The 288,358-nt window shown below is 39.0% G+C and overlaps 1 pseudogene; it reads left to right on the forward strand.

Annotated features, from left to right (window-relative positions):
• The first annotated feature begins 44,207 nt into the window (after window positions 1-44,207).
• LOC127625754 (rho guanine nucleotide exchange factor 10-like protein) lies at window positions 44,208-194,605 on the forward strand (annotated as a pseudogene).
• The last annotated feature ends 93,753 nt before the right edge of the window (window positions 194,606-288,358 follow it).

A 288,358-nucleotide genomic window follows, 5' to 3' on the forward strand; every position in this document is an offset into this window, starting at 1 on the left:
TATCTAATGTCAATTGTTTAATGTCTCTAGGTCAAACAGTCATTAAGTTTAATAGATTTATAGGGATAATTGAATCTGTATAAAAAGTACTGAATATTTACTCCCAAAAACAAGTCTTGTGCTATATGAAGAATAATATTACAGTTGGTTTCATGTCTCACAAGTTAATATCTCGTGGCCACAGCATATTATCACGTTCCCATGAGTTAATATGTCGTGCCCACGACAAAACCAAGTGAACCCAACATGTCTCCTCCCGGTCACCGTAGTATTTTCATTCTAATGCATGTTGCAAATTTTTCTGAAGTTTGTGACTGGTGGAATGTTCTGCCTGAAGTATTGCTCTACAAATGTTGATACTTTTCTATCAGGCATTAGAAAAAACTTGATAAAGGCTAAGCATAATTATAAAATTCTTTCCTGGTAATTTATTATACAAATTAACACACTCTCTACATCAGGGGTCGGTATTATAAAAAAATCTCACAATATTATTAAAAAATATTATTATTAAAAATGTCATTTTATTACATTAATACTTTTAAAGCTACTCAAGTTATTTAGACAAAAGTAGTGAATGGTTTTCTCACTTCCTTGTTGTTGTTGTTGTTTGATTAACAGCCTTCTTATGACATAGCCTACTAGGTCACTTCCAGTCCAACATTTTTATACAAGTACGCTTTTTACCCAACAGCTTACATTGACTTTAGACCAAACCGTCTGCCTTTACATTAATGCCTCACCAAGAAAGGCATTGGCGGAATTCTAAAGTTTATTTGACTGTTTAGGCGTTTTCCCGCATTAGTGCTCTTGGAAAACACATGTAAAGTACACAAACATTATCAAACACTCAAACAGCATGCAGCTACAGACGTCAGGAAATAAAAAGTCCAATCTTTTATATTTTATTTAGGTCAACCAACCAGCGGTTGTCTTGCTATTGCGATCGATGTAATGAACACCCCTGTCAAGATGTGGAGCATAGGCTAAGTATAGAAAATTAATCAAAAGTTTATCATCGATATCAAGGACAACTCTCTCTTTATTTTCAGATAAACATCAAGAGTGATTTATCGCCCAGCCCTATTGATAACATTGCCTTAATCTCACACACAACCCAATCATCTCAGTTATAGATAGCTAAATTACAGACTACATTATAGACAAAGAGAATCCATTAAGCAGAAATATGAAATTTACCTTGCTATGTTTCTTCAAATTAATGCTGATATCTGGCTTGAGCAAGTTAAACTCACATGACACAATCAAGCAATTGATCTTTTTCACTGCAAAAATCCCTTTCATGTACAGCCGTGATGTTCAGGTGTTGAACTATGTTTGAGGCATCCTACACATCCATTACAGCTGGCGCCTGATCTACAGCTGCCATTCAAGTTTTTTTTTTTTTTACGTGATTTGATTTGCAATTATTTGAAATAAAGTCATTGGTTAAAGTAAATTGGTTAAGAACTCCAAAACAATGTCTAAAACGTCCTACATTTATTTAAACTTTGGTAAAGAGAGCCCTCGCGCTCCCTCGCACACACACAACCTTTTTTCTCCTATGCTGAAAAGCAGTGCATCCTGCATTGCTATAGTTCTAACATAACGTTTTAGAATGGGCAACGAACTAAATATACACTTGATCAATTCATCAGTTTCTATATTATCTGAAATATTTGTGGGAAACTCCCTTCTGCCCCCCCCACCTGTAGACACACATTAAACAATGCACACACTTAAGGCCCAAACATGTCAGCATACTCTGCCTCTCAGTGGGGATGAAAATAAGTTAAGGTTTGCAACAGGAATAAGTCGAAACGCAGCTTGGCGTTTTTGAAGCGATGTTACTTCTCACAAGAGCTGCAATCTTAAAAAAAAAAAAAGGTAATCCCAGAAGCTAGATCTAGTTTTCTCTTTCGATCTCTCTAACACACACACACACACACACACACACACACTTCTTTTAGAAAGTTACAGCTCTTTTGGTCTATACCATGCTAAATTTCTTCTTCCTGCATGCATCCTCAAAATGTTCCGATGAAGTATTCCAAGTTGTAAAATGTTTGGATAATGCATTCAGAAGGAACCGGCTTTTGAGTAAATCCTGCCAAGTCTGTGGTTTCTAGGACTTCACTTTTGTAGCAGAAAAATAAAATCTGTATAGGTTCCAGAACCTAAACCATTGCAATGGAAGAGATCATGGCTTAGATCCCATAGCTAGTGGGGTACTTGATACAGCGGTCCTTCTAATAGTAAAATATTTATGCATCATGTTTACATGCTTTCAGTACTTTTGAAAAAAAATAAAGAGTCAAGGCATTTTTATAATTGCTAGATCCAGTTGCTTTGTACCCCCATTTCAGTCAGCGCCTTCCATAGGTCACAGAATATAAAGTCAAAATACCATTTTCCAATTAAGTTTATTCAAATCCAAAAACAGCAAGACATGTATACACCTATGACTTCACTTGTTGCGATTGCCCGACTTTGCTCCAGGACAGACGCCGTTTACTTGGCGCAGACAGAACATTTTGTGAGAGGCCAGTTGGGAAGCGCATTTGGACTGGATCCTGAAAGCCAGGTTGTGGTGACTGGAACGCAGACTCAAAGCTTGAAGAGAAAGGAAGATCATTTGGCTGAGATACAGTAGCACAACGGGACTGTCCTGGTTTAACGGAAGGCAGGTACCCTTGTAGCTGGCCGGGCTTTGCAACAGACCCGAAGCTGGCTTTTGACACGGAAGAATATTTGGATTGTCCTCGCGTAGCAAGGGGCACATAGCTTGAATGAATCAGCTGGGCAAGAGGTGGTTGGCTAGGAAGCATTTGGGGCTGGTAGCTAGACTGCTTAAGGCTACCCAAGAGCTGTGCTGGTATAGACATGGACTGAAATGTTGTTTGCAGATGTTTAGAAGAGGGCTGGTGGCTAGGTAGCAAAACAGAACTATATCTGGGCTCTGCAGGCTTTACTGGAGCCTGGTAACTGGCTGGTACTACAGGCTCGTTGTGCTGTGCTAGGGAGCTGGGTCTGGATGGAGACCAATACCTGGATAGCCCGGGCTGTGCCACAAGCTGGACACTGGGCTGTGATATGGATTCGAAGCACGAAAACAGCTTGCCACCAATCTGGTGAAGTTGTCCTTTTTGGAACTGGACAGACTCGAAAGACTGGCCACCGGGCTGAGCAACAGATGGGTAGCTGGGTTGTTGGCCACTGGGCTCTGCTGGTTGCTGGCCACTAGGCTGGGCAACAGACTGGTAGCTGGGTTGTTGGCCACTGGACTGTATCACAGATTGATAGCCAAAGCTTGGAATCTGAGCTGGTCTGGTACCGGAATAAAGCTTGGAACTAACTGGAAAAAAATGGACTCGTTGATCTTTACTGGGCTGTGCTGGTCGTTTTATATTTTGCTCAGCAACAGACTGGTAGCTGGGTTGTTGGCCACTCGGCTGCAATACAAACTGGTTGCTGGGTTGTTGGCCACTGGGCTCTGCTGGTTGCTGGCCACTGGGCTGGGCAACAGACTGGTAGCTGGGATGTGATTGTTGGTGGCTGGACTGGATCACAGATTGATAGCCAAAGCTTGGAGCTGACCTGGTACCTGAATAAAGCTTGGAACCAACTGGAAAAAGTTGAATTCTTTGACCTCTACTGGGCTGTGCTGGTTGCTGGTCACTGGGTTGGGCAACAGTCTGGTAGCTGGGTTGGGGGCCACTGGGCTCTGCTGGTTTCTGGCCACTGGGCTGACCAACAGACTGGTAGCTGGGTTGTTGGTCACTTGGCTGAGCAACAGACTGGTAGCTGGGTTGTTGGCCACTGGGCTGGGCAACAGACTGGTAGCTGGGTTGTTGTACACTGGACTGTATCACAGATTGATAGCCAAAGCTTGGAATCTGAGCTGGTCTGGTACCGGAATAAAGCTTGGAACTAACTGGAAAAAAATGGAATCGTTGATCTTTACTGGGCTGTGCTGGTCGTTTTATATTTTGCTCAGCAACAGACTGGTAGCTGGGTTGTTGGCCACTGGGCTCTGCTGGTTGTTGGCCACTAGGCTGGGCAACAGACTGGTAGCTGGGTTGTTGGCCACTGGGCTGAGCAACAGACTGGTAGCTGGGTTGTTGGCCACTGGGCTCTGCTGGTTGCTGGCCACTATGCTGGGCAACAGACAGGTAGCTGGGTTGTGGGCCACTGGGCTCTGCTGGTGGCTGGCCACTGGGCTGACCAACAGACTGGTAGCTGGGATGTGATTGTTGGTGGCTGGACTGGATCACAGATTGATAGCCAAAGCTTGGAGCTGACCTGGTACCTGAATAAAGCTTGGAACCAACTGGAAATAGTTGAATTCTTTGACCACTAGGCTGGTTAACAGACTGATAGCTGGGTTGGGGGCCACTGGGCTCTGCTGATGGCTGGTCACTGGGCTGGGCAACAGACTGGTAGCTGGGTTGTTGGCCACTGGACTGGATCAAAGATTGATAGCCAAAGCTTGGAATTTGAGCTGGCCTGGTACCGGAATAAAGCTTGGAACCAACTGAAAAAAGTTTGACTCTTTGATCTTTACTGGGCTGTGCTGGTCGTTTGATACTGGGCTCAGCAACAGACTGGTAGCTGGGTTGGGGTCCACTGGGCTGGGTAACAGACTGGTAGCTGGGTTGGGGGCCACTGGGCTCTGCTGGTCGTTTGATACTGGGCTCAGCAACAGACTGGTAGCTGGCTCGTGCTGGTTGCTGGCTGCTGGGCTTTACAAGAATTTGGTTTGAGAGTTGCGCTGGCTTCAAAATTGACTCATTGCTCTGCTTATAGCCACTCAATGAACCAAAACTTCCTGAACCAATTGGAGGGGACAGGTCACCTCCAGTGCCATATCCACTTTTAACAGCACTATAAGTTGTAGTGCTAGAACTTTGGGGCCTGAAAGCTTGAGGGACAGCCCCTTTGCCATCCCAGCTGTAGAAACTTTGTAGTTTGGAATCATCCTGCATAGGGACACCAGCCTCCATTTCAGGTTGATGGTTTCCAGGATAGGGTCCATTGCCTACAGAAGCATAGCCATCAGCTAGTACACAAGACAAGAGCAGCATTCAAAATTGCCAAAAACACAATAAAGCTGGATAAGCATTTACCACTTCCAATTCCAGCATAGAGGCAAAGCTGGAAAAGTGCCAAAGAAAAGCTGCAAATCAAAGCAAACACTTATCATTAGCACATGGTAGAAAAACATTTAGACAACCCATATCCAAAACAATGATTTCAACATCATACCTCTTCATAGTTGTGTATTAATGATACATAGTTTCACCATTTACACAAAATTAAACCTTCAGCCAACAAATCATAAAAATAACTTTTTCCCAACCATGTGTTAATGCTACTGAACTGGTCTTTTTTATAATGCCTGCAATTGCATCTTACCAATCGTATACTAGATCTCAGCATCAGACCAATCATTTTTCACAAGAACCTGTAATAGACAATTATTTGTTTCAGCTGTTGCAATTCTTTTAGCACACCACTTTTTTGGTTTTTGAGGTTTGCTTTGTGCTATTGTTGTTTATATATATTTATATAAACTTGGTTTGATATGATATATTTATGAAAATATAACTAATAAAACGTTTTATTGCTATATAACATTCCTAAGATCATAAAGTTGGTGCTATTTTCTCTCTGGTTCCCAATGTCTTCAAATGGACCTCTGCCCCTCAACCATCCACCTGGGGTACAGTGACACACTTAGAGATGTGCCCAACATGGACCTTAAATCAAGCAATCCCAGCAATGTCATATGCATTGAGGACTAGCCCACACCCATTCTGCCCTCTCTTTGTAAGATACCTATGGACAAATCCATGGAGACCAACTCCAAAATATGAATATTAAACCACAGATCATGTCAGTTGCACTTTGGTCCTTTAGAATCTGTTTTTGACATGCCTGTAATGCCGAGTTTACACGATTTTAAGCCAGATTTTCACTCGCCGACAGTTTTGTGGAGATCGCCGACAAAGGCCTGAAATTGTAGGCAAATCGGGGCTCTCTCCCGTGAGCGACGATCGCAATGTATGAACTATGAAAGATGCGATTTGAGAGAAGCGCCGACTCTTGGCCGATATCAGCGAGATATCTAGAATGTTAAATATCTGGACCTGTCTGGGATTCCAAATTGTGCAATGTGATATACATTTTGACTGAATACAACTGCAGCGTTGACCTACAGCCAATGAGAGAGCAAAAATGGGGCACGGAAGTTTCAGTGGGAGGAGACCTAATGTACCTGCAACAGAACATCAACTAGCATTGCTGCGGTATCAAGAAAGTCTCATTGGACTGAAGAAATTGAGGAAAAATGAGTGGAACATTGGCACGAGCACTAGTGCCTATTTGATGTGAACTGATCTGATCTGAACTGTACCACAACCGGGTGGAGAAAGAGAAGAGTTGGTTAGAAATTGCCAATTCTCTTGGACAGTCAGGTAAACAAATAGGTAGATTTTACAGTTGGATTGAGGTGATTAAAAACATACACATCATATTCTGAAATGCATAACATATGATAATGCATTTGTTTTCATATCTCGTATCACTTCTCACATGTATTCTGTTGTGAAACTTAATTTGGAGTCCAGGCAGAGTCGTAGAGGATTTGTCAATAGTGAAATGTCTTGTAATGTGTTCACCCCTGTTGCAGATTCGTCGTGTAATTTGAAAACGCCACAACTTCAGTAACAAGATACACAGTTGTGTAATATGAACGGTACCATGATCCGACGTCTTTGAAAGTTGTGTAGTGTGTAGGAGCCATAAGTTAAATCAAGTAATGTTACAAAATTTTTCTGTTGTTCTTTTTAACCTCTATAATGTGAAAATCTTGATCAATTAAGGAGAGACTGGAAATTTGTGAAGAGGGCACTATTAGTTTAACAGCTCTCTGGGCTTTAGTTTTGTTTTAATATAATGGCTTTTGTTTTGCCATGGAAGACATTTTCATCTCCTCTATTGATGAGCCATCTGGGGGTGCTAATAGTTCCTTGCCACTTTAAGGTCTAGACCTCCTTCCTCTGGATACATGTGCAGCCACCAGGGATAGAAAGAATACTGGAAAAAAAAATACTCAATTTAAAAGTACTGGTACTTCTTAAAAATGTAGTTTGTGTGGAGTAAAATTACCTATCCTAAAAACTACTCAAGAGTAAAAGAGTAGCTCATTTAAAAGTACCCATGAGTAGTGAGTATTGAGTACTGTGTTGTTAAATCTATGCCCCTTTATAAAAAAAACATTATGCTGCAATTGAAAAATTTAGCACACAAAAAGTAATTTACATTCCCTTTTATGGCTGTTTGCCAGAAAGAATAAAAGATATAGGTATTTTATAGGTGTTTGTCATTGACAAATTTTAAAATACATCACTATTCTATGATACTGTAAACACTAAATTAATCTGATTAAAAACATATATGTAAAAGGGTGACATGATTACAGAAATGAAAAGATGAAAAAAATATTTTCAATATCAAAATGTATGAAAGAATTACATTAAAATCATTTTATGTGCAGGGTCTACATTTTTTGTTCTCACCCACACCCATCATATAATTTCTGAAGTCAAGGATTTAACCACTGGAGTCATTTGGATTACTTTTGTGCTGCATTTATGTGGTTTTTGGACCATCAACATTTGCATTGCACACTTGCATTGTATGGACCTACAGAGCGGAAATATTCTTCTAAACATCTTAATTTGTATTCTGCTGAAAACGAAAGTCATACACATCTGGGGTGGCATGAGGGTGAGAAAATGATGAGAGAATTTACATTTTTGAGTGAACTATTTCTTTAAGAGCACATGGGGTCCACATTGTACTCCTTTTGAGATATAATGTTCAACACTTGTATCTTTTTAGCCCAGTGGTGCAGTGAGATCCAGCAGATGGAAATTACTTCAATAAATCAGATAATTTGTAGGAATAACAAATTATATTTGTACAGAAATTAGTTAAAATAAAAAAAATATGAATTAATGAGAATAAATGTAATAATGAAGAAAAAAATGTAGGTTTGGTTCTTTAATGTTATGTATATATATCTTAAGGATTTATCCAAGGACTAAGTCCTGGAATTAATCTAACAATACTATGTCTTGCCTTTGTTTCATGAACTAAGTAATTAACTGAAAGAAGTTAAAGTACGGATAGTACGATGAGGCCTCAAAGTTGGAAGTCAGATGCGGAGAGCCAGAGAGCTGAGCTCTTAGTATGAGGACCAAAAGTTAAGTTAAGGTCTTTATACCCTTTTGAGACTGTGCCAAGAAAGACTTCCTTTTTTGGTACAGCGTGTTCTACACGGTTTGAAGTTAACTCAAGGTTTTCAGGACATATTGTTATTACCACTGAAGTGCGAAGGCTGCGGTATGTCTTATCCTGTATGTGCAAGACTCCCATCTACACATTGCTTGAAACAATAACATATATAAAAATGGCACCAAGCTCTCTGAATTCAGCTCTGATACCGCATCAGGTCAATAGGGCAACAAGTTCATATACGAAGAGTCTAAAATGTATATACTTTGTCCCAAACAGCGCTCCAGTTTCTCACAGGAATTTTGGGCACAGAAAACACAAACCATTTAACAAACCATTTACAAGGATAGAGAACGAGCATGAAGTAATCTTCTAAGACATACACATTGACTCATAAGGCTTGTGCCTGGTAACATGTGTTAAGGTAACAAGGTTGATACTTTTCTATCAGGCATTAGAAAAAACTTGATAAAGGCTAAGCATAATTATAAAATATTTTATCATCTCTATTTCCTGGTAATATATTTTACAAATTAAAACACTTTCTACATCAGGGGTCGGTATTCAAAAAAAAAAAAAACTCACAATATTATTAAAAAAATTATTATTATTAAAACTGTTTTATTCTACTACATTAATACTTTTAAAGCTACTCAAGATATTCAGACAAAAGTATTGAGAGGTTTTCTCGTTTCCTTGTTGTTGTTGTTTGATTAATAGCCTGTTTATGACATAGCCTACTAGACAGTGCTCAATTCGGTTACATGCACACTTCAAGTCCAACATTTTGATACAAATACACTTTTTGCCCCACTGTTTACATTCACTTTAGTCCAAACCGACGGCATTTACATTAAGGCCTCACCAAGAAAGGCATTGGCAGAATTCTAAAGTGCATTTGACCGTTTAGGCGTGTACTCTCATTAGTGCTCTTGGAACACACATGTAAAGTACACAAACATTAGCTGCCTGTCAATCAAACAGCACGCAGCTACAGAGGTCAGGAAATAAAAAGTCATTCTTTTATATTTTATCTAGATCAACCAACCAGTGGTTGTCATGCTATCATGATCGATGTAATGAACACCCATTGTCACCCACCAACATTGTCTTAATCTCTCACATCAACCCAATAATCTCAGTTATAGATAGCTAAATTACAGGCTACAGAATCTAGTAAGCAGAAATATGAAATTTACCCTGCTATGTTTCTTCAAATTAGAGGCAGGAATAATGCTGATATCTGGCTTGAGCAAGTTAAACTCACATGACACAATCAAGCAATTGATCTTTTTCACTGCAAAAATCCCTTTCATGTACAGCCGTGATGTTCAGGTGTTGAACTGTGTTTGAGGCATCCTACACATATATAACATTTTGAGCCTTATCTACAGCTGCCATTCAAGTTTTTTACTTTAATGGCATGAGACTCTTCCTAGCCAATCATATGGATAGATTGGACAATTAAGTAGCGCATTAAAAGTACAGTTACATCACTTAAAATGTACTCAAGTAAAAGTATAACACTTATAAATTACTTAAAGTACAATTCCTGGGGAAAACTACTGAATTACAGTAACGTGAGTATTTGTAATTCATTACTTTACACCCCTGGCAGCCACTGCAAGAAAAACAATTGATAGGATGATTTAGACAGTTTTTATGGAATAAATAGTACATTGTTTAACAAATAATCAATTTAGGTGCCTCAATACAAGCTTCACAGTTTTGTTTAAATCCTCCAATACGATTGCCCCATAAGCTTCAATATAAGTGCATTCATGTATTTAAGTCAAAATTATATTCCGACATATCCCAAATATCCATCCAGCAAAAGGACAAAGAAATGGTTTAATTTCTGGACAAAGTGAATTTGTGCAATGTTCATGCCACCATTAACGTACTCAAAGCTTGTATGCAGATATTTTTGATTTGAAAACTTAATTTCCAATGCTGTTGTAATACTTATTTGTAATGATATTATTCTATTGTCAGACATATTTTGACTGACATTTTGTGAATTGCTGAAAACTTTCTAGGCCAAGCTAATGGATATTGACATTATTGTTCTGCTGCCATCAGTGGTGTGGATATTTACATTTACATGTATTCATTTGACTTACAAAAGTGGAAAACATAAGCGAATCATCTTAAGGAGACAGTGGTACGAAAAGTGCCATACTACAAAGTTTTACTAGCATCAGAATAGTATTCAAAACATATTAAAGTGCAACAAGAATTTATTTAAAAAATCTTTAGTGACTGGTTAAGTGCTCATGGAAACAATTTGTTTCTAGCGGTTTTCTAGCTCACAGAGAGTAAGCTTCACGGAGTTGGGAAGGTCATTCCACCAACGTAGTATGATGAAACTGAAAGTCCAGGAAAGTCTTTGGTGCCTCTGTGTTAGTACAACAATGCGACGTTCCTTAGTAGTAAATAACTGGCAAAAGTTGGACTCTTTGACCTCTACTGGGCTTTGATAGTTGTTGCAACTCTGCTGGTTGCTGGCCACTGGGCTGAACAACAGGCTAGTAGGTGGGCTGCTGATCTCTGCTTGTTGCTGGCCACTGGGCTGGGAAACAAGCTGGTGAGCTGCTGGCCACTGGGCAACAGACTGGTAGGTGGGTTGTTGGCCGCTGGACTGGATCACAGATTGATAGCCAAAGCTTTGAATTTGGACTGGCCTTGTACCTGAAAAATGCTTGGAACCACCTGGTTGGAGTTGGACTCTTTGACCTCTACTGGGCTGTGCTAGTTGCTGGATACTGGGCTGGGCAACCGACTGGTAGTGGAGTGGTGCAGGTTTTTGGTTACTGGGCTCAGCAACTGACTGGTAGCTGGCTTGTGCTGGTTGCTGGCATAGGGGCGGAGCAACGTACTGGTACTGGATTTGTGCTTGTTGCTGGCTACCGTGTTGGGCAACAGACTGGAAGATAGATTTTGATGGTTGTTGGCCAAGGGTCACAGATTGATAGCGGGGCGGTGCTGGCTGAAGTACAGAGGTCACAAAGCTTGGGGTCTGGACTGGCCTTGTACCTGAAAAAAAGCTTGGAAAGGACTGGCAAATGTTGACCTCTATTCAGCTGGACAAGAGGCCGGCCACTGGCCTGGGCCACAGACTGGTAGCTGGCCGGTGCTTGTTTCTGGCTGCTAGGCTGTAAGCTTGCCAGTGCAGATTGCTGAATATTAGACTGGAATTCAGACAGGTTACTGGACTGAAACACTGACGCGTTGCTGGCCTGCACAAGAATTTGGTTTGGGAGTTGCGCTAGCTTCAAAATTGACTCATTGCTCTGCTTATAGCCACTCAATGAACCAAAACTTCCTGAACCAATTGGAGGGGACAGGTCACCTACAGTGCCATATCCACATTTAACAGCACTATAAATTTTAGTGCTAGAACATCAGAGCCTGAAAGGTTGAGGGGCAGCTCCTTTGCCATCCCAGCTGTAGAAACTTTGTAGTTTGGAATCATCCTGCATAGGGAGACCAACCACCATTTCAGGTTTATAGTATCCAGGATAGGGTCCATTGCCTACAGAAGCATAACTATCAGCTAGTACACAAGACAAGTGCAGAATTCAAAATGGCCAAAAACACAAAGCTAAATAATCACTTACAATTTCCAACTCCAGCACAGACGCAAAGCTGGAAAAGTGCCAAAGAAAAGCTGCAAATCAAAGCAAACGCTTATCATTAGCACATAGTAGAAAAACAACTAGACAATCCAAATCAAAAACGATTACTTCAGCATCATACCTCAGAACAATCATAGTTGTAGCATGTATACAAAGGCACCACTTCAGCTAACAAGCTGAAAAACCAACCATGTGTTAGTGCTACTGAACTGGTCTTTTTATAATGCCTGTAATTGCATCTCACCAATCGTATACTACATCACAGCTTCTGACCAATCAGTGGTCACAAGAACCTGTAATAGACAATTATTTGTTTCAGCTGTCACAATTGAAATAGCACACCAATTGTTTGGTTGGTGTAGTTTGCTTTGTGCTATTGTTTTTTATATTATTAATAAAAATCAAATGCATGCATTGAGTAATGTTATGAAGATGTTGTTATCTTTTTCTTGCAAATTAGGATGACATTTTTGTGTATTTTATGCACCTTCTGATTGACCTAGTTCTAACTGTGACAAATGGTTTTATAGCTTCTTTGGTTGTTTTGTGCCTCACTTGTTTTCAGCATCTCTAGTCATAGACACTGTGTTTTTATGGTGCTGTTAAAGACAAGTTGTTTCACAGTTTGAAAAATCCATCTCATGGCATGTAAGACTGTGCTCAGTCTTAAATTGTATTGACTTGCATTGTGTAATGCATTGAAGACTTGCGATTTTCACAAGTGCTTTCCAGTTTTGTGTGCAAAATGTACAGTATCAGATTGTAAGTGAATCGACTCTGGGTGGTCTGTGGTTGAGACAAAGACTTAGGTTGTGACCAGTGAGTAACTAAGTCAAATCTTGGTATAATGTGATATAAATATGAAAATATATCTAATAAAAGTGTTATTGCTATATAACATTCCTGATATCATAAAGATGGTGCCATTTTCTCTCCAGTTTCCAATGTCTTCAAATGGACCTCTGCCCCAACCAGCAACCTGGAGAAGAAGTCCAGTGACACACTTAGAGATGTGCCCAACACTGACCTGAAATCAGGCAATCCCAGTGATGTCATATGCATCAAGGACTAGCCTGCACTCATTCTGCCCTCTCTCTGTAAGATACCTATGGACAGACCCAGAATGTGAATATTAAACCACAGATCATGTCAGTTGCACTTTGGTCCTTTAGAATCTGTTGTTGTACATGCCTATAAGTTAAATCAAGTAAGGTTACAAAATTATGATGCAAATATCTGGATCAATCAATAGTAAAATATTTAACATTCAGTTATGCATAATGTTTACATGCTTTCAGAAACTTTGTACTAAAAAAAATATTATAGTTCACACTTCAAAAAACGAATTTCCCTGCAGATAAACAAAGAACAGCCAACCACAGGCTTCTGGTGGGCGTGTAGCTCTGCAGAAATTATTTTAGGTATGCTGGAGCAGACCCAGTGACTGTTTTGTATGCCAGCATCAGAGCCTTGGATTTGATACATGCATCAACCGGCAGCCAGTGAAGAGAGATGAGAAGGTGTAACATGCGCTCTCTTTGGTTCATTAAAGACCAGTTACCACCCGAGTTGGTAATGCTGCTGCGCGTTGTGACCGTTATACCTTGGGTGTGCATTATTTTCAATAAATCAACGGTCCGTCATCAATTATTTCTTAATTCACACGCACTCAAACACATGAGGAAAAACCTCAAATGATATCAATGAAATACAAAGACAGCCTAAAGGGACCTTTACGAGTCAGCAACATAAAATGTGTTTGTGAAATAAAGTTTTGTTTTTATTGTGTGTGATGAGTTTTCACCATTTCAGTTGTACCTTTTATAACAGTATTAATATTGACCTTAAAGAAATTGTTTTCCCAAAAATGAAAATTCTCTCATTTACTTACCATCATACCATCCCAGAGTTGTATGACTTTCTTCTGCAGAGAACAAATACAACTTTTAAGAATATTACAGCTCTGTAGGTCCATACAATGCAATGGGTGCCAAATTTTGATGCTCCAAAAAAAAAAAAAAAAAAAAAACACTTAAATGCAGCATAAAAGTAATCCATAAGAAATTAAATCCATATCTTCAGAAGTTAAATGAAATGAGGTGTAGGTGAGAAACAACAATTTGAAAATGTTTGCTAAAATGTCTTCTCCCTGTCTAGTAGGGCATACATGCATACTCCTGTTCTGATACCAAAAAGAATTCAAAGTTTCAACATGTTTGGAATTTGCATTCAGAAGATAGACCATGGAGTAAATCCTACAAGTTTCTACGACTTAGTCTTTAGGGCATTCAAATAAAATCAGTACATATACAATAGGGTTTCACAATCGTCAGTGCTTGGACCCAAAAATACAACATAGTGTGCAATTCACACTAATGTAAAAAGGGATAGTTTTACATAAAAGCCATTTTGAAGATGTGGTATAAACAGACTCAAGTCAGACATCTCACTCTCTCATATGTCAGACAGACACATAATGCTGCCATCACACAGTCTTGAGCAGTTTGGTTTGTTGAACTACCCAAAGTCAAAACCAAGCGTGGAAAAACTGGAGTACTTTTGCAACTTACTGTTAACAGAGGAACGTACAAAAGGCCAGAGCTGCATCTAGAGAGACTCTAAATGCATTAGCAAATTGGACTAATGTACAATGATTCCTGCTTACAATTTAACTAACACTTTAAAATTCAATGTTCAAAAGACAACTAAGGGGACCAACACATAGCCAGGGAGTTTACAACAAGCACATACACTCACCTAATTGATTATTAGGAACACCATACTAATACTGTGTTTGACCCTCTTTCGCCTTCAGAACTGCCTTAATTCTACGTGGCATTGATTCAACAAGGTGCTGAAAGCATTCTTTAGAAATGTTGGCCCATATTGATAGGATAGCATCTTGCAGTTGATGGAGATTTGTGGGATGCACATCCAGGGCACGAAGCTCCCGTTCCACCACATCCCAAAGATGCTCTATTGGGTTGAGATCTGGTGACCGTGAGGGCCATTTTAGTACAGTGAACTCATTGTCATGTTCAAGAAACCAATTTGAAATGATTCGAGCTTTGTGACATGGTGCATTATCCTGCTGGAAGCAGCCATCAGAGGATGTGTACATGGTGGCCATAAAGGGATAGACATGGTCAGAAACAATGCTCAGGTAGGCCGTGGCATTTAAACGATGCCCAATTGGCACTAAGGGGCCTAAAGTGTGCCAAGAAAACGTCCCCCACACCATTACACCACCACCACCAGCCTGCACAGTGGTAACAAGGCATGACGGATCCATGTTCTCATTCTGTTTACGCCAAATTCTGACTCTACCATCTGAATGTCTCAACAGAAATCGAGACTCATCAGACCAGGCAACATTTTTCCAGTCTTCAACTGTCCAATTTTGGTGAGCTCTTGCAAATTGTAGCCTCTTTTTCCTATTTGTAGTGGAGATGAGTGGTACCCGGTGGGGTCTTCTGCTGTTGTAGCCCATCCGCCTCAAGGTTGTGCGTGTTGTGGCTTCACAAATGCTTTGCTGCATACCTCTGTTGTAACGAGTGGTTATTTCAGGCAAAGTTGCTCTTCTTCAGCTTGAATCAGTCGGCCCATTCTCCTCTGACCTCTAGCATCAACAAGGCATTTTTGCCCACAGGACTGCCGCATACTGGATGTTTTTCCCTTTTCACACCATTCTTTGTAAACCCTAGAAATGGTTTTGCGTGAAAATCCCAGTAACTGAGCAGATTGTGAAACACCCAGACCGGCCCGTCTGGCACCAACAACCATGCCACGCTCAAAATTGCTTAAATCACCTTTCCTTCCCATTCTGACATTCAGATTGTAGTTCAAGAGATTGTCTTGACCAGGACCACACCCCTAAATGCATTGAAGCAACTGCCATGTGATTGGTTGATTAGATAATTGCATTAATGAGAAATTGAACAGGTGTTCCTAATAATCCTTTAGGTGAGTGTACTTGCTTAACACCTACAGTTACAATGGGCTGGAAGAGATCATGGCTTAGATCCTATAGCTAGTGGGGTACTTGTGGCACCATCGATACAGCAGGCCTTCTAATAGTAAAATATATATCATGCAGTTATGCATAAGGTTTACATGCTTTCAGAAAGCTTGTACAAAAAAAAAAAAAAAAAAAATTGTAGTTCACACTTCAAAAAACTAATTTCCCTGTAGATAAACAAAGAACAGAGTCAAGGCATTTTGATAATTGCTAGATCCAGTTGCTTTGTACCCTCATTTCAGTCAGCTCCTTCGATAGGCCACACAATATAAACAGACAAAATACCATTTTCCAATTAAGTTTATTCAGATCCAAAAACAGGAGTTTAAAACAACAAGACATGTATACACCTATGACTTCACTTGTTGCAATTGCCCAACTTTGCTCCAGGACAGATGCCGTTTACTTGGCGCAGACAGAACATTTTGTGAGAGGCCGGTTTGGAAGTGCATTTGGACTGGATCCTGAAAGCCAGGTTGCGGTGACTGGAATGCAGACGCAAAGCTTGAAGAGAGAGAAAGATCATTTGGCTGAGATACAGTATCATAACGGGACTGTCCTGGTTTAATGGAAGGCAGGTACCTTTGTTGCTGGCTGGGCTGGGCGACAGACTCGTAGCTGGCGTATGCTGCCTGTGACACAGGAGAATATCTGGATGGTCCTTGCGTAGCAAAAGACACATGGCTTGGTTGAACCAGCTGGGCAAGAAGTTGTTGGCTAGGAAGCATTTGGGGCTGGTAGCTAGACTGCTCAAGGCTACCCAAGAGCTGTGCTGGTTTAGACATGGACTGGAACGTTGTTTGCAGAAGTCTAGAAGAGGGCTGGTGGCTGGGTAGTAAAACCGAACTATATCTGGGCTCTGCAGGCTTTACTGGGGCCTGGTAACTGGGTGGTACTACAGGCTTGTTGTGCTGTGCTAGGGAGCTGGGTCTGGATGGAGACCAATACCTGGATAGCCCGGGCTGTGCCACAAGCTGGACACTGGGCTGTGATATGGATTCGAAGCACGAAAACAGCTTGCCACCAATCTGGTGAAGTTGTCCTTTTTGTGACTGCACAGGCTTGAAAGACTGGCCACTGGGCAGAGCAACAGATGGGTAGCTGGGTTGTTGGCCACTGGGCCGAGCAACAGATGGGTAGCTGGGTTGTTGGCCACTGGGCTGGATCACAGATTGATAGCCAAAGCTTTGAATTTGGGCTGGCCTTGTACCTGAAAAAAGCTTGGAACCAACTGGCAAAAGTTGGACTCTTTGACCTGTACTGGGCTGTGCTAGTTGCTGGATACTGGGCTGGACAACAGGCTGGTAGCTGGGTTGTTGGCTGCTGGGCTCTGCTGGTTGCTGGCCGCTGGGCTGAGCAACAGGCTGGTAGCTGGGTTGTTGGCCGCTGACCTCTGCTGGTTGCTGGCCACTGGGCTGGGCAACAGACTGGTAGCTGGTTTGTTGGCCGCTGGGCTCTGCTGGTTGTTGGCGGCTGGGCTGGGCAAGAGTCTGGAAGCTGGGTTGTTGGCCACTGGGCTGGGAAACAGGCTGGTAGCTGGGTTGTTCGCCGCTAGGCTCTGCTGGTTGCTGGCCACTTGGCTGGGCAACAGGCTGGTAGGTGGGCTGCTGGCCATTGATCTCTGCTGGTTGCTGGCCACTGGGCTGGGCCACAGGCTGGTAGGTGGGCTGCTGGCCACTGGGCTGGGCCACAGGCTGGTAGGTGGGTTGTTGGTCACTAGGCTGGTATGTGGGTTGTTGGCCACTGGGCTGGGCAAAAGACTGATAGCTGGGTTGTTGGCCATTGATCTCTGCTTGTTGCTGGCCACTGGGCTGGGCCACAGGCTGGTAGGTGGGCTGCTGGCCACTGGGCTGGGCCACAGGCTGGTAGGTGGGTTGTTGGTCACTAGGCTGGTATGTGGGTTGTTGGCCACTGGGCTGGGCAAAAGACTGATAGCTGGGTTGTTGGCCACTGGGCTGGACCACAGATTGATAGCCAAAGCTCTGAATTTGGACTGGCCTTGTACCTGAAAAAAGCTTGGAAATAACTGGCAAAAGTTGGACTCTTTGACCTCTACTGGGCTTTGATAGTTGTTGCAACTCTGCTGGTTGTTGGCCACTGGGCTGGGCAAAAGACTGATAGCTGGGTTGTTGGCCACTGGGCTCTGCTGTTTGCTGGCCACTGGGCTGGGCAACAGGCTGGTCGGTGGGCTGCTGGCCACTGGGCTGGGCAACAGGCTGGTCGGTGGGCTGCTGGCCACTGGGCTGGGCAACAGGCTGGTCGGTGGGCTGCTGGCCACTGGGCTCTGCTGGTTGTTGGCCGCTGGACTGGGCAACATACTGGTAGCTGGGTTGTTGACCGCTGGACTGGATCACAGATTGATAGCCAAAGCTTTGAATTTGGACTGGCCTTGTACCTGAAAAAAGCTTGGAACCAACTGGTTGGAGTTGGACTCTTTGACCTTGACTGGGCTGTGCTAGTTGCTGGATACTGGGCTGGGCATCCGACTGGTAGCGGAGTGGTGCAGGTTTTTGGTTACTGGGCTCAGCAACTGACTGGTAGCTGGCTTGTGCTGGTTGCTGGCATAGGGGCGGAGCAACGTACTGGATTTGTACTTGTTGCTGGCTACCGTGTTGGGCAACAGACTGGAAGATAGATTTTGATGGTTGTTGTTGGCCAAGGGTCACAGATTGATAGTGGAGCGGTGCTGGCTGAAGTACAGAGGTCACAAAGCTTGGGGTCTGGACTGGCCTTGTACCTGAAAAAAGCTTGGAAAGGACTGGCAAATGTTGACCTCTATTCAGCTGGACAAGAGTCTGGCCACTGGCCTGGGCCACAGACTGGTAGCTGGCCGGTGCTTGTTTCTGGCTGCTAGGCTGTAAGCTTGCCAGTGCAGATTGCTGAATATTAGACTGTAATTCAGACAGGTTACTGGACTGCAACACTGATGCATTGCTGGCCTGCACAAGAATTTGGTTTGGGAGTTGCACTGGCTTCAGAATTGATTCGTCGCTCCGCTTATAGCCACTCAATGGACCAAAACTTCCTGAACCAATTGGAGGGGACAGGTCACCTACAGTGCCATATCCACCTTTAACTGAACTATAAATTTTAGTGCTAGAACGTCGGAGCCTGAAAGGTTGAGGGGCAGCTCGTTTGCCATCCCAGCTGTAGAAACTTTGTAGTTTGGAATCATCCTGCATAGGGAGACCAACCACCATTTCAGGTTTATAGTATCCAGGATAGGGTCCATTGCCTACAGAAGCATAACTATCAGCTAGTACACAAGACAAGTGCAGAATTCAAAATGGCCAAAAACACAAAGCTAAATAATCACTTACAATTTCCAACTCCAGCATAGACGCAAAGCTGGAAAAGTGCCAAAGAAAAGCTGCAAATCAAAGCAAACGCTTATCATTAGCACATAGTAGAAAAACAACTAGACAATCCAAATCAAAAACGATTACTTCAGCATCATACCTCAGAACAATCATAGTTGTAGCATGTATACAAAGGCACCACTTCAGCTAACAAGCTGGAAAAAAAAAAATAAAATAAAAAAAACTTTTCGCCCAACCATGTGTTAGTGCTGCTGAACTGGTCTTTTTATAATGCCTGCAATTGCATCTTACCAATCGTATACTAGATCACAGCTTCTGACCAATCAGTGGTCACAAGAACCTGTAATAAACAATTATTTGTTTCAGCTGTCACAATTGAAATAGCACACCAATTGTTTGGTTGGTGTAGTTTGCTTTGTGCTTTTGTTTTTTATATTATTAATAAAAATCAAATGCATGCATTGAGTAATGTTATGAAGATGTTGTTTTCTTTTTCTTGCAAATTAGGATGACATTTTTGTGTATTTTATGCACCTTCTGATTGGCCTAGTTCTAACTGTGACAAATGGTTTTGTAGCTTCTTTGGTTGTTTTGTGCCTCACTTGTTTTCAGCATCTCTAGTCATAGACTCTGTGTTTTTATGGTGCTGTTAAAGACAAGTTGTTTCAGAGTTTGAACAATCCATCTCATGATCTCTGCATGATTCTATTGTGCTCATTGAATATTGCATTGATTGCATTGTGTAATGCATTGAAGACTTGCGATTTTCACAAGTGCTTTCCAGTTTTGTGTGCAAAATGTACAGTATCAGATTGTAAGTGAATTGACTCTGGGTGGTCTGTGGTTGAGACAAAGACTTAGGTTGTGACCAGTGAGTAACTAAGTCAAATCTTGGTTTAATGTGATATAAATATGAAAATATATCTAATAAAAATGTGGTATTGCTGTATAACATTCCTGAGATCATAAAGATGGTGCTATTTTCTCTCCAGTTTCCAATGTCTTCAAATGGACCTCTCCCTACAACCAGCCATCTGGAGAAGAAGTCCAGTGACACACTTAGAGATGTGCCCAACACTGACCTGAAATCAGGCAATCCCAGTGATGTCATATGCATCAAGGACTAGCCCGCACCCATTCTGCCCTCTCTCTGTAAGATACCTATGGACATATCCATGGAGACCAACTCCAAAATGTGAATATTAAACCACAGATCATGTCAGTTACACTTTGATCCTTTAGAATCTGTTGTTGTACATACATCTGTTGTTGTACATGCAAATATCTGGATCAATTAAGGAGAGACTGTGGACACTTGAGAAGAGGGCACTACTATTTTAAATGTCCTTTGAGCTTGTCTTTGGGTTAAATTAAGTTAAATGTTCACACACCCATGCACATTCAAACACATGAGAAAAACCTCAAATGATTTCAATTAAATACAAAGACAGCCTCAAGAGTAAAGGGACCTTAAAGATAGAGTCAGCAGCATAAAATGTGTTATGAAATTAAGTTTTATTTTTTATCCTGTGTGATGAGTTTACGCCATTTCAGTTGTACTTTTTATCACAGTAGTAATATCGACATTAAGCACCATTTATATTTAATCAAACTGAAGCGAAAATGTATGCATGACATATTTAATAAAAGCTTCAATCTAATATAACAAGTCTTTTCATTCAAGTACACATAAGGCCTTAAAAGGCACCAGATGATCCTAGTCTAATGAATGCACAGAAAGATGTCTCCAGATCACTTTGGAGGTCCTTGTCCTGGTTTCTAAACAGCTACATATTAGAAAAACAGTTTTTTTTAAAAGGCAAACGTTCAATATCTGTATTCATTTCATGTTTTAATATTGTGTCTCAAGTGTCAGATGGACTCTTGCACCAACGCACACAATTTATACTTTCACATTATTACAAAAAATTATAATTTCTAGTGGCCATTTGGTTTGTTTGTAGAAATATTTGTGAAAATCGGCAAGTCTATAATACAAGCTTCTGTCTAAACAGTCAAAATTATACTGCAATGCAAAATCCTGCATGCTAGAAAACTGACCAAATAATTTAAAGTGACATTAAAGCTGGTGGATAAACGAGAATGTGTTCAAGGAGGCAGCTGAATTCAAAGCAGAAAGTGCATGGGAGGTTGTTGGGATTAAAGTCCCTCTTGGTAGATCCTGAAGCTTTTCTGTGGAAGGACTATTGAGGACAAATGTTGAGTTGTAAATCACAGATAAAAGTAAAAAGGATAAATGTTCAATAATACAAATTAGTTTACACAAAGGAAAAATACAAATAATAAAATTGAGACATTTGAAAAATGTGTGTAAACACAGACTCTATTCAAATCACTTACTGTCAAACTGTGGCAGCCACTTACCATGCTGCAATCACACAGCAGTCATTGCGTTCACATAATTGCAGGTTTTCTTTGTTAAGTCATCCAATATGTGCAACCAAAAGAGAATAGGCTCTGTGTGGGGTTACTGGGAATAGAGGAGCTTAGGAGCTGAAAGTCCAGATCTGCATATGGAGAAAATGAAGTTACATTAGAAACACATAGTATCTCATTTTTGCTAATTTAATTTTTGACTCTGGAAAAAATAAATATAGACATTGCTAGATTCCTTGTTGGCCAGGAGTGTAGCAATGTTGTTGTTCACATTTTCAGCATTTACCATGATCTAATCTTAACCTATTAACTGACATTTTCAAAGATTAAGATTAATAAAAAGTTGACAATAGGACAACTAAGAGGACTAAATCAATAGTCAGACAGTTTACTACAAGCATAAACCTGCTTAACACTTATAGGGATAGCTTACCCTAAAATAAAAAGTTTTATCATTTACTCATCCTCATGTCATCCCACCAATAATTCTTAGCTCTGTATGTCCATTTAATGCAAGTACAAATGTGCCGATCAATATTGAAGTCCCTTTTTTTACATTAAAATCACAATTTCTTAAAATCTTAATTTGTGTTCAGTAGAAGAAAGTCATCTGAGATGGCACGAAGACAAGTAAATAAGATTTTAATTTTTGGGTGAACAATCCCTTTAAACCATTGCAATGGGCTGGGAGAGAACACAAAGTAGCTTAGATCCCCATAGGTAGCGGAGTATATTTACATGTCACCAGTGATACAGTAAGGCCTCTAAAAGCAAAGCTTTTTAACACCTGCAGTAGATATTCACATATAATGTTCATATGCCTTCAAATTATTCATTGTGTGCACAAAACAGTTGCCTTGATGTTTAGCCCACACTTTAAATTTCCATGCAGATACACCAAACAAGAACAGGCAAGTTTAACATTCATTTGAGAAAACAATTGCTGGATCTAGGTGCATTGTACCTAATTTCAAACAGCACATAATTTCTTTAATCAGTCACAGACATTTTTAGATACACACACACACATATATATATATATATATATATATATATACATACACACCACAGTTAGTTCCGGTCCTCGAATCTGATTGGACGAGAGACGTTCCATGAGCACTTATGGTGTGACAGCATCAGCACTCGGACACTTCACTGTGTGTGTATCACTCCGTCAGTGCTTAATTTGTAAATCGCGAGGTCCCGGAACATAGCGGGGTGACCAATCCGGCAAGTGATTAGGGGAGGGAGAAGTAACGGAACATTTGAGCAATCACATTAGTGGACCAACTCAAGTGATTAACAGCTTGCATCAGTTGCTTTTATTACAGCGTGCACATGATAAACCAAAAAATAATAAACAATGTAATCAACACAAGCAATGCCACAGTAAATTAAGAAAATGTGGCTCTTACATTTCCTTTTAGTTGTTTAAAATAGACCATAAATCAGACATTGCTTTTCCCTCTGTCTCTCCATTTCGTGCTTTGCTTCTGGTGTCCGTTTGAAATACATGACCACATATAGAATGGGGTTAAACTGAGATAGTGGGGGTCCAACAAGGCAGAGAAATAGAAGCGATGAAATTGTGGATGTGTGGAGAGATGCTCAGTTGGCATTGCAAATTAAGTGAATTTGAGAAAAACCCCTCTCACACTCTGCACTTGAAATCGGAACTGTATTGACCGCAATCAAAAGTTCTTTTAATCCCACTGGGATGAGCTCACCGCCATTCTCTCGATATTCCCTCAAAGCCCGAATGGCAGATCGAGAGCTGTCAATGCCAAACTGTTGACAAAGTGACTCTGCTTCTTTATCACCATAAATTGTTTCGGCATCCTGAGGCCAGTATTCAGAAAAAAAGTACTTTTAGCTCTTCGACGAGTTTGCTGTAACCCGTTCGGTCCCCTTCTCCCCCTCCGTACGATAGCATGCGATTCTCCAGGCTTCTCACCAGACTCCCCCCAAAAAACTTGTGATCCATACCTTTGTATTCTCTTCATCCTGGATGCAGAGGAACACCTTGGAAGATTCTGTCCTTTATAGCATTTTGACTGATTTGGCTATGATGACCTGGTCTCTCAGACATTGCCTCAAACACTCTTGCCTAGCGACAAATAGCTCTATGTGCCGCAATAATGTTACAGTCTTGTTTTTGGAGCTCCAAGGACAGCTCAGACAATTCTTGAAGTGCATCATACATGAGGCCAAGATTTTGGACAAAACACTATGAGGACAAGCGCTTAGCTAGGCCACTGTACCTCGCATGAGTAACGCCGTCACAGGAATAATCTTCTGCTGCCTGACTGAAATGATTGTAGAGGGGAGGGTAATTTTTCTATACAGCTTTGACAGATCTGAAACTCGATGCAACCCATCTGTTGTCCAAGACAAGGCCAATTTTGCACAACAGAATGTCTAATTCGGTTCTAATTACAGCTGAAATTCGTCAGCACATCGTTTAAGCTCAATTCTGTTCTTGTTTGATGTGCTGTACAGTGTGTAGAGTTTATCCATGAAAATCCTGAAATTATTTATTGCCCCCAATTCTTTAATCGTATTGCCGACTGCAAGCTCCAGTCGATGCGCTGAGCAGTGCCACACTTTCATATTTGGAAAAAGTGATTTAAGTCTTGCTGCCACTCCAGACTTGCGGCTGAGCATAACTGATGCGCCATCGCATGAAAGCCCTATTACTGTTTTAGACAGAAAATCCTGGGTAAAATTAACAACATCTAAGGCATGTAATAGTTGAGCGACAATTCCATGGGCACTTAGGTCTTCTAGTTCAACAAGTTCAACAAAAATGTTTTCAGGCGACTCCATGCCGGACAGCTGAAATCTGACGTAAATGATTAAAGCACTCTTCCTGCTTAAGCTAGTTGCTTCATCAAGCATGAGACCAATCTTAGGAGAACAGTCAACAATCTTTTCAAATAATTAATTTTTAATTTCAAGTGAAATATGGCTTTGTATGTTTGCACATGGCACATTAGAGTGCAGAATTCTTCCCATGTTGAGACCATTTAACTCCTGGCAATCAATTTCACTCTCGAAGCCATACGCTGGTCTGTGGCACTTTGCTTCCTTGTGGGTTGTTCAAAAAATTCTTGCAGTAGTGTTCACTTCATCGGATAGGTTATTTAGTATTGTTTTTCGTAACGAGTCTTCTTTTGCCTTTTCAAGAATGCTAAGTGCTGCAGTGTGTGCCTTGTCTGAGAATGTTCAAAAACTTTTTTCCTGAGTTCCCTCTGTTGTTTTTTTAAGCTCTGTGGCAGAAGATGTTACAGAGCATGTCACCCACTCTTTGGCCAGTTTCATCCCCGCCGATTTTTCGGGACCCAGGCTTCCAAACTTTTTGCAAACATGCGCAGTCCAGATGCAACCCCTCCATGACAAGCCAGGGATATGATGTATTTTTTGTTTTAAACTCTGCTTCGGTCCATATTGCCCCCATTTTTTGACCTTCTCCAGTGTTTGTCTGCTCACCTCCACATGCTTCTTCCCCTAACCCGCCAGAGCTCTCTGCAGTTGTCGACTTGCTCTGTTCCTTGCAGGTTGTTTCACGGCATCCTTTAAGATTGTAGCCACCATGAGCAAAATACTTGTATAGGCTCTTAGCTGCTACACATTTGAATGCTGTAATTTTCCAATTTTCAGAAATAACTTAAATCCAAATAAGTATCCAAAGATTCTTGCCTGTTTCACATATTAAACACTGAAAACATAGTGAAATTATAGACATAGGGAATACATACTGAAATAAGTAGTCTCCAATAGGGCTCACAGTCTCATTTATTATTACCTCTAATTCACAAATGTTTGCAGAATTCTTTAGAAAATATAGGAAACATTCAGAAAGGGTATTCATGTTATGTTTGCAGGGGTCAGATGGACTTTAGAAAAGGCATCTTGCACCACTGCTCTTTAACAATGGTGAACAATGATAGAGAATGAATGCATGCCCTCAAATTGAAATGTCCAGAGTATTGCCAGATCCCCATTACTACAACTAATAAAGACTGTTTCTTATGGTAACTGAAGGAATGGTCAGTTGTGGCGTGCAATAAGGTTACTGCCTAAAAATCTGGATTATATAGGGGTAGGCGATGTTTGCAGCCTGCAAACTTTGACAAAAATCATTTCAAGTGATTCTTCTCCAATGACATTGTGTTCTGCAGAGTTTTCACAATTTTGAATGAACGATATTTCACTCATTTAACTAATACTATTTATTCCACTTCTGGCCAGCTTTGACATGGTTTAATCCCTCTCTCTTATTCTTTCTCTCTCCCTCACTCTCCAGCCTTGTCCTTATAAGTGTTTTCCTTTAGCCCTCTAAACCCTGCCTCTTGGTCATCTAACCTAACTTAATTGGCCGACAAGTCTGCCAGCAGCTCATTCATTGGTGGAGCTTAAGAGCATTATGCTTGTTCTGTCGGGCTGTAACTCTCCAACAGCACGGAAGGGAAGGAGAGAGAGCGAGGGAGAGAGAAAGGGAGTGACAGAGACCAAGGGAAGAAGGGAGCACATTCAGCCTATGAGAACAAGGGAGTAAAGAGGAATTTGCTGGTTGAAGGAAAGTAAACAGCACAGGGTATTTGCTGCCTTCTCAGAGGCCTCTGCTCAGCAGCTGGAGGAGCTGGTGCATAAACAGTGTTGAGGATGTGTTCAAGGAGGCTGCTGATTTCATAGCAGGAAGTGAATGGGAGGTTGTTGTCCCTCTTGGGAGGTGCTGAAGCTTTCCTGTGGAAGTACTAGTAAGTACAAAAAGGTGAGTTGTAGCTGTTTATTGGCCTATTAATCTCACTTTTTGAGATGCACACAAACTAACACTCTGTGTTTGCTTGCCATTTATTCAACAAAGGCAGGGGCACTATGAAAAGGGGTCTTTTCTCTGGAGTGGGGGGTAGGAGGAGAGAGAAGAGAAGAGGAGGCTGCTCTGTGTGGGCTTGTAGACTCTCCCTAATTTCTGCAGATTATTGCCAACAGAGGGGTGTTACAAATGTCCCTAAACCCCAAAGAGAAACCTTTAGAGACAATTAACCCAGTGCTGACCAGCAGAACTTTTGGCACAGAACTGTAAGCGTCCACCTCGGATTGAATTCTCAAACTCCATGAAGTACAGTAACACCACATCTGAGAAAGTAGAGTCAGCTCTTTATGGACTAATTCCAGCCTAAGATCCGTGTGGGACTGAGGGGGTCTTCCAACCCTGGCACTTCCTAATCTGCATCTTTGACAACACTCTACTCTTTCCTTTTCTCTTTATGAAAATTCATCATCAGTAGCTGGCTTTCAATCCATGCATTTTTATGCAGATTTTGGGATATCTCTTCTGCTACCAGACATAAGGCTTGAACTCAAGTTTGTCAGATAATTTTTTCTATATGGTCTAGTTATTTAATACATTTTTAAAAAAGATCCACAATGGATTTAACTTCCAGATTAAGTTCCCACATAGTCTCAAAAGTTATGATAGTTCATTCCATTAAACATCCATGCATGTCCATGAGAGAACTGCAGTTCTAATTCACCCTGTTAGTGGTCTCTCAAGCCTTTATATCCAATCGTACACAGCTGGATTGTGGGCCCTCTGGGATGAGAGAGGATAGAGTTTGTATAGGTGGGTGTATGATCATGGGGCCTTCTGGCAGATACGACACTGGATATTGCATTAGGAGTACCTCTAGAACAAGTTTAGAACAAGGTTCTTGCCCAACACCCTGAGACATGTGTGTTAGGAAATAAACAGAGGCAGGACCCAAATGCAGAGAGAAAAATGGAATTTATTTAACCAAAGAAAGAACCAAACAGACACTGGAATCAGGACCGACCGGAACCGAACCGGACTGGACCGGACCGGACCAAACTTGAACTAGGAAAAATCAGACTGACATACACACAAAACCAAAAAAAACTCGCACTGGACAGCACACACGAGGAGACTAAAATAGAGAAAGAAATCAACCATGTTAACAAGCAGGACAGGTGTGACTAATTAACTAATAATCAGCAAACAAGGAGGTGGGGTATATCCGAAGACAGAGAGACACAATGCAACAGAAATGAAACAAAGCTACATGCTCGTGAGCGCCGGCAGGGAAGGGGGAATGACCTTCATGGCTGTGAGCACTGGCAGTGGCAGGGGAACAGCCTACGTGGCCATGAGAACTGACTGGGAAGAGGAATGGCCTCCATGGCTATGGGCACTGGCAGTGGCAGGGGGATGGCCTCCATGGCCATGATTGCTGGCAGTGGCAGGGGGATGGCCTCCATGGCCGTGAGCAGTGGCAGGGGAACAGCCTCCGTGGCCATGAGAACTGACAGGGAAGGGGAGTGGCCTCCATGGCTGTGGACACTGGCAGCAACTGAGGAGTAGGTGCCCTCCTCATCTTCCGGGTAGTGAGAAGCAAACAGACACTGGAATCAGGATAAACCGAATAGGACCAAACTGGAACTAGGAAAAACTAGACTGACATACACATGAAATAAAATTAACTTGCACTGAACCGCACACACGAGGACACTAAAATAGGGAAATAAATCAAACAGATTAACAAGCAGAGAAGGTGTGACTAATTAACTAATAATAAGCAAACAAGGAAGTGGGGTATGACGCAAGACAGATAGACACGAGGCAAAACAGAAACAAAAGAAAGCCACGTGCTGTCACAAAAACGCAGACACCTGAATGTCACGGGCGCATATTACCATGACAATAGGCAACATGCGCACATACAACCCGACAGATAAGACGAGAGAATGCATGGCAAATCTAACAAAGCAATGCCATGCATTCTCACACAAGACAGCTCACAACCTGGGCATGCAGCACATAGCGAACACAACGCATTTCTGTGGTCGTGAGAGATAAACAGTTTACTGACGCAAGTGCATCCCACCAAGGTGGTATAAGTGCAGTACACTCGTGCCAGTGCAAGGCAAGACATGAAACATGAGTGTCCAGATCCCAAAACCGAAACCGAACCACACAGGGAAGTCAGGATCCAGACACTATGCCCCAGACATGAGACAGGAGACTGACCAAAAAGCACACAGCAAGGAAACCACAACCAAAACCGTGCACTCACACAAAGACAGAAGACAAGACAGACACAGAACAATGATGTCACGACCCTGTCACTTAAAAAGCCAGACTGACAGAGTGACAGGATCGTGACAGGGTGACGAACTCCCACTCAGAAAGGCCTCAGAGTGTGAAAGGTGTTGTTAAGTCTTTTATGGATAGCCTTCTTGCCTTTTGAAGAACACATTATACAGCAGCCTGAGAAAAATGAAACATTATATGCCAGTTATATTGAAGTTTGCTAGATATTGTTTAGCTTTCTAGTTAAGTCAGACTATTTTTTCACGGCTCTAAAAGTGACTATAGATCACTTCCAATATAATGAATGACACTTCGCAGGTCATTTACATGTAGTAATTTAGCTGAAACATTTTATCCAAAGCCACTTAAAAATTAAGAATGTATCAAGCAATTTGTCATGCAAAAGTCAACAATATCTGCAGCATCCCACTGCCAAGTTCCCAGAGTGGCTAGAGTAGTATAGAAGCTAGCGCAGAAGAAAGAAAAAGACTAGGACAGGGGCTTTTTAATAATTATATATATATATATATATATATATATATATATATATATATATATATATATATATATATATAAACTTTACCTTGTCTGCAAGTCACACTCTTGCAGCGTTAACAGATTCATTGATTATACTGTAATAGGGGCGATCCAATATTCCCGACCTTGTTGCTTAGGAAAAAATTCTGAGCATCTAAACTATTAAACACTTTCATCAATTATCTCATGTAGATGCACTAAGTATGAACTATATGTCTGGATAAGTCACTTTAGGTAAATGTTTGATGTCTTTAAGAAAATTCAGAGCTTAATTTGAAGGATCTGCTAATGAAACCTCATTGTTAATTTTCAGTTTTATATCTTATTTTAAACTTTTAGTGTGTGTGTGTGTGTGTGTGTGTGTGTGTGTGTGTGTAAGTGCATTACACACATCTATGCATTCATATGTAATGTATTTTTGCATATCTGTGCTCTGCAGAAGCATCCAGTGCTGAGGTGGCACATCTTTGAGTATGTGCGTCTGTGACAATATAGGAAACACAGAGGCGTATGCACAATTGTCCCCCTGTTTAACCACAAGGTTAAGGTGCTGTTTCCATGGAGCTTGCATTATATGACAATGCTCTGATATCTCTTTCTTTGTTGAAGTCTGTAATTTCAACCCATACTGTACCTTTTGTCTGTATCCAAAACTTCCATAACAGCTTGTCCAATGGAATCACAGTAAGTGAACTCTTGGATTTACCTGGATTTCTGTATGAAATAGTCATAAAATTGTATCTGATATTGAACTTAGCCACAATACACAAAGTCTGCTTAAAACAAAAAAAAAAACAATGGGAATACATATTCATAGTATACACTGGCGGCCAAAAGTTTGGAATAATGTGCAGATTTTGCACTTAATGACTTATGGTCAATAGGGCGGCACGGTGGTGCAGCGGTTAGCACTGTCGCCTCACAGTAAGAAGGTTGTGGGTTCAAACCCTGGTTGCCCCCGGCCTTTCTGTGTGGAGTTTGCATGTTCTCCCCGTGTCTGCGTGGGTTCTCTCCGGGTACTCCGGCTTCCTCCCACCATCCAAAAGACATGCAGGCTAGGTTAATCCAAAAAAATTGCCCTAGATGTGGATGTGAGTGTATGTCTGTCTATGTGTGGCCCTGCGATGGACTGGCGACCTGTCCAGGGTGTCCCCCGCCTTTCGCCCAATGTTAGCTGGGATAGGCTCCAGCCCCCCGCGACCCTGTACACAGGATAAGTGGTTGACGATGGATGGATGGATGGATGGATGGATGGACTTATGGTCATTCAACTGATCGCAATGTAGAGTCAGGACATTAATAACGTGAAAAATGACTATAAAAATGAAATAAATTTTAATATGAACTTCTTCAACTACTTCAAAGAGTTCTCATCAAAAAATCCTCCACGTGCAGCAATAACAGCTTTGCAGATCTTTGTCATTCTTGCTGTCAGTTTGTCCAGATACTCAGGTGACATTTCACCCCACACTTCCTGTAGCACTTGCCATAGATGTTGCTGTCTTGTTGGGCACTTCTCATGCACCTTAAAGTCTAGCTGATCCCACAAAAGCTCAATGGGGTTAAGATCCATAACACTCTTTTCCAAATATCTGTTGTCCAATGTCTGTGTTTCTTTACACACACTTTTCTTTTTGTTTTTCTGTTTCAAAAGTGGCTTTTTCTTTGCAATTCTTCCCATAAGGCCTCTTGAATCTTCTCTTTACTGTTGAACATGAAACTGGTGTTGAGCGGGTAGAATTCAATGAAGCTGTCAGCAGAGGACATTTGAGGCGTCTATTTCTCAAACTAGAGACTCTGATGTACTTATCCTCTTGTTTAGTGGTACATCTTCCACATCTCTTTCTGTCCTTGTTAGAGCAGTTGTCCTTTGTCTTTGAAGAATGTAGTGTACACCTTTGTATGAAATCTTCAGTTTTTTCAGTACCAAATGATCAATTTAGCATGATTACTCAAGGAGAAGGTGTTGGAATGATGGCTGCTGGAAATGGGGCCTGTCTAGATTTGATCAAAAATTACTTTTTTCAAATTGTTTTTTTACATCAGTAATGTCCTGACCATACTTGGCAGCCTAAGTACATGTCATTGTCTAAAAACCTGTGGGTAAGGATAACGACATCACTCGTTTATGAATCACACCCACCATATCTCAGAGCTGTCTAAAGATATCTCTGGCAATTTCATGAGACAGTCACTTGGGACACAGATAAGAAGCGGAATAAGAAGTTTCCTTCTTGTGTCACCCTTTTTGGAAGATCTAAGGGAAGAAATTACCCTGCTAAAAAGACCAGCTTAACTACCGTGCAATTCCAGTGCTGGTTTAGGGTGTTTTGTGTGGCTCTAGCTGGTAGACCAGCATAACATGCAAAGTAAATGCTGCAGAGTGTAAATGCAGTGAGTTAAAATACTTTCTCCTATCCCAGATTACTATGTAGAGACAACAATAAGTTAGCAATTTGTAGGTACATTTTCTCAAAAACTGTAAACACTGTGTCTCTGTGGCCCTATACAAATTCCTATTGTGAATTACGTGAATTATGGACAAGGCCAATAGGGCCAGGGGCCCTTGACTACCAGGGGTAGACAGTTTTTGGCTGTCATAATATCACAAAGTTGTTAATAATATCAATATAACCCACTTCTTAAACTTTGACATGAATGTATTGACACTATGGAGCAACATGGTTTTTACAAATTTAATACAGCATACATTATCCAGTAAGAACATAAATCAGGCTGCCATTATAAATTGTGGAACACTTCTATTTTCAGAAAAAAGGGTTGATAGCAAACATTGCCCTTTAAACAGAGTTCGACACCCATGTTCTGTGTGTACCAGAGTGGTGGTGGCGTAGTGGTCTAAGGCACATAACTGGTAATCAGAAGGTTGCTGGTTCGATCCCCACAGCCACCACCATTGTGTCCTTGAGCAAGGCACTTAAATCCAAGTTGCTCCGGGGGGATTGTCCCTGTAATAAGGGCACTGTAAGTCGCTTTGGATAAAAGCGTCTGACAAATGCATAAATGTAAATGTACTGCATTAGTCAAGGCCAGTCTGCATCAATACTAATCAATGTCACCCATCATGCAGTATGATGCCATGAGCAAATTTCTTTATGGCCTGCTTTGTAAAATTGCTAGTGTAAACATGTTTGGTGTGTGTGCTAATTTAGAAGTCATTCAGACAATGTTTTTATATTCCTCTGCAGTATGTGTGTTGATAGGACGTGTTATACAATGTTATCAGAAATGGATGAAATATTGGACCAGCATTTCCTTTTAATCCACTAGTGCTTGGTCCAACAACTTCACACACAACATACCACTGACCTTTTGACCTGTGATCTAACAAATAACCAGGCATTCCTCAGTGACGAATACAGAAACAATGCTTGTCCCAAGGTCTGATCACAACAGTGCCATTGTGTGTGGTGTAAAATGAAGTGGGCCGACTGGATAAACTGTGTTTGTGACACAAAGCCTAGGAGACAGTAGTCTTCTTAGAATGGGTACACATGAATTGGGTTTCAGACAGACATAATATAGTGGCATGTTCTGGCTGGTTGTAGTGGTTCTATGCCTTCCATTAGCATCATCGTAACTAATTCTGCTCTTATTAGACAAAGACAAAATTATCATCTTGACTCATCTCATCATGATCATCTCAACCACCCACAAATTCCAGAACAGGGTGAGATATCAGTATTGTTTTCAAGTTCAAGACCAATTATCAATCCAACATTGCAGCCTGCTTGCTTTGGGAAAGACTTGGGGTAAATAGAGTTTTCAATGAATCCAACATTAATGTGTGTGCACTGATCTCGCTCTTTGGTTTTGGGTCAATATGGTGAAAGTAATTATGGAGACTTTCATTATTGTGGTCTTTTTATTAAGCAAGTCAAATTCTTAAAGACCTTTAAATCTTCCATTGCAAACATGGATTTTGTATCATGAGACAAATTAAAAAAACATCAATAGGTAATACATATTCTTGCTTGTAAAATCTGTCAGGTTGCAACAGGGACTACAGGTGGAAATTAGCAATTGTTGCTACAACCTGGCCCAAGACATATTCTCTTGTTTAACAAGTTTAATGTTTATTTGTGCATTGTCCCTGTTTCAAATAAAATAATTTCCATTCCATTTCCATTCCATTCCATAATTTGTGTTCGGCAAATACAATTACTTATTACTTGGAATCTACTCTCTTATCATCCCTGATGTAGTTTTGCTAAGAACCAGTCATTCTTGCACTGTGTCACCCACAATCAGCCTGTTGTGTACCGTGATGTAATTTACCAAGGGGGAGTAACAAACTCATCACTGCATGAAATGTGGCAGCATAACAAACATTTGTGAGCTCATCAAAATGCAAAGCACATGTTGGGTGAAGGAGTATTCTGTTTAAATGGTGTAATTCAAGCTCAGTTAATGAAATGGTTTACTCTGACAGCAAAAAGGAACAAGGAATATGTTGCTATAGGAGGGGGGAGTTATGGTTATAAAACTGCCAAATTATTGCTAAATTCCAATGCAGGGTTGACTAATTGCTTTTTTGTATAATGAAAGGACAAAAAAATAAGAAAGGGAGGATAATATTTGTATTGTGGAAACATTGAAGCCTATTGTGTCAGTGTGTCATTTCTACTCAGTTTAAAAAAAATATATCTTTTTTATTGTTTTTTTTATATTTTGAAGCAGAAAAGATTATTAATCTGTTCACTTACAAGATCCTCAACCATGCACAATCTCAAAATTATTCAATTTTGTGTACCTTCATGGCACAGGCATAATCAAAACCCAGCACTTATACATCGGTAGTGTTATTAGTAGATTACTTAAAGCATTGGGGTTATGTTAGTGGACAGATATGTGGTTTTGTATTTATTAAAGCAACAACTATACTGGGTCATCACTTATGTTGTGGCATTCCTCATGTAAATGTCATTCTTGTCAGCAATAAAATGCTGCTACCTTCAAATGTATTTACATTTGCATAGCATGACACACCGAGTAAAATTTGACTCCTGTTTTACAGAGCCTATGTCCACAGCTTCATCTCATCAGCAGCAGGAGGGAAATGTGGAGGAAGAGGAAAAAAAGCAGGTGGAGAAATTCGAAGATATTAAAGTGGAAGTTGGCAAACAAAAGGCCAGAACTGCATCCGGAGAAAATGAGAATACAGCAGACTCAGTCAAACACATTGAGTTTCAGACACATTCATCCAAATTGGATGTGACTCTGGAAAAAGATGCAGATTCATCCCAAGGCATTATTACTGGTTACCTTGCTGGCAAGGACTGTACCAGTAGTCATATCACAAGTAAGTTGTTTAGTCATTCCCATGCATTTTACTAACATTTTACTGCTTAAAATACAACCACTATTTACATTGCCAAAGAGTTCACCACTTTGACATAACTCCCATTACTTCTGTTGTTGTAGCTTTAGGACAAATACTTTAGGCTGGAGTACAAACAACAGTGGGCTGGAAGAGAAATCTTAGTAGTTTAGACCAAGAGCTAGTGGGAACATACAGTAGAACTGACAAAATTAACTCCAGATGAATATGAATCTAAAGTTGACTTCCCTTAAAATGTTGTACACTTAAGTTGTGTGCAGATTTGCTCTTAAAGTTTGCACTGCATCCTACATTGCTTAACACTTTTCACTTTCTTTGCAGATGAGCCATCAACCAACAATGAAAGGCAAGTTATAACAATTTGTATATACTACCTACAAAAATGGAGTGCCATATTATTGTATGACCCAATTCAAAAGCATTTTAAAACTAAAAGTCAGTCAAAACAAACGCAAATGCTTATGACATTTATTAATTATTTAAAAAACAAGTTAAAGCAAACATTAACCAAAACAAGGAAACAACTATGACTTCATTTGTTGCACAAGCTTGAACCCCCTCTGGGATAAATGCTGGTTGTGTTGAGCAGGCCTAGGAACATTTTGTGTGGGTACAGTCAGCTAACGCAATGGTGTTGGATCCTCAAAGCCAGGTGGCACAAATTGTGAGGTAGACTCATATCTAGAAGCAGGAGGTAGATCACTGGGCTGCTTCTAAGGTTGGGAACAGAGCTTGAATAGAACATTGGAACTAGACTGGCCTGGCATGGTAGTGGACTGGTATATAGGTTGTGAAATACAGGTGAAACTCGAAAAATTAGAATATCGCGCAAAAGTTCATTAATTTCAGTAATTCCACTTAAAAGGTGAAACTAATATATTATATAGACTCATTACAAGCAAAGTAAGATATTTCAAGCCTTTATTTGATATAATTTTGATGATTATGGCTTACAGCTTATGAAAACCCCAAATTCAGAATCTCAGAAAATTAGAATATTGTGAAAAGGTTCAGTATTGTAGGCTCAAAGTGTCACACTCTAATCAGCTAAACACCTGCAAAGGGTTCCTGAGCCTTTAAATGGTCTCTCAGTCTGGTTCAGTTGAATTCACAATCATGGGGGAGACTGCTGACCTGACAGTTGGGAAAAGTGTGGAAGAAAAAGGTGCACAAGCTGCAGGGATGACCGTAGCCTGGAGAGGATTGTCAGGAAAAGGCCATTCAAATGTGTGGGGGAGCTTCACAAGGAGTGGACTGAGGCTGGAGTTACTGCATCAAGAGCCACCACACACAGACGGGTCCTGGACATGGGCTTCAAATGTCAAACGTCTTACCTGGGCTAAAGAAAATAAGAACTGGTCTGTTGCTCAGTGGTCCAAAGTCCTCTTTTCTGATGAGAGCAAATTTTGCATCTCATTTGGATACCAAGGTCCCAGAGTCTGGAGGAAGAATGGAGAGGCACACAATCCAAGATGCTTGAAGTCCAGTGTGAAGTTTCCACAGTCTGTGTTGGTTTGGGGAGCCATGTCATTGGCTGGTGTTGGTCCACTGTGCTTTATTAAGTCCAGAGTCAACGCAGCCGTCTACTGGGACATTTTAGAGCACTTCATGCTTCCTTCAGCAGACAAGCTTTATGGAGATGCTGACTTCATTTTCCAGCAGGACTTGGCACCTGCCCACACTGCCAAAAGTACCAAAACCTGGTTCAATGACCATGGTATTACTGTGCTTGATTGGCCAGCAAACTCGCCTGACCTGAACCCCATAGAGAATCTATGGGTCATTGCCAAGAGAAAGATGAGAGACATGAGACCAAACAATGCAGAAGAGCTGAAGGCCGCTATTGAAGCATCTTGGTCTTCCATAACACCTCAGCAGTGCCACAGGCTGATAGCATCCATGCCCCGCCGCATTGAGGCAGTAATTAATGCAAAAGGGGCCCAAACCAAGTACTGAGTACATATGCATGATTATACTTTTCAGAGGGCCGACATTTCTGTATTTAAAATCCTTTTTTTTATTGATTTCATGTAATATTCTAATTTTCTGAGATTCTGAATTTGGGGTTTTCATAAGCTGTAAGCCATAATCATCAAAATTATATCAAATAAAGGCTTGAAATATCTTACTTTGCTTGTAATGAGTCTATATAATATATTAGTTTCACCTTTTAAGTTGAATTACTGAAATTAATGAACTTTTGCATGATATTCTAATTTTTCGAGTTTCACCTGTATACTCATTACTTGATTGCGCTTGGGCCCCAGGCTGCACTGGCTTGGCTGGAGTATATTAGCTAGGCTGTGCTTGAAGCTGGCAGCTTGGATGCATTTAAGGCTGGTAACTGGACTGCCATGGCAATTTCTGAAATATCTAAAATATCTTTTTTCTACTAAAAATATATGGAAAGACACATCTTATGGGGGTTTTTAAATAACAGGTACTTTAAGTGTCTTTCATAGACACTCAAAGCCTTAGTGTCTTTGAGTTCATCATATTTCTTTTCATTTAAAAGGAACAGAATTTAAAATTGCATGCATTTTTTTTAACAACAAAGAACATGAACATTTCACGCAATATCTTCCTTTGATCTCGAAGGTGTCTGATCCACTATGAGATGTGAGAACCATCTGAACTGACAGCACTTATTTCACTCCTCCCCTGACTGCAGCCGCCTACTCTCATCTACTTTCAAGGCGAGGCATTTGGCATCTCAAACGAGCCTATTATCCTGCAAGAGACCAGCCTATGGGGCCACAGCAGGATAACTTCAATTGTTGATAGAGGTATAGCTAGCAACTTGAACGAGAGAAGGGAGTCATTAAAGTGTTAACAAATACATTACATAATCTGGCTAAATAAATACATACCACTTCCAATATTATCATGAACAAACACACACAAAAGATAAAATTGCCAAAGAAAAGCTGCAAAACACACACTAGACTTTAGTACATGGTAGAAAAATATCGGCAAGCAAAAACAACAAACCAAACACAACTTAATGAGCATACCTTAAAATTCTCATTATGTTATTATCCATATTAATCCATATCCCTTAATCATACTTTTAAAAATCAATAAGAAAAGGTATTTCCCACAATATGTGCTAGTGGTGTTGAACTGCTGGTCTTTTTGTAGTGCCTGCGATTGCCCTCACCATCAATAGTTTACTAGAATCCATTCTCAGAACGATCAGTTGTCACGGAAACCTGCAATAGACCATTATTAGTTCCAAGTGTCACCATTCTCTGAGCAGACCAACTGACATTTGGTTGGTTTTGTTTATTTTTAATAATACAAAGCTTTCATAGAGAAACTTAATGCAGACATTATATATTTTTTTCTTCCAAATGTGCAAGCGTTAATTAATCGACAGATCTGTGCAAAGTGTGAATATTGTGGATATTGGAAACAATACATTCAAAACATCTGCATGCTATGTGTGGATCACATAATCTCCACAAAGTCTGCATTTTTCAAATGCAAAAATATAGCTTTTGTCCTTTCTTCATTTAAATGGTTTAAAAACTAGGGTTAGGGCATGCACTTTCAAGTCCCACTGGTGAACTACTAGTCATGCAAGTGGACATGTTTAGTTTGGATTTGCTATGAGGAAACATGTGCCAATAGACAAATCTGGCAGGATCATTCCTGTGAGCGTTCCTGTGGTGAGAGTTGTGTCTTTTTCTACCTTTGTATTTTGCTGAATGAACATTTCCACATCTGAGATGTCAATAATGCTTCTGGTTGGAGCTATCAATAGCATTTTCCACTGATGAGGTGCATGTCAGCACTCTATACACTAATGTGATGCACGTGTCTGGCTCAAGATCTGACTCCGATTGAACTGAGGGACAAAAAGATACATCTGTAGTACTACTAATTAAGCATGCTGATTTTTTCATTGGATGATCATTTTTAGATGTATGCTGATTCTGACTTTTACTGAAGTCACAGGCTGAGATCTTATGTAAGCAGGGAGAAATGAGTGGAGTTATGTAAGAAATATGTACCACCTCTATTAAAAACCTTCCTTATGTAGAGCCTCTACAGTACAATCTTTTCACGTTTCCCAATTAGTACAGAGACCACCCCCCCAGGTCAGTGAAATCACATTACATTAGCAAAGCCTCAATTAATATTGTGCTTGCTTTGCAGTAGAGAGGGGAAAAAACTGCACAGAGGGAAGATGGACGGATCCTGTGTAAGGACTGTGGCAACAACTGTCTTAGTCCCCTTAAACAGAGGAGAATGTGTTAAGTGGAAAAGAAAAACTATATCTGCAATGAGAAGAAATGCACAGCTATCTGCTCTTTCCCCTAGCACCCAAAAACTCATGAGATTATCTTTTATTATCAGAGAACAGCCAGCCTTTATGATTTCACTCCACAGCTTTCTTCAGTACATGAAATAACTGCAGTTAAAAGGCTGTCTGCTGTGCTTTCTATGAAGTTTCAGAGCTTGTTAGTTTCCCTAGGCCTGTTTACTTCACTACATGTGAAGTGCATTCTGCTCTTGTAATGTTAAGTAGAAACTGGGGTGAACTGATATAAGGACGTAAAGGGTTTCTATAGTTCAACTGGTAGAGAGAGCACATGGCTAGCAAAGCCAAGATCATCGGTTTGATTCGCAGGGAACACACAAACAGATCAAATGTGTAAATTGAATACACTGTAAGTTGCTTTGGATAGAGCATCTTTCAAATGCATACATGTACATGTATGATGAGTGTCATTGGAGGAAATAGATGATGGCTGTGGAGATTGAATGCTGAAATACATGACAGCACTGCTGATATGTTGATGATGTTTTTATTTCGTTTTTTTGTTTTTCATTTTTTATTGCAAATCAGAGAAGTATTTATCTTGCACGAAACAATTAAATATTGTAAATATTATTGTATGTTATTAAATAATATATTGCTATAAAAAAACAACGTAAATTCTGACGTGTTTACGCAGAGACTCAAACAAATTGGTGAATAATTTTTTTACCCAGTTCATTTACATTTACATTTATGCATTTGACAGATGCTTTTATCCAAAGCGACTTACAGTGCACTTATTACAGGGACAATCCCCCCGGAGCAACCTGGAGTTAAGTGTCTTGCTCAAGGGCACAATGGTGGTGGCTGTGGGGATCAAACCAGCGACCTTCTGATTACTAGTTATGTGCTTTAGTCCACTGCGCCACCACCAGTTAAATGAACTGTCCGAATGAACCGATTCACTAAATCTATGCCGATTTCTCAAGGTTTTGTCCATATGAAAGAGAAAGGGGACATTTCAGAAGAGTTAATTTGATTTTGTTAATTTATTACATCAGCTCTATCGGCTTTTAATCTGTGCGTGCTAACAACGTTACAAAAACAGCTAGGTAGCATCATGTCACGCTACACAATTACATGACTGAAAAATAAAATAGCTTGTTACTATTGAAAAACAATGCTGTTTTTAAAACTGCTGAGTAGGGACGGATTATGACTTGCAAAGCCCCTGGGGCCAAATATCTCCAAGGGCCCCCCTCCACCCAAAGGTTGTTGGGGGGGGGGGGGTGAATGAGGGTTCGATGTTAATGCCCAAAAGGGTTTTCAGGGGGGTCACCAAACTAGATCGAGCAGCCTTAAAGCCCAGGGCACCCCCGGGCAGTCAAGGGCCCCCTGGTAGTCGAGGGCCCCTGGTCACTGGCCCCATTGGCCAGGTCTGTAATACGTCCCTGCCGCTGAGCTACAGTCATGCTGGTTAATTCAACAATAGAGCCGTTCACCCGTGAGCGTCAATTTTAGGCGAATTCTCTTCTGGAATTTTGGACTACATGCTGAATAGCTCTATTCAGTCAGAAGTGGTGCTAGTTGTAGATAGTTACTGGTCAACACTAACATACATTACATTCATCTTTTTTATTTTTTCTCTAACTTATGGGCAATATGGGTTCTCTTTAGTAGGACACAGCTGTAGATCACATGAACTTGCTGTAGTAAAATGCAGTTAGAATAGAAAGCAGAATGGTGGATGGACTAGCTTGCAGTTAAATAACAGTATAAACATAGTGTGGAAAGTAGCATTTCATCCACTTATTCACAGGTAAATTAACTCCATGATGTGTTTAGACTGCACATCTCTAGAAATACTTACATTTGAAATACTCGACCCCCTTTCCATCTCATTTTCATTCGTATAAGATTAAATCCTCCGCACAAAACACTGTACCACTCATATGTGGTGCTGATGTCATCTGAACTCTCCTCCCGCCCACCTCCAAGTCTCAGGACCGAGCTAATCAAAGCATGGCAATACCCTTGAGAGGTCCGCAATAATATGGCTCTATTTTTGGGAAATGTTCTAGAGATCAAGCTTCCACAGGGTTGGTTGTATCAGAGAACTTAAACGAAGAGGAAGACCAGACAGGGAATTACACTGAGGTGAAGACAGAGGAGCAAACATGCACTTTTCAACCTAGTGTAGGAACTGAGGAAACCAGACAAAGCCCAACACAACATGCTGAAGGTAAGAGGCAAAACTTAATGTGTGTGTGTGTGTGTGTGTGTGTGTGTGTGTGTGTGTATATATATATATATATATATATATATATATATATATATATATATATATATATATATATATATATATATATTAGTATGATTATTAATATTAAAAATAAGTATTTCAAATACACTGAACGATCCGATTGCCACAGCTACAATTTTTGGTTAATTTAAATGTTTGAGATGACGAGTTTGGTTTGATAAACAAAAGTGTATTGTTTGATGATTCAGACATCCGATTTGTACCAATTTTACATTATTTTGATGGATTCAACAAAAAGCAACAAAGTGCTTGGCTGTTTATCTCACTAATCCTTTTATTATTATTTGATTTTTATGTTCTGAACTTGGCAAGGACATGCATTGAATACATTTGAACACATTGAGATTCACCTTGCGCATTTATGCGAGAGTTTTGTCCTTTGGTTTAAACAACACCAGAAATAAACTGTAGACTTTTTTTTTTACAAGTGCTTAAAGAAGATTTTATGAATTGTCCTTATTTGGAAACTTGACCTCAATCTCAATTAATTAATTTGTTTTGCTACTTGCTAGCAGACAGTTCTATCATTTCTTTCATTTCAATTTTTGATTAACTTTGAAGCAGCACCAAGAATAGCTACTGTTTAGACAACATCTTGTCTTGTCATGACTTTTGCAGCAGTACAATTTATGACATAGTCGAGTCATTTGTGGCATTACTGTCTGATATTCTTTGCACTTAGAATCAATAAGCCAGACAAGTGGTCCAATGAAATTGCCAATTATTTTAAGGGTTTGAAAATGTTGGCACTTCTCCTAGATTTACTAATCTTTTCAAATAAAACTTCATTACCATGGCAATATAACACTGTAAACCCTAAAGAACCCTTAAAAACAATGATTTAAATAACTTTACAGCTCAAATAATACACAAGTTTTAACACACAAATTAATGTAAGTGTTTTTATAAAACTATAAGCTTCACATTTCTGCCTTTTTAACCCTCCAAAACTTTACACTTCCATTTTTGTAAGAAAAGGAGGGGCAAGTCAAAATACATGTCACATGAACAACAAGTGTAATGGCCGATTTCGGTAAACATTTAAGTAACCTATACGAAACGGTTCTAACTTCAGACATGTGACATATTCCCTGTTATCGTTTGTTTGTGTACTTTTATTTTGAAATTCCTGTTAAGTTCCTGTTACCTAGTCTTGTGATATCCTGTTTTCCCTTCTTGTTCATTGTCTGGTTTTCATTGGTTCATTGTTTTATTACTTTGATTCAGTTCTAGTTTGTCATTGGTTTTAGTTATTTGTCTTGTTATCTTGTTTTAGAGTTCTGTTTGCTCATTGGCCTTTGTTACCCATGTCTTGAGTATTTAAACCCTCATGTTTGCTTTGTCTGTTGTCAAGTTTAGTCTAGCTACTGTACATGTAACCTTGTTGTGGTTTTGTTTTGCTCTAGTCTTAGTCAAGTCTAGATGTCATGTTTAGTTAGGTCCTTGGTTTCTTGTTTTTGTTTCATTCTCTTTTATAGTTTGGGATACTGGTTTCCATGTTTGAGAATAAACTGCACATGGGTTCATCTAAGCTTCATCTTTGTCTCTGCCTGTTTTGTCAACACCATTACAAGACATGACTAAATGAGTAAACTAGTCACTTAATTCATTAACTGCTCCGACTGATTCAGTCAGTTTATTTGGTGAAGCAAGGGCATAGGTTTAGTTTGAAAATTGGGAGGGACGTTTGGGGAAAGGATAATATTCCAAATGTTGGTTTTAAGAAAATGCGAGAAAATCAGTCTGGTAATATAGGCAAAATAATATTATAACCTCATATAACAAGTCTCAGTTCTTACAGCTAAAGGTCGACTACAGAGGATCGTGCGGGAGAGAGAGATTTTTTACGGACATGTCCGTCGTGTAAAGGGATCAATGGAAAGGAGGCGAGAACTGGCTTGATTAGCCTAATACTGGACCGGGTGTGTAGGATCACGACCTGGCCCCGCCCTCCGCCCTGCCACATGGGTCAAAATGAAATGTATCTTTTTCAAGGATATTTACCTCGAGGAAATAATATCCAAGGGACCTGTGGGCCTGGTTAGCTCAGCGAGTATTGACTACCACCCCTGGAGTCGTGAGTTTGAATTTAGGGCATGCTGAGTGGCTCCAGCCAGGTCTCCTAAGCAACCAAATTGGCCTGGTTGCTAGGGAAGGTAGAGTCACATGGGGTAACCTCCTCGTGGTCGCGATTATTGGTTCTCGATCTTAATAGGGTGCGTGGTAAGTTGTGCATGGATCGCGGAGAGTAGCATGAGCCTCCACATGCTGTGAGTCACCGCTGGTATCATGTACAACGAGTCACTTTATAAGATGCGTGGATTGACTGTCTCAGAGGTGAGTAACCACACCACCATAAGGACCTAGTAAGTAGTGGGTATTGGGCATTCCAAAATGGGGAGAAAAGGAGCACAAAAAAAAATATCCAAGGGACATTATTCTTGGCGAGAGCTTATTTAGCTTGACTAGGTAATCTGTTTCACAATACACATAGTGCAACCTTAACATCTGAAACAATGCTTTGTGTAGTCTTGAACAGAACTCACTCTGGGCATTTTATACTTTAAAAGAAAATCAATGTAGCCTGCTAGGTTCAATTGGACCGGCATGTTTTGATTGATGTTGACTGCAAACAGAGTTTAGGAAAATGGGGTAAAGAATTGATCAAAATAATTTAGTCAAACAGAGCAAAGCTCACAATAAGTATCCATATGAGCATATGCTTGTGTGTTAGAGTAGATAAGCACTCTGGTTTGAGAGAAGCGCTTCATAAAATCCTCAGATCATCAAATCGTTGAACATTTTCAAGAAAAGCACTTCAATTTTGCCTCTGAGGTTTTCTCTATTTCCTGTTTGTGGAATTGCAAAGGTGTCTTTTGCTGTTTTTATACTTTAGAAAACACACGCAGCCCTTAGGCCTACATTTCCTCACTTTGTGAATCTTTTCCCAGGAAAGAGCTCTGCTGAGTCGGAACACCAGACGGCTAGTGAGGAGGTGATCTATGACGATGTTCCATATGAAGATATGTCTCCAGTAGAAGGTCGACCGTAGAATTCATTTTTGTGTCTGCTTCAATTTTAGCACAATTCTAAAACACTTTGTCACAACTTTCATTGCATTTTATCCAAAATCCATTTAAATTAAGTTTACTTAATACTTTTGAGATGGGACTAACTAGTGTTAATGAAACTGGGCAAGGGATTTCCATTTCCCAGCATGCATTGCAAGGGACACAATAGGGAGAGTAAATGTTAAAATTAACTGAGGAAGCGGGAGACAGCGAATCCAACTCAAAGGTAAATTTATTAATAACAGAAAACGTGGTCGCTTGACTGCGTAACGCTAGAGCTTCACAGATGCACTCAAACACTCTGGCAGCGGCCAACACCCCCACTGCAAGGTCTGGCCCCTTTTCATTTCCCCTGTCTCTCACTGTGAACATAAAAACAGCAATTACCAGCAATTCATCTCAGGTGAAAACCCTTTCACTTCCTCTCTCCGCAGACGAACGCTCAACCATGCCTTCGCCTCCACACATTGATATGTCTAATTTGGTTGGGTTTGCCCAATTCAGCTAAGTTCTTTCTACACAAACTATTTGTGTTAAGAAAACTCATTTGAAACACATAAACCACTGTCTGCGATTTGAATCACCTTTAGCCTAAGAGCAATTTTTTTTTGAGTGTGTGTGTGATTTCATGTGAATCTCCCAGACTGTGTTAGATTGTTGCCAAACTATATGAAAACACAAATGATGGGGATTATGCAGTGACTGAAAATGTTCAAACAAATCAAAACTACACTACCGTAAGGTTTGGAAACACAATGACATTTTTGTTTGTGTAAGAAAATACGTTTATCCACATGGATGCTTTAAATGGATAAACAATATGATATATATATATATATATATATATATATATATATATAAAAAAAATATAAGTGTGTTCTAGATCCTCAAGTGTTGTTTTATCCCATGATTTCTGCTGCCCTTCCCAAAGATGTGATTGGCTTATTGGGCACTTCTCATTGATTTTCCAACCAAGTTTTTCTAACAACATCTCAACACCTCAAACTTCGATTCATCCATCCATAATGCTTATTTATAATAATTTATAACTCAATCTTTTAAATTCAAATGCAAGAGTGCTCCACTGCAGTAACTGAAAAAGGACACTTCATTGCATCTGAGGTGAAGAGAAGCATTCATTTCCTTTAAGAACAAACATATATTTGTTTTTCCAAGCTTTTTAACGCTAGAGTATCATATATTAAAGCTTCTTTGTCTAAATTACGGCTTTGCAGTATTCCAAACTACAGTACAAATGCTATGCAAACAAAACAACTAGCTAAATAAAGCTCTTTTATTATGAACATGCTTTCAGTTATTCATCTTTCAGTTATTTTAACTGTCCATCAAAACAAAGTCATGTGGTGTAGCCATTTTGCTATCATGTGACAAAAAAAAACTAAAACAGAATGGACCCATTTAGACCCTGAAAGGAATCAAAGTTCAATACATGTTAAGCTTAAGTGACAGCATTTGTGGCATAATGTTGAATTACCACATATCATTTCAAATCGCATCTAATTTTCTTAACCAAAAAATTTATAAAATAAAGTAAAAATCAAGGTTACAGTGAGGCACTTCAATAGAAGTCAATGGGGCCAATTTTTGGATAGTTTAAATGCAGAAATGTGAAGCTTCTAATTTTATAAAAGCACTTGCATTAATTCTTCTGTGAAAATGTATGTATTATTTGAGCTTTAAAGTTGTTTGCCATTTTTATAGTCGTTTTAGTGTTTTACGGTTTGTTGACATTACATCGTCATGGCAAGGGAGTTTTACAATTGCTATAACTTTACACAGAAATGGTTAGTAAGTGATTTTATCACACTAAAACAATGTTAACATGCATACTGGCTATACTTTTGAATAAGTGAGTATTTTAAGGTTATGTATTTGCCCAATTCACTTCCACTGTAAGTGCCTCACTGTAACCCAGAATGTTGTTTTTTAAAGAAAAGGAGGGACGAGTAAAAATGAATGTTTATGGTAATCAATATTATGCCACAAATGCTGCCACTTGAACGTGGACTATTCATTTGAAAAATCTATTTAAAAATAAACAATTTTATATTTCATTAAATATTAACATTTTTACATTTTTATGAAAAGGCAAATTTTTTTTTCTTTGGGTCATTTAGTGTAACCCTGAGACAACTTCTTGATATTCTTGCCTCCAAAAAAATCACAAGTTTATATACATATATATATATCTATATATGTGTGTGTGTGTGTGTGTGTGTGTCAAAAACAGTTTTCACCTCATAATGATCAATCGCAAAAGGTCTTTAAAAAGATTTAAGCCCTCCATGGTTCCAGGCTGATGGGTTGGTCCATGATTAGATGATTTATTTTGATCTGTGAAAGTTATGATTTTTACCACCAGAGGGCAGTGTTTACTAGCATTTGCAGAACCACTACTAAAACTGAGCTTTACTGATACACTTTTCCATTGCTCTAAATTGCTGCAAATTTGAATTCAGTGTGCACGGTGTTATCTGCACTTACACGTTCATGAGGTCACACTGGTATGGAAAACACTTTGCCCAGGCGGCCATCCCTCAGAAACCAATTTCCCATGGCCAGACTCACCTTTACCTCTTCTGAGTTATGCTCTGTAAGCTTCCTGCAGCCAGACGTCTCTCGATAAGCAAGAATTAGATTGCGTCTAATAGTGATTTTTGCTTAGTTTAACCAGTTATTCCTCTGGCTATTTTTGTGCATCTATTATAAGAAATTAATGTTTTTCTTTCCAAAGCATGCCAAATACCCTGTGGTAGGCTTGTTGTAAAAACAAAAGAAACAAAAAAAAAAACCCATCAAAACATGAAACAGTAATTGACTTCACACCAGATATATATACACACACACATACACACACACTGATGAGCCAAAACATTATGACCTTATTGCCTAATATGCAGTTGGTCCTCCTCGAGCCACCAAAACAGTGGCGACCCTCCGAAGCACAAACTCCACAAGACCCCTGAAGGTGTCCTGTGGTATCTGGCACCAAGACATTAGAAGCAATCCCCTATAAGCTGCGAGGTGGAGCCGTCATGGCTCGGACATGTTGGTCCAGGACATCCCACAGGCCAGGCTCTTTGAATCTGTTTTTATTTCTGTTTCTCTCTCTGTTTTGAACAAACCATATACCACTCAGATCACTTCCATACTGCTTCAGCTACCTTAATCTTTAATGTGTGAGGGTGAGTTATGGGGTCACTTGTATATTTAAAGTAAACAGCTCTCATCTGGTTCAAGCAAGGCATTTTCACATGCTCTCTACTACTGACCTGCTTTTGCAGAGATGGGCCATCCCCCTGCTTTAAAAAAAATATATAAACATATCACTGCCTTGATGTTCTCTCACATGATTTGGATCTTGTGGCTATTGAAACAAACCCTGTTGATCACACACCCAGCTTCAGCCCTCTATGCTGTTCTAGTGTCTCACAAATGGCAGGCAGATCCGGGCATGGCTGTTTATGCTTGAGGGCTGGAGATGGCTGACCTTTGTCCATATGGGTGTACCATGGCACTGGCTTTGCAGGGGCTCCAGATGGATTGCCCATGATCTTCTTGTTCCCTCTGGTTCATGCACAGGTCCATCAGCTGATGCGGGCAGCACATGTGGAACAAAAGTTGGCCTGGAGAAAACCAAAATCGCCGTCATGAGAACAGTCTCGTTTCTACATAAAAAGGACCACTCAGGTAATATAATAAAATATTTCATTTGACAATTTATCTTCTTTCAAGCACCCTTCCTCACCCCTTTTTCCTTTGACAGAAAAAGACCAATCTAGGAGGCAATTATATATTTCGAATGCTTTTTCTCAGAGGAACAGGGCGGTTCATTGAATTATGCCAGACCTCTTAAGAGATGGCAGACGATCTGCCATGGAGACAAGATGAAAAAACAGCTGATGGAGTCAGATGGCTCTCGGAGCTTTAGTAAATCTGCTTTTAAGAAGAGATTGGACTGCTTTGATATAAAAGGTGGCGAGACGATCTGATGATTGGCTGGGATTGGTCCCCATATTTTCCTTGTGCATGATAGGGCAAGATTACCATTTGGAAACAGAGACTGGCATGCTGCCTGTTAAAAACCACTCTCTAAATGTCCAAAAATTCCCAATTTCAACTGTTGATGACTTTGTTTGGGCAGCATTTAATGCTAGACATTTTGATTTGAAGGTTATCTTCTTATTTTGATACGACTGTGTGGCTTTGGGCCTCTGAAAATGCGCAAAATAGTATATCGGGAGGTTTTCATTTGTAGCTGTGTGGAGTGAAACATTGTTTGGATGTGTCTTGGCACAGCCTGTTCCGAACAGCAAAAGAGTTCTTTGCACTGTTTCTGTTTGAGCAACTCCTCAGAGTTGTAACAAGATAATAAGTACAGTTTATACACAGTATATGCTTCTTGCTTTTCAGGGATAAATAAGAAATCTGAACTTGTGTTTTTGTGTATCCTGACAGAAGACATCGAGGATGATACAGTGTTTATGGATGTGATGGTATCAGAGGCAAACCACCCAACTGGGACCGATGCCAGATGGACTTAGCAGCCAACAGATGTGTGTATATGTAGTTAATGGGAACGAATGTCTTTAAACTGATTGTGCACATAGCCCATGCCAAATTATACACATTTATGGGGGAAACAACATTTGAGTAATAGAGTTCCATCATAGATTATAAAGAATTATGGAGCATCCATGAATATTATCTCAATCAAAAACTATTGTAAACAGCATTTTTGTTTTTGTGTTTAATAATTATTATGCATGCAGCTTTTATGTATAGGGCCCCCAAATGTGATACTCAATAATTATTTGAGAAATCAATAAATCAGGTGAGAATACGATAAATAAATCCAGCATTCAATTTTCAACATGTGGATATTAAAAGAAAGAATCTGCAATTTGATAATCAAATATGAATCAATTAATAAAACCTGAGATAAACACATAGAAAACAAATAATTGAATTAAGTAATTGATAACATAAAAACAATGATAAAATTAATTAAAATTAAAAAATTGTCTTTCTTTTATTGATTATTATTTATAGGACAGTTATTTATAACCTCATTTTCATTGAGATACTACATGGTACAACAAAAAGGACCATTTCAAATGGACTAGTAAAGCCAAAACAGTCATTAAAAATGCCATCCCAGATGTTTATGACTTTATTTGTTCTGCTGAACACAAATTAAGATTTTTAGAAGAATATCTCCACTCTGTATGTCCATACAATGCAATATAACAGGTTCTAAAACTTTGAAGCTCCAAAAAGCACATAAGGGCAGCATAATAGAAAATAATATGACTTCAGTGGTTTAATCCATGTCTTCAGAAGTGATATGATAGGTGTGTGGCTGAGAAAAGGTACATTTTTAAGTCATTTTATTACTGTAAACCTCCACTTTCAAACAGCACTCTTCTCTCCTAAGAGGAGTTCCTCTTTTGTTTTTGGCAATTCACATTCTTCATGCACATCACCACCTACTTGGCAGGAGGAGAATTTATACTAAAATAACTTAAATATTGAACTGTTTCTCACTCACACCTATCATACTGCTTCTGAAGGTGTAGATTTAGCCACTGAAGACATATGGATTACTTTTATGCTGTTTTTTTGGGCTTAAAAGTTTTGGACACTGTTATCTTGCATTGAATGGACCTACATAGCTGAGATATTCTTCTAAAATTCTTTGTTTGTGTTCAGCAGAAAATACTAAATCATACACATCTGGGATGGCATGAGGGTGAGTAAAGGCCTGTTCACACCAAACCTGTTTTTTTCAGTACAAATGTTTGTTCTGAGTGAGCTTTTGTACGGCAAAAATGTATTTTGATGCCGCTATTCATACCGAGCCCAACAAATCGCCTCGACAACCCGAAGGTTGTTTTTTATTATGGAGAGTGTCCCGATTTGTAAATATTTTTTTTTTCCTTCGGACTGCGATGAAAACTGACTGACCAATGAGATAAGAGATTTTTGTCAGTCGCTGCAACTGCTCAATCCAATGTGTTGGTGGCGCTAATCAGCTGTTTTGGCAGCACGAGGGTGACCTACACAATATTAGGCAGGTGGTTTTAATGTTGTGGCTGATCGGTGTATTTATGCAACAGTGCTTTTTATTCATCTCACTCACATTACAGAAATATTATATACTCCTCAAAATGCATCAACACCATGGACAGAACATAATGAAACTGTTATGCTGAATTAAGTAAATAAATGCTTTAACATCATTCAATACATTCATCTCTGACAGCTGAAGATATGGGGAGGAGACTGGTATACATGTTCAGAACTGCAACAGCACCACCTACTGTACAGGGGAGAAATAGTTTTTCATTTAATGTTTTTATGGACTCTTTGTGAATAGACCTTCTGTCAGAGGTTCGTCTCGCAACAGCGTCACAGATTTGTTGTGAACAGGCCTTTAATGATGAGAACATTTTCGTTTTTAAAAATTCCTTTAAAATGGTGGCCAGTAACAGCATCTAAAATCTAAACTTTAGCCTAAAATCTTGATGTTATGCATCAACTACCCATATCATTGTAACAACTAGAAAAACTCACTTGTGTCCCACTAACTAGGTCTCTGTGGATAAGGTCTTTAATCTCTTCCACAGATTGTGCGACGCCATATTCTGGGTGCAATTGTGCAGTGAGATGAGTTACCTGGACTCTTTGAAACGGATTCTACAGGTAAGACAGAGGATCTCTGGGCCAAGAATAACTGTGCTAATAACTTTTAGTTTTCAAAACACTCTCCGTCCACACTAGCGTTAAAGTTGCTCGTCCACACTGAATGTATGAAAACGCTTGGGAAAATCCCCATTGCATGTACGGTCTTAAACGCCAATTCTGAGTAAACTTCCCTTCGCTTTTGAAGGAATGCAATGTGAAGGTTGTACAAAGTAACATTTATTTTTTAACAACGCTATCAAAGCGGGTATCAAGTACAACAACGCCGCTATAACACCTGCCGCTATCTTGATTGTTTTGGTTGGATAGATCACATGACTAAAAATGCATCATCGTTTTCCAAAGCGTCTGTTTTCACAGTCCACACTACAACACGAAAACGTCGTTTTTAAATTTATCCACTTTGGAGTGAATTTTCAAAAAGCTCTGATTTTACAAACAAAAACGCCATCTCAGTGTGGACGGAAGGCCAAAAACGGAGCAAAAAGATGCGTTTTCAAACGAAAACGTATTAGTACGTTCTAGGCCTAGAACTCAGTCCTTCGATACTTCAAAAGCATTTCGTGCTCTCTCAGATAGATTCAAATGAGTAGTTAGAAGTCAAATTGAATTGCCACCTTTAAATGGTCTGCACTTATATAGCGCCTTTTTAACCTTAACGGTATTCAAAGCGCTTTACACTGTGACTCATTCACCCATTTACACACACATTCATACACCAAAAACGCCTAGGTGCTAGCCTGCCATTGGGAGCAACTTGGGGTTCAGTGTTTTGCCCAAGGACACTTCGGCACGTTGAGTCGTGTGGGCCAGGATTCGAATCACCAACCTTGCGATTAGTGGCCAACCCGCTCTTACCAACTGAGCCACAGCCAGACTTGAAATGGTTAAATAGATGTCATGATTGAAAGGTAAGAGCATGCGAAAGGCTTACAGAAAATGTCGACATACCTCAAATCTGAAAGCCCAGCTTTTTCAGAGCTACAAAACAAAAACATCACTTTAAATTGTCTTTAATACTGAATTTGCATTCACATCCCTTTAAACAGAAGCATGCAGGTTTGTTGGGTTTCATAGTCTGGAGTTTTGTTAATCATAATTCTGATCTCAGCAAGTGTTGAAGAGAAAAGCATTTATTATCACACTCCTTTGAAGGGAGAGGCACAGTCTGAAATTGAATCACAGATCATTGACAGCTTTACGCTCTATGAAATCTAGTCATTCAGAATCAATTTCGCTCATCTAGCACTGTTGTGAAATCAAAGCTCTGTAAATCGGCAAGTGTGTGCAGATTTTTCTTTAGCGGAAATCGGAATACGTTGACTGAATTTTAAAACACTGCCCCTAGAGGATAAAGCGGTAAGTGTTTTAGAGCATACAAACTAATTTTAGACCAATTTCAAAATTACCGTTTCTCTCAAAGGTTTTAGAGAAGGTAGTTTTTAGTCAATTACAATCTTTTTTAGAGAAGAATTCTATGTTTGAAACCTTTCAATCTGGATTTAGGGAAAAACACAGCACAGAATCTGCTCTTTTAAAGGTTCATAATGATATTCTATTAAGTGCTGATTCAGGATCCTCAACAATTTTGGTGTTATTGGATCTTAGTGCAGCATTTGATACAGTGGATCATAACATCTTGGTCTAGGGGTCGTTTTACCTGTGGTGTACCGCAGGGGTCCATTCTTGCTCCTCTTTTGTTTTTGTTATATATGCTCCCATTGGGTTCTATTTTCAATAAACATGGTGTTTCTTTTCACTGTTATGCCGACGACACGCAGATTTATTTGCCATTCAACAAGAATGCTTTAAATCTGCTTTTGGACTGTCTAAATGACGTGAAAAGCTGGATGGCTTTAAATTATCTGAAACTAAACGATAATAAGAAGTTTCTCTAAGTTACAATCTTGGTCCCTTGGCTATGTACAATAAGCCACTTGTGAAGAACTTAGGCATACTATTTGATAAAGACCTCAAATTCGATAAGCAAATAAATAATGTAGTTAAATCTTGCTTTTTTAATCTTAGACTTCTATCCAAGGTAAAGAGCTTTCTCTCTTTTAATGACCTTGAGAAAGTGATTCATGCTTTTATTTTTTCACGACTCGATTATTTTAACACTCTCTACACAGGAGTTAGCCAGACAGTGTTGGCGCGTTTGCAGACAGTCCAAAATGCGGCCGCTAGGCTACTGACAGGTACAAAAAAGCGTGAGCACATTACTCCAATTTTGTACTCTCTTCAATGGTTGCCGATCTGTTTCCGTATAGAATATAAACTTTTAATGTTTGTTTTTAAATCCTTAAATGGTCTGGCACCCATATACTTTGATTCTTTAGTGAAACGTTATACAGCAAATAGATCCCTACGGTCCTCTGAGCAGTCTCTCTTAACGATCCCTAGATCCAGACTTAAACATAGGGGATCGTGCTTTCTCGATCGCTGCCCGAAACTTTGGAATCTGTTACCCGTTCACATTAGATTGGCTCAGACTATTTCCAGTTTTAAATCATTATTAAAAACCCACCTTTTAACTCAGGCTTTTAATTCCTCTGAGCGTTGAGGCTAAATCCTCTATTGTTGTTCTATGTTGTTTCTTTTTTTTTTTTTTTTGTGATGTCTATGTATTTACTCTCTATTTGTTATCGCTGGAAAGCACATTGGTGCAGCTGTAGTTGCAATAAATTGTGCTATATAAATACAATAAAGAAAAGAAAGAAACAAGTGTGATATCATTTATATCCAGGAAAGGTCGCCAGAAGCCAAGATAATTGTTTACATCTGTACAGGGTGTAAAACTGTGAAGAGAAATACTTATTTTACTTAATCTACCAACCAAAACCCAAACCTAATCGTTAGTAGACACAAAATGCAATGTTATGGATAAAAATTTAACCTCCTTATAATGCTCGTGATTGTTTATACAAACATGATTGCCTCCTCGATTTGAATGAGGATTGAACTCTAGTCTCCCATGCAACTGAGGGAAATTAGCTGTTGTGGAGCCGTTGCAAATGTGTCTGATGGGAGATTGGGTATGTCAGTGAATCGGCATACTGTTGCAGATCCAAGGGTACCAGAACTTTCGGAAACAGCATGCTGACTTCTCGTGTGATCATGTTGGTTTAGTAGTGTTTTTGTGGCCAGGCGTACCTTTAGAAAAAGAAATAGTCCCATTATCTCATTCTTTGTCTTATTTTCTCTTTGTCGATAATTCATTAGCAGTGGATGCTATAGGGTAGGGATGAAAGCAGGCATGAAAAATCTATTGTGTCCACAGTCTAACTAGCTTTTAAAGATTAGCTCTTGTAGTTTCTTTATGGCTGATAACCAACTTGTTTAGCAATTTAAGAAATTCAAGGCTAAACAAACATTTAGCTAAGAATAACTTAAATTTGAGACTTGTTATATGCCAGACAGGCTGGTTTCAGAGGGAGTATTTAACATTAACAAGTGAATAAATTACATTTAATACGTTTTTTTCTGGGACTAATAAATTTCGCTTTTAGAGAGAGACATTTCATGAGAATTCATATCGCTGTGGGAGTTTGACAAATGCATAAATCAGAATCTTTATATCAGAATATTTGTAAACCTGTATTATACTTTTTAATTCAGAGGAATTTGTCTTTCATCCTATAGCTTGAAGAAGAGGGCGGTAAATACATTTAAAACAAAGTTCACTGGATAAGACAAGAAACCTTGAAAGAGCCCTATAAAGGGAGGTGCATGTGGATAAGTATGCATACATCTCCATGTGTCAAAGACATGCATTATTTCAAAGATGTATTCATACATGCAAAATTGGACATATCAAATCTTGTATTTAAATGAATGAAATGGTAATGCACTGAGACACCATTTTTTTCACCTCCCTGTTAAAATTAATTCAACATATTTGTAATCTCACTCCCTTGTCCAGGTGAAGCAAGAAAGAGCTGTAAATGAATTTATTCTCCATGCGTCTGTTTTACTTTTAAGGTGGAAGCATGTATAAGAAATTTAATCTCCATTTTGCATGACTCTTTAGGAATACCTGTGACCTTTGATGGAGGCGGAGCCTCGGATCCTCAGCATCAGGAAAATACGACCTATTTTCTTCCATCTGCGGGAAATCATGCAGTGCCACTCCATGTTTCAGATTGCGCTGGCATCTCGGGTGGCCGAATGGGACGCAAGTGAAAAGATTGGGGACCTCTTTGTAGCTTCAGTGAGTAAGAAAATACTCTAAAGTACTAGAGAAACTTGAGTCATAAAGCATAGTTTTGAAATCATTATTTAAACCTTAAATCCAGGGGAATTTCACCAAACACTCTTACTGTACATATTCAGGTCTTCAGAGACCTGGAACGTATATCTATCACAAATGGATCTACAAAATGCAGAGATAGTGTAACATTTTCAAGAGAGTTTGAAAATAATAAAATAATATATATTTGAATGTATATTTAAATGTTTTGAAAACAACTTTGAATTTCAATAGTACACTCAAATGACAAAAGTCAAATCATACTGTTCATGTGTTACACTTGCTATAGTTTACTTCCACGTTGTTTCTTCATCAAATTGCAATGTCAAATGTAAATCAAGTCAATCAATGAAACAACAGCACCAGTTTGAGTAAGAAATAGCATGTATATTATGTTTGTGTGCACGCATATGGAGTACTGATGATTTAACGTTGTTGTTGTTATAGTATTAATGTGTATGAATATAGAAATAATTTATCTTTTATTAAACAAAGACATAGATATCCTGTAATAGTAAACATATATAGATATTAAATAATCATAAAAATTATATAAGTGCAAAAAAAAAAAAAAAAACACTATTACATTCAGTACCTAGGGTCTCAAATGAACCTATATACATTTGGTACTTAAAACATTATAATTGTATTTATTATTATTATTATTATTTTAGGAAGATATGCATGAGGAATAATTGACCCAAAATTTTTAATTCTGTTGTAACATTTTAAAATAAAGTTATATGCCTTATGCATTAGATATCATGAACTAGCAATGAACAATATAATTTTTACTGCATTTATTAATATTAGGTATTAAAATTGCAATTGTTTATTTTTAGTTCATGTTAGTTCATAGTGCAGTTACTAATGTTAACTAATACAATTTTAAAACATTTATTTGTATATGTAAAACTAACATTAAACAAGATTAATAATAGCTATAAAATTATTGTTCATTGGTTAGTCAACTAATGTAACAAACTGAACCCTGTTTGAAAGTGTTACCAATTCTTTTATCATTTAGTCACCCTCATTTTGCTCAACCTGTATGTCTTTCTAAAAGGAGAAATTTTAATGAATACTTTTCAAATTAAAACAAAAAAGGACCCAAAAATATTACTACTTGGGATAGGGCTCCTACATCATATTCCAAGTCTTCTGAAGTCAGTATATTTTGAGAAACAACCTGAAATTTAAGCAACTTTTGTTGCACGTTGATAAGGGCCTTGAGATCTTGTTCACAGCGGTTCCACAGTTGCCTTTTACTTTCATGCATCTTCATTGCTTAATTTTTCCATATAATGAAAGTAAATGGTGACTGAGGCTGAACTTCTGCCTAACACCTCCTTTTGTGTTCCACAGAACAAAGAAAGTCATATGCATTCATTCATTTCATTTTTGTTCCACAAAACATCTTTGTTTCTGGTTTGAGAACAATAACAATACAGGCTCTCTTTTTTTATCTTACTGTATACTAAATAGTCATATTTTACATTTTCATTACTGTGAGCAGATTAAAGAAAATATGATTTTATGCTATTTAGCCTTTTCTGTGTGGTGGTGGTGTAGTGGTCTAAGCACATAACTGGTAATCTGGTAATCAGAAGGATGCTGGTTCGAGTCCCACAGCCACCACCATTGTGTCCTTGAGCAAGTCACTTAACTCCAGGTTGCTCCGGGGGGATTGTCCCTGTAATAAGGGCTCTGTAAGTCGCTTTGGATAAAAGCATCTGCCAAATGCATAAACATAAATATAAGTGTACATAGTGATGCTCCATCATGTTGTTCTGGGCTCTTAGTTTCACTTGGTTTATTTAAAAATCATTTAGTGCATCAGGTCTGAATTTGAGCCTCCATGTAGGGAAAGTAATGATCCCTAATCTAAACTTTGAAACAAACCACACTAGAAAATAACCATGCAGATCTAACTGGAGCATTGTGTGTTATTATGGTGCTCCGAGGCTAATGTTAATAGAGCTGGCAAGCTGTTTTGTGTACTAACAGTGTTCCGATCTGGTTTACTTAAAGACCATAGCCAAATAATATAAGTGCGGATGGCTGTCTCTGACCATAGCGAGGGCAGGGAAAATGTGTTTGCATCACTGAGCCAAAGGGCCACTAATGGACTCACGAATAAGCTTTTTGAAGTGACTCTCCTCTCAGATAGCATCCATAGGCCATTCTCATTATGTGTCTGTTAAATGCAGTACCACAGAGAGAACACTTATGACTTGCAAGTACTGTGCATTGGAAAGCTCCACCACTGCAAACCAGGCACCTGAATGGACTCTTGAAAATGATAAACAAATACTTGTCTATACTCCACATCTGGATATATGCCCTGGTACAACTAGGAATCTAGGAACCAAGAAAGAGTTTTTTTTTGTAGGTGTACCTCTGTTTGGGTAAGAGATAAGGCAAACCTGAGAATACCTGAGAAAACTTGCCACGGTGTATGTTTTTTATTCACTATAAAGAACCAGTTCAAAAGAGTCATTCATAAGAGTGTTAAGAATAGATCAACTGCTCAGATAGAAACCACACTTCCACAATACACACTCCATCCACTGGGGGAGTACCTCTGTATCACTGGCAATTCCCAGAACTGGAAGGGGAAGTGCACATTTGAGAGAGGACTCTGACCAGGATCTGGTGGAATGCCTATTTGTTGGTGAGGCCAACAGGTGGGGAATCGGACAACACTGGACACAATGTTTTGATCTGTAGATTCAAAAGAACTAGCTCATAAGAGTCATTCATTCAGGAATCAAACTTAACTAACATGCTATATGTTTTGAGCTTTTGATTAAAAGAACTGACTCATTACAGTTTTGTTTTTTTTTCGGGAATCGGGCGACATGACATTGTATTTTTTGAGCTGTAGATATAAAAGGACCAGCTCATTAGAGTCATTTGTTTGGGAATAGGACTATTTCAAACTGTAGATTCAAAAGAGCCGGCTAATTACATTAATTTGTTCAGGTATCAAACTACACAGGATGAGCTGTATGTTTTGAGCTGTAGATTCAAAACAACCAGCTTATAAGAGTCATTCATTCAGGAATAGGACAACACTGACATGCTGTATGCTTTGCGCTGTAGATTAAAAAGAACCAGCGAAATAGTCATTCATTTGGGAATCAGACTATACTTTATTTTTCATGCTGTAGATTAAAAAGAACCAGGGAAATAGTCATTCATTCGAGAATCAGGCTACATGGGATGCACTTTGTTTTGAGTTGTCTATTCAAAAGAACCAGCTAATTAGAGTCGTTCATTTGGGAATTGGACTATACTGATGAGCTGTGTGTTGCGTGCTGTTGATTTAAAAGAACCAGCTCATTAGAGTAATTTGTTCGGGATTTTCACTACATTGGAGACTTTAGCTACGCTTCCTTCCAAGTTGTGAATTTAATAAAAAAATATATATATTATTGCAAAAACAATGTGTGAATAAAGCCGCGTTTCCATCCTATATGTCACTGTGACTCTTTCATTAATAAAATTCAAGTTCAAGTTTGTATTTGACTTATTTGCTCTACAAACTTTATGGAGACTTTTGATTTTCTATACACCTGTAATTCAGAATTACCAGAGCAAAACTTTAGATTGGTTTGTCCAGTTATGAACAAGTTATTCTATCACATGACTTTTTTGTTGCACATCTGTATGTTTATTGATAATACAATTGTTTGCCTGTCTGTATCATTTCCAGGCGTACTTGTCGGCCTCAAAAAGCAAGTTTGACAGAGGTTAATGTCTATTTGTGGCTCGTTAATGTCCTCCCCAATTCCTTCGAGCTCTGCTGCTGTCAGCAGCTCTGTTCAGCTTCAATCAAAGCACTGAATGAATGGCTCCCATTTTGCCTAAACAAAAATACACAGCAGTAATGGAGTGTTGAGGATGTTTTGGTCCCCGGAATGGGAAACAGTGGCGCTTTGCTGCATAAACACACAGCTAAAATTACTGTTTACTTTTATCCCTTTGCCCTGTAATCATCTATATTTTGCCCTGACCGCCAAGACGGCAACAAATCTGCCTGTATAGAAAATATCTTTCAGGATAAAATCCACTGGAGAATGCCATTTAATCAAAGTCGTCTCAACACAGGCAAGTTTCAAGTACTTTGAGAGGATGATTGCATATTGATTTAAATGTGCACTCAGTGATTTTCTTTTTTTATGCCAATTGCTACAATTTTAAACAAAGATGTGAAAAGTGTTTTTTGACAAATATTTTTTAAATTATGTACAGTCACATGATATTAAGATTCTAGTCATATTAGTCTTAGAGAAAAAAAGTGCCGACAGACGATGATCACGGGGATCAACGATGGTCAGAGTGATCACCAACAGCTGATGCTTTTGACGATGTCAAGATGATATTTAGCTCGTTTTCCCATTAATGTATTAAATTATTATTAAGCTATTATTATTATCAAATTAATATTACAAACAATTTGCCCATAGACACACAGACATGCACTTGAAGAAACATGCTTTATTGTATTATTCAGAACAGATGACAGAAAAGACGTCTATGAGCATATATGACATGCTGTTTATATGGAGAAGTGCAGTCTAGTGGAACACGTGTAAGTAAAGGGTTCTCACTCTATCTTTTTTTATGACTTCTGATTTATTTTCTTGCAAGAACAGAATCATTTATGAGTGCAAATGACCTCAGGCATCTCTGCTCAAGAGGTGCTTTGATTTTGAGCTTTATTTCCACAGAGCAGTTCAATCTAAACATAACTCTGCAGCCTATACATCTGTGATTAAAACATAAAATAATACAAAACACGTTCACCTTGAACCATGATTTATATTTGTGTTTATTGTCATTATAATTATTATTTTTACATTTATAATGGTTTTTATGTCTTTAAGTAATTTTCTGCTTGCATGTTTAGACGGATACTTGCCTGATGGTAATTGGAAAGGTGGTTACTATATATATATATATGTGTGTGTGTGTGTGTGTGTGTATATGTGTGTTGAAAATTTTATTTTCAATGCAAAATCACTAAAGCAAGAATATTCACCGATCTCTCAGACCAGGGTTGCTGATATACTTGGATAAAATTTAAAGGAGGGAACAAAACAAATTTATTCACAAACATGATGTATTTTCCTGGAAAACGAAATACCCAACCGGTAGAGAATGCACAGATGAAATGGGTTATTTACCAGAGAGAACCCTTCACAACTGTTGAAAAGTTGCAACACACATTTTAATTGCACTTAATTTTTTCCCATTTCATTTGAATTTTTTGTTAAAATAAATAAAAAATACAGCTCAAAGTTTTAAATCAAGTCGTCTTGCTTTATTGTTTAAGCTTAACCCTAAACCTGTTTAACGCAAATTACCCCATAGTACCACCTAACGTCCAACCAGCGGTAATACCGGTGTAAGTTGGTTTGAACATGAACATGCATAATTAATTACCGCATGAATCAGCCGTGTAAACGATCATGTCTGTCCGTCTCTGACTGCGTGACTTCACCACTTCCTGTGAAGTTTTTATTTTCTGCGACCAACCGACAAATCAAAACTTGGTCGATTAAGAATCTTCTAATTCACTAACGTTTGGTCGACTATTAGGGGGCAGCTCTACCCACAGCCATACCCAGTTTGAAAAGAATTAACCAGCTCCACAACAGTATAAAACTAAATTTCTTGGTTTACACACAACGCACATCCAACACATTTCATCAGAATATATTAAACTGTTCACTTTAAGCCCAACAGTGCCATAAACTATCAAACATTTATGGCATTTGAAATATTCATGAATTAATCTGTTTACTCACAGATTTATGATTTGTCCAATATTGTTTTTAACTGCCCCAAACTTCAATAACAGTTCCTTTGCAAAGCTTGAGACATATTATGACTTGTTCACAAGCAATCCATGCTGATGAGAGCTGAAAAAACATGCAATCCATGCTGATATGAGCCAACAAACGGCAGACTCCTAGTCCAAAGCACGATGAAGATGCTTCATCGACACATACAGTATCATCATGCACTGAAGTTGGGAATGCATCAAAACCGTCCAAGACGTCCATCTAGTGCATGTTTACATACACCAACAATTAAAAATAGAGCAGATGGGCGAAATAACAGTTTTCAGAGTTGTAACGACACTGCGTCTTTTAAAAGTGGTGCGAGGTACATGATAATGGTCAAAGACGTCTGTCTAGTGAATCTTTATATACAAAAATAATTCAGAATAGTCCAGATGGGTCCTCTTTGGTGTTTAGGAATAGTTAGACCACACTAGGCTTGCTTGTCCTGCTCTCTCTCCAAGTTTGAACAGCGAGCCAATGGGTGTTGCCAAGGGTACGATGACATAAATTAGTTGTTTTTTCACTGTAGAGGCAGTCATGAATTAATGGGATATCTAGTGATGTAGGTAAGTTGCAGAAGTAGAGAACGGGCTGTTTTTGTAGCTTGGTTTCAATAAATGCATTTATTGCAATGGGGATACTTTTTTGAGTTCTAAAATGTACAGTGTGTTTTTATAGTAGAATGACCTCTTATATGTCAAAATATCAAAGAAAATTTGAGGCCTCATGACATGACCCCTTAAACATTTCACGCTCCGTTTTGACGGTTGAAGAAGTGCATCATCCGGGTACTCGTAGTACACTTCTTTTTGTTGCATTTTCAGTGTTAACTCGCACTACTTGCATTACGAAATGACGTTGATTAGTGCAAAAGTGTGCGGTTTGGGAAGCGACTATATGATGTTGTGTGCAGATTCACGAGTGCTGGCATGTTGAGATCATGTGATTAGCAGAACATTACTGTAACTCAATGATCCACTATAAATGGATGCTTTCACTGACATTTTAAAAATTTTTACAATGTAGAGTGATGTAGCCTGCAGTCTCTGACCTAGAGTCAGCTTTCTTCAATCTCACTTATAGATGAGGTTTTTATTTGGGTAGGATAAACTGAACCTAGACCAGCAGTTTCAAGCAGCTTGGACTATTTGGAAGAAATTGCGTTACTGATAAAACAAACTGTCCATTGTGAGTACCATAAACATAACGAACATAACCATATGAAATATATTTTCTCCAATTAATCCTCTCTCCTCGTAGTTCTCCAAGTCCATGGTGCTGGATGTATATAGTGATATACATCAATAACTTCACCAATGCCATGGCCCTGATTAAGAAAGCCTGCATATCTAAACCAGCATTTCTAGAGTTCCTCGAGGTAAGGGCTGATATTTGTTTCCAATGGCTTTACAAAGACGTTTGACAGGTTTTACCTTAAAGAACCTCTGTCTGTCTCTGGCGGTGTTGTTTTATGGAATAATAACACAATAAATCTCTTTTGGACATTAAATTTAGTAGCGCAAATTGGTTAGATCATTTCAGGCAAGCCATTCACATTTGAACACTGAATGTACACTACATTTCTGGTTTTAAGTGTTGCTTTTATTTTGTTTCAAATGTAAATGTGAAGCTGAGATTATCTGTGATTTTAAGGTACATGAAAAACATTTAAAAATGCATTGACAATAATATTTGCTTTAGATGAAATCTGTTCAGTTTCTACAGGTACTGTATACAAAGAATGGCATCTTTTACTCCTATGAAAGCTTTTAAACTGCACAAATCCTTGCTTTGAAACCGGCTGGAGGGCTCTCAAGCACACCTACTCTCTGACAGTGTGCTGTCTAATGACTGCCAAAGTCTGCTGGCAGGAACTGAAGAATCAATAGTATAATGCTAACCTCCACCCACCTCTCTGACTCCCTTGAGTGCCAAGTTTCTTCTGCTCTCTATGCGGAAATGACTGTGTTTACCCTTTTCTTTCTCTCAGCCTTTCTCTCCGTTCTTGCTTTCCATCAATATTTGGGTGCTTCTCTTTAGGTTTGCAGATAAAGCAGGTGTCCAGCATTGACCGCATAACACTTTACGGTCTAATGGTGAAGCCTATTCAGCATTTTCCTCAGTTCATCCTTCTCCTGCAGGTCAGTATTTCCCCATAAACTCTGTTCTCACAGTGTAGTCATTTAGAGTGCTTGAGGGGCCACGCTCCTTCAAGTGCCTGGAAATTGCTTGCCAAGCAAGTCTATTAGAAACTGAACGACTTAAGGCCATGCCAGGTTGTCTGGCAACCTGTTGGCTCACCGTCCCCTGTTCTACCGGCTTATAGCCATGATACGACATTGGATGAGCACATCACTGGATGAGCACATCACTGAATCCTTATAATATTTATCAACATACTCTGTTGACATACACAGAATGCTGAAGTAATCTAACTAAAACGACTCAAATCTGCTTCTGCGCTGACACAGAGAGAGACTGCATTAATTTCAGAGTTGATACGTACTATTGATGAGGCAGCTGTCTTCGGATACTTCTGGAAAACGATATTCTACAACACAGAATGTCAGTGAAGCCAGCATGCCCTCATCCACTTTCATTCATTTCTGGCTTTTTCTATTCAGGTTCCAGGGTCTTTGTAGATCAGTGGCTATGGACCGATCAGACGTCTGCATTTTTTCAATTTTCTTGGTGCAAAGGACAAAATGGCTCGGAATATACTTTAACATCTCTATTTGTTTATGCTTGAGGACTTGCTATTGGCAGTAGTCATTGCATAATTAATGCGGTATATCTGTACAGGTTTTAGGGACTGTTTAGGGGTGTTATTAATTAACATTGAAAAGTTATTGGGGCTTATAGTTATGTTTTAAGTTCCGTTTATGTTCTTTTTTTTATTGGGTTTATTTTCAGTTACCATGAGTGAGATTAGTGTTCTTTTGAGTTAGCTTTGATACGGTTTAATTTAAAATCCTTAGCACAAAGTAAATGATTCTGTTATTGATTTTATTTTCAAAGCATTGTACTACTATACACTGCAATACCTGCTGGTGAAATCACATAATTTGACCAGTGTGAGGTACACAAAGAAGCAGTTGATCAAAAAAAATTGTTTAAGTTTTAAAGCTTTATGAAGTGTTTCTTAAGTGCCCAGCACTTGATATTGTTCTATGAGGCCTGACCATTTGATTGCTTGGAGACATCAGTTTGATCATTATTTTCTATCAAGAATAGGAAAGCAGTGACTCCTTTTCAGCCAGTTCCCATGCTATACTACTATTAATGTGTGAGCCAGAAGCCAATGGAAACAAATACGTTTTAAAACACGATATGACAATAGAAATAGAAGTGGAGGATCTAATCTCAAGAGGTAGTCCATTCCACAACCTCGGACCAGCAACTCAAAAACCAGATCCCCTTTTAGCTTAAAGTGTGATCATTGAACAGTCAGTAGTAATTGATTGGCGGATCTTAATGATCTACACGAATAACGCAAATGTAGAAGCTCAGTGAGGTAACCAGGGGCCGTACCATGAACCAATTTAAAACAAAGAACAGGAACTTGTATTGAATTCTATACTATACCGGTAACCGATGTAGTGAAGCCAATACTGGTGAAATGTGGTCCCTCCTCTTAGTATTTGTGAGCAGCCTATCAGCTGCATTTTGGACTAGCTGCAACTTTGACATAGATGAATGACTAGTCCCCAAGTAAAGGGCATTGCAGTAGTTAAGGCAGGAAGAAATAAAACCATGTAGAACTTTTTCCAGATCACTGAATGATAAAATTCATTTCATTTTGGCAATGACTCTTAGTTGACAAAAACAACCTTTCGCATCCGCCTTAATCTGTTTGTCAAATTTTAGTGCTGAATAAAAAAAAAAAAAACAGATTTTCCACTTGGCTTTGCAGATTAGCAGTCCATGGCCCTAAGCCATTGGTGATATCTTCACCACCTACATCAGATAATGATCTCCATTTTCTTATAATTTAACTGGAGAAGATTTTGACCCAGCCAACCTTTAACCTCTTCTAAACACAACAACAACAAATTAAAACAACTATTCACTCCAGGCTGCAGGGAGAGATAGATTTGAGTGTCATCTGCGTAGAAGTGGTAAGATATACAATATTTCTTAAAAAAATCATGCCAAGATGTAGCATATACAAAGAAAACAAAATCGGACCTAAGATAGATCCCTGAGGAACACCATAGCTAATGAGTGCTGAGGAAGAAGAAAAATCTCCAAACCTTACGAAAAGGATCTACCTTCAAGGTAAGATGTAAACCATCTTAAAACTGTAACTTGTAACCCCACAGCATACCTTAGATGACTAATAAGAATTTGATCAAATGCCGCACTGAGGTCCAACAAAATTAAAGCAGCATGATAACCTGAGAAACAAATTTGTAACAAATCATTTGCTACCCTTAACAGAGCTGACTCAGTACAGTGACCAGCCCTAAATCCAGATTGAAATTTATCCAAGACATTATTCTGAGTTAAAAAAAAAGACTTCAGCTGAGATATAACTACATTCTCCAAAATCTTAAGAAGACTTCACAGCTTAGAGATTCTTCAGATCCAAAGGATCTAAACTTGGCTTCTTCAAAAGAGGCTGAACATTTGCGTGCTTAAAGCAAAGTGGAACCACACCATCAACAAGACTACTATTGATGATATACATGATGCTAGGGAGAATTATATCTACCATATCCTTGAAGGCGTGCAGGAACAACATCACAGGGGCAAGTAGAAGGCTTCAAATGAGAAATAATGTCTTTTACTTCTGATCGAGACACAAGGTAATACTGATCCAAAATCTCATATCAGTCACTATCACTGGATCAGGGTTGTAAATTGGAGGAGGAAATCCCTTGATTTTATCAACAAAAAATGTATCCAAATAGCCACAGAGGGGTTTAAATCAACTCTCTCTGGGTTCAGTAACCTATTAATGGTGTTGAAAAACACTCTGGGAGAGCTAGAGTTTAAAGAAATTATATTAGAAATAAAATTTGCTATTGCATCCTTCACAACCTTTTGATATTTCAACAAACTCTCACTTATAATTTGATGTGAAACATGCAATTTATCTTTATTCCACATCCATTCAGCCTTTCCACACTCCTGTCTGACAGCACGAGTAGCGTTATCTAACCACGGTTGACCTCTAACTTTGTTCCTGACGTTTTTATACGGAGCAATAACGTCCAAAATATTTGAACACACTGAGTTAAACAAAGTAACCAGCTCATCAGGACCTGCCCAAAAAGAGGTAGACTCAATAAATGATGTAAAGGAGGATGCTAAAAAAGCATCTGTAAAAGCCGTAGATGTAGATGAAGTGATCAATCTAGACCAATAAGCAGAAGGCCGAGAGCTAGATAATTCAAAGTGGTGATGAAAATCACAGATATATGATCAGAAAAACAAATTTCAGGACCTAAAGCTAAAACCAGATCCAACGTGTGACCATGCTCATGAGTAGGGCCTGTGACAAACTGAGTGAAATTAAGAGAATCTATTAAATCTCAAATCTGTGATACCAAAGGTTTTTCAGGACAACAAACATGAATGTTAAAATCTCCCACAATTAAAATATTATCTGAGAAAGAAATAAGATATGAAAAAACGTCAGAGTTGTGCACAACCACACACATCACAGTGTTCTGTAAGACAAGCATCATTAATTGGGCTTCAAATCTTTGATAGATGGCAAAAGCCGACACTTGAAACAAGGTTTGAAAACCGTGGCGATTCCCCCACCCAGACCAACAATTATGGGGGTGCTAAAAAAGTCCAGCTGGGGAAAGTTCAACAAGGAGCTAAATTCGGCATCATTAAACCACAAGCACTCCACATTAAACTGTACGCTTATTATGATCCTATTTGACGTGTTTATAAAGTGCTTTCATGCACTGGATAACCAGAGATGTGTTGTTTCCGCTTCAAATTCTTCGCTGTTCTTCAAATGGTTATGAAGTGACGTCACTGATGGGGCTTCTCTATACTTACTGCAAATATCCAACAAATCGATAATGAAATTTGTTGTCGATGATTTCCATTATCGATAAGTTGTTGTAGCCCTACCCCAAAGCTAATGTCATTTTGAAACCTGAACCCCAATTCAATAGAAGAGACCTGGAGAGATGTATTTTTTCCCGATAACCCGATAAACATGCATTCATATTAGTCACATCTTTAAAATCAAACCAGAAATACTCTTTTCTTCATTCCAGCGACAGTAAAAAAGCATATCATCTGTCAATATTTCTGGCCTCACTTGATTTAAATTCCAAATGGTCTCTGCAATACTCCGATTAACAATGTGTACTTCACGATAACGTACTGTATTCACACTTTAATTACAAATCAACATATTTAATGTTAATTTATCACTATCTTAACCCATGATGCTCTTTTGCACTCTGCTAAAACTGATAAAGTCAATATGCTTTGAATCTGTCGAGTAAAATAGCATAAACACTATGAAAAAACGGATGCTCCGTTTATTCTTCTCTGTGGGAATAAAAGTCGTACTTTTTTGTACTTACGATTGCACCATCTTGTACTACTACTGAGATCAAGTTGGAATAAACCACAAACTTGCTTGAATAAATGCAAATAAATGAACACTGCGCTGTTCCTTCATGACCATTCTTGTCTATGCATGCACGTCACGTGCCAAAATGTCAGAGCGACATCAGCATCTACTTCAGAAATATCACAGTGACCTCCTCAGCCAGCAGGTCTCAGATGACAGTGAAATGTCATGAATTCACCACTGTTCCACTGCAGGACTTTTCGCTCTATCTTTCTCTTGCCCCGCCTTCACTTATATTCATTTTGGTGGACAAAGAACATGCATGAAATTCTGAGCCGAACTTTCCCATGTGGGAAGATCTTCGGCACTTCATTTCATACCTCAGTAGGCATCGATTGCACATGAATTTTGATAGAGTAGTTATGAATGTGAATAAGTAAGCTCAGACTTTAGAGTAGCCTAACACATTAATATTGGATGAATAGACTGACTGAGACTCTTTTATCTGTTTTCTCTTTCTTTTGTGGCCTAAATCATGCAAAAATAGTTGGATGAAAGTTTTTTCAATGTTAAAATACATGCTGTATCCCATCTTAATATGCAGAGTCAACTTTAAGTAACCCATTTGACAACCTTTTGAGCATTAAGACCAGCCTGACATAGTAATACAGACATTACACACTTCACCTTTAAAGGAACAGTTCATTCAAAAATCATTTACTTACCCGTATCCTATTCCAACTCGTCCCAAGTATTATTTTATCTCCTCCGTGAAACACAAAAGGAGATGTCTGAGCTTCTCTTTTTCATACAGTAAAAGTGAGTGGTGATTTACACTGCCAAGCTCCAAAAAGCACAACAAAGCATCTTTAAATGTAGTCCATATGACTTGTGCGCTATATTGCAAGTCTTCTGAGGTCTTGTGGTAAATTTAGGTCATTATTCACTGATAATCTTCCCATATTCCACAGCTCTCAAATCCTATTTCTGTTTGCGTTCAATTCTCTCATTCAAAACACTTTGTGTTTGGTCATGTGACTCTAAGAACCAATGTGTCACATTTGGTAGCATTTTTATTTGAACACAAGTGCGATTACACAAGATTATCAGTGAATAAAGACTTCCATTTTGTCCTGTTCCTCACAAAAAGCATGGCTCCAAAAAGCTTGGAATATAGGCGCACCGATAAATGACCTTCCACTTTCCTTGTATGGAAAAGAGCATCTCCATTTGTGTTCCATGGAACAAATACAAAATACACAAGATTTGAACGACATGAGAGTGAGTAAATGATCACAGAATTATAATTTAAAAGACCTTCTCCTAAAAGGTGTCATAAATACATATTCATGTTTGCCTAATTGAAAAGACATTGCACAGAAAGTCACACTGTGACTACCAAGGCTGATACAGAACAGTATCTGGCCAGATGTTTGACCTTCCTTTTGGACATACAGTGCATCCGGAAATTATTCACAGCGCTTCAATTTTTCCACATTTTGTTATGTTACAGCCTTATTCCAAAATGGATTAAATTCATTATTGTCCTCATGATTCTACAAACAATACCCCATAATGACAACTTGAAAGACGTTTGTTTGAAATTCTTGCAAATGTATTAAAAATAAAAAATGAAAAAATTCACATGTACATAAGTATTCACATCCTTTGCCATGACACTCAAAATTGAGCCTTGAGATGTTTCTACAACTTGATTGGAGTACACCTGTGGTAAATTCAGTTGAATAGACATGATTTGGAAAGGCACACACCTGTCTATATAAGTTCCCACAGATAACAGTGCATGTCAGAGCACAAACCAAGCCATGAAGTCCAAGGATTTGTCTGTAGACCTCCGAGACAGGATTGTATCGAGGCACAGATCTGGGGAAGGGTCCAGAAACATTTCTGCAGCATTGAAGGTCCCAATGAGCACAGTGGCCTCCATCATCTGTAAATGGAAGTTTGGAACCACCAGGACTCTTCCTAGAGCTTTGGCCAAACTGAGCGATCGGGGGAGAAGGGCCTTAGTCAGGGAGGTGATAAAGAACCTGATGGTCACTCTGACAGAGCTCCAGCATTTCTCTATGGAGAGAAGAGAAACTTCCAGAAGAACAACCATCCCTGTAGCACTCCACCAATCAGGCCTGTATGGTAGAGTGGCCAGACTGAAGCCACTCCTCAGTAAAAGGCACATGACAGCCCGCCTGGAGTTTGCCGAAAGGCACCTGAAGGACTCTCAGACCATGAGAAACAAAGATTGAACTCTTTGGCCTGAATGGCAAGCGTCATGTCTGGAGGAAACCAGGCACCGCTCATCACCTGGCCAATAGCATCCCTACAGTGAAGCATGGTGGTTGCAGCATCATGCTGTGGGGATGTTTTTCAGCGGCAGGAACTGAGAGACTAGTCAGGATCGAGGGAAAGATGAATGCAGCAATGTACAGAGACATCCTTGATGAAAACTTGCTCCAGAGCGCTCTTGACCTCAGACTGGGGCGAAGGTTCATCTTCCAACAGGACAACGACCCTATGCACACAGCCAAGATAACAAAGGAGTGGCTACGGGAAAACTCTGTGAATGTCCTTGAGTGGCCCAGCCAGAGCCCAGACTTGAACCCGATTGAACGTCTCTGGAGAGATCTGAAAATGGCTGTGCACCGACGCTCCCCAACCAACCAGATGGAGCTTGAGATGTCCTACAAAGAAGAATGGGAGAAACTGCCCATAAATAGGTGTGCCAAGCTTGTAGTATCATACTCAAAAAGACTTGACGCTGTAATTGGTGCCAACGGTGCTTCAACAATGTATTGAGCAAAGGCCGTGAATACTTACGTATTTTTTTTTTTTTTCATTTTTTTTTTATACATTTGCAAAGATTTCAAACTAGCTTCTTTCACATTGTCATTATGGGGTATTGTTTGTAGAATTTTGAGGAAAATAATTAATTTAATCAATTTTGGAATAAGGCTAACATAACAAAATGTGGAAAAAGTGAAGCGCTGTGAATACTTTCTGGATGCACTGTACCTGTGACCTGTAACCCCCTCACTACAAGCCTGTGATCTTGACCTAGACTCCCAAAAATAAAAAGTGTTGACGCTTATACCCAATGTTGTTAATAAATTGAACAAGCGGTTGATATTTTAACAGTTTAGTGAAAAAGACCTCTTATAGACTATGGTCAAACGCACACCCCACTTCCTGTACAAATACTCTGTTGCATCTCATTTACAATGATTACATCTGAAGCGATCCAATCAGTTTTGGGTGAGAACATACCAAAATACAACTCAGTTTTCTCTATAAATATTGACATCAGCAGTCTCCTTGGTAATCATGATTTCAAGCTCAGTTACACTTCCTAGCACCATCTAGCACTCTACGCATGCGTCAAGCACTAGGAAGTGTAATTAAGGTTCAAATCATGATTGTAAATAGAGACTGCAATGGCAAGATGTACAGTAAAAAGAGGAGTTATATTTTTGTCTGTTCTCACCCAAAACCGATTGGCTTCCTTCAGAAGACATGGATTAAACCACTGGAGTCTTTTGTGCTGCCTTTATTTACATTTTGAAGCTTTAAAGTTTTGGACCCCATTCACTGGCATTGTATGGACCTACAGAGCTGAGGTATTCCTCTAAAAATCTTTGCATTCATCAGAAGAAAGAAAGTCAAAAACATCTGTGATGGCATGAGGGTGTGTATATGATGAGTGAATTTTCATTTGTATGAAAGGTTTAGCGGATATAACCTGAACCAGAAATGTGACTATATTACAGATATATGCTAATTTAAATGATAAATATATGACATTTAGATCAACTTTATCATGCTTATTAATATGCATGATTATTTATGGTAATATTGATGAATTACTAGGTTAAATATTGAGAAAGATGAACTTTAAAAAGGTGTAATAATGAACTAAGCCAAAACTAGATGATTAATATAAAGCATGTAATGGACACTAAACAACAAAATACAATATATGTTTGCCCCTAAGTAATGTACAATTTTTTTGTCACATTTACTCCAATGCATATGATTACTCACAGAAGATGATCCCGATTAAAACAAGCCCCAAAACAACATAACACGGTTGCTAATCTTCACGGAGCTGGACATTTGGACATTTGCCACGAACATTTTGGATGTCTCTCTTATTTAACACACATAGTTCAGGTCTTGGAGCCTCTACTAACAAGCCAATGTGTTGAATAAAGGAGATATCCACAATGTGCAGTGCTCTGGCTCTTGATTCAGTACCCTGAATTAATATTGGACGTCGATACCAAAAGTTAACCAAAATGTCCTTAATCATCAATCATTGAAAGTGATTAATATTAACTCTCTTTTTCATTTTCCTAAAGAAACCTTCTTTTTAAGAGTGAATTAGCATGATGTAATTGTCGATCAAATTGTCAGTGTCTAAATTGTAATCATTACATTATAATTACATTATAATTACACATTTATTACACATCTAAACTCCATCTATGCTCAAAAGGCCACTTTATGTCCCCTATACCTGACAAAGTGTATTTAAACAGCCTGTCAAATAGCCTGACATTAGCTGACCCTGAAAATAACCAACCCATCTCCTGTTATCCCTGCAGTGTATTTATTTTTATAAATTTTTTAGAATCATCAGCGCGCAATGATGGTCTATTAACACACTATAGCTCTGGCTGAATACATGGCAGGGGTGTTTCTCTTCCATTACCATGCTCATATCAAAGCGCAGCTGCTGCGATTCTGAACAAATGCTTATCTGAATAACAGGAATTAGAGAGTAAATGAGACACTTAATTGGAAAGTCTAAGTTGCTTTCTGTATCTCTTGCTTTTTCTCTTCATCTGACTATCGCTGTGTCCACCGCCTTCGTCCACTGCAGTCATTTGTCTCATTTTCATTCTTGGTCTGCATCTCTCTCTTCCTTCTGATGTTAGACTCTTTCTCTTTGGCTATGTTCGGAATAGCGTCGTACCTTTTCTACTCTTTTAATTTATGCAGTATATAGTATGTATTAAATGTCGACTGATTAATCAACATGTTAATCACTGTTTATGGATTAATGCATGATTATGTACAGGATGTAAAAAGAAAAAGCCATTATTGAACGTTTATTTATTTAACCTTTTAAGGTTGAATAAACGAGTTAAGGTTAAACTCATCAAGGTTTTGGTTTTGACAGTGTCCCTAGAGAAAACAATTTAAATCCTTTTGTAATAATACTGGATTACCCTAAAACTCGACATTTATGGCAAGCAATCGCTAATTATCTACTGTTGGTGAAATATTGAAACGTTTACTTTGTCATGTTTATATTGTAATCAGGGCTGTCGATTTAACGTGTTAAATAAGTGTGAATAATTATATAAAAAATTTTGCGTTAAAAAAATATATGCTCTCATTTCACTTTATGTCACCAACTGGCTCATATTACACACAAAAATGGTCTTTGTCTCCACCTGCTAGATAAAATATGTAATGTCACAAAATGAAATGTAAAGAGACAGATCTGCACTACTCTTACATTTTAGTTTAGAACGGCACAAACACAAGCGGAGTGATACACAAACAGTGAAGTAGAAACAGAACTAACTGTGTGTGTGTGTGTGTGTGTGTGTGTGTGTGTGTGTGTGTGTGTGTGTATATATATATATATATATATATATATATATATATATATATATATATATATATATATATATATATAGCATTTATTTAAAATATAACTATGTATTTATTTCATCATTATATATTGAATTATTGTTATTTGAGGGGCTCTCTCATCAAAATGTATATATACAATTAATTGTGATTTAATTCTGTTAATTTATTGGCACACCATATAATTCATTTGATTAGAATCTGTAATCAATTGATAGCCCTACTTTTAATACATTGTAGATGATTGAATGAGGACATATTTTGTTTGTGTAAGCAGCTGGGACATTTTAAAATAAGATTGTCCACAGTATTTCAGTCTTATGGTTAAAAGTCCAGCGTAATGCATCAATCTTTTTTTTTTTTATTGATGCAAATTTTTTTTTAAAATGTTATTCAATTTGGACTCTTGTACTTTTTATGTCTGTGCCCACAGTTAGTTATTAGCTTTTTCCACCATTTTGGTATCGGCTAAATCTAATATCGGTCAATGGTAACCCACAATGAACCCACAATGAATAATGTATATTTTTACAGCATTTATTCATGTTTGTTAATGTTAGTTGATAAAAATACACTTGTTCATTTTAGTTCATAGTGCATTAACTAGTTAACACATACAACTTTTGATTTTAAAAATGTATATCTGAAATTAACATTAATCAAGATTAATAAATACTTTAATTTGCATTTTGTTGAATGAAGTGAAAGAAATTACAGCTGCAGTTTTTAACATCTGTTTTACTCAAAATTGACGATCGCCTGTTTAGTCTTTAATTGAAGGAATATTTAACACAAGCTCAATTGACAACATTTGTGGCATAATGTTGACTACCAAAAAAATTATTTTGATTCATCCCTCTTTTTTCTTTTCTTTTTTATTATTCAAAAATCTGAGTTACAATGGAAGTCAATGGGGACCAATATGTAAACATTAAAATTCTCACGGTTTCAAAAATATAGCCACGAGACGTAAACAACATCCATGTTAACATGATTTTATTGTGATCAAATCACTTACTAACCTTTTCTGTTACATCCAAGAATACTACTTGTAAACCCTGTAAGCCTAAAATAACTGTATAAGTGATGATTTAAACAACATTCCAGCTCAAATATTTTTTTATGATTTTTTTTTTCCCTAGAAGGGTTGATAGAATAGATAGGGTTAATAGAAGTTTTAACTGAAGAATGAATTTAAGTGCCAATATAAAATTATAAGCTTCATTTCTCAAAAAATTTACCCCATTGACTTCCATTGTAAGTGCCTCACCATATCCTCGATTTTTGCATCTTTTTTATTTTTTTAAGAAAATGATGGATGAGTTCAAATAATTTTTTTTACAAATCAACATAATGCTACAAATGCTGTTGAATGAGCCTAACTTGTTTTGAACCCAAAATATTCCTTTTAAATTATTTCCTCTGTCTTCATTTAATAAAAAACTAATAAAAATAAATAATAATAAGATCTTTCAGCATGGGAAAGTAGAGTGACAAAGTAGAGGGCGACAGGGAATGGGTTTGGCACATGACACAAGCCGGATTCGAAACCATGCTCCCATGAGCAAAACTCCCCTTATGTGTTGTGAGCAACTCTGATCATACCCTTGTTTTTTTCAGAGGTACAGGGGAGCTCTTAGGCCATGCACAGTGTTTCATTCGGTGCAGTGAGACAGCTCAATTTTAAAGTGAATAAGTCAGTTCCATTACCCCATAAACACTCTATGAAATATTCATACTCTGTCTCAGATTATCTCAGACCTAAGTTGGTAGGTCAGGAGATAAAATACAGCACATGGGCTGAGACTGCAGTGTGTCCCTATGTCTCTTCAAGACGCACATCACATACACCTCTGTCTCTCACACACCAACAGCCGTCCAAACAATTTAATTCACACTCTCAAGTCCTTTGAAAAGGATGTCTATTCTTACTTCAACACTTCTTGTTTGCCTTTGCTGCCTATTGGGGGGCGCGCTTACTATAAAAACAAAAAGCCTGGAGTAAAGCATCTGACTTTGTGAAGGTCTAATTTTTCAATGCATTTCAACAAAGGCCAAGCAGTGTTGCCAATTCCCTCTGGATCTGGCGACTCATTTTGTGTGATGAGGTGTTGCGCCGCAGCTACAGAAGCAGATGCATTATTTATAAAACTACTCTCCTGACTGATCAAACACCAACACGCAATATTTATTTGAGCCGCTGGACTTTGTGTGTGACACTGCTTGTATATTATTCCTGATGCACAGTAATGAGGATGAACTCTGGGACAGTCCAACAATATGATACAAATTATAATTCTTTCCCATCTTGCTTATATATTCATGATAATTATTGGATGACTTCACTTGAATGAGCTGTATGTGAGTATGCATGTATTTGTATTGCATGTTAAACAGCGTTTTTCTAAAAGGGTCGTTCACACAACACAATGAAGTGAAGACGTCCCATACAGGACGCTTAATGTCCCAGATTTTACTGGCGAGACAAAGCAAATGTTATTCAAACAAGTTTATTTTTCTATATTTTAGTTTATTATTTTTTTTAAACAGAGTTAAATGTTGGATTTTGCTGTACCAATCTTATGTACCTACTGCTTGTCCATAAACATTCAAGTGTCTTATATCCTACGCCTTTGCCTCTAAGTAAGTGTGCAGCCATGTAATTGGTAGCCAATTGGTATTTTGAAAGACTTGCGTGTAATCACCGTCTCCACACTGTCTTTTCTCCAGTCGCTGAATTCCGAGCAGAGCTCTTTGATCCTGTGTGAAATGCTGATTGAGACAGTATATGGCGAGCGAGGACAGGTCCTTAAGTCTAGGGAGTGGAAAGTCTTTCTCTTCAGTGACATGCTCATCTGTGCCAACATCAATGTCAAGTACGTGTCCTAGACAAGGTCAATTGACATTCTCCGTGTCCCTCCATCCCCCTTAAGGCTGCTCTGACAGATTGCCGCTCATCAGATGGTCTAAATATGGAGTGGAGCCTCCTAAACATTTCTGAAGCATTACAGTGATGTTACCCCAAAATGATGAAGTGAACAAGCAGGGGTTGGGTACTGATGGTTATGGCACAGAGCACAGTTAGGCAGAGTCAAATGGGCCATCATTATCTGGGAACAAATGGCAGGGTGTTTAGCTACAGAAATGGGAATTATCCCCATAGATCACAGGCATAAAGGGCTTCTCTGTTCCACTCAAATAGATTATCTATGACAGCCCCATTGATCACATCTCAGCAGTGCAAAAGGTAAACAGCAAAGTGAATAAGCTTGTGATGATGCTGAACTCCTCAGCAAGTCTCTGTTCTTCTAAATCATAACTCGACACACCCTTTAGAAGATCTTAATGAGGTGATACCAGTGCGTTACAAGAAAACATGCATAGTAATGTTTCATACTTAAAGCTGGGGGTCCTGCTCTCCTCAACACGCCCTAAGATGATCAGTCCTGGTCTTTGCTTCCTTTCATGACTATGCAAAAGTTTTCTTTAGTCTCAATGGATCTTACATTTATTGAGAAATTTGATCACATTGATATTCATGTCACCACCAGGGGGCCCTCTGACATCAGTAGTCTAGTGCTGGTGGGGCCCAAGTACACCATGAAGTGGTGTGCCCCTCTACAAGCAGGTCCAGGTAGTCGAGGTGGGCCAAGACGGCTTCCAAAGCAAGGAGGCGCTACATCACCTTTGAGGCATTAAGCGTCCATGTTGCTCTTCCAGACCAAGTAATGGCAACACTGTTAGTGCTGGTCACCCCCACTCTTACCCACATTTTACAGTCATGGTAGTCAACACTTGGATGTTGTCATCATATAAAATATATAAATGCATTTGAGATGTCAATTTTCAATAGTATTTACGGTAATGCTCAGTATTGCTATACAGTTATAGAGGAAAGGAAACAGCAAACATATGTAAAGAATCAATATAACAACAAAGACATTAATATAAATCTGATTATAGGCTACTTTATGTAACGAGTGAAGCATCAGCACTTGAGTAAAAAAAAAAAACAGTTTCTGTGCTCTCACTCAAACATGTGCACTCATATGGCACTTTTCCACTGCACGTTACGGTTCGACTCAACTCGCCTCAACTGTACTCGCTTTACATTTCGGAGCTTGCATTTCCAATGCAGTTTAATGCCTCCTCAACGTGGGCGGGATTATAGGCTGATCGTCATAGTTGCGCCGCCTCTACTGTCGTGACATCATCTTAAACACGACACAAACTGACCAAAACAATAACTCGACCACTAGCTGTTAGCTGCTAGCTCATTGTGCTGCATAAAGCAGTTGTTGCATTGTGATCTTACACAGGTGTAACAGTTAAATTGGCCTGGTTGTTTTAGAAACAAGCTTCCAGTAGCTGGTCAACTAAATAAAGTGAAGCTTTCAAGCAGAGTATAGAGTTAACATAACAAAACATACCATCCTCCATCGTGGATCAACGGCAGTCCAGGGCACTCCCATCCCATTGCTCGCCGGTTTAGATGGCGTCCATTTGGTCGAACCACTTCCACTTTTCCTTGATGGTTCTGTAGTCACTTTTAAGTGTTTTAACTTTTCCCTACACAGTTGGTAGGTCCGGTGGTAGCCGTGTGCGGTCAACAGCTGATACACTTCCTGAGAGACTTTTTCGTTTCTCTCATCGCTAATGAGTGGACTGTCTGCACCTCGTTTATTGAACATGGCATGGTTTTGCGCACAGCCCTTTCTTTTTTCACAATTCGAAAGTCTCGTAAACAAATTATACTGTTAGCGCTGTAGCTAACTTTAAAACTAGCGGGTTGATGTCGCGTATCGGAAATCCAGTGATGCTGGTAGGGACGATTTTCCCTGACCAATCAGTGATCTGCAGGAATTTTACATCATATCGTCTGCACCACAGTATGTATCACAAGATCTTTCAACATTTAATCATGTGCAGGATATGAATAAGATATCTCTAAAATCAATTTTTTACTAGTTAAATGTTAATTCTTTATTGAAGTAATGAAATTACTACTAGTAAAAATACATTTTCACTATAGTTAAAACTTGACAAAAATAATGTAATTATTAGTGGAAATACCCATTCTTGATATCAAAAATGGAATTAAATAGTAAAACGCATAATTACTGATATCTGTTACTGCATTTTTATATGTGGAATTTCGCATTTACTGTATCTGTCATTTGCTCCTGTTCAAAACACAAGTACAGATACCTATAATGGATTTCTTACTAGTTGAAATTCCACCCAACTTACTATTCAAATATTTTGATATCAATTTAAAATGTTTACTAGTGGTAGCCAGCTTCTACATGATGTGCAGAGTGGCCTTAAGAGACGCACTAGCGACTGAGGCTAGAAGCCATGGCTTTTATAACCTCCTTGCTTGTGGGTCCAACTCCGCTCAGAGTGTGTACATTTACATTGGTGCATTTGGCAGATGCTTTTATCTACTTTCATGGTCAAGGACACAATACTATGATGGCTGCGGGGATCGAACCAGCAACCTTCTGATTACCAGTTCTGTGCTTTAGCCCAGTACACACTTGTATTGAACCCAGACATAATTACAAATATTAAACATTATTATTTTCACTAGTAGCAATTCCATTCCATCCAATCATGGCCAGTCATGTTAAAATAAAATCATACTTTATTATAGAAGTTTGTGGTAAGGACGAAGCTGGGGCCGGCTTGAAAAAACACGTAGATATTTATTGTTGCACTTTTCAGCCGTACACAATAACACACTGCTTCACACTACATTATGCAAAAGCATTCACTAAATGCTTCACTAAACATAACTCTGATGGCTTTTCAACTCAACACCACACACAGCTTTGTGTGTCTCTCTCTCGTCTGCCGCTGTCTCCTCTCCTTAAATACTCCCGCCGCCCCTCACTGGAACACGAGACCGGTTTGGCACACAGGCCAATTCACCACTTATCTTCCCGAACTAGCTCTGCCCAGACACCGATCAGCCTGCCCAGCTCAACACGATAAACAATTCTGAATCTATGCACTGATTATCATTGTCCCATGTCTGCCATACATGTTGAGTAGTCTATACATCCTCTGCAGCCTGAAACTGAACATCTGATTCAATTTTAGGAATGAATGCACTTAGCTGCATAGAGAGATACAGGATGCTCCCTTGCTCCTTTTATTATAATTTGTTGACTTGCATGTAACCTCCAGTGCGCTGTCTGTCTGTAACAGTTCGAAATGCACCTTATTTTCATCCTGTCTCCATATAAAGCCTCTGAAAGCATTTGTTTTTTTTTCAGCTTTTGGATGAACCCATTGATTCACAAAGTGATAATGCACAGTACATATAGGCTTTCTAAGGAAATAATGGTGTACATTGTGTTTAGCAGCGCAACATTTTATGGTAAATCGCTCAAATTAAAAAAATGGCATATCGGATGAAACTAGTCAACAGGTTTCAATGTAAAGACTTAATTAGGTTTCTTAGCACATGTAGTTTTGTTGGCGTTTCCCCCAAAGACAAACTCCGCTGTGATCAGCGCCATGTTGTTTGGTCACATGACTCTTTACTGACAGCATGGAGTCTCCTGAACTGAGATCAGTCAGTTTAAATGAATTTAAATTATGCAGTGCATAAAGCGAAACTAAAATACAACGTCCACGCATGTCTGCGTGGGGTCGCATAAGGTTAACATAAAATTGACTTGTTATGCTTTGCTGTAAAATATTTTATTGGCTTGAAATGGCTCTGTGCGAGTACAATCACTCAAGTAATCCAGTCATGGTAAAGTCATGGTGAAGCCATAGAAATTAATTGGACAAAATGTGTGGAAACCCTTATTCTTAAAGATCTGATAACATGCACGCTTCATTGCAAGTCCTCGAAACATTGTGCATTAATTGACCGTTGTCTTGTGATTAATGCACCTTTTTATGGTCTCCACAGATGGGTTTATCTCAGCTAGAGATAGAGAAGAACAACACAGCCAGAGCAATCTTATTTCACTCACTGCTAGACCACAAACATATTTAGTGTGCTGTCATCAATCTAGGCAGATTATTTCCCCTTCTCCCCCAATCAGAGGAAGTGACGTGAAAAGGTTGGAATCAGGGCAGAACAGTTTTGGCTGTTTATGCTTTTTGGTTCCCACCTGAAATATTAATGGTGTTGTCTGTGGAACATCCATGTAGCATTGTGCACACCTTACTCCTAATCCTAAACCTAACCCTAGCCCTAAACCTACTTGTACCACAAACTCAGTAGCAGCAAATGTGAATCTTGTGAGAATTTTGCAGAACAACATGTTCCATTAGGAAGACTCGCAGACTTGAGTTAAATTTAAGATGACATTTATTTGATGAATATAAAACAAAGGTTATATCTCTCTTTGGCATAAGCCCCATATGGTGGTCCGAAGAATTTGTACTCGGAACCGTAATATCCTGCTGGTGAGAGGAGGCAGGGGCGAGGAGCCTACCCCCGTGCAGGACGGGACTCAACTGGTGGTGATGGGGTGGTCGAGGTTGCTGTGTTAGCACACTGAAACAACAATGTGATAGATTGTGAGCAGACTTATAAAGCTATGGCTTACATGTGATTGGCTAGGGATTACCCAACTAATGCTACGATGATGTACAGCTGCTAGTCTTCCCGCTACAACTACACTGTACATTGCATTGGATGTATTATAATATTAGTACAGTACATAGTAGTTAAAGACACCTGAAATAAAGTTGGACTAAATAATATACTTTGTTGTAAAAAAATGCTTTTCATATCTATTGCTGTTGATTTCAAAGGCTGTGCATACAATCAAACATTATTTTTGGCACCAGTGCTGATCAGTAACTTAAGTACAAATAACAAAGATGTCAGCTGAACTACATTTCTCAGTAGTGATGTAGTAGCTTCACTAGTTTTTAAATCAAGTTATTTTATTTTCAGTAGCTCAGCTATTATATTAATTAGGTAGCATGGTAGCGTTGACACACGTCAGCATTTTCAAGCCAATGTTCACTGTCTGCGGTTTGGAATCAGAGCTAAAGATGTCTGATTCACAAATTAATCACTCTTAAAGGTATAGTTCACCCAAAAATGAAAATGATTTTCTGCTGAACACAAACGAAGATTTTTAGACAAAACATCTCAGCTCTGTAGGTCCTTACAATGCAAATGAATGGTGGCCTGAACTGTAAAGGTCCAAAAAGCACATTAAGGCAGCAGAAAAGTAATCTATAGGATTCCAGTGGTTAAATCCATATCTTCAGAAGTGATAGGATATGTGTGGGTGAGTAACAGATCAATATTTAAGTCCTTTTTAACGATACATTTTCCTCCTCGTCCAGTAGGTGGTGATATGCACAAAGCATATGAACTGCCAAAACAAAAGAAGAAGATTGTGAAAGAGAAGTGGGGATTGATCATTAAAAATACTTTTTTTTTTCTTTTCTTTTTTCTTATTGATCTTTTTCACACATCGCTTCTAAAGATATAGATTTAACCACTGGATTCTTATGGATTGCTTTCACGTTGCCTTTATGTGCTTTTTGCTTGCATTGTATGGACCTACAGAACTGAGATATTCTTCTAAAAATGTTAGTTTGTTTTCAGCAGAAGAAAGAAAGTCATACACATCTGTGATGGCATGAGGGTGAGTAAATTATGAGATTAGGAGAAAATTATTTTCAGTTTAGGGGGAACTATCCGTTTAAATGCTGTTTACTATCAGTTTTTATATTCAACCCATGTCATGCTAATAACTTTGCACATTGTTTGTGCCTATGCTGTTCCTAGTTATATTATATAACATACACTTGATGTATAATGTAAGTTCTGTTTCCTGTCAAATCCAGTTCAGAACCACTTCTTTTTACCTCCATCCTATCTACTTGTTCTTTCCCTTCCTCCCTGTACTTCTACCTCTGTTTATGTTGGTTGCACACACTTTTATAACACCAAGCTGCCACTTTAATCACCATTTTCCAGACACCTTTTCTGTAGTCTGCTTCGTTGTTTTCAAATGTGTCCTTTCCCTCATCTTCAGCTATTTATAGCCCCTCACAGACACAACCCTGTTTTGCCTGGCCCCGCGTCACATCTCTCCTCCCATGTGATGTCACTCTGTGGGGCTCTTTGCCCAAATCATATTCAGTGCTCCCACAGCTCACCTCAAAATGGACTCATTTTTCATCTCCTCTAGGCCACAGTGCCCTAATTTATTGATGGAAAAGGCCAGCCTTCTGGCAAGCATCAGACCCGTTGCGCCACCACTATAAAGCAGAATAAAGATGTAAAGATACAGTTTTTCTTTCTCTCTTGCCCTCAGCCTGACTGTTGCTGTTACGCCCAGAGTATGCTTAGTTTATTCGCATGCCATTACTGTATGTCTCACGCATGGTGGCATGTTCTAACTTTAAAAGTATATTGACTGTGAACACGTACGGACAGGTTTGATATGTGCACAGGTTCGAAAATTAACCCAACCCTAACCCAAGGGTGCATTCAGCTTAATTTTTTTTCACCACAAAATGTAGTCAAAAATAGTCCACTACAAATAACTAATTACTTATATAACATTGTAATCAGATTCATTTATTGAAGTAATCAAATTGCAAATGTCTTTATTTTTAAGATACTTTGTAAAAACAAAAAAGTTTCAGTAAAATTGTTTTAGACTCAACAAATTCAAAAGACAGTGTTTAATAAATAAATGTATAGTATGTGAAGTGCCAGCGCATTAGTGAATTGTGCTGCTCTGTTGATAAAAAGTCTGTGTCTCGTTTCGAAGGCTGCGTTGCGTGCTAGGTAGGATGCGTCCTTTGGCAGCAGTATTCAGAGTGTCCTCCTTGAAACAAACCTTGTTTAAATGAGATGGCCTTCATAGGACAAACGGAAACGAAATGTAACATGGTTGCTATGACAGCACGCCACTCTTTAACATGCGTGAACACTTTGAGTGAGAAGGGAACAAAGTCCCTCTGGAAGGGAATGCATGAGGTACATTATAGGAGAGTTATAATGATGTAAAGACAAAAGAAAATAGATTTTATAGGTGTACTTTTAGTCTACCACTTTATTTTAATTATATACTGTATATTATAAGTGAACCAAACTATTGAGCATCTACATCTGAGATGCTGTTCTTGAGTAGCGCTCAAATATTCCACACTACTGTGAAGGCTAAAAATAGCCGCGAGTGCATCACCAGCCTGTGCATGAGTATGGCTGTGTCTCGTTTGGTCCTTCGAAAGTCGCATTTTCCGAAAAGTGAGTGGGAGACTTTGAATGTAGAAAAGTAATCCATATGACTCCAGTGTTTAAATCTATATCTTCAGAAGTGATATGATAGATGTGGGTGAGAAACGGATCTATATTTAACGGATCTATATCTCGATTCACATGCTTCATGCATATCACCACCTACTGGGAAGGGAGGATTATTTACATGATTCTTATTGGAAAGCAAGACAAATATACTGATTAAGAGTGGGATTTTTCGCAGCCTGCTAAATATTGTATGTGAAAACACACTGATTTCTTGAACGAGGATTCCAACTTTTAGATGTCCCTCTGGCTAGAGCTTTGTTGACCTGTATTGTGTCTGCATAGGCCTCCACTGGCCATAGTCCAGCCTGTGTTTGTGTGCATATGACCATGTGTGTGTGAGAAAGAGAGATAGACTAGTTGAAACAGCAGATTACTGTGCCCAGCACACCAACTGGATTAGTTTGGATTACAAGTCAGCACATTCACCTGAGGCCAACGTGGGCCACGAGCCCACAAACATGTAGGCCTGCCTGAGGCCTTGCGACAGCAAACAGGAGAGCGCGATGACTCTGCCAGCTTGTGCTGTAGGGCCTCACGGTGCCTTTTTTATTCAAATGTGCCTGCTATTGATCAAGCCGTGCCAGTGACAGATGTGTCTGTGGTTGTGTGTGTTGAAGAGCCTATTAAATTTCTAAAGGTTAGAGAGAGAGAGAGAGGTGGATGGAAAACTAGATTGACATGCAATTCCTCTTTCTCTTCTCTCTCTACAGCTGTGTGAGGCTAAGAGTTATAGACTGAGATGTAGAGAGAAAGATAAGTCCCTTCTAGCAGTTATTGGAGAATTAGGTTGAGCTAGGGGTCAACAATTGCCAGCACCCTCCCATTCTGCACACAGGTCATCCGATTATGTAGAGGTGGTGATAGGCCAGACAGTCCTGCGGCCGCCGTGTACAGCTCCGGGATTTAATTACAGTCCACATTCCAGGACTTTCTGTCGGCAGATTCACCCCGGCTATCGATTCTGCTGGCGAAGACCGGAGACCACAAATAGGGGCTGGGGGTCTAAATCGATAGTACATTTCACGTCTAACAAGACACCTGCATTCGTTTCGTCATCTCTAAAGGACTTCATATTTCCAAATAGCTTCATTTTTATACTCCCTTTCCCTGTTCTGTTAGCCTCTGTGGCTACACAACATACAACAATGGGGGATCGATCACTCTTCTGCATTGATCCTTTTTGTTAGTGGTGCTATGGTAGAGTATTGATAAATGAAAGTTTTGTCATCGGCCAAACTCTTTAAAAGTTAAGGCCTTTGATTGTGTTTGGATGCATTTGCATTAGGGGAAGTTTTCAGAGGAAGACCAAGTTTAGAGAGCACAATGGGTATGTATTTCTCTTTAAAGTTTACTGAGGTCAGGTATCATTCTTAAATGCACCTTATATATCATTATAGACCACTATAGCAGCCACAGAGCAATTATTCGAAATGGAGGAGTGTGCATTGTACTGGAGATGTTAGTGTTATTTTTTTAGAATTCATGGTGTAACCGAGCCTTCCTGACTCAATTAGATTTTTGAATGATTCAGCACCTTCTTGAAGCACATTTGCTCCGAAATACCATCTCAGCTATCAAGAACCCTGTGGTGTAAGGGCTTTATGCACTCCAGGGTTCATGTGCTGATAAAACCTGGTGTGAAATTCCAATACTGCATTGGATAAGTAAAGCTGGTTATTTATTTGATTGACAGGAAATGCCATTCTGGGTCCACCCCGTCTGTATCAGGAACTGCAGGAGTTGCAGCATGACATATTAGTGGTGGAACAGGTCACCCTGCTGATGGGGACTTTACAGGGAATATACCAGGTAAACAATGTTCACTACCACATTTATATGTACGCAAAAGCACGCACACACACACACCAAAACCAACACCACCAACAAAAACAACACCACCACCACCACCACCACAAACAACAACACGACCACCACCAACAACCACACCAAAGACACCACCACCACCACCAACATCAACACAAAAACACAACAACAACAACAACACAAAAAACACAACACCACCACAACAACAACAACACTCTCATTTTACAGACCACCACACAAAAATAAATTAATCAATAATTAAAAATGTATCCAGTATTTCAAAAGTAATACTGTATATGTTTACAATCTCACAATGAACCTAATAAAAAAAGAAATAATAATTGCCCAAAATTTATAAGCATGTAATTCTGGTTCTGTTTGCTCTCTCTCCCTGCAAAAAGTCTTATTTCATTCCACTAGAATAGCAGCTAGTACTAGAAAATATACAGATCTGAAATGTAGGTGGCACTCCAACGCACCATAGACATTTTAGACATTGCCTCCGACCAGGCAATTTTGTATGGCATGCATGTGCCCCAATGTTTTGAATGCCCATGAATGGACTAAAAGCTCAGTCTAAAGATCCTCAGCTTTGCTTTGATATATAATCACTCTTTGATCACTCTTTATATTAGGTGGCCTTAACTACTATGTACTCACATTAAATGCATACAAGGCTATGTGTTTACTGTGTAACTACATGTTGTTCTGCAAAATTCTCACATTTGCTGCTGTTGAGGTACGGGTATGTTTAGGAGTAAGGGTAGGGTTAGGATTAGAGGTTAAAGTTAGGTTATGGGATAAGGGTTGGGTTAGGGTTAGGATTTGGGGAAAAGTTAACAGTGTAACTACAAATGTAATTAAATGTAAGTACTTTAAATGTAATTTATGCAACATGTATGCACATAATGAGTACATTGTATCAAATTGTCAAGTACATAGTTGTTAAAGCCACCTAATATAAAATGGGTCCACATATTTTGCCAAGGACTTTTTAATCATGATTTTCTACTGGACTTCAACTTTTTTATATATAACCTTGGAGATTATTTAACCAAGCATGCTCACAGACAAGTAAACAATGGCTCATTTAAAAGTAAACAGCCTGAGGTAAGAGTTGATTTGGGCTATTTGGGGCTTACAGAAGCAGTAATAAGGGCAGACATAAGCCATTTGTCTTTGTTGTCTTACAGGGATCATATTTCACTTAGTGATTCTTTATGATCTAATCATTCAAATGGTGTTGTTAGAGCAACAAATTAACTGTAACAACCACATTTCTGAGAATGAGTGCTATTTAAGTGCTTTAAGAACCCTTTAACCCCCCCCCCCACACACACACACACTCACTTTTTTTTCACAAAACCATTTGATTGAACAAATGGTTTTATCCTTCATGAAAAAAACTAAAAAGAACAAAGGGAAAGATCAAGGTGGAATAAGCAACATACCGAAAGCAGTATTTATACACATATGCTGGAGCCATCTTGGGAGGAAAGCCTTTCGGGGTTTTCACCGTAATCAAATTGTGATCAAAGTCCAGCAACCAAAGGCATAGATCATCAATTGATTATCACGACATCCGCTTGATAGTTGGATGACAACATGGGGAAACACTTCATGGTGTGATCCCCAGTAAGAGTTCAGATGGGAGATAGCTCTCAAAACAAGACAGCTCCCATGATGCCTTGACAGCTACTAAACCACTACCAAAACCAGCTAGAATGGTTCTTTACCTCAAAGTGCTCTTTGGAAACAGTAGTAGAGCTTTGTTTTGCTCTATTTCCTGATCACAACCATGCTATTGGCCTCACTCCAAATGATTTATTCTTTCCCACAATCCATTTGAAACAGAAGTATGCAATAGATTTGCATGCCTCATTGATTTTGAAAATACGTTCCAATTGGATATGACTTTTGAGTGGAGTGAATTTTTTTGTTCATAAAAGAAAATACAAGGAGGCCAAAACCATAGCTACCATAACAACAAACTATGATGAGTATGTTTGTGGTGTGGGTCACATTTCTCCACCTTTATTTTGTTTGTAGAATCGGAACACCACAATAGCACAGGACTGGTGTTTAGCTCTGCAAAGGCTGATCCGCATCAAAGAGGGCCGAATTCAGAGTGCCAACAAGTTCAAATTACGATTGCAAGTCCCTGGCAGACCAGACAAGTGAGTAAATGTGATAAAACTTTTGCTCTTATGTACTCAACAAAATGCAATTCTTCTCTTGACAGCAGTGTAAACCTCATCAACAAAATTGCTGAGCAAAAAATTAGTTGACATGGGTTTTCATTTCAATTAATAACAAAGACTCTAAATGGTTAATTACCTCACTCAAACGTGAGATTGATCAGCTATATCCACAACATAAACCGTTAATGGTATACAGTAACACTTTCTATGAAGCCCATATGATGATGTCATCAAGCCTTTTGACTGTTTACACTATACTGCTTTTGCATGACTGCACTTAAACGATTAACTTCTGCTGCGTTAAAATTGGATGTTGCTTATTTTAGCAACTTGCTTTATTTTAGCAATATTTTGGATGTTTGCATTATACTCTTTAGTATAACTATGAATAGGGGAAGTTTTATAATGTGTTATAACTGTAGTTACTTATTTATGAGAAGCTATGTATAAGAAGGTATGAAGGTATATATATTCCTTTACAATGCATTATAAACATGAACTTCATAGAATGTGTTACAGTGTAAATTGCATTGAGAATATGCTAAGAAAAAAGGAGCTAATACTTCAGTATATTCATTAAATGGTATTATTTCTCATGTTTTCAGGACAGTTTTCTCATGTTGTTTAATCTTACCAATCTTTATTATGTTTGATGCATGTTTAAAGAATTGTAAGTAGTTTATACATTTTTCAAAATGTTTGAATTTTTGGTTATTTGGTCGGTTAAAATTTGATAAATGTTTCTGTCAGTTTCCAAATTTTCGTCAAATAAAATATGCTATTTTGGTTCAATTTAAATCACATGCCGTTGACTCAAATTTATAAATTTGATTTGATGAAATACTGACAAAATTTAAGGTCAAAATACAACAATTTTGGCTAAAATAATATAAAGAAACTGTGAAAACTAACACTGCCCACAATGAAATCCAAACAATATCAGGGCTACAGGCTAAAAAAACTAAGGAGCCATTGGCTCCTAAACTGAAACATTTAAGAGCCAAATGGCAGTTTGGAAAGCCAAAGAAAAGACAGCTGATAACTCATTAATCTGGTGTTTAATAGTATAGTTCAGTGCGCAAATTTGCATTCCCCTTCTGTCTCATAAGTTTTCACACCCCTTTCAGAATTTATACAAATATTAGATTATGTGTATAATGAGCCAGTTAGGTGACGTGAAGTGAATCTGTGTCAGCCGTTTACATACAACAGCTCTTCGTGATTGCTTACACTTACTACACTACACTACTAAAGCTAGGAAATAGCTTTAAACGGCTTTAAACAAACAACTTCAGCATTATGGCTCATCACAGCTGAGAGACACAACAGACTGATTAATTACACAATGGGTGCTGCTAAAAATGGCAGAGGACATTGTGGTTCCTATAGTGATCAACACTTGTGCACCGGCTACCACGAAATAGGGGAAAACCCCCGCTTGGATGCAATTTTTTCACTGAGAAAGCTGATCTTCAGAAATCTGACAGCATCTCTGCTTGGGTGTGGCAACAGGTGATCACACACGCTCCATCTCTCTCTCTCTCTCTCTCTCTCTCTCTCTCTCTCTCTCTCTCTCTCTCACACACACACACACACACACACACACACACACACACACACCCTTGTTTATCCAATAACTTGGTAGAAAGAGCAAAAGTCGTGATACTATTTCTGAAGTGACATTTTTGAATTACTAATGGAGGCTTGGACGCATCATTTGGTTTGAACCAGCAATGGCAGATTCTGATCCATCATGTAAAAAAGTGGTTCCATGCACTAATGCATTTTTTATGTCTCCGTTTTTGAATTAAATTAAAATTTACTTGTTCATTGAACTGTTGTATATAAGCAATATCACACTCACAATTGTGCTATATGGCCCTACATCAGCTCTGCTGGGATTACCTACGACACTCAGCCTGCGGCCGAATCATAGGGCCATATCGCACTATTGCTCATATGATATTGCTTATATATATAATTTTTTTTATCCCATTAACAAAAAGACAGGTTGCTTATTGGCTTTTGAGATGTAAACAGGAAAATCGTATTTTTTCTCTAACACAAATCCCCTGAACAGGTGTTCGAGAGTGACACTGCAACATAATGGCTGAGGACATACATGGTAATGTTCATCTACAACAACGTTAAGATGATGAAGCAGCCTGGCGCCATGTTCATTTCCCCTAATGAATGTGCATTACCCGACTTTACTTGTAGGGCCCGTTAAAAGCCTGCTCCTCATCACATTTAATGAAGCTGAGCGGCAAATTACAAGCCTAATAGCATGATGGGAAATCATTAAGTGATAGCATTCAGATTCAGGAGCCCAAGGAATGCCAAAGGTACCGTTACACAGCCCTTTTTGTCTGGGATGTGCTACATTATAGCTAGTCATAGAGCTTATTCGATTCATTTGACTTAGTCTGTTAGCTGCTGTTTCCCATTCGTAGCTCCAATGTCATTTCTCTTTGATGTGGAGACAGGGCTTTAATGTACTCTTATTATGTCACATTAAGAGTCACTGAATGTAAATGTGTCAAGACGGAGGCTGCACATTTTTCACAGTGCGATGCACCTGAATATGCTTATCGTAATGATGCAGAGTGAGAGCGGAAACTTCACTCACAGAATCGTCCGTGGAAGGAAAGGAAATGAAGACCGGTTAGTGGAGGATGCATGTAAGAAAAGAGCTGAAGAGAAGAACATGAGAGGAAAATAGCAAAACAGCAATTGATGTTTCAAGCGGATAGTTCAATAAAAATGAAAATTCTGTAATCAGTTATTCACCCTCATGTCATTCCACAGCAAAATTACTTTCTTTTTTTTTGACAGGGGCTGTAAAGCTCTAAAATGACTTCTATCATGAGCTCTTTAACCTCATGCGACACCATGTCCACGTGCGTGGACTTTGTATTTTGGCTTTGCAACACGTAATTTATATGAATTTAAACCAACTGTATACTGTTCACGTGGCTTGTTGAGAGTGTTGCCACGGAGACATAGCACTTGGAGGCTTCACACCATCCACCATGGCATCCACGCTCAACTCAACACGCACCCCACCGAGAACTAACCGCATTATAGCGACCACGAGGAGGTTACCCCATGTGACTCTACCCTCCCTTGTAACCGGGCCAATTAGTTTGCTCAGGAGACCTGGCTGGAGTCACCCAGCACGCCCTAGGATTCGAACTCCAGGGGTGGTAGCCAGCGTCTTTACGACTGAACTACCCAGGACCCCCTGACTTTCCATAGCTTTTATTATTTAAAATTTCACAACTTAGTCCCGCTGTCACATACTGTATGTGGACATGCATTTTTAGGAAAACTATTTGCTATTTTTTGCATGTTTATTAGGTGCTACTAGTTACAAATTAAAAAGGGTAATTGAAAATGCACACAGCAGTCACGCTCTGGTCTCAGGAGGTGAAACACTTTGGATAGATGCAGGAGCTGAAAGGTTTGAGACTTCAATTTTGGTCTGTTCCTCACACATAGTTATCGTATGGCTTCAAAAGACTTGGGATATAGTGCTTGAGACGTAAGGACTCCTTTATGATACTTTTATGGTGCTTCTTTTGTGAATTTGAAGCTTGGCTGCCCAAGTCCTCATTCACTGTAATAATATGGGAAAAAATATCCAAAATAGTGTTCAAATATTTACCTTTCATGTTTCACAAAGAAAGAAAATTCATACAGGAGCAACATAAGGGTCAGCAAATAGTGACAGAAAAAAAATGTGTGCGCTCACTTGTCATAAACAACATGCCAACTTAAACATTTTAATCACAAAAACATCAAAGTCATTAATTTCAAATAGTAAAGCAACAAAGCTGTGTTAACTTAGATGAGGTACTGTATGAGGGACTGATTTTCTGCCTTGGCTCAACGAAAATACTCAGCAGAACGTTTAATCTCTGTGCACTTTCTCAATCTAATGTGACAGCCCAACTGCTCCAAAGCAGCACAGTCCCCCGCAGTCCTCCCGATATCTGTCAGTCGTCTACTCTTCAGACCTTCTTCAGCTGGCTCACATTCTGCTAAACCTGCAAGAGTAATCTGCTCAGTCAGATGTTCAGCGGAACCCCTGCCATGCTTCCAAAAACATGCCACACACTGTGAATTTTCCAACGGCCCCTTCAAACTGCTATGATGTCACAATGCATTGATTTCAGAAACAAATAAAGTACAGGGAGTGATTGCAATCTTTCTTTTCTTGCTCCCTTACTCTTGCCGACTACGCCATGTGAGTGGGCGATGCACGCATAGTGTACGCAGTGGCAAGGTTAAGAGGTTAGCTGCTAAAGTGGAACAGACACACGGCACAAAGCTTTGCATGTGGCCTGTGAAGTGAAGATAGAGAAACCTCTTTTTGAAGTAAGTGCAAGTCAGTAGCCAGGGGCAACAGTGCTTCTAAACGAACTGAAACAGTTCTGTGCTAGACGAGGTCTGGGTGTAATATGGGCTGTAGGCAGGGCTGGACATTTTCCCGGTGGGCCGATGCACTTTGGGGCCGATCAGGGGCGTACTGGCCATCGGGAGAACCAAGCGGGCCGGTGGGTCGGCCGCGAAACATGCCGAATGGGCCACGATAAGCTAAAATGAGCCGCTGCATTATGCAGAATGGATGACAAAACTGCGCCACGATATGCAGAGAAGGACAGCGAACACCACCACTGCAAAGAAAGGTAGTTGAAGTTCATTTAAGGTTATCTTTTTTCTATAACGCTCTTTGTCACACATACACAAATCTTTTCTCGCTATATCCACCCTTCTCTTTAACAAACACTTGCATACAGATGCAGGGAGAGACGCGGTCTCCAGCATGCATCCTTTGTTATCTATTTTTCACCCGCTGTTATTCTAGGAGCCTTTCTTACCATCAGACAACACCTCTCAGCAAGCAGCAAATGGGAAAGTGACACACGTGGAATTTGAAAGCGCTACCATTGAGGCCGATGCACATTTAAGAAATGGGATAATTAACATCACCCATTCACTTGCTGCAAACTTGCTGAAACGTATCCTGCCTGCTACATGTTGACAAAAAACAAGGCGTGCTGATTGAGAATGAAAAATTAATATTGTATGCACACAGATGGCTGAAACTGACAGAAGCGAGCCTTCAGGGATTCAGCAATAGAATATTGTTTTTCTTCTAGGGTTTGAGATCTATTTTATGCACTAAACAATATATGAATCGGATCCTTTATCCAACACAGAATACACTGTAATAGGTTTAGAAATATAAGAGAAATACCTTGAAAAACTCTCAAACCTCCTAACATATTTTAATAAACTGTCTGAAAGATATCAAATGCTGGTGTTACAGGAGGAGTGCAGGCATGAATCAGAAACAGCCAAATTTATATATATTGAACTACATATACATTTTATACACCTTTATAGATAATTCATTCATAATTTACATGTTTATTCGTTGTTTGTAATTATTATTTGTTTTGACATTACTGGCACCTATTTTTTGTGTTACTTTGATTTTTTTTTTCTTGTTGTTGTGTTTTGTGGTTTTTGTTTGATTTTGTCTGTTCATATTTTTTTTTGTGTGTTTTTGTTTTTTGGAGTTTGTGTTTGATTTTGTTGTGTTGCTTTGTTTATTTAGTTTTTTGTTATTGTGTTATGTTGCTTTGTTTTTGTGGATTTGCTTTGTGTTTTTTTGTATTAGATTTTTGTTTTATGTTTGGTTTTGGTATTTTTGTGTTTTGTTTTTTTGTTGCGTTTTTGTGGTTTTTGTTTGATTTTGTCTGTTCATATTTTTTTTGTGTGTGTTTTTGTTTTTTGGAGTTTGTGTTTGATTTTGTTGTGTTGCTTTGTTTATTTAGTTTTTTGTTATTGTGTTATGTTGCTTTGTTTTTGTGGATTTGCTTTGTGTTTTTTTGTATTAGATTTTTGTTTTATGTTTGGTTTTGGTGTTTGATTTTGTTTTGTTTCTGTTTAGTTTTTTTCCTATTTTTGTTGGGTTGTGTTGACTAGTTTTGGTTCTGTTTTTTTTTTTCTTTTTAGTGGTTTGTATTTGATTTTGTGTGTTCATTTGTTTTTTTTAATTTGTTTTGTGTCTTCTTTTGTGTTTGATTTAGTTGTGTTGCTTTTTTTATTTAGTTTTTTGTTGTGTTGTGTTGCTTTGTTTTAGTGTTGGGTTGTGTTATGTTTTTGTGGTTTGTGATTTTATTTTATTTTTTTTGTTGTTAATTAGTTGCTTGATTTTGTTTTGTTTTTGTTTGTTTTTTCATATTTGTGTTGTGTTGTGTTGCTTGGTTCTGGTTCTGTTTTTTCTTTTTCATTTTTGAGGTTTGTGTTTTGTTTTTTTGTTGTGTTTTTGTTTAATTTTGTTATTTTTGCTTTTTGTTTTCTCTTTTCTGACACAGCTGTGCATACTTTGTCAAGTATGCAAAAAATTACGCAAATAATGTACTTAGAAATTGAGGGGGAAAAAAAGTATGTAGGGCAGGTGAATTGATCTTGGACTAATGTGTGAAATCCTTTGGTCCAACGCCACTTCCTGCTTGATTTACATTCTGCTCCAATCAGCATACAGAAGAGCAGAGTGTCTTGTGCTGCATCCATTCCACCATCTGTCCTGTCATTCTGCATTAGTGTCACACACGTGCCACAGCTCTGACCTGCAGCCATAAATCAGTTTGTTCCTTGCTCTCTGCTCTGCCCTCTCAGCATGGGAGTCTGCCTTCTTTGCGGTTTCTTCGTTCAGGCTGCACAGACATGCACAACTCATACACCCTCTCACAGCCACCCAGCTTTTCAATCAGCCAGCGGGAGGAACCCAGGGCCGTTCTATTTATCGTGTTTAGACCGATGTGAGTGCTCGGCTTTATCCCAGGAATCAAATTAAGCATGGGAGCGCGTTTCCTTTGCTTTGAACAACCTGCCTTCCCACTATTCCAGTTTTTTTTTTTTTTTTGTGAAAGCTTTGTGCTGAGGGAGAGAAGTCTATGGGTTATTGTTGCATTTGCAATTCTGGGAAGGACAGCGACAACACCAGTATTTCAGCTTGAATTTGCTTTTTTATCTTTTCGAGTGACTTCAAAGACTTTATTTCATTCTTCTATATCTGTGTCTTTGCACTTCACACTTTTTCTGTCTATTTTCTGTTGCTCGCTCTCTGACTTGCTCGCTCTTCCTCGGGACGGGAATGAATGTCGAACAGGCAGAGGCTGCTGTTGTGACAGTAGCCAAGGCAGGTGTCATCCTTTTTTCCAGTCAATTACCTTCTAATGATATTTGAATGTGAATTGCCTTCCATGCCTATTCTTCACCATCTTTAGCAGGCGAAAGTTACAAATGAAGTCAATGTTTTATTTGTTTTTGTTTTTCTACAAGTTTTGAATGTGTACTTGACTGAAAGAAGTCCTGGGTAGCTGACTATGAATAAATCTAAGGTAGTATTGGGGAGTAGTTAACCAAAAACAGCAACACTAACAACTTAACTACATTTTAAGTAGCGTGACAGTAGTTCAGCTATTTTCACAATAGTGTAGCTTGTCCAGTACCAAGCTATATTTTCCAACAGTTAGCGCTATAGTTCAACAAAATGCTACATTTGTCTCATTGTATTGCAAACATAGCAATTGAGCAGAGGGAGTAATCAAACATGCTCACCCAGACCTGATTACTGCCAACTCTGTTTAATCAAATCAACACCTAAATAGAACCTTTTCAGCAGCATGAAGTTGGCTAAAAGGTCTCACCCAGTATACCAAGGTTGAAAGAAATTCCAGAAATAAGGAAAAAGGTGATTAAAATACATCAGCATTGGAAGGGATACAAAGCTATTGCAAAGGCTTTGGTACTCCAAAGATCCACAGTGAGAGACATTATCTCCAAATGGAGAAAACTTGGCACAATAGTGAACCTTCCAAGAAGTGGCCAACCTTCCAAAATACCTCCATGAGTACAGCAACGACTCATCCAGGAAGTCACAAAAAAGCCAAGTACAACATCCAAGGAACAGTAGGCCTTTCTAGCATCACTAAAGGTCACTGTTCATGACCTCACTGTAATAAAGAGACTGGGGAAAAAATGCCATCCATGGAAGTGTGGTGAGGCGAAAAACATTGCTAACCCAGAAGAACATTAAGGCTCGTCTGAATTTTTCCAAAACACATTGATGATCCTCAAACCTTTTGGAAGAATGTTTTGTGGACTGATGAGTCGAAAGTGGAACTGTTCTGAAGACAGGGGTCCCATTACATCTGGTGTAAATCAAACACAGATTTCCACAAAAAGAACATCATACCTATGTTCAAGCATGGTGGTGGTTGTGTGATGGTGTGGGGATGCTTTGCTGCTTCAGGGCGACTTTCCATAATTGAGGAAAACATGAATTGTGCTCTCTACCAGAAAACCCTAAAGGAGAACGTCCAGTAATCAGTCCATGAGTTGAAGCTCAAGCACAACTGGATTATGCAGCAAGACAATGATCCAAAGCATAGAAGTAAGTCAACCTCTAAATGGGTCAAAAGGAGCTAAATTAAAGTTTTGGAGTGGCCTAGTCAAAGTCCTGACTTGAACCCGACTGTGATGCTGTGGCAGGACCTTAAACGGGCAGTTCATGCTCGAAAAACCTCCAATGTGGTTGAACTAAAGCAGTTCTGCAAAGAATAGTGGGCCACAATTCCACCACAGCGTTGTGAAAGACCGATCTCCTGTTATCCGAAGCATTTGGTTGCAGTTGTTGCTGCTAAAGGTGGCACAATCAGCTATACATTTTAAGGGGGCAGTTCGTTTTTCACATGGGTGATATAGGTGTTGGATAACTTTTTTGTCCAATGTCCTTCAGCATCTCATATTAAAAAACTCCTCCCACCCAGAACCACACAGTGCTCAGTCATGCTCACTCATACCCCCCTTGTAAAATTGCATTGACACTGAAAAGATCTGGACCATTAACCTGGCAAAACACTTTGCCTCAGAATGCAGATCAACTCTTCAAGCTCTGCTCAGCTCTTGGCCTCGCCCTTTCCCCCCTTTCCCATGTAAACCTCCATATCACCACATCCACAAATCATGCATTCTCCCTGACCTTTGCTTTTTTGAATTCTTTGCTGCCTCTTGGATTTAAATAAGGAGAAAATCTCCTCTATCTTTTCCACTGTCTCCTTCACATTCCTGTAAGCACTGAATACATACAGCAATAAGACCAAGTACATGGTTGAATTGGAAAGAGTGGCAGCTGCTCTCCTTATGGCTCCTTGATGCACTGCAGCAAAAATATCTCCTCTTATTATTAATACTGATAATTAAGGTACCATCATGTTGTGCTGTGCTTTTACATCAGCACCAGGAACTTGAGTGGTGCACCTTCCTTAGAGAACGATTCCATGTTGGTTAAATCAATGTACCTTCATCTCACCATCTGTTGGGTGTTTTTCTCATTTAGGTCTGGGCGTCCTGTGAGCTTTACGGTGGTCTTCAACACTCCAAGCCCCCTCAGCAAGATCTCCTGGGTCAACTGGTTCCACCTGGCCAAGATAGCATTAAGTGAGTTCTGACTTTTATCCCCTATTAATACATGACAAACAGGATACCTGTTAATCTGTGACATATGGACTGTGATTAAGATATGTAGAGGAACCCGCTGAGTAAATTACAGCTACTAAACTAGGGGCATCAAACCAATAATTCAAGGTAAATAAATACAAATCAATTATGCTTAAACATTCACATGAATTTATTTAATTTGCTTGATATTTGTAACTGAGAACTAGTTCATGTTTGGAACCGGTTCTTGACTTTCGGTTTTGTTAATAATTTGATTCCTATAGATTGAGTGTGAGTCACTTGAGACGATTCTTTTTAGTGAATCTGACTTTCATGTTTGAGGCTGCTGACACTGACAGTAAATTAGGCAGGGTTGTTCATATGGTACGTAAGCCCTGAACCGCACTGTAAAACCAACATTTTATGAATGTTTTGTTTGTGTGCTGTCTCCGTGATTATATTCACATCTCCCGCTGAACGTGTAGATGCGCTTTGGAATGTGGAATAGCCTTTCTGTAGAATTTTAATAGTGGAATAATAATAATAATAATAATAATAATAATAATTAAAAAAAAAAGTTAATGAATAAGACATGTCTGCATTTTTTGGTCATAACATGTTTTTAATCTATAGAACCAGTTGGATTGCATTTATGCCTCTAAAAGGTCTGTGTAAACCCATCTTTTTCCAAGAATTGTATTACTTGTCAGTCTGATTTGTTAGATCTCCTCTGTTGAAATATGAAATCATTTGGCAAAAAAAAAAAAAAAAATGCTATGGAGATTTAAAGCAATAAAAGTAGCATTTTTTGTTCCCAAATATTGCAACCTAGTCTCATAAAATATTACTATATATAATAACAAAATGTTTGAAAACTGAGTTTTACGTGCTGCTTTCTATGGTGAAATGAACACTAGAGGCGCTACAGCAACTGTGTGTTTTTTCACTTTCACACAAATCACGGGTACTATGGCTGATTATGACTTTATAAACACAAATGATTCACTCACACACTGCTATACTATTATATCAAAAGACTTTTACACTAACGCATCATTTGAAAAACGTTATTATGTCGAATTTGCTTTTAAAACACTAATGGTTAGCTTTAGGTTAATGCTTCAGGTTAGGGAGGTACGTTTTACTCATTATAACCTCCATCTAATATTCACCTTAAAAACTTTGTCTAATTACAACATCATTTCACTCGCTTCGGTAAAAGGTGGATCTAAAAGGTGACATAGACGTCTCAGAGTCACGTATGTAATAATGACAACATGGACGGGTACAAGGAAAAATATTCAATACTCAATCATTTCCAAGTTTCCTCTGAATAAATATTACAGACTACAATACATTAATGCAGATTCGATGCTGGTGGCAGGCTGTATTTTAAATGAGTCTTCATGATTAATTGGTCTTCTTTTAAGCCTAACATAATTAGGCCTAATGTTTGGTTTCAGATGACTTGCTAAAGCTAGAGTTTTCCAGCTAAGAGCAGTGAGTGGTTTTCTTGATTCTTTTTAATATTATTGTTTGATTAAATATTCAGTATTTACCAATTTTATAATTATATGTAATCTAAAGGCCTTTGCTGAATGACATCAGTAAATTCTGTATTTTCCTTATTGTTTTACCCAACTCAGTCTTATAACGTACGTTTCCATCCAAGGATTTTTTGCGAAATATATTTAATCAAAATAAAGCTGATGGAAACGCACATTATCGCTAAAATGTCACAAATGTCGACATAATATTTTTCCGTTTAAAGCGCATAAACTCTATGTTGATATATGAAATGGCGCGAAAAACTGGTTTGGAAACACTTTTGTCGATAAAATTGGCATTAAGGCAAAAATGTAGTGTCACATGACAGAGTTTGCCCCAATCGTTAGTCTGTGTTAATCTTGACATCAGTATTGAATGGCAATTTATTGTACGTGATTATGATTGCTCTTTACGGCATATAGAGCCGATCTGCAAACGTGATACTTCCAGGAGTGCAACACAAATATCTCGTGCACGTTGAACAAATGAACGGCCGCTGTTTGCGATTAATTGAATCACAATATCCATCCGTTTATTTATTAAAGTTGCATTTCGGCAGTCACTGAATTAGCACACAATACAAAAATCATAATTTCTGTGCACAAAGATGTTTTAAATTAAAATTAAATCATCAGCGTTCTTTTTTTTTTATACTTACAGCCAAATTCTATTAAATTATTGTTTAGTCTACTTTTGAAAAAATTCCGGCAAAATCCCCTGTATTAAATTCAATAAATTACCAAATGAAAAAAACATTAATTTTAAAAAATAAAATACCAAATGAAAAAATAAATACATACATTTTTAGACCTATATATGCTTTTTCTTTTCACAAACTTAAATGAGCTTCACTCTGTTCTGTAGATGAATAAAGTCGGCTGAATGACTTTCTCAGAATTTTCTGCACTTTTTTTCAAGACTATAAACTATCAGAAATATTTGAGTTCACTTTCAGAAAACGAGCATTTGAACATTTTAAAAAGTTTAAATATTTTAAATCTAACCATCTTTAACTTTATCACATTTACTGCTTCTTTAGAACTATACATTTCCATTTTGAAGCTAAAATTAATTTGAGATGATAATCAAGTTCAGTTGGTCATTAAAAGTTGCTGGAGAAATATGCGGGACATAATGCAGTTGTGATGGCGATGCTTTTGATTAGATGATTGTTCAAAATATTGAATATCAGGAATGTATCTTCGGTAAACCTTGATATAACACTGCATCAGTTTATTGCTTTAATATCTGTACACACATCATACACACATCGACTGATGGTCCTTATACTGAGACAGAAAGTTTCCGCCAATACTTGGTGCAAGTTGCCAGCTTGAACAGGGCCATGATGTTCCACTTTCGGGTGGGAACCGGTGCCAACCTGCGATAGGCGCAACATCAGGACCAATAATACAGTCCTATCAGAAGGGCAACTGTTCCCTTTAGATTGCAATTCCTTCTCTTGTGATTATGTATATATGAGAAATTAAAATGATAGTAAACTGTCAAATTTTTATGAATTGTCTCAATACTCTCCCCATTTTAACAAAACTTCGGAGGAAAGAAATGAGGGACATCTGGGAGGCGAATTAGCGATAAATACACATTTCTGAATGGAAACGGCTTCAGGGCAGATTTCTTTTGAGCTAAACCAAAACCTATGCGACAAAATGTTTTTTTAGGCATGATGTCATCACACACACCATTTTTATCGATAAAAGACCATTTGAATGGAAACAGGCAGAAGGCGGCAAATGTTGGAATTGTATTTTTTGTATTTTCACTTTGCCGATAACAAAATGGCATGAAAGGTGGATGGAAACTAGGCTATAGATCCATGTTATTATACATACATTTTTTAATTGAATTTTATGTGGCTCGTATCGCAGCACACAATCTAATGACATCAAAACACTTTACTATTATTGTTCTTACCTTGTTGTTTTTTTCCCCCATCCTAAGATAAGTTTTGGTAAGACATTTGTATGATTTTGGAACAGTTTGTACACCAGTCTTAGTTAGAATAGCAATACACAAAGCCAGAGAATATTTGCTACATGCTGAAAAATAGAGGATGATAAAACCAGCTCAGTCTTTCTGCTTGTTTATCTAATCTGTGCATTTACAAGGTTGCGGCTTGTTGACTTCCTCTGTGTTTGTCACATCAGTGATAAATCAGAGTGCAGCCATGTTTATTTTTGTCTTATAAACCAGTTTTAATATGTTTTAACCTCAGGGGCAAGGAGATATCCATCCACAGTATCTTAAACTGTAACTCCCTGAAGAAATTCTCCTCCCATGACATTCTAATAGAAATGGCTAAATCTAACTCTGGTTTACTCCATAGTCTTGAGTAAATCGTGAATGAGAATATAAAGACCAGAGTGCTGGCAATTTTTTGAAATTACACAACAGTTTAGGAATGTAGATAGTGGTGGAATCAGATAACGTGCATATACACTCACTGGGAACTTTATTAGGAACACTTTAGTTCTAATAAATGATACATTGTGGTCTTCTGCTCTTGTAGTCCATCCGCCTCAAGTGTCAATGTGTTGTGCATCCGAGATGCTATTCTGCTCACTACAATTGTAGTTGTTATCTGAGTTACTGTAGCCTTTCTGTCAGCTCGAACCAGTCTGGCCATTCTCCGTTGACCTCTCATGAACAAGGCTTTTCCGTCCGCTGAACTGCACTCACTGGATTTTTTGTTGTTGGCACCATTCTGAGAAAACTCTAGAGACTGTTTTGTGTGAAAATCCCAGGAGATCAGCAAATACAGAAATATTCTAACCAGCCCATCTGGCACCAACAATCATGCCACGCTCCAAATCACTGAGATCACATTTTTCCCCCATTCTGATGGTTGATGTGAACATTAACTGAAGCTCCTGACCCGTATCTGCATGCTTTTATGCACTGTACTGCTGCCACACGATTAGCTGATTAGATAATCATATGAATGTAGGTGTACATTATCCTTCTTATCCTTCACCTCTGTGGAGATACGCTAGACTATATAGGTAAACTATATTTTGAAAATGTTGAGACTGCTCTTTTTTCCATATAAGTAAAATGGGTGACTGAGGCTGGCAGTCCCAACATGCCTAAATTCCCATTCTCTTTTAAGGAATGCAATGTGAAGGTTGAACAAAGTAACATTTATCTTTAACAATGCTATTAAAGTGGATAGCAGGCACAACAGCACCACTACAACATGGGCCGCCATCTTGTTTGTTTTTGGTTGAATGGGTCACACGACTGTGTCACATGACAACAAAAACGTCATAGTTTTCAAAATTCTCCATGTTCCCTGTCCACACTACCATAGACATCATATACAGTAGATAGACGCCCTATCGACCATTTCTGCCTACTGGCGCGGACGAGCCGCGGCGCCGCCATCTTAGACCGGTCAACTGCTCCACTCAGTGTAATCTGTATGGCAGGTGCAATGAACTGTCAGCGCATTTAATTAATCATACCTCACTGAATACCGAACTGATTTTCACGTGGAGTTTTTTTGCTGCAAAGGTCATTCATGTAGCTATGATACAGGACACATGGTTCGGCGTATTTTAATATTCATAGTAGGCTTAAAAGTAATATAATATTCTGATATAAGATATAAAGTGACCAGACGTCCAAAATCAAAATATGTGATGTAGGATATAAGGTATTTTATAAATCACACACTATAAATATGATAAAGAATCAGAAACAGATAGTTGCAGTAAAGTAAGATAAGTTGAAGAAACTATTTATAATGATTTGTGACACTCTCTCTCTCTCTCTCACACACACACTCTCACAAACAAACAAACAAGCGCACACACACAAACACGAACACACTGTCTCTCTCAAACACACACTCTCTCTCACACACACACTCTCTCACACACACACACTCTCTCTCTCTCTCTCTCTCTCTCTCTCTCTCTCACACACACTCTCACTCTCTCTCTCACAAACACACCTAGCTAACGTTAGCTGGCTACGATTTCAGTACAGTAATATCAAAGATCCTTGCTCCTTCTCAATTATCTGGTAATATTCTATTCACAAAATACAACCAATAGTACGGTAATGTTAAAACTTGTGAAAAGTAATCCCCCGGGCCCTATTTGCGATGGTCCGCCGATTAAAACAGGAAAATGCTCCACAGTGCTCTGGCATCTTAACTGCTGCCGCGCAACGAAACTAGGAGTACGACCGGTTTAAGATGGCGGCCGTAATTCTCAGTGCGCAGCGGCCAATAGGGCATCTAGTCTCTATATAATATCTATGCACACTACAACGTGAAGATGGCGCTTTCAAGTTTATCCACTTGGGAGATGGTTTCAAAGAAAACATATTAGTGTGGATGTAGCCATGGCACCTCCGAAAATAACTGCTTTCGGTGGGCCCTTTTGTTCAAATTGAGCTCATATTGAACATTGAATGTCAAATATTATTATATACTCTGTAAACCAATAATCTGGGGAATTTGGAGGCCAGGGCAACACATTGAACTCTTCATCATCCTCAAACCATCACAGAACAATGTGTGCAGTGTGGCAGGACGCATTATCCTGCTGAAAGAGGCCACTGCCATGAGGGAATACCATTGACATGAAGGGGTGTACCTGGTCTGCAACGATGTTTAGGTAGGTGGCACATGTCAGATTGACTTCCACATGAATGGCTTGACACGGTGTTTCCCAGCAGAACATTGCCCAGAGCATCATACTCCCTCCACCGCCTTGTTGTCTTCACACAGTACATCCTGGTTCCATCACTTTCCCACGTAAGCGTATAACACACATACACGGCCGTCCATGTGTTATAAAAGAAAATGGACTCATCAGACCAGGCGACCTTCTTCCACTGCCACTGCATGCTGTGAGACATCACTGTAATGTCAAATAACACAAAATTGCAGCTTTATGTCATTGGTTGTACTCTTTATAAGGAGCACATTAAATGCATCCCTACTGCAAGCAACCCCCCACTTTCAAAAAGTGGCAGGGACAATATCCGAATTGTTAAAGTGTATAAATGCATAAAAATAAAAAAAAGATGCCATGCACAAAATACATCAGAGGAGTGTTTGTGTCAGTCTGTGGGCCTGGTCAGAGGTGTGGGTGCTAAGAGACCCATCAAAAGTACCTGACGGATGATTGATGGAACCCATCTTCCCAGTTTCATGCTTTTGCCGTCTATTCTACCAGCATAAGCTGCTTTAACAAGACAAAACAAGTAGCTTTACTTCTTGGAAGGGCATAATCAAAGATTACAGCATCCAACTTGATAGACACATCGAGAAATTAGAAGAAATAAGGGGAACGGGAGCTAGGTGTAATAGAGCATTGCCTGTTTTTCTTTGGATCCATATCTGATTTCTTATCATAACAAGTGCAGAGTACAAGGTTTACCCTGAATTATCATTGTTTTGGAAAACAACCTTAATGGTCTTGCATATGATGTCCAGCTCAGGGTGTTGAAAATAGTTTTATGGCAATTGGCAAATAGCAATCTCAGCTGACACTAAGTGGATGTTGGTGCAGTACGTAAGTGGCAAGGTACCTAAAACACAGCTAGCTAGCGACAAGTAGAATAACAAACACTTCTTAGAGCCTTTCAGAGCTCTTAACCTCTTTCTGAGTGTTTGTTGCAAGAGGCCATTTGGCTGTACCTGCATTACCTGGTTTTCTTACTTGGCCGCCCCTAGTGCAGCTGTCAGACTTTTGTTGTACATAACCATCTCTGCCCAGCTTGTTGACCAGAATGAGCGCAGTAAAGGTGACCAGGGCTAGTTGTCACACATTTTACTCCAGGGAATATTTTCCAGGGATGGAAAGTCAATTTATGCATAGCCAAATACCTTGAGGTCTTGGCTACAAAAAAATATTTTTGCCCAGGAAAAAAGATACAGTTCTTGACTTTTTGAGACAACTTGCCTCAATAGTGGGGAATGTTATTACACTAAATGGGGTCAGTTGTCACAATGAAACTTGCTACTAAACCAGTGTGTAGTTTCATGTGAATTTTGGAGGATGAGTTCCCGGCTGGACTATGGAAGCATAATTTATGACTCTGCCAGAGAATCATATAAGCGGATGTTGGACTCAGTACATCATCAGGGCTTACGACTCGCCTTGGGAGCATTTAGAACTTCGCCGATGCAAAGCTTGTACATCGAAGCCAATGAACCTTCACTTCAAAACAGACGATTGAAGCTCTCACTCCAATATGCTATCAAAATAAAGGCAAATAAAACCAACCCCGCTTATTCTTCAATCTTCAAACCACAATTTACTCCTTTGTATGAGAGCAAACCTAAAAGTATCAGATCCTTTGGTATTCAGTATTAAACCTCATTTGGAGAACTTGAATATAAATTTGAACATTCTAACCCAAATACAATTCAATTCTATATCTCCCTGGAAACTAAAGAAGCCTAATATCAATTTGGATTTGACTCATCAGAAGAAAGGAGTGACCCATCCAAATGTATATAGACAGCAATATTTGGAAATAAGAAACCAATTCCCTCCCATGTACCTATATTCACAGATGGCTCGAAGATGAAAAACAGTGTAACGGCAGCAATGGTGACTGGAAATCAACGCTATGGAATTCGTATTCCAAAACAGTGCTCAATTTTCTCTGCTGAGGCTCGTGCTTTACTTTTAGCTTTGGAGCACATTGAAAATTCTCTGCAAAATTTTTTTTATAATTTTTACTGACTCTAAATCCTGCCTTCAAGCAATGGACACTTTAAAAATTGACCATCCTTTAGTGGACTGCATCTTAACCAAAGTGGATTATCTACTAAATCAGTTTTTCAGCATTATCTTTTGCTGGGTTCCAGGACATGTTGGCCTTGCAGGAAATGAACAAGCTGATGCAGCTGCTAAGGAAGCTCTTAATCAGGAAGTTAACGAATGTCAAATCCCTCCCTCAGATATCAGACCGATTATTAACCGATATATTTTAAATAAGTGGCAAGAAGAGTGGAATTTGTGCAAGAACAATAAGTTGTATTTAATTCATCCGGAAATTTCAAACAGACTTTTTATCAATTTTAAAACTAGATTTGATCAAGTGGTCTACACCAGATGCCGTATAGGTCACGCAAATCTGACCCATGCCTTTTTGCTTAAAGGTGAAGACCCAACCCTATGTATGTTTTGTAATATTCCCTTATCTGTCAAACATATTTTACTAGATTGTCCTGGTCTTAACACAAGTAGAATGCTCTTTTATGAAGTTACCTCGTTAAAAGACTTATTTAATGAGATTGTGCCTGAAAAGGTTTTGGATTTCTTATCATATATTAATCTTAAAAAAAATATTGTATAATATGACTTGCTATTTATATTTGTTTTGTTTTTATTGTATTTATATGATATTTGTTTTTTGTAATTGAATTCTTGCCATGAAAATAGCTTTGATCGCTGACATGGCATTAAATAAAACATACTACTACTACTTGGAGGATGATGGGGAAATGTGTCCCAACCATCACAACCACCAAAAGAAAATCTACGCCCATTTTTAAATCTACATCTGCTCTAAACAGCCTACTTTACGCTTTTCAGCTAAATATTGGAAATTATTAATGAAACTATAAAAAGTTAATGTATTTTCAGTTATGAAACATTTTCAAAATATTGTTTTGGTAAAAAAAAAATTTTTTTTTTATTTACAAACACATGTGACATTTGTTAATTGCCCTGACCTGACTATAATGAAAAATACTTTAGTCCAAGAACACATTTAAACCTGCTTTCATAATGTAGTTTGCCTGAATTTATGCTAATGTGGTTTGATTGTGTACGCTTGTTTCCCCAAGAGCAAAAATGATGATGGTGAAAATTTGCTTTGGATGGCAGGTTTCCATTTTCATGCGTACAGTCGAACGCGAGCCTATAAAAGTATTATTATATGCGCATTCACAGGCGGTTGGCGCATGCGCACTATCACTACTATGAGAAGCCGGGCTTTCTCTTTAGGAGTTTAGACCCATAAAGTTGTCTTTATATTCCTTCAGACTCGAGTTATACAAATGCAGGTATCTCCAGACCTCCTCACACATGCAATCTTGACTTGCATATCCACTGCTGTTGTTGTTGAGATGTTGTTCATCTCCAGATGTTTAGCGGTGGTTACATCATCTTAACGCTTCTTCGTGATGGCAATGGCTCAAATGTGAGTGTTGCCACCTTGTGGACCCACTAATTACCACAAATAATTTGAGGCGCATGCACTTTCAGCAACATTACAGATGTGCGATTAGAAAAATCGTGCTGCTCGTGTTTAGTGATCATGCACTCTGCTGATGACGAAATTTGTGTCACGGGTCCTGTACGGATGTTCAGCATCCCCTGCTGTTTCTTCTAAACTTGAATACTAGAAATTAAAAACTAGAATCCTTTTCATATTATTGTGTCCGTTATCCATCCCAGTTTTCATAAATAATCCAATTGTAAATTGTCAGAATATTGTAAACACCCCCATGTGCGCCTCGTGGTTAAGGATTAAGGGGACACTTTAGGAGCTCTGGCACACTTCGACAAATGGCCCTTGTGACAACTTCCCTGTGTGACAACTAGCCCCGCATACTACCGCTGATTTAGCTTTTTGATTGAGATGAGTCTGGTAGATAAAATTCGCTTCCATTTCACATGAATTAAAAGTTCATGTTTAGTCCGTGACACCTGGCCATTAAATCACCAAATGGGGGATACTTCCTGTAACAGTGTAGTACCCCCCCAAAAAACACTGTAAAATTTAAAAGAGGGAAATGGCCAACACAGAGTGACAGTGAGAGACAGAGAGGAGAGAGAGAGATGAAAAAAAAACTGTTACTCGCTAGTTCTCCGATACACCGCAGCTTGTTCCTCGGCCACTCCCCCACCCTCTATCGGACGACAGCCGCGCCTCTCCGGGCGGATCAGAGGCAGTCCTCCAGCCACTGGCGGATGGAACGCCCCGCGTTTAATGTTGTTGCCCTATTTGTTTAACCCTTATGAAAATTACCCATGGTTTTACTACGGTAAGGTTGTAGTAATGATGACTGTAGTAACCATGGTTAATTTAGTGGTTACTATGGTTACTATACTACAAATGCCATGGCTAATCTGTGGTTAATGTTCTAAAACTTCGTCACAACAATTAAATATATTACAATATGATAAACTGATATACTGTATGTATATGTTATATATCTTAAAATGTGTTCTTCTTTAAATAGCTTTCATGTAGCTATCTACTATATGTTACTTGCTTGTAGTGTACCTAACTACTTTTCTAAGAGTAGCTTGATTGTTGGTAACTACTTTAAGTTAAGAATATCTTGTAGCTTGGAAAGCTATAGAGTTTCAAATTAGCTCCCCCAGCACTGATAACCAGTCCCAGTTCCTCCATCCATCTGGTCCTTTTTCACGCATATTGATTTGATTCAAATTCACCTGTCCAGTACACATCCCTACTTTGATTTGAAACTTCCGGCTGATATAAAATGCACAGAAACCTTTTTCTCTGATGAGGGACATTAATGAGGCCCAGCAAAGGGTAACATATGCTTGTTGCTACATAAAACAGGCTGTCAGAAGGCAGTGTTTGTGATATTGTGGCAGCATGCTGGGAATTAATGGGGTGGGAGATGGAGAGCTTCAACATGACTGTGCACAAGTGTGTCCTCAGGGTTTCATTAATTAATGAAGATGTGGCTCATAGATTGCACAGCAACTCCATGTGTTCTAGAGAACAGGTCCGATTTATTTTTATTTTTTCCCCCAATGCTCCCTTGTTACAGGTTTAAGGATACACTCTTAATTAATACATTCAGTCCACACTGTTTTAATTGAGATTTTCGGAGTCATGGGCAAAATCATGTTTGGTTTGACATGCAGTTTTCAAGGGTTCCCATGAGCATGGAGGAAACATGGAGGAGATTGCAAAAGGATGCTCAACTTGAGCAGAGTAGTGATGCTACTATACGCAACTTAAAGGGATAGTTCACCCAAAAATGAAAATTCTCTCATAATTTTCTCATCCTCATGCCATCTCTGATGAATATGACTTTATTTCTTAGGCTGAACTCAGATTTTTAGAATAATATATAAGCTCTGTAGGTCCTCAAAATGCAAGTGAATGGGTACCAAGATTTTGAAGCTCCAAAAAGCAAACAAATACAGCATAAAAGTAATCCAAAAGACTCCAGTGGTTAAATCTATATCTTCAGAATCAGTAGAAACAGATCAACATTTAAGTCAATTTTTGCCATAAATTATCCTCCATGCCAGTAGGTGGCAATATGCACGAAGAATGCAATCACCAAAAACAAAAGAAAATTTTGAAAGTAAAAGTGGAGATTTATAGGAAAGAATTACTTAAATATTGATCTGTTTCTCACACACACACCTATCATACACAATATTACTGTATGTCACAATAATATTGTTCATGCTGCTTTATGGCCAAGCGAACTATGACAATATTTAAAATTGTTCTTGAAAACAGGTCCAGTTCCAGTAAATTGATTGATTCAGACAGTTGACAGTATGAGCAAAGCATTTAATAAAAAAACAAAACAATTCACAATTCAGCCAAATTGTAGCCTCTTTTTCCTATTTGTAGTGGAGATGAGTGGTACCCGGTGGGGTCTTCTGCTGTTGTAGCCCATCCGCCTCAAGGTTGTGCGTGTTGTGGCTTCACAAATGCTTTGCTGCATACCTCGGTTGTAACGAGTGGTTATTTCAGGCAAAGTTGCTCTTCTATCAGCTTGACTCAGTCGGCCCATTCTCCTCTGACCTCTAGCATCAACAAGGCATTTTCACCCACAGGACTGCCGCATACTGGATGTTTTTCCCTTTTCACACCATTCTTTGTAAACCCTAGAAATGGTTGTGCGTGAAAATCCCAGTAACTGAGCAGATTGTGAAATACTCAGACCGGCCCGTCTGGCACCAACAACCATGCCACGCTCAAAATTGCTTAAATCACCTTTCTTTCCCATTCTGACATTCAGTTTGGAGTTCAGGAGATTGTCTTGACCAGGACCACACCCCTAAATGCATTGAAGCAACTGCCATGTGATTGGTTGATTAGATAATTGCATTAATGAGAAATTGAACAGGTGTTCCTAATAATCCTTTAGGTGAGTGTGTATATATATATATATATATATATATATATATATATATATATATATATATATATATATACTTGATGTCTAATGCTATTTTGCTTGTCAAGTAAATATATCTTGTTTTAAAATATATCAATATTTTTACTGAGAAAAAAAAAGCTAAAATATGAATCAAGAAAAGGGTTTTTACAGTTCTTGAGGTCTCTTTGTGTAGCACAAATTATATATCTAAACTCTTGGTAGTGTACATTAATATTAGAAAAAGTTTACAACATTTACAAAGTTGTTGCTATGAACGAGTGATTCTTCAACTTTGGGCACTTTAAACACTCACTTTTTGCTTTGACAAATTTTTTTTTAAATAAAAAAATACATTTTTTCAACTTAAGTTGGGTCGAGACAACTAAATAATCAATTGAGTAAACTGTTTATTGTTAGTTATCTGGATTTAACAGGTTTTGACACACAAGGCTGCCCAGTTTGCATTGCAACACCGTGAATTTTGATGTTTAAGTGATTAAAAAACACCAGCAAAGGCTGGGCATTCAATAGTTTGAATGGGAGGCACAGAGTTTTCAATACAAAGCTTAGTAATGGTGGCATTTGTAGGGTATTTGGTATGCTAAATTTAGAAGGGAACCGTTTAAGTGCCCTCATTGTCACACCATTATATGTAAGGGAATTTAGGGTCTTGAAATATGTGAGCTTTGAACTAAATGAAACTGTCCTTATTCTACATTATTAGGTAAGAAATGTATAATGGATTTAGTTGAGTTTGACAACCATTATGCATTAGATTTACATTTACATTTATGCATTTGGCAGACGCTTTTATCCAAAGCGACTTACAGTGCACTTATTACAGGGACAATCCCCCCGGAACAACCTGGAGTTAAGTGCCTTGCTCAAGGACACAATGGTGGTGGCCCTGGGGTTAGAACCTGTGACCTTCTGATTAACAGCCCTGTGCTTTAGCCACTACGCCACTCCACACTCACAATGTCTCGTTGTATCCACTCATAATTTCTACTGTAAGGAATTAGCTTTAATAATGGAATTATGATTAATTCACTTATTGGAGTAATATTACTCTCATGGCTTATTGAAAATAACATCACACTTATTTAGGTACAGCTTTGAAGCGAAATCTTTTAGAAACAGGGTTGAGATTATTTATCAAAAAATACCACAGTCAAATCATCTTTGAATACAGACAAACTTTATTGCTATTCTAAACATAAATCTAATCTAACACATATATACATGAGACAGGTTGGTGAAAAGAGTGACAGAATGTGAAATAAATGATCAATACAGTGAAAATGAACTTAATGGAGTCTGCTGACAATGCCTTAAGAACCATTTATCCTTATTTGAGTCTACATCGATTTTCTATCGGATTACATATATTATTTAATTAATACAACAGCAATTTGAGCATAATATTGGAGATGTACTGGTGTGTCGTGGTGTTTCCTTGCGTTCTTTGTGCTGCTTGGTTCTTGGCTCTTGGTTGAAAGTTTGTTTTCGTCAATGATTTGGACCTCTGTAAGATCGGATAGTTATTGTTAGTATAATTGATGAGGTTGTCTTTGAAGTGAGGCCTTCTCATGGAGGATCCATGACTCCCGTTGGGTGTGTGAACCGTGGAGAGTGAGAGGCTTCCTCGGGACTTCTAGTCCCGAGCTTCCTTGGACCTCACATGGCATGGATCTGGTTCCGAAGACCACGAGGGAAGAGTCAGAGCAGAGAGTGCAGTGGTCAGAAGAAGAGACAAGAGAAGAGAGCGTGCTCTTCCTGTTTGGAAACATTTGAACTGAAATTGGCCGCATCCCCAAAGGTGTCATGCTCCAATCAGAAGTGACTTTTCAGAGTCACATGGTCAACTGGGATGTCTTTTCTGACAGTAGATGTTATGGTCCTTTGTTTCGGATTCTTAAAAATCTACTGCTCAAAAATAGTGCATATTAAATCATGAACTATCTAGTGAATGGAACAAGAGACATGCTATTTGTTGTCATCAGCTTCCTTTATGTAACCAAGCGAGTGTTTGCATACAAAATATGACATTCTTTCATGAATATTATACGTGTAGGTAACAAAAAAATTAAATCCCTTGTTACAAATCATACTGGTTAATTCATTGGTTAAACATCATGAATAAAACATTACATTTTAAAGAGGCTATAATCATTAATTTGTCAGTTAAACAAGTTACCACAGTTCAAAGCATTTGTCAGAATTCCCTAGCAAGACTAGGTATTGTATACATCATGGATTTAATTGCATTCTGTACATTTTAGAAGGTTAAATCGGTAAAGTACTGTGACTTTGTGTAAAATGTTTCTGGATTAAGATGAAATGTTTTGTATTAGAGTTGTGCAAATCTGATGGTCTTTTGGAAACCTTTCAAAGAAAAGTCTGTTTTAACTCTGTGTGGAAGTTCAGAAGGTCATGCTGAGGGGCCTTTCGGACCAATGTTGATGCCTGACCTTCAATTTATGACTTTGAAGAATTCCAGGGTTAAAAGGTTGGGTTTTTCCCAGATTCAAATCATGTTGCTGCAATACTACACACTCAACAAACACATTAAATAAAATAAAATATTAAATAAAATAAGCTATTATCATCACCACACAACTATTAACTAACAGTAATGACAAATAAAACCGCAAAATAAAGTCTACTAATCACAAAACAATAAGCACACAACAATAACCTCATTATTTTTCAGTCAACTTTGTTACGTGAGTTGAAATGCCAAATACAATTTTTATTTATCCATCTTAAGTACAAGTTAATTGAATGAAAACTTAAGTTGGCATGACATTTTAGTTGTGTCAACTCAAAAAAACTAGTTGAAACAACAACTTTTAAAGTCAGTTTTTACAGTGCAGTGGACATCTAGAAAGTAGAAATTCACTATAAGGTAGTGTAAAAGTAATCCATAAGACTCCAGTGGCTAAGTCCATATCTTCAGAAGTGATTTATAGGAGTGGGTGAGAAACCGATCACGATTTAAGTCATTTTTTACTATAAATTCTCCTTGCTGCCCAGTAGATGGCAATATGCACAAAGAATGTGAATCGCCAAAAACAAAAGAAGAAGAATGTGAAATTGAATGTAAACGTGGTGATTTACAGTAAAAAAAAGGACTTAATCTGTTTCTCACTCACACCTGTCATATTTCTTCTGAAGACATGGATTTCACTACTGGAGTCGTATGGATTACTTTTATGCTGCCTTTATATGCTTTTTAGAGCTTCATAATTTTGGTACCCATTCATTGCATTGCATGGACCTACAGAGCTGAAATATTCTACAAATCGTTGTTTTTGTTCTGCAGAAGAAAGAACATTTTACACATCTGGGATGGCATGAGGGTGAGAATGATGAGATTACATTTTTGGGTGAACTGTTCCTTTAACAAAAGTTAAGTCAGGTATAATGAGACTTTCATATAACCAAAGGAAAACTAAAATATAATAATAATACATAGGACATGAACTTGGGACATTAAACTGCCTAAAGTTTAATGTTTAAGAAATGGCCAAACATGGTTGGTATGACAGCCATAATTTGTAAATATAATTTAAATTAAATAAATAATTTACTGCCCGGCATTGATCCCGGAAATGCTGACCAGCATCTTGCACACAAGCTCTTTTGATTCAGCTATATATTTGCTGCTTTTGTCATAATGCTGATTGATTGAGTTCCTTTGTAATTAATCATCACAACTGATTAAACGTGCACTGCTGTTAGTCAATAATTTCAAAGCATAATTAAAACTAAATCCCTATTATGCATTGCTCTTGCAAATCTACTAAGCCCCTCCTGAAAAGGCTGCAAGGTCCATGGGTGGTTGCCAGCGATTATTCTGAATAATAAACAAGTTTGAGTAAAAGTTCACTATATTGTTTTGGAGAACACGGGTGTTATTAAAAAATGGTGCATGTACACGTTGTCCTTAATAGATGTGTTTGCCCGGGCTCTCGCGGCTGGTGCACCATTCAGAATGAGTCAAGGGAACAAACCTCTTCAGTCTGATGAAAGTGTCTGAGTATAGTCCCCATCAAGGCTTTTGGTTCAGCTATTCACAGCCTCCCTGTGTGGCACTTTACTAGCCCTTTCTGATTAATGTTTTAAATTATGCATTCAGAGGATATTAAAAAGCCATTTTAATGTTTTGTAAAAAATGAAGCATGGGCACCAATAATTTGGGTACGTTTTTAATGTGAACCTAAAATAACCAACAATACAGCGACTACTAAAATAAACGGCTACAACAGTGATCGTCATGAACATAATTCGATAATGCAGTGTATTTTTAGAGTTTAGACATTAACTTTTATTATGGCCTGCAGGTGGAATGTCCAAACTGCAAATGTTGGAACTGAGTTTGGACTTTGTTCTGATATAAGACCTGTCTTTGAAACGTCTTATCGCAATGACCTATTTCTCAGGAAAATAGCAACTGCACTTTGCGCCACTTCATTAACATACAATACACCCCGGTTTGTGTACATACACCCATAGATAGTGCAAACACCTCTTTTTTTTTTTTTTTTTATGGAATCTTTTAAAGAAAATGTCCTGATCCTGTTTTAAACTCGAATCAAAAGAAAACAAAAATTCAAAAATGATATGCATACATAAAATAATATTTTTATTATAAATTTTTTCAGTGCCATTGAGATTTTATATTTTTACAGTTATGCACATTTTACCCCAACCATTTTCATTACCGCAATGCAAAAATAAATAAAAAAATTATATAAAACATTATTAAAATTAATTAAAAAGATCATAGTAGTATTCCCTTAGTGCTACTTTTTATTTTTTTTATTAAACTGTTAAATTAACAGTTCAAAAGCATCTTTCTTACTGTAATAATAATAAACAAAAATAAAAAAGGCTATTGCAATAATGAGAATAATAATTGATTTTTTTTTTTTTACATTTTCATACATAAAATGCAGCTCAAAGAGCTTCACAAAAACATAGGATTCAACATTTCAGACAAATTAAAACACATCATTGTAATAAAAATATTAATAAAATAATAAAGGAAAAAGTAAAAAGATTCGAATTGAATATTATCATTATGAATACAAAAATAGATAAATCAAATGCTAGTTTAAAAAAAATGCTTGATGCTTGTCTAATTTCAACATGTAAAGCATTCCAGATTTATGGCGCATAATGGCTTAAAGCAGCTTCGCCAGATCTCTTACGATTTACATTACAGTATGTAAGATATTCTGTATTGGAAGACCTCAAACAACGAGTTGGAACATAATTTGATAAACAGACAGACATGTTTGACAGTGCTAAGGCATCAAGTGCTTTAAAAACCATAACCATATATATATATTTTTTTTATATAAATCCTGTACTTAACAGGTAACCATGGCAAATTAGCTAAAACTAGTGTAATGTGATCTATCTTCCTGGACCATGCAAGCACTCTGGCTGCAGCATTATCTATCTATACAACTCTTAGGTAAGCCAGAATAAAATGCATTATATAGTAGTCAATGTGAGAAAAAAATAAAAGCATGAATACATTTTTTCACATCATCGTGTGAAACAAATGGTCAAATTCATGGAATATTTCTAAGATGATAAAAACAGGCCTTTGTAACATAATTGATATGAGACTTAAAATTCAGATCACATTCTAGAATGACACCAAGGTCCTTCACCTCTGTGTTTGACTGCAAATCCAGAGATATATATAACCTAGTGTAGTTTCAATTATTTCCCTTTCATGTTTTGAACCAACAATGAGAATCTCTGTTTTATGCTCATTTAAATGCAACAAGTTTGTGTTCATCCATAATAGGATTCTGACAAACATTCAGACACACTCTTTAACGCTTCTGTGTCAATGGGTTCTACAGAGATATATAATTGAGTGTTGTCAGCATATACATGTTAGTTTACCTCAAGTTCATGAATAATGTTAGCCAATGCAAGCATATACAATGTGAATAAAAGTGGTCCAACAATTGACCCTTGTGGAATACCATATAGTACGACATGTTTCGTAGAGGTAGACACTTCATTTTACAAAATAATGCCTCCCAGTAATCAGGGTCGGATTATGAATTGCAAAGGCCTTGTGGCCAATTATCTCCAAGGGACCCCCTCCACCAAAAGTTGTTGTGCAGGGGGGGGGTCGTTTTTCATGCCCAAAAGGGTTTTCAAGGGGGGGGATCACCAAACTAGTTTGCGCAGCCTTAAAGCCCAGGGCACCCCCGGGCAGTCAAGGGCCCCTGGGCACTGGCCCCATTGGCCCGGTCGTTAATCCGTCCCTGCCAGTTATGTATGATATGATCCAATTTAAGACCTTCGTGGACCGTTCCTGAGAGGCCTGTGAGGTTCTAAAGTCTGTTAAGCAGAGTACTGTGACCATTACAGTGTGTCCAAAAGGACTAGGACTGATGCATTCCTCTCATCAGTATTCAGTCTATGATAATTTGCCACATTTAACAATGTCATTTCAATGCAATGACTGTTTCTGAAGCCTGACTGATACTTCACACAAATTGTGTTCATCTATAAATTTGATTGACCTAAAAATCTTGCTTAAAAACTGTACATTTAAAATTGGTCTAAAAGGATTGAGAACCGCAGGATCTAGGTTGCTTTTCTTAAGTAGTGGTCGAACAACAGCACATTTAAGGGCATTTGGGGAAATTACCAGTTTCTAAGGAGCAATTTACAATATCAAGAACATCATCAATCAGGCAGTCTGCGACTTCTTTAAAAAGTGCAAAACATACATTTTAAGCGTGTCTCAATTTACCAAATGCTTTTTTGGGCCACTTTACATTATGTCTTCCTTTTTTTTGTCTATATAGAGTAATATACGATATAATCAACAGTTCCAGTACATCATTTCTGAAATAAATTGACTAGGAAAGAAGGCATGCAGGCCCTCTTCTTATCATTTATTTTATTTCACCTGACAGCTTTTTTTTTCTCCCTATATGCAATGTTTTCCCTATATTCAGATGCATTCCAAATACATTTTACATTTTCTTTATACTGTTTTCTTATCGAGCGCCTGTCTGGTAGAGATACCTGTTAGCCTCAATCCAAATCCCCTCTCCTGTCCATCATTCTCCCACCTTAATTCTCACTTTCTGTATCCCTTTGTCTCTCTTTCTCTTTCTCTCTGACTGCGGCTATCAACAAGTAACCACTAGTTAAACCCCAGCCTCCCTGACAAGGTGCATTCTTGTTTGCTTATCCTATTCTAAGCGGCTTGAGCTTTATGACACAACATGAATAAAACTATGGTTGCTGCATTGTTAACGAGGGAGTGAGGAGACTGCTTACGCAGACAGAATGCATTAAGCCGGAGTCATTAGCGATGGTGGTCTTTGCTATGCAGGGCATAAGACAAGGGTGCTTCAACATCGCTAATACCTTATCTGCAGCATTTATTAAGAACACAACCTTTATATTGCACGTTATTAATATATTTCAAAGGTCTAAATGGCAATGATAGTGTGCATTCTTATAAACTTAAAATAGAGAGATCTTTATGTTGCCTTCCTCAGATTACCCACACCATCCATGCTGAAAATTCAGCTTAAACCATCCTAAGGTGGTTTGCTGGTCTTTAGGGCTGGGTAGTGATACAGATTTTCCAATTCAGTTGGATTTAGATTTACAAGCTCTTGATTAGATTCCAGTTAATATGGGTGTAATTCAATTACAATATTACAATGTCCATTTTGCCTTTATATTAAAGAAATTCTCTCACAGCTAATGCTGTTAATTAAACAGAGGACCTTGTAACTAGGTAAATTACAACAATATACAATTTACAAGTTTTATTTAATCTTTAGTTTTTCATAATTGTGGTCACATTTTCGCTTTTAGAAATGTAAAAATCCATGTTTTCCATCAATAAATAGTAATAATTATGCATTTCATTGCATTATAAATGTTTACACCTATTTGTAGAACACGTGCTAAAATGGTGCTATCTCTTTAAGAATAGTGGCAGTTCGGCGAGAGTCTTTGGTTGAACGCACATAAACGAGAGTGGAGTTGAACGACATCTGTGCTTTGTGTTAATGTTGTCTTAAATTTGTAAACAGGTAATTCTGTTTTTGTTCACTCTACCTCACTTTGAAAAGTCTCAAAGATGTGTTCGTCCATAGACATTCAGTCTAATTTTCAGTTCAAGCACCACCCTCATTGTTTCATTGAATATCTTAGGCTCTTAGTATACTAGAAGCTGAATCTAGGTATCATTAGATAACTGAGATCCTCCCCATTCCGATGATATATAACATTGTGTCTCCAATAGTCGAATACGTATTTTTCTGATTATTAGTTTTGCATGCTTTTCCTTCTGAATGACATATTTTGTTCTGGACATCTAAGATATAACATTGGATTATTCAGCCAAGCAAGCTCACAGACAAGTAAACAATAGCTAATGTTTTAGAAAACTCCCTAAGGTAAAAGCAGATATAAATTGTTTGGCTACTTGGGCTTACAGCAGAAGTTATCAGAACATAAAAGAGAAGTTTGTATTTGATAACTGGCAGAAATCATATTTCACTTTGTGATTCTTTTTAAAAGACTATTAACTATTTGGTCACATTCCTGAGAATGAGAACTTTCATTTCCTACATGACTATTTAGGTGCTGTGTGAAGGACATTCATTTTTCATGCAAATATTTATACCCCCATTACCTCTAGGGGGCGCTAAATTTTAACATGAATATTTTGAGGCCTTATTTGTTTATTTTCAGTAACATAAATGTAGAAGTGATGTTATCTCTGAAAATTTCATACTCTAAGCTTTCAAATGATACCTCATATTCCTGACATCTTCATATGGAGATTTAAACATTTTAAGGGGAAACTTTTTTCGCAGTATATTAATATGATACAATAATAGACCGGTATGCAACATCATTTAAATGGTCCCGTATATCAGAGTTGCGACAGACATGTAGGAGCGCATTATGTTTAAAGTGCTTGCGTGTTTCATTCTCTCTTTCTCTCCTCAACAGTTCCTTGTAGCATTACATGGAACAAGTCAATCCAAACAGGTGGAGTGAAATGATCACGGTACCTAACTACTTTGTTACTACTCAATCACTGCTGAGTGAAATCTGAAAATGCACCAGCTAGTGACTTATCACTGACATTTGTTAGTCGCATAGTCTACAATTAGGTCAAATATGCAAGTCGGTTACTGACATTGTAGATGGTTACACATAGATTTAAAGATCGATCATGGGATTTATTCAGTGAAAATTTTATATTTTTACCTAGCCCACTTTGTCTTAGCCTGGCCAGCTGTCAAGTGCTCAAAACACCTCTTAAACCAGCAAAACAGACCAGCGTTACCAGCTGATATGTTTACGAGACCAGCTAACCACATTATTAGAGTGACACGAGTTTGTTACTAATGTCCAATAGTGTATGTCACACATATGACCTTTTTTGACCGGCAAAGAGCACATTTCATGGTACAGTAAGCTAGTAGTCAATTTAATAGTTGGCTTAAGAGTCACGGCATGCAAGTGCAGTGAGAGGCAGGTAAACCGTGAACCCACTGACCCACAAGTAGAACAGACTGACCGCTAGAATTAAATTACATTGTTGCAAGATTGACCTGCACTAATAATAATAATAATACATTTTATTTAAAGCGCCTTATCAGGACACCCAAGGACACTGTACAAAACAGATAAAAACCATTAAAACAGTAAACAATAAAATTGGCAAAACAACATTGAGGTGATATGGGTCAGGCGGAATATGATTGTCTAAACAAGTGAGTTTTGAGTTTGGATTTGAAAAGATTAAATGAGTTGATGGTACGAAGATCTGGAGGGAGGGAATTCCAAAGATGGGGAGCAGAGCGACTAAACGCCCTGTTCCCCATTGTGACAAGACGAGCAGGGGAACAGAAAGATGGCAGGTGTGAGATGACCGGAGTGAACAGTAGGGATGTTTAAATGGAGAAGATCTGAGATATATAGAGGAGCCATGTTATGAACTGCTTTGTAAGTAATGAGAAGTATTTTAAAGATGATCCTCTGTTTGACAGGAAGCCAGTGAAGTTGTTGCAAGACGGGAGTGATATGATGAAAAATAGGGGTCTGAGTAATCAGGCGTGCAGCAGAGTTCTGTAGGAGCTGCAGCTTCTGGAGCGACTTATTAGGGAGGCCAAACAGGAGTGAGTTGCAGTAATCTAACCGAGATGTGATAAGACTGTGAACCAGGATGGCGGTGGTTTTGGAGTAAGAGAGGGACGGAGGCGGAAATGTTACGCAGGTGGAAATAGGCTGACCGGGTGATGCTGTTAATGTGAGAGTGGAAGGATAAAGTGCTGTCAAGGACGACACCCAGACTCTTAACCTGAGGGGAGGGAAGGATAGTTGAGTTATCAATGGTAATGGAAACTTTATTAGCTTTAGAGAGAGTATGAGGTGTGCCCACCAGGAGGACTTCGGTTTTGAACTGTTCAGTTTGAGAAAGTTGGATGAAAACCAAGAGTGAATTTCTTGGAGACAGAGGGTAAGAGAGGTTGGCGGGAGTAAAGAAGATGGTTTAGTAGAGAGGTAGAGCTGGGTGTCGATCCACGTAGCAATGAAATTTAATGTTATGTTTACGGAGGATGTGACCAAGAGGGAGGATGTATATGATAAAGGAGAGGCCCCAATACAGAGCCTTGGGGCACTCCAGTGGAGACAGGGAAGGTAACGGATTTCTGGGTTTTAGTTGTATGAACTGTGTGCGATCAGAGATGTATGAAGTAAACCAGGCTATGGGAGTGTGGGTGATACCAATAGATGATAATCGACTGAGAAGGGTGGGATGAGAAATAGTATCAAAAGCTGCTGTGAGGTCCAGAAGAATGAGAATTGAAAGTAACCCAGAATCAGAAGCCATAAGAAGGTCATCTGAAATTTTGATGAGTCGCGGTTTCAGTGCTGTGAAGGGGACGGAAGCCAGATTGAAACTGCTCGTAGATGCTATTCGACATGAGGTGAGTATGAAGTTGAAAAGCAACTGTTTTTTCCAGGATTTTGGATATGAAGGGTAAATTAGATATGGGACGGAGATTGCTAAAATTAGTGGGGTCCAGACCAGGTTTTTTCAGAATGGGTGTGACCGAGGCAATTTTGAGTGAAGGGGGACTGAACCAGAGCTTAGGGAGGAGTGAATAATCTCAGTGATGAGAGGGGCAAGTGAAGAGCAGCAGGATTTAACCAGGCTGGTGGGAAGTGGGTCGAGCTGACATGTGGAGGGTTTAGATTTATGAATAATGTCCGAAATGGCTTGAACAGAGGGAAGGTCGAAACTTGAAAAAGTAGTAGTTGGGAATGGATAAGGGGTGTTAAAGTTGCCTCCAGAAGCAGCAGCTCCAGATGAGGTCAGGTCTTTATGGATGTCTGTAATTTTGGAAACAAAAAAGGACATAAGTTTATTGCAAAAGTCTTGAGATTGCATATGGTAAGGAAGAGAATCAGGAGATCACTACTGTACCATCCATCCAAACAGCAAACCTGCGATGAAATCATGGCAGAGCGGTTTAATTTAATGAGAAGGTATGGAGAATTTAGTCTTGTTTGCAAATTAAAAGGAGACATGGTGGGTGGAAGGATTAGCAGCTTATGAAAGTTAGTAAAATAAATGCACTTTGTGTCAATAAAATGAAGCCTACATTTATTGCAAAATTAAATAATTACAAATAATATATTGTTTATAATTATTTAAATAAAAAATAACATTCATTTAAATGCATTACATTATTGTGGCAGTGGTATGATGCTGTTTTAGTGCCATGGGGAAAAAATAATTAGAATAATGTTATAATATTTTGAGAATTATGCCAAAATGATGAGAATACATTTGAAGAATTATGAGCTAACATCAGCACCAAGTTATTATTGGGATCAGGACACTACCGCGGTTATACGGGAATTGAATTGATTCAGGAGAAAGAACCAGACAGACGTTTGCGCAGTAACACTCGGTGTGGCTGACGCTTGGGCTGGGTTTCCCTAAGCTCTAAGTTGAACATTAGTAGCACTTAAATTGTACTTACTACAAAATGTTTCCCAAAAGCATCGTTATCCAAGTAGCACATAAAAACGCTTGTAAATTAACTACAGCTATGAACTGCACTTAAATACATTAAGTGGAACTACACGTAGGCCTATTGTTTCTCGCATCGTTCACAGTTTATCAGATACAAAGAGACACTTTTAATACATTTTATTAATATATTTAAAAAAAACTGCATTGAATCGCATTGAAATCAATGGGAAGTCTCCGATTCACTCTCTCTCGCTTCCTCCTCCTCCTCATTTTCCTGCCTCCAGTGGATGATTCAAACAATCGTAGTCTGGTTATAGTGCAGTCACAAATGCAGACTGCATAATGGCAGTGATGCTACAAGTGCACAGTAGGGCTGGGTGATATGCAAGTAATATATTCATGTTCATATTATTATTAAAAAAATGCGATATCCGATTACATCGTCAACCCCCCACAGAGGGATCTGTGAATTATTAATTTAATGATTTTGCTTTAAAAATTACATTTATGTATCGAAACAAGACAAACTTTAACCAAATATATTTTTTAATTCAAGTACACTTCAAACGAAACGAAAAAGATATAACAATATTGAAGTGGTCAAAACATGGAATATAAGCACACTTTGCCATCACGCAACTATCCTATTACTAATACAAATTAAGATCTAAAGACATTTATAAATGTAAACATAATAATATTGATAATGATACTAATAATTAAAATATAAATAGATTTTAGGTGAACTTGTTTAGGTTGTATACACATGTACTGAACCTGCCGCTGCGTGTATTCCACCTGACACGCTCCCGCTGCACGCCTCTGAACAAACAGCGCATCAGAGACACGCATCGATGGCTTCTCTGTTGTCTGTTCTTCAAAATGTAATAGTGTGTTTCTTCAAGTGCGTGTCTTTGAGTCTGTAGTTCAGCCTACTGATGTCCATCATTTTAATCCTGTTCATTGTGCATCTGTTCAGGTTCCAGCCAAAAAAACTGTTATGATGTACATCAGATACATTCATGTTACATTAATCTCTATGAAGTTGAGAATTAATACATTTGAAACCCTGTCTTACTAAAGCCATTATTATTTCTGTAATTCAATTCTGTAATAGTTACTAAAATTCAGCACCTCAACAAGGTTACAAATAACCTGTACATATATTGTAGGCTATTGCCCAAAGTTTCAGCACCTTTGGACCGGACAGCTCCCATAATGAAGCATTTGCCTTTTACTTTACAACGAGCAATCTACGTGCTTGTTTAGGAGACAGACGTTACTCCATCTTAAAATAATGAGCGACATTTGTTAAGATGACCATAAACACTTAAGTTGAAACATTATTGGGAAACGCAGCCATTGTCATTCCTTTCTGCTCAAAGTCGCCTCCTTTCTATGTACTGTAATTTAGTCTCATTGTAGATGCACTTCATTCACATAAATTGCCTGGCACGGTTTAGATCGCGCTATTGCCGCAAATAAAAGTATGCAGTAAAATTACTTTAATTTAAAAGAGATGTTTGTGAACATCAGCAAATGATGGAGAAGAGTGTTTTAGCCTTTATCTAGATGCGATGTGTAGGCTAGTCAAGCACTTTTTTCGGCACGTTTAAGAGACGATTTAGGTGTCTGGATCACAGTGAAATGTACAGTCTTGGCAGGGTGTGAAATGCGGTGGTCTGCGGCATCCTCCACTTTTAGTGCTCAAAATCGGCCGATTATGGGCGCGTTAGTGCTATTGGCTGATCTGTATAATTCCTTTAGTGAATTGGCTGCTAAACCAGTGTAGAGCGTAAGTGCTAGTAAACAGCACATTTACCAGGTGCAATTAGTTCTTAGTGAGGTTTTTTTATGATCGTTGATGATCACCTTAACTTTTCCCAAACTAGCACGTAGATCGCTAGTTATAAAGTGGAATGTAAGTGCTTTGTTACGGGAGCTGTCCAGTCCAAAGGTGCATATATGTATAGTATAGAATAGAATAGGAAGACAGGGTTTTAAATTAATTGTCAACTTCATAGAAAACAATGAAAGTGACACAAAAATGCATGTAGCATGAATATACACAATCACAGTCTAAAGTTTTGTTTCTTTTGCTGGGACCTGAACAGATGCACAAAGAACAGGATTATAGGCTACTGATCTATAGACCTATCTATGTATTAACAGATCATCTAACCATACAGTTCTAGGCATTGTGCACTTGTTGCCTTACTGTCATTATGCAGCATGCAACTGGAAAATCTGTTCAATTAGAATCTTTATGTTTCTGGTTACAGTTATGCTTATCAAAGAAGGCCAATAAATTATTATGTGTAATGTAAATTTAGATCTATCTTTATATCTAATTAAGACCTATTACGTGGCATACACAGACTGCAGAAACTTCCCATTGATTTCAATGTGATTCAATGCGATTTTTTTTCAACACTTTTTTTTATCCTCTGAAACAGTGTACAATGGCTTTTCAATTATCAAAATATATTAATAAAATTGATTAAATGTCCCTTTGTAGTGTCCTGATCAATAATAACTTTGTGCTGATGTGCCAAAGATGACAAAGGATTTATTGTTGCTAAATCCTAAACTAAGGTATGCTTTAACTAGATCATCCACATCCATTTCTTGGCTGGGAATTACCCAGCTAATGGTGCGATGATGTACAGCTGCTAGTCTTCCCGCTAGAACTACGTTGCGCTTACATTTCTCATCAGTAAAGTTTTTCCTCTTCATTAGTTCTCTATTAGTGTTGGACTTCCTTTTTCCCTTTGTCCTTCAACAAGTTCAATTACTGTTTAATACTTTAATAAATAATGCATAGATTTGCCATAGCAGTAGTATCAACTTTGTATAAAACTATTCGATTAAAAGTAATTAATCCTGGATTTAATGTATTAAACAAGGATTTTTGCAATGTGTATGCAATTATCCAAAGAATTTATGAGGTCTTATCCATAGTCTTACTGTACTTACTGTCTAAGAAGTCCCTTGCAGGAGTTTGAAAGAAGATATTTTAGAAGACTGACCTTTTGCAGAAGTAGAGGATTGAGTGCTTTGATTGTTGAGTGTCTACATCATGAATGACAAGAGAAGAAAAACAAATTGTTACCTCACCTTAAGAGTGTATCGAAAAAGTTGAAAGATAAAAAAGACACACCTTCAATTAAAGCAACCCACTTGCTACTAGTGAGAAACCGTGTTACTAAACTTAAGGTAATTGGCCCTTAAGTCTCCTGCTCTCTCTTTTTCTTCCACGTTAATAGAGCTACGGAACATGGCCTGTCAAACCGTGCAGAGTTCCTTTCACACTGTGAAAACAAAAGAGCCATTTACAATCCGACTGCAATTGTTTGTGGCCTATTTTAGATGTTTCAAGAGCTGATTTCGAGTTGACATATGTGCAAAGACACAGGAAGCAATGAAAACCAGATATTTATGTGCAACTTAAAAAGATGGTCATGATAGGTAATTACTGTATTACTTTAATAGAAAGAGCTTGCTGGCAGGCATGCATTGTGCATGGAGATTGTAAACAACCTGTCAAAGTGTCTGTGAGGAAAGACCTTGGTGGCCCATGCCTCCAGAATTTAGACTTCATTAATTGAAATCTGGAGCTTGTTGTTTCACATACTGAGATGGACACCTGCTGCAGCGATGAAACTTAGGAAGGCTCATTAGTTTGCTTTACTGCAAGTACCTTCAGAGGGTACACACTTGGTGCTTTAAATATCTTAACTAATGAAATACTTCAGTGTGTACAATTAGTATGTGCCGCACATATAATGAAACAATTTTTCCTTGGGGATGCAACTCTGCAAGTTTTAGCACTGTTTTGTTTTAAAAACGGCTAATAGAACAAATAATAAAGGAATCTTTCAAGACCCCAAGAAACTAATTTAGAGTTTTTGGCTTTTTTAGTCAAAGCATGTTTGCTTTGAGGCCATCCAATTATGCAAGTGAATTTTGTCTGTTTATTTTGTCTGTTTCTATCTATCTTCCATAATTTGTTCTTTCAATCTTTTGTTCTATTGTATATTCTATCTATCTCTCTGTCCATCTGTCCATCCATCCATCCATCCGTCCGTCTGTCTGTCTGTCTGTCTATCGATCTATCTGTCTGTCTGTCTTTTCCATTGTTTGTTCTATCCGTCTAACTATCGTTAGTTCCATTGTTTGATCTGTCTGTCTGTCGTCTGTTCCATCGATCGATCTATCTATCTATCTATCTATCTATCTATCTATCTATCTATCTATCTATCTATCTATCTATCTATCTATCTATCTATCTATCTTGTTCTGTTGTCTATCTATCTATCTATCTATCTATCTATCTATCTATCTATCTATCTATCTATCTATCTATCTATCTATCTATCTATCTATCTATCTATCCATCTGTCTTGTTCTGTTGTCTATCTATCTGTCTGTCTGTCTGTCTGTCTAACTGCCTGCCTATCTATCTCTCTATCTGTCTGTCTGTCTATCTATCAATATATATGTCTATCTATCTATCTATCTATCTATCTATCTATCTATCTATCTATCTATCTATCTATCTATCTATCTATCTATCTATCTATCTATCTATCTATCTATCTATCTATCTATCTATCTATCTATCTATCTATCTATCTGTCTTGTTCTGTTATCTATCTATCTATCTATCTATCTATCTATCTATCTATCTATCTATCTATCTATCTATCTATCTGTCTATCTGTCCCTCTGTCTTGTTCTGTTATCTATCTATCTATCTGTCTGTCTGTCCGTCCGTCCGTCTGTCTAACTGCCTGCCTATCAATATATCTGCCTGTCTGTCTGTCCTATCTATCTATATGTCTGTCTGTCTGTCTGTCTGTCTTTTTTTCCATTGTTTGTTTTGTCTGTCTATATATCTATCGTTTTTTCCATTGTTTGTTTTGTCTGTCTATCTATCTATCGTTTGTTCTATTTGTCTATCTATCATTCATTCCATAGTTTCTAGCTAGCTAGATTTGAATATGTCTATCTATCTGTCTGTCAATCAATCAATAAAAGGCGTGAGACCTTCAATATGTCCTGCCCAAACTTCCTGTTTGAATAGTATCAACAAAGGGCAGAAAATTACACCTGTCAAGCCATTGTTTTAGGTTTTAGGTTAACTTTGATCATTCATTTTTCAATGTTTTCCAGGGGAGGAGAACACACCAGGTTGGTTCTCTGCAGAGGATGAAGGAAAAACAAGAGCTCCATTTTGGTGTCCACTCCTGGCCTGTTGCATGCCTGTCTTCACCTCAAAAACCCATGATTTGAAGGTCAGCAACTTTAACTATAAAGTTTACATTTACTGCGTTGATGTCCGAATCCAGAGACTATCCAGAGACTATCACCCACAAAACAAAGACTAATTAGAAACATGTTTCACTTCTCTTGAGCAGAAAGGGTGTTTATTTCCTTTCTTGAAGACAAGCACTCAACTATACACCATACAATAATTTCTTAGCTAAGTCCCACAGAAGCAACCTCCACAGACAGAGACTGACCAGAGGATGATCTTATGGTAACATTGCCAGAATTGTGGAGTTACAAGGTGACATGGAACCTGTCCAGTCACACTAGTCAGAGAGAGTGCTTGTGGATCAATAGCAGCTGTTAAGAGCTGCAAGCTCCTCGTAGATCATATGGGGAACTTGGTAAGAGACAGACTAAAAGGGCTTCAGAGTCAGTCAAACAGGAATGAAATCAATTTTACTGTCTGGAAGATGATATTTCAGGCTAGATTTTCAGTCCTAACAAAGTTAAGTTAGTTGCCCCTGAATGCAGGGTTTAGGTGCCAAATTACCACAGTCACCATGAGAGGATGTTATAAAGTGATCATTCAATTACCGTAATTACTGTGGGACATCCGAGTGTAAATCAATCAGGCCACATTAAATTAAGCTTCCTTCTTGCAACCCAATCGATGGGAAGTTTAGGCTGTTGGAGAAATGGTGTTTCTTTGTTCAAGATCTTGGATCTCTGATGAAGAGATCAGCGGTATACTTTTTCCATATCATTGCTTTCCACAGCTGCTTAGAACAGTGCCATGAGTTTCTATCCTTGCGTTAGGGCTACTCTTGGGCTTCTCAAACTCAGACTAAGGTGTTCACTTGAATTTGCTTTGTGAAAACCTGGTCCAGTCATATTCAATGAGAATTGTTTGCTGGGTTTGGATTAGGGATGGGAACTGTAAGAAATTGAATGACAACACTGACCATATGGTTCCAGTATTTTATTTTTTAAAATGGAACCAGTTTTGAACAAGAACCATTTCTCAGTTCCCAACCTTAATTTATTGGTACTTTAAAAATGGAATGAAACATTTGGACACAATCCCGCTACATAGCATGCAATTTGTCAACAATAAATCATGTCTAAAAAGGTTTGGTCCTTGGCGTTTTAAAGGTGTCTGCTCTGATTATGAATGGGCAGTTTTGTCTTCAGCGTGTGTGTGTGTGTCTGTATTGAAAATAAGTGTGGATTAAAGAGTGCTAGATGGAGGTTCTTGCAAAAAAGGAGATAGGTGTCCAGTGAGGGACATAAGGTCCTTGCAAAGAAGCCTTCTTCCATACTGTCAGTATCTATCAAGCCTTGCTCCTTAACTGTACTTACCACTGGGCAGCATGCATTTGCCAATGCAGAGGCCTCCAAACATGTTACTCTTAGGTTTTGGCAGCTGATGTGTTTGGCAGAACATCCATTGGTGCAGGGATTGGAAAGTCCTGAGATGGTTGGAAAAGGAGGGGTACTTGAAGACCAAGATCAAACGAGAAAAGCCTCTGGGGACTCACTCATCTCCAGTAACAAAATGGAAGTTCTGTAGCATCACACCATGAACAACTGATCTGTACGCACACAGTTCTGCCATTTTTGTAAAAGTCTGGTGGGTGAACTTGGTAGCCAGGGGAGATAACTGTTATCAGGACTTTCACTTCTGAAGTGGATCAGTGGGGTCTCTCTGTCCCACCCCCATCCAGTCTACCCGGCAATATCTGACCCACTTCTAAACCTTGTGAAAGTATAATAATACACCAGAAACAGGCATGCAATGTTCCTGAAATGCAATACTAAGTGGACTGCTGTTTATATGTGTGGTTATAAACATCTAAATTTGTATGCATCCATCAAATTAATTTATAAGTCTGTAGAAGATAAGTTTCACCTTTCAACTTTTTTTTTTTTTTTGGCTGCTAGACAGTTCTTGCAAAGAACCATGAAGTTCTGCTTTATTTGTATTTTTATTCATATAGACAGTAGAAAGATGATAGAAAATGAAGGGTAGAAAAGGGGAGTGGGATAGGCAAATGACACCCACATGGGCACCATAGGAGCATGCACACTAGAGCTTGGCTTGACCACTTTTCCCACCCTATCTGCTCAGAGGACCACTCACATGGAGACTACAGTAGCTTGACTATCCCTTAACATGCTAAAAACCTTCACCATAAACCGACTTTAACTGTATCTCAGATCTATAAAGATGTCCCATAGGAAGAGAAAGAAACACGATCTGTTTCCTTATGAAGCATTAGGATGGAGAGAAGATGACTCCCTTTTAAGAGTGTTTTTTATACCTGGGTACTTTGAAGTGTGGGAAGACAAGCTATAAAAAGTTTCTTTGGGGGTATCAGGTTTGTTTTGTTTGTTTCCCTAGCTTATTGCTGTAGATATGTGCACTGTATAACTTAGTTTGGAGATTTTCTAAGTTTCAATGCTGTTATTGTGAATTAATGATTAATGGTTGTGTTTTGTCGAAAACCAATCGATTCTTTAAAGTCTTTAAACAGCTACTTCAGGGCTTCAACTCCATGGCTTTATTGATTACAGATTTTTCCACGGATTACACTGAACGTGTTGTGCTTGTGAAGCCATGTTCATTTGTTAACAGTTGCTATGGGTTGCATTAATATAATTTTGTATTATTTGTGGCCAAATTTCTTTTTTGGAACACATTGTCATTGAAAATATGAATTTTTCAATTAATCCAGATATTAATTCTTAAACCCCCAAGATCTATCTTTTACTCTATGAACAACCCTCTACAATGCTGGTAAATCACTCGAATATGCAACCACATTTCATACCATGCAACTTAAAATGCCTGTGATTTGCCACTAGCTGGAAAATTTTCTGATTTCGGCAGTGATTTAGTTGTATTGGCGAAGAAGCACAGAGATCCTTTCACTGCGTGTTAAAATAGTTTTGACTCATTCCTTGTATTGTGTGTAAAGACAAGATCCATGCAATCCAATTGTCATTGTCTCTTTTAATACCCTTTAATACCTCTTTTAAGATAGTACAGTTTTAGCAATTGTTCCACAGATCAATGTAAATACTGGTAAATATTATAAATTATGCATGTAAACATTAAACATGTAACAAAAAAACAAACAAAAACAAAATATATATATATATATATATATATATATATATATATATATATATATATATATATATATATATATATATATATCAGGTCTGTCAATTGATTAACATTTTTGTGACAGGGCTGGGCCGGGTCGTGATTCCGCACACCCGGCCCGACAGGAAGCTGCAGTGCGAGTGAGAGAGAGATTTACGGACATCTGTCTGACACCGTGTGTTTGTTTGTGTCTTTTGGTTCAGTTCTATATTAAATATTATTTATATTGTCAAGCCGGTTCTCGTCTCCTCCTTTCCGGATTTCGGCACCAGTGATTTTGACTGAAATTTAAGTTTTGAGGAGACGATCATCCTTCTCTGAGGTTTGATTAGCCTGATTAGGGGCCGGGTGTGCGGAATCACGACCCGGCCCCGCCCTCCGCCCTGTCACAATTTTTTATTAAATTAAATACACGTGTACATTTAATTAATTAATTAATTTTGCACAATCGCATATATAATTATTTGCTGAGAAAGTCCCATAAATAACAAAATATATATATATAATTACAAACCTTGAGTACACACATACATGTATGTATATATATATATGTATGTGTGTGTGTGTGTGTGTATATATATATATATATATATATATGTATGTGTGTGTGTATATATATATATATATATATATATATATATATATATATATGTATATATATGTGTGTGTATATATATATATATACTGTATACTGTATATATTAAGCAATATCACACGAGCAAGTGTGTGATATGGCCCTACATCAGCACTGCTGTGATTCGGCCACTGGCTGAGTGCTGTAGGTAATCACAACAGTGCTGATATAGGGCCATATAGCATGATTGCGAGTGTGATATTGCTTATATATAACAATTCAATGAATAACAAGCAAATGTAAATATTTAGGTGCTTTCTTACATGACATATTTTATCCCATACAGGATGCCTAACGTCCCTTATAGAAGGCTTTGTATCCTGTTTTAAAGCAAAAAAATGGTCTGACAACGAGTCTCCACTCCCAGCCATAACTGAAGCACTCTGAATGCTCAAGCATCCCATATTTGTGTGAAATTTTCAACCTTATCACGGTGTGGTGGCTCGCACCATGGGTGAGTAAAGCCAAATGTCTGTATAATTTTAAAATATGTTGCTGCCTTGTAAAATACTTGACATAATGAGTGTGTTCCATTTAGAAGTGATCCCTATTCCCCTCATAGACTTCACCTTCTAATGTCAGAGGGCAGAAAGATGTAATAAACGATCATTCTAAACTCACTTTTAAGTCATTTTTGATTGATTATTCTCTTGTAACAATCCTAAAGTGTGCCCATCATTATAGTTTCAACTTCAAAGTGCACTGTGAAGGCATCATTTATGCTGTAACGAATGGATGCTGAGATGAGACGGGAGATGTAGGATCTATGTGCAGGCTTTAATAAAAATAATGACAGTCAAACAACAAACGGAGGGACGAGTCGAGATAATTTTTTGTGGTAATCAACATTATACCACAAATGCTGTCAATTGAGCTTAACTTTGAGTAAATTTAAAAATCAGTTTCCCAACTCTAAATCAATGCTTTACTGTTGAGTGGGCATTTCAACAATGGTTATTGTACTTTTCTGTGCAATACAAAAATTATATTGCTATTATGATTATTATTCATTTTTGTCCATATTTTTATATTATAGCTGTAGTTTTATATTTGGTGCTAGCAAATCATGTCCCACCATCTGTAGACATTAGTGGCATGGGTGCTACCCCTCTCAAATGTTCTGTACGTACTAGTCTGCTAGTGTACTGTTGCTCGATAGCGAGCCCTATGTAGTCTGCTAAGATGATGACATTTCTTGTGATAGTAAATGTGTGGATGGAGTCTATTTACAGCACTGTATGAAGACTGACTGATATATGACGCCAGTGACTTGAAGCTGTTACAACAGGAAGCGTTAAAAAAAAGAGAAAACTTACATCTCATGCTGATGCAGCTGATGCGTGAGACCGAGACAGACAGCACATGAAATATAGATCTGAAAATGTCTTGGAGAAAGGTGCCCTTCTCCTTACATGGCAGCTCTGTTTTGATTCGAGTTTTATATCCTTTGTGTTTTTGTCAGTGTTGATATTTTTCTCAACGTGAAATCACGCCTTCTGCAATCTTCTCTGTGCTTATACGTGGATTGGACCCCCCACCCGTGTACTGCATTTCATCCTCTTTGTCTGTGACGTACAGATGCCACAGCATGGATTAAAGCCATTTTCTTCCATGCATCTCTGCTGGACTGTTGTGACTCTTTCTCTTCTCTGCAGCAATATATCCCTTAAACAAATACAAACACTTATACAGAATACGCCTGTATTTGAAAAGCCCCACCTGATCTGTGGCTAAATCTTTACAGCTTCATTTAGGCTTTGCTTTATTAATTGCTGATAGCTTAACCTCTTATACTCTGCCCCTTCATCACCAAGGATCAGTGTAATTAATTAAGAGCCCTTTTGTTTAGTCTTTTATCATAGCCAACCTTATTTCACTTGGCTGTAATCCGTCACTTATTTATCCATGGAGTTCAAGCGGGGCAAAGGCCCTCAACACATTCTGATTATGCTGGACAGAAAGTGTAAATCTGATTTCATTCTCTCTGTCACGATCACAAAGGACCTGTCACCAGTGTTAATATAAGCTTGGCCTCTCGGTCAGGGCTGCAAATCGCTTAGATCAGCGGAAGCTCCCGGCATACGGTTGGAGCTTGTCATTGTCCATTGCGCTTTAGTGACAGCACACAAGTGAAAAATATCAAAATCTCCTGTTCTGAGGACTCTGTCTTGAGTTGAACATTGCAGCTATCAAAATCTCATGTGAGAGGAGAGTTCACCAAGTGTATATTGCACCTGCTGAAAGCGCTGTTTATTTGCACTGGCTTTGTTTGTCCAATTCGCGAAATAATTTATGCAAACCCGGTAATGGTGGAAACACACCAAAATTTGTGCCTTCGGCGATTTGCATTGTTAAGCAGTTTCTCAACGTCAACATTTTCTAAATTATTCAGTGATTGATGGCATTTTCGAAATGCTCAGTGTGCCAAAACACATTAGTGAAGGACGTGACAGTGGCCTCAACAGTTAAAGTTAGGGGTGTAACAGTTTATCGTGGCACGATGCATCGCGGTTAAAAAGTGTGAGGATGCGCATCGTGGAGACGTTTAAAAAAAATATAAGTATCCATACGTCTGTTTTATCCAATACACACAACGTGCAACCACCTGTTGCTAAAACTGAAAGTGAGACCAGTCCAACAGTGGGAGAGAGACGAACCTTTTTAGTACGAGTGATCGAATGCCCGTTTGAAGCGTGAGAGTGAGCTGCTCTGACAGCGCGAGAAAGAAATTACGTTTACAGAGGTTTAATGAGAGTGCCATATTAATCTACTATATATAATGATGAATATTATGTATAATAATGCTATGGTAGAATATTATCCTAATGTTAAATGTCATTTCTAATTTGATTTCATCAGTAAAGTATTATTGTTCAACTGGATAAGCATGCACTTCCATTTAAATATGTATTTTGAAAATAATATTTTTATGTAATCAGAGACAATAATACTTAAAAAAAAAGTACGATTTTAATATCTGGGCTGTTTTTAGTCCTGGTACATCTCTTATGGATCATGTAGCACTTTTAAGAACAGTATTTTTAGCTACATTTTTATGTAAACAAACTGTTTTGCATGTGTCTATAAAGTAATAACACTAAAAAAAAAAAAAAGAAAAAAAAAAGATTGCGATCTTAACTTGAACTTAACTTGAGTCTTGATTCAGGCTTAGTTTAAAGAATTGTGAAATGAAACGAACCTTGAGTTCAGTTTCGTGAACCGAATCATGAGATGAGTGAACTGTTACACCCCTAGTAGTGAGTACATATTTTTGTTTTAAATGGCATTTAACTACACCAAGTTACTGGGAGCGCTTTCTTTGTTCTTAAACATTTAGAGCTGTCACAGAGACTGGTGAGATATCTCAGGACACTTATTTCATTAATATCTTTCATGAAGTAGGAAAAAGTTTTGCATACATTTCCATGAAAAAAATTCACTTACAGCATCTTTAATATTCGTTAATATGAATAAATGCGTTAGATATACTTTTTATATGAACTAACAATGAAAACATATATATATATATATATACCCCATATTTTAATATATATATATATATACCCCATATTTTAATATATATATATATATATATATATATATATATTTACCCCATATTTTAGTATATATATATATATATATATATATATATATATACACCCCATATTTTAGTATATATATATATATATATATATATATACCCCATATTTTAGTATATATATATATATATATATATATATATATATATATATATATATATATATATATATCCCATATTTTAGTATATATATATATATATATATATATATATATATATATATACCCCATATTTTAGTATATATATATATATATATATATATATATATATATATATATATATATATACCCCATATTTTAGTATATATATATATATATATATATATATATATATATATATATACCCCATATTTTAATATATATATATATATATATATATATATATATATATATATATATATATATATATATATATATATATATACCCCATATTTTAATATATATATATATATATATATACCCCATATTTTAGTATATATATTAAATGTACCCCATATTTTTCATATATTTCAAATATTTTTCAATATGGTAACACTTTATAATATAGTTCTATTCTAACATCAATTAATGCATTAGTTAACACAAACTAACAATAAACAATACTTTTTCACATAATTTATGAATCTTTATTAATGTTAATTTATCTTAAGTACTTTAATTCATTATTTGTTCTTGTTAGTTCATATAACATTTACTGCTGTTAACATATACAACTTTTAATGTAAACATGTATTAGTTTATGTAGAAATTAATATTAACCACAAATAATGAATGTATTTTCCACCGTTAGTTCATGCTATTACATTTACAGTTCTAATGTTTATGTCAACAACCTTATTATAAAGTGCTATGAATGTTTCCCTTACTACCTTGAGAGTGTCGTCATCTAGAATCGAAGGCATGATATCCTTATTAAGTTATTATTATCACGGTACCCTTGCCGTAAGCTCCTAGACTGTCTAGTTATACTTTTCTTTGAGCCTCTCAGAGTTTTTCAGTGTACCACAGTAGGCAGCCAACAGCTCACTAGCACAATGACATATTTGTTTTGGGCATGCCTCAGGGTTGTGACCAGGATTTACCACATTAAACTATGTGAATAGCCCACAGCAGCAAGGCTAACCTAGCATCAACGTGGAGATCTTGTTTTATGAGAGGCCAATTCGGTAATACGCCCGGATGCCTTTCTGACTTTGTGCTCGCCCATTTGTTCCCCCATCACTCACGAGAGCCATATTAGATTGTAATGATATCTCATGTGAACTATAACCTGACTGTGATATCAGAAGGCCATGGTGTAAATAGAGGACTGAGGTCTTATGAGGAGCTTAAGAAAAGCAGTGTGGAAAGTGCCATCAAAAATGCCTTTTATTCAGAGCCTTGGTAAATACCTTCAAAATGGTCTCCCATATATGATGACTATTCCACTAGAAAAGGCTCCTTTCATCTTGTTAATTCTCTGTTGAAGAATACCAGGAATCTATACTAGCAGTCCTCCATTTGTCAGATTTCCTGTTTTGCAGCAAGCACCATCAAGGTGAGGTTTATTCAGCAGTAGAGGGCAGTGTGGCTCTGTTTGTCGTGTGTTGCTGCCATTGCAGCAGAGACTCAGAGCGAGGTCATCTGCAAAGGGGCTGATCTGTAGCTTTGACAGTTACGTGATAATTATTGGAAATCATCAGTGCTCCAGCAGAGCCTTTAAACCAAGCAGTCACTGTCTTGTCCTCCACCCACTTTCCCCGCTCCCTATGTTTTTATCGAGAGAATCAAGGGCAGGGACTAAAATAAGCAAGAGGAGCAAAGCTTAGTGCAAACAAAATGTGCTAATTTAAACGTCAACGCTTCCTTTGATGTACTTTCAGAGGAGAATAGGAACAATATGAGAGTAATAGTTTAGTGGAGAAAAAGGGCTCCAGATTGCGAGTAAAATGGTCACAATTGCGACAGAAATAAATCATTCCGACAATAATTTAAATCTAGAAATCATTGGCGACAGCCGGGAACACTTTGTGTGCGTTCATATGCGGTTTTGTCAGGTATCGTATCATCTTGTGAGTTATTGAGGTACATATTTTGAACCTGCGCAACCGCATTTACGACGCTTCGCTCGCTGTATGTAACAACAAACGCAGTGCAAGCCATAAAGTCTGTTTTGTCTCAAACAAAGCGGTCGACTAATTGACTAGTTGTCTTACAACTCGCTAATCGATTAGTGGGGTCGACAACTAACATTAATATTTTTAGTGGTGTTGGTTTTAATGGGAGATGCACCTTCTTAGAGAGCATTTTTGCATGATGATCTCTTGCTGTGCTTAATGATAAACAGTCAACACAGTAAAACTCTCTTCAAGACGTTTCATTCCTTTAATGCTTCAGGTTTAGTCTTTTTATGTGCTGATGATGCAGCCATCAAAGTGGCGAATCAACAATACATTTCAAGATGTTAAATGTTCAAGATGTTGGACGTTAAATCCTCTGCTGTATGTAATATTACCGTATTTGTGAGGTGTTGTGGAGAGATGAAAGTTTTTTAGCTGATTCTTTCTGACACTGCTCAAATAAATAGTTGCAGTAAAAAGGTTTAAACTGCTTGATGTGTACCTGCAATATTATCTTGCAGCTCTGCGCTTTTGAATGTGTAGCTACAGGGTTCCCAAGCGTCCAGGAAAACCTGGAATTTTGCAATGCAGTTTTCCAGTAATGGAAAAGTCATGGAAAATCGAAAAATAATGATATTTATTGGACAATGTCAATGGCTAACTGTCATAAACGAATCCCTGTTTCTCTGCTCATCTGCTGTCATCTCTGCTTTTCTCCGAGTCAGTAGTTTAAAAATGTATATAGTACAAAATAATATTGTTATCATTCTAACATTGCTGTTATGTTAACCACAAAAACATTTGACGGTGGGACCACTGTTTTTTTATTTTACTTGCGCCCCGTGTTGGTAGCTTAGCGATTCAGCCTTCACACCTTAAGATGTGAATTAATGTTCAATAATTCAATGATCGGAGTCTGTTTATACCTCAGTTACCGCATGTAGTGTGAAGAAAACAAGGACTGAATTATGGAATCTGGTCATAAAAATGGCATTCGCTTTAAAACGCAAAATGTCATGGAATACGACATATTTGGACAAAAATGTATGTTTGAATGTGCAATTAATCCAATCAAAAATGCAACATGTCCTAGTTTAAAATGCAAAGTGATTCATTTAAAAAAAAAAAAAAAATGTTTAAAGCTTATACACTGAAAACACCTCATCATGACAATCACGCATTACGATATTTATTTAATTCGATCACAGCTTTCTTCTGTCATTCTGCGTTCAGGATGCGTATAAGCTGTTTTGAGTTTTTCTTACTTTGATAGTTTTGTGCAATAAGATGTTTGTGACGAGGAGCAGGGCCGTTACGATGGTGCCCGGCCACGCCCCCCTCCTCGTCACAATATTATAATTATTTAGCCTATTTATTTGTTTAAAATCATTTAGTCACTGTGTTGAAGTGCTGCACTTGGCACGTCTGATCGGGGCACGTAAACATAAATGAGCCTACATTTATTATCCTTTACATCGTCTAGTCGACTAGTCTATCAAACAACCAACCGACTAGTCGATTATGAAAAATAGTAGTTTTCAACATCCCTAATTTGAACTGGGACTTTTTAAAGAATCAGCTAAAAAGATTCACTTTCTTAGGGAATCATACAGTGAATCAGTTGTTTTGAGTTTTCAACTCTCCAGATTACCGGAATACTGGACATTTATAACATGTGATCTCAGATAATCACAATTGGTATACGAAACTGTTCACTTTTTAGTGTTAATATCGGAATGCATTGTAAATGATTTTAAGAGTACCTATTTTGTTTCCCTTATCTGTTTAACCCCGTTTTCACCTTGTGTATTAAGATGTATTTTGGGTGATCCGATTACATGTAGTCACCCCTAAATGGGTTCTAAAGCGTTTCGTGATCGGATCACAAAAATCACATATGAATGTGGTCAAAAACGCATGTGAATGCATTTTAGATAAAAACACTAAGTACGTAGGTGTCCTGGCAGCAGTTAAGCGCCACCCCTCACCTGTCAATCAACAACTGCGCTAAAAGAAAGAAGCAGCTTAAAAAAGGAAAAACCACAGAGTCAGAAAATAAAAACTGATATATACACAATCACAAAAGCTTCACGTTTCACGCATTTAAGCGACCAGGTGTAAACAGCGATGTGTCTCACCTGACCAGTATTGGTTGTATGTAATACATTACAAAGTAATTAATTACTGTAATTAAATTACTTTTTCATTGAAAAAGTAAAGTAAGGAATTAAAGAATTTAACATCTAATGTTAAAATATATGTTTTCTAATTTAACGATGCCCCCTTAAATTTTTGGGCCAGTTCATGAATAATTTATTTGATTTTATATGATTTATTTGAAAAAAGGTTTCATGTTTGTCCTTGTATTTTTCATCTGGTTGAGGTTGATGTGGGTTTTAGAAAGTAATTAGTAATAAGTAATGCAATTACTTTTCAGACAGAGTAATTAGCACAGTAGTCTAAAAACACTGTAGAAGATGTAATTAATAGTTAGTAATTAATTACTTTTTAGAGAAACTTACCCAACTCTGCACCTGACCACATGTCATTGTATCAATTGAGAAGCATCTTATTACCAGGTGGAAACGGGGTATTTGTGGGAGACCCTGGGAGTGCATACCTTTCAAAATAAGAGTCCCTGTGGTCTTTTGGACTTGTTTATAATTAAAAGTCCCAGAAACATTTTTTATTTCTGGGAATTATTGGTATTTTATTGGCACAATAAACTGCATCTGTGATTTTGTTACATTTGGAATCATGTAGATTTTGTGTGTGGGGTGCCCCATCACAGAAAGGAAAGATCAAGAACATTTTATCATTTAATATTTATATAATATTGATTTTTAAAACAATTGGCCGATTATCGGTTATCAGCTGTCTTTCTTCTCTCCGGCTTTCGAACACCCACTTAATTCTGAACACCCATCAAATTTGAGGAATTCTGTAATTTGGTAATTACATTTTTTTTTTTATAATAATAATTGTCTGGAGCCCTGCTCATTGTAGGTCATGATCTGCAGTTCATGCATACATTTTCATCAATCTTCAATAGTTGATCAAGCAAAAACCTCAAAGCTACAGTCGCACATCAACATTAAATCCCTTTGCATGCCTGCTGTTGTTTAAACGTGTTCTCTGCTGGAAGCCGAAGCAACCTGGATCAGTGTCTCCTGCTTAAACGTGCTTCATTATTATTCTACTGCTATTAATGTGGTACGTCCTCCAACTTACCTATCCCCTAAGGCTGATTAGGTGAATGCACTGGAATTTAAATTGAAGCAAGGAGGAGTTGGTTATCTGACATTACCTCTCCCTTGTTGAAACCTGATTAGTAGCTGTTTCTTGTAATTATTATGAGTATTTTGATAATTTCAGATGGCTTTTCTGAGGGCACAGCTGGCCAGGATGAATGGGTGTTTAAAAGTGGAGCTTAAAGCCTGGGATACATTGCTTGAGCCAGTGTGGCAGCTTGGTGACTGCCTGCAATACCCCGCAACTCGGCACAGTATGAGGACCTTTTGTTCTGTGCCCTCTGTCATCTGATCAAGGGGATTAAAGAGACCCTACCGTCACATCCCTCTGTGTGCTCACTTCCAACCCTTGTCCGTCGCAATTGCATCCTGCAATTAGATCCCGGGGACTGGCAGAGATTCAGGCGGCTGGCTCACGATGTTCTCTGTGCGCACATTTCGCATGGTTAGAGATTCGGTTCCAGACGTCCTTTAGAAAACTCTTGACTTCCACTCCTTTTTCCAAACCCATTATTTGCAGGACAGTCCATCACTTTCATCTCAACGATGCTGAAATTGTTGCACTGTCACAGAAGTTGTGCCAGCGGGGATGAAGAGACGTGTTGGATTCTTATCACATTAGCTGGATGCATCACTAAGCACGTGAAGTGACTGAGCAGGGTATAAGGGGAAAATATCAGTTCCTGCATGAATATTAATGCTGCTTAGTGATGTACTGGCAATGTCAGATAGTGCTCGGGTACACCGATATACTAAATGACTCATCACACCATCCTGCCCAGAGCTGATTCAGTCTCTGCATCAGTTGTTATGGGAAACAAGAGTTAACTTGGCATGTGAAACTCAATACCTGGATAGATCATAATCAAGCCCATTAACCCAACACCAAGTAAATGGATGGCTAAATTTGAGAGGGAAACTTGTACTTCTGCTCACATTATTCTAAAGATTATATGCATATCCGATAGCACAGCAGGTGTTTGACACTTTGATCTTCGTTTATCACTCAACTGAAATTCATATGATTGGATTTCGTCCAGCTCATGCAATCATAACGCTTGCATCTTACTTCAGCTTTGATCCCATCGTTCATCTGCATTAGAGTCGCCAAGAGCTATTGAAAAACAACTAACAAACAGGGGCATGTCATTGGGCTATTTATACTCATTTAGGCACATTGGTGCTAAACTGTCTCAACATTTCTTGTGTTTAGTCCTTACGCCCTGTCGCTGGTCCTTTCCCTACATGTATTGAATTCCTATAGGCTAATCCACTCCTATTTCCCTCTTCCTAATCCTGCGATGTAGCAGAATGCTAAACACAATCATGTCAGCCTTGCATTATTCTCTGGATTTCTCTTGTCCAAACCATGAGGATTAGAGAGTACGTAACATTACCGCATGAGAGCTGGAACAACAGCGATCTAGCCCATGTCACACAAATAAAAATGCAGTTTGCTTCTAGGGCTGTGATCTGATTAGCATTGGCGCAGTTTATTAGTGTGCTATCTCAGGTCTCCGTGTCTCACTTCCTTTACCCTGAGGCTAAGATTGAAGATGTGGTACAGAGGGCTCTGAAGCCTGGCAATTATCAGTTAATAACCAGCAGAAGAGTTCTATTAGTGTTTGTTAGCGTGTGGGAGCCGGTTGCTACACTGTTTCAGGAGGATTTGAGAATTATTTCATTGGAACAAAGCTTTGCTTTAGTGACTCAGACTATATTTTCCCCTCTTTTGGCTATGCTTAATTTTAACCAAGCTTTGTGGATTAAACTTCCCGAGCTTATTTAATGTAAATAGTGTTGTAGAGTCCCAGCTCAGCCTCGTGTTTGTACTGCATATGAATAGATTTGGGGTGAGGTGCTTATACTATTTACTATTGTAGTGTCATCACTGGTTTCTCTGACATTTTTTTAATTTCTTTGTTGAAATATAGCTGTTTGAAAAATGGAAAATTAAATAAAGTTTATTTATAATTTGATTTTATAATGATGTTAGCTTGACAAAGCCAACATACTCTTGTACTATTTAATTATGATGATTATAATGATTTCATTTACATTTTATATTGTTATTTTAATTGCAAATAGAAAATATATTGTGTAATTTTAATGCTAAATTGACAAACTTTTTGGCTCACCGGCCACTGTGGCTTGTAGTCAGGGCTGGACTGGCAATCTGGCATACCGGGCATTTTCCCAGTGGGACAATACACTTTAGGGCCCATTCAGTGGCGGACTTGCCAGCGGGAAAACCGAGCGGGCCGAATGTGCAGCCTATAAGCAAAAATGAGCTGCCGCGTTATGCAGAAGAAACAACGATCCCGGCCGATTTCTCTTCCCAGTCCAGCACTGTCCCAAAGACACTAGCCACTCAGCATTTTAACTAGCCAAAATCCCCCGCCCCACAAAAAGTGATAAAGCTAATGGAAGACTGTAACTGCATGCATTTCTTTAGGCATTTTATTTGAACAAGAATGATATGAGTTTAGCAGGACACAGGCCTAGCAATTTAAGTAATCTCTTAGAATATCTGAAGGCAAACATGACCAGTTAGAGTAGTAGTAGGACAGAACAGGAGACAGAACTTTGTCAATAATTTGTCCACTTGTTCAGATTTGAACCCTTTTAACTTTTCTAAATTGTACTTGCCTTCATGAAAGTTTACCATCGTTCTTCCATTTTTTAACAGTGGCATCTGTAATAATAAAGGCCATAACCACAGTTCCCTTTCTTAGGTATTTGAGCTGCGTATTCGCTATTGGGACACCGTATGAGTGTCACGTGGTCTGAAGCCCAAATACAATCATGCCAATTTATTGGCTGATGCCGCTTAAGCGACGCACCTAGGGAGCTACATCACAGGCTCCATAAAGGTGCTCTCTTTCACGCCATCGAGTCAGATTTTCTGTTCTTCAGTTCACAGTTTTGTCTAAGCCCATGTTTGTTTCAAGAGACGTCAAAGCGAATATTATTAATTCTCTCTTTTGAGTGGCAAACGCGTAAGGATGTTTTTTACAGCGTAAATTTCAGAGCACTTTTAACTGGGTTTATCCAAATATTACAAGGATCTGACGGGGACAGCAGCAACCAACAATTGCTCACCACGAGGCGTTATCCCCACTTGTTCCAGTTCCACGTCCTCCATATTTGTAGCTCCGTGTACTGGAGCCGTTTGGGATTTCTGCTTTGTGTCTGACATCGTAATGTTCCTTGTGTTTATTACCCTCCCCCCGAGTCTCGTCGGACATGTTCTGAGGCCTAGCTCAGAGGCCATTTTCTGACAAACAAAGCATGCAAAGAGATATCATGCGCATCTTGAACCATCACCATTAAAAAATGCTGTATGAGAGAATTCATCGTTGGAAGGGAACAAATTGGCCCATTTGTCCCTATTGTCTTTTTCTGTGTCATTTTGGGAGAATGCACATGAATAAGGCAATGGAGGAGCGGCCTCTGCCTTTCTCTCTCTCTCCCCTCCACATTTGAAGCAAACTGCTTGTGACGGAGGGGATCATTCATGAGTGAGCCCGGCCGCAGAATGAGGGGGCTGGAAACAGAAATTTTGCCCAACGAAATTATGGCAAACCAACGTGCGGTGTGCTTTGTCGGTGCCATTGTTCTTTCAGGATTCCATCATGAGTTGCAAAGCATTTTAACCAGTTTTTTGTTTTTACCATTTGTGGAACATAGGAGCGTTCTGGTGAGACAAGAGACGCACTGCTATCTCTGCTTGAAAAATGGATGTCGCTCATTTCAGTCAGCGGTTGGATCTACACACGATGGTTTTGTAGTCCAACTAAGCACATCGCGTTAAGGAATACCTTTGAAGTAATATCGACTCAAAACCCCCCCACCACCACCCCACGAGGCTCTCGCTGGCAAAGGAGTTGATCAGGGTGATGACCAAAGGTTTCGAGACATGCATAACAGAATTTGATGTTCATCAAGCACAAGTGTACACAAAACACCATGAACATAAGTACCACAAGTTGTCCCCCCATAAAGAATGCTGTGACCATTGTGACAAACTAGTTTTCTCAAATAAACATTCCCCCCAATGTTCAAACACTTTTCCCCATTCAAAATACTAGGGAAAAAGTTTTTTTTGTCTGTGTCTCTGCTATAGATACATTTCAGGGCGCTTATCATTTATGCTTAAATGTAATAAAGGCAAAACATTATCAAATTCCCTTCAAACAGCCACAGTATTGGAGGAGTGAAGGCTTCACTCTCCAATGCCACTGGTTCTGGGGCGGTTACCAAAAGTAAACCATGCCTGCAATCTAGTGGCTACAGGTCACGCTGCAGGCAAGAGTCATGCATTAATTCCTCTGTTTGCCCATCTGTCAGCTTGGCAGCAGCTGAAGGGCATTCCGACTGGGTACTTCGAACGATAAAGCATGGTTATTTCATTCAATTCATTCACTCTAATGAAATGTCAGTTCGGAATGCTGACGTAGAAACAATTAATGTCAAAAGTGAAGCCGGGGTACTGGTTTGTGACAATAGATTTGATGGATGCTTATAAAAAAAGGAAAAATTTATATTCCGATTGGGCCGAAGCAAAGGTGTTTTCTCAGATTTGCTTTTGGGGCAAAGCTTCCCAATTTTGCTTCCTTCCGTTTAGACGTGCACTGGCACCACACATTTTCACAAAATGCTTGGGTGCAGCATTGACGCCCTTGAGGCTTCAAGGCATCCACGTTTTGAATTACTTTGACGATTGGTTGGTGTTACCCCACGTGGAGATACTGGCTGCCCAGCATCGAGATGTCGTTCTCAGCCATTTGATTAAACTAGGGCTGCGTGTAAACCTAGACAAGACAGTTTTGTTACCAGTGGAGTTGTACTTGTAGGCGATGCAGGCACGCCTGTCTCCAGCTCGCATTTCTGTCATTACACCATTGTCTAGCGATGTTCAGAGTGGGATGTGTTCTCCTTGCAAGAGCATTTCACAGGCTTTTGGGGCTCATGGTCATGGCTTCCGCAGTTATTCCCCTGGGCATGTTGCATGTGAGAACCTTTCAGTGCCACAAAGGGACTTCAACCGCTGACGCATGTGTTCCGTCTCTTCAAAGTGATGCATGGTTGCTACCAAACTCTGTTTAGATGGAAATGGACCCACCTTCTAATGTTGGGCATTCCGTTGGGACAGATGTGTCACCGCATGGTGATAATGACAGATGCCTCCTCCACGGGTTGGTGCACTGTATATGACGGTCTTCCAGCCAGTGTGGTTTGGACGGGCCAGTGGCAATCTTGGCACATTAACTGTCAGATGTTCACAGTGCTGCTGTAGTTAAAGCTTTTCCTCCCAGAGATTCAGGACATCCATGTCCTCATCCGGTCGGACAACAGGATGGTCGTGTCCTACATCAGTCGCCAGAGAGGAGTGTGTTCTTATGCCATGCTTAGGCTGGCACATCACATTCTTCTGTGGGCATGGCAAAATGCGCTGTCTCTACAAGCCGTATATATTCTGGGCCGGTTGAATTTGGGAGCGGATCTTCTGTCCAGACAGAGCTTGGTGCCCGGAGAGTGGACATTACACCCTTAGATTATGAAACAAATCTGGAAAAGGTTCGGCAGTGCGGAAGTGGTCCTGTTCCACTGGACCACTTCCGCTCTGTCCCCTCTGGATTTCCCTCTCTGGTTTGGCCCCTCAACAGGGTGTTCTTTTGAATGATGGGTTATCCCCTGCTGTGGTTGATACCATTCTAAATACTAGAGCTCTAAATGAAAATTGTATTCACTGCATGTCAGTACAGTGCTGGAATTTTGCAGGAGAGTCTCGGGGCCAGGGTAGCCCTGGCAACACTTAAAGTCTATGCTGCTGCTATAGCAGCTGAGCATGCACTTGTCAGTGGAGTCTCTGTCAGTAGATATTCTCTTGTCTTTCATTTTATGTGTGGAGTATGCAGGCTTAGACCATTTTGTCCCGTTCTCGTTCCTTTATTGGATTTATTTGTTGTTTTAGAGGCACTCTAATGTGGTCCGTTTGAGCCCTTGGCAACAGGCACTGATACGTTTCTGACTCATAAAACAGCCCTGCTAGTGACATTGGCACCGTTTAGAAGAGTTGTTCATTTGCATGCCCTGTCGATCAATCCATTATGTATGGATTTTGCGCCAGGGTGTTCAAGTGGTTAAAACCTTGTTTGGGCTATTTGCCCAAGGTTATTTCGACATAGTTTTGCTCACAGACTATTAATTTTCAGGCCTTCTATCCTTCCCACTTTCAGTTGGAGAAGCATGAAAGGTTTCATATGCTTTGCCCAGTTTGGGCGCTGTGAGTTTATGTTGACTGTACTAGCAGGTGGCATAATTCAGAACAGTTGTTAGTGCTGGTGTGTTGTTTGGTGGCTGGGGTGTTTCAGTGTCAATAACCTGTCACATTGTCTTATTGATTCAATTTCAAGTGCTTACAAATCATGCAGTTTACCTTCGCCTTCGGGCATTCAAGCCCATTCTATGAGGAGCATGGCATCCTCATGGGCTTTGGCTAGAGGTGCATCCTTGGAAGACATTTGTATGGTGGCAGGATGGTCCTCTCCACATACATTTGTTAAATTTTATAATCTGGACGAGGGTTTGACTCCTGCTTCCTAGGTTTTCTCTGTTGGAACAGGAGTAAACTCTAAGATCCTTTTATTCATACACTTTAGCTTGCTTTTGAACCGCTATATGCTTGCCACATGGGGATAGACAGTTCGCAGCTACTGTTCGCATGGCTTGAATGTATATTGTTCTCATAGTGAATGCATAGCTCGAGTTCCTAAGAAAGGGAACTTCTCGGTTGCGTGGAACATAACCCTGGTTTCCTGAGTGGGAACGAGACACTGCATAGCTGGCCATACTCTCTAGCAACTGCATAGGCTCATGCCTTCATGCAGAAGATGGCGTGGAAGCGAGCGCCTTTATGGAGCCCATGATGTACCTCCCTAGATGCGTCGCTTAAGCGCCATCAGCCAATTCATTGGCATAATTGTATAAGGGCTTCAGACCACGTGACACTCAAACGATGAGTAGGAGTGTCTCATTCCCACTTAGGGAACCAGGGTTACGTTTCATGTAACCAAGATGTTCAGACCATGAATTACTGTGGTTAGGCTGAGGTAGATAGTCTTTTTAAAAAAATAAACTATTGTATTTGTTATAAAAAACGAATAGCCTAAACACATTAAGAAACCTTTAACTGCAACTTTCATTATTCAATGGAGTCACCATTTTCTTTCATTGCACCTTTTTTCATAAATTAATAAAATACATGAATCTTTTTTTCCATTCATAGAAGAAAGTCCTAAAGGTTTGGATCAAATGTGAGTGAATGATGAGTGAAGAATTAGGCTATTAATAATAAATGAAGTTTTATAGATTTGTCCTTATCGATTTAATATGCCTCTGTACCAGTTTGTGTTATGATGGAAAAACATTTTAATTTGGGTGATGATGTATATTTTAATCGATGTCGATGCATGGCACACTGTAGCCTCTTTACCTCATCAGTGCTCTTTATAATGTAGGGGCTGTCTAGCAGTTTGAGAGGTTTGACTTCCTTCATGCAGAGCTTTTTACTAGAATGTTCTCTGTTGAATTCAAATGGGTCACACAAGTTTTGTGGTTGCTACTGGCCGCCGAGATATTAAGTGAAGCCCGACTGAATCACGTGAGTCTCGCTCTTCGCTGAGCTCTGTCTCTGGTGCTCACTGATGTGCGCTGTGGCGGTTTTTGCAAAACCATGTTTTGATCCTCCTTAAACATAAACAGAATCACACATAAACGTTAGCTAGTGATATTGGACATTGGATCGTGAGCAGGAAGAGGAAAGACACTGAGTGGCATAATTTTGAACATATTCTCTTTTCTTATCAAGGAGGCAGTTTTTGCTGTTTTTTTTTTCATGTTTTTTTTCTTCTTGTATATAAGAACAACCACATTTCTCTTGAAATTATTTATACATGTTGTTTGCATCCAGTCGGCATAATGAAAAGTTTTCGAGATCATATTGCTTTTCTCTTAACTTTATTCACATGTGACCTTGAGGTAATCCAAATGTAATTAAAAGTAATCTGATTACATTACTTTATTATTGTGGTAATTTGATTAGGTTACTGATTAGCATATTTACCAAGCAATCAGTATTTGTAACAGATTATATTTTAAAAGTAACCCTCCCAATCCTGCTCCATTGTAAACCATTCATCACATCTAATATGCATTGAATAAAGTACAGGTAATTAAGTGATTTCATTTCTGTCACAGAACGTCAGCTCAAAGCATAAACACTCCACTTGAACTGCTCTGAGGATTCTGACATTTTTAATTCAAACCCCCTCAAGCCTGATGACTTACTTGAGTTTAATGGGTGGTTTATTCTGTTACTCTGCATATTAGTCTCGCTATTGGTTAAAACCACATTGGTTAACCACCATTTTTAAATGTATACTAGTGCCTCTCTGTGAGAGAAATAGTAAGTGTTATCATAGACAAAATAAATAACTAGTAAGTAGTACAGGTTTGGAATGACATTAGGGTGAGTAAATAATGACATGTGGCTACATAATCATACAGTCTGCAGAAAGGATAGACTTATTCAGAAATGAATATGGGTTTCCTCCAGATGAATTCATGGCCTATGGAAAGCATACTCGCCACCTGGAGCTGGCATATGGCCCGTCACCCAAAAAGGTGGAGAGGATGCCTTATAGAGAGCTAGGTCATAGGGGCAGCAGCTGTGTGGCTGCCTTCTTCCTTCATCAACAAATCTCTCTTTAATTAGCTCACCTACTGCCTTTCCCCACTGGAGCACCCAAACACTAGTCGATCAATTCTCTCCTCTGTTTGGATTGGGATGTCCATTGTTGCACCTGTATCTGAGACTTAAGGCATCAATATGCTAATCAAAAGGCCTCTCAAAAGTTAGCTTGAGTTTTTTATTTTAAGTTGAATCTTAATATTAGGGCTTTCAATCGATTAAAATTTGTGATTGAATTAATTACATGGTATGCCAATTACATGGTAATCAATTAATCGCATGCATAAATATTTGCTGAGAAAGCAGCTCAAAAAACAATAATTCAATATATAATGATTAAATATTATACATTAATAAATTATAAATATTCAGAGTAATCCCTTAATTTACTTTTTCAATGAGAAAGTAATTTAATTACAGTAAATAATTACTTAGTAATCCATTACACCCAACACTGACCTGTGCCCACTGCAGCCTCAGTTTCCTGTTCTAAATTGACAGTAGTGGTACCCGTGAGGGTCATCTGCTGCTGTAGCCCATCCGCCTCAATGTTCGACATGTTGTGCATTCTGAAATGCTTTTCTGCATATTACGGTTGTAACGTGAGTTTATTTTGGTTAATGTCACCTTCCTGTCAGCTCGAATCAGTCTAACCATTCTCCTCTGACCTCTGCCCACAGAAATTCCACTCGCTGGATGATTTTATTTCTCACGCACCATTCTCTTTACACTCTAGAGACATTGCATGAAACTCCCAGAAGATCTTTACAGAAATACTCAGACCAGCCCGTTTGGCACCAACAATCATGCCACGGTCCAAATCACTGATATAAATTTTTTCCCCCCATTCTGATGGTTGATATGAACATTAACTGATGCTCCTGACCCATATCTGCCTTATTTTATACATTACACTGCTGCCACATCACTGGATGATTAGATAATTGCTTGAATAAGTAGATGTAGCATTCTGAGATTATATCCTTCTCACCACAATTGTACAGATAGTAAATTCTAGAGACTGTTGTGCGTGAAAATCCCAGGAGATCAGCAGTTACAGAAATACTCGAACCAACAATCATCCATGCAATTATCTAATCAGCCAATCATGTGGCAGTAGTGCAGTGCATAATATCATAAAAATCTCCATGATTTGGACTGTGGCATGATTGTTGGTGTCAGACGGGCTGGTTTGAGTATTTCTGTAACTGGGATTTTCACACACAACAGTCTCTAGAATTTAATCCGAAAGGTGCCAAAAACAAAAAACATCCAGTGAGTGGCAGTTCTGTTGACTGAAACGTGTTGTTGATGAGGGAGGTCAATGGAGAATGGCCAGACTGGTTCAAACTGACAAATTCTATGGTAACTCAAATAACCACTTTGTACAATTGTGGTGAGAAGAATATAACTAATATTCACTCTAACAGTTTATAGATTTAAGTGCAACAAGTCAGAAGGAACATTTGAATTCCATACATTAAAACAAGTGTTCAGGACTGCCCAGATTAGGAGTCAGTCTCCAGAAACAGTACAGTATATCAATACTGCATTCGGACAAGAGTCTTGCAGGGTGCATTTTGAGGATCCAGAAAATATATTCCTGGGGAATCATGTAACGTGGGCTTAGACTCTGGGGGCCGTTGCTGAAGCAGAAATTCAGGGGAATGCACTTGCTATTCATCAGAGAATGGTCAAAGACAAAGCAATCTCTACCTGTGAAGATTGCCTGTGCTCGTCACTGAGCAACAGTGTTCTCAAGTGACTCGGAAAGCCACAGTCTGTCCCTTCCCTCCACCAGCTGAGCTCTGCTGCCAGCAGGCTGCCATGACTGACATTTAATTACAAATTAGACATTTTCTGTCACTGTACAGTAGATGGACGAATGGTAGAAAAATAAGGGATAAATGATAAAAATGGGGATTTTAAGGAAACCTGATGTGCCCAATGAGCTTGAATAACTGAGATTGGACAAGAAAGATGTTTGGAGAAGAAGAGTTCACTTTGAAAGAGTAATGGAAATAGGGAAATATTTGCAGGAAGCTATTGATGTCCGGTTTTCACTGAGGGCAACATGAAAGATATTGTGTCCTTATAAAATGAGATGTGCATTCTGCTATCTCTCCCAGCCTTCATTCTCACTTGGAACTTAAACATTTCTAAACAGAGGCTTTTGTAGTCTGTTAACATGGCATTGTATTATGCCACAATTTGGTCTCCATAAATATGCCACCCACCAATTTTAACTGAGCCACATTGCTTCATTGTAATCAGGATGACATTCTCTTTCTCTCAGTCTCAGTTAATAAACATGCATATAGAATATTTAGAAAGAAAAGCTTACAGTATTTCCGAATAGCTTTCATGCATTGTATCCAAGGTTGTTAATATAACATTTAGTTAAAGAAATACATTAAGAACAGTGTTTTCTTGTAATAAGAGATGCTTGTTAACAAAAATAGCGTTGTTTTTGTTTTATTTTTATTTTGTATAAAAATAATGTATGGGTGTTACTTCAGCATCGGTAGTTTTATGTCCCTTTGGTTGATCTTTCTTAACACTAACATATTTATTTTGTTTTTTTTAGAATATTTTTATTCTGTATGCAGTTTCATCGTCATCTTGGATGATGCAGATGACTCTAGTCTCATCCACAAACTTCAGGAGATTGACAGAGGGGTGCCTTGGCAGTGCAGTCATTTGTGTACAGGGAGAAGAGTAGTGGGGAGTGCACACATCCTTAGGGGGCACCAGTACTGATTGTACATGTGCTGGAGGTAAATTTCCCTATTCTCACTAGCTGCTGCCTGTCTGTCAGAAAGCTGGTGATCCACTGATAGATAGAGCTGGGAACTGAAAGCTGGATTAATTTAGTCCTTAGGAGAGCGGGGTTGATGGTGCTAAAAGCCAAACTGAAGTCAACAAATAGTATCCTTGCATAAGTCTCTGGTCTGTCTAGATGTTGAAGTATGTGATGCAGTCCCATATTGACTGCATTATCCACCGACCTGTTTTCTTTATAAGCAAATTGAAGGGGATCTAGAAAGGGTTCAGTGATGTCCTTCAGGTGGGCGAACACCACTCTCTTGAATGACTTCATGACCACAGACATCAGAGTGAAGGGTCTGTAGTCATTAAGTCCTTTGATATTTGGTGTCTTTGGGATGGGGATAATTGTGGAGCATTTGAAGCAGCAGGGAAACTTACACTGCTCCAGTGATCTGTTGAAGATCTGTGTGAAGATGGGGGCTAGATGGTCAGCACAGGATTTTAGACAAGTGAGTGAAACACAATCTTGGCCCTGTTCTTTTGTTGTCTTCTGTTTCCGGAAGACCCGGCACACATCATCTTCACAGATCTTAAGTGCATGTTGAGTCGCAGGAGAGGGGAGGGTGGTGGTGGCAGCAGGTGTAAACAAGTGTGTGCTGTGAAGGTCGAAGCAGGTTTGGGTTGTGTGACTGGGCTTTTCAAATCTACAGTATAACACATTCAAGTCATTAGCCAGTTGTTGATTTCCTTCAGTGTTGGGGGATGGTGTATTGTAGTTGGTTAAGTCTTTCAGGCCTCTCCACACTGATGCAGGTTTGTTAGCTGAAAACTGTCTTTTCAGCTTTTCAGAATAGTTTCCTTAAACCACTCTAATCTCCTTTGTCAGTCTGGCTTGATTGTACAAGATTTTATCCCCACTCCTGTAAACATCCTCTTTGGCCTGACAAAGCTGCCTGAGTTTTGCTGTAAACCATGGTTTGTTGTTGTTTTATGTTAAATAAGTCCTAGTAGGAATGCACATGTCCTCAAAAAAACTGATATACAATATCACAGTATCTGTGAGCTCATCCAGGTATGTGGCTGCAGCTTCAAAAATACTCCAATCAGTGCAGTCAAAGAAGGCTTTTAGTTCCAACTCTTCTTCATTGGTCCATGTTTTTACAGTCTTTTCTACTGGTTTAGCTGATTTTAGTTTCTGCCTGTAGGTCTGAAGAAGATGAACCAGATAGTGATCTGACAGTCCTAAAGCTACAAGTGGGACAGAGCGATATGCATCCTTTATTGTTGTGTAGCAATAATCCAGTGTATTTCTGTCTCTGGTGGGGCATGTGATGTCCTGTCTGTGTTTGGGCAGTTCACATGTGAGATTTGCCTTGTTAAAATCTCCAAGAATAATAATAAGTGAGTCCGGTGTTGTTGTTCTGTGTCTGCGATCTGATCAGCCAGCTGTTGCAGCACTGTATTTACGCACGCATGTGAAACTCCCACGGCAAGGCTTACAGTTTATGAAGACCACCTCTAAATTAAGACAGCACATCATCTTCAGCATTGCTCTGAAGAGCTGGAAGCCCAGCAGATGTAATGCGCTGTCCAGAATGGCTTTACTCAGCCAGATTTCTGTGAAGAACATTGCAGCAGAATCTGTCCTTATTTTGCGGGTGAGGATAAGTAATTAGTCTTGTTAGGAAGAGAGTGAAGATTTGCTAGATGGACGCTTGGCAGCGCAGTTCCAAAGCCGTGCTGTCAGAGCTTGACCAGCGTGCTGGTTCGCTTCCCACATTTTGCGTCTTTTAGTGCGCTTGTACAGCACCGCAGCTCCAACTAAAATGTCCAACAGAATGTCTGAATAATCAATGACTAAACACAGGACAAACAAACAAAAAGTGCAAAAGGATGTGTAGGATCACGTCCCGGCCCTGCCCTCCGCCCTGCCACAATATATATATATATATATAAAGAATGGCAGTTGCATAATTTCCACCACACCAAACAATTTTGCCCCTAATTAAGTTTTTCAAATGTTAGTGTACTTGTTATCCAAGTTGACAATAGTGTGAGTGAAGAGCATGCTTGTTATGAAAATGAAACACGAGATGTTTGAAGAAAATAGAAAAAAATCAAGGTAATTATCACATGTGCGCAGAATATTTTTATTAGGTTTCATTTCCAAACAAGCCAAATCATGCATAAAGTGTAAAAATATTATGTAATTGTGTGTATTTATGTTAGCTATGAGATCACCATTTCTTTCTTTTTCAAATACATTAAACATGTCATTTCCATTAGCATCATTTCCCCCACAGATTTCTATTAATTGCAATTCAGACTTTGAGATTTGCTGAAATGACATCATGGCTTTTTAGAAAAATATGACAAAAATTACATAAATCTTCTGTGATGCATGTACATACACTACTGGATATTGCTAGTAGATAAATAAAAAAATCTATTCTTTTTTTTTGCTTCATCTCACATAAACACTGGCATTGCACTGAATAAGCATATATTTGAATAATAGTTTTTTCTGAAAACAGTGTTTGATATGTGAAGCTGCTTCAAAAAAATTTTTTTTACATTTAGTAGCAGAACACAAGACTTATGCAGATTTGGAACAAAATGAGGGCGGGTAAATGATCACAGAATTTTACATTTTCCCTTACATTTTTTATCATTGTTTAAAACTGACACACATCTAATTTACCCAGTGTATGTAACATGTATTCTGCAAAAAGCCCTGTGAAATAACCTTTAAAAGTTTCACACAGCAGTATAGTTCTTCTCCATCTTCTGGTGCAGTGGCCAATTTATCACGAAATCCCCCAAAGCAGGGGGATAAATCCAATTTGAGCCTTGGTTGGACACAAAAGAATGCCCTTGCCTGTGTCTTTGAGTTAATTGTTTTGGAGGTATTCTAAAGAGCACTAAGGCTGGATTTAAAAGATACATGGAGACATTCAGTGGGTAATGATATCTTGCTGGATTAGGCCCTCTTTTAGATCCTTGATATTACATGTCTGAAACTATTGAGTCAAAATATGAACCTGATTCCAAATCTCACTCCCCACTCTAAACCGCAGGGGTCAGTTTTTTTAATATATCTCACTGCATCCATTTAGGATGCAGCAACTCTCAAGGGATGCTAGTGCATCTAATTAAATGTGCTAATATATGCTGTTATGCAACATTTGCAAACTTATTTTATGAGCTGTGCTTCAGCCTATTACTATCCATGTGATGTTTTTGCATACAAAAATGAAAAGCACTCACATTGTCCTTATTAATGCACAGTGCACAGGTTTTTTTATCATCTGGAAAATTATGTTTATCGCTGCAGAAGTGATACAATAAATGCTTTTGAGGAAGAACAAAATAAATGGATTTACCAAATTTTGTGAGGATAGTGTCGTCAATTTACTACAGAAAGTAAATAGCAATTAACCTAGAAACCACAAACAGAATTGTATTCTGCTCTGTTTTTAGAGTTATATCTATTAAACAATTGGTATTTACTTTATCACAAGTACATAGTGTTTTCTGTACAGCTCATTCAGTTGAACATGCAGTTTTTCCCATGCCATTTTATTATTATGGTATCGACTATATTTACAGTCATGGTTACTAAAATATTATTATAGTAAAAACAAGGGTTTATTTTCGTATTGGTATAATTTACTTAAAACGTATTATCAGTGTTCTAACAACTTTTAATTGAAACAAACTTGTAACAAATGTATCGCAAATCCATTATAATAAATGTCGTCTTTCGATTTGTCATTATTTAGTATTAATTAAAGGTGCACTCGATAACTTTTGTCTTTGTGTCATCTTGGTCTTACAGTGACACTTAGGAGCTTGGATGCAGCATTGTTTTAAAATCAAGAGTTTTCAGTTTCAAATGCCATTGTAGATATGTAGTATTCACAGTCAGCCATGATTACTTTAATCAATGAGTGAAAGTGTCAAATAACAGGATGGTTACTGAGATTAAGCAAGTCCTATTTGGCTGGTCATGTGATTCCAACATGGCAGCCCGCATGTGCGGACCCACATACTGTTTAAGTTAGCAGGTCACAGTATCATGCTGATAATCAACTGTCTGGCTACACTGGATAATAGAAGGGTAAAAGCAACCCCTAAAGCAATCAACAAATCTTCCACTTACAGCAAGTGTCATTTTCTTGGTGATATTTTCTTTGTTATATATGATCTGGCATGATCGATGTGAGAAAGGAGGAAATGAGAGCAGTTGTTTGCTACTTTCTAAAGTATCACTCGCATACAACGCCTCTTTTTCACTGCAAGAATTTCAAATGACCCGTAACAGTAATGAAATCGAACTATGATGGTCTATGATGGCTCTGATCAAAATATTGACATTGTTTCTAATTAGTCAAAAACATTAAGCCAGCCACATTCACTCTCATTAGTCTTTTCACCTCTAAGGCTAATTCAGCTATTGATTTTTACTTGTTTATGCCGTATGTCTCCCTGGGATATTACTTATTGTACTGGTCAATTTCTGGCCCAACCAATGATGTGTGTTTGAAGCTAGGTTATCTGTAAAAGAGCACAAAAGTCTGATTAGAGAACTTTTTATTAAAGATAACTTATAAACCTTTAAAGCTAAAAGTTGCTAATAGATGATATATGCTTATTTTGAATCCTTTAGTTAAGGCTATTTAAACTATTATTATTAAACTATTAAACTGTTAAACTCATGCGATTTATTATTTTTGTTCATGTTTAAAAGCGAAATTTCTGATGCACATCTACACTACCCATTATGCAACAAATATTTACCAATCAGAGAATGTGGTGAACAAGCTGCGCCAAAAGAGCTCTGCAGCGACCACCCACTTCCCATGACGCAGTGTGAATTATGCAATCGAGTCAGTCTCCCTTTAGTCTCTAACTACTGTATGAATATTTGCAATTAACTTCAAAGGAATTGTTTCTATACTTATAATCACAATGCTTCATGGGATTGTAGTTTATTCCCTCATTAAAGTTAAGTACACAGTCTTGGATCTTGGTCTTTTTGTATGATTTTTATATGCGTTTTTGCTTCAAATAAAAATGTGTAATGTTGTGATTCACCTCGGAGCTGGTTGGTGTGTGTGTGTATGTGTATATATACACATACATACATACATACATACATACATACATACAACCACCAGATTACCATGATCCAATCAGTCCCTAATAAATAAAATCCCACCCCATTGTTTTTCGATAACACTTTACAAAAAGAGGTAATTTGTTAATAGAAGTTAAATACATTTGTTAACATGGATAGCAATGAAAAATACTTTTTACAGCATTTGTTAATCTTGGTTAATGTAACTTCAACATTTACTGATTCATTTTTTTTAAATGTTATTTGTAAGTTAACATTAGTTGATGCTATATGAACCAACATGAACAAACAATGCCCAATTGCGTTTTTAATTAACATTAACCAAGATGAATAAATAGAGTTTAAATAATATTGTTCATTGTTAGTTCATGATACCTTTATTTACAGCATTTAATGTTAATTAATGGAACCTTATTGTAAAGTGTTATCTTTTTCTCTTGTTGAATATCCTGTTTCACTAGGAATTATGTCAGATTATGAAAGTAAATTGGGTTGCAAAGTGTGTTTGTCGACTTTAAAATTGAAACAATGCATTGTTGTGCATAAAACACTGCTCTCACTATTCACTATTCTGTATTTGTCAACAGCAAAGCAAAATAAACCAAAATAAAAACACTTGAAATAAACAATACAACATCCAGAAAAGTAATAATCAGTTGTAATCAGATTACTTTATTAATTACTGTGACAGGTCTCTAGTTCTCTTCTTAAGGAGAAAAGAGGGGCGGGTAAATGTCCAACAAATGTCCAAAATAAGATGTTTCAGTGTCATATCAAATGGTTTGCTTTTCAGCACAACAAATAAACACAGCTCAACAATTCTGGGTGCATCTCTCTCTCCTCCGGCAGTTTGGATTGCCCTTTTATCCCTCTCTAGCTCTCACTGCAACAAAACAGCTGTTAGAGGTGATTTCCCACAGGTGTCAATCCTTAGCGTTCTTCCTCTCCTGGCCTCACTCTCCACATACATCGCTCGGCCATGCCCACATCACCACATACCCCCATCACCGACTCAGGCAGGGGAGCCATTTGGCTTGTCACTTAACTTGTGAACGCCCGCTGACACAGCTCCGGTGCCCTCTTTTTAGTCAGAAATAAGGCATACAGTAAACCTACGATAATAGCCAGCCAGCCCCAGGAATTATTTAACCTAATTTTTGGTCTTTGGGTTTGCTGTATGATCCCAGGACAACCCTCAGGTGCCGCTGCCAATCATTACAGAAAATTATGATATCATCCATCACGAATTAGTGTAATCTGAACGGTATGGAAAATGCCATCTTTTCACAGGATATTGGAGTTAAGGGGATCTGCCAATATCCCTTTGTTAAGTCCAGTGTTGTATAAAAGTGAGCCGCGTCTAACTGATTGAGCAGTTCATCAATCCAAGGCATTGAGTATGCATCAAGTTTAGACACAGCATTGAATTTTCTATAATCCACACAGAACCGGACCGAGCCGCCACTCTTTGGAACCAGCACCACCGGGCTGGCCCAGTCACTGTGGCATTCTTCTATTGCTCCCATATCTAGCATGGCCTTTAATTCTTCCTGAACCACTTATTTTTTGTGCTCAGGTATTCGTTAGGGATGACTACGTATAAATATGTTTGTATCGATATGGTGCTCTATGAGATTTGTATGGCTGGGAAGAGGCGAGAACACGTCAGAGAATTCTCCTTGCAACCTCCATAACTTGTGACGGTGTGAGGTGGTCTCCGCAAGTGATCAGGGTGACTCGATCGGTGTCCGAGCTCCTCCCTCTCCGGGACCACCGTCGCCAAAGTCACTCTCCACATTTTTAGGAGATTGAGGTGGTAAATCTGACATGCCCCACTTCTATTCATTCGTTTAACCTCAAAATCGATTTCCACAACTCACCTTGTGACCTCAAAGGGTCCTTGCCACTTGGCGAGTAATTTAGGGCTCGATGTGGGGAACAATTCAAGGACTTGATCTTCAGAACCGCTGAGACAGTTCTCTAGTTTTTTTTTCTTAAGGAGGAAGCAAGGGACGGGTAAATGTAAAATGGAAGACTTTATTTTCATACACTTTTCAGTGTCAAAACAAATGGTTTGCTTTTCACCACAAAAAAAAAAAACACACAGCTCAACTCTGCTGCATGCGTCTCTCTCTCTCTCCTCAGGCTGTTTGGATTGCCCTTTTTTCCCTCTCCAGCTTTCACAGCAACACAAAACAGTTGTTAGTGGTGATTTCCCACAGGTGTCAATCCTTACAGTTTTTCCTCTCCCGGCCTCACTCTGCCCACATCACAGCAATTACTTAGTAGAAACGTAATCACATTACTAATCGCTTTACTTTATAAAACACTTTTCACATCGATTTCCTGCTCGATAGATTCAAAATAATGTCTATATTTCCTCCATGTTCATTGTTGTTGCCCCATAAAACAGATGTACAAATGAACATATTTTGTGTTTCAAATGTATTCTAAACAAATAATATTACTTTAGAAATAGGAGTAACCAAAGTAATGTTCTTAAAAGTTTTAAAATTTTAATGTAATGAATTAAACTATACTTTTTTTAGTTATATTACACTAACTAATTACTTTGTAATCAGATTACACCCATGTCTGTATTGCGTAAATTTTAAATTGTGTTTGTTGATTGGTTGTCGTGCACAATATATGAATAAAAGTTTTGCTAAATTTTCATGAAACTGTATTAAAGTAAATTATTTAAAAGACAAATGTTGGACTGTGCACTGTGTACAAAGAGACTGTTAAAGTCCTGCTTCCCTGACTACCTCTGTTCCCTCAAGCCTCTTAGTTAATTTTAGGCTAATTATTACTTTGCTGTCCAGGGCATTGGCTTTAACAGCAGTTTTCACAGTGTTCCGGCCAAAAAACAATAAAAAAAAACAGTGAGTCCAGGGCATGATTCCAGATACCCACTCCTCTAAAGAAGTACTGATGAGTTTGTCAGGGAACTGTAATTCCACCTAGTCTGTGGATGAATGGAATTGAAAGAGAGGTGCACATGTGTTCACGTCTCTGTGAGAGAGTGTCAGAGCCTTGTGCTGGATGATAAGCCCTCCCTATCTCCCCCTGTGGTGCTGCAACAGGCCATTATTTGCTCTGCCTCACTCTTCCCGGCCCACGAGGCCTTGGCCGTCCAGATCATACACTCTGATACAAATCAGACAAATGATTGCATGCAAATTAGAGGGAGAAACTGGAAGGCTAAAGACTATATTTAGCATGTGCCTTTTGCTCATATAACATGACTCAGAGTGAGAATGAATCTCTGCTGTCCAGCAGAATACCTCCCTCTCCACCGTTATTTATCTTTTCTTTTGTTGGGATTACATTCTACATGGCTGGCCCCAGTTGCTCAGTATCCTACGGTAATCATAAATGATGGCCCCTAAGCAAGAGCCATTTATAATGAGGCCTTATGGACAGAGCCAACAGACTGCTTCTCTCTGTCTCTGTTAAATCCGCCTCTTGAAGCTGGAAGGCCCTTTAGGTATAGATTTTGTAATTGAAGAAGCATAGGAGAGATGAGCCAATTTGTGTGGAAGACATGATGTGATTCTGATCAGTTCGTTTAATATCTAATAGTGAGTGGGTTGCTACACTTGCATTATGCATGATCAAGAGACCATGAGAGAGCGTTCAGGCCGTGGGTGAAGACAAACACAATTTTTATGAAATAGGGATTATTAATTTATGATGTAATGCAATCCAAATGTGTTACGAGAGTCTGAATTTGAAAGAAACTTCAAGACCTCAATAGAAGAATGGATGGGAGTAGAACCTAGATCAGTTGTGGATTTATGAGCAGAGTTGTGCCGAAGTCTTATTCTGTCAACTTCATGTAATTTCACCAAGGATCGAGTTTGTCATCTCAGTCTCTGTTTTAAGAAGGCGATCAATCTTCAGCCTAAAGGAAACCCTCAATTGTCAAACATCTCAGCTCTTTTCAAAGTCATCTTTACACCCCAACTTTCTCTCTGCTTCAGTGCTGAAAAAAATCCCCCGAGTTGCAAAAAAAGATGTTTTAAGTTATTGAGCTGACAGTGAGAATCCATTAGGGGTGATAGTGAATGAATTGTAGAGATATTGTAAAGCAGAGGACCATGGGTTTTATTTGAGCAGATATTTGATTTTAACTTCGCTGCCGTCACAAAATTGAAATTGCAGACAGGAATGAAATATCAGGGCTAGGGGGTATTAAAGTGTACAGGTAGAGGAATTTGATGTGAGTAGTTTTAGGCATTTGGAAGAGTCTTCTGTCTTTTCCCTTCACTTTATGTTTACATCCTGTCTACTTTATTTCCTTTTCATACAGCAATTTTGGTCCTCTAATCTGATTGGACAAGCACCAATCCAATTGCTGATATTCAGAAAAACAGCATAATTGCTTGTGTGATATTTCTTACAGTAAATCTACATGAACAGTCATGTACAGTATGTGAGAACAGATTTGGTTGGATGAATGGCTATAACAGTAGCTGGGTTTTCATTATGCAAATGTTGAGGTTTTGCTTCAAAAAAGTTAGATGAAAGCAAATTAAATTTCCAAAATGAGCAATAAAAAATGATTTGCTAAAAAGACATGCACATAAACATTAATGCAAACACATTTGCTAAATATATATACCTTTATAATTTTTATAGGAATATAGATATAATTATGTGACTTTGTGAATACATAATTTGCTCCAAGAATATCACAAATACAAACGCATAGCATCTCAAATGTTCAACATAGTCTCATAGAATGATTGTTCTATCGGGAAGACACGCAGGCTTGAGTGAGGTTTAAGATGCCATTTATTTGATAAATGTATAACAGAAAGCAATGTCTCTCTCTTTGGCGTAGGCCCCGTCCGGCGGTCCGAGGGAGTTGTGCCCGGAACCGTCATGTCCTGCCGGAGAGGCGAGAAGCCTACCCCCGTGTGGGACGGAGCTCAACTGGTGGTGGTGGGGTGGTGGAGGTTGCCTGTATTAGCACACTGAAACAGCAATGTGATAGATTGTGAGCAGACTTATCAAGCAATGGCTTACATGCGATTGGCTAGGAATTACCCAGCTAATGATGTGATGTACAGCTGCTAGTCTTCCCGCTAGAACTGTGCTACGCTTCCATTTACTATAAAACATTTTTAGCAAACTGACTTTTACATGCAGAATCCTTCATTTCGCTGCAGTTTCCTGGTGAAATTTACACTAGAGATGCTCCAACTCATATACTTTATAAACACTTATCTTTTGCTTTATTACATGTAATGATATCGAAACACCTTTACTATAACGCATCATTTTACATGATGCGTTATGCATAAATGTAAATGTAAATAACGCATCATTTAAAAAATTATACATTTTAGCGCATGTATGGCAGACCTATGTACACACTTATTCCAATGTGATTCGCTTGCGCAGTAGCTCATCTGATAGAGTGTTGGGCTTTGGACTTGGAAGATCACAGCTCAAGTCCAGACAAGCACGCAAGCTGATACATGAGACTAAAGTATCATAGAAGCAACACAAGATGACGTGGTTGCTTAAAAAATGTATATTCCATTTTACAACAGTATAGGTTAGGCTTAGGTGTTAGTTAGGGGTAGGCTAAGGATGTCTGTTCTCTTATGAGAGGCACTGCTGCCATCTCGGATGATGAGGCGGAGGATAAGGCCTGCTGTTCCATCATGGCTTCGGACAGCGAGGAGTGGTCAGGCTCCCAAGCCGCCTCCTCGGCCCAGGAATCCAGCAGGACCCGCGCTGGAGTCGAAGGGGAGTTAACACGCCTCCTCACACAGGCCGTCGACCGCCTCGGGCTCGAGTGGTCACCGCCCCCTGAGCAGGCACCCAACAGACTCGACGGCTGCTTTCTTCAAAGCCATCGCCGCTCTACACCCGCGGCCCGGGCCGCTCCCTTCCTGCCGGAACTACACACGGAGCTTGCAAAGTCGTGGAACGCTCCTTTTTCGGCCAGGACCCGTTCCCACGTCTCCACCTCTCTCGCGTCGGTGGACGGCGCCACCGAGAGAGGCTCTGCACTCCATGGCCGTTTTACAGATCCTACAAGCGGACCTTCTTCGGGAGTGGGATGAGAAAGGCAGGCACCCAGAGGCTGTTACTGATCTACGAAGCGCGACAGACCTCGCCCTTCGTGCTACCAAAGCTACAGCTCAAGCCCTAGGGAAGTGCATGGCCTCGCTGACTGTGACCGAGAGACACCTGTGGCTAACGCTAGCCGACATGGGAGAAGCAGAGCGCTCCACGTTCCTTAACGCACCGCTCTCTCCGACCGGTCTCTTCGGCTCCGCGGTGAGTGGCATTGTTGACCGCTTCTCAGAAGTCCAGAAAGCCACTCAAGCCATGAACCTCTTCCTGCCGCGTCGCGCTAGCTCCTCTGCAGGCCGCTCACGTCATCAGCCTCCTGCACGAGCCTCTTCACAGCGCCCAGCTCAACAATCTCAGACTTCTCAGCGTCGACAGGGCGGCCGCCCTCGATCGCGCTCAGACAGCCGCCGCAGACTGCCGCCCCCGCGCAGGCCTCGATTTAAGGTAACGCTGAAACCAGAGCAACCGAAGTCTTCCTAACTTTGTTGAACAAACGACGGCTCAGTCCGCCGCGGCCGGACCACCGTCAAAGCTTTGCCCCCTGTCAGTCCCCTTCTCTCAGGCTACTACAGTGGTGAATTTAGCAGCCAACAAGCTGGTGACACTGCCCGCTTGCCTGCACTCAAACGCCGTTTTCACGGCGACCCAAATAAATCTTGTAAAGAGCAAACATGTCTTATGTGTAGAAAATGTGCCCACAACCCAGTGTTCGCCCCTACACACAAGCATAACACATCCCGTGCCCCTATCAGAGCACACTCTCATAAAGCGGTTACTGAACCGCTCGAGCGTCAGAGTCAATGAAGGCCCACAAATGCGTGCGCGCGCCCATTCTCTGGCCGCTCTGTCACACGACCAGCCCTATGTGTAGAAAATGTGCCCACAATCCAGTGTTCACTTCTGCACACAAGCACTGCATGTCTCGTGTCCCCACCAGAGCACGCTCACATAAAGCGGTTACTGAACCGCTCGAGCGCTAGAGTCAATAAATGCGCCCACGAATACGTCGCGCGCGCCCATTCTCTGCCCGCTCTGTTACACGGCCAGCAAACATTCCTCTGTGTGTAAGTCCCGTGCCCATGACTATGCTTGCGCATCACGTAACAGATGTGACTCTTTCCCCATTCATTCCAATCGGAAGTCACTCACAAAACAGCCTGTTCATGCTGTCTGCGAGCAATCATGCATCGAACACACTAAACGCGCTCACACATTTTGTTCAGCGCTCTGTGTGCGGCAATCAGAGCGAATTGGCCATTCACCCTCTAGCGTTACGCTTCAAAGCGTGGGAAGCTATTCCAGGGATATCCAAGTGGGTGTTAAGCACAATACAACAGGGCTATTTGCTACAGTTCAATCGCCGCCCTCCTCGCTTCAGAGCGCGGCTCGAAACCACTGTGAACACGGAAGCAGCGTGCATGCTTCGTTCAGAAATAGCAAGCCTTCTGTGCAAAAGGTCCATAGAGAAAGTGCCACCCTCTCTGAGCGAGTCGGGGCTTTACAGCCGTTATTTTCTTGTTCCCAAGAAAGACGGCGGCCTCAGACCCATATTAGATCTCAGGGTTTTGAACAAGGTGCTTGCAAAAGACCGTTCAAAATGCTTACAATCAGGAAACTCCTCGCGCATGTGCGCCAGGGGGACTGGTTTATTTCTCTCGATCTGAAAGATGCATACTTTAAGATTCAGATAAATCCCCGTCACAGGCCATTCTTGAGATTCGCCTTCGACGGCCAGGTTTATCAATACACCGTCCTCCCGTTCGGCCTGTCCTTAGCACCCCGTTCTTTCACGAAGTGCATGGATGCGGCGCTCGCACCCCTGTGGAGTCAGGGTTTGCGAATTTTGAACTATTTGGACGACTGGCTGATTATGGCACAGTCACATATGGAGCTTCTGTCTCACAGAGCAGTTCTCCTCAGCCATCTGAACAGTTTGGGTCTTGCAGTCAATTGGACCAAGAGCTCACTACAGCCCAGTCAGACAATTTCCTTCCTTGGAATAGAACTAGACTCCGTGGCAATGACGGCTCGCTTATCTACACAGCTCGCGCGCCGTGTTCAGCGACTAGCCGCATCTTTTCAGATGAACAGCCTCATGCCTCTGAAGAAATTCCAGAGAGTGTTAGGTTACATGGCTTCAGCCGCAGCAGTACTTCAGCTGGGTTTACTGCACATGCGTCCGCTTCAGCATTGGCTAAACACCCGCGCGTCTCGCCGGGCTTGGGCCACAGGCCGCCAGCCCATCAAGGTGACTCAGACCTGTATATCAGCTCTGCAGCCCTGGACAGTGGCCGAATGGTATCAGCGGGGAGTGACAATGGGAGCTGTATCTCGCCGAAAAGTCATCTCGACAGACGCGTCCAACACGGGTTGGGGCGCGGTCTGCGAGGGCTCTCCGGTTTTCGGCCTATGGTCAGTTCAGGAAAAGCTCCTTCACATAAATTGTCTGGAAATGATAGCGGTCGAGTATGCGCTCGTGCGCTTTCTCCCGGTCATTCAGGGTCACCACGTCCTGGTCCGTTCGGACAACAGATCTGTGGTATCCTACCTAAACCGTCAGGGCGGTGTCAGATCCAGGAACCTCTTCCATCTGACGAAAAGCATACTGAGTTGGTCCCAGTGCCACCTGCGCTCGCTGAGGGCGACGCACGTGCCAGGCCACCTGAACGACGGCCCGGACAGACTGTCCAGAGACAATATTCCCCCAGGGGAATGGTCCCTGCACGCTCAAACAGTCCAGACGTTATGGCACCTATTCGGCAGAGCAGAGATAGACCTCTTTGCGTCCAAAGAGAACTCTCACTGCCCAATATTTTTCTCGAAAGCGAGGACGCGCTGGCCCAGTACTGGCCCAGACGCCCGCTTTACGCCTTCCCTCCCGTCTCGCTATTGCCACAGGTAATGCAGAGGATCAGGGAAACGCGTCACTCGGTGCTCCTCATAGCCCCGCGTTGGGAGAATCAGACATGGTTCCCGGAGCTTACGCAGCTGTCACTGACAGCGCCGTGGCCCATCCCAGTGAGAGCAGATCTCCTCTCTCAAGCTCGCGGCACAATCTGGCATCCCCACCCAGAGCGCTGGGTGCTGCATGCGTGGGTGATCAACGACTACCTGTCGATCTGCCAGAAGGAGTAATAAACACCATCATACGCGCTAGAGCCCCTTCCACGAGAAGATATGCGTCAAAATGGTCCTCTATGCGTCAAAATGGTCTGTGTTCTCAAAATGGTGCACCGACAGAGACCTGGACCCACGGACATGTGGGGTGTCGTCGCTGCTCGTATTCCTACAAGAGCTGCTGGATAAGGGCAGATCCCCATCCACGCTCAAAGTGTATGTGGCGGCCGTTGCGGCGTTCGCTGAACCCCTGCACGGCCAGTCATGGGGTAAAAACGAGCTGGTCATCCGCTTCCTCAGGGGAGCTAGAAGGATGAACCCCCGCGCCCCCATCGGTTCCTATCTGGGATCTTTCTATAGTTCTCGAAACTATGAAAGCCCCCTTTCGAACCACTTCAATCCGTGGATTTGAAATACCTTTCACTCAAAACCGTTTTTCTGACTGCCCTGTCATCAGTCAAACATGTGGGAGACCTTCACGCGCTGTCTGTCAGCGCTGCGTGTCTTGAGTTTGGACCAAGTGACTCCAAGGTCATTTTAAAGCCTAGACATGGCTATGTTCCCAAGGTGATCGGTACTCCTTTCAGAGCACAGGTCATTTCCCTATCGGCGCTGCCAGCATCCGATAGCTGAACGCGACGGCAATTTCCTTTGCCCGGTCAGAGCACTGAGATTGTATACTGCGCGCTCCGCCGCTTTCAGACGCTCTGAGCAGCTTTTTGTTTCGTTCGAGGGCGCACCAAAGGTCTCGCCGCCTCGAAACAGACACTATCTAGATGGATAGTGGACGCTATTGCTGCTGCATACGCGTCAAAAGACCTGCCATGCCCGTTGGGCATTAGGGCTCACTCCACTAGAGGCATGGCATCCTCGTGGGCATGGTCCAGCGGGATTTCCATTCACGACATATGTGTGGCAGCGGGATGGACTTCCCCTCCACCTTTGTCAGATTTTACAATATGGAAGTGCCCGCTCTGCAGGCAAAACTACTAGCGGTTTAATACGCTACAGCTCCCCTGGTGAGCTGCACTGATGGGTCACATTCCACACAGACCGGCACCGCCGCTCTGTCGTTCCCTTCCCACTATGTGCTTATGTATTACACAATCAATGACCCGCATTCTTGCCGGCCAAATATTATTTCCCCACTCATAAGGGCTCCCCCGGGTCCCCCCTTAATTCCCTGGGGCTCATACAGTGGATGCTTGGCGCACACGGCGTTGACAATGGGTTCCCTTAGCGTAAGCTAGCTTACGCAATACGAGAGAACCTCTCGTAAGAGAACGTATCGGTTACCTAACGTAACCTCGGTTCTCTCTAGATGAGGGAACGAGTACGGCGTAGCCGGCCGTGCTCGCGCCACGAGCGACTTTTCGCTTCAGTCAATGAAAACCAGGGTTCCAGCCTACGAACTACGCTTATGTGCACTCTAGTCACGGCCATTTTGGCGGGCTTTGATGCAGTGAGCGCGCGGACGCCTCTCATTGGATGCGAGTTCGCCCAAGCTCGTCTATAGGCTGCAGCAGTTGCCGCAGAGCAACCTATGAGCTCGCTAGATAGCCCGCTCAAGGTCTGCAGCTGCCGCACTGCGTTGACAATGGATACAAAAATTAAGGATAATTTTTTGGCTTCAATATCTCAGAAAAGATGAATCTTTCCCGTAGCGTAAGCTAGCTTACGCAATACTCGTTCCCTCATCTAGAGAGAACCGAGGTTACGTTAGGTAACCGATACGTTTTATTCACATCTCATTTGCTTTTTTAAAACACTATTGGTTAGATTTAGGATACATTTTTAGGTATGGAGGTACATTTTACTCATTACAACCCTGACTTATATTCACCTGAAAAACCTTGTCTGATTACAATACCATTTCACTCACTATTAGCGCCCCCCGCTGGACATTTCACTGGGAAACTGCAGTCAAATGTGTAATGCAGCATGTTATTTCACTTTGCAAAAATGTTGCCACAGTCACGACTGTTGCTCTAGTTCTTTTGAAATACCAAAGCTTACAGGCTTTTGTTCCCAGACTAAGGCAAATGCGCTGATCGTTAACAAAGATGTCAGCATGTTTTTTGTTTTTTTCTGCATGCTCTAAACCGCAAGTATTTTCCATTTTCATTTCTATTTTGCATCAGTTTTTCTAGATATGACAATTTGGTTCTCATAAACACATGGGATGGAAATGCTGTTTTATTGTCAAATTATTTTAGCGACATTCCGCTAATTTGTATTTTCTCAAAATGTAATTTGCAACTTGGATGGAATATAACTATTGGTGGTTTGCCCTGTCATTGCAGGTAGCCAGTGGAGGTAATTGCACTCAAGGCCAGGTGGATATCTTCTCCCTGAACAGACCCACACCTCGGCCAGTGAAAACCATCAAGATGGGAGCTCAAGTGCGTTGTCTGGAATACGTGCCTTTGCCCAGCCCTTCAGATGACACTGAAACTAGCCCTTATAACCCCACTGGAGTTGGAAACACTATCTGTACAGGTCTCTGATGGCAGGTAAATCAATATTTGTTTAAAAATATTTACAGGAACATATCAGGGAGCTTGACAATTGTAATTTCCAGGCCTGGAAAGGGAATGGAAATAAATGTTCTTTAAATGTTATGGAAATTCTATAGTATATATATATATATATATAATATATATATACAGTATATGATTTTATCTGTGAGAATTATTTTTTTTTTTTAAGTCGTTATCCAAACTCTCATGTTCAAAAATGTCCACAACAAGAATGCATCTTAGCATCTTTCTTTTTCGGCCAAAGCATCCTGGTCTACGGCAGTATGGACACGGCCGCACATTGTCACCTGACTCTCAGAATCCCAGAGCGCTGTCCAGTTCTGTGTCTCAAACGCTCCGGGTACTTCCTGTTTGCTGACCTGTGGGATGGAACGCTGATGGTGTACAAGAGACATCACGGAGGTACGGGTTACATAGCGTTTGATGGCTCAATAGGCCTACAGTATATTGTTGTAAAGCTTCATGTCCTTTCTTTCATGTCCAAAACTCATTTATGAAAGAATGGGTGTTGCTGTTTTCTGTATTGCTTTTATGTGCTATGCAGAATTCCATTCCATTCATCCTCAGTACATTGCAGGTGTTTGTTTAGCGTTCTGGATAATCAGCGCGGATTGAAACGTCTTTGTTTTTTGCATCCTATTAGCTGTGCTTTTTCGCTTTATCACATTAGCACAGAAATGGACAGTTACTTTTCCCTACTAATGGGATTAAACACTAATTTGGTGGGATAATTAAGAGGGGTAATTATTATTATGTCCCCAAATGAAAGGGACTCAATGGAGTCAAAGGGTCATCAAATCAAATTAATAGTACAAATGAATCTGATTGTCCCCATGTTTAATTTGCTCTTTCATCAACCTTCCATTCAAACATTCAAGGATGTTTCTTTTTCCATCCCCTCTCGGTAGGCTGAATGCCTCGGTGAGTATGTGAGAGATATTATTTCTGTCATGTATTCAGAATGCATTCACAGATGAGACAGGGATGATAATATTGTTCTGCGACGTATTAGTTCGATAGAAAGCCAATGAATTCAGGATTACCATGAAAGCAATTTATGATTTCACGAGTCCATACTCTGCCCGCCCCTGTGCCTTATTCATTTGCGGTAAGTAAGTGTGGGCTAATGACAACAAAAAGCGGGTGGGCAAGCACAACTTGTGAGACATGATAGATAGCGAAAGACTGCGGTGTGTGCAAAACAGACAGCCTGGCACAATGGGTTTTTCACATTGCACTACTTACCTGGCTGTCAACAAGGAATTACCTCCACTGAGGTGGAAAGTAAGATTAATTATGCTGATGTGCAGTGTGCACGATTAAATATTACTATTCATATAGTGGAAAAAAATAAATAACAAACACATTCCCAGGGAAGTACTGGCTAGAAATGGGGGAGTGGTTGAAAAGCCTTTTTTTTAAGCAAAAAATCATACAAATTGTTCTACAGAGCAATACATTGCCCTCAAAACAGCAAATATTGTAATAAACATCAGCGTCTCACATGAGATTAAACTGAAAGTTTTTTGAAACCTATGAGCAAGACAAAATTGCTTGGGGGGAGCTTTCTTGTTTGAGAGGGTGGGATCATTTTGCTGTGTTTAATCAACAGAGCACAGAACTTCTAATAATGAGTTGTCTAACTTTCAGAAGAAAATATGCAAACATTACACCCAGAAGCAATAAGAATCCCTCTGAATGAAACGCTACAGGAAATGGTGCCCGCCTTCCGCCAACCCTTCCACTTTATTACTTTTGCAGCAATAAAGTAAAGACTGTATCTGCTGATGCTTGGAGTGTTCAGATATGTCATCCCCCAACCCACCCGCAATCTAAGGCGGCCTTCATTCGAGTACAAGTGGATTTATTCAAAGCACACAAAGTGGGAAAACTGACATTGTGAATATGCCATTCAATTAACCTGAGGATGTCGTAAGTCATTGTAAAGCTATTCTGGTTTCAAAGGCAGAAATAAACAACTCAAAATGTTAATTAAACGGCTCGCTGCGCTTCCCTCTCTAATTTTGCTTCATTAATGCACTGCGATGGGGGCGAAAGATATGAAGAAAAAAGCGTATGTAATACATCCCATAATGGTGTCCATGGTGGCTGCAGTGGATGCCCTGTGTGAATAAATCTAAAGAAAATGGTCAGAGAGAAAGGAGGTGCTGCTGAAAAACCTACAAACTGGATTACACAACATGCTGCAGTTATTAAAATAACACAGTTAGCACATTAGCATAGAAAGCGCTAGTTCCTTTTGAAGGAGATTTGCAGTCCACAAACACACTATGCTGTGTGTTTTTTAAGACGTAGCCAGAAATTATACAGTCCCACCGCCAGTTATACATATTTGTCTGGCAACACACAAGGATTTACTCTCGAGTATTAATGAAACCAATTTACTTTAAGTGACTCGCTCAGGGCAATAGCAGTGAAATTAGCATGCAGCACATTTTGTTGCTCTGCTATGTGAAGCGTTTTTAAGGGAAATAACATGCTAATTGACTAGCATTGACTATCTTTGGCCACATTTGAAATGTTCCACTAGATAGGATTAGTGATTTGCCTTTAAGCAAGGTATTTTACAAGCCTTGTTATTTTGTACAACCATGTACTTTTACATTTATTTTGGGAGAAGGGAAATATGTTTGCAAACTAGGGCAAGTCAAACCAGAATTACTCCAAATATGGTCTGGGTGAAATGGCAACAAAAGCCTATTACGATGTGTGTGTTTTCATCCATAAGACTTATTTGTTACGTTGTTGGCTCATGTACAATACATCTTTCAGACGTAAGTCAATAAGTATGTCTTAGATGTCAATAAGACATTCAGCAGATGTCTTTGAGACGTTTATGCTTAATAATGTTTGTAAATCTGATCTTTTTTAGAGGTTTAGCAGATGTTAATTAGATTGTGATGCTTTTCAGATGAAAAAATCTAATGATGCACTCTTTTGGAAACGTAATGCTCAAATCAGATGTGCATTAAAGTGTTTGCGATATGTACAATATTTGATATCACTAGCAAAATCATTGTAATTTTATCGTAAATATTGGATATATTGCCCTGCCCTACTCGATTCTAAAAACTGTTTATATTGCCTAATCCCTACAGAAGGCTTGTCTTATTGTGATATCTCTGTTTTGTGTGTGTGTGTGTGTGTTTCTATGCTGTAGGGGAACTGTGGAACCCAGACTCTTGCAGAGAACTAACAGTTGGTCCAGATCCTTTGAGGACGTTACTTGCCTTAGAGGACTCTGTGTGGGCAAGCTGTGCCAACACAGTCACCGTAGTTGTCAGCTCCAGCTTGTCCACTCAGGTAGGCTCATCATTTCAAAAGCACTACTCATGCTAATATATATGTACACTCCAACTTTAAAATAGCGAATGGAGGAGCAAAGACTATGTTTCATGGGCACTTGGCCTACTCTAACTGACAAGTTTGATTGTGTGTGAAGATCAATAATTATACAGAGAAGCCGCAATCCATTGCTATATATGGGGCCAAGATATCTCGTCTGGGGTCCATTGTTCTGTCTTTCTTACTCACTTCAAACCACACAGGCTTATAAATTGAAGTAGCTCTAACATGTCCTCATAAGTAGGTTTGAGAATCAAGAACCGTGTCTTGTAAATGCAGACACTAATATGTTTTAAAACATCTCATTTAGGCCTTCTGTCCACTCTGAGACGCCTTTTTTGACATCGTGAATTAAGCTTTTTGAAAACTTTCTCCCAAGTGGATTTATATTTGAATATGCTGTCTTCTTGTTGTATTGTGGACAGGGAAACAATGTAATTGTTTTTGTCATGTAATGCAGTCTTGTGATCCATTCAAGCCATAAAAGATGGCGGCCTATGTTGTAGCATTGTTGTTTTACCTGCTATTTACATTGATAATGTTGTTTAAGATATGTTGCTTTATACAACCTTCACATTGCATTCCTTTAAATGTGATGGGAAGTTTACTTGGAATTGCTGTCCGGAGACAGAACACGAGGAGATTTGCGCTTCAAACCGCACATGGAACAGTGATTTTTCGCATGCGCAGTAAGGGGAGCTTTCATACGTTTTAGTTTGGACATGCAACTTTTGGAAAACGCTTGAAAACGGCAGTGTATGGAGAGTGTTATGAGAACAAAAATGCCGTTTTCAACTATATCTGAATTAATGTGAATGTAGGCTGAAAGACCTGGTTGTAAATGTTAAAGAAACACATTACGAGCTGAGGTCAAAGGTCACATTTAAACTGACTTGGAAACTTTTACCTGGCTTTTATTTATTTTTGGTACTTTTCAAATGCCATTTATGTACTGATTTTACTGCTTTAGCCTTGTCATAGACCCAATTTCAATATTAAACTATGAAAATACATAAAAATAAATAAATACAATTATTGTGTTTACAGCTATGAAAATCTAAACAAAGAGTGATGTACACCACTTTAATATTGTATGTGTAAAAAATATTATTTCTAAAGAACTATGACTGTCCAGAGTTGTGTGCAGGGCTGGACTGAGCTGTGTGCATAGCGGGCATTTTCCCGGTGGGCCGACACACTTTTGTGCCAATCAATGTTGGAATGGCAATCGGAAGAACCAAGCGGGCTGGTAGTTCGGCAGCGAAATGTGCTGAATGGTCCGCGATGAGCAACAATGAGCCGCGGCGTTATGCAGAACGGACCACAAAATGGCATTGCGATATGCAGAAAAGAACAGCGAACTTAAAACAATAAATAAAAAATGTAATTTCTGCCACAGTACTGAGATATGCTGGAAATGAGACCATAAAAATTACATAAATCTCCTGCGCTGCATGTACCTACAATGTTGGACATTGTTAGGAATAAAATACAGTAAACTAGTGAAAAATCTGAAAAAAAAATGTGAAAAGATTTTACTTTCCACAAGGTTAAAGGAGGTAAAAATTGAACTACAACCACATATAAACAAAACATGATAAATTGAAGGCTTATAATATAGATAATATCAACAATTTGGTTCTCCCTCAAGAAGAATCGTTAATGGAATCATGTAGGAGAATCCAGAATCGTCAAGTGGAAACAAATTCTTATCCCTTCTTCCAGTGACATCTCAACTATGAAGAAGTCATACCCATGGGGATCTGCCCCATAAACATGTATAACCCTGAGCATTCCTTTAGATATGCCAGCTTGGGTTTTATCTCTGGAATCAAAAATCTCTTTATTCTTAGACTTCTCTGGATACGCCCATCAGAGAGGATGTTTGAGGTAGTGGTAGGTGTGTGGGCCCTTACTGCGTTTGAGTTGGTCATCCACAGTTTGAGCCAGGGCTCTGTTTTGTTCCACTGATTACATTGTATCCCTTTCCTTGTGGAGCCTTGCTGGTCCTGCAGCAGGAGGCCTCATCTGCTCTACAACCGTAAGTCAGGCTCCAGGGAATCGTGGCAAAGCAGCATACAATGATGTGTGTCGGTGGGATCAGCAGTGGAGCCTGTAAGAATTTGGCACTCTCCCCTGACTTGCCCTTCTTTCAGCAGCAGTTCTTAGGTAATCCAGACTATGTGCAGTGTCACTTTGTTCCCCTGACTCGAATCAATGATCCTGGTTTGAGGCAGATGGATTGACACGGAACGCTAAAAGAGCCTTTCCCTGCAGTTCTGCAGAGAAAACAAACAGTGTTATGGACGGGCGAGTCTGCAGTATGCAGAGCAAACATCATAAAATACCCACGTCTTCAGCCAGCGAGCTCTCCAGAACAAATGTTTATTTGAAAGAATATCAGAGACACCTGCTCAGACACAGATCAAAACCCAACGAGTAAACATGAAGAAATCACTCTTCAGCTTCAGTGTAAACGATGTCCATTACGTTTTTTGTTTGGATCTCTGAAACCAATTGTGCTGCCACATGGTACTGAATATTTACTCCAATTCAAGGACACAATGGTGGTGGCTGTGGGGATCGAACCAGCAACCTTCTGATTAACAGTTATGTGCTTTAGCCCACTACGCCACCACCATTACACAAAACACTTTAAGAGGGTTCAAAGAAAAACTTATGAGATAGTTGCATGCCATGTCTTTTTTTTTTTCATTTTTTTTTTTCAATCTGTCAAAATGACAGACAGCATTTTGGAATTATTCGTCAATTAAAAAAATCTGTCAAAAATTGTGTTAATGCAACATCTGGTTCCAATCACTTTACATCCCTTAAGTTACTTTAGTTACTGTTGGTGACCGTCAAGCTTTACTACCAGCATCTGTTCTACCGCAAACACAGAGAGAGAAGTAAATTACCTCAGGAATGATTAAATAACACCTTTTTCAACTCTGCATTTATTGGTTGGGGTCAAGCAGAAGCACTAGAAGATGTAATCGCTGCTAAACAACAGGAGACAACAACAGTGGATGTACACGTCAAGAACGCACATGTGAGGAGGTCAGGAGATACAGAACTGTGCAAAAGTTTTAGGCACTTTATGAATTATGAATCACTTTATGATTTATAAATATAAAATGCCATAAATAGTTTTCATTAATCAATAAACATCATACAAAGTCAAGTAAACAGAAAAAGAGCTGAATCAATATTGGGTGTGAACACTTTTGCCTTCAAAACAGCACCAATTCTCCTGCTTACACCTGGACACAGTTCTCTTGGTTGTTGGCAGATAGGATGTTCCAAGCTTTTTGGAGAATTCACCACAGTTCTTTTATTTATGTAGACTGTCTGAATTACTTCTGTCTCTTCGTGTAATCCCAAACTGACCCGATGTTCAGTAGGGGGCTCTGTTGAAGTCATGCCATGTGTTGCAGGGTTCCCTGTTCTTCTTTTCTGTTTGTTTATATTTGCAAAATGAATGTTTGGGAGTCTAAGGGTGTGTTCACACTTGTAGTTCGGTTCTCTTGGTCCTCTTGGTCCGGACCAAAAATTAAAATGATACATTTTGTCCTGGTTCGCTTAGCGTTCACACTGGCATTTTTAACACCGTACCTAACGATACATAACCAAAGGCATCAGGAAAAATTCACAACCTGATTGGACAGCTTTTATGACGTATATTTTTTGACAGAACTTTCCAAACATCTAAAACAATGCTGGCTGCTGGGCGAAATGCGCTCGTTATATTTATGTATGTATATATGGTGGTATTTTTACCAGCTGAGAACAAACAAAGAGCCAATAAAATGTGTAAAGGAGTCAAAACAATGCCAGGAATTCCTCCGTTGCTCACACAAATGAAGATATGCTGCATGGACGGCGGTTCCGACGACTGTACCGAACTGTAATGGGCAACATAGCTCCTATGATGAGAAGAACCAGGTATGCTTGAGGTCAGTATTAGGCAAATTACTTCCTGTTTTTGGTCCGTTTAGATGTCTTTGGTCCATGTTGCATTCATATATCAATAGAACCGTACCAGAGTTCATTTGGAAGCGGACCGAGACCCACTTTTCAGGCGGTCATGGTCCGCTTGTTTGGTGCACACCAAGGTTCGGGTGACAGCGTTCACACTTGTTCAAATGAACCGCACTAACAGAGCAATCACACCAGAGTTCGTTTTAATCGAACCAAACCTGCCAAGTGTGAACACAACCTAAAATGAATATTTCCTATTGACACACTAAAGCTGAAGATATAAATAACCATCTTAAGACAAATGTTTTTGTGAAACATCTTATATGATAAGATCTTATAAGACGTTTGCACAGTCTTTATGGGTCTTAACCCTCTGGGGTCTGAGGGTATTTTGGGCCCTGTAGAAGTTTTGACATAGCTCCTGAAGATAAATAGTCCAGTCAACCCCTTGTGTATGCGTGCACAGTCAAATGAAGTATAATTTGAAAAGCTAGCATTTGACTGAACGCAGATGCTAAGCGTTCACCTCAAAACCAACATATACTTTGGAAGTTAACAGTGTTGGGTGTAATGCATTACTAAGTAATTAATTATTGTAATTAATAATTCATTTTAATTCATTAATAATTTATTTGATTTTATATGATTTACTTGACAGAATTAAAAGAACAATTTCCTTGGATTTCCTTGGATTTTTCACCCTTTGAAGTTGATAAGGGTTTTATAAAGTAATTAGTAATAAGTAATGCAATTACATTTCAGACTGAGTAATTAGTACAGTAATCTAATAACACTGTAAAATTGTAATTAGTAGTTAGTAATTAATTAATTTTTTTAGAGTAACTTACCCAATATTGGAAGTTAATCTGTTGAGGTGAGCCCTGGACAGCAGCAAAGGTCCGCCTACTTACCAGTCAATAAACCACTGTGCTAAAACAAAAGTAGTGCAGGTTATATGCAGCTAATATAATAAATACATATGAGAAGCCCAAGACTTCACTGAACATCTTCAGTGAGCCTGACATTAACATGCAGCAACATAGACATGTATCACTTGAAGCATGCTGATCAGAAATAAAACATCATGTTTTACATATAGTAAGTAATGTATGCAGTCACAAAATCAAAGTGGTCACATGAGACACATTTGAGATGTGTTAATACAAGGTGTAAACAAGGCCTTGTGTTCAGATCAACAAAGAAAGGAAAGTCCCACGCTTTGTTAAATAAGAGGTTGTTTAAGTGTGTAACTATTGCAAGTGCTGCTTTTCCTTGTCACCTAGTATTATACTGGACTAATGAAGGGTTAGGTGTGATGCTTGTGTGGTAGTTGGAGTTTTGCTGTGTTTTGTCTCTCAGGTAAAGTAGAACAGTGCTCTCCTGCTGTGATATAGTTATGAGGTATCTGAAGTAGAAGTGGTGGGGGCGACCTCTGTCTCAGCGTGAAACTCAACCTAAATGATTGGTCTGTATGGACGGATAACACCTGGTATATACCTTGCAATGTGCTTGTGAAATATAAAAATATATGCTATGTCAAAATTCCAGTGGAATTGGAATTCCATAGCTGTTTTGCATTGTCAGTGCTTTCTTGTTCGGTACACTTCGAGATCTTATTAGCCGGATTGCTATGTGCTAGCTAACGGCTACCTAGCTTCATTACTGGTTCAAATGACAGCAGGGCTTTGTAGCTGCTAGCCAGTTAATACTTCCAAACCGGCTGATTTAATGACTGTGATTCAGTTAGTAATTCGTGTGTATAAATTTGCAGATCTGCTTGAATTTAAAGCAACATGCACCAGATCCGATCCTCTATGTAGAACATAGGCTTAATATGAAAATGATATCATATCGAGTTTTATCGAGATTAGCATTTTAACACCCAAACCTACAAAAAAGTTGCATTTGAACCATGTACTGATTATGTAGAGCAACTATAAAACAGTATGTATTATTAAAAGCACTGTACAAGTACATTTAATTGATACTGATGTCCACACTGCTTTCCAAATCACTTTTTCGCCTTAAAGGAAGAGATGCATATTCCGCAAAGGCACTCAAAAGAAAGTGAATTGCTGGCAGGAAAGAGGAAAATCATAATACAATTAATTTCAAACATGATAAAACATCTCATTACTGTATGTCTCATCTAATAATGATGGTCTTTCACTGTAGAATTGATCAATTTAGCCTCACAGCATGAAAACGGTTGAAAAAATCTTCACTACTCACAGAGAGTTCAGGAAAAACACAATAATTTTTTTATACACAGTAATAATAGCATGAACAAACTCTCAACATTTCTAATGAACTTTCAGTACATGTGCACACACTTATTAGCAAAATAATGCTATCGTCTATGTGTAATTAATTGCACTTCATTTCTGGACGTCTATCGTAGCCGTTTCCTAATGGTGCATAATATAAGTAATCCCCGCAGTTGACTTCTTGCCAATAGAGTGAAAAGAAAACGCAATCAAATTATTCCAAGCGTTTTATCCAAACAGATGTTCCTAAGTCAATCCTTTTGTAGGCATCTGATGGAATAAGCAGCATCTGGGACAGGAGCGCTGTGCTTTGTGATTGGTTTCTGATCATAACATTGCTGTTTAGACAAACCTTTAGTTAGGGTTTGATTATTAGGATTACTATTAAATGCACACATTGTCCAGGGAATTTTTGAGAAATTTTACAACATTAAAAAGCAAGAATCTAACTGCATTACACGCAAGCAAGCAGTTACCAGCTACACACAAAATGCCATCCAATCGTACTTCCGCTAGCCAACCGGAAATTCCGCCCACCTAGTAAAATACAGAGGACTCGCTGAGAATATTGTGGATACATCTACTTATTCATGTGATTATCTAATCAGCCAATCGTGCGGCAGTAGTGTAATGTATGAAATCATGCAGATAGGGGTCAGGAGCTTTCAGTTAATGGTTTACATCAACCATCAGAATGGGGTAAAAATTTGTATCTCATTGATTTAGACCGTGGCATGATGGTTGGTACCAGATGGGCTGGTTTGAGTAATTCTGTAACTCTTCTCTGTAACTGTTAACCCCTCTGTATAGTAGTGAATAAAATGGGATCTCAGAATGCACAACATGTCGAAACTTGAGTCTGATGGGCTACAACAGCAGAAGAGCAAGTTGGGTTCCACTTCTATCAGCCAAGATCAGAAAACTGTGGCTGCAATGGGCCTACGATTTGTGTACCTCAGCAGAAATCCAAATTTGTCAGAACAGGCGATGCTTTTCCAATCGTCTACTGTCCAATTTTGGTGAGCCAGTGCCCACTGCAGCCTCAATTTCCTGTTCTAAGCTGACTGTAGTGGAACCCAACATGGTCGTCTTCTGTTGTAGCCCATCCGCCTCAAGATACAATGTGTTGTGCATTCTGAAAAGCTATTTTGCATATTCTCACTACAATTGTACAGAGTGGTTATCTGAGTTACCGTAGCCTTTCTGTCAGCTCGAACCAGTCTGGCCATTCTCATTGATCTCTCTCATCAGCAAAGCATATTCATCCACAGAACTGCCACTCACTGGTTGTTTTTTGTTTTTTCACAGCATTATCTATGCACACTAGAGACTGTTGCGTGTGAAGTTACTCAGTTACAGAAATACTCAAACCAGCCCGTCTGGCACCAACAATCATACCATGGTCTAAATCACTCAGATCAATATCTCAGTTTTTCCCATGCTCTTGGTTGATGTGAACATTAATTGAAGCTCCTAACCCATATTTGCATGCTTTTATACATAACACTGCTGCCACATGATTGGTTGATTAAATAATCGCATGAATAAGTAGATGTAGAGGTGTACCTAATAAAGTGGCCGTTTAGTGTACAGTATATCGTCATGTTTCTGCCTTAAAGAATCCTGTAAATCTTATTCTAGGATCACTTTTACACATAAATTCCAACTAATTTTGCATTGTAGATGTCAGATAAGTCCAAGAAGTCATAATGTATTGGGCTAAAACTTTAGTTTAGACAAGTAGGCGGCCCTTCGCAGTTGCCTGAGACACATCTGGACAAATTTACATCAGCATTTACAGTACAAAATGTGATAGCAAATGTTTCTGACCCTTTCTAATTGTGGTTTGAGTGATCCGATCACAAAATGTGGTTGATGCACGTAACTATAGCTCTATTTCCTGTTCACAAGCACACTGACCCCTGGATGACACACATTTCAAATGGAAATAATTGGTTCTTGGTCCATTTTTTAGTCTTGTCTCTGAAGTTTCAAAATAAAGCAAAATCAAAGAGTGAGAGAGAGTGTGAGCAAAGACACCCGCTCCCGACAAGTCAATTAAAAGAAAAAACACATCAAAGGCAGTTTCAGTCATCTCCCTTGCTCTCAAACAAAAGAAGTTCCCTTTGGCAAGGGCATGCAAACAGGTGCTAATCCTTGTCCGCTAGTGTGCGACGGAGAGAGAAGCATCTCTTGCACCCTCCTCACCTCCTTCGACTTATCTGCCTCAACCCTAGACTCGAGAACTCGCTGTGCGTACAAGATCTCAGGGCTCCTCGGTAACACCGCACACCTCAGGGGGCTGCTTGCAAACCCTCGATAAGGAGCGCTGCTCCCTCATGCCTCATTAGAGGATCAGACATGAAATGGTGCCTGTTTCCCTGTGGACTTTTAAAAGGTGTTTGGGAGGAGGGGGGTGTATTGTTTTCTGAGAGTGGAGCGGGGCTCTGCGGTGAATCACTCTGATATCATAGTAACAGAATCCTGAGTCATTTAAACCTTCATGATGTGTGGCCCTCATAGCCACTGGTAGGATCAGCAAAAACTTCAGACACAATAGTTCTTCGCTGTGCGGAAAAAGATAACATGAGAAAGGTGTCTAATTTGCGTTGGATTTTGCCTCAAGTGTTGGTTTGTTTTTTAGAAGTAAATAATATCCTTGAACTGTTCTTTTATCAAATCGAAATTAATCAGTAGTCATAAACAGAGATAAGCACATTTAAAATGAAAGGGAAAAAAAGTAAATATTGAATTGAAGCAGGTGAAGAATGGAAGATTATAGAAGGCTTATTCCCACAGTTCGGTACCTTTTAAATCCCTACTTAAAAAAAATACAAATAAAAACAAATCCTTGTCCGTCTCTTTCTTCTGTGCTAGCATCTTGACCACTCTATTCACTGTGAGAACTTGGCAGTCCTATCCTGCAGATGTTGTTAAACTTTGTATGACAAATTGCTTGCTGTGTTTCTCATTTGTAAGTCGCTTTGGATAAAATCATCATCATCTGATGAAGTTTTTAGTATTAAATTCTCTCACTAACATGTATTCAGTTGTGGTAAGTGTGTCATTTTAACACGGATAGCGAAGGTTTTTTGTGTGCCCTTGATTTATTGTCACGGCTGTTATGTCGTGATTCTGTGACCTTTAATTGAAAATATATGTTGTGAAGTGACTCTTGAGTTCTTTGAAGTGCACTGCTCTTTTGTGGTGTTATACTGCATGTGGTAAAGCATAACATGTCCAATATGATATGGGGAGACATTTACATTTATGCATTTGGCAGACGCTTTTATCCAAAGCGACTTACAGTGCACTGGAGCAACCTGGAGTTATGTGCCTTGCTCAAGGACACAATGGTGGTGGCTGTGGGAATCGACTATCTACCTTTTGATTACCAGTTATGTGCTTTAGCCTACTACGCCACCACCACTCCATAGACATAGGGAAAATAATTTTAAAATGTTAATATCTTAATGTTAACAGAAATAAAAGTATAAATATATGTTTACTATATATTAATCACAGATGATGTAGTGACTAATTTGACGCACTTTGTTTTTTTCCACCCTGACACTTCCTGTTTAACAGAATTAACATCTAAAGTCATTTAGCTTGACCGGCACAACTCATAAAATAAATTTAATGATAAAACATGAAGATTCTTATAAAAGTATGATTTTTAATTTTTTTTTTCAAAAGTTTTAAAGCCAAAATTTCACTGAATTGAAGGAATGACCCAGAAAAGCCTCATGAAAGATTTGAAAACCACTTATAGCATTTTGAAATAAATTCAGAGTTGCAAGAAGCCAAATAAGGGACATTTAAACTATATAATAATGTTACTCCAATAAAAAAACTAAAGTTTCAGTAAATGGTCTGCACTTATATAGCTCCATTTTAACCTTTGCGGTATTCAAAGTGCTTTACACTGTGTCTCATTCACCCATTCACACACATATTCACACACCAATGACGGCAGCGCTGCCATTCAAGGCACTAGGCAGGTCTATGTACTTAAGCATTTGATACAATGTACTTATTATATACAGTGAGGAAAATAATTATTTGAACACCCTGCTATTTTGCAAGTTCTCCCACTTAGAAATCATGGAGGGGTCTGAAATTGTCATCGTAGGTGCATGTCCACTGTGAGAGACATAATCTAAAAAAAGAAATCCAGAAATCACTATGTATGTAGGTTATCCTGGCTGTGTGCTTCGGGTCATTGTCATGTTGGAAGACCCAGCCTCGACCCATCTTCAATGCTCTAACTGAGGGAAGGAGGTTGTTCCCCAAAATCTCGCAATAATAATAATAATAATACATTTTATTTATTTGGCGCCTTTCTGGACACTCAAGGTCGCCTTACAACAACAAAAAGGGTACATTAAAACAAACTAAAACTAATTATGTTAAAAACTAGCATAAAAACATGTTAAAATACATCAGTTAAAAACAATACAGGAGGATAATACAATAGTAGTCACAATGAGTAGGCTTGTCTAAACAGATGAGTTTTGAGTCTGGATTGGAAGTGTTTGAGAGAATCAGAGTTGCGGAGGTCAGGGGGGAGAGTATTCCAGAGCTGGGGAGCAGAGCTGCTGAAGGCCCTACTCCCCATAGTGATAAGGCGGGCGGGCGTGACAGTGAGATGGAGAGAAGAGGAGGAACGGAGAGAACGGACTGGTGTGGCAATATGAATGAGGTCAGCCAGATATGAAGGGGCGAGGTTATGGATGGCTTTGAAAGTGAGGAGCAGGATTTTGTAATGGATACGATATGAGATGGGTAGCCAGTGGAGCTGTTGAAGAACTGGGGTGATGTGCTTTATGGAGGGTGTGTTAGTGATGATACGTGCAGCAGCATTCTGAACAAGTTGGAGTTTATGGAGGGTTTTTTGAGGGAGACCAAACAAAAGAGAATTACAGTAATCGATTCGGGAAGTGACAAGGCTGTGAACAAGAACGGCAGTGGAGAGAGGAGTGAGAGCAGGGCGAAGACGGTGGATGTTTCTGAGGTAGAAATAGGCTGAACGAGTAATGTTATTAATGTGTGCATTGAAGCTGAGGGTGCTGTCTAGGATGACACCCAGACTCTTTACCTGAGGTAAGGGGGAAATGGAGGAGCCATCGATGAAAATTGTGAAATTGTTTATTTTACCTAAGGTGGATTTGGTACCAGTGAGTAGAAGTTCAGTTTTATTGCTATTAAGTTTTAGAAAGTTTGATGTGAACCAGGACTTTATTTCATGAAGGCAGTTGGTTAGGGAGGAGGGAGGAAGTATACTGTTGGGTTTACTGGAGATGTAGAGCTGGGTGTCATCCGCGTAGCAGTGAAAATGAATGTTGTGTTTCCTAAAGATGTGACCAAGGGGGAGAAGATAGATCAGAAAAAGCATAGGGCCAAGAACAGAACCCTGCGGAACACCAGAGGTGACAGGGAAGGGATGAGAGCTGAAGGACTTTAGCTGAATAAACTGGGAGCGGTCAGAGAGGTAAGAACGGAACCAGGTGAGGGGAGTACCAGTGATGCCAATGGAGGAAAGTCTGTCTAGAAGGATTGAGTGTGAAATGGTGTCAAAGGCTGCACTGAGATCAAGCAGAAGGAGGATGGTTAGTGAACCAGAGTCAGCAGAAAGGTTCACTAAGGTAATTTTAAGAAGGGCCGTTTCGGTACTATGGAGAGAACGAAAGCCAGATTGAAAAATTTCATAAAGATTATTGGAGGAAAGGTGAATATGGAGCTGATCAGCAACAGTTTTTTCAAGAAGTTTGGAGATGTATGGAAGGTTCGAGATGGGGCGGAAATTATTGAGGTCAGTTGGATCAGAGCCGGGTTTCTTGAGTATGGGAATGACAGCAGCAGTTTTCAGAGAGGGGGGTACAGTACCAGAAGTGAGGGAGGCATGAATAATATTAGTGATGAGAGGGGAAAGAGCAGGAATGGAAGCTTTAACAAGAGAAGAGGGGATAGGATCTAGTTGGCAGGACGGGGTTTTTGATTTTTGAATGAGAGTAGAAATCTGCTGTACAGAGGGAATAGTAAATGTTGATAATGGATGGGCTGGATGAAATGATGGTGGAATGAGTGGGTTTAGGACTGACGGACGAAGTTGCTGGTGAATGTGTTGAATTTTTGTGGTGAAAAAAGATGCCAGTTTATTGCAAAAGTCAGAAGAATAGAGATGGTATGGAAGAGAATCAGGTGGTTTTGTGATGTTGGAAATGAGGGAGAAAAGAGCCTTTGAATTACCTTCATTGGAGCTGATTAACCGAGAGTAGTAGGATGTTTTGGCTTTAGAGATGGAGTCTTTGTATTTGAGAATGTGAGTTGTGTACATGTCTTTGTGTATGGTGAGTCCAGTTTTCCTGTAGAGTCTTTCCAGCCGGCGGCCTATTGCTTTGTCTTTTCTGAGGGTAGGAGTGAACCAGGGTGATGTGTGAGCAATACATGGCCCCGGTCATCCTCTCCTTAATACAGTGCAGTCGCCATGTCCCATGTGCAGAAAAACACCCCCAAAGCATGATGCTACCACCCCCATGCTTCACAGTAGGGATGGTGTTCTTGGGATGGTACTCATCATTCTTCTTCCTCCAAACACGGTTAGTGGAATTATGAACAAAAAGTTCTATTTTGGTCTCATCTGACCACATGACTTTCTCCCATGACTCCTCTGGATCATCCAAATGGTCATTGTCAAACTTAAGACGGGCCTTGACATGTGCTGGTTTAAGCAGGGGAACCTTCCGTGCCATGCATGATTTCAAACCATGACGTCTTAGTGTATAACCAACAGTAACGTGGAAACGGTGGTCCCAGCTCTTTTCAGGTCATTGACCAGCTCCTCCCGTGTAGTTCTGGGCTGATTTCTCACCTTTCTTAGGATCATTGAGACCCCACGAGGTGAGATCTTGCATGGAGCCCCAGTCCGAGGGAGATTGACAGTCATGTTTAGCTTCTTCCATTTTCTAATGATTGCTCCAACAGTGGACCTTTTTTCACCAAGCTGCTTGGCAATTTCTCCGTAGCCCTTTCCAGCCTTGTGGAGGTGTACAATTTTGTCTCTAGTGTCTTTGGACAGCTCTTTGGTCTTGGCCATGTTAGTAGTTGGATTCTTACTGATTGTATGGGGTGGACAGGTGTCTTTATGCAGCTAACGACCTCAAACAGGTGCATCTAATTTAGGATAATAAATGGAGTGGAGGTGGACATTTTAAAGGCAGACTAACAGGTCTTTGAGGGTCAGAATTCTAGCTGATAGACAGGTGTTCAAATACTTATTTGCAGATGTATCATACAAATAAATAATAAAAAAATCATACATTGTGATTTCTGGACTTGCACCTACGATGACAATTTCAGACCCCTCCATGATTTCCAAGTGGGAGAACTTGCAAAATAGCAGGGTGTTCAAATACTTATTTTCCCTCACTGTACATATGTGTTGTGGCATTGTGCTTGCATTTATAGTAGATGCATTTAATTGCATCTGATCTTATACTGTTAACCTTACCCCTAACCCAAAACCTACTCGTACCTCAACCTCAGTAGCAGCAAATGTGAATCTTGTGAGAATTTTTAAAACAACATACAGCTAAAACAGTAAGTACATTGTATTGTATATATTTTAATGTTAGTACATATTAGTTAAAGACACCTAATATAAATAGGGAGCCAGATACGATTTAAATCAATTCAAAACTTTGCTAAAGAGGTCAGTCGAACATAAAATTCTACCCTTTTACTGTCATTTTTTGTAGTCTGGTTTAATTTGAGATTTGAGACTTTAACAACTTTAAAGGTAAATGGTGTAATTTCTGTGCCACCTAGCAGCACTGTACGAAATTATAAAAATAGGTTTCCGAAACACTCCCCTCATCTTCCATCTGTCTGATGAAACAGCCTGATCTCACATAAAAATCGAATTATTTTTGAGCCATTCCCGTGTGATCATGTTATTGTAACATGTTACAATAAGGTACTAATTGTTAACATTAGTCAACAACATTAGTTAACATGGACTAACAATGAACAATATTTTTAGAGCATTTATTAATCTTGGTAAATGTTAATTTTAACATATGCAACTTTTGATTTAAACAATTATATATTATATGTTAACATTTATTTCACTCTTTGTTTAGATTGTCATAGTTTTAAACATGTCATAATTTGTCATTTTATAGTTTGTGACAAGGCTAAAATGGTCATATCTATACATAATGTATAAGGCATTTGAAATGTACCAAAAATAAATGAAGCACTGGTAAAAGTAAAATTTTTCATTTGAAATAAAATCTTCATAACAAAAAGAAAAAAAGTTGAAACATGTTTTAATAAAAAGCAACCTATAGGATATGAAAGGGTCTGAAGAAACTTGCAGACTTAAGTGAGATTTAAGATGACATTTATTTGATGAATATAAAACAGAAAGGTTATGTCTCTCTTTGGCGTAGGCCCCGTCTGGCGGTCCGAAGAAGTTGTACTCGGAACTTTCAGATCCTGCCGGAGATAGGATGCAGGGGCGAGGAGCCTACCCTCATGCAGGACGGGACTCAACTGGTGGTGGTGGGGTGGTGGAGGTTGCCGTGTTAGCACACTGAAACAGCAATGTGATATATTCTGAGCAGACTTCTAAAGCAATGGCTTACATGTGATTGGCTGGGAATTACCCAGTTAATGGTGCGATGATGTACAGCTGCTAATCTTCCCGCTAGAACTACGCTGCGCTTACATATCTCAAAACTATAAGATAAAAAGTGAATGTCCTCTTTCACCCCTGTTGTTTGCATGCAATCTATTTTGAGTTTTGTATCAATGGCAATAAACAAAAAGCTAATTAGTTTGAACCTTCTCTACAATAGAAAGATATGTATTTAGTTATTCAGGCATGCTATGATCTATTGAGAAGTAAGAGATACAAATAACCTTACATTTCCAACAACGTAGTTGGGTTATCATTACATGGAATTCTTGCAGCAATGTGGACTTCACAACATGGCTTCCAATAAGGTGAAAATGACCTCTACCAGGTCTGAGCATGGTCTCCTGGCTTCCAGCTATAATATAAAACAGAGGCACTGATGCGTGAAGACAGGTCCATGAAAACAAGTCCTCAGTCTCTATAAAAAACAACTAATTTACAGTAATGTTCATACTTCAAACTCAAGATTTTTATGCTCGCACACTGTCTTGAGTGGCTGAAAGCTCACTGTTGCGAGAATATTTTTCAAGTCCGTGTGTAAGAGTCTTTGAAGATAGATTTAGAAGAAAGGTAAAAATAGAAGCAATATGTTTTTGCGATGGACCCTTTGTCATTTTAGTTCAATATTCTGTTTGTGAGGTAGTAGGGAGAGAAAGCGAATTTAGTTATGAAGCCTGATAAAATGAAATTTAATTGCAACATTTTTGCAAACCAAAATGATGTGCTTTATTACACATTTGGCTGCAGTTTCCCTGTGAAATGTCCAGTTTATTGTAACTGTAAACACACACAGTTTTAACAAGGCACGGTGGCCCCTCAGGACATTAGAGCAGAGGGGGAAAAATATTACCTTACCATTTATCAGCGCAGATGGATCAGCATTTATTTGCTTGGCGCAGAAAAATTTGGAATAATGTTAAACAATGCAAGTCAACTCTTTGAAGCCTGAACTTTTTCAGAACGTTGAATCTTTGTGACACCTGCACTAAAAAACAATCTAGACACAATGCTGGTGCCTTGACATGCATTTTTGAGACTAAGTTCTTTTTAACTTGGCACAGTGTCTAAAAATGTTCCGGTCCTGCACAAGATGCTGAAGAAACAGTGAGATGCAATGCAACAGTCAAATGGATTCATCCAGCATGTGTTTTCTTAGGTAAACAATGATGAGATGATGAACAGAGCAGATGCACTCAAAAACATGTTCAATGTGAAACATGGAGGGTATGTTAAGGGACCGTCTGAAAAGTCCACACATAAAACTAAAACTATGGATTTTTTTATTTATTTATTTTTTTAAACAAAATGTTAAATATTAATGTTCAGTAAAATATACAAAATTACACAGATCCAACAATGTATGAATACTATCACTGAGTCATAAAGACAAGAAGTACAGGTGAAGCAAATAAATAAATAATTAAAATAAAGTAAATAAAAAAATATAAAAAATACATATAAACCAACATAGATGTATACATAAATAAGATAAATGTATAGGACATTGTATTTTGACTTTGCTATACTGCCCTGATAAACATATGTCCACATACTTTCTATGGGAACTCATACCGAAACACATCTGTGAGTCATTTAGCTTCATATTAATATGCATTTTGTTAATTCATTCATTAACATTAGTTAATACATTCCAATATATTTGCAATGCATTATCACATTGAGAATCAATGGGTTTATCCAAAAGCTGAACAATGTTGCTTTCAGAGACTTTATGTGGAGTTAGGATGGAAATAAGGTGCATTTCAAAACTGTTCTGAGACCAGTGCAGACAGACGGCACACTGGATGTTAAGTAATTCACTAAATAGGGAGCGAGGGAGCATCCTATAGCTCTCTATGCAGCTAAGCGCATTTAATCTTAAAATCCGACCAAATGTTCAGTTTTAGGCTGCAGATGATGTTTGGACCATTTAACAATGATAATCAGAACATAGATTCAGAATTTCATAATGCAACATTTTATTTTAACGTGGCTGGCAGTGATTGGATTATGCTGGACATTATTTTGAATAAGAATGATTTATTCAGCTTTACAATTGTAATGTCTGTAACGTTTCAAAACAATGAATAATCAACACTCCTGGAAACAAAATAAACAATTTGATCAAACAAATCTGACTTTCTATAGCTTAGTGTTGAAATTTCATAAAGTATCGCTGTCCACATATGTGGACATACATTTTTAGGAAAACTATTTGCTCTAGAAAAATGATTTTTTATTATTAATAATATAATTATTATTTTGCTTGTTTATTAGGTGCTACTAGTTACAAATCAAAAAGGGAAATGGAAAATGCACACAGAAGTCACTTGGGGGTCTCAGGAATTTAAAATACATTGTTTTTAAAATTATGCATTAGAGAATGTTTAATGATATAATAATACTCTCAGACTACTTGGCTCTCTCTCTTTCTCTCTCTCTCTCTCTCTCTCTCTCTCTCTCTCTCTCTCTCTCTCTCTCTCTATATATATATATATATATATATATATGTATCTGATCTGAGTTGTTTTCCCAATTACTGGGATCTCTTTGCCTAAATCAATTCATATATTCATGTGTTTGTATATATAGTCTCAAACATAAATCCATTCTGTTTTAGAGATTTGAGGTCCATCAGGACCCAATGATGAGCGTGGCCCACATGGTGCGAGCAGGAGGGGGCGTATGGATGGCATTCTCAGAAGGTTCCTCTATACGCCTGTTCCATACGGAAACCCTGGAGCACCTGCAGGAGATCAACATTTCCACACCATCATCCTTTTACATCCCCAGTGAATAGCTTTTTCCCCCCTTTTGAAAGGGGCCATTTAAATACACAAATCATATGGCTTTCACAAACACTTAATCAATGCTTGTTTACGTCTTTTCTTTGAACTTCATTTATCGGCAGCTTTTACGATAAAAAAAGGTAATGATGGATACGTTTTTGTTGGAATGGTTCCTGTAGGCTAGATCTCCAGGGACAGACCTTTAATAAGTAGCCAATTTAAGACCCTGCAGAGCAGTAATGAAGCTGCAGTGTTAGTGGCAGGAAAAGAGATATTAGAGAGAAGGCACAATGGTCTAGACAAAGCTTTCCTATGAATGAATGAATAAATGCTAAAAAGGCCACAAAAATCCCAAACCATAAAAAATCTTCAAATTCTTTAATTCAGTACACCATCCCCCTTTCCTGGTATCAGAAATATTTATCAGCAAAATCCACCATCTTTTCTTCCTCTGTGTGGTAGGAGCTTGTGTAAATATTCATTATACAGTATAAACAAGGACACGGTGTAGTTTGTAAATAGTTTTAATATTTGCACAGTGAATTGACGCTTCAGTCCAATTCCATGTCACGAATCAAGATATATGAATAAAAATCTGGGTGGCATCACTCCACTAGCTTGCAGGATTCTCCAGAGCAGAGCAGCTTCTTTCAGACTGCCTAATAATGTTTGATTTCACTTGAATGTGATGTCCACTTTTTAGCTGAAAGAAAACACACAATTCTGCAGTTGTCGCAGACAATTGCAATCAACTGGAATAGAAAGTAGAAGACGATAAAGAAAAGTAGAGCGGTAAGTAAATGTCAGCTAGTCTACAGTTGCATCTCATTAGCGTGCTCTGAAAACAAAGAGAAAAGATACATCTCAGAATTATGACAATGTGTGAGAACATCAAACCTGTGGATGAAAGTTACGGCTGTATTTTAGAAGACACTTAAAGGAAAAAAAGGCCAATTTCATGGCTGAGAAGCTTGTGAAAGTCCTGTGACCCTGAGGCTATTGTTGAACTTAGGCAGCTAGCTGCATTTAAATACGCTGATCAACCACAACATTAAAACCACCTGCCTAATATTGTGTAGGTCCCCCTCGTGCTGGCAAAACAGTGCCAACTCACATCTCAGAATAGCATTCTTAAATGCTATTCTTCTCACCACAATTGTACAGAGTGGTTATCTGAGTTACTGTAGACTTTGTCAGTTCGAACCAGTCTGGCCATTCTCTGTTTAGACTGAATAGGTGTACACACACACCAAAAAAAAAGCAGTATACCATGCAGTTCTGCAGTCTCGCCCAGGTTCTCCATTGGGGAGAAACTGAATTCAAGGACTGTTATCAGTTTGGACTCAACGAGCCAGTGAAGTCATGTCTGCCAGGATGCAGATGTGATCTTTGATTAGTTGAATTCATTGACTGCATTGAGGCTCACATTCTCCCCTTACACTACCAGTGCCCACGTCTGCCAATTCCCGAAGACTCATCTGTTTCAGAGCCAGCGCCTGAAGTCTCATCCGTCCCAGAGCCTGAACCTGAAGCCTCGTACGTTCCAGAGCCAGTGCCTGAAGCGTTGCCCATCCCAGTGCCAGCATCCTTGGCCACTGAGCCATACCCACAGCAGTGTCCCCGGCTGTCCGGAAGAGGTGGAGGAGGAAAAGGGTTCCTGCTCCCCTGTCACTGCCCGTACTCACAACCACGGAAGTCGCTCCCCTGTCACTGCCAGTGCTCACAACTACGGAGGTCACTCTCCTGACACAGCCTGTGCCCACGCCACGGAGGCCGTTCCCCTGTCACTGCCTTTCTCACGTCCATGGAGGTCGTTCCCCTGTCACTGTCGTGATCATGATCATCAACGAGCCTGTCCAGTTACCCGAGGCTGTCGACGAGCCAGTCCAGTTATCCGATGCTGTCGAGGAGCCTGTTCTGTTCCCCAAGGCTGTCTACAAGCCTGTCCAGTTCCCCGGGGCTGTCTACGAGCCTGTTCAATCCCTCAAGTTTATCCAGTTCCTTATGTCCTTTCAGTTCCTCGAGTATTTGACGGCTCAGCCCCTCAAGTCTTCCATGGCTCAGCTCCTCAAGTCTTCCATGGCTCTGCCCCTCGAGTTTTCCACTGCTCTGCTCCTCAAGTCCTCAGCTTACCTGGCCTCTGATCTCTCAGAGTCCCCTAGTGCTTTGACCTCAGAGTCCCCAAGTGCCTTGATCTCAGAGTCCCCAGCTGCTCTGAACTCTCTGAATCCCCAGCAGCTCTGAAATATGACATGGCTCTGCCATCTGAGCCTCCAGTTTCTCCATTCGCTCTGAGACCCTTCCTCCAGAGTCTCTGCCCACTCCTTCTGAGACTCCTCATCCTGCAGCTCTCTTCTCTAGCATCTCTGCTGGCTCTTCCTCCAGTAACCGCCCATTCCATCTGAGACTCAAATTCCTGATCCCCCTGCGACTCCACCCAGTCCACCTCTGTCTCCACCCCCTGAGACTCAAATTACTGATCCTCCAGTGGCTCTGCCCACGCAAGCTCCGGCTCCATCTGCTGAGCATCCATCCATGGTAGCACTTCCCTTGGAGTCCCTACCTGTCAGTTGTTAAACCTGTATGGATGTTTGGTTTGTTCTTCTGTTATGTTTTGAGTTATGTGTGTTTAGTTTAGATTTTTACGAATAAATCCTGCATTTATATCCTCCTCTTGCCTCATTCCTACAGATGTTACAATATATATATTCTCATTATTCTTGATGTTAATAAGAGTAATGATGTTAATAAGAGTTTATTAAAGTAATAATGATGTTAATAAGAGTTTATTAAAGTAATCTTATTACTTTAATAAATAAATTATTTCTCTAATATACTGTAATACAATTATTATTATTTTACATAAATGTGCAGTAATTAGGGAATACATCAAACACTGCTATGATATGGTAATTGCTTAATTGTCTTAAAATTGTCAGAATGCAAAACATCGTAATGGTCCTAAAAATAGATTTAGCTTTTTTTGTATATTTTATTATTTGTATTAATATTGTTATTTATTATATTGGAGTCAAATTTGACCTGGATATGTTTTTGACAGGTTTTGTGAGGTTCATCCTAGTAACAGGCTGACATCAGAAAGTTTTTAATTTGTACAGTAGTACCTGTGATATTATTTTTTTAAATAAATGACATAAATTTTTCTTTTAAAGGTCAAAAGAGCATGAGAGTTACCATCCTGCTTATCTGCCAGGGACCGTTGTGGGTGGGCACTGCCCAGGGTATTATCATCACCCTGCCTGTTCCCAAGCTGGAGGGCATCCCCAAAATTACAGGTACACAGATGGAGGTGCATCATCGTGATACATAACTGTCTTTAGCACTTTTGGACTACCTTTTTTCTGACCAATGGCAGATGAAGGGAGTGTTTAAAGGGGTCATGACATACTCTTTTTTTTTTTTTTTTTTTTTATAAATTGATTATCGTCCATGAGGTCCACTGATAATATTAGTAATTTTTGTTTTGTATTAAAACATAATTTAGTAATATATGATAATGTAAAGGGATTTAGATGGGCAAGCCTCGAGAACCGGCTTGACAATAGTAATAATATTTTATTGAAAAACTTAAACAAAAGCCACAAACACACACATGATGGACATGCCCATAAACGATCTCTCTCTCCTGCACCATCTTCCGCAAACGGCCTTTATCCCTCTCAGAGGCTTGATTAGCCTGATAAGGGACCGGGTGTGTAGAATCACACACCCGGTTGTTGGCCTCAGCACCACTTTACAACTAATGTACTGTAAATGCCCACTGTTATGATTGTCTAACATTGTTCACCTTCTTTTCACATGTTCATCATCTTTTACCCTGCGATGGACTGGCGACCTGTCCAGGGTGTCCCCCGCCTTTCGCCCAATGTTAGCTGGGATAGGCTCCAGCCCCCGCGACCCTGTACACAGGATAAGCGGTTGACGATGGATGGATGGATGGATTGCATCTTTTAAAAGCGGAGTGAGATACATGACAGTGGTCAAAGACATCTTTGTAGTGCATGCTCATATACAAAAATAATTCAAAATTGTCCAGTTGGACGCCCTTTGGTGTTCAGGAATAGTTAGGCCACACAAGACATGTCTGTCCTGCTCTCTCTCTGTTAACTGACTGAGCGCCATTGGGCGGGCCAAGGTGTGATGATGTAAAGCAGGCATTGATGTTGTTGCTGTAGAGGAATTAATGGGCCCATTAGTGACATAGGGAAGTCGCGGAGCCTGGTCTCAATAAATGCTTTTGTTGCATATGGGATTAAGTTTTGAGTTCTGAAATTTACAATTCGTTTTTATAGTAGACTGACCACTTATAAGTCAAAATATCAAGGAAAATTGTATTCCTTATGACATGACCCCTTTATAAATTGTTTGAAAACCCACTTACACACTTCACCTTAGTGCCACACAGTAGTCATTTCACCTCGGAACTGCTGCGATACGTGTCATGAACGTGTCAGTCTAGTCATGGTAATTGTTAATCAATGCAAATGTTATTTTACACGGCACAGGTAAGGGGATTACGTCATTTAATGCACACTGTGGACCTGTGGATTTCTTAGTTGCCCTGACCAGCACTTTGACTCCGGATCTCCTAAAGCGAGACTCTGTGGAGGAAGTGCATGATTCGGCCTGTGGCTTGGAGGAACATAGTGACTCTTCCTCTCAGGAATCTCTGCCGCAGCCCAGTATTTCCGCACATGTGGATGGCAAAGGGAAGGGGCGGGGCGTGTTGCTACAATACTGCCTCCGCTCAACCTCATGGTTGCCCGGGCAACCATTAACCACAAGAGGGGACGAAGCCTTGGACTGTTCTTTAGAATCTTTGGAACACAGCATGGAGGACAACTCTATTTACAAACTCAGTGATGAGTGGATGGGGCGAGAAGGGACAGGGTTACCTCAGTAGCAGTTCTCTCAGGGGGAAGGGCTTTCGACGACTGAGAGAGGACTCGATGGGGGCCACCACAGAAAGCACCCTTATGATCTGGCAGCTTCCACTTAAGGTTTGAGCTGGAATAATGTTAACTTAATGTTAACTAGGGCTGGGCAACATTTAACACAGCCATCAAAACGGATTCTAATTTGCTGTGCAGCACAACAAAATGTCCAGTACAATTCAGTTATAAATATTGACATCACAATTTTGGGTAAATTAGAGAAAGTTTTTCCACACAGTTTATAAAATGAAAGTTCATGTATTAAATATAATTCAACATATTTTTATGAATTAAATTCAAATTCAGGGTTCCCATACATCCTGGAAAACCTTTTTTTTCAGCACAATTTTCCAGTCAAGGAAAAGTCATGAAAAATGAGAAAAATACCTAAATGTCCTGGAAAATATTTTAATATAATAAAACAGTTTGACTGTGTCGATAATAAAGTTTTTGTTACATTAACAAAAACATGGTAAAGATCGAGACACTGGATAGGTGTCTAATACACATTTGAATAATTTTGCTGCCAGCTGCGTATTGTGAAACGATATCAACGGTTGACTGACTTGAACAAAGTCCTGTCACGTACATTTCCTGCTCATTTATTGTCATCTCTGCTTTGCTCCAAATAAATAGTTTAAGCAAGGAATGATAAAGTGCAAAATAGGATTTTTTATCCAAAATTGCTGTATTTTTAATTATGAAAACATTGAGTTATATACTTTAGACAGTGACGATGCAGTCGGACCGCAGATGTCTTTGAAAATAAATTCACACCCTGAGGTGGTATCATGGTGATGCGGCCTTTACATTTTGGGATGTGAATTCATTTGAAATAATTTAGCGAATGACTTTTACATTTACATTTATGCATTTGGCAGACGCTTTTATCCAAAGCGACTTACAGTGCAATTATTACAGGGACAATTCCCCCGGAACAACCTGGATTAAGTGTCTTGCTCAAGGACACAATGATGGTGGCTGTGGGGTTCGAACCAGTGACCTTCTGATTACCAGTTATGTGCTTTAGCCCACTACGCCACCAGCACTCCATTTATGGCGTGATATGGACGAAATCACTGAATCTAGTCATAACAATTTAATCAGCTATAAAATGCTGATGTTTGACATGTTTGATACAAAAATAGATGTTTGAATGTACAGTTAATCAAATTAAAATTGTTATATGTCCTAGTGTGGATATTAAATTGCAAAAGGTTGCGATTTAATGATATGTATATATATAATCTGCATGTGCTGCGTGCTTCAAATTGAATTTGTGAAGTCGGCTGCTCAATCACTGGCAACACAGAGACATTAGCATCGCGTGCTGTGTGCGTGTAGTACATGAAAGAAATAAGATCACTCTGAAGTGCGTACCACATACAGGCTATTCATTTATTTCAATAAATCACAGCTTTTTGGGTTTAATAATCAAACTGGGCCACGTAGCAAACTGCTAATCCTGAGGTGAGAAACTACCATCAAAAACAATAAAACGGCTAAATAAACCTTGATTTAAATAGATGTGTGAATTGGGGGAAAAAGATAACAATATATAACTGCTGTATAGTAATTTTAGACAATATTTTGATGTCTAAAAATGGTAAAATACAGAATTCAGAAAAAAATAGCATCCAATAGCTTTAATATTACACCTGTTGTGCACAGAAAATATCCTGGAAAATTGTGTCTTGAAAGAGAGGGAACTGACATTTCTGTATATGGCATTTTTGAAATATTGATTAACAATATCAGACAATGTTTCTGGAAATACCCTATATGTTGCATGTACAATAACATGTTTATGGGTGATTCATACTGAAATATGAAATCTATTTATAAACCTACACTCACAGCAATGTCTTTGAATGCTATTCCATTTGAATTCTGCTGCCTTAAAATGACAATTCTTTAATCCCGTTTGCTTCCTCAATTCAAGAACTGATTTGGAATTTGAAATGTGTTCTAAATTAAATTCTGAATGGTACATAACCCTGGTTAACTTGGCATGTGTGGTACAAAATGTGATGCTCAGGACTCACCTGTTGTTTTGTTTTTCAAAAAAACAAATGTCTTCTTTATAATGAGTTGTCTATCTTTTGATCTCAAGAAGTCAAGGTCCTCTGGAGGACAATATACTGTGACTGGATGGCTCCTTGTGATATATTCACCTTCTGCCACCTCATCTTTATTGCTTGAGAATCCTGATCCATGTATTCAACGTCTCGGACAGCAGACTCCACTGTAATCAGGGGCTAAGCTATTCAAACAGAACATTTCCTTAAGGGCCCGAGTCGGATTAACCTTTAGTGAATCATTTTCTTTGGAATTTACCACGCTACAGAGCTGCTGAGGGGTCTTTTTATTCTCTGGCGTCTGAAGAAATCATATCAGCTGAAAGTGAAAAGCAAAGTGAAAGGAGTTTCCACGCCTCTGTGCAGTCGCTCAGAGATTTCTCTCACCTCTAGACTCTCCTGAGAATATGAACATACAATTCTGTGTTGAAAGTCAAATCTGTGCAGGTCAGTGAACTGCGAGTGTTAAAGATTGTCAAATGGATTTCAAAATGCTCAGCAGGGCCTAAATGTAAATGATGGGGATTGGTAAAGCCTATTTAAAACTCTTTTAGTGGACACATTTTGTTCTTATAGACACGAACGGAAAACGTTTTTACCATATGGCAGTCATTTGAAACGTCTGCTTAAATCACTATTACTTAACAGGCAGATTCATCAGCATCTGGCAGGGGAAAGATACAGGCACCACTAATTGCAGGAAAGTTGTGGATCTAGTGAGGCTTTTGATGTTCATTTTGTCTCGTTGAAGAGGTATTCACTGATGATGCTTGTGTATTATTGCAATTCCAACCGCAATCTACTGTTGCTTTCCTTAATTCATAATTCGTATTTGGCCTACAGATCCACATTTAAGGATTTGATAATGATCTATTAGGAATTGTGCCAGACACACATTTTGTGGTGTAAAAGGGACTGGACGGATGTTGTTTTTGATTTTAAGAATTAGAGTTTTGTGGACTGTAATTATCTTTCAATATGTACTCAACCCTGAATACAGAATAGATTAATTGACATGACTGATTTGCTGTTTGTAAATGCAGTGAATTAGCTGATATAAATGTCAGAAACTAAAGTGTAGATAGGCCTATAGCTACTGATTCTGAAATAGCTACTGAGTAATATCGTTAAATGTTTTAGTTTTCCTCCCCTTTACACTGTTGTTGACATCCATTCTTCACAAGTGCAACATTATGAATGTACAAGAAATGTATAATTTGTTCTGGTACTGCAAAATTGTGTTTTTATTTGCATTGTAACATATAAAACATTAATGGAGGCCATTATATCCAACTGACTTTAATAACTGTAATGTTTACAACAGAGTCGTTGCTTGAATGTGAAATTGTAAAGTTAAAATGAATTAAATTTAACATGAATAATACAAATTGTGCATTATCCATCCATACAAAGAAACCACTTGAAGGTTCAATTTATGCCCCAAATGCACTTTTGTTTTGTGCTAATAAAACATTCATTTTGTTAACTCACTCTTACTAGAATAAATACATTTGTAGTCTTTTGAATTTTAACTTTTGTTCTTATGTAGTCTTGTTGTTATGTCGCAACAGCAGCATTGCATGTTTGTTATAATCAACAATTATAATCTTTCATGTCTTTATTGAACACATCCTAGGTTAAAGGTGACAAAAAAAGCTAATTAGAGTCAAGAGTTGGCAAACCTGGCATCCAATTAATGAAAAAAAGTTAGAGCTGTGGGTTAGAGCTACTTTGACTTATAAAAATAACTCAAACATTTTGAGTTTGCTATTCACAAGAAGCATCTGCTGATGTGGACCACGTCTCACAAAAAAAGATTTTATACCTACGATCAATAATTTTTGCTTAACATAAAAGCTGTAAAGGGTTACAAAGTTATCTCGAATAGCTTAGATATTCATCTGTCCACAGTTAGACAACTTTTCTATAAATGGAGATGACTTAGTACTGTGGCTACTTGAAGTGTCTGTGCAGCCAATATGACTCAAAGGGCACACCGCAGTATGCACAATGAGGTAAAACAGAAACGTAGCTGAAGCTGAAGACTTGAAGGAATCACTGGAACTGGTTAACATCAAGTGTTCTTGAGTCTACTACACAAAAAACATTAAACAGTAATGGTGTCCATGGCAGGACACCATGAAGGAAGCTGATGCTTTCCAACAAAAACATTGCAATGTGCCTGCATTTTGCCAAAGATCACCTTGACACTCCACAAATCTACTGGGAAAATGTTTTGTGGATTAATGAAACTAAGGTTTAATTGTTTGGGAAGAACACGCAGCACTACGTATGGTATAAAATGGGCATCACAGAACAACATGAAAACATCATAACATGGTGTCACAACACGAGTCACTTTCAAATAACCATAAATATCCATGAATTTTTGAACTGCATTTACACAGGAACCACATAGAAACCATTTTGATACTGATTTGCCAACATAAAAAAATTATATATATATATTTATTTATTTTTTCATAATAAATTACAAGTTACATTTCCATCTCCAGAGCACCATTCTAAATGTAACAAACCACCTTTGTTAAATGTACCCGTGGATGGAAAATGCATGCATATACCATGTTATTCTGCCAATAAATACCTATAGGCCTGTCATCTTTGTAACAGCTGGAATATTCCATTTTAAAGTCAAGATTAATACAAAGTTAGGTCTATATAAAAATAAACTGTACAGAAAATTGTACTGTGAGGGGGCAGTGCTGCAAAACTCATGAATTTTAATTATGTTATGCACAGTCAAAGATTCTTTTAAATTACCTGTTTTGATCAATAGTCATATTTAATGACCGATTCAAGCACCCAAATACATTTTTCACATAATATGGTAATTTCCTTTCTACATCTGTAAATATCAGTTTTGGGATTTTGATAATCAGTAGATGGATACATAGATCAGCACTTTGATTAAGAACATGACTGATTGATCTAGTGGTAACTTTTTGCTTTTAGTGTTTAGAGGTTTTGAATTCTAATTTGCCCAAATATAACTTTTTATTTAATAAAAAAAGATTACATCTGTACATCAGTGAATGTGTGTTACACTTTAAAAATAAAATGCAATTGACTCCAGCCGGGTATCCTAAGCAACCAAATTGGCCCGGTTGCTAGGGAGGGTAGAGTCACACTGGTTAACCTCCTTATGATCGCTATAAGTTGGTTTGCTCTCGGTGGGGCATGTTGTGAGTTAGGCGTGGTTGACGTGGCTCGCCGATTAGATGTGCGACTTGACGGTCTCAGACATAAAGGCAGCTGGGATCTGTCCTCTGTCACCCAGACTGAGGTGAGTCAATACGCCATCACAAGGACTTAGTATGTACATTGGGAATCGTACATTCCAAAGTGTGGAATAAATACATACAAATAAAATGCAATAAACCCATTTATTGACAGTTCTGTATATGAAAGAACTGCAAACACAGAAATTCAGACAGCGACAAACAAACTCTCCGCTCCATCAGCAGGAACCCGGAATGCACCTGAGTTATATAAACACTCAGTTTATATACTGCGCACCAGTCCATCCATCAACAATCAGCTCATCTGGTTACCGCACACCTGAGAGCGATTACGAGAGAGAAAGAGAAAAAGACAACACAAACACACACACACACACACACACACTACATACACACTACATACACACAAACAATACGGTCGAGAAGGCCATCACAATGGGGGACACGGAAATGAGTGCGAGCACAGCCACAATGAACACGCATCATTCTAAATAATTCTTTCAGAACTGGAGATGTTCACCTGGATTATACATAGACCAAATACTTTTCGTAAATATATATGTACACACATGTGGACAGTGGGACTAAGTTGTGAAATTTGAAATAAACCAAGCTATAGAAAGTCTTTTTAAATAGAATTGTTTATGTTTCCATGATTTTTGGTTATTCATGTTTTTGAGACGTTCCAGACATGGCAATTAGCATAAATAATTCTGATTCAAAGTAATGGCCAGCATAAGCGCAATAGCACGTGAACTGATGCGTGACAGACACACAACCAAGGAGTCGAAAGGTACGTGCCAACGCGCTTGCGTCACAGGAGAACTCGGGTAAATTCGGCATTTGTCAATGCCTGACTGGAAGCTATCTTTTATTGCTAAAAAGCTTACATATCAATCTTTTTCCCACACACAGTGATCGATTAGCTTTAGAAGACATTAATGTCACCGCTGGAGATAGGATGGATTGCTCTTATGCTGACTTTCAGTGTTTTTTTGGACCTACAAATATCTAATCACCATACTCTCCCATTCTATGGACCTGCTGAGCCTGGATCTTTTTCTTCAAATCTTCAAAAGTGTTTTGTAGAAGAAAGAAAGTCGTACACATCTCAGATGGCATATAATCAGAGTAAATTATAAGAGACCTTTCATTTTTGGGTGAACTATCTCTTTAAGTGCACCACGTGCAAATTTGTTAAGCATTTACCAATGCAATTTGAATCTCAAAACATGACCTTGACATTGAAGGTTTTCCACGTTAGCCTGTCCTTTTATTATAGAATGACCAAATGTAACCCATTGAATTAGAAAATTGCCACATTTCATTATAAAAACATTCATCCTTGTAGCAAATGCAATTCATAGCAATGATTGTGTGGTTAATTCAATTGCTTTTTCAATTTGCATAAGTCATTTTCTCATTTTGTGCTGACCCTTAGTCAAATATTCCAGCGGGACAGTCACAGTACAGACAACTGAGATCAGATGGTGACACATGCTGAGTCAGTTATGTTGCACTGTATCGAGTGCAACAAGGAAAAAGAGTGAACATTGTATTAGTTCAACATAAGCCATAAGTACAGCAGTGCTGATTTGCATTGTAGCACAGTTTTTCAATAGAACACCCGTTCACCAATCAACACTTTTACCTCAAAATACACAACAAAGGCAGCCAGGTTGCAGTGTAAGCATTTTGCTGACAAATAGACACAAACAGCAGATACATGTACATGTGCATGTGCATATTTTGCTACTAAAGATGTCAATGTTGTCCTTGACGCAACAACGCTGTGAGCAAAATGTACGTTAAAGTGTGCATGCAGATACATATATTTTTAGATCTCTGTCTCCAAGTTGCAGCTAAATACAGTTTTCACTTTTCTTCTGAGTGCTTAATTATTGTCTGTACACACAGACTTCAGTAGGGGTTCTTTTTATGTTTTCTTCTTCTTTTCTCCCCAATTTGGAATGCCCAATTCCCAATGTGCTTAAAGTCCTCGTGGGGGCATAGTGAATCCACACATCTTATCACGTAGCTTGTTGAGCACGTTACCGTGGTGACATCACGTTATTCTCCGTGGCATCCATGCACAACTCACCACATGCCCCACCGAGAGCGAGAACCACACATTATAGCGACCTCGAGGAGGTTACCCCATGTGACCCTCCCTAGCAACCAGGCCCATTGGGTTGCTTAGGAGACCTGGCTTTTAGTCACTCAGCATGCCCTGGATTCGAACTCCTGAATCCGGAGTTGGGGTAGTCTGCATCTTTACTCGCTGAGCTACCCAGGCCCATGTTCTTAAACTTTCTTGGCCCGGGACTCAAATTAGAAGTTTTGTGTTTGCTTGGGACCCACACTGACAAAACCGTGCAAAATGCTGTTTTTGCTACATATGTTAATTTATTCCCTTTTTATGACTAAAACAACTGTTTAATAGACAGACTCTTACAGAAATCATTATTATTTAAATAATAAATAAAAATAAGCATTTAAACGTGCACTTTGAAACTGTAGCAATAAAGAAAAAATATATATTTTGTTACTCCTACAAAAATGTACCATGGTAACCATAGTTACTACATTTATGGTTAATAAAATAAGTAAATTAATATATAAAGATAAAACTGATGGGAACCTTTTAGTCAGAAAAAAGGTTGTAAGCTTTTCACACAGTTTGACATTTTATTGTGGGCCTAGAACAATAACTGCAGTAGCTATGGTATTTTGGCAGTAATTATGGTTACCATGGTAAATGGTTCATTCATTTGAGAATAATAGTTACAACAGAACAGAAAAAAATAAAAATAAATGAATTAGTGTCAAGCTTACACATCATAATGATGTTTTTCTATTTATTTAGGATTGGACTATAAAAAATGAACTGCATGACACACAACAGTACAGAGCGTTGATAGACATTACCCAGAATGCACTTGTACATCTCTAAAATGTCTGTTTTAGATCTTTTAATCTGGAAAGCATCAGTCCAATTAACATCTTAAAAAGATCAGATTTACAATGTTATTCAATGGCACCCGAGATATACAACTTATTGGCAGACATCTTATAGACGGCTGATGTACGTGTGCTTGGTACTTCTCTTCACCGTTACCTCAATTCTTAACTATTTTTCTGACTTACTAACTTGAAGAGCTGCTATTCGTCTTGTTCTGACAGAACTATTTTGCTTATTTCTCTTGAGCTGCATGTGCCATCTTATTATAAGCAACTCATTACTTGCACATGACACACATTGTTGGTGCTCCTCGCTCTTTCTGATACTTTATATAAAAATGAGACAATCAAATAAATTGAGAAATTTGACATCTTTCTGTTTGGCTATTGTGCATGTCACTGTCCGGAAAAATGTGGAGCCGAGTAACCCATTGACAACACCTCCTCAGCACCTGACAGCACTTCCGACTCTCTTGATATCGCAGAGAGAGAGTTTCAAATTATGTTTCAAAAAGTGGAAAGACGGTCCCAGCCAGAGCAACATCTTGGAAGAGTGCGCTGAACAGAGCGCATTTGCTCTTAGCAATTTTTCTTGCTCTTATGTAACAGATGCGGCGTCAGCCGATTTTGCCGGGGCTTCAGCCCTGAATGTTTTGAGTGTATTTTGAAAAGTTGACTGACAAATATGAAACCGGACAATAGCCTATGTAAACCCCCAAAACAATAAATTGCCTTATTTCATTGCCCTTTGGCTTTGCACATACTCCATACAGCCTATAAAAATAGAGATAGGTCTTAAAAATAATCTAGTCTATAGAATAAGCTTCGTTGCTGTCGGTAGCCTATGGGCTACTCCATTTCTTCCTCTCTGTTGAATATGCAACAGGTAGGGGAGGAGCTGACATCAACTAACGTTACTTAGTGGCGAGTTAAGAGCAGTTAGCAGGAAAGACAGCAAAAATGAAGCAAATGAGACTTTGGGGATTTTTCCGAAAGCAGTCAGGGAGTAAGAATTCACATTTATTTTGGTCCTTAAAGTCTGAAGATCATCATCTGGCTGGCTTTCACCCACAGTAGTAGGGTGACCATACGTCCTCTTTTTCGGACCTTAAAAATGCGTCTGGCTGGGATTTCTAAATTTGCGAAAATGTCCGGGATTCGGCTGTAGTTGCATTATGACGTGTATCTGGTCTAATACTTTATTTTGAGTGTGCGCATGTTTGCATTAATGTAACCCCTCTTTGTAAGTCCCGCCTTCTCGCACACCAGTTGGTCGATTATAAGAGGATTGCAGCAACTATTGGCCAAATTCCTGCCTGTCAATCTCTCCGTGAACGCACAAAGCGCTGTTGTGTTCGGCATTAAACAGTTGCTTGACAGTAGCAGCAAATGACAGCTGAGTGGAAACAATCCCCAAAGAAAAGTTCCCATCTTTCATCCAGATCGAGATCCGTGGGAAGCAGAATATATGACATGTAAAGATGGCACTTATGTGTCAGTTGCTAATTAAGGTGCAAGTGATTTAGAAGCACACATTAGCTCTGCCAAGCATAAAGTGTCAGCAAAAGGTGAAAGTTCATCATGTAAATTAATGGACTTCTTTTTCTGACCAGGTAAAATGATCACATTGCTTCATTTTCCATGGCCATTCAAAATAATAGTAATAGTAAATTACCTCACTTTACTCACAATAATATAACTCTTTTGTGATGACTTTATGGTAATGTACATGAAAATTAAAGAATCATGATCTTAGGGCAATCCCACTGATCTGCTCTTCCCAATACATTTTCTTCAATGTATTGGTCTGGAGTGGTGGTGGTGTAGTGGTCTAAAGCACATAACTGGTAAACTGGTAATCAGAAGGTCGCTGGTTCGATCCCCATTTGCAATACGTTATGTGCTGTATATGTTCTTTTGCATCACAGATGATTCAGGGAGGAGAGAAGATGAGTTAGTCGAGGATAGTACTAGAGTGGAAGATTTAGGAACTGTAAAAAAACAGGCCCAGCCAGAGCAAAACTCAAAGAATACCCTCTAACCAGCTTTGAACTACAGAGAAGTGGTTGGTAGTGTGAAAATAAAATGGTCTGGGCTAAGCCCCGGATGTCCTTCAATGCTGGAAAGGCCTCTGCTATGTAAATAATAACACATACAGTATATTAAAATACATTGCGACCCAACATTTAAGGCTATGCGAGCCAATTTAAGAAATGTTTCTTTCCAGGAGAGACAACCACATTTTACCGCCGTAATTATCAACCTCATTTAGCCAAATTACTGACAAGCAGCATCCCCCCATAAGAATTTTCTTCATAAATTCAAGCGTGTACACATTTCCCTCTAGTGCTACTGTTATCATGTTGCCAGAGCAACCTCCAAGACACTGGTTCTGATCCCATGGGCACCAGAAGTAATTGCGGTCACTTAATCAATGAGGAGTGGTGTCTGCAGATGAACGGCCAAACACACTGTGTGTACCATGAGTGCTCTGACTGACCTGAGAAAACGTTTCTGAGAATATTTCAGAAAGCATGGTAAATGGTCTGCACTTATATAGCGCCTTTTTAACCTTAGCGGTATTCAAAGTGCTTTACACTGTGTCTCATTCACTCATTCACACACACATTCACACACCAATGACAGCAGAGCTGCCATGCTAGGCGCTAGCCTGCCATTGGGAGCAACTTGGGGTTCAGTGTCTTGCCCAAGGACACTTCGGAGTCGTATGGGCCAGGAATCAAACCACCAACCCTGCGAATAGTGGCCAACCCGCTCTACCACCTGAGCCACAGCCGCCAATAATGAAGTGTGTCCCAAATGAATCATTCTTTTGAGTCAAAGCATTTCAGTGACTAGGCCAAACAGGCTTGTAAAACAGTGTGAATCAGTTTGTGATTCAGTACAATTAATTCAGACCACTCTCTCACTGAATCATTTGGAGCGGTTTCTCACACAGTTAAACAGTAGCGGCATATTTATGAACACAAAACAACCAGCACTGTATAAAGTGGATATTGACTGTACCTACAATCAACTGAAACAAAATGCTGCTTTTCTGAGTGGTAACTTTGAGAATCTTAAGCTAGTGCTGTGTCATGAGAATAAGGGACTGTTCATACCGAACATGTTTTTGCGTCTGTGTGGAGCAGAGGGGGTGGAATATCGCTCGCCCGGTGCCCAATTGGCCTGATGAGGCGCGCGAGGGATAAAGGCGGCCGGTGACGATGGTTCGAGAGAGAGAATTACGGGCATGTCCGTCATGTGTTTATGTTTGTGCTTTTGGTTTGAGTTCAGTTTTCATTAAATTATCATTTATATTGACAAGCCGGTTCTCGCCTCCTCCTTGCCCATTCGTTAACTGTGTTACATTGGTGCCGAAGCCTGGGAAGGAGGAGGGATGCCCGTCGCAGAGTCCTTGACACTGCCGTCCACCCAGGGGAGCGCCGCTGCCATCTGCCGGGTGACGGAGTAGCCCGACCGCCCGGATGCGGGGAACGGCCGTCGTCCGCGGAGCAAGTGGGGACTGGATAACCCGACCGCCTGGAGCGAGGGAGCCACTGCAGGGGGCGGAGGAGTGCCCTGCCATCCCCAGAGATGCGGAGGGGTCGAGGGAGACCGTCGTCCGCGAGGGGAGGAGGAAAGAAACTCTCTGACCGCCCGGAGCGGTAGAGCCGCTGCCAGGGGCGGAGGAGTGTCCCCATTTGCTGCCAGAAAAGCAGAGGCGCGTTCTGCCTGCTGGGGGTCGAAGGTTTCACTCCGGTTCGCCCGGGGTTGGAGCGGCTGTGGTCCGCCTGAGTGTGGAGGAGTGTTCGAGGACCACGCGACGGTACATCAGAGAACCGGTGAGTGAGCTTTTACTCTCTCTCCTCTCTCTCTCTCTGTCGCACCGTGTTGGCCTTTTCCCTCGCCTATTTTTTTGTTGTTGTTTTCTTCCCCTCCTGTCTCCTCCCAGGGCGAGGAAGGCGGGGATGACCACGCTGGATGCAAGATACACCCCACCCCAGATACACCCCGGCCTGAGATAACGGCGGGAGGAATGTGGAGCGGAGGGGGGCGGGAACAGGTCGGAATATCGCGTGCCCGGTCCCCAATCGGCCTGATGAGGTGCGCGAGGGATAAAGGCGGCTGGTGACGATGGTTCGAGAGAGAGAGAATTACAGGCATGTCCGTCATGTGTATTTATGTTTGTGCTTTTGGTTTGAGTTTAATTAAATTATCATTTATATTGACAAGCCGGTTCTCGCCTTCTCCTTGCCCATCCTTTAACTGTTTTACAGTCTGCTTACACAGTTTTTCAATCGTTTTCCATAAACATTCGCTACATGGATGTTTTTGACCACTGTCACTTTTACTATGTTTTTAGCATCTCTCAGGAAAGCGCTGCATGTTGAGATGCCGTGCCAAGTTTAAAAGAACTTATACTGTTTGAAACGCGTCTCGAGACAGTTTTTATAGTCAAAACAAGAGAAAAAATCTACTAGTGCTGAAGAAGTAATCCAAAGTATTTAGAATATGTTACTGGCCTCGAGTAATCTAACGGAGTACGTTACAAATGACATTTTACAGCATGTATTCTGTAATCTGTAGAGGAATACTTTTCAAAAGTAACCCTCCCAACCCTGTCAGCTGGTCATGTGATCTCACCCGTTAGGAGCTCCAGCTCCATATCAAATGAAAGAAGTTTAAAATACTATTTGTACTAGTACCGTTTCCTTAGACGTCAAACATTTTTTCTAATGAGGAAAAAAAGAGTGCACCTTGAATGCCAATATTTTACAAGCTTCTCAAACAGAAGGGGAATGTTAACACTAAAGACGACGTTCAGTTCAGCTCACGTGCTTCCTTGGTCAATTGAATTTGGATGCATTCCATGGACAAGCAATAATCATCCTATCTGACAAGAATCTAACAACAAAAAATATGATACATCCTATAAATAATAATCAAGGGGCCAAAGCAATCTTTAACATTTTCTCCCAGGCATTCATCGTGCGAGGCAGTTGTTCTATGGTGTGACAGTGGCCTGATCTGATTCGGGCATTGTGTCTCTCACATCTGATAAATAGACGGCATTCCCATGCCATTTGTTTTGAACAAACTCTTGTGTGACAGTTGCACCGCGAGCCAATACGCCTGTGAGTGAATGTTAATGGAGGGGATCTTTTTCACCTTGCCTGTTCTTCCCCCTGTGAAAGCTTGCCTGCATGTAGAGTACCGTACTCATTCACAAGAACTCGTTCAAAGGAAGCAACAGTAACAGAGTACAAGTAAGAAGTGTTTATTTTTCTTGATCTCACTTAGCACTTTATTGGCAACACCTGTACACCTATTTATTCATGCAATTATCTAATCAGCTGTTGATCTCCTGGGATTTTAATGTATAGAAGCCTCTAGGGTTTACTCAGAATCGTGCCAAAATCAAAAAAAGCATCCAGGACCATAGTGTTCCTAATAAAGTTCTCAGTGAGTGTACAATGATATACTAATTATGTTTTATTTTTACTTACATTAAAATTAATATAGACTGAGTGGCTTTGGTGAGTGTAGAAACATATACAAATATATTAAGGGTTGCCCCAACTAGTCAGATGACTAATGGATATCTCTGTCCAAGTATTAGACCTCTTTGGGCTCATCCTACAACTTTTGATTTAGTTGGTTAAATCTTTAACCACTACACCACACCCTCGTGGATAACAAAGGATATAGTTTAGTTGTCTACAAAAGAGTCTTTTTATATAGGGGAGATCTCTGTGTAAAATATAAATCCTTTATGCAGTCATGCCAGAGGACAAAGCGAGAGAGAGGTGGGTAATGACATAAATGAGGAATGCTCTAAAGAATTGCTGCTTGTTTGCTTTGCATTTGCTAGCAATATCCTGAGGACATCCCAGTGTGTTAAGAAAGCCAGCTCGAGTATACTGCTGGTTGTTTATTTAAGCAAGAAAACAAAAGTATTTGCCTGAGGGGAAAGCAGCTGTCACTAGGGATACAAGCTGGCACGCAGTTAGGGAACCAATTCCCACTTCTCCTATAAAATGTTTTACTCTGTGCAAACTCTGTGCTGTAAGATGTTTACGCGTGTTTATGAAACACACGACTGTCTTAAATTAGAATATTGTTTTGTAATTTATATTCTCCAAACTAAAATTCCAATATGATCATATTTGTTGCTATATTGTAGCTATTCAGTAAACAAGCGAACCCCACTGGCATAGATTAAGGTAGGGGGGTCAACTATATACAGTAATGAAGGTACATTTTAACTCAAAGATTAAACTTCAGGCCTATTAAGGAGAATTTTGCTATGACTTATATAAGAGATCCAGCATGCACTGTTGAATGTAAAATGCAGGAAAAAATAGGGCGAAAAATCCTATAGACTTAATATTGGCAAGGGATCTGTGGGACCATATCTCTGGAGCAGAATGTCAAAGAGACTTGATGGTGGGCTCTTTTGACTTGGACTAGAATGTAACCTTTAAGTATCACACTGCCAACTGCCTAGCCCCACCCTAGCAACCATTCAGAGCACCCTAGCAACCATACAGCAACATAAATATCTCAGCACCAGAACATTTAGGAACATATAGGTGTGGGATCTTTTGACTCAGGCTATCAAGCAGCATCCTTAATAATGACCCTGGCATCTGCCTAGAAACAATGCAGAGCACCCTAACAACCATATAACAACACCCTTTGACTTGGGGCAGTGTTCTGAGACCTTTGGGGGGATGTTGTGGTGACCAGCATCGCCAAAGGAAACAGCACTCACATTTTCTTCATCTAGTTTTTATTATTCTTCATCTCTCATTAAAGTCTAGGGAAGCCCCTAAAATGATCGTTTGGAGGAAAGTTGTGAAATTTGGCACATGTATACACAAAGTGTACACTTTGCTGAAATGTCAATAATAGGCTGTTTAATGGCAGGATCCATTATGAAAAACGTATCCCATACACAGTGTGACCGCTGTTGGGCCATGTTGTTACAAAAGGTCAATGTGTGTTCAATGAACTTTTTGGGGGGCAAGAGTGGTGTTAATGTACAAATTGCTTATTCATAGTAAAGACTTCAGGGTATGTGGCTATACAGAAATTCACTTTCAAAAATAAATAAAGGCTAAACAAGAAATATTCACTGGAGTAAAAAGTGTGAAAACCAGCCCTGGACTGCTCTACTGTATATTTACTAGCATAACATGAACTTTGTGAGGTACTGTAAAAACAATTTGACCAGAAAGTTCAGATGGTCTAAGACATGATTATAAATAAGCTAAGATTTCCAAGATAGATACAATATTTATACAGAACACTTTTTATTTGTATTTCACAGGGAGACTTATAAGCAGAATAAAATCGAGCAGTGGTAATGCATCTGCCTGAGAACAGGTGGGCGTTAAAGTAGTGTACACAGATCGTTTTTTTTTTTTTTTTATTCAAAATCATCTATAACCCTCATTACTCAACATGGTACCCCATTTTTGGCTTAACCAGATGTGTTGATATCCAACATCTATAAGCTATTTTGCTCTACGAGCTATCTTTGAAAAAATATTAAAGCGTGTTGAAACTAGGGTGTAAATCTACATTGTTTTGTACACAAGTCACATGAATTGTCAACTCACTTTGTAATTTCAGGATAAGACTGTCCAATGTTCCCTCTGGGCAATTTGGTTTGTAATGTAGCCCAACACTTGTGCCATGACAGATGGGACATAGAGCCCAAAATCCTCCAAGATAAAAAAAGAGGAGGGAAGAGGAGTGTGTCAATAATAAAAGAAGAAGAAAAGAAGAAGCTATTTCTGGATCATCTAAATGAAATCTGTCAGAAAGCACAACTGCTAATTGGCTTTTCGTTGATAATTTCCTTCCGAGTTGTGAGACTAAATGACGAAACTGGAAAATGTGTGTGATGATGTGACAGCCCATGGTTCATATGGATATCTTCAAAAGTGCTGCTAATGAAGTATTTTCAAGTCTATCAATCATAATAGAGAGCAACATTCAGGTTCCTAGAGATAAAAACTGAGGTTGTAAAGCAATTATTTTTACATTTACATGTATACATTTGGCAGATACATTTATCCAAAGCGACTGAATGTACAGTGCATTCAAGGTATACATTGTTTCAATTTATGTGTTCCCTGGGAATTGAACCCATGATCTTGATGTTGCTAGCACCTTGCTCTACCAGTTGAGCTAAAGGAACCCCAGTATATTTTATATATATAAAAAAGGAGAGCTCCTTCAATCAGAGAGTAGCTGTAAACATGGAAATTAAAGCAATACTGAGCATTATTCACTAGCCAGGAAAAGGTTTATTCAAGTATAGTTTAACTACTTTTCAACATTCTGGCTTTTCATTTTCAAAATCATTATTTATTTATTTTACATTATTGATAGAAAAACAAAATAAAGTACACAAAATAATCCTACAGTATACTGGACTGGACAAACGAAGACATTATTTTTCTATAATCCAACCATCAAGGTTGCATGGAAATGTTTGAAATGTATGCAATGCTGTCCCTTCTTTGCAGTTCTCCAAACTTTGTGATGCTGTGGTAGCTTATTCAATATATAACTTTGTGGGAATAAATTCTCACTCATTTTCTTTCAATGGTGGGGTTTTCTTTGCCATGAAACCCTGAGAGTCTTTAAAGAAAGTTGGTTCACACCTCACGTTTTTCAGCAAGACCATTGTAATAGTATTTCCTGCATTTGGTTTCATAGCTGACTATCATTATTAGTTGAGCTGGCACAGTTTTTCCCACAGCTACTATTTTGGAAATGATGTGGCATAAAGTCATTAATAGCTACACTGCAAAAAGTCATTTTCTTACTGAGGTATGATTTTTGACTTATTCTTTGGTAATAATATCTAAAAATCCTTAAAGGAAGAAAAAATTACTTGAGAAGCAGAATCACATTTGAAATAGGCTAATGTCTTGTTTTCAGAGATATCTAACAAAATGTTGTGAGAATCATGCTTAAAACAATAAAGAAACAATTTGCCAATGGGGAAAGAAAATAAACATATTTTCCCTTTTTAATCAATAATCAAATTGTACCGGGCCTGGGTAGCTCAGTGAGTAAAGACGCTGACAACCACCCCTGGAGTCTCGAATTTGAATCCAGGATGTATCGAGTGACTCCAGCCAGGTCTCTCTCAAATTCTATCAATCAAGCTTGTATTTGATGAGAACTTATTGTACAACTTTTTGTAGGTACTATCCAGTGCATACCGGGAACACCCCACAAGTCCTGCCATTTTGGAGATTGTATTTAGTATTGAACCCAGAATATTAATTTAATGCCAAGTTTACACTACATGATTTTAAGCCCGACAAAAGCCTGAAATTGTAGGCAAATCAGAGCTCGCTCCTGTGAGCGAATTGATGTGATTTGAGAGAAGCGCCGACGTGTTAAATATCTGGACCTTTCTCCGACTCCAAATCGCATGAAACAGGGCACGGGAAGTTTCAGTGGGAGGAGTCCTGATGTACCTGCAACAGAACATCAACTAGCATGGCTGCGGTATCAAGAAAGTCTCATTGGACCAAAGAAATGGAGGAACAATTAGTGGAACATTGGCAGGAGCACCAGTGCCTATTTGATGTTTCCTCCCAACTGAACCGGGTGGAAGAGTTGGAGAGAAATTGACAATTCTCTTGGACAGTCAGGTAAGCAAATAGGTACATACTTCAGTAGGAGGTACTTTTTTATATTGTAACCAATCAAATATATGATGACTTTAGGAGATTAAAAACATATATATTATAATCTGAAATGCATAACATATGATCATGCATTTGTTTTCGTATCTCATATCACTCGTGTACTCTGTTGTGAAATGTAATTTGGAGTCCAGGCAGAGTTATCGAGGATTCGTCAATAGTGAAATGTTTTGTAATGTGTTCACCCCTGTCGCCAATTCCTCGTGTAATTTGAAAACGCTACGACTTCCATGACAAGACAGACAGATGTGTAATTTGAACGGTACCACGATCCGACATCTTTGAAAGTCATGTAGTGTGTTGGAGGCATAAGGAGGTGACACATCTTTCCCCACTCTCCCACTACTCTTTTTTTAAAACACAGAATTAGAGGCCCCATGATCAGTTTGGTGGTTAATGTTTGATGTTAGCAGTTTAGACTGAACAAATTATTTATTTTAATGGTGTGATAACTTGCTATAATTTGTTTTATGTCCTTTCTCTATTTAATTTCCAGTATACACAGATGAGCCAAAACATTATGACCACTCACAAGTGAAGCGAATAACGTTGATCATCTCCTAACTAGGCCTGGGTAGATTAGATGGTAAGCGAACAATCAGTTCTCGTAGTCAACGTGTTGAATGCAGAAGAAATGGGCAGGAGTAAAGACCTGAACAACTTTGACAAAGGCAAAATTGTTATGGCCAGATGACTGGGTCAGAGCATGTCTGAAACAGCAAGGCTTGTGGGGTGCTCCCGGTCAGCAGTGGCGAGTACCTACTGACCGTGGTATGACGACAGACAAACCACAAATCGGCAATAGGGTGTTGGGCATCCAAGGCTCATCGATGTGCGAGGGCAAAGAAGGCTATCCCGTCTGATCTGAAACAGAAGGTCTACTGTGGCACAAGTCATAGAACATTTTTATGATGTTACGGTAGGAATACGTCACAATACACAGTGAATCGCATCAAATTCGTAAATTGTGACTGCCACACATGCCGAAGACTTCAAGGTGTTGCCCTGGCCTCCAAATTACCCAGATCTCAATCTGATTGAGCATCTGTGGGATGTGCTGGACCAACAAGTCTGATTCACGGCAGCTCCACCTCACATCTTACAGGACTCAAAGTATCTGCCTCTAATGTCTTGGTGCCAGATACCACAGGGCATATTCAAGGGTCTTGTGGAGTCCATGCCTCGACGGGTCAGAGCTGTTTTGGCAGCATGAGGGGGACCTACACGAAATAAGGCAGGTGGTTTCAATTATGTGGCTGATCGGTGTATTAGGCAGGTGGTTATAATGTTTTGGCTCATCAGTGTAAATTACATATGAGAAACATTACATACACTAGACATCTGTGAAACTTGAGGCCTCGTATTTTAAATGATTTAATGAGTAATTGTATGCATGTACTGCAGCAGTTGCCTGGTAACTCAATACACCTTTGCACCGTCTCATCCACTGAGGCAGCCGTTACACAACAGACTGCACAAGCATGACTGGCCTTGACAGACAGAAATGTGTGGTTCACCCTCGCTAAGAGAGCGAGTGAGTTAAATCTATATGTTATATTGATCTGACCCTCTGGGTCACATCAGTTTAGATCAAGACCAAAGGTCTGACACTGCTGTAACATAACTGTAATATAGACAATTTTTATTTAATGTTATGTCAATGCATAGCTGTCCCTCACAACCATAGATAGTGTCCTTGTTAGAGCCTGTTGTCTTTGAAGACTGTAGTGTACACCTTTGAATTAAATCTTCAGTTTTTTGGGAAATTTCAAGCAGTATAGCCTTCATTACTCAAAACAATGATTGACTGATGAGTTTTTGACCTAATATTGACCTTAAGGCATGCCAGTCTATTGCATACTGTGGCAACTTAAAAACAAATACAATGTTAAGCTTCATTTAATGAATTAAAAAGCTTTTAGCTGTGTTTGATACAATGGCAAGTGATTTTCTAGAACCAAATTAGCAATTTAGCATAATTACTCATTGACAAGCTGTTGGAGTGATGTCAGCTGGAAAAAGATTTGATCAAAAAAGTAATGTCCACAACTTAATGAAACTACAACTGTGGGACAGTCGTAAGTAAAAAAAAAAAAAAAAGCATATATATATAATTAAGATGCCAGTGCCAGTGAATTGCAGCTGAGGAGTTTCTATAATCATGTGGCATTCTAACACAAGCACAGATGACACTGAAGAGTCCTAATGAGTCTTTTAGACACATTTAACAAGAGAGCTGTGAATTGGAAAGGATCTCTCTAACCTGATTTGCAGAGATGAGCCTTGTTAAGAGGTAAGGGTCCTATTGGTAATACAATAAAGGGAATATGAGATTGCTCTCCAAAAAGCTGGGTCTTGATTATATGTAATTAGACACGTTGCTTTGGGTAGCTTGTAAGAGGGCCCAACCCCTGAGTAAAAATGATGTTGTACATGACAACATTAACATCCAAGAAAAAAATATTGTATAAACACAGCACTGTATATTTCTATGGGTTATGAATTCTTAATATGAAAGAATGTCAAAGAATAAAGCAGTAGTGTTCAAACATGTTTTTATTTTATTTATTTTTTATTTTATGAACATTATTATGAAAATAGAAACTTCTCAGTAATTCTCACATTCAGTGATGACAAAGAGGGCAATTCAGTCCTGTTGTGTGCCCTGACTACAGAGTTACCTTCATCAAGATGTATGAAAATGGTGTGGCTAGTTCCATATGAATGAGTCCACTGATGCATTTTAATCTTATAAACTGCAAAAGGAATACAAGTGTCATATACTGTTCTATAGAATGTTCCACTATAGATTATTCCATTTTCAAAGCTTTGGAATAGCCTTTCCTTTCAATGTTTAAAGTGATGGTTCACCCAAAAAATGTAGGCCTCCAGTGGTTCCTCCCAAGTTTTTTTCCTCATCTACTTAGAGGCAAAGTGTGTTATTTTATCGACGTAACAAAAAAAAACTTCTTGTATCCTTGCTTTATATGCGGAGACAGCACTTGTATAAGCAAAACTTTTTTAGTTTGATTCCCTTGAAAAATAGAAACACTGTGTATCTGTGGCACTACCAAAACATTCCTTTTGTTTGTTTTGTCATAATCGAGCTACAGTGGATTTGTGTGTCCCAGACAGCGGGGGGCAGTAAGCGCAACTCCAGCTTTACAGGCAACAAAACCACACTTTTGTAAAAGCAGACAGCACAACATGGAGGATGTTCTTGTGTTCATATATATGTATATGTATATATATATATATATATATATAGAGAGAGAGAGAGAGAGAGAGAGAGAGAGAGAGAGAGAGAGATCTGTTCTATGCAGACAAATCTGTTATATGCAGAAGGTGCAAGAGAATTGCAGAAGAGGTAGGATGTGTTGGATATATATGCATAGACTAAGCTGTGTATTGCACATTAATTATTGCTCAATGGGGCAGATTTAACTGTTCATGAGATGGATAGCCTGAGGGAAAAAACTGTTCTTGTGACTGATGGTTCTGGTGCTCAGTGCTCTGTAGCGCCAGTCAGAAGGCAACTGTTCAAAGAGGTAGTGGGCTGAGTGAGTGGGGCCCAGCGTGATTTTTCCAGCCCTTTTCCTCACTCTGGGAGTGTACAGTTCTTGAAGGGAGGGCTGGGGGCAACCAATAATCTGCTCAGCAGTCCGAACTGTCCTTTGTAGTCTTCTGATGTCTGATTTCGTAGCTGCACCAAACCAGATAGTTACTGAAGTGCAGAGGACAGACTCCATGACTGCTGAGTAGAACTGTATCAGCAGCGCCTGTGGTAGGTTGAACTTCCTCTGCTGGGCCTTTTTCACAATGGAGTCAATGTGGGTCTCCCACTTCAGGCCCAGTGAGATAGTAGCGGGAAGACCAGCAGCTGTACATCATCACATCATTAGCTGGGTAATTCCTAGCCAATCGCATGTAAGACATTGCTTTATAAGTCTGCTCACAATCTATCACATTGCTGTTTCAGTGTGCTAACACGGCAACCACCACCAGTTGAGCCCTCTCCCGCATGGGGGTAGGCTCCTCGCCCCTGACTCCTATCTCCGGGTGGACATGACGGTTCTGGGTAAAACTTCCTTGGACCGCCAGACGGGGCCTAAGCCAAAGACAGAGACATTACTTTCTGTCTTACATTTCTAAAATAAATGGCATTTTAAACTTCACTCAAGCCTGCATGTCTTCCCGATAGAACCTGAATGACTCCACTGCTGACACAGTCCTGTTTAGTTAGAATGGTGAGCGGCATCAATGTTGGGTTGTTCCTCCTAAAGTCCACTATCATCTCCACTGTTTTAAGCATGTTCAGCTCCAGTTTGTTTTGACTGCACCAGACAGCCAGCTGCTCAACCTCTCCCTTCTCATCATCATCCTGGATGAGGCCAATTACAGTAGTGTCGTCTGTAAACTTCAGGAGCTTGACAGAGGTGTCCTTGAAGATGCAGTCATTTGTGTACAAGGAGAAGAGTAGTGGGGAGAGCACACTTGCATTGGGGGGCACCAGTGCTGATACAGGTGCTGGAAGTAACCTTATAAAAGCTGTTTTACATGATTCTGCATCCATGCCGCTAGGTGGCACTGTAGGTCCAAGATGACACAAACACAAACGTTACAGAGTACACCTTTAAAGAAAAGGAGGGAGGAGTCCAAATTATTTTTCGTGGTAATCAACATTATGCCACAAATGCTGCTAAATGAGCTTAATTCATATTTCTTGACATAGCATTAATATTAATCACCTAATCTGCTTGGGAGAATATTTTACTCGCTATTTGCGCCACACAGTGAACATTTCGCCTCGGAACAGTCGCGATGAACCACGTCATTTTGAAAAAATGTCACCACAGTCACGTTATTTGAATCAGGCTGGTTTACATCGTAACAGGGTAAAAAGGCTTATGAAACACCATTTAGCTTCCACTTTCAACAAGCAACTGATAGTATTATATTTGTGTGTGTTTAGTATAATAACATACTATTTATTAATATAAAGTTACATCAAAGACTTAAGTTTTTGCATTTTTTTATACATTGTACCAAAAATAATAACTACAATAATGCAGTAACATGCTTATTTGTTCATCTGTTGTTATTATTATTATTATTAATAATAATACCTTTATGATAAGCATGCATGTACACGTTGACTGAGCAATCAGCCAATCAGCAATGCTTTGGAAGCACTGCCTCTTCTCATGTGACTTTTCATCTGTTACCCCTTCACATTCACATATTGAGCTCAAAGTAGGGAAAATAGATGCTGGTGTCACTGTTGGACAGTGTTCATTTAGACATAAAATATGCTTTACATACCATTTGATGTCATATTTCTTAATATTAGATTTTTTTTTTTTTGAGGTGGCACTACCTCCTCAACGTCCCTGGAGTCTATTTGAAGTATTTTTAAAATTGCACAGCCTATGTGATGCACCTCCTTTATTATCAGTTACATTTCTACACTCTCTATGTCCTCATTGTTTCAAATGACAAGCTTCTTTTCACTACGTGGTCAGAGAAGTCCATAGAAGCCCTGTCCTGTATTGTCCTCCTGTGACAAGACCATGTTATCGTGTTAGATAAAGAAATGTTCTATTGCCTTTTTCATTTGTGTCACTTCCTTTGCGTAACCAGTGTTTCTGCTATCTTTCTACAAACAAATTCTTCCCATACAGGTTTAAGCTTGTAAGGCAGATAACTGTAACAATCAATTTTCTTAGGTGAGGAGTTTTACCCCACTTAATATGACACTATATTGATCATGTGTAAACAGCATGCATTATTAATGTTCTGCCCCATAATGGAGAAATCAATGTGAGATTTCTAGATTTAAGCCAGAGTAAATTCACACAAAGCTTTGGTTTTGAGAATTGTGCTTTTCTTTGTAAACTTTTCTCGGTGCATGGGACATTTTTCTTTCTAGAAAAAAAATATTCCAGTATGCTACAAAGATTTTTATTCTGTAAACATCAAAATTTGGATAAAAGAGTTATTTTTTGCTCAAACTTTTTAAACAATGTTTGGGGTAGAGTACATGGATTATGACAGCTCTTATGCCAGCACTTATATGATGGCTGTTTTAAAATCAACAGCCCATGACTCTATATTAAACACCATATGTCCACATCCTGGTGTATAACATCTTGTCATTATAGTCCACGTCAATCATATACTCATTTGCATACAGTATATATAAAACTGAATAAATTGCTCACCGTTCATTTGCCCATGTAACTCATTATGCTGAATTAAATGATTGGCCTTAGAATAGTTCAGAAAATAATACTAACAAATTTATCTTACTATTTCTTCAGTGGATGTAAACACTGTATGCAGATTTTTGGTAACAGGTTCCATTCATAAATATTAGTTAACACATTAGGTATTATTAACTAATAATGAAAGCTATATATTTTTCCATTTATTCATCTTTGTTAATGATAGTTAGTAAAAATACAATGGTCCATACAACCTTTGATTTTAAAAATATATTACTACCTATTAAAATTTATGTTAACCAAGATTAATAAATGCAGTAATAGTATTTTTCATTGTTAGTTCATGAGTTAACTAATGTTGTTAAACGATTAGTTCAGACAAAAATTTTAATTCAGTCATTGTTTTGTCACCCCTTGTTGTAATAACCCTATTAGACTTTCTTTATTTTTCTTAACACAAAGGGAAAAATTGTGAAAAAGAATTGTGCTCAGTGATGTCATTCAATGGCAGTTTATGGTGACCACCTCTTCAAGCTTCAAAAGAACGCAAAAGTATAATTCAGAAGTTTAATCAATTATTCCATGAGACTCATGATTGTTATGAAAGTATATGAAAAGATTTTACAAGCAGCCACAGTCACACCGTGTCCAAACCTGATGCAAACAACATTTGATAAGTTATATTTTCTATGTTAATCAGAGTTTTTGTCCTAACCAGCCAGCACTTGCAAGGTTAAATTCTATTTATTGCTTGTTTTGTATTTTTGGCATGGCACCGTGTAACTCCTATATGAACTGGCAACGGTCCAAAAACTTTCACATAACAGAATATTAAAGGCAGCATTTCATGAGCCAGTTAAAAACGACTTGATTTTGGCCCGAGAATGTTTTTGTAATTGAAAGACTCAAAAAATAATAAGGCTGGGCATAGAAATGCAGCAATTATTTGACTACAAACTCTTCAGACATGTTTAGTAAGTTCTGTTCTCTGTTTTGTGTGCAGCTGTGTTGTGTTCTGTTGTCACTATCGCTTTGGCGGACCTGTTTTAAGATAAACATAAAGAGCTTTGCATGAACGCCCCAATGTCGCTGCGGGAACTGTTGCTCTCATGCCCTCACATGGACAGTCCATGATATCATCAACGGACAGTCCACAGTTTCATTAAATAATACATTTGATTTTGGTTTGTTTCTCACTATATCTTTTAATATGCTTTCATAACAAGTCTCATGGAATAATTTGTTAAACCAATTTGAGCTTACCTGGACATTACCTGTGACCATGACTGGAGCCGGAGTCATAACGTGCTATTTTCATGTTGATATTATGTTATATGATTAAACATTTGAAACTGAAATATTACTTGCTTTGAAGAAGATAAACAACACTCTTATTACATATTTGATTAAATTTTACACTTAAGTCACTTTTCTGACACTACAGTCAAAGCACTTACATAGAGAACAGGGGACTCTCCTCAACCCACCAGTATATTTTAATATGATTATCCAGTGTTGTATCTACAATTAATGCCAAATGGATAACAGATAAATCCATCTAGACTGCAATGATGCTGTTCTGAACTGTGCGAGCGTGACTGAACTGAGTTGAGTTGAACAGTTAGTTTCTCCAGCCGGAACATGAAACAGGAGGCACTTCTTTCCTGTGTGTGCAGACATGACGGAATGATGGAAGGATGAACATCCTAAGCCAGCGATTTTGTGCCAAATTGAACCCGACAGCTCAAAATACAAATAATTTGTATAGGCTTACAGTAGTGAATCAGAGTGGGGTAAGTACATTGTTTTGAACACTGATTGTTGATGTACTCATTCAATAATGGCAATTTGTTCATTTTAACCAAATAAATCTTACAAAGTGCAGCTTTAAACATTTATACACAAAATTGAATTAAAAATGTCAAATAGAGATGATGACTGGACGCCACTCACGCATTATACAATTAACATTATATCTTTTCTACTCATTTATTATATAAGTCATAGAGTAGACAATACTGTGCCGTTTTCAGTAAGTAGTACGATAATATTCCATTCCCGAACATAACCAAATAAGGTGATTCATGCAGTCACTTGGGGCAAATTTCTAAATGGATAATTCACATTTTACAAAATATATTTTACTGGATTATCTGCTATAGGCAGGGCAATTTTAGAGCTGATGCAAATGAAATGTGGCTGTGTCTAATTAAATAAACTGCTAGCTGCTAGTGGTAATTGTGAGCACTCTGGTGGCAATGAAAGTTATTTACTGCCTGAGCTGATGAGTATGTATGTCATCGTTAGTGTGAAACATATTTAAGGGCTAACCAACTGGTCGACAGCAGGACAGCCCATTTCACTTTGGGGAGGAAGGGCTGTTGGGAAAGCTGAATTAGCCTTGGTCATTAGAGAATGCTTTCAGCTGTTCAGATGGGTAAGTTTCTACTTTTTTAGTCCAGAGATTTGGCATGACCAGTTAAACTTCATAATAATAACATTAACAAACATTATAATATGATTTAATGCTTCACAGATCATTAGTAAAGTACAATTCTAGAAAGCATTTGATTGGACACATTTCTGGATACGCCCACAAGTGCAAGATGAGTCATCAATAGTTTATGTCTGTTTTTCATTAAATTCTTTCAGTTAATTTAGTCAACTTTTAGGAGTACAATACTGAAGACGATCTTTTAGCTAACAGTTATGGATGGCAAGCCTCAAGACTCCAATTTTGATTTTATGTGGTCTTTGATATACATTCAGATATTTCGAAACATAATTGCATGTAACTTTGAGTCATATTTGTACACAAGGATATTTATTCTGATTTTACCTGGCAAGCTATTTAATTTCAATATGCAAAGTTAATGAGAGGTCTTGAACTGCCGCCATCCGCGAGGCGAGTGGGGACTAGACTCCCCAACCGCCTGGAGCGAAGGAGCCGCTGCCATGGGGTGCAGGAGTGCCTTGCCGTCCCCCAGAAACGCGGAGGGGTCGAGAAGACCACCATGGGAGGTGGGAAGCGACTCCCCGACCGCATGGAGCGGTAGGGCTGCTGCCAGGGGAGGAGGAGTGTCCCCACGATCCGCCGAGGAGTTTATTTTTTCCTCTCTCTCTCCTCTCGGTTGCTCCATGTTAGACTTTCCCTCACCTGTTTTGTTGTTGTTTTTGCTCTCCTGTCGAGCAAGGCGGGGATGACCGCAAGAATCTCACCCAATCAAAATCCAGCCTCTGCTTTATAAACTCTGTACAGCTGTCTCATTATGCTGCAGTTGGTTTTCACCCCCTAGTGTAATACTGGTAAAAACCAGAACAAAGTCTTCAAAGATTAAGATTTTATACATAAATAAATCAATAATGGTTCACAGGTCTTTATTGATAATAATAATAATAATATCATGAGCATATAATTCTATATAATACAAAAATAATTCTGCTTATCAACTTTCAAAAAGTGGGGAAACTTTTGACATCCAAACTTTTGGTGCAAATTCATCAGTTACTTGATAGAAGCTAGTAAAATTAGGCAGATGCCAACATGGACAGGTTACAGAACATACCCTTACTTTGAAAAACCATGAACAAAATATAAGAAAATACAGACTAGACTACATTGAATGCGTGTTCACATTAAGTGTTTTAGCTGTTGAGAGCATGAAACCATTGAACTTAAAGAGAATTATAAACCAAACTGTCCATTATTGACATTTTTGTTGTGACTGCACATCCAATATAAAATCACGGTCCTGAGGCAAGTTGAAGAAAACCACTGCATTTAACCTAAGATGAATAAAAAGAACATCCTGCTTTTGTGCTTCCCCTCTCTTCTAAACTGATGGCCAACAAGTCTGTGACAGATCAGAGAGTACAAATGAGTCACAAAAGTAAGAATTAGAATTATAACATGAAATGCTTGGCTCGGAAAGTTTGTTAGAAGGCACAAAACACACACACACACAGACAGACACACAGACAGACAGACATAATGATCCGAACCCTATTGAGTCTGTCAATGCATCTCTGTCATTATCAGATGAATGCACAGCAGAAAAATGGAGCCGGCACAGAAGAGAATTCAGAGAACCATGGAAAGACTTCATTAATAACCGAAGTCACCTTTTGCTATTTAATTGATTTGTTTAATTAATTCAGATGCAAATATCGAGTGAGCACACAACAGTCACATTGCTCTTTAGTACTATTAAATGGCAAATGGTTTGTTTGCCTTCACGGAAGCGGATGGCGCTGTATGCTAATGTGCAAGGCAGATAATTTGTTTCAACCTTTTAATGAAAAGAACTCATCAAGAGGAGCCAAGGAGTCTTTTAATGATCCCCTGTCCATTTTTTATTCATCTCGAAGCGTGCAAATATACACCAGTGTGTTGGAGAAAATTATCTACATCATTATGATCGCTATGGCTAGTTAATTAGATGCTGCTTGCTGCTTGTTCAGTACAGTATGTGTTGTACTAACTAGCAACTTTTAAAACATGTTGAAAATCAAATTTAGAGTTTTGTGGCTTTTTGTCCATGTGTGTTTGCTTTGAAGTCATCTATGTGCTGGTGAACTCCTAAACATAGACAAAACGCTCTTCAATGAAGATATACGCATTTAAAATGTACATTTATTCTCTATTGTGAAAGCAGACCAACAATATTAATGACTCATGTTGCACTACACTCTGTCCAAGCAAATGGGCGATTTTCATGAAATCTATTAAGGAAATGTCCTGGTCGTATTTAACCCAGATCAAGAAAAAAAAAAAAAAAAAAATATATATATATATATATATATATATATATATATATATATATATATATATATATATATATATATATATATATATCATTATTATAATTTGTTTTTTTTCATTTTTTTTTTTAAACATGTGAACGTTTTACTTTTACTATTCACATTGGGGTTTTTTATAACAACTTTCAATACTGTTCTCAATTCTCATTATTTATTTTTTTACAGTAAAATATGTGTGTAACTTACATGAAAGTGTAAAAAAATATTAGTGGCACAAAAAATGTGCTCAATGTCCTATAGACAAAATCTTTCTTTTGATTTTCGAGTAAAATAAGACAAGATTTCATGAGAATTACCCAAATGTTCTCTAATATGAAAATATTCCTTCTACAATGGGCCAGCAAGTTAGCAAATCATGGTTCACGACTATGACATAACTGTCTAAAATGTATTGGACTTTGTTTAAGATTGCTCTGCCCATCTTCCTGTTTGAATAGGAAATACATCAACACAGTACAGACTACACTTGTCAAGAGATTTCATGAGGTCTTTAAAAAAGAAGGAAAGAGTGATCTGTTGGGAGGAAGCACGAGGATGGGGCAAATTATGCAGTGGGATAACAGATGGGTGTACAGAGAGTCCAAATCAAAGGAAAATAACGCCGCCAACATCCCTTAGTGCTGATTCATCATGCTTCAATCTGTGGATGGAGAAGAGAACACACAAGCAGAATCCTTCATTTAAAAACTCAATCTTATCCTTCATGCAGATCAAAATGCCCTTGTTGGAAAGCCAGCAACATGATCAAACAGGAAATCGACATGTAGCTTCTGAAAGTTTATGTCCGCATTCAACTCCATTCAGTCGGATTACTGTCAAATGGTTTAAACTTTTCCTGTGGTGCTACGGATGAGACATGGGCTCAGGTCCCATGTCTCATCCCAACATTTCTACTACACTGATGGTTAGGTTAGGATTGAGGTTTGGGTTAGGGGGTCGAGTTAATAAAATATGTATTCCTCTTTACTGTATTAGATAATTTACAACTGAAAACACATCTCGCTTTTAGTGCCACTCTGTGGACATTTCCACCAAAAACTTGAGCTCAGATGTGCCCATGGATTCAACAACACATCCAGCTTCAGCTACTGGGGGCAGTGATCTGAATTTCAGTAAGCGCAGACCGATTTCAGCAGCAAAATTGTCGACCTACTGTCGCTTTATTCACAGTGTGATCAATCTGAAGTCACCAAAACGTTGATCTTGAGGATTACGTCAAAGCCTTGGCAATCTATGAAAATTACCATGTGTCTGAATGATGGAAAACCTCTTGAACACAGAAACTGAGAAAAACTGTTTACATTTGTTTAATTATCCAACCAAATGTAATTAAATAGTCACACTCTGTTTTCTCTGGATCTGGGTGTAGATGAGCTAAACCATCTGTCAAATAAAATAAAAACCAGTACATGATGACAGAATTGTCATTTTAACATTGTTTCGGTCAAGCTATCCAATGATAAGGGCTGGTTGTTCACAGTCAAAAGGGGGTGGGCAAATGTGCCAGGCAGTTAGCCAAAAACTTGTGTGTGAAAGGAAATGACCATGTTTACATGCATTTAAGAAAACAGTTTATTCCAGGGATTTTGCAGTAAGTGGCATTCTGAAACGGCATATAAATGAGAATCGCGATTTCCTTCCGCTGTTTAAGGGATTAAGAGAAACACATCTGAGGGGCCTAGCGAGTATTGACGCTGATTACCACCCCTGGAGTCACCAGCTCGAATCTAGGGCATGCTGTGTGACTTCAGCCCGGTCTCCTAAAGATCCAAATTGGCCCAGTTGCTAGGGAGGGTAGAGTCACATGAGCTAACCTCCTCGTGGTCATGATTAGGGGTTCTCGCTCTCAATGGGGCGCATGCTATGTTGTGCATGGATCGAGGAGTGTAGCATGAGCCTCCACATGCTGTGAGTCTCCGCTGTGTCATGCACAGCGAGCTAAGTGTTAAGATGCGTGGAGAAGAGGAGGCAACTGAGACTTGTCTTCCGCCACCCGGATTGAGGTGAGTAACCGTGCCACCAAGAGGACCTACTAAGTAGTGGGAATTAGGCATTCCATATTGGGAGAAGAGGGGATAAAAAAAGAGAAACACATCCAAGTTTCTCCTTGAGAATGTGGCTTAATGTGGCCATGCAAACGCATGAGCATGAACAAATCAAATAAGAAATGTCACGGGATGGAGGCCAACAACAAGTCAACACAGCTGAAAGAATTAAATATTTCTCAGAGTGCAGTGGGAAAAGCACATACTCTATAAACTATGCCTATTTAAACACCAATGCAGTGTGTTATAAAATATTGACTGTCCTTCACATTTGCGTATATACGCTCGTACATTGGGGGAGTTTTATGTAAGAGGGAAACCCCACTATTGCACAATTCCGCTGCAGGTCACGATGCAAATTAAGGAAACAAAAATTAGCAACAACTCTGTAATATCTAGAAATAAAGCAGAGCAACGGAGAATAAAAAACAAAGTCTTCCTTGGATGCCATGTTTGTTATTTACACAAGCGTTGCAGGGAAATTACATTGCTGTGTAGAAAACTGCTTACTGACTGAGCCGCATGTAGGAGTAAAGAGTACGCCTTTTATACAGTATGGTGCATGTAAACCGGAATGCTGTTTTCTTGCAATTCGCCTCTTCTTGTTGTCCATGTACAATTAGTCAATGTCACGCGTGTGGAATTACTTGAATTGGCATTTAATGAGGTGGAACTACTATTTAAACATTTAACTACTGCTGTCAGTCGATCCAAATATTTAAATCGCAATTAATCACAGTATTTTTCATTGTTATTCATGATTATTTGCAGATTGTGAAAGTGCTAAATTTTGACCCTATACTTATTGTCCAGTCAAAATGCATTTCCTTTTTTAGGAAAAAAAAAACAATAAAAATGTATTAACATTTTCCAAACAAAGCATTCCATAGTATAAAGATAGAAATGCACTATAATAGTATAATAGTATACAATTCAAGTAACATTAATCATTCCCAAAGTCTAAGTGACAACTTTAATTGGAAGAACGTCGCTTGGCCACAACCCCATCAGCGCAACAATTTACTTTGAAACATGGAAGACATGTAGAGACATTTTCTTTCAAAGTTGGGTAAATAATTATAAGTGATTTGAAACAAGGTAGTATAAAAAAAGCAGAACCACAAAACTATCGGTATCTGCAGATGTTGCTCTACATAATTTGATATCAGAATCGGCATATCCTTCATTTTAACCGTAAAAGTTTCATCTTGGCTAAAACAAATCCTTCTAAATGAGAGTGTGATTCCTTATGATGGTGTGTTGTAACAGTTCATTTTGTTTAAGTAGATTTTCTATGGCTGGTTTTGTATGAAATTACATATCTTGCATACGACCCATTCATTCCCATCATCACTCTCAGCATGACTTGTATTCCCTCACAAATCATTAATCATTAAAGGTTAATTAGGCAATACTGTCTCATGCTGCCTCTCAGGCATATCAAACTTATTTTCTGACCAAATTGCCACATTAGATGACATATTTAAGGCTGAGAATTTTAGTGTTTGACATTTTATTAGCTGCATAATTGGAGCAGTTGATTAGACTGACTTTGACACTCTGTGGATTTGCTCTGATCTTGTTCTTTTAGTAGCACTTAGACACCTTTTCACCAGCTCCCCTGTTGATGGTAGGAACTTGTCATTTGCTGAAGCTAAAGTGTCAAAACACTGCCTTTTTTATTTCATCAATGCTCTTTGTGTGTTTTGCATAGTCACATTCATCAGGCCTGTTGCTGGAAGTGCATTATTCATGTTGCCCAAAAGCCCCTCAGAACTCTGACAATCTTTTTCTCAGTCTGGGAGGACAGCATTATAATGCATCTGCCTTGTTAAAAATTAGCTTAAGGCTAGCTGGAGAAAAGTGATAATTTTTATTACTCGTTAGAAATCCAAAAGAATCTGTAAGGTCCTCTTTTATGAATGACAAGGTCAGATAACTTATAATTATGTCCAATGTATACACATGCTGCCGAAGGTACAGCATGTCTTTATAGCATCTAAACGGCTCTATGCCTATTTATTTGTAATAATATATTATGTCAGAGGACAATTATGAAAGACTGGAAAAAATATGTAGTGAACCAACAGTGGCATTTTCCTAATTTCTTCCAAGGCAACAGAATTCATAAGGCTCCTTCGATGGACCTATTGTGGATGGCAGGGAATAGATAGAGAATAGGCATATATAGCATAGTGTCCTTTCGTTTGTCTGCAAATTGTAAAAGATCAAAGCAGTTAATTCGAGTCATGAAACCATCAGCTTTAGCTTCCCTGTGTCACGTTTAAATGTGTTTGTTCATGTCTTCAGGTCTTTTATTTTGAATTTTGTTCACTTCCTAGTCTAGTCATGTGATTATCTTGTTCATATTTCATTTTTGTTCTCATTGGTTCCTTTGTTTATTAGTCTTGTCTTTTTATTGGTTCATGTTTCTTTGTCTTACGTTGTTTTAAGTCTTGTATTTTCTTTGGTGGTCTTGTTAACTTGTTACCCATGTTAGAGTATTTATAGACCTTATGTTTGCCTTTGTCTTTATCGAGTATTGTTTTGGTGTAGTGTTGTCTAGTCTAGTCAAGTCAAGTCTAGTCTAGTCGTTTATGTCTCTTTTGTTTCCACATTGTATTTATGGTTTTTGGATTTCACATTTGTAAATAAACTGCACTTGGGTTCCTCACTTCATCATCGTCTTCATCTACTCCATGTCTAGTATGTTACAGAATACTCAACCAAACAATATAGACCCAGCAGTTCAGCTCCTGCAGTGGTTGCCGAGCCAGGGTCCCACGTCATGTTTGACAAGCCAGGTCCCACGTCATGGTCAACAAGCTTGTGCCACCTTCTGATCCTGAGTCTGCTCCATGCCATGTCCCAGCTGCACCTGAGTCTGCTCCATGCCAAGTCCCAGCCATTCCTGAGTCTGCTCCATGTCATGTCCCAGCCATGTTTGAGTTTGCTCCATGCCATGTCCCAGCCATGCCATGGCCTGCTCCATTCTATGTCCCAGCAATGCCTCGGCCTGCTCCATGCCATCTCCCAGCCATGCCTGAGTCATCACTTTCATTCTTGAAGAAGCACAAAAACCTTCAACTTTTGTGGGTTTGTGTCCTGTGCAAGGAGCTCTAAAACACTGGTCCTGTGTTGTGATAGCTGTGTCTTGCAACCTGTTTCAGTAAATAGTATATCAACCCCTTGTGGTCTCCCAACTCTATTACACCAGACATTAAACAGAATCCCAACTGAGTGAATTGGAAATCAAGCAAATCTGGCATCTACTTTATATGTCGGCTATCGTTAATAAATAGATGCCTCAAAAATATATTGATAAAATACTGTGCCGATCAAAAATCGATATATCGATATTTTATGACATGCCAACTAAATATACTATAGTGTACTATATGTGTAGGTAAATTGTCAATTTAAAAAACCATGTAAATTATCGGATTAGCCGTGAATCATTAAATTAAGCATAGATTTTGAGACAGATTATTGGGTTAAACTGTTCCTCACTGCATTAAAATATGATGACTAATAAACCACTTCTGTGCTGTTTTATGGATATCTTGTTGTTATATGTTTAGATATTTTTTTAAAACAACTAATTCCTAAAAACCCCATAAAAATATACACAAATTAGATAATTGTTGACATGCCTTAAGAGCATAAAATAAATGAGGACAGCATAATCCAAATAATTGAATCTTGAAATAATTTGATGAGAAATATTTGAGTTAATATTGAGATATCTGACTTTTGATTGTAAAAGTATTTAGTGAAATCTGAGTACCGTGTGAGACATTGTTAAGATCTCTTCTGAAACTCTAGAGGAGGTATGTGAGATTTGTGATGCAGTGGGTTTCAAGAGACCACTGCAGGATGTGGTTAATGTCCAAAATGTTGTATAAATGATGGCCCAACCCACAAGAGTACACTTGTGCAACATGATATTTATTTATAATTCAAGTAAGTGAAGAATAGTCACACAGGTATATACTTTGAACATATAATTCAAAGTAACGAATAAAGAAAAATAAGTAAATACAATATTTAAATACAGTTTTGGAGTTTGTAGTTATTTACATGATCTGCTTCTGTTTTATTTGAACTTTAATAAAGCTATAATATAACTGCGTTAAATATATAACGCCAGGGTTTTTCCTTTAAAGACGCTAAACGTGCATGTTTTGCTTCAGCTGAGCAGCAGCTCTGGCTCCGCATATTCCACAAGTGTGCTTCTGTATTTACTTGTTTTGTACTTTACAAAATAATACTTTCTGATCTACATCACCTGAAGCTGTTTTGAAAGTTTAGAGTGCATCTGGACTGTGAGCTGTGTAATTCTTCCTCTCCTCAGTCAGGCAGCAGTGCTGCTTTCGCGAATCATCATTAGAGTTTATTATGATCTCTGTGGCAGGGCGAGGGGCGGGGCCGGGTCGTGATTCTACACACCCGGTCCATTATCATGCTAATCAAGCCTCCGAGAGGGATAAAGGACGACTGCGGAGGATGGTGCGGGAGAGGGAGATCGTTTACGGGCATGTCCGTCATGTGTGTGTTTGTGTATTTTGTTTAAGTTATTCATTAAAATATATTTATATTGCCAAGCCGGTTCTCGCCTCCTCCTTTCCATTGAACTGCGTTACAAACTCACGTTACGTTAAATGAGATTAAACGACTATTCGCCAATGAGAATTTTGGTCGACTAATTGTTTCAGCATTACTTTGTTTGTGTTTTATTTTCCGGAATGTAGCCTATGGATGTTTGTAAGATTTATATCTGACTAAATGCATTATATATGCATTTTCTGGCCTTCGAAACAGGTCAGGTTTTTTGTCCAACTGGATTTTGATCTTGGTTTGATGGCAAACTAACTGTCTTCAACCACTGTAAAGGACAATATCTTGTTTTCTGTTTCTAGTCTAAGGAACTCAGTCACAATGACTATGTTCCTTTCATTTGCGACTAAATCTTGAATACAGAAATTGTAGAGAGTGGGAAAGAATGGTTATTTTATTTTCATTTATTTCTGAAATTTCTGAAAACTACATAAAAGAACAAGGTCTAATAACAAAAAGGAAAAGTTCAGTAAAATAGCTATTTACACACTCTAATAGCGTATCCTGTCGTCTTTCAGTAATCACCACCACCTCTCTTCCTGAGCCTGGAGGTCTTCTGGTCTGATTTGTTTCCACAATAGAGAGTAACACAACCCGTTACACAGAGTTAATATATAAATACAAATAAAACATAAGCAGTAAACACACAATGGCATCCATATTAATGAATTGTATGTTAAGACACCTTTCTTTTTCCAGGTAAGTTTACATCATAAAAGCTGGCCGCTAGCAAGCGCTCGGCTTGGCCGACACAGTTCCCGCCATCCAGAAGACCGACTCCACCAAACAAAAAACAACAAACAGGTAAGTACAAAGACAAGACTGTGTGTGTGTGTGTGTGTGTGTGTGTGTGTGTGTGTGTGTGTGTGTGTTTATGTAACCGGGAATAGTACTGATGGAGGGGGAAATATGTGGTTGGAAGGGAAATGACCATGAGCAAAGGGATCACGTATAGCGGTTAACGTTGGAGAATGAATGGGATGTTTGTGGTGTGTAAATGTTTGCCAGTGTTGCCATTCTGTCACAGACTACTGGAGTCTTTTTCTCAGGTGTAAAAGACCTGAGAGGCAAGGAGCCTAGGAGAAACAATTCCCTGCGTGTTCAGCTTGCGATATAATGCATGCGATGCTTGCTAATATTGGTATATTGTACCTCAGATTATTAGACTGAGCAAAACTTACTGATAGTTTTGCAAAGAAAGAAATACCAATGGATGTTCCAATGTGCAGCTGGCATAGATTTCCTGTTGGCTTCAGTGTGGTTTGGAGCTTTAGAGGTGATCAATTCACCCTGTAGCAGGAATGCAGAAGGAAGGCTTTCTAATGCAAACTGACAAGAAGAATTCTTTCTGCACAGCAGAGCCTGAGTGGACACTGACAAATACAGCTGGCAGACAGATCTGATATGAAAGATATATATATATATACTGTATATAAAACATAGCAAGATGTGTATTTATAGACATATAAAATCCTAAATCTAGTCATATCAAGGCTTATACAATCAGAATTTAAAGTCAGAAATGTCCATTTAATTAAACAATTAGTTTGTTTTATACCTCATATTAAATGAAAGACATAGAATAGGTGTTCTATTTATTTATTTTTAAAATGAAATGGTACAAATGTTAAAAAAAAAAAATATTGTATAAAAATACAAAATGCATTTTATTATTAAATGTTAAAAAAATATGATTATATTATATTATAATACATGTAAAACATGTAAAAACGAAAAATGTGGGGATTTCACACACTGTGAGCACAGAATGTGCAGGGATACTTAAAATGTTGTGTAAAACGTGCAATCCCGCTATCCCGATCCTGCTGCTAAGACACTTGGAAAGGAGTGAGGACAGTGCTAGGAGAGTGCACTCTGTGTCTGCACGATCTTGTGCATGCACACGACTGTGCCTTGGCGCATCCAGTATATTATCTTTAGGAGATAAATAGAATCGTGCTCACTCGTTGGTTAGAATACATTGCTCAATGTAATTGTTGTGCTCTCTCACTTGTAATTTTCTTGCACTAATGTTATAAAGGCAGCACTGGCCTGATCGGGCAAGTGACATTTCTAGCAACTGGCCTGAAGTTCTCTCACACTGGCCCCGGGAAATCGGGCAGTCCTTATTGTCAAGATCTGTATATATATATATATATATATATATATATATATATATATATATATATATATATATATACAGTATACCTTGGGAATAAGGTATACCTTATCCCAAGCAAGTAAAAGGCATGTATCCAAAGATATATTTGCCGTTTACCTAGGGAATTGATGGCAACAGGATGGACTGTGGGAAGACCACAAGCCGATTGAGGTAGTGTGATGTTCTATGCAATGTTCTGCCTGGGAGACCCTGGTACGCCCATTCATATGAATGTCAATTTCACACATTCCACCTACCTAAACATCATTGCAGACCAGGTAAACCCCTTCATGGCAATGTTGTATTCCCTGATGGCAGTGGCCTCTTTCAGCAGGATAATGCGTCCTGCCACACTGCACACATTGTTCTGGAATGATTTGCCCTGGCCTCCAAATGCCCCAGATCTCAATCCGATTGAGCATCTGTGGGATGTGCTGGACCAACAAGTCCGATCCATGGAGTGCCACCTTTCCACTTGAAGGACTTGAAGGATCTGCTGCTAATGTCTTGGTGCCAGATACCACAGGACACCTTCGGGGGTCTTGTAGAGTCCATGCCTCAGTATGAATTGATTATGATTGAGCACGTTGATGAATTGTAAATTGGGATATAATCCTACAAAATAATGTCTAGGGCATCCAGTGCACTGGTGAGAGATGCCGGACAGAGAGAAAGAGGAAACACAAACACAAGAGGAGACAAAAACTGATTGATTAATTGAACTTTTAATAAATGGAATTTAAAGAGTCCTGTGGTGTGACTAATACATTTTTTAAGTGTACAAAAATTCCATTTCATTCAATTACCATGAGGTCATAACTTCATGCATAACACTTATAATTAAAACAACACTGTTTAAAATAGTTTTATAAAACAGATTCTGAAACTAAATTCTGATTGTACAAGCTGTGTTCACAGCCACTATAATGACTAACACACATCTCTAATTGCACACTCTATTAATACCCCAAGTTGCTATGTTTTTGGTACCACAAACAATTCATTATATTCATTATAACTATATTGAATCATTGTTTATTAAACACTAAGCAGAAGAAATGTATGTGTAAAGGCATTCTTACTTAATTTACACATTGAATTAATGTAACAATTTACGTAAGAATCCTTTTACTAATAATGTACACAAGTAGTTCTGAATGAGTGCATTACAGTGATTTTCAATGTACACTGCAGGACATATCAAAGTTCCATTAACTACCCATGTGCTGTATTATCATATCACTACTGTACAGGTCCTTCTCAAAAAATTAGCATATTGTGATAAAGTTCATTATATTCCATAATCTAATGATAAAAATTAAACTTTCATATATTTTAGATTCATTGCACACCAACTGAAATATTTCAGGTCTTTTATTGTTTTAATACTGATGATTTTGGCATACAGCTCATGAAAACCCAAAATTCCTATCTCAGAAAATTAGCATATCATGAAAAGGGTCTCTAAACGAGCTATTAACCTAATCATCTGAATCAACTAATTAACTCTAAACACCTGCAAAAGATTCCTGAGGCTTTTAAAAACTCCCAGCCTGTTTCATTACTCAAAACCGCAATCATGGGTAAGACTGCCGACCTGACTGCTGTCCAGAAGGCCATCATTGACACCCTCAAGCAAGAGGGTAAGTCACAGAAAGAAATTTCTGAACAAATAGGCTGTTCCCAGAGTGCTGTATCAAGGCACCTCAGTGGGAAGTCTGTGGGAAGGAAAAAGTGTGGCAAAAAACACTGCACAACGAGAAGAGGTGACCGGACCCTGAGGAAGATTGTGGAGAAGGACCGATTCCAGACATTGGGGGACCTGCGGAAGCAGTGGACTGAGTCTGGAGTAGAAACATCCAGAGCCACTGTGCACAGGCACCAGAAACAGCGGCAGAAGCGCCTGACCTGGGCTACAGAGAAGCAGCACTGGACTGTTGCTCAGTGGTCCAAAGTACTTTTTTCGGATGAAAGCAAATTTTGCATGTCATTCAGAAATCAAGGTGCCAGAGTCTGGAGGAAGACTGGGGAGAAGGAAATGCCAAAATGCCTGAAGTCCAGTGTCAAGTACCCACAGTCAGTGATGGTCTGGGGTGCCATGTCAGCTGCTGGTGTTGGTCCACTGTGTTTTATCAAGGGCAGGGTCAATGCAGCTAGCTATCTGGAGATTTTGGAGCACTTCATGCTTCCATCTGCTGAAAAGCTTTATGGAGATGAAGATTTCATTTTTCAGCACGACCTGGCACCTGCTCACAGTGCCAAAACCACTGGTAAATGGTTTACTGACCATGGTATTACTGTGCTCAATTGGCCTGCCAACTCTGCTGACCTGAACCCCATAGAGAATCTGTGGGATGTTGTGAAGAGACAGTTGAGAGACGCAAGACCCAACACTCTGGAAGAGCTTAAGGCCGCTATCGAAGCATCCTGGGCCTCCATAACACCTCAGCAGTGCCACAGGCTGATTGCCTCCATGCCACGCCGCATTGAAGCAGTCATTTCTGCAAAAGGATTCCCGACCAAGTATTGAGTGCATAACTGAACATAATTATTTGAAGGTTGACTTTTTTGTATTAAAAACACTTCTTTTATTGGTCAGATGAAATATGCTAATTTTTTGAGATAGGAATTTTGGGTTTTCATGAGCTGTATGCCAAAATCATCAGTATTAAAACAATAAAAGACCTGAAATATTTCAGTTGGTGTGCAATGAATCTAAAATATATGAAAGTTTAATTTTTATCATTACATTATGGAAAATAATGAACTTTATCACAATATGCTAATTTTTTGAGAAGGACCTGTATAAAAAACCTGTGCAACTCTGATTTCTATACCGACAAGCAAAAATGTAGGGGTAAAAACTCAAGTTTGTGCTACCAGGACAGAAGCGTTGGCAGGCATACAAAAGAACTTAAGACAGAACAAAGTACTTAATTAAAATAAGAACATACAGCACTTGTTTGCTTTGAGCAGTAACTGGAGATGAAAGACCCAGGCTTGTCATTTCAATGACCCAACAACTTGCTTTTCGATTTGTTTTTCTGTGCCAAATGGAGACGATTTCAACTCAGATTCTTGATGTATAGCCCCCATCGAGTTTTGCCAGCAACTGTCTGACCCTGAAGATTCATGAGTGATGTGAGCGAGCTGGATCACTCCATTTATAACAGAGTCACAATCTGATGTACTGATTTATGAACAGTCATGTTCTCACAGGAATCCATTAACTGCAAGTGTCACGGGGGTTTTAAGACAGATAAATACGTAAATGAATGGAAGGCCTGTTGCGGCCCAATGTAAGGTCGGAGAGAGAATGTATCAAATAGTTTTTTTATGAGATCATGACATTACAAACCAAGCTTAAAGTGCATGCACAGTCCTAATAAAACATACAAATGACCAGCATCTATCTATTTGCTAGTTGACAGTTGTGCGTTGGTTGCCGACACACAGGGTTGGACTGGGAAGAGAAATCGGCCCGGGATTTTACATGGCAACTGGCCCAAAACTTTTCGTTTTTATTACGTTTATTAGATTAATTGCTCATAAAATGTGATCTCATCTTCATGAAAGTCATATAGACAAAGCACAATGTGCTTAAGCTTACAACAAACAAACAATTATAATCTTTCCTGTCGTTATCAAACACATTCCATTAAACATTCACAGAGCTGTGGAAAAAGTAAGTGAACCCTAGTATTTAATAACTGGTCGACCCTCCTTTGGCATCAATAACCTCAACCAAGCATTTCCACTAGCTGCAAATTAGACCTGCACAGTGTTCAGAAGGAATTTTGGACCATTCTTCCTTACAAAACTGCTTCAGCTCAGCCATATTCTTAGGATGTCTGGTGTGAACAGTTCCCTTGATGTCATTCTACAGTATCTCTATTGGGTTAAGGTCTGGGATCTGACTGGGACACTCCAAAAGGTGGATTTTCTTTTTTTGAAGCCATAATGTAGTGGATTTACTTTGATGTTTAGGGTCCTTCCAACCACAACCTGCTGCATCACCCAACTTCTACTGAGCTTCAGCTGGTGCACAGCTATCTTGATAAACTCAGGAATTAATTTTCCCCTCAAGGATGACAAGCGGTCCAGTCCCGGAGCAGCATAGCAACCCCAAATCATGATGCTCCCTCCACCTTACTTCACTGTTGGGATGATGTTTTCATGTTGGTATGCAGTACCGTTTTTATGCCATATGTAGTGCTGCATTTTCTTCCTTAAAAAATTCAACCTTAGATTCAAAAAACATTTTCCCAGTAGCGTTGTGGAGTCTCAAGGTCGTATTTGGCAAATGTCAGGCATGCAGCAATGTTTTTGTTGGAAAGCAGCGGCTTCCTTCATGGTGTCCTGCCATGGCCCACAGGCCCAATCTCATTTCATTAATTGGATGACAGGTTTGCCAAATCCTGACTCTTTTTGTTATCTCAATTCACTGAAAGGGGGTCAAACACCCTATCAGTGAATTGAGGTATGAACGTAAAAATCTAAATCAAATAATGTGCCAGTGAAACCTGCTATAAAAATAAAAATTGAATAAGCATTCTGCATTCCACCATGGTACAAGTGATTTTTAATAATGCTAAAAATGTGGCACTTTTTTATTCTACCATTTTCTCTCTTCTGTCATCACATTCTCGTTTTCCCCCATAATTGACCAGAAACTAGTGCAAACACTATATAATTTATTCTATACTTATCCATGACAGCACTGAAAAGAAAAAACATCACAAGAAAATGATAAAATGATCAACTCAATGTAGACTTTCCCAAACAATACAGTTTGAAAGTCTTAAATTACCTCGTGCTAGATAACACAAAGGAGCTCTGCGGCCCTACTTTGGATTGACAGCCCAACAGAAGTACTTTTCTTGTTTAATTAAACTATGACACTCTCACAAAATACATCTACCAGACAGTTAAAGAACCCACACGAGTCACTGGGACATTGCGCATGCATATATTAAAGGGTGCTTCAGATGACCACTCAAAGTCCCCGGAAGAAATACATCTGACAGCCGAGGGCAGCATCTCATTGAACAAACAATAATGAAAGGGAAAAACCATCCTTCCCCGAATGAGCCGACTCCCTGGTCATTACTGTCAGTGGCTGGCGTTCAAAACACTATTTACAGTCTTATTAGATGTGTTACTTTTCTAGGGGGCTGGAACTAGATTGTGGCTGAGGATGGTATCTCTTACAGTGGGTTGTTCAAGGAATAATTGGATTGTGGAAAAAACAAAAAATCAGTAAAATGTTAAAGGCCTTAAAAATATTATTTAAAAAGGTATGTGAACTAAAATGTAAAGTTCTGTCATAATATGTCACTCCCATGTCATTCTAAACAGCTAAAAGCAGAAAGTTTGGATAATTGTTTTTGCGGCTATTTTCCATACAATGAAAGGTCATAGTGATCATGTTTGTCAAGCTCAAGCTTCGACAGAGGAAAATGTTACATAAATATATAATCAGCCAGTCATTATCACAAAATAAAGGGTGGTCAGGTCTTGTTTCACACTGAAGTTTTTTTTTTCTTTTTGTTTCTCAATAACTACTGGCTGGCTGTACATTATTCTAATAATACAAGTAAATGGACATGGTATATCAATTCACGTTGAAATTACATTATTATGCAAAAAGAAAGAGACTGCAGAGTTTCCGAAAATGGCTGAATTTTATTTGTAATAAAATTCGTAATATTAAAACATTCCAAATTTAACAACATTCTCATCTAAATCTCACATGGGACTACTTCTTACCTCAGTTCTTACCACTACAGTTTTATTCAGATGGAATGATTTTGTAGTATACATCCTATATTATGAGTTTTATTCCCAGCAAGACAATCATGTGCTGACTTACATTTATATCATTGTTCCCCATCTGTCGCTCACTTCAAAGTTGTGTTGAAGAAGCGACACTAGGGAGACCCCTAGTGTTGCTTCTTCAGCACAACGTCTCGTTCCCTCCATCAGGTAACGGAGCCTACGACAGTAACCTATATGTTCCCCGTCTGTCACTCACTTCGACGTTGTGTCGAAGTAGCGACACTAGGGGTTTCTCGAGCCCTAGTTTCGCTTCTTCAACACAACGTCTCGTTCCCTTCATCCGGGAACGGAGGTTACGACAGAAACCTAGACGTTCCCTGTCTGTCGCTCACTTCAACGTTGTGTTGCCGAAGTGACACTAGGGGTCTCTCGAGGCCTAGTTTCGCTTCTTCAACACAACGTCTAGTTCCCTCCATCAGGGAATGGAGGCTACGATAGTAACCTAGACGTTCCCCGTCTGTCGCTCACTTCGACACAACGTCTCGTTCCCTTCATCAGGGAACGGTGGTTACAACAGTAACCTAGAAGTTCCCCGTCTGTCGCTCACTTCGACGTTGTGTCGACGAAGTGACACTAGGGGTCTCTCGAGCCCTAGCGTCGCTGCTTCAACACAACGTCTCGTTCCCTTCATCAGGGAACAGAGGTTACGACAGTAACCTAGATGTTCTTGGCAAATACCTTTGACAAATACTTTTACAGGTAGTTAAAAGGATAGTTAACCCATAACCCAAAACTGAAAATTCTATCACGATTACTTGACCATATGCAGTCCATGCCCATAGAAATTTCTCTCTTCTGTGGAACACAAAAGGCTGAATGTAAGTCCCAGTAACAATTCACTTTAATCTTTTTTCACACCATGAAAGTGAATGGCAACTGAGAATAGCAGTTTGTAATCATCTTTTAAGTTCCACAGATGAAAGAAAGCCATATGTGTTTGCAAAAATATGAAGGTGATTAGATGATGACAGAGACAAAGTAAGAGTGATGTATTCCTTTAATAATTAATACTCTCCACTTTAAAGTTGACAAAATGTTCAGAAAATTAACAGATGAAATCCTGAAAGATGGGACTTTGCTGGTAAATCAGTTATGTTTATTGAAACTAGATAATATGTACAAGAAAGATAGATAAGATGATATTGATGATATCATGCATGTATATTATTATTAATATAGTATTTATTTTATATAAATTGTTAAACAGGCCTATTTATTAAAATGACTAATTCACAAGGCAGATAATTTACCAGTACAGGTCAGATGGAGATGAGAGATGTATCGTGTTTAACAGGATGATGAAGTGGTCTGAATTTCTCTTCACACTACAACAGTTTTGGAAGCAGTAGCGGTTCTAGCTTGTTTGGCGCCCTGGGCGAAACCCGCTTCAACACGCCCCAAGGTTGTTGAACGTGGGGGTATGTGATTCTAAATGAGAACGCCCCCGATGCTGTTGACCGGGGGGGCGCAAGACGTGAAGTCACAGTTAATTTTTGTTGTCATCAATATTATGTCACAAATGCTGTCGATTAAGCTTAACTTGTACTGAAGCCGGAATATTCCTTTAAAAAGGCCCTATTATGATTTTTGGGATTTTATATTTCCTTTTCGTGTGTTTAATATAGCAGTTTGTGTATGTAAAAGGTCTGCAAAGTTACAAAGCACCAAGTTATTCTCTCCCACAGACAACACTGCTCAAGGACTACAAGAAATGGCTGGATCGTAGTCCAGCCATTTCTTCCGTAAAGTATCTATGTCACTATGTAACATATTTGCATAATGCCCGCATAAGGACTACTTTGGCCTGCCCTCAAACAAACATATTTTTAGCAGAGGCCAGGATGAGTTGGGTTAGTGTTGTCGCCATGTCAAGAAGATGTTGTTTTCTTTACTGCGAAAGCAAAACCTATTTGTATAGACTTCCAAATTGAAGAATCAGTGGTTAAAATTTACTTTAACTATTTAGCAGTACAATCACTGTTTTTAAAAATATATTTTTACAAATGGTCATTTTACATCTGCAATCCACGGTAGTGCTCGGCTAACTTGCTATGTAATGTTATTGTTTTGGTAAAGGTTTACTATTCAGCTGTGGGCCGGCTTTTACCTAAAACTGTGTAACAAAATGGTCGATCTCAAGAGTCTTATATAATTATATATTTCAAGCTGTAATGTTACTCACTAACTCTCTAATACCAAAGTATTAATGTAATGTAATGTCCAAAGTGAGTAAGCCTCTGTTCTCCTTCATTTCTCGGGCAAATAAAGTTTTGCTACACCCATTCCAGAAAAATATGACTAACTTAAATGCACCATGTGTCTTTTACTTGATGCTTAGGTTCACAATAAACAACCGTGTACTTGTAAGAAAGCCACAAAATTAACACTTACCACTGTGAAACATCCTGCTCAAGTCGTGCTTGCGAAGATGGTTCAGGTTGATCAGCTTGTTCTTCCAAACTTTCAGTATCGGACTCAAACTGGTATGGCAAAAAACAACGTAATTGTTACCATAGTGTTTACAGCTGGTAAGGGGCGTTACATTTCCGACACACCCTCTACGTAATTGACCAATCACAACAGTCTAGGCCAGCTGACTAATCAGAGCAGACTGGGCTTTTCTGAAAGGGGGGCTTTAAAGAGACAGGACCTATATCAGGATGAAAATAGGTTTAGCAGAAATGTACAGTATGAGAATTATTTTTTTTTTTTACATTAAAGCATGTAAACCATGAAAGTTTTCTTAAATGCATTTTAGCAACATTATATCAAAATAGTATAGATTATCCTACTTAAATGCAAATGACATCAAGTTAGCAATAGTTGGTTCAGAGGTAATCCAAAAGAAATCCCAAAAATAGCAATTCTTAATCTACACAGAACTGTCTACAAAGGACTACTTTTATGGTACTTGTAAGGTATTTGTTGCCCATTTTGGAACTTGACATCTGTGGTCATTAAAAACTGTTATCGTATAGAGAATGGCTACATGAAGATTGTTCAAAATGAAAGGCGTCAAAAACCAAAGTTGTCACCCAAATAATGCTAGTCAAATCAAAATCATATCAAATCACTTTTATTGCCACTTCATCATGTACACAAGTGTAATGATGAGTGAAAAATTGCAGTATATATGTACAAAAGGGACAAACTATACAATCAAAATAATAATAAGAGTATAGTATGTACATTATACACATAATATATGATGTTCAAGAAAAAAGTACACATAGTAAAAGGCTCAGATGTGCAAGATACACAGATGTGCTGGATGCTAGGATACGTAGTATACCTACAGTATGTATAATGAATGGGTATCAGTGTGTAGAGACAATTTGACATGTGACTACAGACACATAGGCATGACATGCATGCTGTGGGTGCTATAATAGATAATAGTGGTTGTATGGAGTTGTGTGTGGGGAGTAATCCAGTGGTTGATACGGTTGTTAAAGTGCAGTGCTAGTATTTCAGTGACAGTGTTGCTACATTGCATTCAGCATTCTGATGGCCTGAAGAAAGAAGCTGTCCCGCAGTCGGCTGGTGCCGGATCTGATGCTGTGGTACCATCTGCCTGATGGCATCAGAGAACATTCCGTGGGTTGGATGACTGGAGTGTCTAAAGATCTTCTGAGCATACTTCACATCTCGCCTGATGTAGATGTTCAGGAGGGATGGAAGCTCACCTCCAATGATGTATTGTGCAGTTCTTACCTCTCTTTGCAGAGCTTTGCGGTTGAGGACGGAGCTGTTTCCAAACCAGGCAGTGATGCAGCCAGTCAGTATGCTCTCCATAGTGCATGTGTAGAAAGATCTGAGGATGTTGGAACTCAATCAATAGTTATTGCAAGGTGATTTAAAATAGAGCACATTTAATCTCAATGTAAAGGTATTACAATGTACTAGATGATGCAATGTACCAGCCTGGTCTCATGAAATTTACGTGAGCATTGCAATATTTTTGCAAAACTGAAATTGCATGCTTCATAACATGTTTGGTTGTACTTTTCATGTGAAATGTCCAGCAGGGGACGCTCCATGAGGTGCCCTACCGCGCAATCTAATCATATTGGAATAAGTGTATATAGGTGGGTCTGTAATACAAGATTTAAAATTTAGAATTTCTCAAAAGATGAGTAAAAGTGTCTTGATATCATAACATAGCAGGATTTTAGAAAAATAAGTGTTTATAAAGTCATAATCAGCCATTGAAGTCATGATTTCAGTGAAAGTGAATAAAACACACAGTTGTTGTAGCACCTCCAGTGTTCATTTCACTTGGAAACTGCAGGGAATTGTTCCTGGAGACATGTATAACAAGTTTTGCAAAAATGTAGAGATAGAAATGGTCACGTTTTCACTATGAGACCAGGTTGAATATACAGTTTTTAAAGCATTGCAACAGAACTTTTTACTCTTTGTATTTCTCTGTATCATGCTCTGTCCATTATTCTTGCAAGGGAAGAACCGTTTTGTGGTGTGGCCTGGCAGTGTACCACAAAGCCATTTATTTACAGCCCTCTACTAGAGCTAGTGTTAATATTCTTCATGTAAACGGTGTCACCGAAGCACACAGTTCATCAAAAACAAGCCTTTCCTGTCAAGGACTAATGTGGTGGCGTATATCACAGCTATTCCTTTTGAACAGTTGTAGGGATAGGGCTCATCAAGGGACCAGACATACCCTTCAAAGTTCAAGTTCTCAGTCACCTCCATTTTGTAAAAAGAAAAAGAACCATTGCTGTTGATTTCACTTCTCAGCCATGTAAAAGCTGAGAAATGGACCCAACTACTACGTGTTCAGTTCCTCGTCTAATCAAATAATCCCATTATCTCCCATTATCTATCATACATTATCTCTGTTAGTGGTATGACTCATAAAGAGCTGTTATGAATCATTTGTGGCTGCATATTTAGCCGCCAGCCAGATATGGATAGTGCTACTGGAGACAGTGGAATCTAATTCTATGCCATTATATTACTATTGAGCTGTAATGAAGACATTTTTATATTGTAAATGCAGTTATGAATGGATTGAGAGGCTTCTAAACCCCCTATTGATGGTGAGTGCTATCATTGTGAGGTCATGAGCCTTACATTATATTGTAAACCTTAACCTAATGAGCAGAATATGGAAGAACGTATAATGTACCCATCTGCCTGTGATTTCTGGGGGTTTTATTTGATCTGAAATTAGTTATTTCCAGCAAATGTTTTTATATGGTAATGCTAGATGGAAAAGGAGGGCAGTGAAAGCAGGCTGGATGACATGAATTCTGTGTTGACCTTTGCACCCTTTCAGACAGCATTGCATGAAAAACTGCATCAATGAATCATGCATTTTATGGTTTGCTTTTATCTCCATTCTACCCATTTAAAATGTGAAGAAGTTGAATGTTTAAATAGAATGTGTTATTCACTCATTCCTATGTGCCACAGCCTCTCTTGTTTACTCGGGTCATTCAGTCACTCTGGGGAGGGGAAAAGGTTATCCTTTGGACAAGTGAATATCTTTGGTTTTAAAAAAAGACAAGTGTGGACTTGGCCCCTGCGACCTGCTGAAAAGTGGTATTATTTGGAAGGAAATAAGATGTGAAACCATTTTCTTGAATATCATGTCCAAACAAAGAGCAAGAGCAGCCATATCAACCTGTAGCTCAAGACCGGTTGCCCACTGAAGCTAAGCAGCATTGAGCCTGGACAGTACCTGGATGGGAGACCTCCAGGAGAAAACAAAGGTTGCTGCTGGAAGAGGTATTAGGGAGGCCAGAAAGGGGTGCTCACCCTGTGGTCTGTGTGGGTCCAAATGCCCCAGTATAGTGATGGGGACACTATACAGTAAAAAGGCACCATCCTTCGGATGAGACATTAAACTGAGGTCCTGACTCTCTGTGGTCATTACAAATCCTAGAGCACTTCTCGTAAAGAGTAGGGGTGTAAGCCCAGTGTCCTGGCTAAATTCCCCCCATTGACTCATATCAATCATGGCCTCCTAATAATCCCCATCCATTAGTTGGCTCTATAACTCTACTCTCTCCTCTCCACCAATAGCTGGTGTGTGGTGAGCGTACTGGCACACTGTGGCTGCCATTGCATCATCAAGGTGGATGCTGCACACTGGTGGTGGTTGAGGAGAGTCCCCTGTTCACTGTGTAGAGTGTTTTGAGTGTAGTGTCAGAAAAGTACTATATATATGTAACTTTTGTTCATTCATTCATTCATTCATTCTTTCAAGAGTGTATATTTGGTTTGAACATTGGGGCAGGATGTAGTATGAATCATTGCTTAATTTATCCTTATGCTCTACAAATAACAGGAATGCATCATTTACATCTATAGGCCAAAACCCTGTCAGCCTTCAACCCATCTTTATACTATATTAAGCATTTATGAAGAAAATATTATTTCATTACAAGACATTACAGAGTGCATTCAGATATGTTAACAGTTCAAGTTAGATGAGAGTGTGCAATGAATTTGAATTTCAATTTAAATATTTACATATTACATAAATCATCTGAAATGCCTGGTTGATATGAAAAGTATAGTCTTATGTGCATTTCCAGTTTAATTTTATCCAACTGCATTATGTTATAAATATAATTGACACATGTATAGATAAATGGAAGTGCAACGTAGTGCAGCGTAGTTCTAGCAGGAAGACTAGCAGCTGTACATCATCACTTCATTAGCGGGGTAATTCCTAGCCAATCGCATTGGAAGCCATTGCTTTATAAGTCTGCTCACAATCTATCACATTGCTGTTTCAGTGCGCTAAAACACAGGCAACCTCCGCCACCCCACCACCACCAGCTGAGCCCTGTCCCGCAAGGGGGTAGGCTCCTCGCCCCTGCCTCCTATCTCCGGCAGGATATGACGGTTTTGGGCACAACTCCCTCGGACCGCCGGACGGGGCCTACGCCAAAGAGAGAGACATTACCTTGTTTTACATTTTATCAAATAAATGGCATCATAAACCTCACTCAAGCCTGCGTGTCTTCCCGATAGAACTGACATGTCTGAATAAATGAGCAAAAGTCCCACAAGTGTTGTTATACCTGCTCTCCACCTTCATCGTTATTTGACTTATGTGACCGTGTCACTTAAAATTTATTGAAAGAAAAAATACATTTTGGCTCTGTAATTAAACAGCAATATCACCTTTTAAAGATTTATAAATAGAAGCAAACTTTTCACCGGCTTTTACTGCATCCAACAGCACAGCATGCTGAAGGTATATGGAATTTTGGTTACAAACATGGCGGCGCGGTCATAAAGTGACGTCACATGAAACAGGTCAATAGGTGTGTTCTACTTGAACTACATCTTGATTTACCGATTGGCGAGATTTGCCGGTTGCAGTTGGGGGAGGTGTTGAAAAAGAGAGCAGTCAAGCTGGACACTTTGAGCTTCACGTCTTCTGCTGAACCTATACAAGTCACAGAATATTGTGTGATGTTTGAAGAAAGAGTGGAATTCAGACATACAGGCGCTTGAATTTTCCAGAAAATAATCAGAAACATTGCTCAATGTGGAAGGGCGGAGGGCGGGGCCGGGTCGTGATTCTACACACCCGGTCCCTTATCATGCTAATCAAGCCTCCGAGAGGGATAATGGCCGACTGCGGAGGATTGTGCGGGAGAGAGAGAGATTGTTTATTATAAATATTATTTATATTATCAAGCCGGTTCTCGTCTCCTCCTTTACATTGAACTGCTTTACACTGGTGCCGAAGCCTGGGAAGGAGGAGGGATGCCCGTCACGGAGTCCTCGACACTGCCGTCCATCCAGGGGAGCGCCGCTGCCATCCACCAGGGGAGGGAGTAGACCGACCGCCCGGACGCAGCGAACAGCCACCGTCCGCGAGGCGTGTGGAGACTGGACTCCCCGACTGGAGCCGCTGCCAGGGGCGGAGGAGAGCCCTGCCATCCCCCAGAAACGCGGAGGGGTCAAAGGAAGATTATACACACCTGGTCCCTGATCAGGATAATTAAGCCTCTGAGAGGGATAAAGGCCAATGGCAGACGGTGGTGTGACAAGAGAGAGATGGTTTACGGACATGTCAGTCATGTGTGTGTTTGTGTATTTTATTTAAGTTATTCATTAAAATATTACGTATATTTTAAAGCTGGTTCACACTTCCTCCTTTCCATTGAACTGTTTACACTCATATTTTTATGTTATGTCAGATTTATTGTAAGTTACAATGTCATGTCTTGAAATGAAAGTGCAATACAAAATGTTATCAAACCGTATGTGACGAAGAGGAGGGCGTGGCCGGGCAATGACTGAGTATGGCCGGCGCTGAATCAGCTGCTCAGTAGATCAGTAAATCTAAAAGTAGATTTTCAAAAATGTGTCAGTTGGAGATCACTAAAGAAAATGTTAAAGAGGTGTGTGAAATTGTAAAAAGTTTGTTTTGCTCTGACCCCCTCCCTGCTTGTCGTGGTATCAAGGTTTATAGTAGATTATTGTCACTGAATGCCTGGATGTCTGAGTGGACTCCGAAGAATAGTATATGATTTATAGACAATTGGAAGAATTTTGGGGTAGACCAGACCTGCTAGAGAGACAGACTCCATCCCTCCAAGGAAGGTACCACTCTCCTCTCTAGTAATTTGGCTCATAGTCGAAATAGTGATTTTATTGAATAACTGGGGCCCGGGTCAGGAAGCAGACAAACTGGTTAATCCGAATGTCTGCTAGCTGCCTTGAGATATCACACAGGTCATATAAACTACAACACATAGAGACTGTATCACCTGGATATCATATAGAGACTGTGTCTCTTCCCCAAACTACCAAACAGTAAACTCACTTCATTTAGAAAAAAAATTATTAAGGTAAAACTTCAAAAGATAAACCGTATAAAGGAACGGCTACTAAATATTAGATCTCTTTCTACCAAAGCGATATTCTCAACTCATTTGGAGTCAGACAAAATGTGACAAGACCAACTCATTGCCATAATCATATGCTAGATTTAGTTATATCATATGGAGTTGATGTTGATATTATAGAAATTCTAAAGCAGAACGATGACCTGAGCAATGACTCAGATCATTATCTCGTCTCTTTTTTGCTGCAATCAGCTAACGTCAATTGAATCTACACTACGCCATCATTCGGATATAACTATTCTTTTAGTCCACTAAATATAGCTTCATTAATAATCTTCCAGAATTGTCACACATACTCAGTAAGCCAAAAAGTCTAGAGGAACTTGATGTAATAACAGAAAATATGAATAGAGTCTTCTCTAGCACTCATGATAGTGTCGCCCCCCTTTGATTAAAGAAAATTCAAGTAAAAAGACCCACATCATGGTACAATGATCACACTCATTCTCTCAAGAGAGCAGCTTGGAAAATGGAGTGCAAGTTGAAGAATACAAAATTTGAGGTATTTTGCGGTGCATGGAAGGATAGTGTCTGTAGCTACAGACAGGCACTAAAAGCTGCCAGATCAGCATATTTTAGCAAATTCATATAAAATAACCACAACAATCCTAGGTCTTTATTCAGTACTGTGGCTAAATTAGTTAAATTAGTTAGTTAAAGCATCGACTGAACCAGATATTCCGTCACAGCACTATAGTAATGACTTCATGAATTTCTTTACTGATAAAATTGAAATAATCATAATTAAAATTGGAACTATGCAATCAAATGTAACATCATGTAAGATCATCTAATATGATTCATGTTTTATAAAGGCACTATCAGTACTACTGATCTTTTGTAGTGTCTAATAGTGTGTCTGTTTGGATCTGCCATGTTACATTAAGAGTAAAGGTTTTGACGACACATTTCAGTCAAGAAACTTGGTTTAAACTAAAATAGCAGACTTATACAGTCAGCCAGGCTAGCTATAAAGCCAATGATAAGGACACTCTACAAATGGACAATTTTCAGCTGTTGACATTTAACGACACTACACATGTTTATAACTGAGAGAAAATGATACGGACCGTAAGTCACAGTATTCCTCTGATGACGTCCGTTTCTTTAAAAGTTTGCAGCCTTGGAGCTTATCTGTATGTGTTTGATTCCATGCTCATGAGAGCTGTGACTCTAGTCCCGCCCTGATAAGAAAACAAAGTGTTATTGGTTGAAGATAGAACACGCTACTAAGTAATTATCTGATTGGCTTGAGTAGACGATGGGTGGAATCCAACTATTTGTAGAATTGTGTGCACATCTTGATGCTAGATTTTGTTTCAAAATCGACAAATGTGTGTAGCGATCTGCAAATGCACAGGAAGAGATCCACAAATAAATGTGCGCAATTCTCAAATGCTGGGCAGAGCTCTGTTTGTGAGTTAAAACATATTTGTAAATAATTTGTATGTTAATATGCAACAATTCCATCTACATAGTTATGGCATACTACTCGTCTTTCTGCCATAGACTGATGTAGTAGTACTGAAGTAGTAAGAGTAATATCTAGTATATGCCATTGTGAGAAACTGGAGAAGCTGCGTCGGATGCGCCTGCCGGCTGCTCTCAAATCGCTCTTGCCGTACTTCGATGGCATATGTCAAGGTGAGGCAGCGATGGTGTCGTATCGAGTAGGACAAGATTTCTAACCAACATGCACTGTTTCAAGTGTGGCACCGATGAAATCAAACACACCTAATATTTTGCCGTGACACCATCAGACCAGCTTAAGCAAGGAACAAATGGCGTATCATTTCATATTTAAAAAAGGGACGATTCCGTATTTTACGGTGTGAGTGAGATGGGATTGTGCGGCACTGATTGGGCATTACCAACTTGTAGAACGGTGGGGGACCTTCAGTTTTTGTCTGATTACTCAGTCAATTGGAAATACCAATTATGTTACCAAATAAATTAAAATTAAGACTACATACCTTTTCATTAATCATGGTATAAATAGTAGGTGGGGGTTAGCTCCCCGCTATACTCCCCCAAGAATCTACCTGATCTAGAGTGTATCTAGTTGGCAGTACTTTTAGAGGTAATGAGCTATACATTAAAGGAATATTCCGGGTTCAATACAAATTACGCTCAATCCACAGCATTTGTGGTATATTGTTGATTACCACAAAAAGCATAATTTCGAGTCATTCCTGCTTTTCTTTAAAAATAGTTGCAGTGAGGCACTTACAATGGAAGTGAATGGGGCCAATTTTTGGAGGGTTTAAAAAAAAAATTGAAGCTTCTAATTTTATAATAGCACTTCTGATGAATTCTATTATTAAAACTAGTTTTGAGCTTTTTTCTTTTTTAAATTGTCGATTTTACTGTCGCTGAAGGGTATCAGAGTTCCCAGCGTTAAGTTGTCATGGCAACACAGTTTTAAAATTAGATGTAACTTTAACCAGAAAGGGTTAGTAAGCAATTTAATCACATTGAAATCATATTGTTTCCATTTAGTTGCTAAACACATTGAAACAGTGAGTATTTTAATGTTAACTGATTGGCCCCGTTCACTGCAATTGTAAGTGCCTCACTGTAACCCAGATTTGAGTTTTATTCTAAAGACACCAGCGCTGGTAATTGAGTTTAACTTGTTCTGAGCACGGAATATTCCTTTAAGTCAGGACAATTGCTTTAACTATGATAATAACTATGACATCGTAACGTGAAAAAGAAGAGAGTAACAGCATGGGATAAATTTGTTATCACTCTGTTGGTGCCCTCTTGTCAAGAGAGTTAGAGAAACATGTCTGACATCTGTTCATTTAGAGATTATATTACTTTCTCTCTTTGTTGGATATTACTGCTGTGCATGTATTTATGCTGTTCGGCCTCAATTACCTCTCCCTGGGTGAATTATAAGCCTTTATTTATCATTTATTCTGCACTGTCCTCTGTTATCAATCTCTCTCCTATTCCCCACTAGACGCTAACACCAGTCACACAAGTCCACCTGAGAGACCGAAGATAAAGTTGTAACCATCTAACCAAGTTTGTTTGAGCAGATACAATGAGACCGGGGAGGTACCTGGTGTGTTTTCAGGGGAGATGATCGTGACTGAAAAGGATTGTCTGTGATAGTAACCGGCAAAGCTGTCTTCTCTTAGTGCATGGAATGAATCACACACTCATTGTAATAGCCTTGTTCTGTCACAGAGCGCTTGTACCTGTCAAAGCATTTAAATTGCATCACATTTCAAAGGGGAGTTGTGGGACCAGCCCTGCCATGCTTTTCCTACAAAAAGACCCCTGAGCATTGTTGCAGCTTCGTTACAATTTTTTTTACCAACGATGCATATTGTATCCCTGGTGACATGAAAAGCATATAATTAAGGTTCACCCAAATGTTTTTAATTCTGTCACTATTTACTATCCCTCATTTCTTATTCCATTCACTTTCATTGCATCTTTTTTCCATACAATACAAGTGAATGGTGACTGAGGCTAACATTCCACCTAACGACTCCTTTTGTGTTTAGCAGAAGCAAGAAAGTCATACGGGTATGGAAAACATAAGGGTGAGTAAATTATGACAGCATTTTCATATTTGGTGAACTATCCCTTTACGAAATAACAGCAATGATTGGAACTAATCTGTCCATTATGCCATGCCATTGGATTTAAATTGAACTTCCTCCCAGAAATCTGATATATGGCCATATATGAAAAAAAAAAGAAACTATAGTTTGCATATTCCACTGGAAAAATATACACTCTTTGAGCACTTTCTAAGGAACACTATGTTCCTATGGCACTCTTCATTTTTTGATATATATACATTTTTATATTAAGAATGTTGAAATGTCAATTAATGGGATAGTTCACCTAAAAATTTTTTTTTTTTCATCATTTACTCACCTTCCTTTTTTTCTGCTGAAGTCAAATTATGATTTTATTAGAAAGAATATCTCAACTCTGTAGATGAGAGACAGATCAATATTTAAGTCCTTGATTTTTTACTTAAATCTCTCACTTTCAGATGTGAAAGTGAAACTAAATAGGTGCCACAAGTGACCTACAGATATGAAAGTGGAGATTTAAAGTAAAAAAGGAATAAATATTGATTGTTTCTCACCCAAACCTATCATATCACTTCTGAAGACATGGATTTAACCACTGGAGTGTTATGGATTACTTTTATGTTGCCATGATGTGCTTTTTGGAGCTTCACATTTCTGGCCACCATTCACATGCATTGTATGGACCAACAGAGCTGAGATATTCATCTAAAAATCTTTGGGTTTTGCAGTAGAAAGAAAGTCAAACACATCTGGGATGGCATGAGGGTGAGGAATTGATAAGATACATTTTGGGTGAACTCTCCATTTTAGTAATCCTTTTTCTAGTAACATTGTTTGATATAGATAAGTTCTGTTGTCACTGTGATTGTCAACTAACAAACACTATGCGTGTTCAACATCACATACACCAGAGATATGTTCAAAAACAAGACCGATATATCCAATATTAGCAGCAAAACTCCTTCGATGACAAGTCCTAAAGATGTTCCCTTCCGAGGGAACTCGCACTGCGTCGTTGAAAACGACTCTTTGGGGAACGCTCCTTAGCGTGCGCCTCTGAAGTATGAATGAAACTATTCCAATCTTGATTGGTGTTGCGTCATGACGTAACATGTGACGGCATAACCGGATGCATAAAAGTGACGCCGCACACATACACATCAGCTTTCGCTCTTCAGCAAGCGCTCTATGTATATTGTTTGTCTTATTTGGTGTTGTTTGTCCTATTTAAAAGAATTATGGCCACCAAGCAGTTCAAGAAGTGCGTGCACCCCTGCCCTCGTTTTATTACGGGTAGGGACACGCACGATTTGTGTGTGAACTGTTTGGGAGCGCAGCACGCTACAGGCAGCTCTCGAGGGATCTGCCTGTGTAAGTTGTGAAGCACTACCCATGAGAGTGCTGCGCCCCGGTTGGCGTGCTTTGATGAGCACGGTCAGGCTCGCTTCCCCACGGTTCTGGTCCCGCGCCTGTTGAGGCAGCCGGCGATTGAGATCGTGGGGTTCGCGAGCGGATCTTGCAGATGAGAATGAGACTGCTGCGCACTTTCTCATTCTTCATTTGAGGATCCCGAGCCTACTGTGAGTGGTGCAGAAGCCCGCCGCGGCTTCTTCTGCCCACGATCAGGTCCCAATGCTCGAGCTCTCTGCTTCCGAGGAAGTGGAAATGCTCAGCATTGATGCGGATCTAACCGTGAGCAGCCAAGCACGCCGGTTTTCGCCAGGCTTTTGAGGAGCTGATTCAGGTTGTGACGCGTGCTGTGGCCAGACTTAACATTAGCTGGCCACAAAATGAGCAGGGAACGCACGCCGGAAGCAAATTAGACGAGCGCTTCCTGCAGCACGCCGCCACAACCCCAGCCGGGTTTGCCGCTTTTCCCGATCTCCACAAAGAGATCTCGAGATCGTGGGATAAACCACATTCGTCCCGTGTCTCCACCCCCAGTGTGGTCGATTACAGCTGACGTTTTAGGGGCACGGGATATGGGCTATGGGAAGATGCCTGGTGTGGAGGAGGCTTTAGCCGGTTACCTCTCTCCTGAGTCGGCATCTTCCCTTAAAACCCCGGCGCTGCCTAGTAAGCCCTGCAGAGATACATCTGCATTAATAAGCAGGGCTTACATGGCGGCAGGTCGGGCTGGTTCGTGCCTGCACTCAATGGCGCATTTTGCAGGCGCATTCAGGCCGATCTCCTGAAAGACTTAGACGAGGGGAGGGGCCAACTCCCGAAGATATCGCTGAGTTGGCGAGAGCCGCAGATCTGTCTCTCCGGCAACTAAAGAGACGGCCCGCGCTATTGGCCGCTCTATGGCAGCTATGGTGACCACGGAGAGGCATCTGTGGCTAAATTTATCGGGAATAAAAGAAAAAGACAGAGCTTTTTTGCTTGATGCCCCGCCTCGCCTCTCTGGCCTGTTCGGCGACGCCGTTACATCGGTCGTCGACAGGTTTCAAGAGGCGAGGAAACAATCTGCGGCGCTCAAGCAGTTTCTCCCCGTAAATCCAAGTCTAAGTCAAGTAGGGTGGGGCAAACACATCAGCCCCAGCCTTCAGTCAGCTCCTCGCACCGGCTGAGCAAAAGGAGAGCGCTTCCTCTAGAGCCCCTCCTCCAGGAGCTTGGCAACAGAGGAAACGCCTCAGCGAAGCCCTCCAGCCAGGGGCCGACCTGAGGGACGCCCTTAAGGCTAGGAGGGCTTGGGAAGAGGTCCTAACCGGGTGTTAGAACCTCGGAGGGCTGCCCCCGCTGCAGAGCAACCGAGGTTGTTCTCGAGCGGAGTCCTCAGGAAATCGGTGTTGGTTTCCGCCGCCTCTGACGCTCGGGCCACACCAATCTCCAGCTTAAAGCACACCGTGCCGTTCAAGGTCAAAAAATAAAAAACACACATCAATTGTGGTCACAAGCACTGTATCGACCAAATCCTGCCGGTATCCCGCTTCAGGAAGTCGAGAACAGTGCTCGAAAACACTCGAGACCAGCCTCGAGAGGCTGGTTCCCTTAGTAGATTTTGTAGAGGCATGGAATCATCTTCCCAACATATCTGCATGGGTCCTGCATATAATAAATTCAGGGTACAGACTGCAGTTCGGGCACCGCCCCCAAATTCTCTGGGGTGGTGCAGACTACAGTGGTTCCGAGCAGGCTCAGGTGATGGAACAAGAAGTGCAATCTCTGCTGCTGAAGGAGGCCATAGAACGTGTTCATCATTCAGACAGGAGTCCGGTCTTTACAGCCGGTACTTTATAGTTCCAAAAAGGATGGGGGTTGAGGCCGATTTTAGATCTCAGAGTTTTGAACCGGTCTCTGAGGAGGTTCAGGTTCAAAATGCTTACTATTCCTGTCATCGTGAGTCAGATCAGATCCGAGGACTGGTTTGTCACTGATAGATCTAAAAGATGCCTATTTTCATGTATCCATCCTTCCATGTCACAGGAGGTTCCTGAGGTTCGCCGGGGCTTAAGCTTACCAATATCGGGTTCTTCCGCTCGCCTAGCACTATCTCCCCGCACATTCACCAAATGTATGGATGCAGCTCTTGCTCCACTGAGACTTCAGGGCATCCGTGATACTGAATTATATCGACGACTGGCTCATTCTGGCCCAGTCTCGAGAAATGGCGGTTCGGCATCGAGATGTCGTTCTTGGCCACATTCGAAGTTTGGGGTTGAGACTCAACACAAAAAGAGTGTGTTACAACCATCCCAGTGCACAACGCTTCTGGCGCTGTGTGGAACTCTGTTACGATGCAGGCACGCATGTCTCCTGCACGTATCGAGTCCCTTATGGCGATGGTGTCCGGTTAAAGCTAGGCCAGGCCATCACTGTAAAGCAATTTCAAAGACTGCTGGGCCTCATGGCAGCTGCATCCAACATTGTACCGCTGGGCCTTCTACACATGAGGCCCCTCCAGTGGTGGCTGAAAGCCAAGGGGTTTTCCCAGCGGGAATCCATTTCAGTATAATCAGAGTAACGCCGCAGGTGCCTTCGCTCTCTGCTAATATGGAAGAAACCTTGGTTCCTGTCCCAAGGGCCAGTGTTGGGAGCGCCATGTCGCCGAAAACCGCTTCGACAGACGCCTCCCTCACTGGCTGGGGCGCGGTCATGGACGGCCGCTTGCCAGGGGTCTGTGGCAGGACCATCATCATTCTTGGCACATAAACTGTCTAGAGATGTTGGCTGTGTTCAGGGCTCTGAGGAGCTTCCTTCCAGACATCAAGGGTTACCATGTCCTAGTACGCTCGGACAATACATCAGTGGTAGCTTATCTGAACCGACAAGGAGGACTCAGATCGCGCCTCTGTGCAGACTGGCGATCAGATAATTCTTTGGTCCCAAGGGAAAATACTGTCTATCAGAGCAATGTATATTCCGGGGTTCAGAATCAGGGAGCAGACATCCTGTCGAGGCAGGGGCTGAGGCCCGGGAATGGAGACTTCATCCAGAGGTGGTGAAGTTGATATGGGACAAATTTGGACCATCAGAAGTGGATCTGTTCGCGCCTCGAGAGACGCCCCACTGTCCACTTTGGTTCTCCCTCTCACATCCAGCCCCACTGGGGTTGGACGCCATGGTACAGGCTTGGCCGAGGCTTCGCTATGCACGCATTTCCCCGATCGCTCTGCTCCCGGAGTCCTGGAAAGGGTCCGCCAAGAGGGCATCAGTCTACTTCTGGTTGCCCCCATGTGGCCGGCCCGAGTATGGTTCTCAGACATAATTTCACTCCTGATAGCTCCGCCATGGCAGATTCCTCTGAGGAGGGATCTGTTGTCTCAGGCGGGGGCACAGTCTTCCACCCTCGCCCAGAGCTGTGGAAACTGTGGGTCTGGCCCCTGAGGGGGTTCAGTACCCAAATGCTGGTCTATCAGCTGGGGTGGTTGAAACCATACTTAGCTCTAGGGCTCCGCCTACTAGGAGATTATATGGCCTCAAGTGGAATGTGTTCTCCACTTGGTGTAGAGAACATGAAGTAGATCCAGTTAACTGCCCGGTGGCTTCAGTTCTGGAGTTTCTTCAAGATCGCTTCTCTATGGTCTCTCCCTTCCACACTCAAGGTGTACGTGGCTGCCATTTCGGCTGCTCCATGCACCACTGAGTGATGGGCCTCTGGGGAGGCACCAGCTGGTCATTCGCTTTCTCCGTGGTACATGGAGGATGAGACCGACAACCAGGTCCAGGGTTCCTGCCTGGGACCTGGCGGTGGTTCTCGAAGGGTTATCCCTGGCCCCCTTCGAACCCCTTCAGTCGGCTTCGCCCAAGGACCTGACGCTCAAGATGGCTTTTCTCTTAGCTATTACCTCTCTAAAGAGGGTGGGTGATCTTCAAGCCCTGGCAGTGACGCCAGCTTGCTTGGAGTTTGCCCCTGGCGGAGTTAAAGCCATTTTACACCCGAGACCTGGCTATGTGCCTAAGGTGCCGCCTAACACGGCACGTGCCCACGGTCCTGCAGGCTTTTCATCCTCCACCTCATGTGTCGGCAGAAGAAGAGAGGCTCCATTTGCTCTGCCCTGTCAGAGCTTTGAGCTGCTTACTCTCGAGAGGTCCTCTTCTTGGAGGAGGTCGGACCAACTGTTAGTGTGTTTTGGGTCACCTAAGAAGGGGCTCCCTGCCTCGAAACAAACCATTAGTAATTGGATTGTTCAGGCTATTATCTCGGCCTACAAGGTGCACAATTTGCCTTCACCTTTGGCCGTGAGGGCTCATTCAACTAGAGGCATGGCGCCCTCTAGGGCTCTCTTATCGGGAGTACCCTCCAGGAGATCTGTGAGGCAGCCGGTTGGGCTACCCCAGCACACTTTCATCAGGTTTTACAGTCTGCACCTCCCTAGTACGCCTGGCGCACGGTGCTCTCGCCCTAGCTGAGTGCCTGAGTTCAGTTTCACCCTAGGGCAGGCCTTTTTTCGCGCGTGGCCTAGTGGGCATTCGCTCTCCAAAGAGTCGTTTCAACGACGCAGTGCGAAGTTCCCCGAAGGGAACGCCTCGGTTATGACTATAACCCTTGTTCCCTGAGAAGGGAACGAGACACTGCGCCGCCCTGCCACGCCCTCAAGGCCTGAGAGCGGCTTGCTTCATCGCTAGGCTAATGTGTATGTGTGCCGGCGCCACTTTTATGCATCCGGTTATGCCGCCACATGTTACGCCATGACGCAACACCAATCAAGATTGGAATAGTTTCATTCATACTTCAGAGGCGCACGCTAAGGAGCGTTCCCCAAAGAGTCGTTTTCAACGACGCAGTGTCTCGTTCCCTTCTCAGGGAACAAGGGTTATAGTCATAACCCGAGACGTTTTCTCCTCCCTTAGCGTTTTGAGCCGAAGTAGATCACTAAAAAGCATTTGTTTGAAGGCATCTCAGCGCTTTCACTACAGGAAATTTTTTTTTTTTCTGTAAATACTGTTGTCATGAGGAGTACATATCTCTGATGAGTTATGCAAGATATAACGGGATTCGGCAATGTAGAGAACTAGCATAAGTCCTCATGAAAATGGACACCTCACAATTCCTACAGATTTGATAGGCTGCTGATAAATATATTTCTGATGATGATATCATAATGCAGGCCACAAAAGATTGCTCGTGGGCCATGTGTTGAGTAGCACTGCTCTAGGGACTGTTGTGCGTGAATATCCCAGGAGATCAGCAGTTACAGATATACTCAAATCAGCACGTCTGGCACCAACAATTATGCCACGGTTGATATCACTGAGATCACATTTCTTCTCCCTTCTGATGGTTGATGTGAACAATAACTGAAGCTGCTGACCTGCATCTGAATGATTTTATTCATTGAAATGCAGCCACATGATTGGCTGATTAGATAATTGCATGAATAAGTAGGTGCTCTCTGGGTGTATATCTCAAATGTACATAAATCAATTTCACACAACCATTTACCTTAAAAAATGGTAAAATCAAAAAGCCAATTTTTTTAGCATTTCTACATTTTCCTATTTCTATTTCATTTTCCTGTTTTGATGAGATATAGCAATTACAATGTGATATTTGCTCATATTGATGTACATATTGCTAACAAAAATTTTACAAGGACCGGTATAGGCCAGAATCTGTGTGGACTTCTCGTTTTGTTATTCAAGAGAGGCCTCTGATGAATCCATCTCTCCAGGGCCAATGTTACATGCTGGCTATCTCCTCTTCTCTATTTGCATCTCTTTCTGTCATGTATTTAATGTGATTCTTTCCTCTGTGTTTTTATCTCTCATCAAGTCAGAGATAGCATCGGTGAGTGTCAGATAAAGTAACGCTGAACAGTGAGTCCCTTCACACATGATTACACATGCTCAAGCGCTGATGAACACTGGCACAGCAAACACACACACATGCACACAATGCCTATGTGGAGATCTCATTAGGAATGCTCAAGTTATCTAAGGTCTGCTGTTGTTTTACACGCCACAGTATTGTTGATTCATTTAACACTGATGCTTGTGATGCGTCTATTCGGTCTTGGGGAAATCATCATAACTTCCTTGTTAAACTTAAATATTACATCTTGACCCGGATATAAATATATATATATATATTATTACCCAAATGCTGTTATTTCTAAGCTCAAATGATTTAATTTCGTGCGAAGCCATGTCCACATGTCTGGACGTTATATTTTGACTTCGCTAGATGCAAGAACTCATTAACATTAGTTCATGCATTGCTGTTTATATATTATGCATTGTCACATTGAGAATAAATGGGTTCATCCAAAAGCAGAAAAAATTTGCTTTCAGGGGCTTTATATGGCGTTAGGATGAAAATAATGTGCATTTCAATCTGTTCTGAGACCAGTGCAGACAAACGGCACACTGGAGGTTAAGTCAATCACTAAATAGGGAGCAAGGGAGCATCCTATTGCTTTCTATGCAGCTAAGTGCATTCACTCCTAAAATCCAACCAAAGGATTTCAGGCTGCAGATGATGTTTGGACCACTCAATATATTTGTCAGACATGTTACAATGATAATCAGTACAAAGATTCAGAATTTTATAATGCAACATTTAATTTTAACATGGTTGGCTGTGATTGGATGAGAATGATTTATTCAGCTTTACAGAATATCAGTTGTAATGTCTGTAATGTCTCAAAAACACGAATATCCAACACTTCTGGACACATAATCAATTTGATCAAATAAATCGGACTTTCTCTAGCTTAGTTTTATTTAAAATTTCACAACGTAGTCAGTGGATATAACATTTTTTGAAAAGTATTTGCTCTAGAATTTTCGTTTTCTTTCTTTTTTTAATTGTTTATTACGTGATACTAGTTACAAATCAAAAAGGGAAATGGAAAATGCACACAGCAGTCACGCGGGGGTTAAAGTGATAGTTCACCAAACCCTGTCTCCATGGAACACAAAAGAGGGCAAATTTTGCAGGGTTCCACAGTCCAAACTGTGACTAAAGGACTATTTTTCCTGCCGGTGTGACTACATTTTGTTTAAGGTCACTAAATGTGCTGCCGTTTTCTGTTACATTTTAAAAACATCAAATGGGAAATGGCCAAAAGCAGAATGAAACAGCACTAGACGCTACTCTGACCAAAGGAGGTGCGTTTACTTGCGGGCCAGTCTCGCGCTCTCAACCGTGCAGAGCAGACCATGATAAACAGTTCTGCGAGAACAAGTGAGAAGCGTGACATGCAACTTGTCTGAATTCGGCACTGATTTCTCTGTTGCAACCCCTTCTGCCTATCCCAAATATGACAGTTATTAAACTAGTTTAAATTCACATTAAACAGCCCCAACATATGACAAAGGAGAAAATACTGCACCATAAAATGAGTAACTGTCTTAGGGAAATAGATAATTGTTGACATAGTATAGTACTGTAAAATGTATGTGGATAGCATAGTTAAGATAATATGATCTTGGAAGAACTTGATGAGAAAAATGTGGGTTCATACCGAAATCTCAACTTTTTAAGTATTTTAGCTGCTTGTTCAATTTACTTAATTAAAATGAACAAAAGCAACACGACTCTAGAACATTCTATCACAACTTGATTGCCATCCGTTCTATCAATTTAAATGTGTATAATGTAATGTTACTTAAGGCATGGTTGCTCAGTGGGTAGCATTGTCGCCTCACAACAGGGCCTATCTGTGTGGCGTTTGCATGTTCTCCCCGAATTCGTGTGGATTTCCTCCAGGTGCTCCTGTTTGCCCCATAGACCAAAAACATGCAGGTTAAGTGAATTGAAAATTCTAAATTGCCCATAACTGAGAGTGTGATGTCTGTGTGTCCTGTGATGGACTGGCCACCAATCCAGAGTGTTTACCCGCCTTCTGCCCGAAATAGCCGGGATAGGCTAGAGACCCTACATAGGACAAGCAGCTATAGAACATGGATAGAATGTTACTTAATTCATTAATTTGGGGCTACATGAATACTTTTTGTGGTGTTATTGTAGCATTGATGAAACTGGAAGTGGATTTCCATTTCCCAGCATGCTTTGCATGGGACTTGATAGGGAGAGTAAATGAGAAAATTAAGTGTTATTTTATGTGTTATGTGCAAGATGAATGAACATAAATGGGAATACTTGTTAGTGTTTAATGTTTTGTTATGTTGAGATTTAGAAGAGTTTGTTATGTTGGCGTTTTGGAGGTTATCATTATGGTGAAGTGTGGATATTGAGCTAACAATGAGTACAGGTAGATGTCACTCATGTAATCGATTGCTCGCTCGGTTGAGCAATTGGTGTGCTAACCATAGCATTGTTACTAAACTGTATGGTCATTCATTGGGTAAAATTAGTCACTACATGGTCTGTGAATAATATCTTGCAAATATATGTGTACATTAATTGACTTTTTAAAATTAAAATCTGTATATATAAAAAATATATATTGCTCATTGTTAGTTCAAAGTGCATTAACTAATGTTAACATACAGTATACAACTTTTAATTTAAAATGTTTCATAACAGGGTGGACAATAAATAAAGGGGCACATAACAAATCTCTCCCATAACATTATAAATAGTATTTATTCTTTTTACCAAGCCTATTAAAATTAAAATCAGTTGATAAAAACAAAACATAAACACCACAACTTGTAGTGGAGACTTAAAAAAGCACACAATTATAAGAATGACCCAGTATTCATGTAAACGTGCTCACTATTCAGCACTTTTGGCTGTAGGTCATGCCCCCTGCTGTGCCCTCATTTTGAAATCTTCTTTACAAGATCCTCCAGTCCTCAGCATGGACAGTCGCAAGACCATCCTCCCTATCCACATGCTTCAGTTATCATACTGCCCAGAAAATGAGCTTGGCCTCTGCCACAGCTCATCTCTGCTGTCCTCCCGGGGTTTCCCAGAATTCTTTTGAAGAACAGATGGGCGGGTTAATACCTGGGCTGTTTTCCGATGCTTCATACTACCTTATCACAGTCTGGCACTACTCAGGGCAAAGGGAATTTACTGTCCACTAGAATGAATGTAGGGGTCTGTCATGGTGGAAGGCTTATCATGGTCTCATCAGCCACGCTGTGAAGCTCAGGGTGGTCCTCTTTTGATTTACACATGCTTCAAACCCCTGGTGCAATTTTGGCTCCTATGCATGGGCATCATTACAATCATTATTACTGGTTATGTCATTGATGGTGGAAGACAATGCAGGGTCTTTGCTGTTGTAGGTTTGTTTTTTACAGGGTGTTAGTGCAAGGTTTATTAGGTGCCAAGGGAGAGAATCAGCCTTTGTAGTTTTTTTTGTATTTTAAATTTTTTTGCGAGGGCACAAGAGAGAATGGCAAATAATGGCTTCAGATGTGTTTGATTCATGCCAACCAATGCTTACAGTGTAGTGTATTGCCAAATGTAATGTGAAGCCTCTATAAATAATTTATTCAAAGCTGAACCAAACCACAACAGACTGGAATTTGAAACTTTCAAATGCTCACATGCTTATTTAAGTGTTTGCTCTGTTACTCATTTTACACTAAATTGGAAAATCGAAATAAAATTGTGATATGTCCTATTGTGATTATTGAAAAACAAAAGTCTGCATGTACAGTCTGCATGTGCTGTAGGCTTCAAAGTGAATGTGTGAAGCTGTTCCTACACCGAAAAACCCCATTTTTATGAGCATCGCTGTGCTTGTTGTAGTAGGTGACAGAAGAGAGAGCACATCCACTGTTATGCACACATATATTTATTTAATTAAATCGCAGTATTTTGCTCTTCAGTAATCACACTCAGACATTTAACCAACGTCTTATGTGAAACTACCATAAAAAAAGGAAAAGCCTTCACGTTAACATTAAAGCTTGACTCATGAAATTTAAGAAATTGAAACAGAAATACAGTATATTACTGTATAGTACAGTAATACAGTATTTTTTTACTGTTACAATAAAATTATTATTATCATCATTATTATTGTGATATTTAAGCAATATATCCCAATAATGTGTTTTAGATTATTTGATGAAAAAATTTGGTGATATGTTGAAAAGTAATGGTTTTATTTTAATTTGATACATTTGTATTAATTCATTTGATTAGACACCATTTTGATGATGAAATTGAATTAAACTAAAAAACATGGAATGGAATTTTGGGGGAAAACTGAATATAGAAAACAAATCAAATAAAACTGATTTCATACGTTCCTACTAACATTTCTGCGACACTAGCATCACTGAACGGAATTGCAATAATAAACAATGTTTTCAAAACAGCTTTCCGAATACGCCCCTCCTCCGCAGTTGTTCAAACAGTCAGATGGTCCCGCCCCCAACTCACACCATTGGTCTAAATGGGTGTTTTTATAGCGCCACAGAAACAATGTTTTCAAGAAAATTAACCTATGAATGACCAATAGTGTGTTATAGTTGTCTCTGCATATTAAGCCTGGATTGGAGAAAATATTTTTACTCTGAAAATGTTACATACTTTAGCTTCAACATAAAGCAATGTTCTCAAAGCAATGAAACTCTTCAAGCAAAGGCACTTGTAATTAATTATTTACGTGAATGCACTTGTAATTAATTATTTACATGAATACATTTAACTTTGTTAAATAGACTTAAGAAGTGTGTTCAATACATTTACATTTCTGCATATGGCAGATGCTTTTATCCAAACCGACTTACAGAGCCCTTATTACAGGGACAATCCCCCCCGGAGCAACCTGGAGTTAAGTGCCTTACTCAAGCACACGATGGTGGTGACTGTGGGGATTGAACCAGCGACCTTATGATTACCAGTTATGTGCTTTAGAACACTACACCACCACCACTATGGACCAAACCCAATTTTGTTTCCTCCCCTCTCCGCTGCCCGCGCTGGTCTCTGTTCACATCATATTATTTGGGTCCGACCCGCGGTCTGATTACGCTGTCATCGTGAGTACATGCGGCAGCTGTTTCTCACTGTAACTTGGCAACATCTCAAGAAGACATCAGTTTCACTGTGCTATTGAAGTATTAGTCTCTTTGAATTTACCATTATAACTTTGCCTGTACAGAACAACACTTGTGTTTGTCTCCGTGAATGTATTGGATGTGCAATGATGCTATGCATATTAGCGTTTTGTGCCGTGAAGCTGCGAATGTGTTGGAAGAGATGTGAAGGATTTGTGCTGCTCTCTGAAGGCGCTGTACATGGACACAAGCCAGTATGAGAAATGCATATACCATAATAATTGTGATCGGGAGCCTGCAAAGACGCAAATTATACGCCATCACAATCAGTTCAATTCCGCAATTTGATACGAATACGTTCATATCAGAAGCGGATCATATTGGAGTTCAAATGAACCGTCGTAATCAAGACCACCTATTTAAGCGGAAACTCTCCACATGGGAACTGCACACGAGTTCTGAAAAAAGCGTTCAAATTAAAAAAGCGTTCAAATCATACAAAGGATCCGAACTTTGACATCATTAGAACCCGGGTGCGCACCAAAAGTGCTAGTGCGAAAGCACCCTTACTGGTATTGGTACTACTGAAATTTTGGTATTATAATGACCAACTTTCTCGGTTTTTGCATCTATCCAGAGGATGACTTGTCCCAGCATGTCTTCTCATCTCTTTGTGCTTGTTATCGCCTGAGAGATAAAACTTGGACAGAGGAAGTTTTGATGTCAAACTGAATTTTCTTTGTTTTAAGAGCTTGACATATCAAATGATTTAAGGACCAATAAGTGAAAATTGGCAATTCTGGCATAAGGGCTGTTGTTTCTGAAACATTTGTTACCTCTTGTTTCCACTTTTCCAGACTTAAGATGTATTACAATATGCATTATAAAGAAGTGTTAAAGGAATATTTACGGTTAAATACAAGTTAAGCTCAATCAGAATTTGTGGCCTTATGTTGATTACCACAACAAATAATTTTGAGTTGTCCCTCCTTATTTCTTAAAAACATTTAAAATCAGGGTTACAGTAGGGCACTTGGCACACAATGGAAGTGAATGAGGCCAATCTGTAAACATTAAAATACACACTGTTTCAAAAATACAGCCACAAGATGTAAAGAATATTCTTGTTATCGTGATTTATTGTGATAGAATTGCTCACTAATCTTAGTTATATACAATTTTACAGCTTTGTTCCCATGAAGACATAACACTGTATACACTAAAACCATAAAACGACCATAAAAACTTTGATTTAAACAGATTTACAGCTCACATAATACACAAGTTTTAACAATAATTAGTGTAAGTGCTTTTATAAAATTATAAGCTTCAAATTTATTCTTTTAAACCCTCCAAAAATGTGACCCTTTCACTTCAATTGTAAGTGCCTCACTGTATCCTTGATATTTGCTTGATCAAATGCTGTCGATTGAGCTTAACTTGTGTTGAACCTGGAATATTCCTTTAAAGCAGCAATCCCATACAATTAAATTCCATACTATTAAATACACCTCAGGCATTTATTTATTCTAGAGTTCAACCAGCATCTTGAATGAATACACTTTTTATTTGACTATACAATTTTAATTATTCCTACAGTTAGCGAACTTGGGAATGTTGCTGGAGTGCGTTCCAGCAGAAACTCAAGCCACTCTAAAGGATGAAAATCATTTAATTAAGTCCCCATAGTTGTCATTAACATTCATGCTCACTAGGCCCCAGCCACAGATTATGTACACAACACTGCAAAGCTGACAAGTGCTTTAATTCATAAGTTATTAACATTTTAAGCACTCAATTACATCAACCGCATAGCTTAAACAATTTAAAATCCACCGGGCGTTGTCAATAAATGTGCGGTCAATTATAAGCCTCTTATGCTGACAGTATAGATGAAAGAACTATGTTGCTTTAAATTACATTTTATTCAAGACAGACTGGTACAATTTCTGCACTGCTGCAAGCTGGTAGAAATGTGCTTACGCACAAAAAAAAAATCTTTTTTGATGCAGATATGATTATAGAGGCACAGTGGAATATATCCAGACTCTGAAATATGGACGTTTTCTCTACAGACATTCTGTCTGGCTGCGTTTGTTATATTCTGGCATTGTTTGGGTCACTGAAAATGCTGGACAGCATTTATTTTTCATGCGCACATGGAGATCTATAACAGCGAAGAGAAAATGGAAAATGTTGACATGTCATGACAACCTTTGACAAAGAGTTTTAGATTATGAAAGTGTAGGTTATGTATTGATTTTTGCATTAATCTGAAATGATGTACCAAAACAAAAAAAGAGCACTGAAATAGAAATACTAATGATCTGCCCAAAATACCGGACCATTAATGTTTCACGCCCTTTATTATATGGCTTTTATTTCCAGGTAGAGCACATTAATGTCATTCAAATGCCTGTTACTTAGTCTTCCAAAAGCACTGAATGAAAAGCCCATCCTAGACTCTAATGTGCAGAAAAATAAGAAAGAATTGTTGGTGCATAGTGCTGTCCCATAATTTAAAAATGTGTTTTTATCAATCAATATGATTTTATTTTTGTCATATTACTAATTCTATTCAGTTCAATGTAATTACAGTGGACATTTCGAACCATGGACATTGCAACCCCCATTTACAGCTTCACTCTTCATCAAAGCCAATTGAAGAGTAAGTCCCTTAAAACACATCTCAGAAAAGAACACTGGAAAAGCTGGTAACATACAGTGCTGCAGTGTTCCACGTCATGTCGAATGAGTCTTAAACAAAGTCACCTGTCGCTCTCCTTTGATCTGCTAATTCGTACCAAACTTGCTTGATGTGTCCTAATTTCCTCTCTTTCATGTTTGCTGGTTCTGTCAGTGACGTGCACCCCAAGCATTCCCGAAACGTGCGAAGAGCGCAGCCCTTTCTCTGTTAGTAATGTGCAGTTGTGTGATAAAAGACATTTCAAATGCAATGCATACTCTCACATACTGCAGTGGGGCATTTGAAGGAGTGTTTCCTTGTGTCTAGAGGGACACAGAGTTAAAATGTAGCTTTATTGCTATTCTGGGTCACGTAAAAAGAGAAATTAAAATTGTGTAAATGAAATCTGCTCAGTCTGTATATTTAGTGATCTGTGTGAATGGACTGGCATGTACATATACAGTATATGTCACATTTTTCATATGTCAGAAAGTCATTTAATATTTTGACCTTTTTGAAAAAGTGGACCCTTTGGATCCCTGAAGACAAGGACCTGCGGTCGCACTGACTCAAAGGGTATTCTGAGTTCAATAGTCTTCATTAAGGATTTATTCACTTTTCATTTTAAAGTGTTATGTGTTAAACGTATTAAAATGTGTTATATAAGATTATAAATAGTTTAAGTGGTAAATGGTCTGCACTTATATAGGGCCTTTTTAATCCAATGACGGCAGAGCTGCCATGCAAGGTGCTAGCCTGCCATTGGGAGCAACTTGGGGTTCAGTGTTTTGCTGAAGGACACTTCAGCATGTGGGCCAGGAATTGAACCACCAACCCTGTGATTAGTGGCCGAACGCTCTACCACCTGAGCCACAGCCACCCATTTATTGAAGACAAGAATTCTTGCCACATGCAGTGTTGCATGTGGCATAATCCCTAATACCAAAGAGTTCGTTAAAAAGGGAACAATTTACTAGAAGTGGGTGATGGTGCATGCTGAAATGACATTCTTCATAAAAGAACACCTGATGATAATAAGACAAAATCTTAGTTACACAAGTATAAAATAAAGACCTACTTTCAATAATGTTAATGTCAGTTTTATTTATAAAGTATATACAGTAACAGTTGACCCAAGTGCCGTACAACAACTGACCCAAAACACAAAGAATATGTCATGTATACATATAGATTTCTTAAAGAAATTTCTTAAGTGCCCATGTTTTGTTGGGCACTTCTCACACACCTAACAGTCTAGCTGATCCCAAAAAAGCTCAATGGGGTTAAGATCCATAACACTCTTTTCCAATTATCTGTTGTCCAATGTCTGTGTTTCTTTACACACTCTAACCTTTTCTTTATGTTTTTCTGTTTCAAAAGTGTCTATTTCTTTGCAATTCATCCCATAAGGCCTCCTGAGTCTTCTCTTTACTGTTGTACATGAAACTGGTGTTGAGCGGGTTGAATTCAATGAAGCTTGAATGAAGCAATGAAGTTTCTTAAACTAGAGACTGATGCTTTTATCCTCTTGTTTAGTTGTACATCTGGCCTTCTACATCTCTTTCTGTCCTTTGTTAGAGCCAGTTGTACTTTGGTTTGAAGACTGCAATTTCAAGCATTGTACAGCCTTCATTCCTCAAAAAAAACAAAAAAAAACTTGACTGACAAGTTTCTAGAGAAAGCTGTTTCTTTTTGGTCATTTTTTACCTAAAATTTACCTTAAGACATGCCAGTCTATTGACAGTGGCAACTAAAACCAAAGACAATGTTAAGCTTCATTTAACGAGCCAAATAGCTTTCAGCTGTGTTTGATATAATGGCAAGTGATTTTCTAGCACCAAATTAGCAATTTAGCATGATTACTCACGGAGAAGGTGTTGGAGTGATGGCTGCTGGAAATGGGGCCTGTCTAGATTTTTATCAAAAATGACATTTTTCAAATAGTGATGGTGCTGTTTTCTACATCATGTTCTGACTATATTTTGTGATCAGTTGAATGCCACTTTGGTGAATTAAAGTACAATTTTCATTCGAAAACAGCAAAATCTGTACATTATTCCAAACTTTTGGCCGCCATTGTATTTCTTTTCTCTCGACTTTATTAACAGATGCATTGATCTGAAGCAATCAAAAGTAATCTGATTTAATTTAGTTTCCTTATTGAGATAACTGGATTAAGTTACTGATAAGTAACTGAAGTAATCAGTATTTGTAACGTATTACATTTAAAAAAAGGAACCCTCCCAACCCTGCTTATCACAAGTTCAGCCAACTTGGATAATTGAGGTATCGCAACAAGATCATTCCAGGGAACTTATTCTAACTCTACATTTTAAGTTACGTCATTAAAACATATACATTATAATGTATGCATTTGACAGTCACTTTTATCCTAAGCGACTGAGTGCATTCAGGGAATACATTTTATCAGTTAAAAAGCTAAATCTTTTTTTTATAGTGCAATGGAAGTGAGGACAATTTCTGGAGGGTTCAAAGGCAGAAATGTGTAGCTTATAATTTAATGAAAGTACTTACATTAATTCTTCTGTGAAAACTTGTGTATTATATAAGCTGTAAAGTTGTTAAAATTCTCGTTTTTTTTTTTTTAGATTAGATTAGATTAGACAATTGTTACTGGGATGCAGAGCTAGAGATCAGTAGGGTGACAGCCGCAGGAAAGAAGCTTCCTCTGAACCTGCTGGTTCGGGTGTGGAGGGACCTGAACCACCTCCCAGAGGGGAGTGGGGTGAACAGTCTGTGGTTGGGGTGGGAACAGTCTGTCATGATACTGCGTGCCTTATGCAAGCATCATTTGCCCTGGATGGCCTCGATGGAGGGGAGTGATGAACCGGTAATGCGTTTGGCAGTTTTCACCACCCTCTGCAGTGCTTTCCGGTCATGGGCAGAGCAGTTGCTATACCAAACTGTGACACAGTTGGTGAGGATGCTCTCGATGGTGCAGCGGTAGAAGTTCACCAGGATCTGAGACAGGTGGACCTTCTTGAGCCTCCTCAGAAATAAGAGATGCTGGTGAGCCTTCATGATCAGGGTAGAGGTGTTGAGGGTCCAAGAGAGGTCCTCAGAGATGTGGACGCCCAGAAACTTGAAGCTGGTGACACGCTCCACCTCAGTCCCGTTGATGAGAATGGGTGTGTGTGTGCCAGCTTTAGACTTCCTGAAGTCCACAATAAGCTCTTTGGTCTTCTTAGTGTTGAGAGCCAGGTTGTTGTCAGTGCACCACGATGATAGGTGCTGGACATCCTCCCTGTAGGCCATCTCATCATTGTTGCTGATGAGACCAATCACCGTAGTGTCGTCTACAATCTTGACAATGGTGTTAGAGCCATGTACAGATGTGTAGTCGTAGGTGAAGAGGGCTCAGCACACATTCCTGTGGTGTTCAGGGTGATGGTTGAGGAGGTGTGATTATCTAACCTAACAGACTGAGGTCTGTTGCTTAGGAAGTCCAGAATCCAGTTACAGAGGGAAGAATTGATGCCCAGTTCACTGAGTTTGGTGATCAGTTTGGTGGGGATGATGGTGTTGAATGCTGAACTAAAGTCAATGAACAGCATTCTCACATAGGTGTTTCTATTTTCAAGGTGGGACAGGACAGAGTGAAGTGCCGTAGAGATGGCATCCTCTTTGCTCCTGTTCTGACGGTAGGCGAATTGAGTACACGTCCGGGGATACCATCAGGACCAGCAGCCTTGCGTGCATTAATCTAGCTCAGTGCCACAAACACATCAGTGGTTCAGCTCATCAGGCAAGGAGGTGTCAGAGACAGGGGGGGTGGAGTTAGTAGCTTTGTAGTCTGTGATGGCCTGGATGCCTTGCCACATGCATCGGGGTCAGAGTTGTTCTTGAAGTGATCCTCAATCCTTAGCTTGTGGTTGTGCTTGGCCTTTTTGATGCCCCTATTCAGGTTAGCCCAGGATGAGCTGTAGGCTTGAGCATCACCTGATCTGAATGCGATGTCTGGTGGTTTTTACGGTTGTTTTAGAGTTTACAGCATTACGTCATCATGGTAATGGAGTTGTAAAATTGGATATAACTTTACACAGAAAAGGTTAGTAAGCCATTTTTTTCCGACACTAAAATTCTGTTAACGCACATATTGTTTACATCTTGTGTAGTGGTCAACCGATATATCACCGAGGGTAATAAATCAGCCGATATTTGGTATTTTTAACTACCTGCATCGAACAATAAATTTTCCCATTTGTCCAATTGTTTTCTTGAGGTAACCTAAAGGAAGAACAGACAGATGCACGTTGTGCACATTCTTTCAGAGTTGGGCAGTGAATCTTCACATAATGACATAATATGATGCATTATATTTTGATTATGCAATCTTTTGTACATTTTGTAACATAATATTTTATAACAGCCTATAATAATAAATAGACGATACACTGGAACAACAAGACGCAATGAAGCAGCCATAGACGTTTGTCAGACATGTTATTATATATGCAGTTATGAACATGTAATTGCTGTTTGAGTAGTCTGTGAGTACTCGAGTAGTTAGTCAGAGTACTCGAGTAGACAAAATGACCAAAATGCCCATCCCTATAATAAACCAACCTCACACAACTTCAGCAGATCCAGCATCCTGTGGAACGCTCATGAATCTTCCTCTAAAACATGCATTCTAAAGGTATCTCCTCAGCAGTTCCCTGTAACTTTTTTAATGATAAAAGGCAAATATTAATAAAACTGCTGTTATATACTGTCTACAATTATGGAGATATCTATTTTAAAAAAGATGTTATTCATGAACCTCACGAAAATCCAGCGAAAATGCGATTGCTAATGTGAATATGCCATCCATGGTTGCTGGACTACTGTGTGTACTGTTATTTCCTTCTTCCTAATATATTATACATTTCTTTGTGTGCAAATAAATTACTAAAATGTTATGACTAAACAGAAATCAGAAGAAACTGCAGTCTGCCATTTAAAAAAAAAAATATTTTTTAATAATTTTAATTTTTTTATTTTACAAAGTTAAAATTCATTACGAAATTGAGGAAATATAGCGCTATAGAGTTTATTCACTTTTTAGCAATTTTATGTTTATGTTATTTACTATATTAAATTGTGTGATACATCGGCATTGCATCAGCCACCCTGCTCTCTGGACATCGACATCGGCCATTAAAAAACCCATATTGGTCAATCCCTAATCTTGTGGCTATACTTTTGAAACACTGAGCATTTTAATGTTTACAGATTGGCCCCCATTCACTTCCATTGTATTCAACCTACAAATTGTTACTTTTTTAGTTGTCTCTACATTTTAAGCTGGGATTTTCACACACAATAACACATATCACCTTTAACTGCAACACCAATAAGATAAAATGCTACATGGAGTTGCTACATAAATGCTAACATCTTTATCACCTTCACTCAAAGGACAGGTAGATTAGTTTGGTATGTCTGCCCTAAAGTGCTTTCCATTCCTGGACACCCAGTGTGAATGTGTTTTCAGCCACAGTTCTCACATTATGTCAGATTTAAAGTGATTCTATATTAGGACGGTGGTAAGATGCAACAAGAGAGACTTAAATCCCACGCTAAGCCTCTGCCCATCCCCGACACAAGTCCAGAGTCCTAGACTTAAATCTGACATGCCAGTGAATGGCCATCATCCGCACTCCTAGTTTGACACAAATATATTTGCTTTTAATCCTCTTACAGGGTTCATTTTTTTTTTAAATTACATACAAATGAGGTCTAATTCAGATCTTTCAAACTGCTTGTCCCTCAGTGACCACATTCAACGTTTTTTTTTGGTTGTCGAATAATATCAGGGTATCAATTTTGGTGTGGTGGAAATGACGTCCCAATTTGGGATGTAACTTTTGAACTTTTGAGATTGAATATTTGTCACACAATATATTGAAAAAGTCAACGCTTACTTCAATATTTAGATTATCATAGTTTTAAACATGTACAAATTTGTATTTTTATGATTGATTTTCAGTTTAATATTGAAAGTCTGGTTCTGAGATAAGGCAAACAGTGCAATATAAACATAAAAGGGATTTGAAAAGTACCAAAATGAAGGCCTGTGGTTTTAATGTGAACTTAATTTATCAAAAAGAACGAAGTGGAAATCAATTCCCTCGGACATGAAAGTGCCCAAACACCCAATTTTAAAGCTCTCTTAATGAGGTCTATAATACTCAGAATTGAGACAATGCATCATATCTGCCTCTGTCCATGAATATGGAACAGCATAACCTCTTAGAAACTATTGCAATGGCTATGATAGGAACCACCAATGTTTTTTAACATGAACTGTTTTATTTAACTTAGTAACTTTATTAAAGCCTGTGAATTCTGAATAAACCCATTGTAAGACTTTCCATCATGCTAAATTCTCAATGAAAGTACATTCCCGCTGAGACACAGCCACAGAAATTAAATGCTGAATTATAAGACACAAATAACCCCATAACTTCAAGAAGGCAATTTCTATTCAGGCTACTTATTGTAAGAAATGATGGTTCAAATGTGCACACAGGCTTGATTACTTGAGATTTTTATTTGGTTACTGGCCACTGAGGAGCTGTTATTGGTATCTGATAAATGCTCTGTCCAATCCAAAGAGCAAACTTAAGTAAAAGAATTATGAGCCTGCCTTCATGTACTGACATAAAATGCAGTATATTCTTTTTGATTACAAAATGAATAGTGTTCAACAAAATTGGTGGGAATAGAATGCTTGACAGGCCTGATGAATCCAAAGATCTGCAATCCCAAAAGGCATCCTGTCAGCCATTACCACAAACAGAATTATCTCTGCTGGGTGGCACTTCTTTTGCAATCCTAGCAGCCATATTCACATATAAATGACCTGCCAGTCCCTTGTCATATTTAAGTTAAACTGATTCTCCATTAATCTGCTTAGCCCAGTATCCCAAAGGACAGGGAGATAAAGGGAATCTTCTGGATTCATATGGACTTTTAAAATCCAGAACTTTTGTTAGAGGTTGTTTGACTAGCAATAGATGTAAATAAAAAAGGTGCTGACTCTTGAGTGATGGCTAATTCCTTGTAATCTGTCTTCTAGGAAGCGATAGAGTTATATCCATTCAGCATATCCAACATGTATGGGGGGTACATTTGGATATCATTTTGGCGAAAGGCTTCGGGCAGTAATGATTGATAGCTCTGAGGAAAGTTTAAATACGTAATTACACAGATGGATGGGTATTCAGACTTGCTCTGGCTAATCTTAAATCCTAATAATTAAGGGCTTCTTTTCCATCTCATGCCTTTTTAATTTGACATTCTGATGTAAACAAGTGTGACATGTACATTTGCTTTTGTTCTGAAAACTTGTGTTCATAAAATACTATAGTAGCTTTTCAGGCAGTAGAACTTGATGGATGGTCATGTTGAAAAAAGCATCTTAAACCAGCCTAATCTGGTTTGCCTGGTTTGAAGGTTGGCTGTTGAAGGGTTTTGGGCAATTTGCAGCTAAAATACCAGCTTGGGTAAACTGGGAGAACAGATTAAACCACATCTTAGACTGTTTTAAGATAAGTTTTTCAACAGGGTAGATGTAAGTGTGCTGGTGTCAACTAGTGATGTGCATGAATAATCGACTAATGGAGTACTTGTTCTGCACAAGCAGTTCAACTATTAAAAACTATTTGAATATCGCAAATGTATTTTATTTTGTATAATTTATTTGAATACATTTTCCTGTACTTTCCCTCTGGATCTCTCACCAAATCTTGCAGTTACAAGTGACTCCACTGAGAGGCACTGTGGATGAGTGTCATCAAGGATGGATGAGAGAAGGAGACATGATGGGTGTCTTTGTGTGCTTTCAAGCAATGCCACGTTTGGCAATACTTGTAATATTTTAAATAATTCTTTATCCCCTTTTCTCCCAATTTGGAATGCCCAATTCCCAGTACTTAGTAGGTCCTCGTGGTGGTGCGGTTACTCACCTCAATCTGGGTGGCAGAACACAAGTCTCAGTTTCATCCACTTCTGAGACGTCAATCTGCGCATCTCATCACGTCGCTCGCTGTGCACGACACCGCAGAGACTAACAGCATGTGGATGCTCATGCTACTCTAACCATAAACAGTAGGACAGTTTACCGCGCATCCTACTGAGAGCGAGAACCCCTAATCTTGATCACAAGGAGGTTAACCCATGTGACTCTACCCTCCCTAGCAACCGGGCCAATTTGGTTGCTTGGGAGACGTGGCTGGAGTCACTCAGCTTGTCCTGGATTTGAATTCACGACTCAGGTGTGGTAGTCAGAGTCAATAATTGCTGAGCTACCCAGGCCTCAATATATTCATTCTACCATTTTGGTTGTCAAAGACAAGGATATGTTTTATTTATTTTTTGTGCAAAGGAAATGCAGAGGGGTACGAGAAACTTGGAAACTTATTAGCTTCCATTTAAATCTTGCATTTTAATTTACAAGTAGCTGATTACTCGTTTTCTGTGGGTTAGAGTACTTGACTTTAAAAATACAAATGGATTTGTAATAGATTTGCACTACGTGTGTGTGTATGTGGGTATGTATGAAGGTGAGTGTATGTACATATATGTATAATTAATTATTTATATTTTTTTGGTTTTAGTTTTTAATTATATATGTCTTGCTGCTGTTTTTGTATCGTTGTACACTCGAAGCTCCTGTCACCAAGACAAATTCCTTGTATGTGTAAGCATACTTGGCAATAAAGCGGATTCTGATTCTGATTCTGATTCTGGTCTCGACAAGAAGATCCTGCTATGTTCTCTGAAATAAGTGCTCTCAAATGTGTTAACAAAACACAGACCACAAAAGCTAGTGGCAGTGTTTTGTTAATAAACACAGAGAAGACTAAATAAATCTCGAAAGGGATGACAGTTTGCAAAGAGTTGGTGATTTTTCTCTAAAAGAATCACTTCATCTTCTAATGTCAGAATAATTCCAAGAAAATATTATTGCGCAAGATCTTTGAGGCAGCAGTAGCATGCAAGTGTTTCATCAATTTCACTCTTGTTATTTTTTGGTGTCACGGCCTGCTAGAAAGCTCTTTGTCACAGCATTTATCTCTTCCAGTGTGACTGATGTCCATGTTTGATGACAGCCTGAAAAATATGTCCATCACAGATTCGCTCTGTCACTTGTTGATGGTTGGCTTGCTCAGGCAGCCTCCTTCTGTCTCATTTACATGCAGTTGTCAGTGAGTAGCAGACATGCCAGGATGGCTTTGTAAATCACATTTCTGCATGCATGGAGACAGGAATGGCCTTGGCCTTCTATGTCATTCTCTGTTGGACGACTTCTTTTCTCCTCACCTCTTCTCTTTCTGTTTTTGTCCGGATCTATTGTTATTAAAAAATTCATATAGAGATTTTCAATAAGAGATTTAGCTTATTCTTCTATTTCTAATAATAATAAAAAAAAAACATTTTGTTATTACTTTCAAAGGCAAGTGGTGTAATATGCCAGAAGACATTTTTTGTGGCAAATAAAAAAAGAATAGTAACATATTGTTGGTTAAATGGAGTAAAGCAAAAATAAACATATACTAATTATCTAAAAAATCATATTTGTAAAAAAAAATAAAAAAAAAAGTTGAATATTTTTACCTAGAAAAATGTATTTTAAAACTTCTTTGAAATGAATGATTACAGTTATACACTTAGGAGCAAGGAAAGTGTTTTGATACTTTTTACTTAATGTCTAGGTACTGGTACACCACTTAACATTTTTTAAATCATTACATTAAAAGTTATGTAGAAAATACTATACATTTTTTAAAGATATTTATGAAAACAACATGGAGAATTGACGTGTTTAAAACGTATTCATTTATTTTATTTTTATTCTTGATAACCATATGTTATGTATGACCTTGTCTTGTTTTACCTTTGCCCCTTTGTTTTCCATTTTGTCCCTTGTTTTACTCCTTAGTTTTCACTTTTGTCCCTTGTTTAACTCCATAGTCTCCTTGTTAGCGTTCGTGTTGTCTGTCATTGTTTTCACCTGCCCTTGTTAATTTGCCTTTGGTTTCTGTTAATCATCTAGTTTGTGTTCTGTTTGTTCATTGGCCCCTTTGTCCCATGTATTTGTATTTATATCCTGGTTTTTGGTTCAGTCCTTGTCTGTTGTTGAATGTTTGTGAATGTAGATAGCCTGGTCTGTGTTCCCTGCCTGAGTTCTCTGTTCTTGTTTATTTCCCCATTGAGGGTTTTTCTTTGTATTTTGTTAGTAATAAAGTAAGCTGCATTTGGATCCTCAACCTTCGTCTGCCTTCATTGCCTTACATTTGTGACACCATATTTGTCAATGACCATGTGCATTTTCCAAAATGTTTGATCAATCTTATACCAATTATGCTTAATAACTCAACAAGGTTACATAAATGTATCAAAAACCGATAAACATTTTGATGTTCTATGTTTGGTGGAGTTGATGAAAATCAAACATTATACTTGTGTTTCAGAATTTTAATGTCTAATGACTGATTTAGTTGTCAGAATTGGTGTTCAATGTAATTTGCTGGATTAAAAGTCTATTTTTTATTATTTGAAGTCAGGATCCTTGGCCTTGGAGTTGTTGTATCCCTATTAATCAAGAGCAAACAATGGAAGAAATTCAATCTGGCAGTTCAAACACTATACCTCTAAAAGTTTGATTTCTGTGTTTACTTTGGGCCTACACTGGATTGATTGCAAATTGTGGCGGGTTGTAATTTTAAAATGAAGTCTGCATTTTTCGAATGCCGATTTGGTATATTGCTTGACTATCAACAAATCCTTATAACATTTATTTTGAATAGAATGCAGCACTGTGAAAAGATTCATCTAATTGTTTGGATTATTACTATAAAGACACATTTGGAAAACATTTAAATTCATATTACATCTAAATTTTGCTGTATTCTTTTTGTCTAAGATGTGCTTTAGAATTGCTTAGGGAGAATTATTCTTGAAGAAGTGAGGCAAGTTCTATGTATGATCTAATTCCATGTAAAACACAAGCTCTGTGATCATAAGTGTTATATGTTAGACTCAATAATTAGTACATTGTGTCTTCTTTGAATCAACAGGCACAGCGAGAAGTTAATTTGCATAAACTATGTTTATATAAAAGGGACTCGAGTCTCAAATAAAACTTAGCAGCAACAAATTTAGCATTAGAATTTTTTGAATCCATTATTTTCTTCATTTATTTCATCATAAAGGAGGGGCTGATGCTCATTTGTGTTATATAGTATTTGATCAATTTGATCTGTAATTTGTAAGTTCTACAAATTTAGCAGAAGTTATTAACACAACAGAAAATGCAGCAAATGCATTTCTTAGCTTTAGTCAGTAAATGTTTGAATTACAGATAAACACACTGACATTTACCTATGAAGTTAACTGAATCCAGAATCTTTTTTGTGGTAATTAACACTTTCGCAAGTACGATCAAACCAGTGTGATTACACTAGACTTGGCTCAGAGGCGTACGATCAAACCGGTGTGATCTGCATACTAGTGTAACAATTCCATAGTTAATTTGTTGAACTACATCTGTGGTTACTTTGCTAGGACACCTGTGTGAACTTGACTTCATACATCCACTAAAATGACCAGCTTGTTAAAAGTCACTGCAAAAATGGCTCAGAAAAGTGACGTACTGTGAAAAGAAAAGGAAAAAAAATGTGTTGTTGTCTAATGTAATGAAATTCATACATGTCATATATGTTAACATCTTGCGTCCCCAGTGTGACTGCTATGTGCATTTTACGTTTCCCTTTTTGATTTATAACTAGTAGGCTTGGGCACCATAATAAACATGCAAAAATATACAAAACAACAATACCAAAAAAATAAGCATTTTTCTAGAGCAAATTGTTTTCTTAATTGATGGCAACATACAGTATGTGGACAGCTGGACTAAGTTGCAGAATGTTAAAGAACACCAAGCTAATTCTTATTCAAAGTAATGACCAGCATCGTCCAATCACTGCCAACCATGTTCAAATTAAATTATACATTATCAATTCTGAATCTACTGATTAACATTATCCCATGTCTGCCAAACATCATCTGCAGCCTGAAATTGAAATTTTGGTCAGCTTTTAGGAATGAATGCACTTGTCTGCTTAGGGAATCTATAGAATGCTCTCTAGCTCCCTATTTAGTGAATGACTTAATCTCCAGTGTGCCGTCTGTTTGCACAGGTCTCAGAACAGTTCGAAATGCACCTTATTTTCATCCTAACTCCATATAAAGCCTCTGAAAGCAAAACGTTTCAGCTTTTGGATGCACCCATTGATTCTCAATATGAAAATGCACAGTAAATAAAGGATTTCTAAGGAAAAAATGCACTAAAGAGCACATTAGTGTATAGTAGTAGCATGGCTGTAAAGTGATTTCAATGGAAAGGAGGAGGCGAGAACCGGCTTGACAATATAAATAATATTTGAATGAAAAACTTAAACAAAAGACACAAACATACACATGATGGTCAGCTGCCCGTAAACGATCTCTCTCTCGCGCACCACCTTCCGCAGTCGGCCTTTATCCCTTTCGGGGGCTTAATTAGCCTGATAAGAGACCAGGTGTGCAGAATCACCACCCGGCCCGCCCTCCGCCCTGTCACAATGGCGTTTTGTGACTAATCACTCCAATTTTTAAAATGGCATACCAGATAACTTTAATCTAGAGTCTTTAATCTTTTGACTCAAACAGGTTTCAATGTAAAAACGTAATTAAGTTTCTTACCAGGTGTACTTTTGTTTCGTTTTTTCCTGAAGACAACCTCCGCTGTGGTCAGTGCCATGTTGTTTTGTCATATGATTCCATGCATCGAGTGTTTAACAGCCCAGAATCAGTATTTATTTTTTTAATTTCTCGCCCTTGGTCTTTGATTTTTTTGTTGACTGTTCCTTGGCTTGTTTTCTTCTGCTTGAAACCACTACACCAATTTACTGGATTGGAGCATGTGTGATGGGGCCCTTGGCTAGAAGTATAATGAATAGGTATTTTCTGAAATTCAAGTGATCTTATCTCTGCTTGCTTTGCTCTTGTGAAGTAGGCACCTCCACAGGTGTCAGCATTACAATGAAGAAACGCCTTCCTCTGTGCCTCATTAGTTTACCATACATGAGTTGCTCATTTAAAGATCTCATTAAACTGTTGATCAGTCTTTTACTCCCAAGGGAGAATGCCAAAACTCATTAAAATCCCCTGCCGGGATGGAGTCAGTCCTTGTGTAGTGTCACATTATTTAACGGTTATCTATATTTGAGGAGGACAGTGATGTCCAGGATGGAAGCTGTGACACTTCAGACACACACACACACACACCAGTTTCAGCAGGTAGAGATTATTTTCCAGCAAACAGGATTTAATGGTGTTTGGCTCGCTCCGAGCAGGATGGATTTCGGCACTCCTCTGACCTTTCCTGGTAGACACATTGTGCAAAACAAATGGCAAGCATCTGCTTCTGTGTCAGATTACTGCAGATAGAGATGTTCCGTTAAGGGAACCTGAATCACCTATGAGCTTGTCCCTCAGTTCATGCTGTTCTGATGTGACCTTCTCATTGGCCCGATCCAATGGGTGTAGTTTATCACCTACAGACATTGACCTTGGGGGCTAAAATAGATGTACTTTGCTAGCCACATTCCACAGCAATAGGGCCTCTTAAATTTGATGGCTCCGTATATGACCATTTCTAAGGACTTGAGTACAGTAGTTCTTTCCCAGAACTGTCCTTGAATATGCACAGAAGCTTGACACCATAATGAATATGCAATCTGAAAAATTGATGGATTCACATGTGTTATGAATGAGTAGATTTACAGATGTTCTGTTCACTGAGATTTGTCGAGGCCACATGCAAACTCGTTCTAAGCGTTTCCAAGAGATATGCCTCATGAATTTAAATATTGATGCTCAATAAATCAAATCAAATTGATTTGCATCAAGACAGCCAAATACACTTTTTTAGTTGGTAGTGAAGTAAGCTGTTTTTCAAACACTTTCTGAGTTCAAACAAGGTATGTTATTTCCATTCATCTTCATTGAAGTTGCTCAACTTATGCCAGATTAACTAATGGTAACTCAGTTCCAAACACTTTTTCTTTTTTGTTGGAACTAATCACCTGAGTTGGAAATATCATGTGACTAATCAATCTGGAGCCACAGAAAAAGTACTTCACATTCACTAGCGACTATCCTGAGCTGAGCCGGATGCCCTTCCTGACGCAACCCCCAGTGGCTGGGGAACTCTCACTCACACACACGGGGCATTTTAGAATTTCCAGTTCACTTAACCTGCATCTTTTTGGACTTGTGGGGGAAACCGGAGCACCCTGAGGAAACCCACGCAAACACGGGGAGAACATGCAAACTCCACACAGAAAGGCCTTAGTTGAGCCGGGACTCAAACCCAGGACCTTCTTGCTGTGAGGTGACAGTGCTTAACACTGAGCAACGTGCCACCCATAACTATCATTATGTGGCATTCCTATTAAAAAGCCATAGAGTTTTTGTTTATAGTTTAGTTGACAATGTCTTTTCAATATATTGAAATGCTCCCAACCACTGTTCTGTCCAAAAAACAAAACAAAAATAAAGTGTTATGGGGTTACTTTAGATTTGGATGGAAACTTTTAGTGGCCAGCATATTCAGAATTACACAAAGTGTGATGTTAATAAAATAAAATGTGCTTATCGTGCATTAACAAACCGAACTTGAACACATCTGTTAACTCTGAGCACAAGAGAGAATTTGCATGTATTGAGCACAGAACCGCTCTGAAAACATTGTATCTTGAGTCTCACACATGCTCAGAGTACAGTATGTGTAATACACTACAGATCAAACAAAACTGCTCTGAAACCACTGAAAACCCCATATATTGAGCCTCATGCATGCTCAGAGTATGTGTAATACACTACAGAGTACAGAGCTGTGCACATACAGTGAGGCGAGCAGCGTATGCAGACTATGTATTTATTTACTTTACAGGCCATGCGGTTTGAAAATCGAGCTAGGTCATATTGCGATTTTGGTTTTTATTTCGATTAATTATTCAGCCCTATTTTCTAATGTTCATGTACCCCGAAATCAACCCCATTCAGCTGAATTACTGACAAGCGCCATTCCCATCAGACATTTCTTCCATCAATTCAAGCATGAATACATTTCCCTCAAGCACTACCGAGCTACTGAGTGCTATGATCCTATGGGAACCAGGAAACAAGCGAGTTCGAGAATGATTGCGAGTTTGCATTTAATACTCTAAAATTACATTTATGCTCCACTGACGGATAGGTCTAGGGTTGGGGTTTGGGTTATGGGGTAAAGATAATAAAATTCCTGTTGACCACATTACATTCACAACTAACAATACAACTCTCTTTTGGCACCAGTTGGTGGACATTTTACCCAGAATCCGAGAAAGATATAGCTGCATGTAGAGCTCCAAAAGGGGGCAGGTGCTCCAAAACAGCAGCAAAGATATAAGCAGCCCCTAACCTAACCCTAACCCTTTCCCTAACCCTAAATGAGGGTGAAAGTGAAGCCCACTTTTGGAGTTGCTGCAACCCCATTTTTGGAGTAACCCTGCCCCTTTTAGAGTATCTCCACCATCTTTTGGAGATCCCCGGCCTGCAGGTATACCTACTTGAAGAAATGGGCATGCAATCTAGCTAAACAGGCAAACCTTGATTTCCTGGATGAAACGTCCTGAAAAGATTGCCAGACTGCTCTTTCATTTAGCATAATCCCATGTCTTGTTAACCTACCCACATGGTGAGAATCTATTTTCAATTATGTAGTCACCCAGAGAATGATAATATCCTACCATCTTCTTTCAGAGGCTGACACCTCTACTTTGTGACCTTTCTCTCTTCCTACTGGGTGCCCAAGGGTATAGATAATTACTGTACTTGTAACTGCAGCAGGTTTCAGTGCAATGCGTTTGCTGTTGAGGTGACATGCCTAAAAAGGTTTGTTGTCATAATGAGGGAACATTTATATGTTCTGAGATACGCTGTGCTTTGAAAGTGCGTGCTGGAATTCCCTACAATTGCAGGCCTAATGGGGCTCATTCCTTTCACATTAATCTTTTGGAATTAATGTTAATTATGGAAACAATTGATTGCCGCTATTGGCCATTATGCTTATCATAATTGCTTCGCCATGGATATCTGACTGACAGAAATAGACAAATAGAAGGTTGTCCAGACACCAATTCCATTTGGTAATTGTAACCGCGGCTATATCTTGTAATTAATCACTGGATGAATCCAAAGAGGAGAGATATAAAAGCATGAGGTACTAGGAGGGCAGTGCTGCAATTAAACATGCATACACAGTTTCACGGCAGCACCACTTTGTTTAAATAAACCAAATTAATTGAGTGGCAAGTGGTACGACTTTGTTTCAAAAGGACTTGGATTTACATGACTTTGCACAGAGGATGGTATGCAGATGAAAAAATTAAACCTCACAGAAAGCCTAGCTTTTTACTTTTTCTTTCTCTAATGACTTGCATGCCCTTGCTGCTTATTGTATTTTCCCACATGGGTCCTATTTGCTTCCCCTTGGAAAATGAAGATGCTAATTAGTTCCCATTGCTTGTAATGCCAGATGAAACGATATTAGAAGGATTATCAGATGCCGCAGTACATGCTTCGCCTCATGGGATCATAGTCACGGAACCTTCGAATGGTTTGCATTAATTTAGATCATCTACTCACCTAAAGCAAGTTCTCTGGAAGATTACCGTCATTACAATGGTCTACTAATGAACAAGCCTTGCCATGGGGTCATATTTGAGAGGATGAGACATTTTTCTGATAATTGATTATCACAAACGTTCCCGCCCAGAGCCAACCTAATCAGCTATTTGTTCAAGAGTACCGAGTCACATGGATGTAAAGCAACTGACGAGCGCCATTGGTTGTGGGTATATACATACATACATACATCCCAAAAGTATTTGGATATTTAAGATACAATCAAATATGTCTAAATGACATTGCATTGAATTACAAAATATCAAACAAAGTGTAATCTGCAACCAAATGATGCTAGATATTTGATGTCTTGCAATTACTTTTAGTCAACTGGGCCCAAAGTGATTTTAAATGGCTGTATGAAGTCAGTTCCCTCATGTGTCCTATATGAGCAACCAAAAATGTAGTTCAGCACATTAAATATGGACATGTTCCACTAACGTTTTAAACCCAGAAAGTATCAGAATCATGCACAGTATATTCATTTTGATCAGTAGTCTATAAGTATTGTTTAATCCATTGTTTCCCAATCAAGTCCCAACAAAGATTAAATAAAATGTAACGATAGAATGAATACTGATTATTATTGACCCACCAGTATCCATTTGTCATTGAATAATGTCTCTTTTATTATCGTTTTTGTTATTTATAGATATTGTCAGTAGTTGATCAAAAACAAAAAGGGGCAGGGTTACTCCAAAAATGGGGTTGCAGCAACTCCAAAAGTGGGCTTCACTTTCACCCTCATTTAGGGTTAGGGTTAGGTTAGAGGCTGCTTATATCTTTGCTGCTGGTTTGGAGCTCCTGCCCCCTTTTGGAGCTCTACCTGCAGCTATATCCTTCTCGGATTCTAGGTGAAATGTCCACCAACTGGTGCCAAAAGAGAGTTTTGGTCAACAGGAATTTTATTATCTTTACCCAATAACCCAAACCCCAACCCTAGACCTAACCGTCAGTGGAGTATAAATGTAAAAAGCATCACGTAATTCTAATTACACATAGCACAGCGTTAAAGAAGCCGTGCAACTCGTTAATATCTATCGACAGCATTTGTGGCATACTATTGATTACCAGAAAAAGTCATTATGACTTGCCCCTCCTTTTCATAAAAAAAAAGAAAAAAGAAAAAATCTGGGTTCCAGTGGGACACTTACAGTGGAAGTGAATGGGGCCAATCCATAAATGTTAAAATACTTTCTATTTCACTTCAACAATATGTGTGCTTTTAGTGGGATAAATGTACTTTCTAACCTTTCGGTGTATAGTTATAGCCAATTTTACAGTTGTGTTGCCATGATGATGTAGTCGACAATCCCTAAAACCCTAAAATGACTGTAAAATGACAATTAAAACAACTTAACAGCTCAAACAATACACAGGTTTTAACAGAAAACTGATAATGTGTTTTTGTCAACACTTTACCTCATAAGTGCTCTTTATAATATAGGGGCTGTCTAGCAGTTTGAGAGGTTTGACTTCCTCCATATACAAAATGTTCTCTGTACTTATGGCTCACATAAGTTTTGTGGTCTCCACTGGCCTCCGCGATATCGAGTGAATGACTGAATCACACAAGTTTCACTCTGCACTCTACCAGAGCTCTGGCGATCCTATCTCTGTCGCCCCGCAGAGTTGCACATATAAGCTATTAGAGGCATATTCAGTGCTTATAAATCACTGAACGCAAGATTAATACAATTCAATTTTACACAGAGTCGCCCTACATTCACAGAATTTTCAATGCAGGAAAAACCCTGAAAACGTCACACACCAAAGTGGCTAGAAAGAGTGACTTAGTAACCGGCCACTGGCGATTTTTACCCACATTTGTTGGGTTGGCAGGTGTTATTTTCAAACTCAGATCTTGGGATTTTAAGAATCGATATTGGAATCATTCAAATGAAGATGCATCAGAAAATCAATATTTTTACTCATTCCTGATCCCTATTATTTTTAATGTTAAGCATATTTTAAGCATATATAAACATTTAGTTTTACAGGCTCAACATAACTAAATCTATTTCTGGAACCTGCTCACATACCCCCATTTGGGAATCATTGGTTTAACAAATTCAAAACTTAATCGGCTTCTTTTTGTGAAATTTGTGCCTAAAAAGTGTGCGTCCTGTGGCTTAAGCGTCCACATTCTTTGAAGAGAAGCTGTACATTTTTTATTCAAATGCCTGCTTTATTCAGCCTCTACAACTGATGCAGGCAGTCAAAATCTTTGCAAACACAATGAGAAACTGAAGAGTTGCGACGAGGCTGCATCTTATAGTAAACTCATCCCTTTTCCAGAGCTCATTTTCATCAGAAACGGCAGTTTATATATTGCGCTGCATTTAATAGGCATAATTTTCCATATCCCTCTTCAATCAAATGGAGAACAATTGCAAGGTGGCAGAGCCGCTCTGTTTTATATAAGTATAGTCAGCATTTGGCTTGAGACTCTTGAAAGACATATAGCACAAAGTGCAAATGACTTTCCATAGATGCTCAAAATCACAATCTCAGTGTTGTCCATCAATAGTGATGCTAACTTGTTGGTGTGTTTTGATGGACACTAAATGCAATATAGCGCAATCAGTCTTGATTTCCACTCTCAGTATTACACAGACATCAAATAAATTAGATTCTGATTGGTCAATCGTGACAGTCTGTGGTAAATATTTCATTTATTTATTTTATTGTATTGAGTGCAGCACAATTTTTTTTTTTTCCCATAGGGATTTATTCAAATCCTCCATTAAATAGTTATATGTATAATAATCCATGAACAAAAACAAACCAGCTCAGAGGTGAATCTCAACATTACAAACTTTGATTGAAGCAAAAGATTATTTGAAAATCGGTCAAAAAGACAAAGGTACAAGACTGTGTACTAAATGTCTTTCATGAGGAAATGAAGTACAATCCCATGAAGCACTCCAAATCGCAAAGTAGACTTAAAAACAATAGAAATATATAAAGCTATTAATTTAAAGTTGTTTATTATAAGTATAGAAACACATTTTTTTTTTAAGATGAAATATTACAGAAACATACTGCATAATGTACCATTGATTAACATCCTTGAAACTCATAGTAGGTCTTTCTTTAAAGGTTTATACGTTTTCATTAATAATCAATTCCCATATGGAAAAATTTAATGGGATTTTTATTTCCAGAACCAGACTGCTGCACTCTGTCTTGACCACAAAACTGTCAAATTGACCGTTTTCTCTGGCAACCAATCAAATACACTGCTAATTTCATGTCTCTTGTATTAGTCTGTAGTTTCTTTTTTCTTACATAATAAATAATTCAATATAAGCGGGTCGATTTACTTATTTGGTAAGGAGTTGTGTAATAATGCACAGTAAGTCTGGACATTAAAACAAGCACACACACACACACGCAAACAAAAATAAACAGACAGCAAAGCACATTTCAGATATCTGAAGATTATACTCTTAAAGGGACAGTTCACCCAAAAATGAAAATTCTCCCATCATTCCATCCCACATGAGTTTATTTGTTCTGCAGAACACAAACAAAGATTTTTAGAAGAATATATCAGCTCTATAGGTCCATACAATGCAAGTGAATGATGATCAGACCTTTTGAAGCTCCAAAAATCAAATATAGGCAGCAAAAAAGTAATCCATAAGACTCTAGTGGTTGAAGCTGTGTCTTCTGAAGAAATCTAATTGGTTTTGGGTGAGAACAGAAAACAATGTAACTAATCATTTACTAGACATCTTTCCATTGCAGTCTCGATTACATTTCCTAGTGCTTGACGCATGCGCAGAGCGCTAGATTGCGCTACAACGTGTAAACAAACTTTCTAGACTGAGACTACTCAATATTTATTGTGAAAAAGTAATTATATTTCTCTCAAAAAGTCTTTTGGATTACTTTTATGCTCCCTTGGGACCCACTTTATATGATGTGGCCTTAACTACTATGTAGTTAACCATTTGGTACTATGTACTTAATATGCACATGCATGTTTTTGCATTTTAATCACATTTAAAGTACTTGCATGTAATAACCCCTAATGCTAACCCTACCCTTACTCCTAAACCTACCCGTACCTCAACCTCAGTGTGGGAATTTTGCATAACAACATGTAGTTGTTCTGCAAGGTGCTATGTCAATACATTGCGTTGTATGTATTAATGTTAGTACATAGTAGTTAAGGCCACCTATTATAAAGTGTGACCGATATTCTTCTAAAAATCTTCACTTGTGTTCTACAGAAGAAAAAAAGTCATACATATCAGAGATGGCATGAGTGTGCGTAAATTGTGAGATATTTTTCATTTTTGGGTGAAATATCCCTTTCAAACTATTCATCCTATAACTGAAAGTGTTAGTGGGATACATGGTTAAATCGCATCCTTATAGCCCCACCCAAATGTCAGCAAATTTGTCAAACCACAGTATTTCTGTTTTTAATCTGCAAGGCCTCAATGCATTTAAATAGGATGTTTAACTTCGCTGTATCAGGCTCTGGTCTCTGTTGTGTTGGGATGTGTCATTCAAGGCCATCATAGTAACATTTTCAACTCAATCTCTCAAATATTTCCATTTACTTTTCCCTGTGTGCTGCCTTCAAGGTAAAGTTATCTAATGTATCTCTGCGTTTAGTCTAAAATGGGTACAATGCAATAAATAAACAAAAATACAAAAACTGCAGAAACATGATTTGTTACATGAACTATATGCTGCTCTAAATTCACAGGTGGGCCTTTATGAACTTCATCTACAGGTGCAACATCACAAAGCCAAATTGCACTACAAGTGTGATTAAATAAATCAGTTTTAGACTCCAGATAATCAAGTAAAAGCAGCCTCCTCTACCATTACTGTGAAAGGCTAATCAGGCAAAAAATAAAAAATAAAGCCATAACTATTCAGTTTTCTTCAATCCTTTGCTTTTGCTATAAACTTTATATACCAGCCACCTTTTTCAGCACAGATATACTACCATAAAAATAAAAAAATTGGCTTTTTATTGATATATCACAACAGTAATCTGTAAACACCACATTATATACCGAATACAGTACACTACACAACAAAAGCACAGGACAATCCTTTATGCAAGCAGTTTTCTGTATTATTGTCTATAGTTATCAACTTCACATTCATTTATGGATATCTTTGACATTTTGTTTTGCAAAACTTGCCTAGTTCATGCAACTCATTCTTATGTAGTTATATACAGTATAAACCTTGACATATTTCTGAAAATACACCACAAATCAGTTTGAAGCAAAAAGGAAACTAAAATCTCAGACTAAATGGTAATACTCTCTAGTTACTATATATATATCTATATATATATATATCAGGTCTGTCGATTTAACGTGTTAATTCAGTGCGATTAATTTGACAAAAAATAACGCAATTAATCGCACCATAATAAGGAAGATTCCTGAGAAATGCAAGCTTGTAGTACCACCTGTTTACTCCAGAGGGCAGTAAGTGAAACTTCAGCTGTATGAGCAACATGCAGTTTATACAGTGACGAAAACAACCCACAACTCAGTTCTTGGTTCAAAACACTTGATGGAGCGAAAATGCGAACTAAGGGATCTCAACATGTGTTTAAAGATTGAGTATTAAACTATATTTAACTTGAAACATTGACCTAAACATTTTATGTTTATGACGCAACACACCCGAGATGTCTGATGCAGGTGTAAATTGACAGGTCCATTAAAAAAACCCTCATAATAAATCTCCAACTGATTGACAAATGCACTTGTGAAATGGATTGCTGT

This window comes from Xyrauchen texanus, chromosome 32 (genome assembly GCF_025860055.1).
Source record: "Xyrauchen texanus isolate HMW12.3.18 chromosome 32, RBS_HiC_50CHRs, whole genome shotgun sequence".
In the NCBI taxonomy this organism is placed as follows: Eukaryota; Metazoa; Chordata; class Actinopteri; order Cypriniformes; family Catostomidae; genus Xyrauchen; species Xyrauchen texanus.